The sequence below is a fragment of the Garra rufa genome, chromosome 10 (assembly GCF_049309525.1).
Source record: "Garra rufa chromosome 10, GarRuf1.0, whole genome shotgun sequence".
Lineage (NCBI taxonomy): Eukaryota > Metazoa > Chordata > Actinopteri > Cypriniformes > Cyprinidae > Garra > Garra rufa.
This window is the reverse complement of record NC_133370.1, coordinates 16,197,679-16,486,036: the sequence shown is the minus strand read 5'-3', so window position 1 is coordinate 16,486,036 and position 288,358 is coordinate 16,197,679. Positions and strand designations below refer to the sequence as shown.

The 288,358-nt window shown below is 37.4% G+C and overlaps 11 protein-coding genes and 1 long non-coding RNA gene across 17 annotated transcripts in view; 6 read left to right on the top strand and 6 right to left on the bottom strand.

Annotated features, from left to right (window-relative positions):
• Positions 1–18,096, bottom strand: part of clstn2a (calsyntenin 2a) — a 284,841-nt gene extending 266,745 nt beyond the window's left edge. Inside the window, exon 1 of the mRNA XM_073849384.1 lies at positions 17,875–18,096. Coding sequence (XP_073705485.1) covers positions 17,875–17,947 — 73 coding nt within the window. The 5' untranslated portion in view covers positions 17,948–18,096. The remainder of the gene's footprint in view (positions 1–17,874) is intronic.
• A 7,075-nt stretch (positions 18,097–25,171) lies between these two features.
• nmnat3 (nicotinamide nucleotide adenylyltransferase 3) lies at positions 25,172–42,651 on the top strand. The gene is made up of 5 exons (XM_073849871.1): positions 25,172–25,226; positions 26,324–26,466; positions 31,809–31,992; positions 36,302–36,363; positions 41,303–42,651. The coding sequence occupies exons 2-5, from the start codon at positions 26,340–26,342 to the stop codon at positions 41,695–41,697; spliced, it is 768 nt and encodes a 255-aa protein (XP_073705972.1). The 5' UTR covers positions 25,172–25,226; positions 26,324–26,339; the 3' UTR covers positions 41,698–42,651.
• Positions 42,652–42,909: 258 nt separating this feature from the next.
• On the top strand, positions 42,910–60,730 carry LOC141344968 (retinol-binding protein 1-like). The gene is made up of 4 exons (XM_073849872.1): positions 42,910–43,159; positions 50,377–50,555; positions 56,884–56,985; positions 60,083–60,730. Exons 1-4 carry the CDS (start codon positions 42,979–42,981, stop codon positions 60,131–60,133), a joined length of 513 nt encoding a protein of 170 aa, XP_073705973.1. The 5' UTR covers positions 42,910–42,978; the 3' UTR covers positions 60,134–60,730.
• Positions 50,616–53,594, top strand: LOC141344970 (uncharacterized). 2 transcript variants are annotated; one of them, XR_012356881.1, is made up of 4 exons: positions 50,616–50,882; positions 51,936–52,061; positions 52,422–52,524; positions 53,435–53,594. It is a non-coding gene; the product is annotated as an uncharacterized lncRNA (long non-coding RNA). The 2 variants fall into 2 exon arrangements; XR_012356880.1 differs by lacking the exon at positions 50,616–50,882 and having other exon boundaries at positions 51,133–52,061.
• A 13,479-nt stretch (positions 60,731–74,209) lies between the features above and the next one.
• On the bottom strand, positions 74,210–77,567 carry rbp1.2 (retinol binding protein 1, cellular, tandem duplicate 2). The gene is made up of 4 exons (XM_073848993.1): positions 77,284–77,567; positions 76,884–77,062; positions 75,130–75,231; positions 74,210–74,601 (listed from the first exon to the last, which is right to left on the bottom strand). The coding sequence occupies exons 1-4, from the start codon at positions 77,357–77,359 to the stop codon at positions 74,542–74,544; spliced, it is 417 nt and encodes a 138-aa protein (XP_073705094.1). The 5' UTR covers positions 77,360–77,567; the 3' UTR covers positions 74,210–74,541.
• Positions 77,568–83,163: 5,596 nt separating this feature from the next.
• Positions 83,164–84,580, top strand: rbp2b (retinol binding protein 2b, cellular). Its single transcript, XM_073849873.1, has 4 exons — positions 83,164–83,319; positions 83,494–83,672; positions 84,066–84,167; positions 84,357–84,580. Exons 1-4 carry the CDS (start codon positions 83,247–83,249, stop codon positions 84,408–84,410), a joined length of 408 nt encoding a protein of 135 aa, XP_073705974.1. The 5' UTR covers positions 83,164–83,246; the 3' UTR covers positions 84,411–84,580.
• Positions 84,581–86,375: 1,795 nt separating this feature from the next.
• Positions 86,376–99,465, top strand: copb2 (COPI coat complex subunit beta 2). 2 transcript variants are annotated; one of them, XM_073848515.1, is made up of 22 exons: positions 86,376–86,522; positions 87,206–87,343; positions 87,469–87,555; positions 87,708–87,834; positions 89,403–89,551; positions 89,634–89,780; positions 90,375–90,474; positions 90,563–90,705; positions 92,860–93,059; positions 93,194–93,304; positions 93,392–93,480; positions 94,369–94,475; positions 94,571–94,714; positions 95,295–95,425; positions 95,930–96,137; positions 96,275–96,385; positions 96,563–96,777; positions 96,983–97,075; positions 97,398–97,581; positions 98,613–98,687; positions 98,821–99,000; positions 99,076–99,465. In XM_073848515.1, the coding sequence occupies exons 1-22, from the start codon at positions 86,520–86,522 to the stop codon at positions 99,169–99,171; spliced, it is 2,838 nt and encodes a 945-aa protein (XP_073704616.1). In that variant the 5' UTR covers positions 86,376–86,519; the 3' UTR covers positions 99,172–99,465. The 2 variants fall into 2 exon arrangements, with proteins under 2 accessions (XP_073704616.1, XP_073704615.1); XM_073848514.1 differs by having other exon boundaries at positions 98,818–99,000.
• Positions 99,466–102,326: 2,861 nt separating this feature from the next.
• On the top strand, positions 102,327–107,346 carry LOC141344496 (uncharacterized). The gene is made up of 4 exons (XM_073849383.1): positions 102,327–102,611; positions 105,135–105,323; positions 105,405–105,427; positions 105,612–107,346. Exons 1-4 carry the CDS (start codon positions 102,327–102,329, stop codon positions 107,344–107,346), a joined length of 2,232 nt encoding a protein of 743 aa, XP_073705484.1.
• A 7,764-nt stretch (positions 107,347–115,110) lies between these two features.
• Positions 115,111–149,347, bottom strand: rem2 (RAS (RAD and GEM)-like GTP binding 2). Its single transcript, XM_073849796.1, has 5 exons — positions 149,088–149,347; positions 147,861–148,179; positions 147,179–147,252; positions 125,764–125,941; positions 115,111–116,756 (listed from the first exon to the last, which is right to left on the bottom strand). The coding sequence occupies exons 1-5, from the start codon at positions 149,097–149,099 to the stop codon at positions 116,425–116,427; spliced, it is 915 nt and encodes a 304-aa protein (XP_073705897.1). The 5' UTR covers positions 149,100–149,347; the 3' UTR covers positions 115,111–116,424.
• An 8,352-nt stretch (positions 149,348–157,699) lies between these two features.
• Positions 157,700–161,528, bottom strand: LOC141344495 (somatostatin receptor type 5). The gene is made up of 2 exons (XM_073849382.1): positions 161,122–161,528; positions 157,700–158,375 (listed from the first exon to the last, which is right to left on the bottom strand). The coding sequence occupies exons 1-2, from the start codon at positions 161,526–161,528 to the stop codon at positions 157,700–157,702; spliced, it is 1,083 nt and encodes a 360-aa protein (XP_073705483.1).
• An 18,480-nt stretch (positions 161,529–180,008) lies between these two features.
• On the bottom strand, positions 180,009–265,147 carry carmil3 (capping protein regulator and myosin 1 linker 3). 4 transcript variants are annotated; one of them, XM_073849559.1, is made up of 40 exons: positions 265,016–265,147; positions 261,735–261,829; positions 242,792–242,842; positions 242,630–242,689; positions 242,395–242,516; positions 239,196–239,290; positions 237,189–237,259; positions 236,975–237,048; positions 233,795–233,870; positions 231,722–231,810; positions 231,393–231,487; positions 230,654–230,740; positions 226,604–226,713; positions 225,170–225,247; positions 224,836–224,912; positions 219,795–219,899; positions 216,630–216,699; positions 215,118–215,199; positions 214,887–214,983; positions 211,394–211,448; positions 210,887–211,059; positions 209,141–209,209; positions 208,495–208,588; positions 204,886–204,984; positions 202,873–202,992; positions 200,226–200,339; positions 199,947–200,122; positions 191,609–191,696; positions 191,405–191,515; positions 191,193–191,259; positions 188,172–188,359; positions 185,678–185,757; positions 185,364–185,528; positions 184,297–184,495; positions 183,358–183,637; positions 183,110–183,222; positions 182,853–182,994; positions 181,255–181,329; positions 181,008–181,115; positions 180,009–180,703 (listed from the first exon to the last, which is right to left on the bottom strand). In XM_073849559.1, exons 1-40 carry the CDS (start codon positions 265,071–265,073, stop codon positions 180,663–180,665), a joined length of 4,149 nt encoding a protein of 1,382 aa, XP_073705660.1. In that variant the 5' UTR covers positions 265,074–265,147; the 3' UTR covers positions 180,009–180,662. The 4 variants fall into 4 exon arrangements, with proteins under 4 accessions (XP_073705660.1, XP_073705659.1, XP_073705661.1 ...); XM_073849558.1 differs by having other exon boundaries at positions 180,009–181,115; XM_073849560.1 differs by lacking the exon at positions 181,008–181,115.
• Positions 265,148–268,006: 2,859 nt separating this feature from the next.
• On the bottom strand, positions 268,007–276,652 carry LOC141344843 (tripartite motif-containing protein 16). Its single transcript, XM_073849740.1, has 6 exons — positions 276,274–276,652; positions 272,791–272,886; positions 271,856–272,098; positions 271,601–271,760; positions 269,032–269,091; positions 268,007–268,910 (listed from the first exon to the last, which is right to left on the bottom strand). Exons 1-6 carry the CDS (start codon positions 276,631–276,633, stop codon positions 268,333–268,335), a joined length of 1,497 nt encoding a protein of 498 aa, XP_073705841.1. The 5' UTR covers positions 276,634–276,652; the 3' UTR covers positions 268,007–268,332.
• Positions 276,653–288,358: the final 11,706 nt, after the last annotated feature.

Sequence of the window (288,358 nt, the reverse complement as noted above, 5' to 3'; positions counted from 1 at the left end):
CCATGCCATTCCAACTATTCACTATTTGACAGAATGGACACATCCCTACATGTGTGAGTGATTCAGTGCTCAAACAGGAAGGGAGATGCCCATATATTCTTGTAATATTGTGGAGGAGAAATATGACCAATTCTGCATTTCCTGTTTGGAATTTTAGTGGGAGGGATCCAGCATTTGGAATATGTGATAAAAGGAGGGAGCATGGCTCTCTCTCTCTCTCTCTCGTCCACTCTCTCTGCTTGTATGCCACCGGAGTGCTGCTGGCTCCGACTGGCATCAGCTCAAGGTCATTGAGCGCATCTGAAAGACTGGGCTGCAGACAGGACTCGGCCTGGGCTAAAGCTGGCATGCTAAATGACCAGAGATTCAGAGCTATGCGCCGTGAGCCGTGCATCTCGCTTACTAGCAGACGGGCTCAGCTGAGGCCACTGCTGCGAGCTATCAGTCTTGAGATTCCCCCTGAAGAGGATGGATATTGATATTTCAAATTCTCCTCTGTGTTGTCAGCGGCCTTGCATTAAGAGTTATCTCTGACAACAGTGAGGGCACAGCACAACAGACACAGGGTGCTAAGAGCCACAACTAAGAGTGGAGAGACCACTGCAGTGTCTGAATTGTGCAAGTGAGAGAGAGAGAGAAAGAAAAAAAAAGGACTAAAATATACCTTTGCACTGGGATGGGTTGTTTTTTGATATGGTAAACAGCATTCTGACTCAGAACTTTGATTCTATTCCCATGTTTAATTAATTTCTCATTAATATTTATCAGACTTTCTTAACTCGCTCTGAATTAGCATTTCAGTTTAATATAAATTATTGGAAAGGACGATGATCTAATGCCAAATTAAAAGAAAAAAAATCTAATTATCATTGTCATAATATAATATTTCATTACTATGGCTCGATGGACGATGATTTTGCCATCCAATGCTATACAGTAACTACAGTATACCTTGGTAGCACTACAGCACTTGTTTGTAAGGTAAGAAACAGAGTTTAAGAAAACAGAAAAGGCAGAGAGAGAAGAGGGAGACAGAATAAAATAGGATTGGTGCATTGGATGTGGTCTGGCTGTCAGCACTTGTTTTGAGCCTTGCTCAGATTTGTATTTGGACTGGGTCCTTTTCTGCCAAAGGAAGTGCTTATCATCCTCTGTTCTGAAAAAGAAAGAAAAAAAAAGTCCTCAAGCACCGAGTGCCAGCTTTGAAAGTCTGCCTGAATAGCTACCTGACAGCAGGCTGAGAAAATGCAAGAACCAAACTTTGTGAATCGCAAAACAAAACTCAGGAACCTCGTGTTCTTTGACTTTTGATAACATTTGGACGGGATGTTTTGCAGCTGGTGGTGGCAAAATCTTGGCCACGAAAACCAAAACTCTCCAGAAACTTTGACAACATTTGCTACCTGCCAGGAATTTCAAATTTTCATATAATAAGAGTCTGCATTGCATTTTTTCTTCAGTAGACTGCATGGAGTTCTCAGTTATTCTTCACTGAACTATAAACCACACACAACCACACACACAAAACCACACACACACACACACACACACACACAAAACCACACACACACCCAACCACACCCAACCACACACAACCAACCACACACACACACACTTTAAATTAGTATCATTTAAAAATTCAAAGCAAAAACAGAACGGTCTGAACACAGCTTTGTGATATTATGCAACATAAAACATCTGAATAAAACAAAAACAGAAGATGGGCTGAATGAGACACAAATTCACTCTCTGACAGCTGGTGGCGCTTAAGGAACAGCAGTGATGCAGCGCTTCCTTGATAATCACTGTAAACAAAAAAGTGCTGCGCTTTTAAATACTACATTAATATGCATTATATATTATAAAGATGAAAGAAAACACCATATAAACTTTTCTAAAGACAGTCAGTTTTCCAGATGCATTCATATAAACACCTCACCCTTAGCTCAGTAACTGGAATTTTTTTCCTGTATTTCAGGAATCCTGAAAAGTGAGTTTGCCCCACCTGCTACAGTATTTTCTCCTTTTTGTGATGGTCTTCAGCATCTCTGGCTTCTATCAATGGCCGTTTACAGCTGGTTTATATGCCCAGTAAAAGGAGAAGTTCACTTCCAGAACAAAAATGTACAGATAATTTACTCACCCCCTTGTCAACCAAGATGTTCTTGTCTTTTTTTTCTTCAGTTGTAAAGAAATTGTTTTTGAGGAAAATATTTCAGGATTTCAGGATTCAAGGTAAAACAGCGATAAAGGGGGATTTTGAAGTTTAAAGAAAACGAGATGAGTTTTTCAACCTACCCTAACTGTCATGAACCGAAATACGCAGATTTCACGCAAAGCTAGACAAGACGAGTATTTGAAGTTAAGTATATAGGTTGTAAAAAAATTTTTAGAAAATAAGTGATTGTTTTCCTAGATAAGACCCTTCTTCTTTGGCTGGGATCTTTTAGAGCCCTTTGAAGCTGCATTTAAGCTGCATTTTGGAAGTTCAAACTTGGGACCAAGTCTACTTTATGGAGAGAAATCCTGAAAAAACAATTTCTTTACGACTGAAGATAGAAAGACATGAACATTTTGGATGACAAGGGGGTGAGTAAATTATCTGCAAATTTTTGTACTGGAAGTGAACTTTTCCTTTAAAGAATTAGTTGTGTGTTATTAATAGTTTTAAATGTTTTCTAATTATTAGTCAAAATTGTAGGCAGTTAACCAGAATCTCCTCTCAAATAATGACACTGTCTTTGTTTTTGGTGGTGGAAAAAGCATGAACATAAAAATCTGTGCACTTTCAAACAAAAATGTAGTAGTGTGGACATGGACTGAGACGCTGCGGAAATCTCTTCTGAAAGGAGGAGATGTGAGATTAGCGAAGTGGTTTTCCTCAGGCAAAGCTAGAGACTTAAGCGAAAGTCTTGGTTTGGTCTCCATTTTATCTCTTGCTGTCTGGAAGAAATAACTGTAATACTTTGGAAGAGCTGCACAAGCGCACACACAGTCCTCAAACAAAACTTGCCTCAGCAGAGCAGCTGTCAGTGAGGCATGTCTCAAACCAGCGTTTATCCGTCGTTCTGAAATCCAGAGTAGTGCTTTTTAAAAGTGATGTGAGCAGGGCAGCCAGACAAATAGCAGAAATAAACACACACAAATTGAGCTGACCCTGCAGAATTCTCCATTCCGCTGATGGGGGGTAAAAATAATGCTAGCAAAAACAAAACAAACTAAATGTCAATGAGACCACTGATTGTTTCCCCTGATGCCTCGCCCCCTCATCTGTTTGTATGATAGTAGGGGATGTTGGTAAAAATAAAGCTAAATGCAAATGATCTGATGCAATAAATTACCCATCCCATGTAAAACAACCGCAAACATAATTTATTAGAGATGAAGATGCTCTTCCATGGGGGGGACGCTCTCTTGGTGCAGGAAAGATGCACTGCCATGGCGAGGAGGAGAGGCATACGGTTGGAAAGGCAGGGGGTAAGACAGCGAGATATGGCAACAGGACGACTAAGGAGAAGGAAGTCGACTTCGCAACCCAGCGTGTGGTTGAGGGGACGTGGGGCTTCGATGGCATTGTGGTTACGCATGAGCGCGGCCCACAGCAGGAAACGCTCGCTGGAGAGCCCAGCAAGACATCAAAACAGACTGAAATATGCTGGAGAGGACGTCCAAGCGCTACTGTCGCAGAGAGATAACACGGACATATGCATACACCAAACAAATCACTCTCTTTCAGACAAAACAAACACACATCAGTCAGTCTGAGAAGTTTCTACTGCAACTAGTTTCTACCGTCACAATTTTAAAGACCCAGAAGGAAAGTTTTTGCTCAGAAGTTGCTCTTTGTCATTTGCCGTTTCAGATGCCTTTTCATTAAATTCCTTAGAAGAGATACAAATAGAAGAAAAAAGACATACTATTTCACAGTTGTAGATACAGCAAGAGTATGGAGCTTTAATGTGGATAGCATGATTCAGTTAATTTGCATTGGGGTGAATTTGATGAACTGCTCACATTCATATTAAAATACGAATTCTTGATTGCAGAATTTGGCATTTTTTAATAAATTTTTAGAACACTTTGAGACATTAAAGGAACACTCCACTTTTTTTGGAAATAGGCTCATTCTCCAACTCCTCCCGAGTTAATAAGTTGAGTTTTACCGTTTTGAAATCCATTCAGCCGTTCTCCTGTTCTGGCGATATCACTTTTAGCATAGCTTAGCATAGATCATTGAATCCTATTAGACCAATAGCATCGCGTTCAAAAATGACCAACGAGTTTCGATATTTGTCCTATTTAAAACTTGACTCTTCTGTAGTTATATCGTGTACTAAGACCGGTGGAAATGCAAAACTGCGAGTTTCTAGGCTGATAAGATTAGGAACTACACTCCCATTCCGGCGTAATAGTCAAGGAAGTTTGCTGCTGTAATAAGGCTGAAGCAGGAGCAGTAATACCACGCAGCACATGTGCAAATGCTAAACTAGCTGGGAACTCATTTCTGAGAATACTCCGCCTGCTTCGGCCATATTACGGCAGCAAACTTCCTTGACTATTACGCCGAGAAGAGAGAGAAAGTTTGACAGAACAGGAAAGAAAAGTTGCGAAAAAAAACAAGAGGAAACAAGAAAGAGAAAGTGGAAGGAAAGAAGAGAACATGCAAGAACAGATGCAAGACGAGAAGATGCAAGAAGGTGCTAAAAGAGAAGAGATTCGAGAAAAGAAGAGGTGCGAGAAGATACGCAACAAGTTGTGACAAGCAGTAAGATGTGAAAAGATAAGAAGATAAGATGTGAGAAGATGAGGAGAAACGACAAGAGACAAGGACAAACAAGGACGTGAACGGGGAGAGATGACATGAGACAAGAAGATATAAAAATGACATGAAAATGATGAAGATGAGAAGAGAATGAGACAATAAGAGTAAAGCAGAGACCAGATGAGACTTGTTTTTGGATCACAATGGTAATACCATAGGTTTGACTGGGTAAATTCTTTTATTTGTGAAAATGATCATCAAACAGTACCAAAGTATGCATCAAGGTATCCTGAAATCACCTTCTGATACCATCACTTCACCATAGTACCACCACAACACTTGTTCGAAAGTGGAAGAGAGGAGAGGAGGAGGAGACTGGACTGCCTCACTTGCATTCATCTGGGAGCCTCGAGCGCACTGGCACAGGTGTTCAGACAGGGACAATTCAGCTCCAAACATGAGTAATGAGCACTCAGGGGGAGTGTGCAGGTACACAACACACACACACACACACACAAGCGCTGAGACGGCAACACATTTGTGTTGTTTTCATACTTTGTTCTCTTGGTGCGGTGCTGGCAAGAGTCACTGCAGATCCCTGCAGGTTCACCCTGAGCTAAAGCAGCCTTTGTATATTTACCAAAACAGCAAGACTCAGAGTCGGAATCAGTCGGATTAGAAAGCGAAAAACATTTCTAAAACTTTTATGAAACCGCTAGTAACCACGGCCCTGTTGCAAGGTTGTCCTACACAGCTCTTTTTTAGTGTAAATGGCAAAAAAGATGAACAAGGCGAGCCGGCCAACATGAAAACGCTGCGGTTCCGTTGGACGGCACTGAGAAAATAAAGGGCACCTGCAATTGTCTGTGTGATTCGAAAGAGAAAGGTGAGGCGACAGATTGCTCCCAAATCCAATTAGGCCTGTGCTCCTTTTCCCCGCGAGCCTAGCGCACAGCGCTCTCGCTGAGAGGGTAGAGAGAAGGCGGAGGAAAGGGGGTTTTGGAGAGATAATGACTCAGACTGGAGAAAGACAGGAGAGATAGAGAGAGGCTCTGTGTCAGCACCGAAAACCTTCACGCCTAGCAGCCCTGAAAACCCTCTTCAACGCCTGCAAGAGGAGCAGCTGGCTTCAAGTTCGGTCAGCACAAAAGCCGGGATCACTCTGGCTTTTAAACAGACAAAGTGAGAGAAGGAGCAAAGAGCAAGCCAGGCACCTATCAAAGCCCTTTACAGCATATCTGCGCTAGCTAAGGTAGAGCATGTTTGGATTCAGAGAGTCGCTCAAGAGTTAAAAGTGTTCCATTGATGTAAATGGGAATGCTAATGCTAATGGATAGCTTTCTACAGATAATATAGATCATATTGAGCGCTGGCGCTCCATTAGATAACAGAGTTTGAATGAGTGGTCGATCAATGTGCACTTTTTGATGGCTAATGTTATAGCATATTGCTTTGGCAATTATAGTATTTATCACAGATAAAGAAATTGTTTAAAACATGTCTAAATGGAAGTAAATAGTGCACTGACCTAACTGTGTGCACTTGGAATCATATTTTCTTAAATAAACTGCAGCTCAGGCATTGGTGTTCGCAGTTTTGTCAAAATAAAAGTCCTGGTTTCACTATTTATTAGCCAATCCCCTTAATTAAAAATACCAAATATTAGCCTATGTGACCCTGGACCACAAAACAAGTAGCCATAGCCAACAATACATTGTATTATCAATTTTTGTTTTATACCAAAAACTATTAGGATACTGAAGTAAAGATCATGTTCCATTAAGATATTTTGTAAATTTCCCACTGTAAATATCAAAACTTGATTTTTGATTAGTAATATGCATTGAACTTCATTTGGACAACTTCAAAGACGATTTTCTCAATATTTAGATTTTTTTGCACCTTCTGATTCCAGATTTTCAAATGGTTGTATCTTGGCCAAATATTGTCCTATCCTAACAAACCATATATCAGTGGAAAGCTGACCCTTATGACGTTTTGTGGTCCAGGTCACATATAATCTGCCTTGGTGACATATCAGTCAACCACTAGTTTCACATCTGGATTTTGATGTTTTCTCCCCATTGCTTCCTCTCAACTCTCACCACTGTATTGTTAAATAAGTGTATTATTTGTTTACATGAGCAACTCACACTCCAAAGTTATTTGCTCATGGCTCGTTGAGTCGTAAACAGAATAGTGTTGCTCATTAAATTTCTTTAATGTCCCAGCATGAATATTAATGTCTATCTGTCCTCTCAGTGCAGATAGGTAATAAGTCCAAATAAGCCCAAATAAATGGTCAGCGTCTCGCTTCAACACAGTGTGAAAAACCCCTGTAAGGTCAGCAATAACTCAAGCCTGGCATCTGTGAGGGGTCCAGAGGATTCATTGAGCCCCTCTCCATATTTCACTAACAGATCATTGGCTTCTGTTAGGATGTCATTCTGAGTGACTTACAACCCTTTGGCCAAGCCCTGGGCTTCACTCCACTGCTGTAGATCTCTCCCCTCTCTCAATTGTATCCTTTTTGTTCAACAAGGACTCTGAGAATGTGTTGGAGTGGTCAGAAAAGCAGCAAAACTGTGCATTTTGCACAGCATTTCATTAAATATATAGAGTGTGTTTTGAACACAACATCTATCTATCTATCCATCCATCCAGTTGAAGAGAATCATTAATCAGTAACTGATTCAGTTCATTTAACAAAGGATTTGACAGATTCAAACAGTACATTAAGTCTCTTTTGGAATGACTCAGTAAAATAATCTGTTCATTAGAGTCCTTTGTTACCCTGGACCAAAAAAAGTCTTAAGTAGCACAGGTATATTTGTAGCAATACCCAAAAACACATTGTATGGGTCAAAATTATCCATTTTTCTTTCATGCCAAAAATCATTAGGATATTAAGTAAAGATCATGTTCCATAAAGAGATTTTGTAAATTTTCTACTTTAAATGTCAAAACTTAATTTTTGATTAGTAATATGCATTGCTAAGAACTTCTTTTGGACAACTTTAAAGGCAGTTTTCTTAACATTTAGATTTTTTTTGCACCCTCAGATTCCAGATTTTCAAATAGCTGTATCTCTCTGCCAAATATTGACCTATCCTAACAAACCATAAATCAATGGAAAGCTTATTTATTCAGCTTTCAGATTGTGTGTAAATCTCACTTATGACTGGTTTTTGTGGTTCAGGGTCACATTTGTTCTTAATTCAAGCTACATCATTTTGAGTAAGGACTCAAACTCAATACAAAGATGTGTTTTCCTACCATTATTTTGCAGCACACTGCTTTCACTGTCATCTCATTCAAAACTGTATTTCTTCTGCCATGTCACTGGTGATTCAGCAGGGTAGAAAAATATATATATTTATATATATATATATATATATATATATATATATATATATATATTTTCCCATCCCCATGACAAAGGAATCATTCATTGTAGCCGTTTCTCCCTTGCCTATTTGCATCAAACAGCACAAGTCATTTATCACTCACAGCATCACACACTAGCCAGTCTCTCTGTCTTGCTCTGTCATCAGCAAAATGCCACATCTCACAAAAACAATTTAGATTTTGATCATCATAATTTAGTTACAATAAAGTAAAACTGGTTAGAAAACATTCTATTCCCAGACTGATGACAGATAAGACAAACATTCTCACATTGCAATTTAAATCAAAAGGTTTATTCAATAACAAATCATAACCATCCAACTCAACAGTAACTTGTCTTATTTCCTTCTCAAATAAGACTTTAATAAGTCAATTTTACTTGCATTTGGCACTTTGTGTGTTTATTTCACACCCTGTTTGAGATCTTTCTACAAATCCCCCTTATTAACTCCTACAAAAACTGCCACACAGTAAATACAGTAAATACATAACATCAAAACACACACACACACACACACACACACACACAAGAAAAAGAACAAAGAGCTTGATGGTGAGAGGGAATGAGGCTGAGGTTGTTAGTGGAAGTTCTAAGGCCAGGTGACTGATAGAGCCATTTTCGTCTCGGATGCTGAGAATCTTCCCAATTTTTTCCTTTTATCTTCTCCATCCCTATCTTCCCCTTTTTCCTTCTATCTTACGAAGGAGACCATATTTTAACGGACATACTTAAAGCGAATCAAGTGTATCACTGCAGGCGAAAAGGAAAGATAATGCCTTTGACTGCAGGACGCACCATGAAAATTAATAACTGCTTTCATGAGGACAAGCTTCCACTTCCTCTGTTCTCGCAGGGCGGCACGTCCGCCACCGAAGTGGGACGGCTTGCGGCCAGCCTCCGACTCCACAGGAAATCAAGCACTGAGGAAAGAGACGTATCATCGACAACCTACAAACACACCCCAAAAACACCCATTCGCTCTCCGCTTGTGCCTTTGTAGCATTTTCATTCCTGCAGCGGTGGCGAGAGGCCCGTGGCATGCACTATTGATTTCAGCTTCAGTCAGCACAGTCATATGACAGGCGCCACACGTATGAAAACACTCAGACGGATAGTGGCTGCCTCTTTTTCATCTCTCTTTGTGCCAGTGTGCACTCTCTCCTAGAGCCAACAACTCAAACGCACTCACACTCATCTATTGAAACACAGAGAGATGTCGCACCTGCATTAATATTTTACGCTGATGTGTGCAGATCCTGGCTGTAATTAAAACTACCCAGCAAAGTGAATTCACATTATCTCTGTTTGAGTCCCAACAGTCACCGCGTGTGTGTTTGCGCAAGCGAGAGAAAAGATCAGGAGTCGCGCGCCGCACACCCCGACGCTGCGCTTTTCCACCTGGGAGGAAGGAGGGGGCGGTACCGCAGCTGCTCCTATCTAAAACAAACACCTGCAGTTTGACAGCCTGGGTGTCTCCTGCACCCGTGGAACATTAACATCCTCCTAACTCATTTATGAGCCAAAGATAAAACTCCAAGCCTTCTCGGAGCATCCAAACAACACAAAGGGCAGCACCTGCGTCTTGCGTTCCCTCAGCGTGTTACAAGAATATCCACCAACCGCTCAATTAAAATAGGCTCTGCTGGTATCAGATCGGCATGGTGTTCGATCCTACCCGGACGAGCGGAGGGGATCAAATGCCCGTGAGTTACGTAAGAATTAGTCTGCAGGGTAAAAACGGCTGTTTTTCTTTTACTGACAACTGGAAAAAACAGAAAAGGCAATATCTGTAAAAGCATCAAATTTAGTCATATCCTCCACTGCAGCATAACCACGCAAACAGTGACATAACCTCTAAGGAAAAGCTTTGGGGGAAAGTGGAGAGCCACAGTTTCATGGAATTGTTCTAGGTTTAGCAATAGCAGCTAAATAATATAACTGAAATCTATACATGAGGGCCGCTTGTTTAAACAGTTATACACCACCAGTCAAAATTTTTTGAACAGTAAGATTTTTAATGTTTTTTTAAAGAGTTTTCTTCTGTTCACCAAGCCTGTAATATTGTGAAATATTTTCTATTTGAATACATTTTAAAATGTAATTTATTCATGTGATCAAAGCTAAATTTTCAGCATCATTATTCCAGTCTTCAGAAATCATTCAACATGCTGATCTAAGAAAGACTTATTATTATTATTATTATCAATATTTAAAACAGTTCAGTATTTTTTTCAGGATTATTTGATGAATAAAAAGATCCAAAGATCAGCATTTATCTGAAATTAAAAAAAAAAAAAAAAAGCTTCTGTAACATTATACACTATACATTCAAAAACTTGGAGACAGTATAATTTTTTTGGGAGGGGGGGTAATAAAAGTGATAAATACATTTATAATGTTACAAAAGATTTATATTTCAGATAAATGCTGTTCTTCTGAACTTTCTATTCATCAAAGAAACCTGAAAAAAAAACTCTACTCAGCTGTTTATTATAATAATAATAATGTTTTTTGAGCAGCAGAACATTAGAATGATTTCTGAAGGACCATGTGACTGGAGTAATGATTAAAAAAAAATTCACCTTTGAAGTCACAGAAATAAAATTATATTTTACAATATATTCAAATAAAAAAAGGTGTTATTTTAAATAGTAAAAATATTTCAAAATTGTAATGTTTTGCCATACTTTGGATCAAATAAATGCAGGCTTGCAAAAAATAAATAAATTCAAAAACTTTTGACTGGTGGTGCAAACATTAAGTAAAAGTTCGGACAAAGAATTGCAGAGGGAATATGATGTATATGTACTTCAAATTTTAAATAAAATTGCATTTTATGAAGCTCAACCATGCCTTTGAAAGACCAAATCTCTAACATCAAAGAGAAAAACACCACTTAGCATGCTAACAGTCATCTTCAGTTTGGTAGGGTGCCTCTCTGTAATAATAGCAAAAATCTCAAATCTGTCTGTCATTTTTGTGCAGCCCAGACCAACAATCATCTGAGCCAATTTCTGTAAGAATTGGACAAAAGTAGGATCAGCAGTGGGAAAAAAACAATTATATTCCTAGCCAGCCAACAATCATAAGAGAAAAAAATAATTTTGTTTCTGGACAAAATGGTTGAAAAGTTATAAAAAGAAGAACAGATTATGAAAAACTTAACTATTAGATTGTTGGTGGTGCTAAAAGGTTTGTTCTGAAAACCCCAGTTGGTCAAGGGTCTATTCAGGACTGCCACCAATCAAAATGTAATAATAGGGTTGCCAATTCAATCTAGAAGAATAAAAAAAACTAACAGATACAATAGATGTCTGTTAGTTCTACATATCTGTTCTGGATGGCCAGTATCCTGTAGACTTCAGTAGCGATCCCAATTTAACCTACTTGTCTGTAATTTGCAAGTAATTCTGAAGACCTTGATTAGCTTGTTCAGAGTCTGAAGAGCCATGTAATAGATCACTCTAGTTGTGAGTGTGGACAACTTTGTTTCTCAAGGTCCACTGTCCTGCAAAGCTTTGCTTCAAACCTAATCAAACACACCTGAAAAATCGAACCAAAACCTTTTAGAATTACAGACAGGTGTGTTTGATTAGGACTAGAGCTAAACTCTGCGGGACAGAGCTGCCTACCTCGGTTTCCAATCGATGCTTGTTTCCTAAAAACACAACGGGGTAAAAAAAAAAAAAAAACGAAGAAGCATGCCACAAACATGTCTGCTGCAAGTCTCATCCAAGCGAGGCCTTGATAGACCATTGCAGTCTTGGTAGCTCTATTAAAGCCCCTGATTGGCTCTCGCTTTTGGCCATCCTGTCACCACAGAAGGTCAGAAAGAGTATTTCCAAAGATCAAGCCAGAAAGATGAGATGTACGCCGCTTCTTTCCAAGACGTCGAGCGAGCTGCCAGCTGCTTGCGGCGTGATCCAATCATCGCAGGTCATCAGACAATATCTTTACTCCAAGTTGTACAAATGGCAAGCTGACTGAGACGAGGTTTAGAGTCCACTTCAATGAAACATGGAGTATGGCTTTGGCCTACAACAACAAAATGTCAGAGCAGCATATACTGGGGAGATACTGCCCTTAAAAAGGTGCTACGGTAAGGTGCAACTAAAGGAGGACAGCAATGAGTTATGTTTGCTGCTTCCATGCGGTTAGCTTCTTTTCAGCACAGTGAGTTCAGTGCAGCACAAAAGCCGAGGTCAATGAGTGACAGTGCTGCAAGGCCTAGACAATAAGTCTTGTTTAATAATAACATGGCATGGATGTTTCAGACTTCTCTTGGTTTTCAAAAGAATGTTTGGAAAGATGGAGGACAGGATTCCAACACGATGCTTTTTGACTACACTACATTCAATCTCTCGCCCAGAGAGGCGGGTTCTGTCTCGCGGTCTACTGGAAGTAATCCATCTTGTAGCGCGCCATTGTAAACACTGTGATTACATCCATTCGCTCGCACTCACTTCTAAAGAAAGACATGCATCATACAAAGGAACAGTCACGATCCATCGCTCGGTAACATACGGCCATGCATACGCCTACACACGCTCGCACCCAATCACCATGAGCTCCCTGTTCACCCAATAGCCAGTTGTCAGCTCACCCGCACCCAGCGCAGGCAATTAGAAGGAAAGCTGGAGGACAACGTCCCAGAATCCCTCTCTCTCTGGAGCTGGAGCAATTTAATTGAGACTGAATCTCAGGGACTAGCCCACTTCTCGCAGACGGTCAGCAAATACGAACAGAGTCCCAAAGCTCCACCACCAGCACCAGGCTCATAACACCAAGCAATCAGCCGCACTGAGAAGAGAAAATACACTCTATTTGTGGGCGGAAGGGTGCATGTGTAACTATGACTTTGCATGTATAAGTTAAAGTGATAGTTCAAAGTTCTGTCATCATTTACTCTGCCGTTTCAAACCTGTTTGAATACAAAACAAAAAGATAATAAAGACTATTTTTGTCCTAAATAAGGGCACAAAAAACACTGAGGCATTTTTCCAAAAAGTCTACTTTTGTGTTCCACAGAGAAAAAGACAGTTCTACTCAGCTATGTTTGGAATGACATTAGTATAAGTAAATTATCCTAGGGGGTTACCTATTCATTTAAAGGGATAGTTCACCCAAAAATGAAAATCTGATGTTCATCTGCTTACCCCCAGGGCATCTAAGATGTAGGTGACTTTGATTCTTCAGTAGAAGAAACCATTGCAGTCTGTCAGTCATATAATGGCAGTCAATGGGACCCATGGCTTTGAGAGTAAAAAAAAAAAAAAAAAAAAACATACACAGACAAAGCTAAATTAAACCCTGCGGTTCGTGACAATACATTGAGGTCTTAACACACAAAACAATCAGTTTGTGCAAGAAACTGAACAGTATTTACATAATTTTTACCTCTGATCCACCGCAATGTCCAACTGTCCTGAGCACGTTCACAACACCAGGCTCTGGAATAGTAAAGGCATGTGTGGAAGCGATCTGTCACGCGTATACGTCAGTCATTGTTTACACAGAGAGATTACTCAAAATGGTAATTACCGACTCCCAACTTTTGAGTCTGATCGACTGAGGTTATGGTTACTTGCTCTTTGTCACACGCCGGCTGTTGTGAACACGCTCAGGACAGTTGGACATTGTGGTGGATCAGAGGTTAAAAAAAAAAAAACTATATAAATACTGTTCAGTTTCTTGCACAGACCGATTATTTCATGTTTTAAGACCTCAATGTATCGTCACGAGCCACAGAGTTCAATTTGGTTTTGTCTGTGTATGTTTTCTTGACTCTCAAAGCCATGGGTTCCATTGACTGCCGTTATATGACTGACAGACTGCAACAGTTAAAAATCTTTGTTTGTGTTCTACTGAACAAACAAAGTCACCTACATCTTGGACGCCCTCAGTGTAAGCAGATAAACATAAAATTTTCATTTTTTTCTGTCATTAAGTACTTACCCTCATGTCGTTCCAAACCCCTAAGGACTTTGTTCATATTCAGAACACAAATTAAGATATTTTTGATGAAATTCAACAGATTTTTTTGAACCTGCACAGACAGCAACGCAACTGACACATTCAAGGCCCAGAAACCCACTGAGGACCTTGTTAAAATAGTCCATGAGACATCAGTGGTTCAACCAGGACGTTATGAAGCTAAAATAACACCTTTTGTATGCAAAGAAAACAAAAATAACTTTATTCAATGTTTTCTTCTCTTCCGGGTCAGTCTGCTGCCATGCATTTTGGTACTCTTGTGATTGGTGGAGACTTACATGGAAGAGAAGAAATTGTTGAATAAAGTCATTATTACCATGTTTAATACTATGCAGGATCAGAAAGCTCTCAGATTTCATCAAAAATATCTTAATTTATTTTCCGAAGGTGAACGAAGGGGGTTTGGAATGACATGAGGGTGAGTAATAAATTACCGAATTTTCATTTTTAGATGAACTATCCCTTTAATGTGTGCCTACTTGTTCCGAACTTCATGATTCAGAAATGCATCCGAGCAGAACTACAGCTGTGAGAGTGTGTGCGTGTGGAAGCGCATCCAGTGTTATTCCTGTGCAGATTGGCCAGAGCTGACCCCTGGGAGAGACCGGTGCCATCTGACCAGCTGGCGAGAGAGCGCCACTGACAGGGCCCATCTTACCTCCAAATGCAGCTCTTTCCTGTCGTCCCCTCCCTTTCTCTTTCCCTCATTCCTCCCTGCCGCTCATCACACCGACGCTAATGATGCATGCTGGGTAATTAACGTTTAAATTAAGTTGAGCATTTGCATGGCATTCTGGCTTGAAGATTGGCATGCTCCTTGAGAAGCCAGATCGAGACAAAAAAGACAAAAAGAACGCTGGATCTCGTGAAACAAAAGACTAAGACAGATCTAACAGCTGTGGTCCACTTAGCGAAGTGTTTTTAATGTTCCGCTTTGCTCCCCGAACAACAGCAACGATGCAAAAAAAGAAAAACAGAACGCCTTTGCTTTCCCCCAAGCTTGATGTTCTTAGGTCGCAGCACGAAATCCTAAGTTATGCATCTATTCCAGATCAGCAACCCAATTTATTTAGCTCTGGGATAACGCTGTGCTTTCTCTGAAAAGGCCAGCATAAATCTCAGCCTGCTTTTACAGACCTACCCTTATTTGTCACTGCTGTCTTTCGGCTTTATCCTTTTCTTGTGTACTCCAGCATGCTGGAGACAAACTCCGAATCTCTTTTTTCCTTTCTAAGACTGAGTTTTAGAAATACTCTCCGATTCTCAGACACAATAACGCACAGCCTTGCCAGCATCAAAACAAGCTGATTGTTAATAAAACCGGTCAAGCTCTACATGTTACGAAATCCATCTGGCAGCACAATGCACTAACTACGCCAAGGTCGTTGCTTCGGTTCCCATACTGTGAATAAGGAAACAAGTAAGTAAAGACAGTACAAGCAACCTTGTGTGTAAATTGAGATTCACAAGACATGAATAGTGCAATTCAACTCATTCTATAATGTATTGACACTGACATTGTAATACGGCAATTCGATTACATCTAAAATAAACTGTTTTGCACTCAGAGATAAGCCAGACTGCAAGTGAACTCAATGCTACAATAGCATTCTGATGTAAGTTTGATGAAATCCCTCTTTTTTGGAGCGGCAGAGTTTTGAAGGCAATCTGCCAGACATATCACAAGGTTTGGAAGGTTTTCAAATGTCATATCATACATACGAAAGTGTTGAGTCATAATGTGGATGGCTTTAGATTTAATGATTGGTTTATATTTGCGATTCTGCCTCATATTTCTATTCTATTGCTTCTCTTCGAATGCCATGCTCACCTTGTGCAGCTCTTCATGCATAAAGTAGTTTAATTTTCGACTGGTTTTTCATTGCGTTAAAAATTTTATGGAGCGTTGGAATCCAGAAAATTGATATGCAAATATTCAAGGTTCCGATTCCCTGATTCGCCAATCTGTTACACTGAAAGAGCCCAATCTCAGGCAAGCAGTTACTTCTAAGGAAAGTAAATCAGGGCACGCAGGTAGGCCTACTGACAGATATTCCACTTGTGCGCTGACGAATAATTGAACTGTTCCATATTCATCACTGCCCCAGAGACACAATTAGATCTCTTATCTCAATGTTTGTGTTCCTACAAACACATTAGCAGCTTTTTCCATGAGAGCGACGAAAAAATCCACGGCTTTACGCTCTTGAAGTGTTAAGGACTATGCAGCCACTGAACACATCATTGCGCCTTATGGAAAAGATTAAGAAGAAATGCAGCTACTATGAGCGCCGTAAATTAAACTGATCAAGCAGATAGATCACTAGAATGTACCATAAAGGTCAATGAAATATTGATGAGGGGTAATGGCTATACTGATGCTCATGCTGCTTTGAAAATCACAGGCAAAGCAAAGCATCACTATTATTGCTATTATTATTTAGTCATCCAAAACTAAAGCGCATAACTCATTGTGCTACTGTTTGTGCTACAGCCGTGAATGATAGCTTATTGAGGAGAGGTGATCTATGACTTGTATTAAAGTCTGGATGCACTACGGATGCCTGGCTGGTGACAAATCGGCCGGGAAAAAAAAAATCCCTTAGACTTAAATTGAAAAGGGGTCAGAGGGTTCATATCAAAATGTCAGAGAAACTTGAGAGGTACTTTAGACTAGCAAAAATTCATTCAGAAACACCCTTTATAGACACACCCTAGCAACCAGTCAAAACCAAATAACAAAATGCCCAAACAAAATCTCTTCCTGGCTCTGAAACAACTGCCATGTCAAAACACCAAATATCTTAAAAGCACACTGGTGGATTCTTTACTACTAATACTTGTGGCACTATACAGATGTAAAAACTTAATATTATCATAGCAATGAAAACATCCATAATCACTACTTGAATGGAGGCAACATAGTTGTGATTTTATTCAGGTGTCCTAAAGCAAGGATCATCATGCATGTTTAACTCATTCTAATGGAAAATAAAAGCAAGTTATCAGCTCTTAATGGATGAATGTGTACTAGATAAGGGAAGATTCATTGGCAACCTGAAATGACTCTCAGCCTTTCATTGCCAGTCTGCATGATCCAATCTGACTGTAATTTATCACATATCATCTAAAGCATTCCACTTGTGCACTAACAAATAACTGAGCTGCTCCATATTCATCACTGCCCCAGAGACACAATTAGATCTCTTATCTCAATGTTTGTGCTCCCAAAACACATTAACAGCATTTTTTTCCATGGGAGCAATGGAAAATTTAATGCTTTATGCTCTTTAAGTCTCAAGCACAATGTAGGGATTGAACAGAATTGATAAGATCAGTAGAAATGCGCCTTAAAGGTCAATGAAATATTGATGAAGGAAAATAGCTATATTATGGCTCAAGCTGAGAAAATGCAAATATATGATTCGCAGTCTGTATTGTTCCCGTAGTAATGAAAACCTCCCGATTTGTTCAAAAGACGTTGAAGTGTCCTAAATAAAAGACCATCGCTAATAAAACGGGGGAAAGAAAGACAAACTTGTGCTTGGACATACGCGTTGCCAACCTGATTTAAGACACTCTCAGCATGTGGATTCTACAAACTGATAGTAATTGATCACACAAGATCTGAGACGCTGATCTAACTGACTGCTCGCTCCAAGCGTTTATTTTCATGCGGTGACATTCCAAGTTGTCCGATCTGCCTTACCTTTCCCAGCCAGGATGCCGCACTGCCCGGAGAGCACCAGGAAAAGCACCGCTGTTATCACGCGCATCTTCATGATGAGCCCAACACTTCGACCAGAATGCGATGACCTAATTCTTCCTCTGTTAATCTAAAAAAACACAACTCTCTGGCTTTATCTGTCCTTGAACGACGGCGAACTGAAGTCTCGCTAGTGAACTCCCAGCTGCGCGAGACGCGGTCCGAGCGCACGAGGTAACGCGGTCTGTGTGTCTGCGCGTTGCGCGAGTTAAACCCCCAGGATCAGGCTGCTACGTCACTCCTCGAGCAATTAATCTTGACCTATGATAAGGCATTTATCCACGCCCTGTATAAATACGGTGTAAATAATGTAATAAATAATAATCAAATAATAAATAACGTGATATTGGAAATTGGTTTACATTTGTGTTATTGATCGCTTTTGAACTATTTTCTTCTTTTTATTTGATCAGACTGAGGAAACTCAGTAAATACACAGTATGATTTTGTCCAAACATTCTTCTCATTTATTATTGATATTATCATTATCTTAATCCAATGACAAGTCTTCTCCCAAGGTGGGCAGCTGCTGTCCATTGCCTTCCAGGCGCATTAAATATTAATAACAATAACAAAAACAACAGTGCTGGGAATTTTTCTTTAAGGTCCATAATCATGTTTGCATTTCATTGGCTCTGATAAAATTATGATAACATGATCTAAAGCAGCTGTAAATCCTAGAAAAATGTATAAACAGTAAAAATCACAGAAAATACTATTCACAGCAGTAGGCTACTTTATGACGTTTTTAAGTCTTAGCTATGCAAATATACATATTTTTATAGTTTATTAAACTTTTCAACTAGTTAAATGTTACATTATCATATACAGTAAAAATAATACTGTAATGTAGCATGTTACTGTTTATGTTTTAACTCATGAATTATGAGTCATGTTATATAATTAGTAAAAACTTTTTCTCCCAGTCTGTCACATTTTCATTTTCATAATCATGTTTGCATTTCATTGGCTATGATAAAAGTATAATAAAGTGATCAAAGAAAAAAATATATGATAAAATGATGTAAAGCAGATTAAATTTGATAAATAAGCAGATAAATTTATTTTGAGATTTATAAGTCTTAGCCATTCAAAAGCACCTATTTTTATATTTAATAAAATTTAAAACCTTATATACAGATATAAAAATATATTACTGTAATGTAACATTTTACTGTAAACGTTTTAACTCATAGTGAAATATAAGTCATGTTATAATTGGTAAAAACTTTTTCTCCCTGTCCCTCTGTCACATTTTTATTTTCCTCATCATGCTTGCATTTCATTGGCTATGATAAAATTATGATAAAGTGGTCGAAAGAAGTTGTCAATCCTAGAATGTAAAAAGCATTCATATACGATTAAAAAAAAAATAATAAATCAAAATATTTACAGCATTAAATGTGGAAATACACATTCATATTTTTTTATTAAACTTTTCAACTTGTTAACTGTTACCTTGTCATATACAGTCAAAAATATATAATACTTTAAATAAAGTCTAATTGTTAAACTAATTTTTAATTAGTTTTAATTGGTAAAAACTTTTTTCTCCCAGTCCTTCTGTCATGTTTTCATTTTCAAAATCATAATTGCATTTCATTGGCTGTGCTAAAATGATTCTAAAATGGTTGAAAGAATTTGTAAATCTTAGAATGTAAAAATTGTTCATATACAAAAAAAAAACACACAAAAACACTATTCACGGCATTATTTACTTTTGACGTTTTTTATAAGGCAATGCAAATATACATATTTTTAGATTTTATTAAACTTTTCAACTTGGTAACTGTTACCATAAATAGTGAAAAATATGATACTGTAATGTAACATTTCACTGTAAATGTTTTAACTCGTAGTAAAATATGAGTCATGTTATAATTGCCAAAAACTTATTCTCTTAGTCCCTCTGTCACATTTTCATAATCATGTTTGCATTTCATTGGCTATGATAATAAAATTATGATAAAGTGGTTAAAAGAAGTTGTAAATCCTAGAATGTAAATAAATATACAGTAAAAAAAAAATCACCACATTATTTACTTTATGACATTTTTATAAGTCTTAGCAATGCAAATACACAATCTTCTTTAACCTTGTTATATACAGTAAAAATATTATAAGAAGTAACATTTTACTGTAAATGTTTTCTGCCAGTAGAACTCATAGAAAAATATGAGTTATAATTGGTAAAAAAAAAAACGTTTTCCTAGTTCCTCTTTCACATTTTCATGTTTATATGTTTTATTATTGTACATTACAGTGTTTATGTTATATTGTTTTTTATCCAGTATTCATTGCATTGCATTTTAGTGTCTTTTGTAACCCGGATGGTGTTTTGTGTTTTACCACCTGTATAATTATGGTGGTTATCAGCATTTTTAGAAAAAGCAAATTGAAGTATTTCTAGAATTTTGGTAAAACGTGAAGACCAGGCAACCTGACTTACAGACAGACAACAGCATACTGGTACATCAAAGGCTGCAAACCAAAGTTGCAGAATTCTCACACTGTTTGTTCACGCTTGGAATTTAACAGAATTCCTTATGATTATGTTGCGTTTGGAAAAGTCACACTGATTTGAAATGCAGTTTTTTTTTAGCTGCGGTAATCCGTTTTCAGCAAGACCATTTTCAATCCATATTAATTTCCTTATTTTCATGGTTGTCCCTGAAAATTACCTCTCGGTTTCCTCCCATGCATTAACCATATATGTGCTAAATCCTGACTTTCCTGTAAAAGCTGCCATTTCACATGCAGAATGTATTCTGAGGATCAAACATTTTCATTTCTGATGGCGACTCATGCCCTACCTAAGATTTCCCCTCAGGTGAAGTGAGATTTGTCAGCTGAGGTAAAAAAAAAAAAGCATGTGTGGACTGTGGACTTTCCCATGTGCCCAGGTTGACTAGGAAAGCTTTTAATGAGCGCTCAGCCATGAACTGAAGGTCTTCTCATTTCCACCTACTCACCTGAGAGCGCTACCAAGATTCAATTCAATATATCAAAACACTGTAAATAACACCTTCCTGGTTTAAAGTTTTAAATCATTTAAGATGCATGTAAAAATGTAGACTTTGGAAAGTCTAGTATAAAAAAGCTTAATTAGGCGTTGATTAAGATCTGTTATAGAATGCATTATGTAAATATGGCAAGCGAAGATAATGAAGTCATTAAGTAGGAGGTAAATTATAAATGCCTGTAAAAGTCATTCTTTAAGATGCAGTTTCATCAAAATGAAAAAAGAAAACTTTTTAGAAATGCGTTTAAAATTCTAACCCACTACCCATTCTTTCGTTCATTTTATTTCCTATTTTTTCTTAGTTAAATGTCAATTTCGTAGAAGCCCGGGGGAATTTCTGATAATCGTTTTAGTTGCTTGAAAAAAAAAATGAGCTGGTTTAAAATGCCATATTATTTCCCCAGTCTTCCTGAAACCTAATTTACCTGCACAGCTGATAGATTGGAAAAACCATTTGCGCTCATTCATTCCGATCGTTTGGCTTGTTGCATTTCAGGGGATGCATTCTGTTGAGTAAATTTGCTCTAGGTGAAAGCTTCTTCACTCTTTTATCAGCGCATCTGCAAGTCTAAACATCCAAGGCAGAGCAGACATGAGAGGAAAGAGCTGAGTTCTCTGTGAGAAGAACCTGCTCATCCTGATGCCTGAAGCAGGTTAGCTGCCAGTGTATTATGGATGATGTATACAGTCTTGCTGAGGTTTTGCAGGGATCCAAGCTTTCGGATTGCGATCTTTAATTACTCAACTGGCAGGATCTTAATATATCAACAGAAGCAACAACACTGTATGGTAACTTTGTGTACTGTTCTGTTCAAAGCTTTGTTTTCAGACCGATAAGTCCTGCACCAATGAGAAGCCATGGCGATTTTACCATTAATAACTTATGGCTTCACACAATTGGAGATATCAATGATGTAAGATAAAACTTGAACTTTTAGCTACAATGTAGAAACTACTCGGCTTAACTGAAAATAAATGGTTTCTCAGTTCTCATTCTTATTATTTGCTTGTATGTAGCTACAGACTAGCTAACATACTAACTGAAAAGAGTTTTACTCTTTCTGTTGACCATACAAGATATAGCCTGTTCACAACAGTACAAAACACAAAAGTGATTATTGGGTAACTTACGGAAGACACAATATTGCCAGTTGCTTGTCTCTTTTTGTGTTTTCAACGTAAATAGTTCCAAGCAAAGCCGCGGCAGAATGAACGCATTTCTCTTCAAACAACTGTGTTTTGTTCCTGAATGTGAATGAATTGGTTGAATAAGTGATTGAATGACTCACCCCTGTGTTTTATTTCCAAATGTATCAGTGTTTTTGAACTCGGTTGACTGAATGTGTCAATGATTCACTTATAGACAAAATTGCTTGTCACCTTCTGGTGTTATGATGTAAATGCAGAAAGAGTCACTGAAAAATTCCCTTCACCTACACAGACTATCTGTTAGTATTTATTGATATTTTGAAAAAGTTTTTATTTGTACAGTTGAAGTCAAAGGTTTACACACAGTCCACAAGAGAAAATAATAGCTTAAATAGTAAAAGATGGATCTAAAAACCACAGTCCACAAGAGAAAATAATAGCTTAAATAGTATATTTATAAAAATGACCCTGTTCAAAAGTTTAAATACACTTGATTCTAACTCATGAACTATCACTAAAAAAAACAAAAAAAAAAAACAGCTGTAGATAATTTAGGTAACAAGTATTAATTTGTTACCTGAATTATCTACAGCTGTTTTTTTTTTTTTTTTTTTGTTTTTTTAGTGATAGTTCATGAGTCCCTTGTTTGTCCTGAATAGTTAGATTGTCTGCTGTTCTTCAGAAAAATCCTTCGGATTCTTTGGTTTTTCAGCATTTTTGTGTATTTGAACCCTTTCTAACAATGACTGTATGATTTTTAGATCCATCTTTTCACACTGAGGACAAATGAGGGACTCATATGCAACTATTACAGAAGGTTCAAATGCTCACTGATGCTTCAGAAGGAAACATGATGCATTAAGAGCCGGGGGGTGAAAACTTTTTGAATTTGAAAATCAGGGTAAATTGAACTTATTTTACGTTCTGGAAAACGTGCGTATCTTCTGTAGCTTCTGAAGGGCAGTACTAAATGAAAACATATATTTAGGCAAAATAAGAAAAATGTACATCTTCATTCTGTTCAAAAGTTTACACCCCTGGCTCTTAATGCATTGTTTTTCCTTTTTCATATGTTTTATGTGCTGTTGTCATTTCCGTTAGTTTTCTTTTCTTTTTTCTTTTAATTACTGTATTATTCATTTATTTATTTATATTTCATTTTAGTTTTAGTCATTTTTGTACTTCAGCTTAAACCTGTTTGTTTCAGTTCATTTCTTTTTTTTTTTTTCGTTAAGGTTTTTTTTATCTATTTTATTAGTTTTATTTAAGTTTTAGTTTTAGTTAACAATGACAACACTGGCCTGACACAAACAAACACAGCCAAGCATAGTTATATACAGAAAAGTCAAAGTGCACTTGAACACTGCTTGGCTAATCAGATGCAAAGTCTGAAACTAATTGTTGTATAAAAATCTAAAAATATGTACATAAATTTACATCAACATTTCATGTCACTTGACACAAAGGTTAATACCTGTTTTCAATAATGCTATTCAATCTTCATGTCTCATTACCCACATCTCTCTTAATCCACTCTAGTAATATTCTACAGACATCACTGTAATATGTCTTAGCTGTGTCTTTTGCTATTATGGAGCTCTCTAAATAATTAATTCCTATTCTATTTAAAATCTTATGAGAACGATCTGTTCAAATGAAGTCTGAAACTCCTCTTTTGTAGGAATCACTCTTTTAGGATCCTCCATTGAGGTAATGCATCATCCACAGATAGTACATTTTTTATTTGCTTTATGTGTTTTTCACTGCCTCGGTTAGACTCTGAATCCATCATTTGCTCATGGAGTCAATCTTTTCAGCACCTTGGAGAGTTCTCAATATCTCTGGCAGTACTACTTGCCTCCCAAGAGGGGTCACCCTAGAGTCGTTTGCGTTTAATTACTGCCTAAAAAATTCTTGGAATCACCTTGCAAAGAAATGAGTGAGTTAGTAATAGAAAAGATACATTCTCCTTTGAATGGCAGTCTTAGACTCTTAAGAACAATGGCGCTAAACGTCACCGGATTAGGGTTCTTCGGCTTCCAACAAAAGCAGTACCTTTTTGGTGTTGAATATGGAAGATTTTATAAGATTAAAAGCACTGATTTATGCTTTTAATTTACTGTTTAATATTGCATTTTAAGATAGTCAGCCCTATATCTCCATCTGTAGGCATACATGATGCAAAAATGCAGACTCAGAGAGAACAGGCCTAGATGTCACCATCAAGGCCAAGTTCATAAGGCAGATATGTTGTCTGATTTCCAGGGATGTGTAAGACTTGCGCAAAAGAGCGAATATCGCTTTGCTCATCACCTCTGTGTGATGTAATACAAAGAATATGACTCCATTAGTGTGGCACAACATTAGTCACATTAGCCAGAGCAGGCTCAGAGTATGGATCTTTACAGCCCATTTCCCCTTTAGTAGCTATAATTAGGGTAGTTTTTGTGCAAAGTGCCTTTTTGAAGGGCAACAGAAAGTCTCCTTGAAGGGTGATTAGAAAAAGCTTTTTCACTCTCGTGCAGGTTAGATATTTATGTTAAAAAGGTAATACATAATGCATGAAGGACTAAGAAAGGAAAAAGAGAAAGGTGGACGATATATATCCATATCCATAGCCTATATATAAAGTAGTAGGCTAACTGTTTCAATAGAGCCATTATCAATGTCTTTTGCGCCCCATTAGAGTCTGTGATGTACAGAATCGCAGTTCCACATGAATATAATTCACTTCATATTAGGTCTTTAAAGGGATAATAGAGTGCTTTTAAGCTCGCCTTGCGTTCAGAATTGTGCCCGCTGAGAACTTTCATCATCCTCAGGAATTGCTCCATCAGATAAAGGGCCGACCTTTCAGATCATTTGACTTTGAGTCCTTGTCATTAAAGATACAGTTAGAGCTAAGGAGGTCGGTCGTTATGATTAAATACAGTGTAGAATCAATGCTCTCTTTTTCCTACATGTATTGATCCTTTCTGTTTTCGCCACTAGTGGCCGCTCTCGCACAAAAAGATGGGAACTGTGTTTTCATATCTCAATGTTCTGGGGGACATTAATAGTGTAACATAGGCTAACGATATAGCATGTAGCTTTTGCATAAACTTGGAGGAGATCTTTGGATTAGGTAAACACATACAGCTTTAACTTTTTGTTTAATAGCATATTTATCAGATAATAACATATGCCGAAGTCTTTAGTAAGTTTAATATGTACGTTTGAAGCCGTTTTATAAATGCCATAATAATCCAAAACTGCATTTCTTAAGAAACTGGCAGCTGTCAAAACTCACTAAATCACTTTAGTAAATTTGCTTCTCTGTATTATACTGGCTTTGACACAGTAGTATATCTTGGAATATCATGTGAATACCATATTACTTGAATATTAAGTTTCATTTCAAAGTATGTGTGATTTTGATTATGTTCATATGCCTTATTCAATACTTTTTTGTAAACTTTTCATTCTCAAACACACATACTTGCCTGTGTTCATCCTTGTACCTCCACAGTTTTATTATTGTGAATGTACACAATTTATAATGCATCTATCCATCTATCTATCTGTTTGCTTATTTTAATAAATAATAAGTGTATGTTTACAGAGTGTGTTTTAAACAGTGTTATCTTGTCAACAAAATGTCCTTTGTCCAGTGTGTAATTTACATATGTATCACTGTATACTTTGGCTTGATTTGACAAACAGATTAGTCCAGTGGCAAAACAGTCTATTTATTATATTATCTAAGAGCAAGCTACATTTAGATTAAAGCTTTTTCCTTATGCAGCAAGGGATTTCTCAGGCACTAAAAAAGATACAAGATTTTAACAGAAAATGCTGTTGTTAAAAACTTTAATCAACATCACTTAATCACTTAATTCCATATACAAAACACAGCAACTATTAGCCTAATAAGACTAATTCCAGTCAGATTTAAACATGAATTCAAGGTTAATGTGTGCAAGATCTACATGCTAATGACCCACATTTTTAGTAATCAATAATTCATAGGCTTTTCAATGCAGGACAGAGCAGAGTACAATTAAGGCTTGCTACGTTAGCTTATGTGGTATTAAATTATATTGTCATTGTCTTAAAATTGCATAAATCAGATAATTTGTTTCCAAATAGTATTGTCATTTCATAACAAAACATTTAGTTTTGTGCCTATTATGGCAAATATTAGATGCTATGTGATTAAAAATGTCTTTTTGTTTATTTTAGTTTTATCCAGTATACTATGGTGCGGGGCACTGAAATGGCTGGCCGTATTCCTCTGGTTTTGTTGGCCTGTGGCTCCTTCAACCCCATTACCCATCAGCACATGCGGCTGTTTGAGCTGGCTAGAGACCACATGCAGCAGACGGGTTGGTGCCACCTGTTCATTTACCTGAAATTGGCCATCATCTGTTATCAGGCCAAAATTTGCCTTCTTTCTACCATCCCTCTGAGCCTGTCGCTTTAAAGTGATTTCTGTTATACTGCATTTTGGATTATTTTTGTTTCATTCTAGTCTAAAGTATGTCCAAATCTATAACCTTATAAAGCCAGACATATAAAATCATAGTTAGTAAAAAAAAAAAGTATCATATTTTATAAATCAGGTTTTTATGGTTGATATAGTATTATATTTGGAGCTCCTCCTCAAGGTAGAATAAAACAGTTTTATTCAGAGGCCCAAACTGAGCACAAATATGCAATTTGGTAAATTTGCTAATATTTATATCACCAAAAATTTATGGATGAAATTTTTATTTACACTTTGTAACACACTACTTAAATAAAATGCATATAAAAATCAGTTGTCATTCTGAATATCACAATAACTCACTTTTTAATATTTTTACTATTTAAAATAACTGTTTTCTATTTGAATATGTTTTAAAATGTACTGTAATTTATTCCTGTGATTTCAAGGCTGAGTTTTTTTAGCATCATTACTTCGGTCACACGATCCTTCAGAAATTAGTCTAATATGCTTAAAAACATTTTTTATTATTGTTATTATGTTGAAAACAGAGTTGAATTTTTTTCTGGTTTAAAGCATCCTTGCTAAATAAAAATAATAAGTTATATAATTTAATTACAAAAGCTTTTTATTTCTGATGCTGATCTTTAAATCTTTCTATTCATCGAAGAATCCTGAAAAAAATGTACTCAACTTTTTTGTATTAAAAAATGAAAAAAAAAATGTAAAAAGCAAATCGGCATATTAGTATGAATTCTGAATGATCATGCGACACTGAAGACTGAAATAATGATGTAAAAAATTCAGCTTAGAAATTACTGGAATAAAATTAATTTTAAAATATATTCAAATAGAAAACTGTTATTTTAAATAGTAAAAATATTTCTGTAAAAAATGTCACTGTTTTTGCTATGCTTTGGATCAAATAAATGCAGGCTTGGTGAGCAGAAGAGTCTTTAAAAACATCAAAAATCTTACTGTTCGAAAACTTTTGACTGGCACTAGTGTACGTCTTAGTAAAATGATATAAATGATTAGTTTTATGATTAAACTTTTGTAGTCTTTATCATGGAGGTCAAAACATATAATGCAATGCAATACAAATATGATTAAAAGTATATATAAACGTTAACAAATAAACATTCCTCAAAAGCCTGAAGTGTCATATTTAAACAAGATTTTTACAAAAATGGAGTAGATTGTGTACAACAGGTTTTTCAGCAAAGGTTTGATCATTTTGATCATTTAGAGGCCTTGAAAATGTGCTTTTCTTTATATAAAGCTGTAAAGAATAGTGACGAATGCAAAGTTTAATGGTTTAACACTCTTAGCAGTGCCTTTGCAGTAGATATAATATCTGCTGACCTGTTCTCAGTGAAAGTATACTTCCATATATTCATACCCAAGTGTCACAAGCAAAAACAAAAGGCTTTGTAGCCGCTGTAACACCGTGTCTACAACGCAAGCAGGCATTTCAAGTTTTGTTAATTATAATTGGAACATTTAGTTGTGTTGCACCGCTAGCTTGCAGTGAAGACGCAGTGTAACTGCGCCTCTCGGAAAACTCTGCATGGTGCTGGCACGCTGACATTTTTGCTTGTTTATTTACTGTACACAGTGTGCTCAAAAAGTGCTTGCAGAAATAGCATAACAAGTAGCCAAAATAGCTTGCGTTTTATATTAGCTCAAAAGTGCTTGGATACTTGTTTGTGGTTTGTTGCCATTTTTATGAAAGATTAAAACTGACTTTTAAAAATGAACTTTATCGATAAATTCTGTATCATAATGTCCTGCCTGCGCAGCTAAATGAGAAACTAAATGAGAAACTGCAAAAACAATTGCAGAATGATGTGAATTCATCTCGACTATGCAAAATTACAGCATTATTTAGCAAAAACATTAAGCATTCAGCAACTCTAATTAGAGGTTGCCTGTGTATGCAGAGCTTGTGTTAATTTGTGTGCAGTGGCTTAGAAACTTTTGCAGGGCTGTTTCACTTAGAAAAGGAATCAATGTCTGGTTAATAATCCAGCAATTATTTACATTTCATTCATGTGGTAGGTGCTTTACAGGAATACTTCTCCCAAAAATGAACATTTCCTGACATTTAGTTGCTCTCAGGCCATCTAAGATGTAGATGTGTTTCTTTTCGTCATCGGAACAGATATAAGCAATTTTCAGATTAAGCAATGCATCAATTTAAAGATTAAGCAATACATCACTTGCTCAGCATCGGATCCTCTGCAGTGAATGGGTGCCACCAGCTAATAAAAGCATCACTATAATCGACAAGTAATCTACATGACTCCAGTCTATCAGTTAATGTCTTGCAAAGCAAAAAGCTGCATGTTTATAAGTAACAAATCCATCATTTAGACGTTAACAGTCCATAATTCATTATATTGCTTCCTCCTGTGAAAAGGCTCATCCTCAGTTGTCTTCAAGATGAACCAAAAAACTTATTTGTTTAGGAGTTGTGTGGATTATTGTGATGTTTGTCAGCTGTTTCTATTCTTATTCTAACGGCACTCATTCACTGCAGAAAATCTATTGGTGAGCAAGTGCTCTGATGCCAGATTTCTTCTGTTTCCGATAAATCTACATCTTAGATTGCCAGAGGGTAAGCCATTTTTCATTTATGAGTGAACTACATTCCTTTACTGCATTGCATACACATTTGATCAGTTCATGCATTTCCTACACTCTTTAAAAAAAATGCTGGGTTAAAAACAACCCAACTTGGGTTATTTAGCAACCCACTGCAGGTTAAATATTGGACGGATAACATGCTGGGATATTTTCACTCAGCTGGTTGGGGTAATTGTTTTTACCCAACATGCTGTGTTGTTTTAAGTCAGCTATTGTGTAAAAATTATTATATTGCTGACTTAATATGGGCTGGAAATTAAAAAAACACACAAAATTATAGAGGCAAAAGCAATAATCAAAAGATAGAACACGGATAGACAAAAATATAAGACAGATCAAATTTATTTGGATGAATACAGCATAGTTTACAACATTACATGCATTTAAACTTGTTTAACAAGAATTGTTTTTCAAAAATTTGAACATTTAAAAGTAGCATTTTAATTTAAGTGTAGCCTATTTAACCATTCTCTGTAATCACTTTGCACGGAAATAACACTAATTCTCGTGTCGGTGATGGAATATGAACCTCAGACCACTGCCTCGCATTTCACTCATAGCTGAACTCCATAACCTGCCATAAAAACAGTAGTAAACATATTTTAACATCAAATTAAATTAAATTCAGTATTATAACGAATAAAATCAATTTGTTTTGCAAGGGAAAAGGCATTTCCATCATGTGAAATGACCCCTGCTAACGCAGCTGACTGACATCTTGTCCTTGTATGTTTCGCTGCGTAAAATAATGTAATTTACAGCTCAGTAAAGACTTCATAAATTAAATGAAATGTATACAAACCTTTTTTTGTTGAAGAAGTACACCAAATCGGCGGCACTCAGCCCATTTTGTTGGAGACAGCCTCAACTCAGCGGTTGGGTAAAAAAAAAAATTATATATATATATATATATATATATGTGTGTGTGTGTGTGTGTGGGTGTGTGTGTATATATATATATATATATATATATATATATATATATATATACAGTGGTGTGAAAAAGTGATTTTTTTTTTTTTGCATGTTTGTCACACTTTAATGTTTCAGATCATCAAACAAATTTAAATATTAATTATTAATCAAAGATAACACAAGTAAACACAACATGCAGTTTTTAAATGAAGGGTTTTTTTTTATGAAATGGAAAAAAAATCAAAACCACACCCAGGCCTGATTACTGCCACACCTGTTCGCAATCAAGAAATCACTTAAATAGGACCTGCCTGACAAAGTGAAGTAGACCAAAAGATCCTCGAAAGCTACACATTATGTTGAGATCCAAAGAAATTCAGGAACAAATGAGAAAGAAAGTAATTGAGATCTATCAGTCTGGAAAAGGTTATAAAGCCATTTCTAAAGCTTTGGGACTCCAGCGAATCACAGTGAGAGCCATTATCCACAAATGGCGAAAACATGGAACAGTGGTGAACCTTCCCAGGAGTGGCCGGCCAATCAAAACTACCCCAAGAGCACAGCAACGACTCATACAAGAGGTCACAAAAGACCCCACAACAACATCTAAAGAACTGCAGGCCTCTCTTGCCTCAGTTAAGGTCAGTGTTCATGACTCCACCATAAGACTGGGCCAAAATGGCCTGCATGGCAGAGTTCCAAGATGAAAACCGCTGCTGAGCAAAAAGAACATAAAGGCTCGTCTCAGTTTTGCCAGAACACATCTTGCTGATCCCCAAGACTTTTGGCGAAATACTCTGTGTATTGACGAGACAAAAGTTGAACTTTTTGGAAGGTGTGTGTCCTATTACATCTAGTGTAAAAGTAACACGGCCTTTCAGAAAAAGAACATCATACCAACAGTAAAATCTGGTGGTGGTAGTGTGATGGTCTGGGGCTGTTTTGCTGCTTCTGGACCTGGAGGCTGTTATAAATGGAACCATGAATTCTGCTCTCTACCAAAAAATCCTGAAGGACAATGTCTGGCCATCTGTTCGTGACCTCAAGCTGAAGCAAACTTGGGTTCTGCAGCAGGACAATGATCCAAAACACACCAGCAAATCCACCTCTGAATGGCTGAAGAAAAACAAAATGAAGACTTTGGAGTGGCCTTGTCAAAGTCCTGACCTGAATCCTATTGAGATGCTGTGGCATGACCTTAAAAAGGCGGTTTATGCTCGAACCCTCCAATATGGTTGAATTACAACAATTCTGCTAAGTTGAGTGGGCCAAAATTCCTGCACAGCGCTGTAACAGACTCATTGCAAGTTATCGCAAACACTTGATTGCAGTTGTTGCTGCTAAGGGTGGCCCAACCAGTTATTAAGTTTAGGGGGCAAACACTTTTTCACACAGGGCCATGTGGGTTTGGATTTTGCTTTCCCTTTATAATAAAAAACAAATTTCAAAAACTGCATGTTGTGTTTACTTGTGTTATCTTTGATTAAAAATAACCCAACAAAATCACCCAACAAGCTGAACCCAGCATTTTTTCAAGTGTAGGAGTAGAACCTATTGTTGTTGGCATTGTATTACTGTTTGAGCTGTTGTGGTTCGTTTCATATTTTACATCTGATTTGACATCTACTTGACTCTTTTTGGGTCAGATACTGTATATTGTCTCTCTCCATTTTGCAGGTCTATATCGTGTGGTGGCTGGCATTGTATCTCCTGTCGGTGATGATTATGGTAAACAGGGTCTTGTTGCTTCGAAACACCGACTTGCTATGGCAAGACTGGCCCTGAAGAGCTCTGATTGGGTTTCAGTAGATGACTGGGAGAGCCAACAGACGGATTGGACGGAGACTGTGGTGACCATGAGGTGAATATAAATATAAAGAACGATTTTAGAAAAGTATGCTATATTGGCTTCCTACCGTGACTAACTCAAATCATTTATCCAGTCAAAAGTTTGACAAGGCAAGTAACTTTCTGGAGTCTTTTAACACAACTGGGACACTGGCTGTGAAGGAAACATTAACCGGTTTTGACAGATGGGGCGCTAAATGCTGATTGCACCTCCATTATCCCAGAAACTGCTCAGAAGTGCAGAGATAGAGTCATCTTTGATGATAGGAAAGTTGCCTTTTTTCTTTACTTCAAAAGCACTGTTCAAATTTTAAACATACTGGCGTTATTCATATGAATGACAGTTTATGATACAGAATGCATTTACATCTGATGTTGGGTATATGAATGCCCAGAAGGCTCATTTATATTGTACAATATATATATATAAGAAGAAGATAAAAGAATGACTTTTGACTTTGGCAAAGAGTCTTATACGTATCAAATATAGATATTCAATCTTCACTGTTGAAATTTTTCATGCTGCAATTATATTTTATATGTTGCCTTTATATATGAATTCACCTAGCATTGCCCTCTATGAAGGACTTCACAAACTCACTGTCGTCTTCGAAATATCAGAGCTGAACTAAAGCCAAAACTTTATAGGAGCGGAATCCTTAAATTCCCTGTGTATGAGATATCAAATAGCCAGGCGCTGACGTGACTCATTCCAGCACTACTATCCATCATAACAGCCACAGTTTCCATTCTCCGTAGGTTCTGCCACAGAAAATATGAAACACCCAGTCATCCTTTTTTAATATTTGGCTGCTAGTAGTTTTCGGTTTGCAACCGTGCCAAATTCTTGTCCCCTCTTTCCTTTGTGACGGGCCATTCCTCCTCTTGAATCCCTCAAGAGATAGTAAAGTAACATGAGACTGTTTAAAGACCCCTCAGAGCACTCAAATTTAGTTTTATGCCAACTGCTAGCTATGCCCTTAGGTGGCTAATTAATACTCCGATGCCAGAGAGGAGGATGGCTGCTCTTGCACCAGGGGCCCGTGCCAGGGCTTTGTCTTTCTAGGTTCGTAATTTACTTCCTGGCAGAATTGGATGAAATCACGCAATTGATTATATGCCCTTGCAGTTGACATATGTGATGAATTACTGGGTTGAGTTTTTGCTATTTTTAAAGGACATAATGCTAGGCTGCATAAATACAAGCTCTGTTAACAAAAAATCTAGTCAGCAACCTACATAGGCAGCAACAAGGTGCACTTCTGACATAAATGCTGTTGGCACCTTATAAGAGTCTTTGGCCAGTAGCATTTGCATTAGTCCTTCACATCAAGAATAAATAGCGAGAGATTTATCTGTGTATCTTGTTCTAATTCTACTGTTCAAAGGTTTGAGGTCAAAAATATGTTTTTTTTTAAGAAGTTAATACTTTTATTCAATAAGCATGCATTACATTGATCAACAATTATAGTAAAGAATTTTATATTGTTACAAAAAAATTCTGTTCATTAAAGAAAAATTATGAAACAAATTTTTTCCACAAATAAGTAAGCAGCACAACTGTTTTCAAGATTGATAATAAGAAATTTCTTGAGCAGCATCTATCCATCTATCTATCCATCCATTCATCTATCCATCTATCTGTCATTCTGTATGTCTGTCAGGCCTATAAACATTCAAGTATTCAAGGCTTTAAAAAAATGGCCTAATAAAGTCCACATTTGTTTTAATAAACTTTGTTTTTATCGTTAAATTTACTTTAAAATTCAAAAGATTTGCATCTTTTTGGCTACACTACCAGTCAAATGTTTTGGACAGAAAGATTTTTAATGGTTTTTAAATAAGTGTCTTTGATTTGATCTGAAGTACAGAAAAAAAACAGTACAATTTATATATTTTTACTATTTAAAATAATGGTTTCCTATTTGAATATATTTTAAAATGTAATGTATTTTTGTGATTTTAAAGCTAAATTTTTAGCATCATTACTTCAGTCACATGATCGTTCAGAAATCATTCTAATATTCTGATTTGCTGCTCAAAAAATGTTTAGTATTATTGTTGAAAACATATAGTTTAATTTTTTCAGGTTTCTTTGATGAATAGAAAGTTAAAAGGAACAGCAGTTATCTGAAATAGAAATCTTTTGTAACATTAAAAATGTCTTTATAATTATACTGACCAAAACAATTATTTTAGATAAATTTAGATCTTTAGACCTTTTTATTCGTCAAAGAAGTCAGAAACAATGTGCTCAACTGTTTTTTATTATTGATAATAATAATAATAAAAATGTTTCTTGAACAGCAAATCAGCATATTAGAATGATTTTTGAAGTATCATGTGACGCATAAAGACTGGAGTAATGTTGCTGAAAATTTAGCTTTGATCACAGGAATAAATTACATTATAAAATATATTCAAATAGAAAACAGTTATTTTAAATAGTAAAAAATATTCCACAATATTGCTGCTTTTGTTGTATTTGAATCAATAAATACAGGCTTTGTAAGCAGAAGAGACTTCTTTAAAAAAACATTAAAAATCTTACTGCCCAAAAGTCTTTTAAGTGGTGGTGTTCAAATCCAGTTCAAATTCTGAATGGTGCACAGCCCTGTTTGGTTATGCTATTGGCTAATTCCAATTAGGGTTGCATCAGTCCAATACTCTGGATCGTTATCGATGCCGATCCAAGCTTTTTGAATGGATCGGATATCGGTGATGCGTGACCGATCCAAATTCGATACCGTTTCCAGAGTTTGATTAAATAAATATCAAGAAATAATAGTCTACTGTAAAACCTATAATACTTCATACAAGAACACAATTATTTTAAAACATTGCCTTAAAAATAAAATACATTTAAAATACGTTGCGCTGCTTACACAACCACATGTGACGTGTGACAGGCGAGTTCAGAGGGAACTTTCACATGCAAAGTCTACCTCAGTGCGGTAAACATGTCCCTAAATTTGGAAATATTTTACTCTTGATACAGCAACTAGTAGCACAGCAAATTGTAATATTTGTAAGCATCACGCAAAAGAACACAAGGACTTCGCGAACCGAGTGACAGCTTTTAATACTTCCTTTGTAAATACTTTGTAAATGATTTATTGTTTAATACAGCAGTTAAATAAATAAGTTATTATTAAATGACTTTCAGTGTCTGACTATAACACTATTGCCTGATTTTGCTCTATTTCGTTGTCAAAAGTAGTCTGAAACAAGTCACAACTGAGCCGCTGTGCATCTCCACTCAAACACAGCGGTGTTTCGTTTCGAAATGAATGTGCGTTTTTAAACGAATCTAGTGAAATGATTCAATTTCCCATTCAAACAGAGTCACTTGCTTTAATACTAAATGAACCATCCGTTCGAACGAATCAAATGAATGAAATGATTCAGTAATTAAATCAGTGTCTTGCTGCCATCTGCTGGCAGATCTGTTCAGTTATTTAAATCTGTAATATTTCTGTTTTCAAATTGTTATTTTTAAAACATTAATCTTAATATGAATTTATGAATTTGATTGCACTCATGCATGTATCTCTTTTTCCCCCTTTTTTATCCAACAATGTGCAAGCAGATTTGGTATTTCTTTCTTTACCTAAAACAAATAAATCTTAATGACAAAGTGAATTGTATACATTCTTTAGTTTTGAAGGTAAAATACCCCCACTGATATCGGCCTGGTATCGGTATCGGCCGATACTCAGAATTTTTGGGATCGGATCGGTTTTGAAAAAATGGTATCGTTGCATCCCTAATTCCAATGTACACTAACATAGTGTATAAAAGCATTAAACACTATACAGGTGGAGCTGGGGATGGTGGAGGGCCACCTGCTACAGCAAGTATGGACTGCACCATGTAGAGTTTCATGACAGAACTTTGGATTTATAGTAACTGTTGTTAAAGGCATAATTCACCCCAAAATGAAAATTCTTAATTAATTACTCACCTTCATTTCGTTTCAAACCTGTAAGAACTTCGTTCATCTTTGGAACACAAATTAAGATATTTTTGATGAAATTCAAGAGCTTTCTGACCCTACATAGACAGCCATGTTCCATGAACCGTGGTCAGGGCCCAGAAAAGTAGTAAAGACATTGTTAAAATAATCCATGTGACATCAATGGTTTAACCTTAAATTTATGAGGCTATGAGAATACTTTTTGTGCTATATAAAAAAAACGGCATTCAACAATTACTTTTCTTCTCATGTTTTCATGTTTGTAATTCAGCGTAAAGCAGTATAGCCATTAATGCTCACCATTGCTTATCAGCTGTTTGTTTCTGTGCTGCTTCACTTAACACAGGTATCACTATAACCGCATAGCTGCTCAGTACCACAGCAGCAAGGACCCGCCCACAGGCTCTGGTAAGCTCCACCAACCTCTCAATATGTCTTTATAATTTGGCACAGAATCCACTCATCACAATTCAGTTTCCTCTAAGCTTCCTCTCTGGCCCAGCAGAGGCTTTTTTGTCTTTGCTAATCACTTTAGATAAATCTGATGCATCTAAAACAGGCTGTTGTCTTCTCTCTGGCCAGCACAAGCGCTGTTAGGCCTCTTTTCAACAGTGCTTTTATTTGGGGTTGCTGTAGAGGAGCATGCTAATGAAGCCTAATACCCTCCACAGGATGACTGAGCTTAAGAAAAGCGTGCTCGGACTGTTAATGAAGCTGAGATTAATAGCCAGGACAACTTTATAACAAGACAAGTGCCAAGAATGATAGAGCACATGCACACAAATACCCTGTTATCTCAAAACCTTTCACAGGACTCCTTTATTCAATGCAAACCCCTTGTTCTAATGCAGTTTTTTCATGTTTAATTTCCTTTGTTTGATAGTGGACTGAAACAGGGCTGTAACCATGTTTTAAACATAGAGATTTTTTGGGCCCTGAACTGAAGATTACATAAAGAAACTTCTATTCATTGTTCTGTTCCAATGATTAATAAATATATCAGCCGGAATTAACCTAAAGACATTAAAAATCATTGACATTTTGATCCTTTTAATTTTAGATTTCACGTTGAATTATCTTGAGGATTATTTTTTATTAAATTGCTTTCATGCAAACCTCATTTAGGCGATTCAAAAAGCTGGTGCTTACCGAATTAAGCCATTTATGATTGTCTGGAAATATTAGTGTTTGTATTGGATTGGCACAATGCTTTATTCTGTACCGTGTTTTTCATGAATGTATTCATTATTAGAATAAGTATGAAGGGGGTGGTATTTCCCTGAGCCTATGCAGTGTGCAAATACGTTTCTTTAGATCTATGTTTAGTCACATGGAGTAGAAGAAAAGAGCTTTAGCGGGCTGACAAGGTTTATTTCCTGCCCCCTGCAATTCATGTCTGCACAAACAAAAGCCAGCTCGCAGACACATGTTATAGCGAGAGAATTAGAGTTAAAAGCATACTATTGATTCTTTCATATCCTGTAAATATCACCGCTGAGGTCGAGCCCTTGCATCGCTGGCCATGAAATGATTTCTAATGAAGCGTTGAGGAAAGAAAGTACTGAGATTTTTTCAGATTTCAGGCAAGGGTTCAAGGAGTGTCAAACATTTTGACTTTGAGCCACCACAACATATTGAAAGACATGGGGAAATTCATTGTTTTTTGTTTGTATCTGCAACTGATACACTAAAGGAAATATGCAAATCAGTTAACATTTCCACGGTGCAGTTTTCAGCATTGCAGGTTGATTCTGAGTTCCAGGTTTTGCAGGATGAATAAGGTCATCCTAATTTGGCATAATTTGTTGGGACTACACAGCATCACTGTTATCACTGCAGAAAAAAACACCTATGCCACTTAAAAAATGTATAAATGTATTTACATTATATAATAAAAAACAGTGGGGCAGTTTGGGATCACATTTTTTTTAATACATTTGAAAACAGTTACAGTCAAAACAAAATTTATTCAGACACCTTCAACATTTCTCAGATTATCACAGTTTATTCGTGTAGTATAGAAAATGGTATTAAAATATGACAAGAACTCAAGAGTTAAAGGTTGTATCAGCGATTTTAAGCCTGAAACATAAAGTGTCAAATTCAGCTGACCTTTCTTCACGATCCGCTCGCTGCCTGCCCCATAAATTGGCTGTAAAAAATCTGCGTCTCTCTGGTCAGCCTAGGGTCCGAGATATGCCAAAAAAAACAATCGGTGCTACCAACGATTCCACAGCAAAACAAACAGTGTTCCAACCAATCACCGTCAGGGGGTTGGTGTTGTGGACTTTCGCTCTGCCTCCCTCACATCCCTGCACCAGTAGGAAAGTCCACAACACCAACCCCCTGACGGTGATTGATTGGAACACTGTTTGTTTTGCTGTGGAATCGTTGGTAGCACCGATTGTTTTTTTTTGGCATATCTCGGACCCTAGGCTGACCAGAGAGACGCGTTTTTTTTACAGCCAATTTATGGGGCAGGCAGCGAGCGGATCGTGAAGAAAGGTCAGCTGAATTTGACACTTTATGTTTCAGCCTAGAATTGCTGATACAACCTTTAAACTGTGTCAGAACAAATTCATCTTTCAGAATTCAGACAACTGTTAGTATGACAATATTTACACAAGTATCAATACTTTGTTGAACAATTACCATGCAATGCTAAATTTTGTTCATTAACTTAATTGTGCATTAGCAATTAAAGAAAAAACTTGGTCTGGTCAAAGTGTCTGAATAATTTTTGGCCCCAAATTTTTTAGTTTTACTGGTAGTCCACTGTATGAAGATTTTTTTGGGTATAATATGTCAATTAACTTTATTTTGATATCCTTAATTACATAAATGAACTATATAAAAAAAAACTGGTAAAAAAAAATATCTGGTGTCTGAATAATTTTTGGTTTGACTGTATTTTAAATTGTAGAATTCACTGTCATTTGGGGCCAGTTTACATACATATTTAAAAAAAAAAAAAAATTAAGACCTGTAAGATTTTCTGTATAATGGTCATTTTACGGTACTTTTTCAATTTTTTTGAAGCTTGACAGCCTGGAAATTATCACCTTTTATAATAAAAAAAAAAAGCTGCCTGGTCATTGAATGCTATTTATTTATTACTATACTACTTATATTATTTATATACTACAAATTGAATCACCATTGAAATTTTATTTAGCTGATTAATGACACTATTGGCTTCTGTAGTTCTGCTTTACAGCTAAAATTGAAGTCATATTTTAATTAATTTTGCAACATTAATACGTGTTATTTTCCTATATATTGCTGTTGAAGCTTTATTGATATTTTGAAATGTATTTTTATATTTTCAGTTTTAATTTTAGTTAAAGTTTTAGTAATTTTGTAATGTTATCATATAACTTTTACTTGTTTTTGTCTTTTGTATAACTTTAATTATTTTTTAGTTTTAGTTTAATTTAATTTAGTTTAATGTTAGTTAAACGTATTTATTTTACTTTTTTGCCAGGGCAACATTATTTTATTTTATTTTATCAAAAACTATTTTTAATAGAACAAACAATAACAACAATGTGGGCATCCTGTAAAACTTCTCCTCTTGTGCTTCATGGACATAAAAATAATAATACATCTCGAAAGATGTGAGGGCAAATAAATGATGACAGAATTTTTATTTTGAGGTGAAATGTAACGGCTGTGAATTTGCAATCACATTGCTATTGTTCAGACGCACTTGGTTTTATTGCAGACACATTTAAAAGGTGCTGTAAGCTATTTTTGTCTGGATTGGCACTCTGAAAATATCTCTATTAGACATCACTGATTTCATCTACTAAATTATAATATCAGTCTCTGTGACAGCCCTGGGCTCTTTACACTGCCATCATTCAAGTTAAGCGCCATATTCAGCTTCATAAGCAGTTGTCAGTTTTCTACCGTTTCCTTTGACAACTCTGACAGTGTTATGATGACGTGCTGCTGCTCTCCTGCTTCATCTTTAATTACAACAGCTGAATGGTTCCAAAACACCTAACATTACTTACATCACCTTTAAAAGAATAGCTTACTTAGAAATAAAAATGTACTCACCCTCAGGCCATCCAAGATGTAGGTGAGTTTGTTTCTTCATCTGAACAGATATGAAAAAAAGCATTACATTAGTTGCTCATCAGTGGATCCTTTGCAGTGAATGGATGCCATCAGAATGAGAGGATCCACTGGTGAGCAAGTGAATAAGAGGGATAATACAAAATGCATGTTATTTTTTTATTTAGTACTGACCTGAATAAGATATTTCACATAAAATAATAGTTGAATTTATAAAAATAACCCCATTCAAAAGTTTACATGCACTTGATTCTAAAAACTGTGTTGTTACCTGAATGATCCACAGCTGTTTTTTTGTTCATGAGTCCCTTGTTTGTCCTGAACAGTTAAACTGCCCGCTGTTCTTCAGAAAAAATCCTTCATGTTCCACAAATTCTTTTTGTTTTTTAGCTTTTTTGTGTATTTGAACCCTTTCCAACAATGGCTGTATGATTTTTAGATCCATCTTTTTATACTGAGGACAACTGAGGAACTCATATGCAACTATTACAGAAGGTTCAAACACTCACTGATGCTTCAGAAGGAAAAATGGTGCATTGAGAGTTAGGGATGTAAACTTTTGAACAGAATGAAGATGTGCATTTTTCTTATTTTGTCCAAATAGCTGCAGAAGATACTTACATGTTTTCCAGAAGACAAAATAAGTTAAATGTACTATGATCTTCAACTTAATGCATCGTTTTTCCTTCTGGAACATTAGTGAGCATTTGAACCTTCTGTAATAGTTACATATGAGTCCCTCAGTTGTCCTCAGTGTGAAAAGATGGATCTCAAAATCATACAGTCTTTGTTGGAAAGGGTTCAAATACACAAAAATGCTGAAAAACCTTTTAATGTTGATTTTTCTGAAGAACAGTGGGCAGTTTAACTGTTCAGGACAAACAAGGGACTCATGAACAACTAACGTTAAAAAAAACAACAACAAAAAAAACACCTGTGGATCATTCAGGTAGCAACACAGTATTAAGAATCAAGGGTATGTAAACTTTTGAACTGGGTCATTTTTATAAATTCAACTATTATTTTCACTTGTGGACTACATATAAACGTCTTTTACGTGAAATGTTATATTCAGGTCAGTACTAACTAAAAAATAACATGCATTTTGTATGATCCCTTTTAAATTTTTGACTTAAGCTGTATATCTTGTATGGCATGAGGTTTGAGTACATTTTAAGCAAATTTCAATTTTCGGATAACTGTTTAATTCATTTACATAAGCAACAACGTACAATCAATAATGTAATCGCTTTCTCACCTATAGATGTTCCTCAGCTGAAGCTGCTTTGTGGAGCTGATTTCATGGACACGTTTAAGGTGCCTGGTCTGTGGAGGGACGATCATGTAGAGGAAGTGGTGGGCCGCTTCGGACTGGTCTGCGTGAGCAGAGGTAGCCTGCAGCCAGACCGGGCTATACATGAGTCCGACCTGTTGTCCAAGCACCGGCGGCGCATCTTCCTTGTTCAGGAGTGGGTCCACAATGAGATCAGTGCTACAGAGGTCCGTCGAGCCTTAAGGAGAGGCCAGAGTGTTAAATATCTCTTACCAGACACCGTCATCGAGTACATAAAAGAGCACAACCTTTATACACAAGACAGTGAGATGAGAAACAAAGACGTTAAACTACGACCTCTTACCAAGCAGACAATACAAGACTGAGGTAGTCGCAAATAATAGCAAAATATGTTTCAAAAGATTACATTTTTCCTCATACTCTTCATTTTGAAGATGTGAAAGCAGCTTTAGAAGTGTTGCATATTTTGTCTTGTGTAAAGTGAGCATTATCCATGACCATGGTTTTCTAGTGTAATGTGTGGAGAGGGATTTAAGAATTTATCCTGTCTCTGCAGGAGTTAGATTCGCCAGATCACTGCAGAGCTGTAGGTCTATGTTCGGCAGGTCTGGGATTTGTTGACTTTTGCTGAATGTCACAAGGAAGATAAATAACAGAGCCTTTACACTTTGGAGAGCAAACATTGCTTCTTCTATTTCCATTTGCACAGAAAGCGTCATTCATGTTGTCAGATCCCTAAAGAGGTTTCATCAGGCTTTGTCGGTGGGGAAAAAAAAGAGTTTCTGACAAAATAAAATAGAAGAATGTAGTTTTAGATATTTGAGGCAATGTCTATCTGAATCATTTCTTTTTCCGCGTACCACTGACTGTGAGTTTTGGCTCAAACCGGCTAGTTGCTTTAAGGGTGTTTTTTGCAGCGTTGAAGGCCTCCTGCTGACAGTCTTTGTGTGTGGAGTTTGGGTTTTATAAGAATGCCTTTATTCATGCCGTCTTGAAAGAAAAGCCAGAGGAATTAATTCAACACAACTAGTCCCACTTTTCTAGATGGCCGCTGTTTTGCACAGAAGGGCCGTGTGTGCCGATTCAAAGCTTCAGACACTTTAACTGGCAGATGAAAGGACTGACAAATTTCATTCGGTCTTATATCAAGCACAAACCTACTTTTCTTTTATTTGATGAACAGACAGATGCACAATAAAGTCTGCAAGACTATAAAGAGTTTGTCACCTGTAACGATGAAGGATTTCAAAAGAATGTATTTTATGTGAATAAATCTAAGAGAATTGAAACTGTTTTCATTTATAAAAAAAAAAAAACTCTGGTATGTGTATGAGTATTTTTTTATTATCATTAATAGCATGTTGCCATATTATATGGGGTAAGTTGTCACAGTGGTTGTAACTACTATGAAACAATAGATTGTTTTTAATGTAAAACTTTTAAAACACATTTGAAAACTCAAAACAACATTATGGCTACGTTGTGACAACTAGCCCCGGTCTCTTCCCTACAGCGCAGAGTTCAAGTGACGTAATTACATGGTGTGATACCGCATCCAAGTTTGCGATGATGGATCCAAACTCTAGAGGCGCAGAAACTGTTTCCATAACAGAAGAAAAAATAATTTCACAAGTAATCGGATTACGATGCCCCTATTAAATGAGGGCTTCTTTCAGATGAAAAGCAGTTCGCGGGGGAACAGCGATATCGGATCTTCCTTGAACAAGCGTAGGCTATCAGTGGAGTATCTCAAAATGACTGCTGATTACAACGGCTACTGGAAAATGATCTCCAACGAGAACTTTGAAGAGTACCTGAAAGCCCTGGGTGAGTTTTGTGAATCATTTACACCATCAAGTTCTTATTCCTTACTTAAGGGTCAAGCAGAGGTCTTTTTAATGAAATAAATGTGCCCTAATTCGATGTAATATACTGTGCTTTAGAGCTGCACGATTCTGAATAAAATGAGAATCACGATTTTTTTTTTTTTTTTTTGCTTAGAATAAAGATCACGATTCTGGAGAATTCTTTTTTAGTTTAAAGATTTAGCTACCCCTGAACATCAGGTTATCAAACAGCAGTAAAATAAGACATAATAAACTTTGCTTTAACTTTAAAGAAATGTAATTTAAAATAATGTAATAATGTAAAGAAAAAAATCACCATTAAACAATAAAAATATACATGCAAAGGTATTATGTCAGAGTAAAGTGATTTAAAGATTCTTAGCTAGAAACACTAGCCTATCAACATTTTATAGCTGTCACCGTCCACTCTGTGGGATGTTTACTTCACCATTTTACAAATAAATCCTAATCTAATCACTATATATCGTTGGAAAGGTCTAAGCCTCCTAAATAGATATTTGACATTTTTTGTGTCACAAATTATGTAGGAAAAATAAATTATGACAAGAGTCTCATAGATTAATTTATGATAAGAGTCTCATAGATTCATTTATGACAAGAGTGCACCTCAAAAATCTACTTGATAACAGGAGTTCTGACCTTTTTCACAAACAGACTTCCTTGTTGCCTTTTTCCCTATTACACTTTAGAAATTATATATCAAATGAAAACTTAAATTTTCAAAATTCATCCTTTGAAAGCCATTTTAAAATCAGACATTTCATTAACATGGAAAATGTACATCAAAATCATATTACAAACTGTTTTTGTCCATGAATTATAAACATTTAAGTTTCAATTCTTCATTTTCACGTCTCTGTTCAAAAATGGGCGTAACAGTTAAGGGGTTAATGGATCGTCATGCTCATATGTGACCCTGGACCACAAAACCAGTCATAAGTGAAAACAATCAAAATCGAGATTCTTATGTCATCTGAAAGCTGAGTAAATAAGCTTTCCATTGATATATTGTTTGTTAAAATAGGACAATATTTGTCTGAGATACAACTATTTGAAAACCTGGAATCTGAGGGTGCAAAAAAAATCTAAATATTGAGAAAATCGCCTTAAAAGTTGTCCAAATGAAGTTCTTAGCAATGCATATTACTAATCAAAAATCAATGATCAAATGATCTTTACTTAATATGCTAATGATTTTTGGCATAAAAGAAAAATCGATCATTTTGACCCATACATGGTATTTTTGGCTATTGCTACAAATATACCCGTGCTACTTAAGACTAAGATTAAGGTTTTGTGGTCCAGGGTCACGTATATGGTTCCATTGCTCTGCTGGTCCATAAATATGGTACGATCAAAGTAATACTCTTTCAATATTCAAAGTGCAAATAGAGACCTAATTTTTCAAGCATGATACAGAGCTATCTACACAATTTATTATAGCACACATAGCCTACTAATAACAGCCTAGATATTATGTAGCCTAATTTGCGCTCGGAGTCGCTTTCTAAACGCGGGGTATTAAAATTCCTTTTGAATGCGCATGCGGGTTCTACTTTTGGTTTCGTTTTAACCAGAGCCATTTAGAAAGAGAGTTGCGACACGCTTTGATCTCGCCGCCTCACGGTCACGTGGTTCATGTAGCTCTCAATAGTTCCAAACAGCTCCGCGCTGTCAATGTGTTTGAATGGAGTTAAATAGGATAGACAGCAGTTTTACTATATTTGCACAATTTCGAGTAATTATTAACACATAATGTGCATTGATTGTGTATTGATAACTTCTCTGAATACGCTTTACAATCGCATTTTATTCTGGGGAGTGATAAAGAGACATAATTAATATGTTCTCATACTCTTTGGCAGTCAAATGTGACCAAACACCTTAAGTGTAACTTTTATTCAATTAAATAACTGTAATATATATAGTTAAGTTCTATTTAGTAAATATTTTGAGGAGGTTTTTTTGTACTTAATATGTGCAAAAATGATCCTGACCATTTAAAAGATAACATTTTCTAATATAGTATTTATATTATAGTTAGTGTAATATTAAAGGTTAAATACATCTGCATTTGTATTTGGACATGATCAAACACTCATTTTTTATATGTTTCGATTTAACGATTTAATGTTAAATAAAAAAAAGTAATTTACTCTTGTTTTATGATATTCAAATATACAACATAAGTGAATATTATAAAAGGCAAGCAAAAATGGCATTTAACATAATAGAAAAGATGAAAATAATGTTTAAAAAAACACAAGGCAACGAATTGCATTCAGCACACATTTTTATCGTATTTCTTGAATGCAGTCTTTACTGAAACTCATTCAACCTCCTACAGTGAGAGAAAGATTGCAGAAAGACTAAAAACATAAAAATATGACAATTAGTATCTGGTTATGGTCGCTATTACGGTGTTTCTCACGTTGTCCAGCTGCATTTACAGTTTAACTGTTTATTTTTTAACGATAAGTATTAACTATAACACGCTTCATAAAACACCACTATTGGCCAGTTTTTCGAGAGGTCAACTGATGCGTTAAAATGTAAATAAATGCAGTAATTTCTTCAATATACTTGCGACTGTGCTTGAGAAGCGCTGAAATGAATGGGCTTTAATGCAGGAGCTATTGGTTGTTTGGAACTATTGACCGCTCCATGACACGCTTTACTTCCGCATTCCTCAGTTCCTATGGAAGCCTATGGGAGTGTCGCAACTCTCTTTTTATATGGCTCTGGTTTTAACTATCGCGCGAAACTCTCTGCAACGCTGAGCGTACATTTTACAATACAAGAGATTACTTTAACAAAACCATTTGAAAGTGGGAGGACACAAACAGGATTTTGAAAAGCGTGTCCCCAGTGGAAATTACGCTCCTTTGTGAGTGGAATTCTGTTGCTGAGTTATCATTTGATGTGAGTATGCCGCGTTGGACAGTACATTGAGACAGAGGCGCCATGAATTGCATCTGACAGAATGTGCGCTGTAGCACCAAATATATATAGGATATTTCTTCAAAAGCAGATTGTAAAGACATTTTAATTGTCCAGCATCAAAAATTGTCATATCACACACCAGTAATTGCAATGCAGTTTGTGCAGATCCGGAACAGAGTTTGGTTGAGAGAAAAAAACGGCCGGTTCCTAGTTCAGCGGAGCTCAGTGACAGGGAGTGATTGACTGCTAATATCTCAAATCTTTATTAAATGTAATAAAGTAAAGATGAAGTTTAAATGGTTATGTAATGTGTCACTGCATCAGCTCAAAGCAGTCTGTGCAGTAATTAGGCTAGCAGAAGTTTTGCAAAATATAAATAAAATATAATTGGCTGAATCGTATAAATGCTGGATTAAGATCGTGTGGGGGGTCGAATCGAGACAAGTAGGGGTAACTGCAGCCTGGAGCAATGGGCGTGCCGAAAGGTGAGGGTGTGGCAAAAGGTATGGGGCGTGCCAAAAGGTTTCTCATTGGTCTCGCCGAAAAGCAGGGGCGTGCCAAAAGGTTTTGCGAAAACTGCCTGCATGGCGCGGGTTACTGACGTCATCACCACGGCAAGTTTAGGTTATAGTTTCGCTATTTCCCTTTCCTCACTTCATAAATTATCTCAAAATTCTAACTTCATCTTTGTGTACCCTTACGAGTAATAAGGCTATTAAACTAGCTTTTTTTTACTGAGTTTAGTGTATTATAATATTTATAACCCCTTTGCAAAGTCATGTATTTTATTTATTATTTATTTATTTTCATTATTTATCTTATTGAAGTGTTCTTTTATTTTGATTTTGTAACTCAAATTTGGTTACTACTACTAATATATATATATATATATATACACACCTTACAGTTGTGTCTGCCTTATGTACTTGCAATTGTATATTCAGACATTTCTATTTTGGTTAATTTAAAGCCTGTTTGATTTGTACATTAATCAAAAACAAATTTCAACTATATTTAGGATACAAAAGCTTCTTAACACAGTCACACTAGCTGTTCTTGGGTTAAAGTAAATTAAAAGTTGTATTTGTTAACATTAAAGCATTGTGAAGTGAACAAACAACAATGAATAGCTGTATTTTTATTAACTAATGCTAACAAAGCTTAAAAAATGCTGTAATAAATGTATTGTTCACAGTTAATGTTAGTTAATACATTCATTTTAACAAACAAAACCTATTGTAATATATTACCCTGAAAACAATGTTTTGCTTGATCCAGAAAACTAGTTAATAAAACACCACAGAATTGAAAAATGAGTCAAGTGTTTAGTAACTTTCTGCTAAATGACAATTCATTTAGCAAGCAGACACAGCTTTATTCACAATTTTTTTTTATTTAGTTTTGTTTTAAATTCAAGTAAACAAAAACATTTATACATTTTGTAGTAGCAGTCCATTGAACAGAAGCCAACAAACTCTCTGTCTGAATAAAAGGTTGTGAAGACCCTCTTCTGTCCATTGTCACTGTATCCAAAGGTTTTTTTGTAGACTATCCACAGCAAGCGCACCTGGTGAACTCAAACTCCACTCTGTGTTATTTCCTCACTTCTGGACTGACAGATTTCCAGTCAACAATACCTACACAAGTAAAAAAAAATAAAAAAAAATTCTGAATGAATGCAATAATCTTTCTATTTATTTGTTATCTATATAACATTTAAAATAACAATTAGTAATATTTATAATAAGTAAAAAATGACACATTCAGGCCAGCATATTTAGATGTGCATTAACAGCCAAAAATTTAACAAAAGAAAGTAAAATATACACATATTGGCAATATTGCCATAATAAATAAATTGTACATCTGTGACATTTTAAGATGACTTTCAGAATAAAAAACTATATTTGATTGCTTTTATTCATTATATATGTATATGTGTTTGTATGCACATTTTTTTTACATTGTTTTTATATTAAACATTATGTTAACCTTCTGTACTTGTAGTCTTCAACCTTATAATGATCAACAACAGTAACGTTAAACTAATTACTAAAAGCTTTGAGATATAACGCAAAGTAATTTGCATTAGAACAAACTATTGTAATATAACTACGTTATATAAAGCATAGATAAACATATGATGAATTACACTTACCACCGCAATCTTCTCTTGCCTAAAGGAAATTAGTTAATGCTGATTGGTCGTCTTCTTCTTAAAGTTTGTTTGGCGGTTTGCAAACCAACTGGAAAGTGCTTTACCGCCACCAGCTGGACTGGAGTGTGCAACAAAAGTTTAACGCTGATTGGCCAATACAGTAAAAGCAAGACCGATGAGAAACCTTTTGGCACGCCCCCTACCTTTTGGCACGCCCCTACCTTTCGGCACGCCCATTGCTCCAGGCTGCAGTTACCCCTGTCTCAATCGAGATCGCAATCTTTTAACGATTAATTGTGCAGCTGTGCTTCAATATTTATTCTTTACATTTTTCTATTTTGAAGGGGTACTAGACAATAATTATGTAGGCCTATTTTGAACGAATTAGTTGCAAATAGAGCAAAGGTATTTACAATACGTATGTAATACAATGTATAGCCGCTAGATGATTGTACTGTATATTCCTCTAAATATACAGTATATTTAGGATTAGCCCAGTTTTCAACTTTTGGTTCCCAGAACGTTCTGGGAATGATAGCTTTTGGTTCCCGGAACGTTCCCATGAACGTTCCATATTGGTTAGCCAGGAAAGTTTTCTTAACATAAATAGAACGTTCCCTTTAGGTTTCTCTATGGTTTTGGGTTAGGGAAACGTTCCGGGAACGTTCATTAAAAGAGACTGAATTATCCTATGTTAGATTTTGTTAATATGTAAGATGTATAAGTACCATACCATATAATAACCCAGATTTTGTTTAGTAAAGCACCAAATAACATGACTTCAACAAAATATTCAACTTTAAAAATCTGTATTTTATTTTTACAGACATTAAAAACGAATAACATTTATTTGACTTTAACTAGGAAAACATTACATTCGTTTCTTACCTCTGAATTACCCTCTTTTAGTCAGTAAACGAAAACGTCTCGGTTAACATCATGTTCTCTTCAATTAGACGTGTCAAATCTCCCTAAAATAACAATATTTACTCTCGTATATATAATTATAAGTAATTATCCATTAAAGAGATTAATCAACGAATTTTAGTCAGTCAGTAAAACGAAATGACCGTTATTTTTTAAATTACGCGAGCGCGCCGCTTTATGTTGAACACAGGAGAAAGCGCGTGCAGATCAGAGGCGTGCAGTAAAGAAATAAACCCAGTGTTTATGATATGATTTTCAGACGCTTAACCTAGACTTATTTTAGCTATAAAATTAAAATTATATTATCATTATAATGCGATTTCACCACTTTGATGTCTACACTTTATTAAAAGCTTATCTCGGACATGAGATTCTGCAAAAATAGTTTGTTTATAATAGAAAATATATACATTTCAGCATTAGAATAATCAGAGTCATCTGCAAAGTTTTATTTAGTTTACATGGTTATGACAACTAAAAATAACCTGCAGGGATATTTTAGGCATATTAGCCTAATATTTCACCTACCTGACTGGAAATAATAAGAACAAACATGAATGTTGTCAAGATTTTTGCCCTGGAAATCCTGGTTTAGTTTGGCAAACCACAAATGCCTTTTGTTCCTCAGACAGTTTTTTGCACCCTTCTCCTTGATTTGTTATAACTATTGGCAGTCTGTAGTACTCCGAATGTTTTTTGGCCGGTCTGACCAGTTAGTTCAGCCCAAAACATGACAATAATTGACCAGTGTCAGCAGCAATAATCAGCAACTACGTGTTTCGTTCGGTTCAGTGGCATTGCTTATATTCAGTACCGCCAATGAAATGGTGAAAACACTCTATAGCCTGCTATGGTTGTGATGGTAAATTATATGGTAAACGCCAGTTTCCTCCTTAGTATTTTTGTCCTTTTATCATTTTTTACTAGATGTTTACATAAATGTATGTAAACTTTATGTTTATATTAAGCAGCAGCAAAATGGAAATGTGCATTTGGTGTTCATTGGATTACCATGTAAATATCATGGTGCATGTCTCATCATATGCTATTTCCACCTGTTACTATCCCTGTACTGTGGTATTGCTGGAGTGTTATTTTAAAATCCTGTAAAATTCACATTTTCACATGAGGCTATAATTTTTTTTTAGATGTAAATGTGGCTATTAGAAAGATTGCCACCCTGCTGAAGCCTGACAAAGACATCATTCAGGATGGAAATCACTTCATCATAAAGACTCTCAGCACCTTCAGGAACTACAACATGGATTTTGTGGTGGGTGAGGAGTTTGAGGAGGATCTGACTGGAGTGGATGACAGGAAATGTATGGTGAGCAAACTTTCAAGGCAAACACATTGAGGCTCGAGATCTTAAAAGCACACTCTAAAAAGTGCTGGGTTATTTTTGTAAACACATTGCTGGGTTAATTGTGCTGGGTCAAAATATTGGGTTGTTTGAGGCACTGTAAACACACAGTTGGGTTGATCATGCTGGGTCAAATGGACTATAAGGGGTTCTTTCACTATGAACACCAGGGTTGGGTTATTTTGACCCAACCGGTTTGTTTATTTTTTTCACTTCATCGAACATTCTGGATTCTTCACTCGTCTCCAGTCCTCAGGCGGACACACACCTCGCAGCAAGCAGGATTATAAGGTAAATTAATAATATGATTATATAATTATTTACCTTTATTTTTAATAAGTTGTGTTTTAGAGCACACTGATTTCACTGTTTAATGCAATATTTGATATGTCGCTGTGCGGGGTTGGCATTTTATTCCGTGAATGACGAGCGTTGTAACTTAAGCAGCCTAGCGATGTACTTTTTTGCCTCAACAATCGCTTTATTGTTATATAAAGTGTGTGTGTGTGTGTGTGTGTGTGTGTGTGTGTGTGTGTGTGTGTGTGTGTGTGTGTGTGTGCGTGCGTGTGTGTGTGTGTGTAACGTTAGTGTTATTTGTATAACTTACAGTATACATATGGCCTTTATTTTAACGCCTAATGGATAGAGTAGGTCAGAAATACGGGGGTAAGTTCCTTTACTGTCTGCATACTGTATGGCTTTGTAATTTTTTGTCAAAATTAGATAATTTCATACAAAAATTGATCTTTTAAGGGCATATTTCTTCAAGTAAATGTCTGCGACGTGCCGAATCCAATGATAGATCCATATGTTTTATGTTGAGCATTTTCGCGCTTTTTTCCTTGAGGTATCTGCATTAGCTAAAACGCCATGTCCCTTACTTTAATAATGTTAAACCACAATATGACTGGTATGTACTATTGTTTATTACTTAAATGTAATGTTGTCTTAGCTACAGTATGTAAAGTTAGACTTAATCTCTCGTGGTGTATGTGGCCGTTCACATGTCGCGTTTTTTGCGCACTGAAGTTCGTTATTTCAAATGTAGATGCCAATATACGCCAGAGTCCTTTTAAGAGTATTCTATAGTCTTTGTATACGCTCATAATGGAAGCTCGTTTTTTCCATCCGCGGGACATGGTTGCTTAGCAACGGCAGACGCCATTAGAGAGCAAGCTGCCTTTTGGAAAGAATGAGAAAGCGACGCGTCTTGCGTTTTCACGCGTTTTTATGCGCGCCATGTGAACGGCCCCTTACTCTTCCTCTATTTTAGTGAATGCCTGTGTTTACAAACTAGGAGACCAGTATAAACCTTAAACTTATTGAACCACATTTGTTTTTCAGATTTTATCAGATTTCACAAGACTTTAAGAAGCTATATCCAGAGGCAGACTTTTTGAAGACTGGGCTACAGTTGCAGACCTAATTCTTGCCAGCGCTCAGGTGCATTCCTGGGTGACATGACTTAAGGTAAGCTTTTTCTTATAATATGTCTTATAATATCTATAAAAACAATATGCAACTGTATTTGACACATATCAACTGGTAAATACAATGGTACAGTAACACTTAACTAGTTGCTTATTAGCTTGTATATTGGCTGTTAATTAGTATTTATGAAGCACATACTGATGCCTTATTCTGCATGAGCATATTCTGCATCCCTGAATCTGACCCCATACCTAAACTTAACCTGCAGTAGTTGAATGAGGGTGGGAATTAATTTGCATTATTTAAAGGAATGAAGAAATCTTCATATGAAAGTGTTTCAGTTTGTTGTTTTGATTATAAAATATGTTTCACAGTTTGCATATTATTCCTATGTTTTAGATGCTAAAGGGGAAAGTGCCGTCAAAGTCCTGCCCACTCTGGATAAAAGGTCTTCAGACCCACATCCACGGAATCCCGGAGGCCATTCATTGACGTACAACCTGTAAGTTTTGTTTTACGTTTTCTGCTCTAATAAGGGTGTATATATATATAAACACAGTGGTGGCCAAAATTATTATAACAGTTGTATTTTCACCAGCTAAAAAATGATTTTAAGTCTGTGTTTGTTATCTTTTGCTGAAGTGTGTCAGTAAGAAATATCAGTTTACATTTCCAAACATTCATTTTGCCTTTAATTGTAATAATCCAGTGAGGTTTTTGTTTGCACAACAGCCAATCCTCCACACAGAAATCTGATCTCATCATCATCCAGTCTGTCTGGAATAACATGAAGAAACAGAACAAACTGAGACAGACTAAATCCAGAAGAACCATGACAACGTCTCCAAGATGCTTCAAGAGACCCACCTGCAAAGCTACCTGAAAAACTATGTGCAAGTGCACCTAGTGTAGGGCAAAAGCTGCTTTAAACGCAAAAGAATGGTCAAACCAAATGTTGATTTAATTTAGTTAATCAAGGTTAATTGATAAAGAACATTTATTTATGACATTATTTTGACAGCATCATTTTATGACATTTTTAGACAAGTGCTTAAAACTTTTAACAGAACTGTAGACGCTGTCACAGTTCTTCTGGATGATGATGAGATCAGATCTCTGTGTGGAGCACTGGCTGTTGTGCAAACAAAAATGTCACTGGATTATCACAATTAATGGCAAAATGAATGGAAATGTAAACCGATATTTCCTACTGACACACTACAGCAAAAGATAGAAATCACTGACTTAAAACCTTATTTAGCTTGTGAAAATACTAGTGTTCTAATAATTTTGGCCACAACTGTATGAAAAGTAAAATGAGCATTTATTTCATGCCTCTGTTTATGTTCATAAAATACACTTAACTTAAAATGTTAGTTATGTTGCAAGACTAAATGCCGTATAATTAACAGGTGGGGACCAACATGGTGGATTTGAGCCTTGGGATGAGACAACAACATTTCTAGACCTTCGCCATTGTTCCAGGCCATGCCATTGAAGCGGACTTGTTGCCTGGGAATTTCTCCAGCTTGCAGTATATCATATTGATGGACATAAGTCTTCATGTGTGAAGTTTTTGAGGGCAACAGTTTTTTTTTTTTTTGGCCACTTGTAACAAGTTTTAAATTGTAAGAATTGTCAGGTGGACTCTTTGTTTGGCTTAGTTTTAATGGCACGATGTTTGGAATGATTCTAATGTGGTAATAATTTTTGAGTGTTCTGCTGCTGCAATGTTGACATAAAGAATAGGAATATATTGTGCCTTGTTTACAGTTTTGTGTTTAAAAGAAACTGATCTACTAAAACCGTTATTTGTGTCTGTAAGGGTTGGACAAAATGTGTGACAGCTGCAACTATTTGAAAATTGTATTAAAAAGAAATATGAAAACTCATTAAATTGACATTTACAGATGCATTTTTTGTGTTGTGTAACTGTATTACAGAAAAACAATAATAATTTTACATTCTTTTGTGATTTATATATTATTATTGGTAAATATAAAGGTAGCAAGGCAATTAGACAACAAATAACCCAATATTTAGGTAGTGTTTAACCCAGCAACACAGTTAATCTGACCCACTGGTTGGGTCAAATAAACAACCCAGCATTTTGGGTCAAATGATTTAACCCAGCACTTGGGTCAAAACAACCCAACGCGTGTTCTGTCCCATAGTTACCCAGCAGCTGGGTTATGGTTGGGTTATTTTTTAACCCAGCACTTTTTAGAGTGCATAGTTTTATATCTTTTTATACTCAAAAACGCTTTAATGTTATTTATTAAACTTTGCTTTTTGGCTCAGTATGAGCTGGATGACGTGTTTGATTCTCTCTCAATAGTTATGCTTTTCAAGGACATTAGATGTTTTCTAAAGATTCATTGAGAATTTTTGAGCTTTTTCTTACATTTAAGAGGCAAGTTTAAGTAGGCTTGCATGGTTTGTTATACTTTCACAAAAAGTTTATAACATTCCAAGATTAGTCTCTGAGTCATGTGATTTTGGTAATAATTCTCTTATAGGGTTGCCATTTGTATAATTTCATTGCCCTTGAAAATCACTGACTGTGCGTGTCATTTACAGTTCACAATCTCAGCTAATGAGAAAAGAGGAAAGTGTGAAATGAAAGCAATAATTGGCTCTTTAATCTAATAACAAGCGTTACTCTCTCTTCTTTCATTTCCCCCTCGTCTTTCCTGTCATTTGGAGAAACTTGGTATATCTAAGACGTGATTGTAGAGATACAGAGATAATCATCAGTTTTTTTTCATCTTTGCCTTTTCATCTCTGACAAACAACGGACCGGAAGTCATTCGTTTACAGTGGAGAGTAGTATGAAAGCTGCATGGCGTTCTGATTATATATGCAGATTTCTCAGATACAATTGGAGCTTTAGATGTTTTTAAATATTTAAACCTTTGAGGCTAGATTGTATGTTACAACCCAATTGGATATGATGTACTTTATTCTAGTTCTCAGCTTTTAGTTAATTTTGTTTTTTAGCTTTTAGTTTAATTCTTAGACATGTTTAAGGAATTTTGCTTGTGCTTTTGTCATTTTTATTAGTTTTTAATCTTACTTACTACTAAATAGTAATTTAATTTATTTTTATTTGAGTTTTAGTTTGATTTCATTTAGTTTTCAGCTCTTTAGTAATTTTACAATATCAGTTTTATTTTTTTATTTCAGTTTAATAGGAATTCTGTTATGTACTTTTGTAATCTTTATTAGTTTTCTCTTTTTTATATTTCTAAATAGAAAATTAACTTATAATAATTCATTTTTAGTATTTAGTCATTTTACATTTTCAGTTTTCTTTTTTAATTTCAGTAGATTTTTTAGGAATTATGTGCTTTTGTCATTTTTATTAGTAGTAATCTTTTTTATATTTGTAGATAGAAATGTAATTTATTTCTATTTTAAAATAATTTTTAGTATTTAGTTATTTTACATTTTCAGTATTCTTTTTTTATTTGAATTAGATTTTTAAGGAATTCTATTATGTGATGTTTTTTGTAATTTTATTAGTTTTCGTTTTTCATTATCTTTTTATATTTCTAAATAGAAATGTAATTTATTTTTATTTTAAATTAATTTTTAGTATTTAGTTTTCAGTCATTTGAGTTAATTTGAGTTTAATTTCTAAATAGAAATTTAATTTATTTTTTATTTAAATTTTAGTTTTATTTCAGTTAGAAATTTTACATTTTCAGTTTTCTTTTTCATTTCAGTTAAATTTTTAAGGAATGTGATTTTTTTGTAATTTTTATTTTCTATTTTAATCATTAGTAATCTTTTTTATATATTTTTATATAGAAATTTAATTTATTTTTTATTTTAAATTCATTTTTAATATTTAGTAATTTTACATTTTATTTCATTTGAATTTTTAAGGAATTCTATTATGTGATATTGTCATTTTTATTAGTTTTCATTATTAATAATTAATATTTTTACATTTCTAAATAAAAATTTAATTCATTTCTTATTTCGATAAAATTCAGTTTTATTAAATAACTTTTCAACATTTTATTCAGCTCTTCAGTAATTTTACATTTTCACTTTTCTTTTTTAGTTTCAGTTGGGGTTTTTTAGGAATTCTGTTATGTGCTTTTATTTATTTATTTATTTGTCATTATTAATAAACATTTTTTGTATTTCTAAACGAAATTTTATTTATTTTTATTAATTTTAGTTTTTTATTTCAGTTAGTTTGCCAAGGCAGCATTAAAAAAAATTAATTTAAGAATATTTAAATTTTCATCTAATATTAATATATTATTTAATCTTTATTAAAAATGTGTTTTATGTTTATATGAATACTTTTAGTGTTAGTTAACCACAAAAACACTGGTCCAGCAAAAAAAAAAAAAAAAGAGCAATGTGTTAGTTGGGCTGCACTTGACATGTCTCCTCTCTAAAAACTGTCCATTGTTCAAGTTAACCTCCTGATATAACTCAAAAAAGACATGTTAAGTTTTTTCTTGGGTTGCAATACATAAAAGCACTTGAAACACAGTATTCAGTAAAGATGTTGTGACCCGGTTTGCCCTGAACAAAAATCACTCACCCCATTCAGTCTTAACACTGCCCAGTATTTTGTTTTCATTCCTTCAACTGAAATCTGCCAGAGGAAGAGGCATTTTCAACATGCTTCTCTTTGTGCAGCATATAATTGCAGTGCAGACACATTTATTGCGGGTCAGATTTAATTTTCTTTTTGTGTCAATAAAGTATAGATGTGCTCTTCTCTTCTCACTGCTCTTAGAAAATCTGCTGTCCTTTTCCTTTGCAGTCCTAACTTAACTGTATTTTCGCTGTATACAGAATATGTTAAAAAATACATCCCTGCTATGCATTATAGACCACTATCACCTGGGATGGAGATAAACTGGTATGTGTGCAGAAAGGGGAGATCGAGGGGAGGGGCTGGACCCACTGGATTGAGGGAGATGAACTTCATCTGGTAAGCCAGTTCTCATGCATTTCATTTGTAATGTCCTTGATGCTATTCCCTGCCAGGTATGATTGTTTTGCATAGAGCTGGTATACATCAGAAATAGCCTAAAGCGTATTCAATACGGCATCGGAAAAATTGTTTGCTAGGAAGTACACAGCAGATGGTGGGGTAGAGCTATTCTCAAATCTCAAAACTTTTATCCCTGTGATTTATACCTGAAAAAGCACACCACTGACAGATTGATTGCTTTAATACATTTGAACTTGGTTTAAATAATTCTAATGGGCGTCAAACACCATCATTATGATTTGATAGGATTTTTAAATGAAGTTGACTGGAATATGATGGGTGGAGGTAATAACAACAGATGTTAGGCTTCAGATGCAGGTCTGATCATGCATAATAAGCTGACTGCATTGCTGTAGCGTTACCAAAGAACTGGACATTGCTGACACCAGCTGGTTGAAAGTTATATACATTCTGGTGTTGTATATAAGACCACTATTAAGGAACATTTACCATTTTAATAATAATAGCCAAAATAACCTACTCTTAAAAACAAATGTTCTTTTTTAGCATTGATGCTTCCATAAAGAAGCTTTAAACTCCATGGGACACTTTCCATTGTAGAAAAAGTGGAAAAGGATTCATTAGATTATTTAAATGTTCAGGTTTTGGCTTTGTTTTTCCCTGTTGTTTTAAAGGGATAGTTCACCTAAAAAATTAAAATTCTGTCACTGATTACTCACACTCATGTCGTTTGTAAGACCTTTGTTTGTCTTCAAAACACAAATTAAGATATTTTTTATGAAATCTGAGAGCTTTTTGACTCTGCATAGACAGGGCCCGACACGTTCAAGGCCCAGAAAAGTAGTAAGGACATCATTAAAATGGTCCAATTTTATGATGCTACGAGAATACTGATTGTGTGCAAAGAAAATGACTTTATTTGACAATTTCTTCTCTTCCGTGTTACGCCGGTTTCACACTGCACGCGTAAGCAGGACGTAAGCAGCGCGCATTTTTTTCGGCGCGCATGTTAACAGATTATATCATTCACACCGCACGCAGGAACGGCGCGGCAGTGCGTAGCAGGAGCGGAGCAGAAGCGTCAGTGCCGCGATCGTTTTGGCGCCGAGTCTGTTTTTGCTGCGCCGCTTACGCTGGATTAAAGCCACAGTGCATCGTTCTTGATCAAAACTGACTTGATTAACACGAAAAATAAAAATTTCACCATAAAATCATGCATCACATGCATCACAATCACGGTTTAAAAGGCTCACCAGCAAAAATAATGTATTTTTTTGTAAATAATGTCTAAGTTAGCCTACTTGTTCAAAACAATCACGTTAGCAAAGTTTGTACTATTTTCTGCTTGTTTTGATAAATACAGGAATAAATAAATATATTTATTACATGTTTTTAAATATAATGGTTTTATTATAAACGTGGTGATTATCTCAAAGTTGGACAACCACCATAAAAAATATGATATATACCATATGAATCTAACCATGTCATGTCAACAAATGTAAAAATCAGTCATCTATTACTTATCTTGTAAATTACTGTGCCTTTAGCCCCAACAGCAGGGGCGATTTGTACCCCATATACCATACTTTTACACATTTTTTTCGTTATTGAAAAACTGTTGCTTTAATTATCTTAAACCAAACTGGTAATCATTAAGACCTTTGTCTAAAAATATATTCTACATTTTTTAGCGTTTCTCATTTGCTACAATTCAATGCACATGACAGACAGTTGTTGGAGAACACCTGAAATGCGTGACCGAATGAACAATACTCATTTGCAGTACACAAGCTACAGTTCAGCTGCGCGTGACAAACGCTGCCAGTGTGAAAGCAAAATGGATGCGCGCTGCTTCTGCTCTGCTTACGCGCTGCGCACGCGCTGCTTACGTCCTGCTTACGCATGCAGTGTGAAACCGGCGTTAGTCTTCGTCACCCGCTCACAAGAGTACCACAACGAATGCAGCACATCCAGGTTCTACGTCAGAATGCTGAATGTGTCAAATACTAATATGGAAGAGAAGAAATTGTTGAATAAAGTTGTTATTTTTGTTTTCTTTGCACTACTATTCTCGTAGCTTCATAAAATTACGGTTTAAAGGAAAAGTTCACTTCCAGAACAAAAAATTACAGATAATTTGTGCACCCCTTTGTCATGTTCATGTTTTTCTTTGTTCAGTCGTAAAAGAAATTATGTTTTTTTAAGATTTCTCTCCCTATAGCGGACCTCTAGGTGCCCTTTAGTTTGAACTTCCAAAACGCAGCTTCAAAGCTTTAAATGATCCTAGATGACAAAAAAACGATATAAAATTGACAATTTATATACTTTTTAACCTCAAATGCTCGTCTTGTCTAGCTCTGCATGTACTCTGTGTATTCCGGTTCAAGACAGTTAGGGTAGGTTGAAAAACTCCCATCTCATTTTCTCCTCCAACTTCAAAATCGCCTTACATTGCTGCAGAAGTACAGATCCAGTGTTTACAAAGTGAACATGCAAAGAAGATTAAACACCCTTTACAAAAAAAGGTAAAACAGCTATGTAGGACAATACAAAAGAACCAGAATATACAGAGTACACGCAGAGCTAGACAAGTAGAGCATTTGAGGTTAAAAAGTATATAAATTGTCAGTTTTCATGAAAATAACCGATAGTTTCGCTAGATAAGACCCTTCTTCCTCGGCTGGGATTGTTTAGAGCCCTTTGAAGCTGCATTTAAACTTTACATTTAAACCTTCAAACTCGGGGGCAGCATAGAAGTCCACTACATGGAGAGAAATCCTGAAATGTTTTCCTCAAAAAACAATTTCTTTACGACTGAAGCAAGAAAGACATAAACATCTTGGATGACTAGAAGTGAACAACTTCTTTAACCACTGATGTCACATAGACTATTTTTATGATGTCCTTACTACCTTTCTGGGCCTTGAACGTGTCAGTTGCATTGCTTTCTATGCAAGGTCACATGAACAAAGGTCTTATGGGTTTGGAACGACATGAGGGTGAGTAATTAATGACAGAATTTACATTTTTGGGTGAGCTATCCCTTTAAGCATGTTTTCTTTGTATGCAGGAGCTGAGAGCCGCTGGGATTGTGAGTAAACAGGTCTTCAAAAAGTCTTAAACCCCTACCGACTGAACACCTGCAAGAGATCCAGGAAAATCCAACTCTTTAAAGTATATAAACTTACGCCGCATCTTCCTACACCTATCCGTCTGTGTGCACCTTCATCTCTGCTATTGTGAAAAGCAGACAAACACCATCTGTGATAGTCTGTCACAATCTATAAATGCTTGTTTGTTCCAATACTCACAGAGGAACGTCTCAAGCGACTTTCCTTCGTAGGTGCGACGTTTGTCATTTAGATGTTATTTACATTAGTAGTAGAGAACACCGGGATAAGCTGCTTTGTAAGTGAACCATCAAACAACAGGTGCGCCAGGATATTGTCTTGGACACAACATGAAGATTCCTCAGATTGGGAGCTTCTGTGTACACAAAAGTAATTAGACTCCAGAGAGGATGTACAGAAGGAAAAATGATGTGACGAGTCTGAGTGCCGCCCAGCTGCTGTCGCTCTGATTGAAGAGCCTGTCAGTCTCTTGGGTTCTGAGCATGGCAGGGTTTTGCTTGCCTTCCCATCATGCCTCTGTGAATGCACACACAAAAGAATACATAAATCAGTGAAATAAAGAGAAATGCATTGCGTTCGGCTGTTCATATGCGTCTTAATATGTCTGTTTGAACTTTCTATCAACACACTAGTTTAATAAAGGCATACCAGCAGGAATGTAAATTAAATATAGCTGCCGTTTTTGTAAATACTGGTTGGAAAATCACGTTAGCATGTTCACTTTTCATTATTGCTGAGATATGCTTCAGCGGTTCTGAAGTATTACATGAATATTAAGAAGTGAACTAAGCAGCACACATACATCCACTTAACAGGGGAACGAAAGGCAAATAATTGGCAGTGTGTTGATAACTATAGAGCACCGTCTAGTAAAATCGGTGCAACTGTTCAATTTCCATATTTGGCCCAGAGTCTATCAACGGCTTCCTGCCAGGTGTTCCTTTCAGTGAAAAATGTCCTGCCCCACATTGGCAGCCCACTCATCGTCCACTTCCTTTTTTCCATGCTAATGGTTCCAAATATATTTTTGGGGTCTTCATTTACTCGAAGGAATAGTTCAGCCAAAAATGAAAATTTGCTTAAACTTTCTCACCCTCATCCTATCCAAGATGTAGATTACATCATTTGCTCACCAGTGGATCCTCTGCAGTGAATGGATGCCATCATAATGAGAGTCCAAACAGCTGATAAAAACATCACAGTAATCCACAAGACTCCAGTCCATCAATTAACATTGTATGAAGTGAAGAGCTGCATGTTTTTAAGAAACCAATTAATTACCAAGATATTTCTAACTTTAAACTGCTGCTTACTTAAAAAATACGACTAAAACATGTCCTCTATCCATAATATTGCGTTCTCCATTGAAAAAGTGGTCTTGTCTGAATCAGTAGAGAAATACAGTGGCATGCAAAAGTTTGGAAACCCCTTGCAGAATTAATTTTAACAAAATAAGAGCGATCATACAAAATGCATGTTATTTTTTTATTTAGTACTGTCCTGAGTAGAATATTTTACATGAAGGATTTTTACATATAGTCCACAAGTCAAAAAAATAGCTAAAATTATTAAAATAACCCCCTTGTTTGTTCAGTTAAACTGAGCACTGTTCTTCAAAAAAATCCTCTAGGTCCTGCAGATTCTTCCGTTTTCCAGCATCCTTTGCATATTTGAAAAGGTATATATTAAAAGGCATATATTAAAAAAGGTTCAAACATTCACTGATGCTCCAGAAGGAAACACAGTGCATTAAGAGCTGAACTTTTCGAATTTGAAGATCAAGGTAAATTGCACTTAATTTGTCCTCCGAGAAACATGCAAATATCTTCTTTTGCTTTTGAAGGGCAGTACTAAAATGAAAAAAAAAAATAATAATAATTAAGAAAAAAATAAAGAAAAATTTGGGCATCTTAATCCTGGTCAGAAGTTTTCACCCCCGGCTCTTAATGCGTCATGTTTCCTTCTGGAGCAAGTGTTTCTGTGTTTGAGTCCCTCAATTGTCCTTGGTGTGAAAAAATGGATCTCAAAATCATACAGTCACTGCTGGAAAGGGTTCAAATATGCAAAAGATGCTTGAAAACTGAAGAATCTGCAGGACCTGGCGTTTTTTTGTTTTGTTTTTTGAAGAAGAACAGTGCTAAGTTTAACTGTTCAGAACAAACAAGGGACTCATTAACAACCATCACAAAACAAAAAAACAGTCGTAGACCAGGTAACCACACACAGTATTAAGAACCAAGGGTTGCCAAACTTTTAAAGGGGGTTATTTTAATAATTTCAGCTTTTTTTTTTGTCTTGTGGACTATATGTAAACATCTTATGTAAAATATCTTACTCAGGACAGTACTAAATAAAAAAATAACATGCATTTTGTATGATCTCTCATATTTTGTTAAAATTGTTCGCAGATTCTGCAAGGGGTTCCCAAATTTTCGCATACCGCTGTATACACAGAGCAAGCACTGTTTACAAGCTAAAACCATTTTAAACAAATATGGTGGATTTTGATGTGAAAAGACAACTGAAAGCAGTTTTATAGATTATGGATTCACATTTTGGTCAGAAGTGATGGTTTATAGTTAATGATGAACATCATTGATGAACTTGAGTAATTTGGATTCCTTATGATGATTTTATCAGCTGTTTGGATCTCATTCTGACGGCACCCATTCACTGCAGAGGATCCATTGGTAAGCAATCGATGTAATGCTAAATTTCTCTGAATCTGTCCTGATGAACAAACAAGCTCATCTTCATCTTGGATGGCCTGAGGGTAAGTACATTTTCAGCATTTTTAAAAAATCTTTTGGTGAACTATTCTTTAAAATAATGGTCTGTTTGTACTTGTGCAGCTCCTCCAGACAAAAATACACAAAAGTTGACCTGATCTCATGACGAAAATGTACCTGTGGGTACTTTTTCGCAAGACGCAAATAAGTACATGTCACTGCAGTTTCCAACAGAAACCAACACTAGAGGCGGTAAAACAGCGAGCACTTGTAATCGTTTTTGTACACAGTTATGATTACAGCTCCATATATTTCGCTTTCCTAATGTCTCAAGCTTGCTTGATTTGGACCAGGGCTGCCAGGTTTCCACAACAAAATCCACCCAATTCCTGCTGACAACTAGCCCAAAACTAGCCACATAACACACGTTTTTATTAGGGTTCCCCTGGTAAAATTTGCTTTCCAGGGGCTAAATATCACATTATTGGGGTCACTTTAACCTGCGACAACAGTGTTAAAGTAGCCCATTTCCGTGGACTTGGCAACACAGGATTTGTACCCATGGATTCCGCATACTAAGTCCAATTCTGTGAAAAACATGATTCACAATGAATGAGCTGAAAGATGAGAGATTAAAAAACAAGCTAAAACGGCATGCGTTTTTTTACATCACATTCACTTTTGCTCATACTATCAGGTTTAGGTGTAGAGCAGATGGTACGTTATTTTAAAACGTCACAGAGAATTAGATTTATAGCACCACTCAAAAGACATTTCAAGTCAGAACTATGGTGACATGTACAAAACCAATGTCACATAAAACTTACCCTTTTTAGCGCCACTTAGTGGACATTTCACATCGAATATGTCACGGAACATACATGGAAGTATGTATTTCGCGTCTTGCGAAAAAGTTCCCACAGGTAAAGCATGCCGTTTTAGCTTGTTTTTTCATCGCTCATCTTTCAGCTTATTCATCGTGAATCATGTTTTTCACGGGATTTGTACCCATGGATTCCGCATACTAAGTCCAATTCAGTGTTGCCAAGTCCACGGATTTCCCGCGGAATTCAGCTACTTTAACACTGTTGCTGCGGGATGAAGCAACCCCAATAACGTGATATTTAACCCTCTGGAAAGCAAATTTTACCAGGGGGAACCCTACCAAAAATGTTTTCGTCATGACATTAGGTTGCAAATTTTAAATGTTTAGCAAAGGTGGACTAGGTCAAATCTGCAAGTACTGCATTTGAAGAAACATTTGAGCTAGCTAATAATATCAAAGCATAGGCCTACACAGGAAATTTTAACAGGTAAAATAGCCTTAAAGGACATTACTTTAATAATAATGTCCACGGAAGCTTGTTTTGTATTAATAACCTGCTCCTTGTTCAGCATACCTTGAACTTTTAAAACTGCGACAGATTGTGCAAGCAAAATAATACATTTGATACAGTTTTGCATTTATCAACATAATCCCTTGTAATGTCAGAGGAGATTAACCAATGCAAAAGTCTTATTTTTAGCTCCAAATACACTTGAATGTATAGGTCATCTTCATGTGAGAGAGATGGAGTTTCTCTTTTTACAAGGACACTATCAAACCTGATGATGAACTTATCATTACTAATTGGATTTGGGACTTGTAATGTGGGGCTTTATGCAGACATTCTGCTGCATTGAATCTCCTCAAATGTTCTCTGGTGTCAAAGAAACCTCACACTCTAATTCAAAATGCCAGCTGATTAAAACAACTATTGGAAAATGATCTCAATTTAGAACTCTAATGAGTACCTGAAAGCTCTTGGTGAGTCAATTACCAGTTCAAAAAGCGGAGAATCTTCTGTAGGCTTAATTAACATTATCATCAGGCTGCACTATAAAACCTTTGGAACATAATTACATTACTGAGTAGGGCTGCATAATCCTACTAATTATTAATTAAATTAAAGAGTAACAGATATTTTATTATTCTTATAATTAAATTTCACACACATACTGTATGCACACACATGGGCAAGTTATGTACATAGTTATGTACAGTACATTGTAAACACTACTGCATATGTGACCCTGGTCTTAAGTAGCAGGTTTATTTGTAGCAGTAGCCAAAAATACATTGTATGGGTCAAAATTGTCCATTTTTCTTTTATGCCAAAAATCATTAGAATATTAAGTGAAGATCATGTTCCATGAAGATAATTTGTGGATTTCTTACCAAAAACATATCAAAACTTAATTTTTGATTAGTAATATGCATTGCTAAGAACTTCATTTGGACAACTTTAACGGCGTTTTTTCAAATAGTTGTATCTCAGGCCAAATATTGTCCTATCCTAAAGTTTATTCATTCAGCTTTCAGATTAAGTATAAATCTCAATTTAAAAAAACTGCCCCTTATGACTGGTTTTGTGGTCCAGGGTCATATATATTTATGCAAATATGTAATATTTGTTCAAACAGTCTCTGAAATGTAAACACAGAAGCAACAGAAAATAATAAATATCCACGCACTGAGTTAAGTAATCTCATTTTGATTTTGGCTCAGGTTCCTGGCAGACACAAATGTTCCTATTAGGAAAACTGCCATCAGCAGATGCAACAGCATCTCTGAGAATGGAGAATCAGAGATCACTTCATCAATAAGTCAGCCGGCATTGACGGCATGACATTGACTTGTAGTTTAGGAGGTAATGAAAACATTTTGAATACCTTTTTCTTATTATTTCCATTATATATAATAGTTTTTATGTAAGATTTATTTCTCACTCTTATGCTATGGCAATTGGTAGAGGCATCAAATCATACATTTATTAAGCATATGAACAGCAGTAAGGGTCTACACTGCCATTCTATGTCTGCAGTGATATACTTTGCATAATAATAATGAAAATACTAATCATTGTAATCATGGGCCTTAGGCTTCATCATTGTCAACAATATTGCACTGACAAGATTACCAAGATGTGTTAAAAAGATAACAGCAGATGGTTCCTGTTATTTACTTTTTGTCTTGTCTATCTCTTATTGGCATAATAGAAATCCTGTACATAGAGGTTTATAATACCTGGTAAAAGCATTCCTATTTATCTCAATGTTATTAAACATAGTAATAATAATAATTAATATATATCTAGATTAAGAAATATGCCAAAACCAACCAAAAGTTAGACCTTTTGACCTGTGGTACCACTGGATTATTAACAGAACAAGAAATTTAGACCTGCCTTTGTTACTTTAGCATTGCATCTGTTAAACTGGGTCTGTTCAGCTATAGAATGAAAAAAAAAATTGAAAACATAGTATAAGGAAGATAACATAATGGAAGGAACTCTGTTACTGCATAACTTTTAGTTATAGAGTATTTTGGATCTAGAGTCTATAGGAAGGTAGTTTAAAAAGTAGGTGTGTGTAACAAGAAATGTGGGTTAGGTGTATCTGACTCCCTGTGAAAGGGAAGGAGAGCACAGACAAGAAGAAAAATGATGAATGTAGTCTGGCTCCTGCAGCTCTCATAAACAAGCTTGATGGAAAGGATGTTGGACCCTGTGTATTCTCCCATGTGTACTACAAATGTGCCAACAAAACGAAAATAAGAGAAAAAAAAATGAAATAAAGAAGGATGGAAAGAGCCTGCAGTGGTGGTTTTCTGTTTGTGTGAATAGTAGTCAAAATCACAAACATCTAATTCTGCCAATTCTGTTTCTATAGGTCAGGGATCACCAAATCTGGACCTCGAGATCCATTTTCCTGCAGAGTTTAGCTCTTACCCTAATCAAACACACCTGAGCATGCTAATCAAGGTCTTCAGGATCAATAGAGAATAACAGGTAGGTGAGTGTGATCAGGGTTGGAGCTAAAGTCTGCAGCGCATTGGACCTCCAGGGTAAGATTTGGGGAACCCTGCTATAGGTCAACGCTTTATCTCAAATGTGTAGATCATAATTAAAGAACAATAATACTTGATTTTTTTCTGATATATTGTTAATCTTCAGTGCTCAAAATTTGAAGGAATATTAGCTAGGTATACTACTGTTCTATTAACATGTTTGTCAAAATATCCATGGCATTTCAACAAAAACCTTCATTTTGTAGAAAACACAGTGATCAAAATTAGAGAACAGTAACAAGGGCTGTGTCCAAAATTGCCCCTATAGGCTACCATATTCCCTACATTAGACCACTCATACAGTTTACTAGAATGAAAACGAGTGAGTGAATTCGGAAGTGCACCTGAAGTACTGCCGCCCTTGCTGAAAAAAACCAGCATATGCTGGTTAGGTATGTTTTGGTGCTGGGATGCTGGTCTTTTGCTGGTTTATGCTGGCCCTTTGCTGGTTTATACTGGTCCTTTGCTGGTTTATACTGGTCCTTTGCTGGTTCTTGACCAGCAACATCCCAGCACCAAAACATACCTAATCAGCATATGCTGTTTTTTTTACATTTGTTTGTTTTTTTAGCAGGGTCTTTTGTTTGCTGGCTGTTTCATAATCATTTAAAACGGGCAGTTCCAGTAGTAAGATTAAAGGATTTGTCTTCAACTCTGTCAAGGAAATTACGTATAAATCCAAGTTAAACAATTTAATAATCATTTTACAACATGTTTGTAGCTGTTTTGTACGCTGTATCATGCCGTGGACGAACGCGTTGTAAAATGAACGGATGGATGATTCAGCTGCGGGCGTCATCTTGTGGTGAGACGCAGGAATTCAATCGGCGCGTGACTCACACAGTGCATTATGGGTTATTTCTAGCCGTTGAGTGTACAGTTGTGGCCAAAAGTTTTGAGAATTACATAAATATTGGAAATTGGAAAAGTTGCTGCTTAAGTTTTTATAAAAGCAATTTGCATATACTCCAGAATGTCATGAAGAGTGGTCAGATGAATTGCATAGTCCTTCTTTGCCATGAAAATTAACTTAATCCCGAAAAAAACTTTCCTCTGCATTTCATTGCTGTCATTAAAGGACCTGCTGAGATCATTTCAGTAATCGTCTTGTTAACTCGGGTGAGAATATTGACGAGCACAAGGCTGGAGATCATTATGTCAGGCTGATTGGGTTAGAATGGCAGACTTGACATGTTAAAAGGAGGGTGATGCTTGAAATCATTGTTCTTCCATTGTTAACCATGGTGACCTGCAAAGATACGCATGCAGCCATCATTGCGTAGCATAAAAATGGCTTCACAGCAAGGATATTGTGGCTACTAAGATTGCACCTAAATCAACAATTTATAGGATCATCAAGAACTTCAAGGAAAGAGGTTCAATTCTTGTTAAGAAGGCTTCATGGCATCCAAGAAAGTCCAGCAAGCGCCAGGATCGTCTCCTAAAGAGGATTCAGCTGCGGGATCGGAGTGCCACCAGTGCAGAGCTTGCTCGGGGATGGCAGCAGGCAGGTGTGAGCTCATCTGCACGCACAGTGAGGCCAAGACTTTTGGAAGATGGCCTGGTGTCAAGAAGGGCAGCAAAGAAGCCACTTCTCTCCAAAAAACAAAAACAAAAAAACATCAGGGACAGATTGATCTTCTGCAAAAAGTATGGCGAATGGACTGCTGAGGACTGGGGCAAAGTCATATTCTCCGATGAAGCCTCTTTCCGATTGTTTGGGGCATCTGGAAAAAGGCTTGTCTGGAGAAGAAAAGGTGAGCGCTACCATCAGTCCTGTGTCATGCCAACAGTAAAGCATCCTGAGACCATTCATGTGTGGGGTTGCTTCTCATCCAAGGGAGTGGGCTCACTCACAATTTTGCCCAAAAACACAGCCATGAATAAAGAATGGTACCAAAACACCCTCCAACAGCAACTTCTTCCAACAATCCAACAACAGTTTGGTGAAGAACAATGCATTTTCCAGCACGATGGAGCACCGTGCCATAAGGCAAAAGTGATAACTATGTGGCTCGGGGGCCTGGTCATTTCATTATTTCAGTGTTCTTAGCATTAGGAAGTGTTTACTGATTTTACAGCATTGTCTCTCATGTAAATTGCAGGATTATTGGGAGATGCTTGCAGGGTGTACTGAAATGTTTCTGAAAGAACTTCTGATAAACATTTGCATTCACCGTGCCATGGAACTGCATAAGAGGCCCAATTCTTGCTGCAGAAATCCCCCTAAACCATGACACTTCCTCCTCTACCTTTCAATGACTTCTTTACACACTTGGGCTAAAGTCTTTCCTCAGTTTGATGCTGAACAAAATGTTTCCCATCAGATCCAACTAAATTAAACTTGCTCTCATCACTAAAGTGAACTTTGGACTATGGTTCTTCTCTCTCCAGACAACATGTTCCCCAGTAAAGGAGAGCTTAGCCATTTGATTCTTTCTGCTGATGAAAGGCTTGGTCAGTGCAGAGTGCACTTTCAGTCCGACTTCTCTTAAACATGCCGACGGACCCCAGATGGACCCTGTTCCTGTTTAGCACTGAACTGGCAAGCAATTCCAGCTGCAGCATTGAACCCATTCCCCACTGAGAGTCTCTACATTATCCTGTGTTCTCTGCATTTGTCTTACATGGACGACCAGCCTTTTGGGAGAACTTGAATGAATTTAGTGTCATTGTAAAGCTGCAATATTTGATAAATCACAGATTTGGAATGACCAACTTCTTTTGCAATGGCTGAAAGGGTCATTACTTTGGCTTTCTTTTAGTCAACCTCCTGTTGCAGGGCCTCCCTTTTTTATTCTCAGTGAAAATTGGAAGAATGCTCCTAGTTAAAAAGGTTTGTAATATATTTAAGTAAATTAGCACCAGGTGCCAGATGAACACCAATAAATTGGAGGTATCTGTAAGTGTTCTCTAATTTTGATCAGAGTTCTTTTTTCAAATATCTAATTTAGTTTTTTATATATATATATATATATACTGTGCTTCAGAATACAATTAATTTATCTTCAAACAGGACTAAGCAGTGACCTTGAAATGTAGAAAATTATAGGTTGTTCTACATCACATAATAAAATGTCTACGCAAACTCGCATTTCTACATAAAACCTGATCCAGGTCACTTATATATTATGTTAGTGGCCTTCTGGGGGCTTTTTAAAACCTGAATCTAATATCTGCAGCTTTATCTTTTGTAAATTTCTTATCAATTGGGCCTGTAGCTTTTGAGGATAAGGAGTCAAAGAGAATTCTTTATTATAGCTCTCCACGCTTCAAACCATATTATGCGTTAGTTTTAAAATGGATGATAAATAAAGCTTACAAATCGGTTAATTGAGATAAATTTGTGAAGATGGTATGTGTGCCAAAGTAAAGGTCATGTGAGCAAAAAGCATTTTCGATTCAAAACACATTAGGCTTAAAAAAGCGAAGATAGATTTCAGCTGTTGTGGCTGAATCTAGAATGTCACTCTCTTCAAGATGCGCTGAGAATTTCTGACTTCTAATTTGCATGTCAACTGAGAAATGTCTTTTCAGTTCAATTTAATCTAAAAGTTTATGTAGCAGAACGGTGTAAATCCATGTGAATAATGTAACGATTGTCCCCTATCATAAATCCATATGCTGCGATTTCTTGTGCTTTTGAGCTTTGAGGGTTGGTTTCTGCACAGGATTTTGCACATTGTGAGAATGTTTTTCCCAATATAGTTATACTGAGGAGCACACGTGTGGCGGTAATGAAGCTGATCCGATTAATATAGTGGTAAATAAAATGCGCTGCTGACAGTTAGAGAGCTGCACGACAGGAGCAGGGGGGCGATCAGGCATTAGGTCTTCTCTAAAAACACATTTTCAGGACACAAAGAAAATCACATTTATTTCAGAATGCCTGCTGATTATACTGGCTACTGGAAAATGATCCTCAGTGGCAACTTTGAGGAGTAGGTATCTCAAAGCCCTCTTGGAGATATAAGGGCACAGGACTATATGAATTCTCGCTTTTCTAAATAAAACTCCTTGTTGTGACGCTTACTTTCACCACGTCTATCAGATTTGTTTACTGACTCGTTATTGGCTGATTCTGGCAACCAGTGTTTTGAATAAGTTGAATCCTTTACTCGCCACATTCTTTAAAATCACAGAGTCTATAGGTTGACCCGCTTTATATGCTGAACGCGACTTTCCTTTTGGTCAGTCGGTCAATATATCCCTGTTCACAAACAAGATGATTTGTTCATTAAAAAAGGTGGGCGTATTTGTTCAGTACGTCCAACCAATGAAATGCTGCTTCGCGGCCCGCACTTGAATCCCATTGGTCGTGCTGTTGTCAGTCTTTAAATCAGGACGTCTGTGCTCCAGCTTCAAAAACAATACTGATTCTTTAAAGAGGTCATCGGATGGCCATTTTCCAAAAGTTGATATGATTCTTTATAGTCTTAATGAAAAGTCTACAACATGCTTTGGTTACAATTTCTCAATTACTTTTTTTTACTTTGTCAAAATGAGCTGGAATCAGCGGAATCAGATGGACTTAGTAAGCATGAAAGGGTGCAATATTTAGACAAACTTAAGTTAAAAGGTGGTTAAAGATACGTATGAGGAGTATTAATTAAGATATTAACCTAATATTTCACCTACCTGACCAGAAACAAACAAAAACAAATGGAAATATTGGTTCAGTTTGGCCAACCACAAATGCTTTTTGTTCCTCAGACAGTTTTTTTGCACTCTTCTTCTTGATTTGTTATAACTTTTGGCAGGCTATACTGCCTTACAAAGCAAAAAGGCAGTAACTGCATTTTTGGTCAAAAATGAGTTATTATCATTTTCATGACATTCAAGGCATCCTTTGTTATGTGACAAAATATCTTATCTCAAATGTGTGTGATTTCGCGGCATCCTCATGGGACGGTTTTAACATTGGATAACAGGCTGGATGACAGGATAACTTTAAAGTCATTTTTCTCAGTTCTGCACTCGGCGTAGTTACTGCCTTTTTGCTTTGTAGGGCAGTATAGTACTCCAAAGGTTTTTCCTGATCCAACCAGTTAGTACAGCCCAAAACATAACAATAACTGATCATTTTCTGCAGCAATAATCAACAAACTATGTGAGGTTTGTTCTGTTCAGTGGCACTGTTTACGTTCTGTGCCGCCAATATGGCCAATTGATGACATGTGGAAACATATACTCTATACTGATTTATAAACAGATCCGTTAAACAGGGCTATAAGTGTACTCTTTTTTTCCCCCAAAATTACTAGAAGAGTTTGTTTTGTTATTAGGAAAATCGCTGTTTTGTTAAAACCTGACAAAGATACCATCCAGAATGGAGATCACTTTATCATCAAGACTGTCAGCACATTCAAGAACTATGCCACTGACTTTGTGGTTGGTCAGGAGTTTGAGAAAGACTTTGGGTCCAGTAGATTGTAGAAAATGTATGGTAAGTGTGCCAACATTTTCCCTTCATGCAATAAGTATAATCCAGAAGTAGGCCTATGAATGGACAGAAAAAAAATGATGAGACATAGGTTATAGTGTTTGTCTATTGCTTAGGCCTAGAAATGGCTCAAATAACTTTTGATTTCTCATTTAATTTCTTGCACTTTCTTCACTTGCATGACTTATTTTATTGTAATCTCCTCATATGTATGGAATGCGGATAACTAGTGAAAGCCGTTTAAAACCACAATGACTGAAATGGTAACTAAAAGCACTAAAGTTTTATCCTTCTTTTAGTAATTCATCTGTTCAATTGATGGCTGTTGTTAGAAAAAGTAGTAAATGTTTAATAGTCCGGTCTAATAATAAATATTTATAAGGCATGCATTAATTTATCTGATTAAAACATGAGCTGAATAAATGAAAAATTAAATATGTCACAGAAGTCTTACCTAAGCTGCCAACTCAAACTGTATATTTTGTATGTTATTGTCTGATTAGAAATAAACAGTACTAGCTGAATGGTTACTATTTGACACTTTTTAAATTACACTGGCAACAATTATACATTACAGTTTCACAGGCACAACTACCCTACATATTTTTTTTCAGCAAATTACTCTGTTTTGGAAACTGAGAGTTAGTGTAAAACACATGGTAACTGGTGATTCAAATGACATATGATCACCAATGTGAATTAGGGGCTCATTGTCCGGGGGACGCCAGGACATTATTATCATTAAAGTTATTGTGCTCATTTGAAACGTTAACAGATGTTCGACCACATCTGTTTGATGTTACGCTTAATTACCCTAGGTAACCCCTTTGACAAAAGAATGTCTAAGGTGTGATGAAGAATCTAAATTTAGGCACACACTGCCACCTGCTGATAAAAAGTGCAGTTTACACAGACAAAATGAAAAGTGAGTAGTTTGGAAAAGACATGGGCGTCTAATGCTAAAGCTGTTGATTCAGATGACCCTTGACCTGTAGGATTTTGTTTTATAATTATGTTCTGTAAATTTTGTCTCTAGCTGAAAGCAGCTGGAGTTGTTGGCAAGCAGGTTTTCAAAAAGTCTTAAAGGAGTAGTTCACTCCTTTGTTCAGAACAAAAATGTACAGCTAATGTACTCACCCCCTTGTCATCCAAGATGTTCATGTCTTTCTTTCTTCTTTTTTCAGTCATAAGGAAATTATGTTTTTTGAAAACATTTCAGGATTTCTCTCCATATAATGGACTTCTATGGTGCCCCCGAGTTTGAACTTCCAAAATGCAGCTTTAAAGGGCTCTAAACAATCACAGCCAAGGAAAGAAGTGGTTTAGAGATTAAAATGTATATAAATTGTAAATGTTTTTGAAAATAATCGATTGTTTCGCTTGATAAGACCCTTCTTCCTTGGCTGGGATCATTTAGAGCCCATTGAAGCTGCATTTAAACTGCATTTTGGAAGTTCAAACTTGGGGGCACCATAGAAGTCCATTATATTGAGAAAAATCCTGAAATGTTTACCTCAAAAAACATCATTTCTTTACGACTGAAGAAAGACATGAACATCTTGAATAACAAGGGGTGAGTACATTATCTGTACACTTTTGTTCTGAAAGTGAACTACTCCTTTAAGTCAATCTTGTATAGTTGCGCCCCCTACTGGAAAACACAGAAACAACTACCATAGACCGCTATGTATCCAGTTTGCGTTTAAGCATTTGCTTGATGTGCCTTTCTAAACAAGTCATCAGACAAGTTTATCAAAAATGACTTTTAGTTCTTACGAACACCCGTTAAATTCATGTTTGTGTGGATTTGTTATGTTTTAGTTCCCTAGCCACTAAGATTAGCTTCCTAACAGAGAGCTTTGCTGCTATCTAAAAATACCCACTTTAACATCTGAGGGTCTTTCTGGCTGGAGGTCTTGACCCCGCAGCAAATCGAGCTCTTTTCTTCTCCTCAGAAGCAGGAAAAGGATGAATGGGAGGGGAGATGATATGATGAGGGTTTATACAGCTGCACTGCTGCATCTCTTATAGATGATGCGGACAGACAGAAAATGTGTGGCTGAAATTGTACTCTTGAAATCAAAATTGATGAAATGAAGAAGACTGACAAGAACTGTGCAGATATTTGTGTTCTTTCAGCGAATGCAGAGGTTCTTTGTGCATTTGAACAAACATGTTTTCCCATTTTATTTTCCTTGACAATTTTTTCAGCATACATTGTTTACATGAGGAATGAAAAAAGCATAATAGCTACACTTAAAAACAACAAATACTGTTATTAATAGGCAGAAATGTTCACTTTTCTTCACAGGTGGAGTACTTGTGGTACAAGGCACATCAGTCAAGAACTTGTTTCTTAAAAACTTGTTTACACACCACTCCACAGACTCGCATTTCCTGCAAAAAAAAAAAAAAATCATATTTTAGTACAGATTTTATTTTAAAGACCATAATATATACTTAAAAAATAAAAAGCCAGCTAAATGTACATTTTTTCTCCTTTTTTAAAACATTAACTACATGAACATGTAAGATTAATTCGAATTATACTGTTTATTCACAACATTACATTTGATCAAATAAATTCAGACTTCTTTCAAAAGCATTTGAAAGATCATACCAACTCTGAACTCTGTTTTTAGACAATTTGTAAGTCATTTATACATTTTAGCAGCTATTATGCACAAATATTTGAACACAGAATGCTAAGTAATGAAGTATTGTAGGTAGTTGTATAATGAAGTCATTAAGTGGATTTCATTGTATACACCTTTTAAATACGCTTGTTATTGTAATGCATGACTGCTGATATTATCTCATTAATTACACTGTTGACTACACTAACAACAAAAAGCAGCCAAGTGTGAACTTTCATAATACAACAGAGCATGTCCTCATATGAACCGCGTCCTTATACAAACTTACCACATGCAGCTCATCACCTTTCACCCACTGGGTCCAGCCCCTTCCCTCCTTTTCTCCTTTCTGTACACACACCAGTTTGTCTTCCTCCCAGTTTACAGTGGTCTACAAAACAAGGACAAATACAAAAATAAAGCTGGTATTGACTGACAATATACAATAAAGTAGAGAACAGAGAATACATTAAGCACATAAACTGTCCAAGATGTTAATGTCTTTCTTTCTGCTGTCCAAAATACATTTTTAAGTTTTTGAGGAAAACATTCCAGGGTTTTTGTCCATATGTGTACTCTGGTTTAAAAAGGAAGTGTAGGACAAACAACTATATCTCATTTTCTTCTCCAACTTTAAAATCGGCCATTTTACCTTTTTTTGTAAAGGCTGTTTGACTTTCTTTGCACTTTCATTTTGTAAACACTGGGTTGGTACTTCTGTGACGTTTCCAATGTGAATACATAATGGGAAGTTGAGCTAGAGCAAAATGAGCATTTGTGGTTAAAAATATATATGTGTAATTTTTTCTTTTTAAGAAAATGACCAATCGTTTCACTAGATAAGACCCTTATTACTTGGCTGGGATTGCCTTTTGAAACTGCAATTTAGACTTGAAGTCTACTATATGGAGAAAAATCCTGAAATGTTTTCTGCAAAAACTTGATTTTCCTTTTTACTGAAGACGGAAAGACATGGGGGAGTGTAAATGATCAGACAAATTTATTATGGAAAATAACTTTCAATTTAACTTGAATGGGGAAGGCTTCCAGTGTCAGTCACTTCCAGTTATTTTAAATGTACAATATTGGTATTGATTTTAGATTGTTATGGTTTGCCGCACATTGTTATTCCTGTTATTTCATCAGATGTCTCGCAAATTCACAGGAAATAGCTTACCTCTGCATTGAAAAAAGAAGTACGACAATTTTTGGACAACATTTGACTGCAGTAAAGGTCTTATTGAATACTGAACACTAAGAATACAAACACTGTACTAACATTACTACACTGGAAAAAAAAAGGATGTTTGATTTGTTTTGAATCAGTGCATTTCACAAATAATTACAAAGAAAAGCCAGGTAACACATTGAATTAAAACACAACAAGACTGAAATATTATTTAAAACATACTCCAATTGTGACCCTGGACCACAAAACCAGTCACTTTTAAAGCTGAATAAACAAGCTTTCCATTGATGTATGGTTTGGTAGGATAGGACAATATTTGGCTGAGATACAATTCCAAAATCTGGAATCTGAGTGTGCAAAAAAATCTAAATATTGAGAAAATTGTCTTTAAAGTTGTCCAAATGAAGTTCTTAGCAATGCATATTACTAATCACAAATTACATTTTGATATATATAGGGTAGGACGTTTGCAAAATATCTTCATGGAACATGATCTTTACATATTATCCTAATGATTTTTGGCATAAAAGAAAAATAGATAATTTTGACCCATACAATGTATTGTTGGCTATTGCTACAAATATACTCCTGCTATTTACAACTGGTTTTGTAAAAATAACACAACTTAGAAAATATTTTACAACATATACAAGTTGACCTAAAGTTCCCGAGCACCAGGTGTTTGCAGCATTAGCCTGAAACCCTCTTGGATTTAGGATTCAATAGGTCATTGTATGTAAATCTCAGTCTAATCCTATTTACTGACTGATTTTTCCCATTTAAAAGCATTTCTGGTCATACTTTTTTATTGCTGCACTTTAAGCTGTACCTTTATAAATAAGGAGGCCACTTACCATACACTTCCTATCATCCACACCGACCAAATCCTCCTCAAACTCCTTCCCAACATCAAACTCCATATGGTAGTTCCTAAAGGTGGTGAGAGTCTTGATATTAAAATGATCACCATTCTGAACAATCTCCTTATCAAAGATGAGATAGCTGGCAATTTTTCTGATGACAATATTCACATCTGTAAGTTGAATAAATATAAAATTGGTCAACCATAGCTGTATGAGCCAAAATATTTTCACATAATAGCTACTAAACATCTCTAAATACAGACATGTATTTCTCTTTTACTCTGACTGTTTCCAGCACAATATATTCTGTAACATGCCTTGTTCAGCATAGAAAATTAATTTCACAGAAATACAATGAATAAAAAAAATTGAAAATGAAGGATCAGCCTACCTAGTGCTTCCATGTATTGATCAAAATTTTCATTACTTGTCATTTTCCAGAATCCATTCATGTCTACAGGAGACATTTGCTTTTTTTCTGTGTTTGTCCTCTGCACCGTTGTTTCAGCATCAAGGTGCAGTGTGGTATCTCAAATCACACGGCATGTTGTAATCCTAAAGCCAATTAGGGCCTTTGGATTATCTCAAAGAGCATTTACACATGTGGAACTTCTGCTGTGGATTTTTTTTTTCTCTTTCTCTCTCTCTTTTTGTACAGGAGCTCTCTTGTCAGGAGTGAATTACAATGCATGATGCATCTCATGAACTCATGTCAGTCAATGCATGTCAACAGACAGATGTGTCAGTTTGTAATTGTTTTGATTCTCAGCCTGTCAGCAGCACAACAGTCAAAGCAACAATCACAATTCTGTCAAACAGGCTTCCATTTATGCCTACAGACTCCAGAGAGAGAGAGAGAGAGGGGCGAGAGAATTGTTCACTATACACAAACAGGAGGTGAAGACCTGTCAGTAATGAGGCCAGTCTTGAGACAACTTCCTGACTAGAAATTACTCTGAAGTGTTTACAGTGAAATGTAGAATAAAAGATACAGAAGTGTCATGATGAGCTATTCTTGCCATGTTTACTTTTCGGATCATGGCCTATTTTATCTTCCATAAACCACAAGAGAGCGCCTTTGCCAACCAAACCTGTCTTGTTGTATTTATACTACAGTCCCAAGTCGTCTTAAAAGGTCTTTTATGCTTACCAACACTGCATGTATTTGATTTAAAATACACTAAAATAAGTAATAATATGTGACCATGGACCACAAAACCAGTCATAAGGTTAAATTTTACAAAACTGAGATGTATACATCATATGAAAGCTCAATAAATAAGCTTTCTATTGATGTATGGTTTGTTAGGATAGGACAATATTTGGCCGAGATCCAACTATTTGAAAATCTGAGGGTGCAAAAAAATCTAAATATTGAGAAAATCACCTTTAAAGTTGTCCAAATTAAGTTCTTAACAATACATATTACTAATCAAAAATTACATTTTGATATATTTATAGTATGAATTTTACAAAAAATCTTCATGGAATATGATCTTTACTTATTTTCCTAATGATTTTTGGCATAAAATAAAAATCTATAATTTTGACCCATGCAATGTATTTTTGGCTACCCCAGCGACTTAAGACTGGTTTTGTGGTCCAGGGTCACATATTGTAAAATAATACTACAATTTAAAATAAATGTATTTATAATTTATTATACATTTTCAAATGTAGTTTTTTCTTGTGATGACAAAGATGAATTTTCATCATTCTTTAGAAATCATTTTAATATGCTGATCTGGTACTCAATAAACATTTCTTATCATTACGAACAGTTTAATATTTAATGTACTTATTTTTGTAAAACCTGTTAGATTTTTTTAGGGTACTTTGATAAATAGAATGTTTTACGGAACAACATTTATTATTTATGAAGTTTTTTTTCTGTCATTTTTGATCAATTTAATATGTCTTTTAAAAAAATATGTATTTTTAAATAATATATTTAATAATATAGATATATTGTTTATTTTTTAATGAAAAAGAAAAGGCTGAATGTTTGGAGTCCTCTTATAGTCTCTTGGGCTACATTTACCTTTTATTTATTTATTTATTTTTTATATATACAATAGTTAGACAAGGCCGCTTGTTGTATGGAAAGATCCATTCAATATATTTTTTTTTTGTTTTTGTGTTCAAGTGGGCAAAAATCTATACTGCCGTTCAAAAGTTTAGGATCTGTAAGACTTGTTTTTTTAAAGAAGTCTCTTATGCTCATCAAGGCTGTGTTTATTTGATCAAAAATACAGAAAAAACACTAATATTGCAAAATGTTATTACAATATATAATTATGGTTTCTATTTTAAAATACTTTAAAACAGAATTTATTCCTGTGATGCAAAGCTGAATTTTCATCACCTGTTATTCCAGTCTTAAGTGTCACATAATCATTCAGAAATCATTCTAAAATGCTGATTTATTAATAGAATTATCAGTGTTGCAAACAGTTGTGCTGCCAAATATGCCAAACTGTGATTATTTTTTCAGGATTCTTTGATGAATAACAAGCTAAAAAAACAGAATTTATTCAAAATATAAATTTATGCTATCACTTTTTATTACTTTAACACATCCTTGGTGAATAATAGTATTAATTTCTTTAAAAAATAAAAAATAAAAATGTACTGACCCCAAACTTTTGAACAGTAGTGTATATTGTTAGAAAACCTTTCTATTTTAAATAAATTCTGTTCCTTTTGAAGAATCCTCAAAAAAGTATCACAGGTTCCAAAAAAATATTAAGCAGCACAACTGTTTCCAGCACTGATAATAAATCAGCATATTAGAATCATTTTTGAAGGATCATGTGATACTAAAGACTGGAGTAATGATTCTGAAAATTCAACTTTAACTACAGATATAAATTAAATTTGAATGCATATTAATATGGAAAAACATTGTTTTACCTCATAATAATATTTCACAATATTACATTTTTTTTGTATTTTTTTTTATCAAATGAACAGCCTTGATGAGCATAAGAAACGTCTTTAAAAAACATTTCTGGGGTCTGAGGGTGTTTTGGGGCCCTGAAGAAGTTTTGACATGCCCTTACATTTGTGCTTTTTTCAGCATCTTAATTGCTAAAGTCTGATTACATTGTAATCAGCACAAATTGGGCTACAATAATATGCAAGCAACATGAATGTACATGTTTGTGTTTTTGAGAAAACTACGTTTATGCGTGCTTAGTGAAGTCACTGAAATAAGCTCATGAAACACATTCAGAACATTTGTTCACAAGACTTTTGATAATTGGATGTGGTAGCCTAGGCTAGAATTTTTTTCAACCAAATGATGTGAAAATCATCTCTTTCACTCTGGCAGTGTACCTCCTGATCCTTTTCTCATCCTGTGATTAAAATAGAGAATGTTGCTAAGGACTATACTGAAATATTCCTTTTCTGTACTCTCATACTCGTCCTACTTTCTTACTGGCCTGTTTTATGACACACTGGAAGGAACATTTAAGATAAAGTCTGACTCGTAAATATACGCAAAGTGCTGGAACAGTGGTGACAGAATAAAGTGTAGCCTTTGGGCATTCTGATCTGCTAAACATCAAACGCTGGAAATGTTTCTTGTTCTTCCTGACACATTTCTTTGCTACTTATCTTGTCTTCCACGCTTAACAATAGAATCCAAATACAGAATTTCTCTGATCACAGGAATGAAGATCAAATACAATGACGTTGTATAACCTCTCACCCACACACCTCCTTTTCTGGCAGCAGCATCTCAGTGGGTGATAGATTTATAATATTGTTTATGCACTATGCTAATTATCACTTCAAAACTGACTGTTTTCAAAGCCATAATGAACTGAGATGAGAAATAATTCTTTCTGTAGGTACTAATTAAGTTCTGGTTAAAATTTACTTTTGCACTTTTACTAGGTTAATCGATCTTGTGTAGAAGACATTGCGCATTTGCACTCTTTCAATCTCCACTAAGAGAGTAAAAAATATGGTACACTAACATTTAAAAGCTTGGGGTTGGTAAGTTTTTTTTTCTCCTTGTTTTTTTTTTTTTTTGAAAAAAAAAAAAAGAAATTAATACTTTTATTCAGAAAAGCATAATACATTAATCAAATATGACCAAATGTATAACGTAACAGAAGATTTATCTTTCAAATAAACACTGTTCTTTTGAAGTCATCAGAGAACCCAGAAAGAAATCTATCAAAATATTTTTTTTTTAACAATGTTAATAATAATAAATGTTTCTTATGCTTCAAATCAGCAAATTAGAATGATTTCTGAGGGATCATGTAACACTGAAAACTGGAGTAATAATTCCTGAAAATTCAGCTTTGCCAGGAATAAATTTTAATTTTAATTATTTTAAATTGTAATAATATTTCCCAGAATTTATATCATGTTTTCCAAGTTTACAGTAACACATAATATCATATTCACTTTTTCAGGATGACATATTCTCATATATAACAAAAACACACTGCATGTGAATAGGGTAAAAAAAAAAAAAAATAGTTATCACCTTACTTACTTTGATTGATTAATTGCATTGTTAATCGCAAACATTTTTTATATTACAAGTTTTCTAAAATGTTAGGTTTTAATATGCAAATAAGGCATTGTTTATTAAAATATGTGCTAATTTGCATACATTTCTAGTACAAAAATTTAAACACTGGATTGTTAATTTTTTTGGACATATTAGTGTCAAATATTTTTACAGAAGGAATTGTGGGTATCTCATTTTGTCACGGACATAATTCAGAAAACACTTAGAATAGGCAGAAAACAATATATTTTTTACTGTCTTTGGGGAATAAAATGTTATATAAAATCAAGCAAATTATACATGAACAAATCCCTCTGTAAAAACCTTTAGGATATAGTCTGGAATAAAAATGTTAAATTTAGTGTGTGCAAGTGCTACTGAAGTGGAGATTTATGGCTCAGTCTAGGAGAATAAAACTCATTTTGAGAAAACGGCTTTTAAAAATATGAATTGTAATTTAACTCTGTTGACACAAATAGATAAAGTGCTATAAAAGAAACACTTAAGAGTGTATTGTTTATGTTTCTTTCCACTAGTCTGACAAAAAAAAAAACACTTCATGAAAAAACAAAAAGTCCAAAATCTCAAACTGGAGAGGAGCATGAAAAAACTGTTTTTGCCTGCAATGTCTCCCCTTAAAGGAGAACTCCGGTGTGATATTGACCTAAAGTGTATTGAATCATGATACCGAGTGTGAACGTACCTTGCATATCTCATCTCGGTTTGTGTCCAGCTGTCCGAAATCTGGGGTCAGTTAGCCGATGCTCACAACAGGCTGTCAATGAAAGTCAACAGGGCATCGGAATAGCCATGTAAATAAATCACTGTTTTACGCCATTTACGAGGCACAAAGTAGCTCCACACTTCATTGGTAGACTTCCAAGGGCCCTGACATTTAAAACGAGACATTGAGAACTCAGAAAAAGCACCGGTAGTTTATTTACAAGTAGATTTATACAGACATGTTCCACCAGGAACAGACCGGTCACCGCCATCTTAAATGTAGTCACGATAAGTTGAGTGTCGAGCACGAAGGAAACTACAACCTGATCGTTGATAACCTGATAAATTCCTTGGTGCTCGACACTCGACTTATCGTGACTAAGTTCAGGATGGCGGCTACCGGATTTTCTTTCCCAGGTACTGTCTGTAAATCTTCTTGTAAATAAACTACCGGTGCTTTTTCTGAGTTCTCAATGTCTCGTTTTAAATGTCAGGGCCCTTGGAAGTCTACCAATGAAGTGTGGAGCTACTTTGTGTCTCGTAAATGGCGTAAAACAGTGATTTATTTACATGGCTATTCCGATGCCCTGTTGACTTTCATTGACAACCTGTTGTGAGCATCGGCTAACTGACCCCAGATTTCGGACAGCTGGACACAAACCGAGATGAGATATGCAAGGTACGTTCACACTCGGTATCATGATTCAATACACTTTAGGTCAATATCACACCGGAGTTCTCCTTTAACCAGAACATTCAAATAGGGTATTTAGAATTTAAGAACTAAACAGAAGAATTCAAAACTAAACAGAACAGGAGCTAATGCACATAAGGAAAGAACTTTTAAAATGTCTATTACCCAGTGGTTTATACACCTGGTCCTTTGTACAGCATAAGTGCTTATGGATGTATTGATCTAGTCTCTTTTTTTTTTAGTAGGTGAAGGTGGTCTCCCCTCTCCAATAGGTCATAGATCTCTCTTATCATTACTCTGCCCTTTCCCCTTATTGGGAATGAACAGTTAGGTATAAAAGCTTTGGTGCACCTCCTCACTTCACCTGGCAACGCTCCTGAGGTCCAGAGCTCATCGCGCAAACATGCCTGTGGATTTCACTGGAAAATGGGAGCTGGAGTCGAGCGAAAACCTTGAAAATTTCCTTAAAGCACTAGGTAAGCCTGATCAGTTGTCTGTTGTCATAAGTCAACACAGTAGAAATAAGAGAAATCTGTGCCATTTCCTAATCGTGCAGTTTTATTATGATATTAAGCACATTTTAAAATATAATAGAGTTTATTCTGTGAAAATGACTATGTCGATTTACAAATATTTACTCTTATATATAGACATTGACTATGCCATCCGCAAGATTGCAGCCCACCTCACTCCAGTAAAGACCTTTGTCCAGGATGGGGACAACTTTGTGATTAAGACACAGAGTGCCTTCAAGAGCTATGAGCTGAGCTTCACTGTTGGAGTTGAGAAGGAAGAATTTACTAAGGGATTTGACAACAGGACACTAAAGGTGAACTATATAGATATTTAATCATTGTGATCCTGCTCTAATGACGTAATGTTATTTAACATGTAGTTAACCCAGCGTTGGCCTGTTGGCCATGATCCCAGTCAGTTTGTTCAGTGATGAACATTAAGTAAAACAAATAGAGCACAGGCTTCAACTTTTGCACAGAGGGACAAAATGCTTTTAAGGTCCTTGTTTTTTTGGAGGCCATCTGAATACAGCTTTGTTTTGTATGAACAGTGCTATCTATCAATGATTACAATATATCAATATATAATGACCAAAAAATCAGTTTATTAAATAAATAAGAAATTGTAAAAATATTTTAGAATAAAATCACAAAAAACAGACCAGTTATTGAGTTATTATTTTCTTAATGTATTTATTTTTACACAGACTCTGGTGACCTGGCAAGGGGACAAATTGGTGGCCACCCAGAAAGGTGAGAAACCCAACCGGGGATGGAAACACTGGATAGAAGATGACAAACTTTATCTGGTGAGCCTTCAGTCATTCTCTGGATAATATTAATAACAATAACAACCTGATTAATGTTGGAATCAACATTATTGCATATAATTATTTATTTTTTTTCAGTTTTTATAATATTTCTAACTTAATGATAAAAGTTTTCCAGCTAATTATTTTTTCACACATTTTTTGACCTCATGATAATTTCACTTGCAGGAGCTGACATGTGAGGACACTGTGTGCCGGCAAGTGTACAAAAGAAAAGACTGATTTGTCATGTGATTCAGTTCATGTTGTTCTACTATCAAGTCTATCAAAATCAAGCTGTGTATTAACCTGGGGTATAGGCTACCACTCTCTAAGGAAATGAAATTGACTTTTGAACTCTTCTATTTTTTTCTTCTGTCTAAATAAAGATAATGAGATGTTACGGCTCATAATTTTTTGTGAATATATCTTGGTTAATTTGATTCTCTCTCCCTTGCTCACAACCACACAATTTTTTAAATGAATTTTTAAATTTTTAGGTAACTTAGACAACACAAAATATAAACAAAAGCTATAAACATAGTTTTTTATACATTGGAGGACTATTAAAGATCTACTCAATTATAACCATCGAAACAATGTAAGCAGAGACATACTGTAGCCTATCTAAAGCAATCAAACTATATTTGTGACCCTGGACCACAAAAACAGTCATAAGGGTCAGTTTTTTGAAATTGAGATTTATACATCATATGAAAGCTAAATAAATAAGCTTTCCATTGATGTACGGATAGGACATTATTTGGCTGTGATACAACTATTTGAAAATATGGAATCTGAGGGTGCAAAAAGAACAAAATATTGAGAAAATCAAAACTTGCTAAGAACTTCATTTGGACAAATTTAAAGGTAAAGTTGTCCAAATTACGTTTTTAGCAAGTTTTGATATATTTATGGTAGAACACTGACAAAATATCTACTTGGAACATGATCTTTACTTAATATCCTAATTATTTTTGGCATAAAAGAAAATCAATAATTTTGACCCATACAATGTATTTTGGCTGTTGCTACAAATATACCCGTGCAGCCGTGGCCTAATGGTTAGAGAGACGGACTTGTAACTCAAAGGGATTGTAGGTGGGGGGAGTGAATGTACAGCACTCTCTCCACCCTCAATACCACGACTGAGGTGAGTCCCTTGAGCAAGGCACCGAACCCCCAACTGCTCCCAGGGCGCCACAGCAATGGCTGCCCACTGCTCTGGGTGTGTGTTCACGGGGTGTGTGTGTGTGTGTGTGTGTGTGTGTGTGTGTGTGTGTGTGTGTGTGTGTGTGTGTGTACCTGGTATTCATCACGTTGTGGGGACCAAATGTCCCCACAAGGATAGGAATACCAGTAGATTTTGACCTTGTGGGGACATTTCTCAGGTCCCCATGAGGAAACAGGCTTATAAATCATGCACAATGAGTTTTTTTGAGGAAGTAAAAGTGTGCACAATCTCCTGTGAGGGCTAGGTTTAGGTGTAGGGTAGGTGTAGGGCAATAGAAAATACGGTTTGTACAGTATAAAAACCATTACGCCTATGGAATGTCCCCATAAAACATGTAAACCCAACATGTGTGTGTGTGTGTGTGTGTGTGTGTGTGTGTGTGTGTGTGTGTGGATGGTTTAAATGCAGCACAAATTCCTAGTATGGGTCACAATACTTGGCCTCACATCACCTCCTTTCCTTTCCTTTCAAACTGGTTTTGTGGTCCAGGGTCACATTTTACCTCATTATAATTATTATCAAACTATTATTTTAATAATTAGAATAATTAGATAGCTGAAGATACACATTTAGAAAGGCCTACTGTAAAAAAAACAAGCAACTGTTTAATTGTACTGCTGACTCAAGGCTATCCTTGTTATGACATACCTTTGTAATAGGTTTGCTTGTATGACGACTAGCCCTGATATGCTGTTACGTTTTAATATTTATCGTATCTGAATGTTTTAAACATATATCTATTTACCTTTTAGAATCATACTCCGATGGGAATTTTCGAAGGCACATTTCAGCACTGTATTTTTGTCGTGTGATTCATCGTAAGTACACTGAAGGTGTCATTTTTGGCTTTACACGAAAGGGTTAAACTCAAACTTACCGCAAGCGCCAATCGCCGTGCAGCGTCCCTCAAAAGCCGAGTTTAGTCGAAATTGCCCGAAACACTCCGAACCCGTCCGAGTGGCACGTCAACGCTTCCGACGTCAAGCTCACTGGCTTGAGGAAGTTCCACGTCACATTTGCCTGCCGTGCACAAAACTGCAGCCGAAAAACACATCAGATTCTCGGTGGATGATATAAAGTACTACAGGTGAAGGAGACCGAAACCAGCAAACACAAACATGGTAAGTGTGACATCTGTATCTATGTTATGGGCAATATTGGAGCTGGTTCGTAGATATTGTGAAAAAATACGCTTTGAGGAACGTTAGCTTGCGCTGTTAGCCTCGAAGGCCCCTGGAATGGCCACATAGACAACTCTCTCATTCAGTCAGTCTGTGACTTATTTATTCTTATTCAGTCTTTTTCTAAATAATACTTGCATTTAAAACCATTTACCATTACACATATCAAAAATTAACTGTTAGCGTATGTTGTTATATAGTGATATCTTGTGTTCTAGCTAACAGCTGATGATATGAATGTGACTTTAACATTAGGTTAAGTAACGTTACTCATTAATAAATAAACAGAAATGTGGAAGTGTGTTACTGTATATATTCTGTTCAGTAACATGGTAATTCTTGACATTATTTGGAAGAGGCTTCATTTGTAATGATTTTATTGCTTATTAACTGTACTGTAAAGGTTAGCTGCTGTTACTAACTTATATCTGACGTTTAACTGGTTGACAAATAGCAAATGCATTGTGGGGAATAAACGTTCCAATTCTATTATTGAAATGGTAAAATGTGTGCTAGTTTTGTTTAGACGATTGGTGTTATATGTGCTGATTCTAACCAAAGAGATGCTGTTAAATATCAGTTTGTGTGTAATAGTAATAGTGATTTTGATTGATCTTTTCTAGCCTCTGAGGCTGGACATCAAGCGCAAACTCACGGCTCGATCTGACCGTGTCAAAAGCGTAGATCTTCATCCGTCTGAGCCATGGATGCTGGCCAGTCTGTACAATGGCAGTGTCTGTGTGTGGAACCATGAAACACAGGTGACTAGCAGAACCTTATGTTTTTCAGCGTTTGCCATACCATTTGATCTTTACATTTAACATGAGGGATACAGCAGTGTGTGTTGCATGTTTTTCTAATAATGTCTAATATTGATCTTTCATAGACTCTGGTCAAGACTTTTGAAGTCTGTGACCTTCCAGTAAGAGCTGCAAAGTTTGTTGCCAGGAAAAATTGGGTCATTACTGGTGCTGTAAGTATATACACAACAAGTAATATTAATAAGCACTTATATAATGAAATACTGTAATTATAGATGATATATAAATATGTAATAATAGATAAATAGGTATGTAATAATAGAGAAAATGTGTAATTTTTAATACATTTTTCTTTTTTTTGTAGGATGACATGCAAATTCGGGTCTTCAACTATAATACACTAGAAAGAGTACATATGTTTGAGGCCCATTCAGATTACATTCGCTGCATCGCTGTTCATCCCACCCAGCCATACATCCTTACAAGCAGTGGTGCGTACAGATTAAATTTGCATTAAGTATTTATATTGCATATGTACATATGCATATATATGTGACCCTGGACCACAAAACCCAGTAGCACGGGTATATTTGTAGCAATAGCCAAAAATACATTGTATGGGTCAAAATTATAGATTTTTCTTTTATACCAGAAATGTTTCATGAAGATATTTTGTAATTTTTTAAAAAAGAAGTCTCTTCTGCTCAACAAGCCTGAATTTATTTGCAAATATATTAGTTAATATGTTTAACTATTTAAAATGTTTTCTATTTGAATATATTTTAAAATGTGATTTATTTCTCTAATTTCAAAGCTGTATTTTTAGCATCCTTACTCAAGTCACATGATCCTTCAGAAGTCATTCTAATATCTTGATTTGTGGCTCAAAGAACTATTATTATTTGTATTATTATTATATTTATGTTGAAAACAGTACAATTAAATTCAGAAGAGCATTTATCTGAAATAGAAATCTTTTTTAACATTATACATGTCTTTATCATCACTTTTGATCAATTTAAAGCACCCTTGCTTAATAAAAGTATTAATTTCTATAATTTACTGACTCTAAGCGTTTGAATGGTATAATGTTACAAAAGCTTTTTATTTCAGATAAATGCTGATCTTTTGATCTTTCTATTAATCAAAGAATCCTGAAAATTGTACTCAACTGTTTTAAATATTGATAATAATAATAAAAATGTTTCTTGAACAGCAAATCAGCATAATAGAATCACTTCTGTTGAATCGTGTGACACTTAAGACTGAAGTAATGATGCTGAAAATGTAGCTTTGATCACAGGAATAAATTACATTTTAAAATAAATTCAACAGTTATTTTAAATGGTAAAAATATTTCACAATATGTGACTCTGGACCACAAAACCAGTCATAAGGTTAAATTTTACAAAACTGAGATGTGTACATCATATGAGTACTCAATAAATAAGCTTTCTATTGATGTATGGTTTGTTAGGATAGGGCAATGTTTGGTCGAGATACATCTATTTGAAAATCAGGAATCTGAGGGTGCAAAAAAATCAAAATACTGAGAAAATCACCTTTAAAGTTGTCCAAATTAGGTTCTCAACAATGCATATTACTAATCAAAAATTACATTTTGATATATTTACAGTAGGAATTTTACAAAGAATCATCATGGAACATGATCTTTACTTAATTTCCTAATGATTTTTGGCATAAAAGAAAAATCAAAAATTGACCCATACAATGTATTTTTGGCTATTGCTACAAATATACCCCAGCGACTTAAGACTGGTTTTGTGGTCCAGGGTCACATATTACTGTTTTTGCTGTATTCTGGATCAAATGAATGCAGTCTTGATAAGCAAAGGAGACTTAAAAAAAAAAACTTGCAGTCCAAAAACCTTAATAATATTTAAAATATGTTGCTGTTTTTGATAAATGCAACCTTGGTGAGCATAGGAGACTTATTTTAAAAATTGCACAAACTCCAAACATTTAAACTGTGGTGTATATGTATATGTATGTGTATGTGTATGTATGTTTAACACTCATTGAATTGGTGTATGTTTAGATGACATGTTGATAAAGCTTTGGGACTGGGAGAAGAAGTGGTCCTGCAGTCAGGTGTTTGAGGGCCACACACACTACGTCATGCAGATTGTCATCAACCCCAAAGACAACAACCAGTTTGCTAGTGCGTCACTAGACAGAACCATCAAGGTGCGATTGAACGCTTATGTGTGGATAGAGCAAGTTTGACTCCAACTTGTGACATTTTATCTATAATTTCTTTTTCTTTCAGGTTTGGCAGCTGGGCTCTTCCTCTCCTAACTTCACTCTGGAGGGCCATGATAAGGGAGTGAACTGCATTGATTATTACAGTGGAGGAGATAAGCCTTACCTCATATCTGGAGCTGATGACAGACTTGTCAAGATTTGGGACTATCAGGTATAAATAATAATGATTATATTGATATGCTTAAAGGTTGTATCAGCGATTTCTAGCCTGAAACATAAAGTGTCAAATTCAGCTGAGCTTTCTTCACGATCCGCTCGCTGCCTGCCCCATAAATTGTCTGTGAAAAAACCGCGTCTCTCTGGTCAGCCTAGGGTCCGAGATATGCCAAAAAAACAATCGGCACTACCAACCTTTCCACAGATAAACAAACAGTGTTCCAACCAATCAGCGTCAGTGGTTTGGTGTTTTGGACTTTCGCTCCGCCTCCCTCACATCCCTGCACCAGTAGGAAAGTCCACAACACCAAACCCCTGACGCTGATTGGTTGGAACACTGTTTGTTTATCTGTGGAAAGGTTGGTAGTGCCGATTGTTTTTTTGGCATATCTCGGACCCTAGGCTGACCAGAGAGACGCGTTTTTTTCACAGACAATTTATGGGGCAGGCAGCGAGCGGATCGTGAAGAAAAGTCAGCTGAAATTGACACTTTATGTTTTAGGCTAGAAATCGCTGATACAACCTTTAATGCAGCAATTCACTCCTTGCTATTTATTTACCTCTGTTCTGTGTACCTCTCTTTCTTTAGAATAAGACATGTGTGCAGACGCTCGAGGGTCACGCTCAGAATGTGTCCTGTGTAAACTTCCACCCAGAGCTTCCAATCATCATCACTGGATCTGAGGATGGTGAGTTGTGGCACAGTTTAATGATCATGTTTATAATACACTACCTCATTTCTGATCCAAATGTAACTCTCTGTGTTTTGTTATTCAGGCACGGTTCGTATCTGGCACTCCAGCACTTATCGTCTGGAGAGCACCCTGAACTATGGTATGGAGCGGGTGTGGTGTGTGTCTGGCTTGCGCGGGTCCAACAATGTGGCATTGGGCTATGACGAGGGCAGCATCATTATCAAGGTACTAAAAATAATTCAAAAGTAACACCATGCTGTTTCCTGTCAGAGATGTGACATATCGGCTAAAGCTCTGGACTGGTAATTGGAAAGTTCGCTCCCTGCAACAAGAGAGCCATCATGTTGCTCCAGGGCCAGACTGCCAGCGGGGGGTCGGCAGAGGGTAGAGAATAGATAAAATTACACAAGATTTATGTTTTAAAAAAATGCTGTTTTATTGAACTTTCTTTTCAAAGAATCTTGAAAAAAAACTATAATGGATTCCAGAAAAAAATATTAAGCAGTTTTCTGCTTCTGATCAATAGTGTATATAGATAGATTTACAAGACAGTTCTGTATGTAAATGAACATTAACTATAGTGGTGGCTAACATTATCAGAATATTAGTATTTTCACCAGCTAAAAATGGTTTTACAGGGTTTCTGCGGGGTCTTAAAAAGTCTTAAAAAGTCTAAAATTTAAAAATCAAAATTTTAGGCCTTAAAAAGTCTTAAATTCGCTGTTCTAGGTCTTAAATAATTTTACACAGGTCTTATTTTTCCGATGTCCATGTAACGCTACATCTAATTCTCATTTAAATTCTCTTTCTGTTGTTTCCGTGGTGTTGTAGTTCTTTATTTCACTATTCCAAATATAATTTGCTGAATTTAAACTACAAATGAGACCAGCATGCAATAGCCAATCAGCTTTCTGTTATTGGCGCGAGTCTCTCTCGGATTGTACCGCAGAAGTCAAATGGATTTAACTTTTTAGCTATGAGGAAGTGCAAGTTTAGCGAAACTGGGCTTGGAAAAACTGAATATAGGGCTTGGCTAAGGCCAGTTGCTAACAACTGTAGATTTTTTTCTCCCTCTGTGGAAGTTTCTGCGTCTTCAGACAGAATCGCAGTATTTATATAACATTTATAATATATATATTTATAAATCAATAAATGTATTTAAAACATTAATCTCACTTTTAATTTTGCAGTGTAAATTATGTAATCTCACTGCTAACAGCCATTTAGAATTTATTGATAAATTCATAAAATAAATTTCAAAGGTACGCATACATTTCAAAAGTAAAAAAAAAAAAATCGCTTCAGAATTTTTTTTTTTAAATCAGATATTTCTAGTGGTACTTTTATGGGGATATTTTGTGTGGAATAGTATCTGCTGATATGGAAAGTTCACTGTATATCGTAGTAATAAATTTAATTTATGACAGCCATGAAATTTTGTTTACTTTTTACATTAAACACATTAAATATCACATATGCATGTAATATAATATCTATTTCCATTACAGGTTAAGGTCTTAAATTTCATATAAGGTGGTATTAAAAATGTCTTAAAAAGTCTTAAATTTCACTTGTTCATATCTGCAGAAACCCTGTTTTAAGTCAATTGTTTATATCTTTTGCTGTTGTGTGTCAGTATGAAATATCAGTTTACATTTTTAAACATTCATTTTGCCATTAATTGTAATAATCCAGTGAGATTTGGTTGCACAATTTAGTTTGTCATTCAGATCAGATCTCTGTGTGGAGCACTGACTGTTGTTAGACTCCTTGTGCAAACAAAAATCTTACTGGATTATTACAATCAATGGCAGAATTAATGGTTGGAAATGTAAACTGATATTTCATACTGACACACTATTGCAAAAGATAAATAGCCGACTAAAACCATTTTAGATGGTTAAAATACTAGTGTTCTAATAAAATTAGCTACAGAGCTTTATATAGACCTTTTTCCTGAACACGGAAGTAAGTCCGACTCTTAACTGAAAGAATGCTTTGCATTTCCGGTCTGCATTGTTTCTAGTCAAATTAGTGTATATTCCGAGCTAATAAACTAATGTTAAACCGATTAAAATGTTTTTAAAAAGCACATGGCTCCAAAGCGCCATCACTTGGCAATGTCGCAATGACCGTCATTTGTCAGTGCCTCACTTTAATAAGTGTGTAGATGACACGAAGCAGCGGAAGGTAGCTACATTAAAAACAGATGGACGCTATTTGAATGGGTTCCTATGGAAACCGGAACAGAAAAGCATTCAATCTGACGTTAGAATTCGTAATGGTGGCGCTCATCGTTTACTCAGGAAAAAGGTCTATAATGCCATATCTCTTGTGGGGAGTTCTCTTTATGCTAATCACTTTAAATTTCGGTTTTAGCTTGGTCGTGAGGAGCCAGCCATGTCAATGGACACCAGTGGTAAAATCATTTGGGCCAAACACTCTGAGATTCAGCAGGCTAACCTCAAAGCCATGGGAGATGCTGAGAGCAAGGATGGTGAGAGGTTGCCACTGGCGGTGAAAGACATGGGCAGCTGTGAGATCTACCCTCAAACCATCCAACACAATCCTAATGGAAGGTAAGGCCACCACATCTATCCTTTAATGCTGCTTGTTTACATGTTGCCTGATCCTTGCTGCAATTCAATGCAGTTACTATACATTTAACATTTCTCCACATGCAGAGGTTAAGTACTCTTAATCTTGTGTTTAGGTTTGTGGTGGTGTGCGGCGATGGAGAGTACATCATCTACACTGCCATGGCTCTGAGAAATAAGAGCTTTGGCTCTGCACAGGAGTTTGTCTGGGCCCATGATTCATCCGAGTAAGTACTCTACAAGCATATAGAAAATGGATGTAGGAGATAACGGTCAAAAACACTTCATACTGATGTTACTTGTTTTAATTTAAGGTATGCGATTCGGGAAAGCAGCAGTGTGGTGAAGATATTCAAAAATTTCAAAGAGAAGAAATCTTTTAAGCCAGACTTTGGAGCAGAAGGTAAACTGTTTTGTGTTTTGCATAATGCATAATGGGCCGTAGTAATCTGTGTATTCACAATTTTGTATGCAAATGTATTTAGTACAAAATGCTGATTGATGTGCGCAGTATACTGCATACACAGTTCCTTTTACTACATTTTATGCTGAATGTGGTAAAAATGTCAAGTTCTGTCATGAAACTCTAGATTGTGCATGCTGATGGGTCATTAATGCAAATTGATGCTATTCACAGCATTAAACTACTTGGTACAAACTGATTGGTTCAAGTTGCAAATGCAGACAATGAGCTTACTGCTTTACATTTAAGTGGCTGGTTAGTATTCACTATAGCATTTCGTAACACTCTTTCAGAGTTCCTTTGAAACCCTCCACCTTCCTAGTTGCACCTGTTTAGATCATCTACAGGTTATTATATATGCTACTTGTGCATAAATGCTCAGCACTATATCTGCATATGTATTGGCAGTAGCAAGTTCCTGTACTTTCTTTGGAGCAGCAGCAGCAATAATCTGGAACAACAGCAATAACCAACAGCAGCAGCGTAGCAGATCTATTCATTTTATCCATTACCTATAGGGCTGTGCAATAAATCGCATGCGATTGTCATGCGTATCTCATCAGTAAAGCCGGTTCTGTGATTAGTAGTAAATCTCCATCACGTGCGTTCAAAATCATGGATAAATCACATTTGATTTTGAACGCGATATTGCGTAGCTTTTCAGTGATCTACAGCTCAGTGTTTTAAATACAGTGCCATCTGAATGCACGTGATGGAGATATACTACTAATATACTACATACCTTGCAAAAATCTTCAGAGAGTTGTCATGATGGAACTGCTATTGTTTTATGGTTTTCTGTAAATTAATAGTTTTGTGTATTTGCAGGCATCTATGGTGGTTTCTTGCTGGGTGTCCGATCAGTGAATGGCTTGGCTTTCTATGACTGGGAAAACACAGAGCTGATCCGCCGCATTGAGATCCAGCCCAAACACGTGAGTCATCTGCTCTGGTCCTCCATTATTTTGTCTGCATGATTGGGCCATTTTTTAGTGTGCCTGGACCAATTGCATCTTGCATCTATTTTCAGATTTTCTGGTCAGACTCTGGTGAGCTGGTCTGCATTGCCACAGAGGAATCTTTCTTCATTCTGCGCTATCTGTCAGAGAAGGTGGCTACATCACAGGAGTCAAATGAGGGGGTTACTGAAGATGGTATCGAAGATGCTTTAGAGGTAGGTGTATTAAGTTGTTCATTTAATTAAAATTAAACATTTTTTAAATTTGGGTTTCCCGTAGCATCTTGCCTTTTCTGTTTGTTCGTTCTGAATGTAATTGCCAAAATCACATTAAACAATGGGAAAGAAACCCTCTAATTAATCATTTACAGTACAACCAGGATTTATATTAAGATGGTAAAAAAGTAGTTCACTTCCAGAACAACATTCCAGGAATTTCCCCCATATAGTGCACTTTAGTGGTGCCCAACAGGGTTGAAGATCCAAACTGCAGTTTCAGTGCCACTTTAAAGGGCTCTACACAATCCCAGCCGAGGAATACGAGTCTTATCTAGTGAAACAATTGGTCATTTTCTAAAAAAAAAAAAAGAAATACACATATACTTTTTAACTACAAGTGTCTTGCACTAGCTCGGTCTCCCGCATACATGCGTGACGTAGGTGGAAGTACCGACCCAGTGTTTACAAAGTGAACATGTCAAACATTTCATTCTGGAAGTGAACTTCTCCTTTAATATTGACTTTGAAGATTTGAAAGACACGGTTTGAGCTCCTGGTGGTGTGTTTGTGTGTACAGGTCCTAGGAGAGATTCAAGAAGTGGTAAAGACTGGTCTGTGGGTGGGAGACTGTTTCATTTACACCAGCTCAGTCAACAGACTCAACTACTTTGTTGGAGGAGAGATTGTCACAATTGCTCACCTGGACAGGTACAGTAAAAATTCCCTGCATCTGAAATCTTTTTTCAGCATTTTATGGTTTTGGATGAATTTGTCATACTCACCACTGTTAAGATTCAGTCTTTTCTTTTTATGAGTCTCTTATGCTCAAAATACAGCAAATCAAAGCACAGTAAAAAAAGATATTGTGAAATATTATTGCAATTTAAAATAACTGTATTTTTTTTATATATTTTTTTAAAATGTCATTTATTCTTGTGATGGCAAAGCTGCATTTTCAGTAGCCATTAGTCTTCAGTGTCACACAAATATACACAGAAAACATCCATTTATTATTCATTTATGCCGAGTTCAGACTGCACGATTTTCAAAGCAATCGCGTCACAGATCTTTTCACACTACATGACTACCGATTTGCCTGTGATTTCGGGCATTTGTCGGCGATTTCTCAAAACCTGTCGGCGAGTCAAAATCGTCAAAAAAATCATGCAGTCTGAACTCGGCATTAGTCTAACAGTGACTTATTTCCCTTAGAACCATGTACCTTCTGGGATACATTCCTAAAGACGACCGTCTTTACCTGGGCGATAAGGAACTGAACATAGTAAGTTACTCTCTTCTGGTGTCTGTCCTGGAGTACCAGACAGCTGTCATGCGCAGAGACTTTGGCATGGCAGACAAAGTGCTGCCCACCATCCCTAAAGAACAGAGGACCAGAGTTGCCCACTTCCTGGAAAAACAGGTAAGACTTTAAATGTGTGCCTGTAAGCTATGATTTGCGATAATAATAGCAGCCAAGACTTACCTATATATAAAATAAAATTGATATTCTGTATATATTCTGTGATATCTAAAGTATCGTTGTTTATGTGCCTGCAGGGTTTCAAGCAGCAGGCTTTGGCCGTGTCCACTGATCCAGAGCACCGGTTCGAGCTGGCTCTGCAGTTAGGAGAGCTGAAAATTGCTTATCAGCTAGCAGTAGAAGCTGAGGTTTGTTATTATACACCAGTAATATAGCTTTCCTAGTGGTGGCTCAGTTGCTTACCGCTTATTTATTGATACATCTATTAAAGGGGAAATACAATTTGTTTTATAAGTAATGTTCAAGATTCTGCATGTAAGCTAATATAATGCAGGTGTCTAATGTTTACTGATTTTCTTCTGTAGTCGGAGCAGAAGTGGAAGCAGTTGGCAGAGTTGGCCATCAGTAAGTGCCAGTTTGGATTGGCACAGGAGTGCCTCCATCATGCCCAGGACTATGGAGGACTGCTGCTGCTGGCCACTGCATCTGGCAACGCCTCTATGGTTGCCAAGCTTGCAGAGGGAGCAGAGCGTGACGGCAAAAACAATGTTGCCTTCATGACCTACTTCCTGCAGGGAAAGTAAGTATCATAGGAGGAAAGACCTTCGTCAGCTGAAATACAAATATAAATATGTTGACTACAGATGTTTTACTTTTGTGAATTCTCATTTTGTAGTCTTCTAGTAATTTCCACACAGCTTGAGGAAGTCATGATTCAGTTGTGTAAATATAGTTGTGTTTCTTAAATTGATTTTTATTGTTTGTTTGTTTGTTTCTCTTGCCAGACTGGACAACTGTTTGGAGCTTCTGATCAAGACAAATCGTCTACCAGAAGCAGCCTTTCTTGCCCGCACATATCTGCCGAGCCAAGTTTCCAGGTCTGTATTCACGTTCACATTCTCACAACAATTAAGTATTCTCTTTTTTTTTTTTTTTTAAGGAAACAACTTGCAGTAAATTTAAAGTGTATTTTAGAAGTACATAGAACGTACTACTAGAAGAAATAGTATGAATAGAAAGTAGTATGCACAGCATGCCATTTTTGTGTTCAACATATATACAATAAGAAAAATCTTCAGTTTCCAGCATATCTGAACTAGTCTTTTTTTGAATAAAATGAAATAATTTGGTCATTGTTATTTTTTTTCTAGTAAATAAAATGATACCTTAACAATTCGCTAACTGTGTGTTTGTTTACAGGGTGGTGAAGCTTTGGAGAGAGAACTTGTCTAAAGTGAATCAGAAAGCGGCAGAGTCTCTGGCAGACCCCACAGAGTATGAGAACTTGTTCCCAGGCCTAAAAGAGGCCTTTGTGGCAGAGCAGTACCTGAGAGAGACCTGCATCGGCCAAACCAGACCTGCCACTGACTACCCACTGGTCACGGTAAGAAAACTATGGAAGCCTGTTTCTACCACTGAATTATTATTTTTTTCTTTAAAAAAATGTAGTTGCAATTTTTTTCCCTTTTCTTTCTTTTCCTGTTTTGTTTTAATTTTGCAATTCTGACTTTTTAAGTTCAGAATTGAATGATATAAACTAGCAATTCTGAGAATAAAAATTGTGTGATATAAACTTTTTTTCACGCAACTGCGACTTAAAGTCAGAATTGTAAGATATAAACTACAAATTCTGAACAAATACATTTTTTCCACTCAGAATTTGACTTTATAACTTATTTCTCAAAATTCTGAGAAAATCTCAGTTCTGAGTTTATCATCCAATTCTGAGAATTCTAAATTACGAGTTTGTCACAATTCTGAGAAGAAAAAGTTTAAATTGCGAGGTTATATCACGCAATTCTGAGAAAATCTCAGCTCCGATTTTATCATGCAATTCTGACAAAAATTCTAAATTGCGAGTTTGTCAAGCAGTTCCGAGAAAAAAAGTATATATTGCGAGTTTTATGCAATTCTGAGAAAAAAATGGATAAATTCCAAGTATACTCACACAATTCTGAGAAAAAAAATCTAAATTGTGAGTTTATATCACGTAGTTCTGAGAGAAAAATGTCTAAATTGCAAGTTTGTCACGCAATTCTGAGAAAAAGTGTAAATTGCGAGTTTATACTATGCAATTTTGAGGGAAAAAGTCTAAATTGCAAGTTTGTCATGCAATTCTGAGAGTCTTAATTGAGTTTGTCACATAATTCTGATAAAAAAATTTAAATTGTGAGTTTGTCACGATTTTCTGAGAAAAGTCTAAATTGCGCGTTTATATCACACTATTCTGAGGAAAAAGATTTTTAAATTGCGAGTTAATATTACGAAATTCTAAGAGAAAAAAAATGTAAGTTGCGAGTTTATATCATGCAATTCTGAGAATTGTTTTATTTACAAATTACAAATCAAACCTAGCAATTTAAAACAAGTTTGCTATTCTTATTTATATATATGTATATGTGTGTCTTTCTATAGCCCAATGAAGAAAGGAATGTGCTGGAGGAGGCCAGTGGATATGAACCCAAAGGAATTTTCCCCACTCCCACACAGGTGTGTGTGTGTGTGTGTGTGTGTTTTATCTAAGACTTGTTTTATTGATGGCATCCCACTTCAACCCATAATACCAGAGCAAAAGGGTACATACATCCATAAACTAATCGAATGGCCTGTGTATGTTCAGCAGGTGAAGGATGCAGAGGAGGCCCCGGAGGATTTGGACGTTTTGGCCTCGGTGACGGCAGCCATCTCGGCTCCAGTAGTTGCAGCAGTGCCTACTATGAGTCATGCAGAATCCCAGCCTGCTCCGAAGGTTGAGGAGAAGACGAAGAAAGAGCCCCCGACAATTACAGCAGCAGAACAGAAGGTATTTGATTGATTTATCTGTTAATAAAACCATATTAACATCAGACTTTATGTAACCTCTTTGATTTATTTTAAGGTTATCGATGAACTGGAGGATGATTTGGATAACATGGAACTCGATGACATCGACACCACAGACGTCAATCTGGATGATGACTTCTTAGACGACTAAACCCTCAGCACTGAAGCATTGAGTTTATTTAAGCGACCAAACCTTTCTTTTTTTATTTGTTCCTGTTAAACCTGCAAAGCTGAAGTCTAGGGTGAACTGGGCTGAATATAAATATGTCTTTTAGGGCGTACCTCCAATGGAAAGACAAGGAAGACAATGGTGAAATTTTTTTGTACTACATTCTGGAACTTCAATTTACATTTTACCCGTACGTCAAGGTATACGTTGATTCTTGTTCAACCATGATGAATTATGGTTCCATTATTCATAATAAAGATAACTACTCTACTACAATGATTTGTCCTGTCATAATATTGTTTGGTTTTTATATTCGGTTAAATGTAGAATCTTTTAGTAAGCAGCTTCCTGCAAAAAAAACAACAAATAATTTTAGAGGATGCACATTTAATAAAGGAAATTCATCAGGTATTATTTTATTTTAAAACACAATTTTATTTTTTATTTTTTCTTGCAATTGTGAGTTTATATCACGTAATTCAGAGAAAAAGAGTTTAAATTGCAAGTTTATATCAATAATACTGAGGGAAAAGTCTAAATTGCGTGGTTTATATCACACAATTCTAAGAACAAGTCTAAATTGCGAGTTTATATCACAATTCTGAGAAAATCTAAATTGTGAGTTTACATCACACAACTCTGAGAAAAAGAATCTAAATTGCGAGTTACTATCACAATTCTGAGAAAGTTTAAATTGCGAGCTTATATCTCACAATTCTGAGAAAAAAGTCTGAATTGTAAGTTTATATCACACAATTCTGAGAAAAAAAAGGCTTAATTGCAAGTTTCTATCACGCAATTCTAAGAAAGTCTAAATTGTGAGTCTGTCACACAATTCTGAGGAAAAAAAATGTCTAAATTGTGAGTTTACACTACGCAATTCGGAGAAGTCTAAATTGCGACTTTATATCACACAATTCTGAGAAAAAAAAGGCTTAATTGCAAGTTTCTATCACGCAATTCTAAGAAAGTCTAAATTGTGAGTCTGTCACACAATTCTGAGGAAAAAAAATGTCTAAATTGTGAGTTTACACTACGCAATTCGGAGAAGTCTAAATTGCGACTTTATATCACACAATTCTGAGAAAAAAAAGGCTTAATTGCAAGTTTCTATCACGCAATTCTAAGAAAGTCTAAATTGTGAGTCTGTCACACAATTCTGAGGAAAAAAAATGTCTAAATTGTGAGTTTACATCATGCAATTCTGAGAAAAAGTCTAAATTGTGACTTTATATCACAAATTTTCGGAGAAAAAAGTTTCTAAGATGCAATTCTGAGAAAAAAAAAAGTTACAATTACTAGTTCATAACACATTTCTGAGAAAAAGTCTAAATTGAGAATTATAATTCTGAGAAAAAAGTCTAAATTGCGAATTATCACAATTCTGAGAAAAAAAAAAAGTCAAAATTGCGAGCTTATATCTGAAAATTCTGAGAAAAAAAAAGTTAAATTGTGAGTCTGTCATGCAATTCTGAGATAAAAAGTCTAAATTGTGAGTTTATATCATGCAATTCAAAGAAAAAAAGTCAAAATTGCGAGTTCATATTACACAATTCTGATCAAAATGTCTAAATTGTGAGTTTATATCAAAAAGTCAAAAAAAAAAAAAGATGTCTAAAATGCGACACTCATAACCTGGTATCACAGAGCCAGAATTTTAACAAATAAGTTTTCTTAAAGGGATAGTACCCAAAAATTTAAATTCTATCATTTCCCTTATGTCATTCCAACCCCGTAAGACCTTCGTTCATCTTCGGAACACAAATTAATATATTTTTGATGAAACCCTCCATAGACCGCAACATAACTGAAATGTTCCCAGGCCCAGAAATGTATGAGGACGTCAGTGGTTCAACCATAATTTTTCAAAACTATGAGAATACCTTTTGAAAACACAATAAGGACTTTATTCAACAAAAATAAATTTCAGTTCATCCCGTCCATTAGATGGCGCTAGCGCTCCTAATTAATTATTATCTGTTCACTGATGTCACATGGACTTTTTTTTTTTTTTTAACAGATGTACTTATTACATTTCTGTCTATGGAGGGTCAGCTCTCAGATTTCCTCAAAAATATTTTAATTAGTGTTCCGAAGATGAACGCAGGTCTTGCATGTTTGGAATGACATGGGTGTGATTCTTGACAGAATTTACATTTTGGCTGAACTATCCCTTTAATTAAAATTACCAAGTCTAACTTGTTAGACTTGCTCAGGGCTAGATAAACCTGGGCTTAACAAATCAATAGTATGAAAATAATAAATGTTAGACCATCATGAAACATAGTTGTATAAGTTTCAGCGAACATTTTCATCTTAAAACATTCTCCTTGAAAAGAAAATCGCTGATAACGCTATCCTATGGATGACTATGGGTCAGCTAGTCAGCATGTCAAAATGACTTAAAATTAAATCTCACTGCGTAAGTAACCTTTGTTTTTAATCAGGCACAATGGGGTTTTTCCCCTCAGCTAACATGATTTAAGAATACCGTGAAATTACTTAAATTATGTTTGAAAACCTTGCTCCAATATACAGTACAAAGACTGCTCATGTCACCACATTGTACCTGTTTTTTTACCTTTGATGTTAGAGCAAAAGACCCATCAATGGTTTCCCTCAGTTCTTATCTACGTTGATAAAATCATTACATGTTGCTGCAGCCGCTGCTTTTCTGGCACAATTTGATGGGGTTTCAAAGCATTTCAAGTTTTACCACAGATGAAAGAATCTGCAAGGATCGTTATGATCTCTATCTCTCTGCAGTAACATTTATGTCAGCAAGTGGCTCAAAAATAAAAATAGTGCCATCATTTACCTTCCATTTTGTGTCGCTCCAAACCCACATGACTTCGTTTTCTTTCACAGATGTTTACTAGAATGTTGTTTCTGCGGCTAAATTGTTCAGAGATCGTTCATTAGTATCCCGTCCATTAGATGGCGCTAGCGCTCCTAATTAATTATTATCTATCAGTTTAACTCATTGAATAGGCGAGAGATGAAGAATACAGCTGTAACATGAGTTCCTTTGAGGTGACAGAGCTGCCATTTGTATCACATTTGACCAACTTACAACACAACTAGTTTAAAACGTGTTAACATCATGTAATCTTTCAGCCTGAATGAGCTGTGACACTATGGCTGCCACCTTGCCCTTTCCTGACACAGATTCTGTCTGCTATCTTTGCACTTTCTCTTTAAAAGACTCTGTTGTTCTCAGATGTTGCCACAGCTTGTGCAAAAACTGTCTACAAAGCTACTGGGAGCTCAACAAGTCCCTGGAGTGTCCTGTTTGTTTGAGAGAGGCACGCTGTTCTGTTCTCCTACATCATTTAAGTATTTCATGCTTTGCCTCAGAGGGTGAATCCTCTCAAGACAGCAACTTCAAACCACCCTGTGAAGAGAATCCAGAAAGTGAAATGGTAAGTGAACTGTATTGCACTTCACTAAAGAGAAAACTGCACTTTTTACGTTGATCATGAAATATAAGCGACTTAGGGATCTGCTTTGATGCAGGTATAGATTTCACGGTCTGTCTTATAAAAACAGCAAAGTAGGAGAACAAAACTTTTTGAAACAGATTCTTCTGATCCAATTCAAGATATTATTATCTTGGTGTTTTATGGAATAAATAGTAGTGGAAGAGTATTAATTACTCACCCTCATGTCTTTCTAAACCTGTAAGATCTTTGTTCATCTTCAGAACATAAATTAAGATTCTTAGAGCTTTCTGACCCTGCATAGACGGCAACGCAACTGTTTAAGGCCAGAAAGGTAGTAAGGACGTTGATAAAATAGTCCATGTGACATCAGTATGCTTGTAGCTTCATAATATTAAGGTTGAACCACTAATGTCACATGGACTATTTTAACAATGTCCTTACTACTTTTCTATGCCTTTACTGTGTATCACGGTACCATTGCTGTCTATGCAGGGTCAAAGCTCTCTGATTTTATCAAAAATATCTTAACTTGTGTTCTGAAGATGAATGAAGATCTTATGGGTGAGTAATTAATATCAGAATTTTCATGTTTGTGTCAACTATTCCTTTAAAGGGATGGTTCGGAGTAGATTTGACTTCATTGCTATGCACTCCGAAGCCCATGTAAAATAAAAGTTTTTGAGACTAGTAGGGAATGGGTAAAAGTTGTTTTTAATACACTCAAGGTGGACTTACAAATTTTCCGATGCAGCGTTTTGTGAGTACATAACCTATTTACACTACTGTAGAAGTTTGGTAAGATTACGTGCACGTTTAGTAGTGCAATTTACGAGATACATCACATGTACCATGTACGGCAGTAGCAAGCCATTCGAAAAACTCTGATATCTCCCTCAATGTTTGACTAAGGTAAAAAAAAAACTTTGGATGGGGTATTTACATGGGCTTCGGAGTGCATAGCAATGAAGTCAAATCTACTCCGAACCATCCCTTTAAGTTCACAAAGTCAAATTAAGGTGCTTTCTAGATTCAGTCAGGAGGTAAAAATACTTACAGAAAATATTAGAAATAAAGCTGCAAAGATGCTCTGCCTTTTTTAGTAAGTTTATGAGTTAATGACTCTCTTGAAAAGAAAATTTTATGATGGGAAACAGTGTCTGTGGGAGTTTCCTCATTATCATTAGCTGTGAACTCCATCTATGATGTGACATTTTTTAAAATAATCGCCTCTTTCAGAGAAAAAAAAAAATATATATATATAATTTATTTATTTTTTTAATTTCTAAAACGCATCTTAGACTAAAAACAACGTTTAGTGCCACATAATAAAAATCGAAGATTACAAGATTAAAGTAATATTTTGAGGAAAATAAATCAAAATTACGAGAATAGTCATAGCAATACAGGAATAAAGTTGAAATATAAAAAAAAGTTTTGATAAAGTCAAAACTGAGAATAAAGTCAAAATATTTTGATTTATCGTAATCTTGACTTTATTCTCAATTTTTTTCTCAAAATATTTCAACGTTATTCTTGTATTGCTACGACTATTTTTGTAATTTTGACTTTTCTTTGACTATTCTCAATTTTTTTAACTTAATTTCTTAAAATATTTCTACTTTATTCTCATAATTTTGACTTTATTCTCGTAATTTTAACGTTTTTCTGAAAATATTTCAACTTTATTCTTGTATTGCTGTGACTATTCTTGTAATTTTGACTTTATTCTCAAAATATTTTTATTTAATTCTAAAATATTTCTACTTTATTCTCATAATTTTGACTTTATTCTCGTAATTTAACTTTTTCTGAAAATATTTTAACTTTATTCTTGTATTGCTATGACTATTCTTGTAATTTTGACTTCTCAAAATATTTTGACTTAATTCTAAAATATTTCTACTTTATTCTCATAATTTTTACTTTTTTCTCAAAATATTTGAACTTCATTCTTGCAACCTTGATTTTATCCTCAAAATATTTCAACTTCACTCTTGTAATCTTCACTTTATTCTCAAAATATTTTGACTTAATTCTCAAATAATTTCTACTTTATTCTCGTAATTTTTACTTCATTCTCAAAATATTTTGACTTTATTCTTGCATTGCTACAGCTATCTCGTAATCTCGGTTTTATTCTCAAAATATTTTGACTTTATTCTCTTAATTTTGACTTTTTTTTCTCAGAATAATTCAATTTTATTCTTGCATTGCTACGACTGTTCTCGTAATCTTGATTTTATTCTGAACTAGCTAATTAAGGTCTTACCAGGAGTGCTAGAAACTTCCAGGCAGGTGTGTTGAGGTAAGTTGTGCAGGAAACAAGCCCCCAGGACTAAGTGTGGAGACCCCTGTGTTAGATGTTTATTCTGGAGGTTTTTCAAGTAGGAGGTGGAGGAATCCTGACACTGAGCTGAAGTGATGCATACTTAGAACATAATACAAGTCACTTTGGATGAAAGCATTTGCTAAATGCATAAATGTCTATCCTAACACCAACAGCAGTCAGTAGAGAAGGACTTGTCGGCAGTTATGGCTGCTATTGCCAGCATCAAGAAAGAAGAGGACATCAGTGCCATGGTCCAGATGTTGATGGAGGTCAAATATGAACCTGTTGAAAACAACATATCAGAAAACATAGAAGAAAACTTTATATATGGAGATACAATAGAGAACATAGCCTCTGTGAAGGTAAGATGTCAAATGTCTCAGCATTTGTCCTCCTAGTAGAGAACACCTATTCTAAACACATTCTTGTTTTTTTTTTTAAAGAGCGAGCAGTCCAATGAAACCAGGTGAGTGTCTCGTCTGCTCATGGAAATGCAAAGATCAAAGATGTCTTGTTAGTACATGAATGCTTTGAAATAGGAAATGTGAAATCAACAGTCAGCCTCTAAATCTCGTCTTCTTTAGTCACTGAGTCAACTCCCTTTGCTTCTCCAAAAGGCCTTTGATTTATACATAATTTACTGTTTCCAGGGTTGAGGAACCAGATACAGATTTGATACTACATGACACCATTTCTGCACCCAGTTCCATCTTAAAGGAACCCAATGAATCTACAGAGATTGCTCATCAATCACCCACGACTACTTGTAAGTCACTTAGGTCCAACCTTTGTACAAAATGCGGCAAGAGTTTCAAAAAAAAGTCCGACCTCAGAGTCCACGAGAAGGTGCACTCCTTGAAGAAGTCACACCAGTGCTCCACCTGTGGAAAGAGTTATGTGGGTAAACATGAGCTCTCCATGCACATGCGGCTACACACCGGCGAGAAGCTGTTGGATTGTTCTTATTGCAAGAAAAAGTTTGTCAGGGAGAGTGGACTAAAGTCCCACTTGAGGAGCCACACAGGGGAGAAGCCGTTCTCTTGCTCGCAATGTGGGAAAAGCTTCTCGCGAAGAAGTACCTTAAGTACTCACTTTCGGTTGCACGTAGGCACCCTGCCCCATCAGTGTGATCATTGCGGGAAGCTTTTCAACACTGCTGCGGCTATGAAAGTCCACAGGGCAACCCATACCGGAGAAAGACCCTTTCCGTGCCCACAATGTGAGAAGAAGTTCATCAATAAGTTTCACTTGGAAGTTCACCTGCATAGTCATGCAGGGAACAGGCCGTTCAGCTGTTCCGAGTGTGGGAAGAGTTTCTTGCGGAAACAAGAACTCAACACTCATCAAACTATTCACCAAGACAACCGTCCTTTTCATTGCACAGACTGCGACAGCAGCTTCAAAAGGTTGAGCCACCTCACGTCGCACTTGAAGATCCATTCCTCTGACTCTCCTTTCAAATGCACATACTGCAGCAGGACCTTCAAGCATCCCAACAGCCTCAAACTGCACGAGCGTCTTCACACCGGAGAGAAACCCTACACTTGTGAACACTGCGGGAAAAGTTTCCCCTCTTCAGGAGATCGAACTAGACACCTAGTTGTACACTCCGAGGTCAAATCCTACAAGTGCCCGAAATGTGACAGAAGCTTTCGCTTCAAGAACAGTATGAGGTCCCACATGGTCACACACACTGGAGAAAGACCTTTTCATTGCAAAAAGTGTGGCAGCAACTTCGCGAGAATCGCAAATCTTAAAGCGCATGAGGTGGTGCACACCGACGAAAGATCTTACAGCTGTTCTCAATGTGGTGTGGCCTTCAAGTCATCCTCTACTCTCAGGAGCCACATGATAATCCATTCCAGCAAGACTCCGTTAGACTGCACCACCTGTGGCAAAACCTTCACTCGTCAAGACACCTTCAAAAGGCATCAAGACATTCACGCCGGGATCAAAGTCCACAAGTGCTCAGAGTGTGGAAAATGCCTGAGCTCAGCAAGTTGCCTGAAGCTGCACATGCAGGGTCATTCCGGAAAGAAGAAAATGTATAACTGCGATGAATGTGAAAAGAGTTTCAGTTCCATGTCCTATCTCTTGAAGCACCGGCAGACTGCACACACCGATGAGAAGCCGTATACATGCTTTGAGTGTGGGGAGAGCTTTAATACGGATGGGAAACTGGTTACTCACCAACTCCAGCATTCTGGACAGATGGATCATGTTTGCTCCCACTGTGAGAAGACGTTTGCACGGAAAGAGACACTAAGACGACATGAGAAGATGCACTCTGAGAAAAGGCCTTACCAGTGCTCTGAGTGTGAGAAAGGATTCACAAGGAGCGATCATCTTAAACAGCATCAGAGAACACACGACAAGAGAAATTAAATGGAAGTAATGTTTACATTTTGAGTTTTCCTTAGGCATTATATATTAGTGAAAGTAGTCGCTACTAAGTTGATGTAGCCTGGTAATATGTACAACTGCACCGTCCTACTTTTTCTGAAGCACTTGCAGATTGCCCACACCGTCGAGAAGCTGTATACATGCTTTGAGTGTGGGGAGACCTTTAATAAGGACAGGAAACTGGTCACTCACCAACTATAGCATTCTGGACAGATAGATTATGTTTGCTCCCATTGTGGAAAGAAGTTTGCATGGAAAAAGATGCTAAGAGGACATGAGAAGATGCACTCGGAGAAGAACACACAACAAGAGAAATTAAATGGAAGTAATGTTTACATTTTGAGTTTTCCTTAGGAATTATATATTAGTGAAAGGAGTTGCTCCTAAGTTTATGTAGCCTGGTAATATGTACAACTGCACTGAATGTGAAAAGAGTTTTAGTTCCACGTCATATTTTCTGAAGCACTGGCAGATAGCCCGCACCTTCGAGAAGCCATATACATGCTTCGAGTGTGGGGAGAGCATCAATGAGGACAGGAAACTGGTCACTTACCAACTCCAGCATTCTCGACAGATGGATCACGTTTTCTCCCATTGTGGGAAGAAGTTTGAACGGAAAGAGATGCTAAGAAGACATGAGAAAATGCACTCTGAGAAGAGGCCTTACCGGTGCTCAGAGTGTGGGAAAGGATTCACAAGGAGTGATCATATAAAACAGCATCAGAGTACACATGACAAGAGAAATGAAATGGAAGTAATGTTCATTTTGAGTTTTTCTTAGGCATTATATATTAGTGAAAGGAGTCACTACTAAGTTGATGTAGCCTGGTAATATGTACAACTGCACCGTCCTACTTTTTCTGAAGCACTTGCAGATTGCCTACACCGTCGAGAAGCTGTATACATGCTTTGAGTGTGGGGAGACCTTTAATAAGGACAGGAAACTGGCCACTCACCAACTATAGCATTCTGGACAGATAGATTATGTTTGCTCCCATTGTGGAAAGAAGTTTGCATGGAAAAAGATGCTAAGAGGACATGAGAAGATGCACTCGGAGAAGAACACACAACAAGAGAAATTAAATGGAAGTAATGTTTACATTTTGAGTTTTCCTTAGGAATTATATATTAGTGAAAGGAGTTGCTCCTAAGTTTATGTAGCCTGGTAATATGTACAACTGCACTGAATGTGAAAAGAGTTTTAGTTCCACGTCATATTTTCTGAAGCACTGGCAGATAGCCGCACCTTCGAGAAGCCATATACATGCTTCGAGTGTGGGGAGAGCATCAATGAGGACAGGAAACTGGTCACTTACCAACTCCAGCATTCTCGACAGATGGATCACGTTTTCTCCCATTGTGGGAAGAAGTTTGAACGGAAAGAGATGCTAAGAAGACATGAGAAAATGCACTCTGAGAAGCGGCCTTACCGGTGCTCAGAGTGTGGGAAAGGATTCACAAGTAGCAATAATCTAAAACAGCATCACAGAACACATGACAGGAGTAATTAAATGGAAGTTATGTTTTCATTTTGAGTTATGTTGAATTATATGAATTATTTTAGTTTTGTTCAGGCGTTTGAGTAATGAGACTGAGGATTGAAGATGTAAAAATCCCCTCTTGAGTTAATTTGAATGGCACTTTACACTAATTATTGCTCCACCAGATGGCAGTCTATGCTTTGAGACAGAAATGAATGAATTGTGGACCTAAAAGGGTACCTGGAAACTCAATGTAGCAGAACCTTCTTTAAAATCATGAAAAATAAAAGCACTTCACTGGAAAATAAAAGATAAGAGGAAAATATTATTGTGCTTTTTTTGTTTTGTTTCAGTGCCTCGCTGGAAGAATATTATGGATGTTGTGTTTTGTCATTAAAGACATTTATGTACTGAGGTGATTGGTTTCTTTTGGTTTATTAAGACTTGTGTATTTCAAAAATGACAGTTTACTTTTGTTTGGGTTGCCATCTTTCATTTTTCAAAATGAGTTTGATAAATACATAATGGCAGTTAAATATATAACAACAGTCATGTCTCAAAATGAAATTGGATTCTGATGCAAATGGCATTAATCAGCCAGAGGCGAGAACCAACTCGGATTTAAATGTACTAACACTTTATCTGAAGCTGCTGTTTTTGCATTAACCTGCTCTTGTACCCAAAGGGTACAATGATGCCATGAATTGTAAGGATAAATCTTACATTAGACTTTGGGTCAGTGTTCTAAATTGGAATTTGATTGGACATTTTTGGCCTTTCTACTTAATGAAGTAGAGCAAAGAGCAAATTGCTGCATAACACCAATTCTAGATTGTACATTTTATGCTTTAAGCTTTTAAAGAGGTCACTTGATATACAATTCTAAGCAGCACAGGTAGCTCAGAAATGTCTTAAAAGCTACTGCGCTATAAATAGCCTGAAATTATACATTTTCATGATAATGATAGTGTTCACGCTTGTGAGTTCATCACCCAGGCACTTGATGTTTGCATTTTGTGTCCATTTCTCCATATTTCTTTGATTTTTTTTTTTTACCAATCAGGTTTTCGTATGGGTATTCCACATTGTTCATGTGGATGTTTGCAGACTCCAGCAATTTCAATCCCAGTTGAACAAATAAACATAGTAAGAAATTCTAAGTCTGGTCAGGGGAGAGTCACACTCTGTCTCCCTGACAACAGTCGCTAGGCAACTAACATTTGTCATCCCTTTTCTTCCTTACCTCATGTCCCGTTTCCAACCATCTGCCTTTAGAGTGAAGCCATCAAACCCTTTCAAATACAAATATAGTTCCTCACCTCGAGGAGCGTCACTGCGAGCAGTGAATCTAGACCTCATCACAATTGGGGACAAACCTCAAACACATACCAGGATATCATAACAAATTGTCTTATTTTTATTCTCTCATTTTCAAAGACAGAGTGGATAACATTCATCAATAGTGAGAAACAAGTAAATGGTGCTGCCATGTTTGACCTCGGAACGTTTCCAGAACGTCGTGTTTTCGTTTGTTGTTGCATAAGCCTGTGTGGCCAGCCCCCACAGAAATGCTTGGTCCTATGGCATATTCAGTGGATTTCATGAGATCATGTGTTGATGGGTCTAAAATGTGAGTAGGTGAAAATACAGAACAAAACCTGACCATCTCTGTGGGCTCTGTGTCTCCTCTTATGGCTCGAAATACGCTCACACGGTATCATCCTTAAACACTCATACAATTCCAGCCGTATTACCGAATGGATGTAATTTGTGGTAACCCTCACAATAAGGCTACAGCGATTTTTACAGAACATTATTGTTAAAACAAACATATTTCTAACTACCTCTAAAATCGGAGGGAAATAATGGGTTAATAAGAATGATGTTCAAACCCTGTCAAATGACTTGCATCAATAGAGTGAAGCATCAATGGTGCTCAATGTTCAAAAAATCTTAACTTTGACCTTGTTAGCCGACCTTTCAAAGCTTTGACAATGATAACCAGACTTGCGAGTACAAGAATTTAAGTGTTTTTCAGACAAGATTTTGCATGCCTAGAAGCCTTTTTAAGAATACGCATTAGAGCAGGTTACTTCTGGTATGAAACAAGGTCTCAGCTTTGAAATGTCATTTTTTAAGAAATTCAAACAATAAATTTGTTGTGACAGATGAATGTTTTGCCTTATTTAATCAATGACACGTGAACCGATCGTCTATTCTTCTTTACTTAAAGGAACAGTCCACTTTTTCTGGAAATATATATAACTACAGAAGAGTCAAGTTTTAAATAGGACAAATCAATCGAAACTCGTTGGTCATTTCTGAACGCGATGCTATATTCGTCTCATAGGATTCAGTGATCTATGCTAAGCTATGCTAAAAGTGATATCGCCAGAACAGGAGAAGGGCTGAATGGATTGCAAAACGGTAAAACTAAACTTATTTACTTGGGGGGAGTTGGAGAATGAGCCTATTTCCATCAGTACAAACAGTTTTTCAAGTTTAAGGCCACCAAGGTTAATCTACTCTTCTGTTGATTTTTTGATTGTCAGACAGATTAGCGGATTCGGCATTAGGATTGGTCAGATTGCCTGTCCATCTTTGCGAAGGGTCAATTGACAGGACTTCCTGTTTTAAGCTCAAATTTAGGACCCTATGATTTCCATGATGCAGAAAACGCAGACGGAATCGTGGAATCCAGTCATAAAAAAGGAATTTACTGTATAATGTGAAGTATCATGGAATTTGCCAAATTTTGGATAGACACATCAAAAGTAGGTCAGTACATTTAAATTAAAACACAAAATGGCGCAGATGTGCTGTTTCGTTTACGCTGTATTTTCAGCCTCTGCTGCTTCAATATAGGAGCACATCAACACATCTGATCTATAGAACTTTTCTGAGCGTCACTTCATAAGCATTTTACCATTTCTTTTGAGTCATATTATATGCAATTTTAAACTTTAAGGTCTTCCCAGCAATCCATCCAAACAAAAGTTTGGTTTAACTTGAAGAAATTGTGACAGAAATAATATTTAATATAATAATAGTACTACTACTACTGCTAATAAAATTGTTATTAAAACATTATTTTTAAAGGAATATTTACCAAAATGTATTTAGCAAAGAATGTAAATACACAACACAGTATTAGTGGTGGGGAAAAACAATATATTTTAAATATAAAATCAATTCATTAGAGATGCTTTTGAGTATAAAGATTTAATAAAACCATTCAAATGGAATACAGAAAATTTACGGAAAAACAGAATTTGTTAAAAATAAAACTGAATTTGAGAAAAAACATTTCATAGGTCCTTAAAATTCAATTTTACTTAAAACTTTAAAATTGCTGTTTGATATTGTAAGTTTCATGATTTCAATTAGACATGCTTTTTGATGAATACAATTCGATTTAACCATTAAAACAGCCTAGAAAATTTTAAAAAATAAAAGAGATTTCATAGAGCCCTAATGCTTTTAATGTTTCCTATCCACTTTCTTGCTACCACTGTACACTGTGCGTGATGCTTTCTGCAACACTTCTTATGTCAAAGCGGTCTATGACACAAGTTTGAAGCCCTGATGCAAGTCATTTGAAAGGGTCTTAACTCTAACATTGGTTGAAATGAACAAAATTCCTATCAACCAATCACCCATGTCCTATTTGGTGAGCCTCATGACAAAGACGATATGAGAAAAAGACATTACATGCTTTAAGACTACATGACAAAGTGGGCCATTCTCAATATTGCTTGTCCTAACATCCGTTCCTTTTTGGTGACAAGTCATTTAGGAAAGTAAAGTGAGAGGAAATGTAAAGGTTTATAGTTTCAACCTGAACCCAGGGTTTTATGGCGTTGTCTGAAAGTGCCTTTTCGATCTCTGAGACTTGCATTTAGCTACAGCGTGCAGCTAAATACCAAATACTATTTATTACAATCAACCCGTATAAATGAGAGTCAGTCGGTTTATGCAGTTGTCAGACAGAATTGAGCATAAAGATGGCTTGCTTTCATAATAGAGCGAGGTGTCAAATTAGTTCGACGGCGATTTGACACAACCGAGTTATTCTCTGGAGTTTGTCCTTCCTGACTCGAGGGACATTATCAAAGCTCTCTCTACAGACCAATCTGCTTTCCCTGCCAACACTGATTACCTAATATTGCCTGCTTTCTTATTTTATGCTCATTAAATAACAGGTCTGTGTATTACTCCCACCACATCGTTGGAGTTTAATTACGAGTGCACATAATTAAGACTTTAATACCAGAAGAACAACAACATTTTGCTGTTACATTGCAAAATGTCCCATTACATCTTAAAACAATCAATTACCATGTGATTTTGCTCTGAGTGGGCCTCCTTACGGTGTAGACTTCATTATAGGTGAATATCTGAGTATGTACTTTAAGCCTAATTGAGTGAAGTCATTACTGTGCGTCAAGATTTCATTTCACCAATAATTGTTTGTGGGAGAAATTCATCAGTACCTAATCACAAACATTGCTTATGTTTATGAATATTTTCTTCTGGTTCTACAAAATTATGACAAGCCAATTAATTTCAACCACAAACCAGGGGTATGTGTTTTTTAAAGGATGTTAAATCAGCTGTACGCCGCTTTTTCAAATCGTTCATCACGCTACGGAAAGCGCACATGCAAACTATTTTAGCAAGTGCTAATTCCGCTTGTAAAAAAGGCCCTTGAAGGTACAATTCGCAATTACCACAACTGGCCGACTGTTTATACTAGGACAATAAAAAAACTTCTGAATATCATTACCACTCCTCCGCAGCTCTGCGCTGATTCAGCCGCATATGTTGCACGATGCTTTGTGATTATTCTAAAAGCTAATTTCTTGGGCGCCATATGCCTCTGCAATGGGAAAACGTCCCCACTCAGAGGTCAACACATCATCGTTTGGATGAGGTTAGCTAATAAACCTGATGTGCACCACTGGATCAAGAATAATTTTGTAAGTTCATAAGTTTTATAAATTTCATAAATTCACATTGTGATTAACACCATGTCCCAACTAGCAGTAATGGCATAAAGCAATATTTTGTCTGTTGCTTGGTTGTAATGCCAAATAGCCCAGCCCATAATGATATCTCGTATCATAAAAATGTGTATAAAACATCAAATATCTTCAGTGGCTTTGATACTGTGATAAAAAGAGCAAAGCTAAGTTACAAAGCACCAATGAGCGCTTTTGAGGAGGAACTAATCACTGGATCTGTTGAAAGGTTTTCCAGGTTAGTGGCATTAAATGAATGAAAGCTTTGTTCTTCATCACCGACCTTGAGAAATTATTTACACAACATCTGACATTTTTTCTATTATTTCCTGTTGTATGCTATTTTTAAATCAGGAGTCTGTTATTATAGTATAATCTATTTCAGACAAACTTATCTTAAAATAGCATTTCAAAATCAACTGTATTAGGTCGCTTTACACGACAGATTTTCTTTTCTTTTGGACTTTCCAGGCTATACCGCGTCTGGTTAGGACACAGTGTTTTCTCCATAGAGATGACTCCTATTAGTAGTTGGCCAACAAGGCTGCACGATATATATTAAAATAATTGCTCTAAACAATATCACAATATTGATATTATCAAATCGGCAGGACTTCGATTTCTGTGTGTTTCACAGTGTTGATCTATGGCAAACCACCAAAATAAAAGCTTGATAGTTGATATTTCAAAATGAAGAAATAATTAAATATTAGTATTGTCATTTTATCCACTCTTAAAAATAAAGGTGCTTTAAAAGGTTCTTCACAGTGATGCCATAGAAGAACCATTTTTGGTTCCATGAAGAACCATTCAGTCAAAGGTTCTTTAAAGAACCATCTCTTTCTTACCTTTTTATAATCTGAAGAACCTTCTCTTACCACAAAGAACCTTTTGTGAAACAGAAAGATTCTTAAGAGGCAAAGGTTCTTTATGGAAGCATTTAGATAAAAAGGTTCTTCTGTGGCATCTTGAAGCACCTTTATTTTTAAGAGTGTAGTCATACTATGAATGTATTTTTAATTAAAATCTTTTCCCCCTATTTTGTTTAACATCTTTATTTATCCACAATAAAAATCATAATAATTATCATCACTTCATAGTCAGATTAAATGGGCGAAAAACTGTGGAAATATAAACTGAAATGGAAAGTTATTCTTTTTTACTTTAGATGTTTGAATTGGTTCTTGTAAAGAGTACACCCAAGTGTAAACACCCAAAAAAAAAAGTAAAAAAAAAAATTAAATTATTTTTTAAATAATTATTTTTCATGCAGATGCACTCCTCATCAAAATAATTTTAGAATTTTTTATTTTTCCCAATATAACTTATTCAAGTCATCTGGTGAATTTCTGTATTTTGTCATATGTGACCCTGGACCACAAAACCAGTCTTAAGTAGCACAGGTTTATTTGTAGCAATAGCCAAAAATACATTGTATGGGTCAATATTATCGATTCTTTTATGGCAAAAAATCATTAGGATATTAAGTAAAGATCATGTTCCATTGAAGATATTTTGTAAATTTCATACTGTAAACATATAAACTTTGATTTGATTAATATGCATTACTAAGAACTTAATTTGGACAACTTTAAAGGAGTTTTCTCAATATTTAGATTTTTTTGCACCCTCAGTTTACAGATTTTCAAAGAGTTGTCCTAACAAACATCAATGGAAAGCTTATTTATTCAGCTTTCAGATGATGTATAAATCTCAATTTCAAAAAAATTGACCCTTATGACTGGTTTTGTGCTCCAGGGTCACATATGTGGTTTCAACAACCTTATGCATTTACACTTGCATTGTGTTCCAGACCCGCTCCTGAAGTGGTTTAAAAGATTGGATTTAAATCCGTCTTGAAAGTGTTTTGGAGGGCATTTACACCTGGTGTAAACAGGCTCTTAATGTCAGTTTTTTCCAATACCGTGCAGCACTGTAGACCAATATGGTTTTCTCAATAACTCCTTCACTTTAAATCTTTTTATTTGGTTCCCCTAAACCTGAAAATAAACTATCGTTGTGCAGGTAGAGTGAGAAAAGCTAAATCGCTAAATCCATGCATTAACTAAAGCATCTTATTCTGTGCCGGTGGGCTTTTTTTTTTTTTTTCTTCTTCTTTTTTTACAACAGGACTTTTATTACGGTTCTGCATCCGTGCTGTGTCAGCATGCTTCTACTACAGGAGCTACTCTATCACTAACAGCCTGCCACAGCTAGCATGATGCACTCATTATACTGAGATCCAGTGCTATGTTTATGTCGGTCTGTCTGCTTACAAGTCTCTCAGAACCATAAAGGTCATGTTCTGTCAAGATAGTTTATACACTGCTAGGTTTCGCTGCACCACTGTCACGTTCAATGACTGAGAGACTGGTATAAACAACTAATTTCACACATACTAGTTTAGGTAATATCTCCAGAGAATTATCTCCTCTGTGAAGTGGTGCGGCAACACTGTCTCTTATCTCCTCACCTGTCAATCTTAACATGCAGTTCTGAAATCTTTCCTCTAGCCTCCTTTAACTCCTCCTCTCCTTCTCTCTCTTGGACGTTTTCGGTTACATTAGAGCACTGAGGTCATGACAAGAACGTGATTTCTGCCTGAGCATCCTGCTTCCTCTGTGTCTGCTGAGGTCTCTGTCTCTGCCGCCCTCTCTGTCCCGGCCCCCGAGGTGGGATCGCGGAACGAGCCCTGACAGAAAGCGCTTGGCCCTGCTGGTCAAGCTCTCTCGGCGGGCCGTTGTGGGGGACCCCTCCGTCCAGCCGGGCCCTAAGTTGTGGCCCCGGGCCGCTCTCACAGCCGCTTCCAACAGGTCATTAGTGCGGTGATCCAGAGAGACGGAGAGCTCCATATACAGGCAGCCAAACATCATTGCGCTGGAGTGTGCCTCTGTCAAAGAAAGAGAAAGAGAGAGAGAGAGAGAGGTTGAGTGATACAGACGCAGATGGAGTTTGACAATCTCTTGTCATATCAACACAGATTAGCGTTAGATAACTGAATCAATTGAGTGGGACTTAATGGAGCACGGAGCGGCCGTAGGAAAAGAGAAATAAAGGCTAAATGCTTGCTGTATGTGTGGGTGTGTTTGTTCGGAGGTGTGTGGACAGGATTGAATTAGATCACTTTAGATGTTTGTCGACTAGACGGCACAATTGTGGATGAGTGACATGACCTGAGAGAAGAAACAAACAGATGAGGAGGAGGAGACTGAGAAAACTGTAAAACAGACAACATGTATCATGCCAATCCAGAGATCACATGTAGTTTTATAGCGGTTGTATCATGAAACATGTGAAATACAGATTTAGTTTTAGTTTAATTTTAGTTCAAGTTTGAGTAATTTCGTTATGTGCTTTCGGGATATAAACAAAAATTAAATAACAAAGTAGTAAAGTAAAATTTTTAAATGCAGCTTCAAAGAGCTCTAAACGATCCTAGCCATACTTTTTAAACTCAAATGCTCGTCTTGTATAGCTCTGCCTGTACAAAATGTAAAACAGCGATGTAGGATGATTTTAAAGTTGAGAGATTGGAATTTTTTCAACCTTTCCTAACTGTCATGAACCGGAATACACAGAGTACACGCACAGCTAGGCAAGATGAGAATTTGAGGTTAGTATATAAATTGTCCAATTCTTTGAGAAATAATCAAACGTTTCACAAGATAAGACCCTTCTTCCTTGGCTGGGATCATTTAGAGCCCTTTGAAGCTGCATTTAAACTGCATTTTGTAAGTTCAAACTCGAGGGCGCCATAGCAGTCCACTATATGGAGAGAAATCCTGAAATGTTTTCCTCAAAAAACATGATTTCTTTACGACCGAAGAAAGAAAGAACATTTTTGATGACTAAGGGGGTAAGTAAATTATCAGTAAATTTGTGTTCTGGAAGTGAAGTTCTTCTTTAAAGGGATAGTTCATCCAAAAATGAAATTTCACCCATGATTTACTCACTCTCAAGCCTAGGTTTATATGACTTTCTTCTTTTAGATAAATACAATCAGAGTAATCAACGCGGAAGAGTTAATGAGAGAGCAAAGCAAAACACTGCTCACAAATTAAAAGTATAAAACCAGGATTTGTAAAGAAAAACATCTGAGAATTCTGTTTTCCCAGAGATTAGCATATTCTCACCAGGGCTTACAGAATGACTACATCATTAGAAAAAGTATTGATTCGTTTCAGGAGGCCTTTATTAACCCCTGGAGCCGTATCAAGCACTTTTTATGATTAATGGACACTTTATTTTGCTTTAAAATCTCAGCGGCTATTTACTGCCATTGTAAAGCTAGGAAGAGCCAGGACATTTATTAATAGAATTCTGATTATACCTGTCTGAAATAAGGAAGTCATATACACTTAGAATAACTTGAGGGTGAGTAAATCATGTGGTGATAAAAATTTTTGGGTGAACTATCCTTTTAAAATCTATTTTTTTTTTTATTTCAATTAACTGAAACAATAATAATAGCTTAAGTTATATTAACAATAACAACACTGAAATGACAGGCTGTTCAGAAAATCTGTCAGCATAACAATGAAAACATTCACACTTTGACCACCCACATTTACACGTCAACTACGCCTAGCAACTTGGCCTGGCCTGAGAAAGTAAAGTAATGATGAAGTAGGATAGATAAAACAACAACAATAAAATGATGCTAATATTTAGTGTTCTGCCAGAATAATATATGTTACAGCTGGTTCAGCGTGTAACTAATGACAAGCCCACCAAACATTGTGCTGATCCTGGCATCATATCCTTCTGAAAGATCACAGCTATAGAAATATGTGGCTGATGTTTATTTTTACCATGGTCCATGATCATTTCAATTCAACCTTAACAGTTTGTGTGACACATTTCAGCACGGATTGTTCTGTGAATCTGTCACAGGCTTTGCAAAGAGGCTGTTACTGTAGGATGGAGCAGTGGCAACTTGATTGGATCCAACAGCAAGCCCACTATATGTGACCCTGGACCACAAAACCAGTCATAAGGTTAAATTTTACAAAACTGAGATTTATACCAATTTATACTCAATAAATAAGCTTTCTATTGATGTATGGTTTGTTGGGATAGGACAATATTTGACCGAGATACATCTATTTGAAAATCTGGAATCTGAGGGTGCAAAAAAATCAAAACACTGAGAAAATCACCTTTAAAGTTGTCCAAATTAGGTTCTTAACGATGCATATTACAAATCAAAAATTACATTTTGATATATTTACAGTAGGAATTTTACAAAAAATCTTCATGGAACATGATCTTTACTTAATTTCCTAATGATTGTTGGCATAAAATAAAAATCTAAAATTTTGACCCATGCAATGTATTTTTCGCTATTGCTACAAATATACCCCAGTGACTTAAGACTGGTTTTGTGGTCCAGGGTCACACATAAGCAAACGTTATCGCTCATTTGCAAAGAGGTTTCATAACAGAGGTCATTTAAAGGAGTCATCAGATGTAAAATTTACTTTTACATGGTGTTTGCATATAATGTCTCTTAGCAGTGTGTGGAAACAACCACCCTACAATTATAAAAATCCATTCACTCCTTTTTTTAATTCCCAAAAAACCTAAACAGTCTCATTTGTCAAGGCGTTTTGATTTTCTGAGCAGTATGATGTCATACTGCTCAGGCCACGCCTACGATCGCTGACGGACTGTCTCATTTTAGCATATTTGCACACTCAGTTGCACATTGTCCGCCAGCAGTAGCAACAACTGTACAATGCAGGTGTTTTGCAGTGAGCATAAGGGTCTTAATTTTCTCCCGACATCAAAGCCACTGAGGATGCAGTGAATTAGTTTTGTTTTTGATGGAGTGATGGGTGGAGTGAGCAGTAGCTCATTATTATTTAAAGAGACATGCACCAAAATGGTTCGCTGTGAACAGAACCATTTTTGACGAGGTAAAAAGGTGTTGTTTTACGTGACCACTGAAGAATTTTAACCAAATTATGTTGCAGACATTTCATAAAGACCCTAAAGAATCATACCAACTTGTGGAAAATTAGCTTTCGATGTCCCCTGTAGATCCAGTATAGTTGGTGATATCCCATTTTTAATAAAATCATCTTTACATTGTGACAGATTCACAAGGAATACAAAAACTGAAAATACATAATCGTTCAAAAGTTTGGATTTTGTAATGTTTTTATACTAATAAAATTTATACTTCTATTCAGCAATAATGCATTAAATTAATCAAAAATAACATTTATAATGCTACAAAAGATTTCTGCTTCAAATATGTGATGTTCTTTGAATGTTCTATTCATCAAACAATCCTGGAAAAAAATCAGCTATAGAATAGAATATCAGCTATAAAATAGATATGATCATATGCAGCACTGAAGTGCATAAGAATTGTTTCAGAACACACACACACACTCACACACACACATATGTACAGCTGAGGTCAAAAGTTCACATACACCTTGTAAACAATGCATTAAAAGTGGGGGGTGAAAACTTTTGAAACTTTTTTCTTTTTTTTGCATAAATATCATATTTTTTTCCATTTAGTACTGCCCTTCAGAAGATACTGACATGTTTCCCAGAAGACAAAAATTAAATTTACCCTGATCTTCAAATTCAAAAAGTTTTCACCCCCTGGGTTTTAATGCATTGTTTCCTTCTGAAGCATCAGTAAGCATTTGAACTTTCTGTAATAGCTGCATATGAGTCCCTCAGTTGTCCTCAGTGGGAAAATATGGATCTCAAAATCATACAAAATGCTGAAAAAATGAAAAATTTGTGGGACCTGAAGGATTTTCCGAAGAACAGCGGGCAGTTTCACTGTTCAGGACAAACAAGGGACTCATGAACAACTATCACTAAACCAAAAAAAAGCTGTGGATCATTCAGGTTACAACACAGTGTTAAGAATCAAGTGTATAGTGTATGTAAACTTTTGAACAGGGTCATTTTTATAAATTCAACTATTATTTTCACTTATAGAAACATCTTTTATGTAAAATATATCTTATTCAGGTCAGTTCTAAATAAAAAATAACATGCATTTTGTATGATCCCTCTAATAATAAACATTTTGCAGATTCTGCACGGTGTATGTATATATATGCCAAAGTTGCTTAGGATAAAATGCAATGCAAAACGATAAGGGACAGAGGTTAAATTGTTCAGGATAAATTGTTCAGGAGAAATTGTTCAGGAGAGGGTTGAGGTGGGGAAAAAATAAATAGACTTAAGGGAAAAAATAAATGATAAAACATATCGGATATGACCCCTATAAAACGATTGACCCAGTTATCTTAAAAAAAAAAAAAATGAAGGGGAACCCATTCGTTCTGCCACAGCAGACATGAAGATTTATCACATGTGTGTAGTATTACGGTCCTTCAGAGTTGTAAATTCTGTTTATGGCTATAGACTCATCTTCTCCAGCATAAGGTTTGGGCGTCTCTGTTGAGATGATTTAATCTATATGACCTTACAACATGTACGCATCCGATGTCTGTGTGTATGTTTAAATACAGCTTGAATGTCAGCATTAAATAGCTGACTCGCAAATACACAATGTAAATTAAACCCATTTACATGCAGCTGAGTACATAGCGAGTGTGTGCTTGTGTGTTTGTATCGAAGACAGGAAGATAGATGCAGACCGAAAAAGACTGAACATTTCCGTATTGATGACCACACTGGCTGCAGCACCCAGGGGAATAAATATGCTAAGCACAGATGTGTCCGCATAACTGTCCTCTGCATATCCTACAAGGTCCTTTTCTCCCAGCCACACCCATCGTATGTGCTTGCTAGTGCTTGAATACTTAGGCTTGAAAGACTTCACGCTGAAAGACTTAGGGTTGAATGACAACCCCCTAAAGCATACAATATTAAACTTTGGAGTGTAACTCGTCCCACACAGTTTGTGCAGCTGACATGCATGATTCATTCAAATTGTGCAGCTAGATGAGAAGAGAGCTATCAAAGTCTCTTTAGAGGCACTCTGTAGCCATCTCAGTAACATTCGCAAGCAGCTATTTATACGTTTTGCATGAATAGCAACAGACCATCATGTCTAAAATCTGAACACAACAGTATCTTAAAGGATTTGTTCATTTGCAGAATAAAAAAAATCCTGATAATTTACTCACTCACATGTCATGTTTATATCTTTCTTTCTTCAGTTGAAATAAAATGAAAGTTTTTGAGGAAAACATTCCTGGATTTTTCTCCATATAGCATGATGCAGCTTTAAAGGAGTAGTTCACTTTCAAAAATGTAATGTAGATAATGTACTCACCCCTTGTCATCCAAGATGTTCATGTCTTTCTTACTTCAGCTGTAAAGAAATGTTTTTTGAGGAAAACATTTCAGGATTTCTCACCATATAATGGACTTCTATGGTGCCCCCAAGTTTGAACTTGAAATGCAGTTTAAATGCAGCTCTAAAGGGCTCTAAATGATCCCAGGCGAGGGATCTTATCTAGCAAAATGATCAGTTATTTTCTAAAAACATTTACAATTTATATACTTTTTGATCTCTACACAAAGTACAAACAGAGCTAGACAAGACAAGCATTTGAGGTTAAAAAGTATTTAAATTTATAAAAAAAATTTTAGAAAATAACCAATCGTTTTGCTAGATAAGAGCCTTCTTTCCTCGGCTGTGATCGTTTAGAGCCATTTGAAGCTGCATTTTGGAAGTTCAAACTCGGGGGCACCATAGAACCCACTTCAACCCACTAGTCCCCATTGAAGTCCACTATGTGGAGACAAACCCTGAACATTTTCCTCAAAAACCTTAATTTCTTTTCGACTGAAGAAAGAAAGACATGAACATCTTGAATGACATGGGTGTGAGTAAATTATTAGGAATATTTCATTCTGGAAGTGTACTAATCCTTTAAATATTGGATTTAAATGTTAATTTGATGTTGGATTTGCAATGTTGTAGTTTATATTTACGGCAAATGAGCAGCAGTGATAGAAACAGAAGATGTATTTTCTGAAAGAACAGAGCACCTCTGATCTCGTCCTTCCCGTGGAACCGTCCTGTTATCAGCTCTAATACATAAAAGTGCCTGCACACCATTTTCTTAATGATTACAACACTCTAAGCTTCTCTGTCCTCCTTCCTTATCCTTCTTATCACAGCCCTGCAAACACATGGCACAGGGGGTTCACTTCACCACGCAGGAGAAGGAGAGAATTAGAGAAAGAAAGGTGTGAGGGAGAGAATATGAGTGCATGTACCAGCATTGGCATACGTATACACACACACACATACATAAAGATAGTAACACCAGCACAATGTGGGTGAGAGATAATACAGAGCAAACATAAAAAAAAATGTCCCAAACATGCCAAGCATGACAAACAGATGAGAAGAAAAGAGGAGAGGGAGGAAGAGACACAGAGAGAGAGAGATGCAAGCATGACTGTGGAAGCAGCCAGAAGCATTATGCCAATTTACACTGAGAGGACACGTGCCCCTTTAGATTTTATGAGCCATGGTCATTTAATATATACAATTTTAATAGTGCATATTAGTGACCCTGGACCATAAAACCAGTCATAAGGGTAATTTTATTTAATTAATATCTATACATCATATAAAAGCTGAATAAATAAGCTTTTTATTAATTATGGTTTGTTAAAATAGGACAATATTTGGTCGAGAAACAACTATTTAAAAATCTAGAATCTGAGGGTGCAAAAAAATTAAAATATTGTGAAAATTGCTTTTAAAGTTGACCAAATGAAGTTCTTAGCAAAGCATATTACTAATCAAAAATAAAGTTTTAATGCATTTATGATAGGAAATTTACAAAATATCTTCATGGAACATGATCTTTACTTAATATCCTAATGATTTTTGGCATAAAAGAAAAATCAATCATTTTGACTCATACAATGTATTTTTGCCTATTGCTACAAATATACCCGTGCTACTTAAGACTTGACCTAGGAGTTTAACTAAAATTCTGAAAACAATCAAACATCATAATTTGAAATGATAAGCAACCATCCTCCCATGTGTATTTTAAATGCAATTTTCAAAAACATTGCATCTAAAGAAATCCATTTATTTAAAATACTGCGGCAGAAACTAAACTTAGTTGAGCTAAATTCTGCCCTCCTGGGAAAACACCAGCAAAGCTAATCTATATTCCATATCAGCCCTAAATGGACAATGTGCCTACTTTACAAACACACATCTCTTAGCAGCACCTGTTCGTGCTGATAAGTGAGTGATTTTTCTTGCCAGGAATCCATGAAGCCCCTAATATAAATACAGCCAGATGGAGATAGAAGCATTTAGACAAAAGCTGAGTCATAGCAGCGAGGTTAATATAGATGACTCACAAGTGTGACAGACAGAGGTGGACCACAGGGAGCCATGTGTGGACAAAATACCTGTTGAATTATATGCTTTGTACTATAAATTACTGTATTGAAATTGATCCTACATTTTATTCTTATTTTCCTAGAATTTCCTGCTTAATTTCATAGCACTTAGGGATAGTTCACCCAAAAATGAAAATTACCCCATGATTTACTCCCTCAAGCTTTATGGCAGTGAAAGGGGGTCAAGATTTTGAAGCTCAAAAAAAGTGCGTCCAATCATTGTAAAAGTAGTCCTTTGCGTAAGAGTAATATCCATATTTAAAATGTTATAAACTGCAATCTCTAACTTTCGCTAACTGTCGTGCACGTGTTCACAAGAGAATGGCATCCCCATTGAAAAGTTTACATCCCCCTTTCAAAATCTGCAAAATGTAAATTATTTTACCCAAAATAAGCAGGGTCATCTGAATAAGATATTTCTCATAAAGATGTTTACATATAGTCCACAAGAGAAAATAATAGTTGAATTTATAAAAATGACCTCATTCAAAAGTTTACATCCCCTTGATTCTTAATACCGTGTTGTTTCCTGCATGATCCTCAGCTTTTTGTTCATGAGTCCCTTGTTTGTCCTGAAATAGCAATGCCTGCTGTTCTTCAGAAAAATTCCTCAGGTCCCACAAATTCTTTGGTTTTCCAGCATTTTTGTGTATTGAACCCTTTCCAACAATGACTGTATGATTTTTAGATCCATATTTTCATGCTGAGGGACTATTACAACTATTACAGAAGGTTCAAAAGCTCACTGATGCCCCAGAAGGAAAAACAATGCATTAAGAGCTGGGGGGGGGGGGGGGGGGAGAACTTTTGAACAGAATGGAGATGTGTAAATTTTTCCTATTTTGCCTAAATATCATATTTTTTCATTTAGTACTGCCCTTCAGAGGCTACAGAAGATAGTTACATGTTTTCCAGAAGACAAATGTAGTCTAGCAAGTTTTGTTTCAAGCAAAGGAAAGTCAGTCTCCTTACGGCTTTTACATATCAAAACCCTCTGACATTTTTCTTTACAAATCCTTGTTTTGTACTTATAAGATATGACTGCTGCTCCTCTGCACTTTCGCGTTCGTCACTTCCCACCAGAGCTTACGCTACACCTACATCATCCGCTTGAACGCCACCACACATACAACAATTAGGAGAAGCTAGAGATGATGGTTTATAAAGTTTTAAGTATGGACATTTTCGCATTGATTTGCTTCATCATGGGTAATGGGCAATCATGGGTAATTTTCATTTTTTGAACATCATCTTTCAATAGTCTTTTAATTGGTTCTTTCCCTTACATCTAGTGGTCTAATGAATTATAATCGATCTTTGTGTTCTATTTATATTGCATATTACTTTCAGTCTCTCTCTATTTGTGTTTACAAGGTTTCATGAACTATAAAGCATTATTCTTCCATTTGACCCTATTCTTTTAATTACCATTAATCCCTGTCAGCTATGCAACAAATCGAGTTGAATTATGGGATTTGTGGCTCAAGGACACGGATTAAAAACAGGCCTACCCTCTGTGCTGATCTCACGGGAGCGCACAAGGTCACTCTTGTTGCCCACTAGGATGATGGGGGTGTGCGGCAGCGTCTCCCTCAACAGTAGGCGGAGCTGAGCGATCCGGTGGAAGCTACGCCTGTCCGTCAACGAGAACACAAGGATGCACACCTCACACTGCAGAGTGGACAGCTCCTGTCAATCAAATCAAATCCAAACACAGACACACCAATTACAGCATAACTCAACCATGATGATTCAGTGCTTTATATACATTTTATTTATAGAGCATCAGATGATGATAGAGGGTTTTCACCACATTTCATGAATTGTGATTGGCCAAACTGAACCAGGATTTCCAGAGCAAGAATCTTGACAACATTTAAGTTTGTTCTTATCAATTCCGGTCAGGTAGGTAAAAAATTTGGCTAATATCTTCATTAAAGGGACATTTCACCCAAAAACTAAAATTTGCTGTTTATCTGCTTATCCCCAAGGCATCCAAAAATTGCAGAACACAAACAAAGATTTTTAACTCAAACCGTTGCAGTCTGTCAGTCATATAATGGCAGTCAATGGGCTCCATGGCTTTAAGAGTTGATAAAAAAAACAATTAAACCCTGCGGCTCGTGACAATACATTGAGGTCTTAAGACACCAAACAATCCGTCTGTGCAAGAAAATGAACAGTAAGTTGGTTTTCTTTATTTTGCAAAAGCACACTGTTTTGTTGTTATGTTATGTTATGTTATGTTATGAGTGTATACAAATAAAAGTAGACCCTATACAGATTCGATTGATGTATTGGTCTTATCTGTACAATCAGAAATGACGGAGTAATTTAAGTTCCTTTTGGGGTTATTAGAGAAACTGCCACAAACCGTGCCGGCATGTTTGACGATCCCAGAGGGTAACGTGTTTTGACAGAATGCTGTAGCACCTCAGTTCATGTGGCACGTGAACCGATCATCTCTTCCTTTTTACTAGCTATAGCACAAAATAAACATGAATGAACTCTGTTTTATGAAGTATCTTGTTTCAACCACGGAAAGACGTCAATACACACCATTTTTCAAGTTCAAGTTCAAGTCCACTGATGTTAATCAACTCTTCTGTCTGGTTAGTAGTGTTAATTTCGTCACCTATTTTTAATTTAGTCTTAGTCTTAGTCTTGTGCCAAATGTCCTTGTTAGTTTTAGTCATATTTAGTCATTCACATATCTTTTTTTGTTAGTCAAGTTTTAGTTGACTAAAAGTCTCGTCATTTTAGTCTAGTTTTAGTCAAAAGAAAACTCAAGGTATCTTAGTCAAGTTTTAGTCGACTAAAAGTCTTTTAATTTTAGTCTAGTTTTAGTCAAAAAAGAACTCAATATATTTTAGTCTAGGTTTAGTCAAAAAATTGTAGTCTTTTTTTAAAATAACACATTATTACTGAGATTATTACTGATACACATTTCAGTTAAAAAAAGTGTTTCACATATCTCAAACATTGGTTAAATGTCATAATTACCTGACAAAATACACTTGTTGAATGATTTTTGTTGAATGCAAATGTTAAACGTGTCTGGTTTTCAATTTCTGAATTAGGAGACACATTCACAAATGATTAACCCTTTCAGTGGTGAGTTTAAAATATTCTAGCGGACCCCTGAGAGTGAGTTTTTTTTAAGTGACCGTTATTTTAGAACGTTCCTCCTTATTGTTTCCATGGTGACGCATCAAGCTTGTCACGTGACACAACACAGACACAATAACACTGTATGACAGATATATCGCTTTTATTTCGTTTTTCCTTTTTTATCCAGAATACTCACACACTTGCTTACCATGCCATGAACTATCTAATATTCCGATTCACAAATATGTGTGAATTAGTATGTTTCGTCGTTTAAAACCCTATATAAATGGCCATGTTTGTTCGCGCTGCCGTTCAGACTCAGAGAGTCCTGTCAGCCGTATTTACAGCACATATACATTCATCCGTTTCTCCCGAAATACATGCAAGTAAGTGGCTGGTGAACTAGAAGAGGAATAGAGTGAACTTTTTAGTTACTAAGCCTATGTGTATGTGATATGAATAAAACACATCGGCAAATTATATTTGAATAGATTGTTATTTGCTGCTTCCATAGACCGATGTGTGTATTTTACAAACTCTAAATGTCTCCTTTTACTAGTACTTATGTGTATTTAAATGTCTGAAACCTAAAATAAGCGTTATGTGGTTAAAAACACTGCATAGTTGTGATTATAAGACAAGCGCAGAGCTCGTCCGTCTCTGGCTCAGCGCCAGCCAGCGCTTCCAAAGCGCAGTTTGAATATTTTAAAGCCGTAACAGCTGATGAAAAAGCAGAGACGATTGTAGACGAAAATGAAGAGAGATTTTATCTTAGTTTTTATTTTATGCAAAACATTTTCGTCTCGTCTTTTTTCGTCAACAATAATGCATGTTAATTTAGTCTTAGTCAGCGTTTTTGGACAGTGGTGCAGTCTTGTCATCGTCTCGTCTTAGTCATGAAAAAAAAGGTCGTTGACGAACATATTTCGTCTCGTCTCGTCTGACGAAATTAACACTACTGGTTAGTTTATCAGACAAAAACGGCAGATTCAGCATTATGATTGGTCAGATCGCCTGTCAACCAAACTCCTTGAATAGGAAAGCTCACACAACAACCACAGAGAAATGTTATTATTGTAACCACATTATTGTAACCAGAACAACTTTCTCTGGTTGAACAAAACATTAACAGCTGATCAAAATCCACTCGACTTTAAAGGGCTCAAGCATTTAAAGCGGCAGACAACAAAAATGGAGCTTGCATAAACAGAACAGAACGTTATCATCCATTGGCGTGAATGCTAATATATTTATCATTATAGCTATCTAGTTATCATTCTTTGTGTGAACAGGCCTTAAGAGGAGGACAGTTTTCGCTTGAGTGCAGCTCAGGAGTGTTTGTGTCCATGAAAAAGAGGATTAGCGGGATTTAAGGAGGATAACCTCAAATCAACGATGGCTTTGTTGTTGTTCCAGCTCACAGTTTTGTCGCCGCAGAGCTCAGGTGTGTTCAAAACGACAGCAGATGCCTCAGTCAAGCGTTTACCCCACGAGAACGTCACTGCACATCACCACAAACACTTCACAGCGCCAAAGTACAGCCACACCGGGGTCGGCCTTTCTCTGGGTGACAGGGCGGCTGTCACTACATCTTTAATGAACTGAGAGAAGAAAAGAAAATGCTTCTATCCCCTGTGGACCCCTTCCTATTTCATCTCCTAAACAGAAAGAGGAACAGATAAATAGATGGAAAGCCTGTGTCCTACATCCCTAACTCCCCAAAGGCGAATTCCAGCCCTCTGGAGAGCTGCCTAAAAAAATTCACATTGCAGCCAAGCCAATTGCACTCGGCCCGGAGCGTGAGATTCACACAGCCACAGAAACATAGAGCTTCTCTGGAGGGGAAGAGTCTAGTGGGGCGGAAGCGAGGAAGGGAGAGGGGGGCTCGGCCACCTGCTGTAACCCTGCACAGGAAGGGCACGGGGAGGAGGTTGTCTCCTTCGAGGACACGTATCTTGATGAGCGGTGAAGACAGCACGACACGGTCGATAGTGCTCTTCATGATGGAAGGGCTCTCTGTGGCCGGACTGGCAAAGTAAAAGGTCTTTCCATCAGAGAAACAAGAAGAAAGCGTACAGCGGTGTATCTAAATAAGAACATCGAGCTCTTCCGCTGCAATACAGGCCCATCTGTCATTGTCTGCCCTTTCGTGACCGGATATACACACAAAATCAAAGCTTTTAATAGCTCTGAGTACACACAGGCAGGTACACATGTGAAAATTTATAACCTATGATAATGCAACACACACTCATACCTACACTGCTCTTTAGCGCACACAAACTGAGTGATTATGGTAACGAAACTCACACATACACACAAATCCCTGCCGTGCTGTCAGCAAATATGCCTGCCAGCTTTTTTGTCCTCTTTAGATTATTAAATCCAGCACTCTTAATAAACTCTGAAATGGTCTATATGTCATTACATATTTACCCTGCAACAGCAGGTTAATGAAATGATGCTCAGTAATCCAGCTAAATGTTCATCCAACGGCGTGGCGCTTTTTGTATAAACACATTTACTGTTATGAACCCCTTGTGTGTGTCAGGAAGATTCATTTTGCATGTTGCCAAATGACTTAATTAAAAGGAACAAAATATAATCAAATATACAAAAATATCTTGTTTAAAGCTGTGGTGTGTAACTTACTCGCAGAGAGCATTATAAGTAAACAATCTGTCCATTGAATTTGAAGTCTAAACACTGTGGTAATTTCAGTATTGCTCTCTCAGTGGTAATAGCAACATTAAGTGGCTTTAAGTGATTTTGGTTGGAGTAAAGTGAAGCAAGATTTTATATTTTAATTCTCTTTTTTAGTGCTTATTCAACATGCGCATTAGGTCATTGATGTTTTATTTGTATATTTTATCATTCTTATGCTTCTACAAAGAATGATGGAAAATATGGTAATATAGTAAGTCTTTCTTTACATAGATCAGCAAAAGTAGTGTGTTATTGCTTTTTTTGCTATGTTTTCATCATCAGCACTAATTATGTACAAACTAAATGGTTCCAGATCAATATTAATCATACATCACACAACTTATAATCAATAACAATTAATCTTTTACATGATACTCAGAAAGCATTCGCCAGACGCTTTTATCTAAAGTGGCTCACATTGCATTTGAGGTATCTATTTGATTAGATGATGCATTCCCTGGTTGTTGCTAGCACCATGCTCTACTGCATACGCGTCAGGAATACAAGAGCTGAGGTAATGAGTTTGCCAATAGCAATTAAGACATTAAAGTGTTCATGTGTGCTCATCATAGACATATGATCATTCCGACATGACTGGAAGTCACCAATAGAGCCGTCTAGTCATGATGTAATTTGCCTTTTTTTAAAAAGGGATAGTTCACCCAAAAATGAAAATTTGATGTTTATCTACTTACCCCCAGGGGCATCCAAGATGTAGGTGACTTTGTTTCTTCAGTAGAATACAAACAAAGATTTTTAACTCAAACCGTTGCAGTCTGTCAGTCATATAAAAACAGTCAATGGGATCAACGGCTTTGAGAGTCAAAAAAAACATACACAGACAAAACCAAATGAAACCCTGCGGTTCGTGATGATACATTGCGGTCTTAACACATGAAACAATCGCCCTGCGCAAGAAACTGAACAGTATTTATATAATTTTTTTCCTCCGATCATTTAATTACCATTTTAAGTAGTCGTCGCACCCACAATCTCTCTGCACTGTATAAACAATGAGTGACATATACGCACAACAGGTCGCTTCCGCATGTGCGTCTACTTGCCAGAGCACAGTGGCGGATTACTCGCCAGCTGTTGTGAACACGCTCAGGACAGTCAGAAGAAAAAAATGATATAAATACTGTTCAGTTTCTTGCACAGGCCGTTTGTTTCGTGTGTTAAGACCTCGAGCCGCAGGATTTATTTTGGCTTTGTCTGTGTATGTTTTTTGACTCTCAAAGCCGTGGATCCTATTGACTGCCATTATATGACTGACTGTTTGTGTTCTATTCATCTACAGCTTGGATGCCCTGGTAAACAGATAAACATCAAATTTTCATTTTTGGATGAACTATCCCTTTAAGTTTGTTTTCTAATTAGAAGATCTTTGGTTAGCATTAATTTTCACTGGGGTTTTTTCCAGAATAGGGCTGTGCCTTTACAACTTGTACGTCAGATACTCTGCTAAAAAACATCTGTTGGGTTTTGATTATCATGTCTATCGCACTTAAATCTACATTTAAACCATATTAGTTTAAACTTCTGATATAGGGTTTTCTGAGCACATACATCCGCAGCAAACGCACAGAAAGCGGTTGTCACATGGCATGTGAGTTCTCTTTCATGTCCAGGGTTGCCAGGTTTTCACCACAAAACCCACTAATTGCTACTCAAAACTAGCCCCGGGGGTAAAATACACATTTTGTGGTGGGGCTCTTTTAAAATGAGCATTCCAGGGGATAAATATCATGTTATTGGGGTCCATTCAACCCGTGGCCAAAGTATGAAAGTAGCCCAATTCCACGGGAAAACCGCGAACTTGGCAACACTGTTCACGTCTTATTGCGCCTTAACTGTCAAATACACACAAGTTTAATGTTCAAAACACACATGAGTTACAAAAAAACGCCACTTATGTCTGTGAAAGTAAACATCTGGGAAATAAATTGCATGTTTATGTTAGATCTGTATGGCATATACAGTTAATAAATGAATAAATCCACTGCTCTTTTGTCTCATCTGAGGCTGGGACGAACACACAGAAAGCGGCTGTCACATTACATGTGAGTACTAAACTAAGTTCTCTTTCATGTCTTATTGTGCTTAAACTGTCAAATACACACACGTTTATGTTAAATACACACGAGTTACAAAAACAGACAGTTATGTCTGTGAAGGTGAACAGTAAAATTGCATGTTTAAACATGAAAAAAGTCAGATTTTCATGATATCTCTCCTTTAAATGCTAAAAAGTTGCATAAGGACGGAAATGGTTGTTTGATTCAACAAGCATATAAAGTCACATCTTTACAGCAGGTTTAGTCTGTATTTAGCTAAATATGTTTAACAAAAAACTTTGGTTTCAAGATTTATGTTCATAGTTTGACTGTGTGTCATTTATGTTGTACTCCAAAGCATTATAAGTATCCCTAATGTAATGACCTATTTTTTACTCATTAATCAAAAACTGCTAAAAATCCAAAATACAATTCCAGAGGGAACTCATGGCTCACAAGCTGTACAGCTCTACAGAAGATGAACAATCATTTGGAAATCTTTTTTTTTTTTTTTCCAATTCCCTTTTGTGCAGCTAGTGGTACAGCAATGATCCACTCCAGCTTTAAAACCCTGAAATTGTTTCTCTCCATCCTGTTCCTGTGGTTAAGCCTTTGGTTGAGAATAAAATGAGTTCATAGGAGGTCATAAAGCAGATTAGGACCTGAGCAAAACATGACATTTAAATATCCTTCCACTCATCTCTCACCATAAACTCATTCCCAAGAACTGTGTTCCTGCTCTGCTGGGTCATTTAACACAAACACACGTTCTTCCGGCCACGTTTGGAGCAGGAAGACAGATTACATGGAAATCAGGCCAGATCCTGGTCAATGAGCCAATACAAAGAACACACGACAAAACCCCCATTTCATCAGTGTTTTGGTCTTTTTTTTTTACCCTAAACACATGTTTGAAACAAGATAAACCTTCTTGAGAAAAGAAAGTATATAAAATAAATAAATTAAAAATATATATTTAAAAAAAAAACTTAAAATTAATAACACTTTATAGTAAGGTGTCATTTGTTAACATTAGATACTGTATGAACTATTAACATGAAGGAACAATGAAAAATACATTTATTACACTATTTATTAATCTTTGCTAATGTTAGTTTATAAAAATACAGTCATTGTTTGTTCATGTTAGTTCACAGTGCATTAACTAATGTTAAACAAACACAACTTGTGATTTTAATAATGCATTAGTAAGACTAAGATGAACTAAGATTAATAAATGTTGTATTTTATTTAATTATTATTCATTCTTAGTTAATGTTAACTAATGTAGTTAACTAATGGTAACTAATAAACCTTATTGTAAAGTGTTACCAAATAAATATTAATAAAGAAATATAAGATAGATATCAAACATAAAATAAAAAAATTTACATAATAAATAGAAATATATATAATATAAAATATAAAAGAGTATTACATTTTAAATGTTATATTATAACTTATATATACACCTCATACTATATGTATATAAATAAAATAAATATTATATAATTAAATATTATTTTAATATTTAAATGAAATTTTATAATAAAATATTACATTTAATTACATTAATTGCTGCTATTTATATATTTCTAATTGATTATATAATAATTATTATTATATATTATTATATACACATAAAAGAGTAAAGTAATTCTATATATATTAAACATTAAACAAACATTAAAATATGAATTGTTGTTGATTATTTATATATTTATTTCCATTTGATTATATAATAATAATAATAACATTAAAAACACAGACAAAATAAAAAATGTATAATTACATATTAAATATTATTATTAATATTATATAATTAAATATTACATTTTATACCATTAATTGTTGTTTTTTATATATTACTTTATTTTTTATTATATAATAATAATAATAATAATAATATAAAATATATTTTTTATAATTAATATGAATTGTTATACACGCATTTAAAATAAAATAATGAAATAAAATATGAAATAGAATTAAACTTTTTTCTGTTTGATTGTGTAATAATAACAAAATATTAAATAATTAAAATATTAATTGATGTTTATTTATATATTGATTTCTATTTGATTATATATTAATAATAATAAATTATATATATTTTTTGTTGTTGTTGTTTATGTTTTTATTTATATATTTATTATAAATGTATTATTTGATTATGTAATAATAATAAAAGTAATAATAACATTCATATTTATATTCATTTTAACTGTATATACACACATAAAAACAAATATATAATTAAATATATTATATTAATTAAATATGAATTTATTAACATGAATAGTTTATTTATATATTTATTTAAATAATAATAATAATAATAATAATAATAATAATAATAAATCTCAAAAATAAAAAATAAACAATATGACAAATTATTAATGGATATGAGGAAGAAGAGTGCATAAGAGACTTTAATTTGTTGCTCCTTAGGGGGGGGAGAGGTTGAGTCTGATAATTGGATGTTGAGACATAACCGTGTGCCGAATGTGTGTCTGTGCACCCGAATGAGGTCCACACCCCTGCAGACAGTCACCACACACCATCTGTCCACACATCCCCTCCTCCAAAACATACACGTTTGGACCGAGAGCCCACACACAGACACACACCATCCCATCTAAAAGTGCTTTCTCAGCCGCTGAACAAGCCAATTCTGCTGCTATAAACACAATACACACATACCTCCACAGAAATAAAAGCCCGCTTACTCTGCCAAACACACCAACATCAAAGAATAAACATCTCCCTAATGAACGTTACACAAAGCTCACAGTCCATAACGACACTAGGGCTGAGCTGTGGCACATTGTACTTAAGCATAAGGCTCCCAGCAGTACACTACAAACTCTGTTTGAGTGAGATAAATAGACGTATACTTCACACTTTTACCAAAAAAAAAAAAAAAAAAAATCCAAATTGCCTTGTCAGTTTTCACACACAATGGCCCCTACCCAGTAAACAAAAACCATATGAGCCGCTTAGCGTCATCAATATTTCACCTCAAAGTAATCTATTAATTATAGCCAAGCCGAATAGCCCTGGCTCATTACAAACCAGACATAGACAACAAGAACTGGTAGCATCTTGTGCCATGCTCACGGCTGGCTAGAGCTAGGGCTGGTCTGGGCTATGTTTAGAACAGAAAACTAGTTCATACTGCACAATATAGAGATATCAGTCTTTCTTTACCCTCAAAATTGGACCTCATAACTTACGAATGCAAGTTTATATCTCACAATTCTGAGAAAAAAAGAATTGTGAAATAAAACTCGCATTTGTGAAAAAAAAAATCACAACTGCGAGTTTATATCATGCAATTCTGACCTTATAACTCGCAATTGTCAGTTTATATCTCACAATTATGACCTTTTTTCAGAACTGGGATAAAAAAATGTGCAATTCTGAAAAATTAAAAAAAAAAACAGAATTGCATGATATAAACTCGCAATTGCGATTTATAAAGTCAAAATTGCAAGATATAAGCTCACAAATCTTTTTTCTCAGAATTGCATGAAATAAACTTGTAATTGCAAAAATTACTTTTTTCTCAGAATTGTGTGATATAAACTGATTATGAAGTCAGAATTGCATGATATGAACTCGCAATTGCGAGTTATAAAGTCAGAATATATAAAGTAGCAAATTTGACTTTTTTCTCAAAATGGCATGATATAAACTCGTAATTGCAAGATATAAACTTGTATTTGAGAGTTATAAAGTCAGAATTGTGAGATATAAGCTCGCAAATCTGACTTTCTTTTCTCAGAACTGATATAAACTTGCAATTGTGAGTTATAAAGTCAGAATATATAAAGTAGCAAATTTGACTTTTTTCTCAAAATGGCATGATATAAACTCATAATTGCAAGATATAAACTTGTATTTGAGAGTTATAAAGTCAGAATTGTGAGATATAAACTTGCAAATCTGACTTTCTTTTCTCAGAACTGATATAAACTTGCAATTATGAGTTATAAAGTCAGAATTGTGAGATATAACCTCACAAATCAGACTTTTTTTCAGAATTGCATGAGATAAACTTGCAACTGCGAGTTATGAAGTCAGAATTGAGAGATACAAACTTGCAAATCTGACTTTCTTTGCTCAGAACTGATATAAACTTGCAATTGTGAGTTATAAAGTCAGAATTGCGGGATATAAACTCGCAATTCTGAGTACATAGTCTTTCTTTCCCCTCAAAATTGCACTTCATAACTCACTAATGCAAGTTTATATTTCACAATTCTGAGAAAAAAAACTCATAATTGCATGAAAAAAGTCAGAATTGCGGTATACAAACTAGCATTTACATCTGCACATTCTGACTTTACAACTCGCAATTGTGAGTTTATATCTCACGGTTCAAAAAGTCAGAATTGTGAGATAAAAAGTCGCAATAACATTTTTTTCCCTATTCAGTGGCGGAAATGGGCTTCCATATTAAAGAGCTAGTTCACCCAAAAATGACATTTCTGTCATCATTTATTCATTTATTCACCCTCAAGTTCCAAAGAACAGATGTGAGGCAGAATGATAGCCTCAGTCAGCAGACATTTTCATTATATGGGAAAAAATATTATGAATGAACGTCTTTTTTGTTGTGCACATCTTTTAACATACTATTTGTGTCACAGAAAAAAAAGCCGTACAGGTTTGGAACAAAATGAGGATGAGTAGAAGAGTTTAAAAATGGTGAATACTACACAATACCTTTTATTTCTACATTTAAAGTAGGGATGCACGATATTTATCGGACAGATAAATTATCGACCAATATGGGTAAAAATTACGGCATTTTTATTGCTCCGATAAATAAATGAAATCCGATCCGATAAAGTACTCTTGCTGGTAAATCAATCAATCAGTCTGGTTTATCTGAGATTCATCTGCTTTCCGAGTGCAAGTGACTGCAGCTGTAAACTGCAGTGACTCTCGGACTTTGTCGCGTTTAATACGTCATCATCTGTGTCATCATCATCGTCTTCGCCGGTCTGGAAGTTTTTCACGGTGGAAGAGGAGGACAATGCTATTGCTATTTGCAACACATGTTTAGCAAGGATTCCGAGAGGAGGTAAAATGCCGTCAAGTTTTAACACAACAAATCTTATATCTCACTTCAGAGGTCAATTCGCGGTGAATCTGTTGTAGGGGCCGTTCACATGTCGCGCCTAAAAACGCGTGGAAAACGCTAGCCGCGCCGCTTTCTCTTTCTTTCCAAAATGCTCTGTAGCTTGCTCTGCCTTTGCGTCTGCCGTTGCTAAGCAAACATGATCTGCGCTCTCCATAAAGACGCGGATGTTTCAGCAAAGGATAAATGGATTGTCAGCATTAAAAATCGCTTGCAGTAGCTCTGTTTTTAAATTTATTTTAAAAATTGTATTCCTGTACAGCTATGATAAGATATTTCTCCACCTTGGCAGTGCTTTCAATGTTATTAAGGGAAAGGGTGAAGCTGATTGGTTGGTTCGTGTCACATGACCTGCGTTGAACTTGCGGCGTTCTGAAAAGTTGAGATGTTTTTATCTCGATTCTGATGTTTTATTCCCCGCCTTGTACGATTTGGCTGCTGCACACATTCATAATATGATCAATAAGAATGGACTACATGTAAGCTTTAACAGACATTTGGACATCTGACGTTACTCCATGATGCACTTTTCATTTTTTCCAGGTTGACAAATGTCAAAGCATTTTATTTATTTAGAATTGTGGTGCCTTACACACACACAAAAAAAAAAAAAAAAATTTTTTTGAAGAGTCAGGACAGATGTTTGATATGATTGTTTGACCCAGATACATAATATACATTTCATTAGTTTATCTTAGATTTTGTATTCTCCTGGGTGCACAAAATTATCATATAAAAATATGAACGTATTGGGTATCGGTATCGGCCACAAGAAGGACTTAATTATCGGCTATCGGTATCGGTAAAAAAAATTTCATATCGTGCATCCCTAATTTAAAGCATATAGAATAGTCACATGTAAGACAAATTACGCTATTTTTGATGAAATCCAAGATAGCGAAACAAATTAAGATAATTTTGTTGAAATTCAAGAGCATTCTGACCCTGTATAGACAGCAAAGCAGCTGACACGTTCAAGACTAAGAAAGATAGTAAGGACATCGATGAAACAGTTCATGTGACATCAGTGGTTCAACTATAATTTTACGAAAGAAAAAGTATTCTCATAGCTTTATAACATTACGGTTGAAACACTGATGTCACATGGACTATTTTAAAAATGTCCTTACTACCTTTCTGGGCCTTGAACATGTCAGCTGCTTTGCTGTCTATACAGGGTCAGAATGCTCTTGAATTTCAACAAAATTATCTTAATTTGTTACGCAAAGACAAATAAGGTCTCACAGATTTGGAACAACATGAGGGTGAGTAATTTTGTAATTTTGGGTGAACTATCCCTTCAAGTGTATGAATTGTAAATTAATACTTTAAGAACTTTTACAACTCTAAACATACACGACGGTCAAAAGTTTTTGAAGAGTAAGATTTTTTATATTTTTTTTTTAAAATTCTCTTCTACTCAGCAAGCCTGCATTATTTGATTCAAAATATAGCAAAAGCACTAATATTGTGAAATATTTTTACTATTTAAAATAACTGCTTTCTATTTGAATATGTTTTAAATGGAATGACATGAGGGTGAGTAATTAATTACAGATTTTTTTTATTTTTGGGTGAACTAGCCCTTCAAGTAGTGTACTATTCTGAACATATCCCCTCGACTCCATGCTGGAACTAACTCAAACTGGAACATGGAAAAGGGAGTAGTGACGTGACGCAATTTCCAATCCCGACCAATGGCAGAGAGAGGGTGACGGAATACATCTTTGTGCGCGTAAGGACGTGGTTGACCATGCGTTGGCTATTTTAGGAACGAGAATGACTTATTAAAGCCATTCTTCCCCCCGCTGTCACAAGCACTTCAAGTCTAACTGTGCTAAGCGAGGCAGTCTAGACTTGGGGCGGTGTGCGTGATTGTACGTTTGTGAGCATGTACGTGTTTGCATGTGAATGAATGCCTGTGCGTAATCCAGGGTCTAATTGGGCTGATGTGTCAGGTGTAGATTAGGTGAACTTGGTGAATCTGCTACAGAACCAAAATAGACCTGCATTCTCTGCAGCTACTACTGATGCACCACTGTGTGCGAATGAGTTCATTCACTGTCTCTCTCCAATTCTCCATGGTTCAGTGAACAAAGTAAGTTGACAGTGAGGCTGCAGTCCGCAGAACAGACTGTAAACTTACTGCAACATCTTCGCCGCATCCAGATATGCTGACCTTGTTTTGCAATAAGGAAAGTGCTGACCTTGACTGAATCACGTAAGACTTGCACCATCAATTAGTAATGCTCACATTTTGTCTTAAAGACAGACAAGGGACACATGGCTTATACAAGGACAAAAACAATCATGTATAAACAATGATAAAACGCATTGTGATGCAAACCACAATTTGATAAACATTTTACATTTCATTTTGCTGCCTCCTGGATCAAAGCAAACCACAAAAGGCACTGAATTATTGAATAAGCAGCTCTTGTGCCCAAAGAGTGAGCGAAACGAACGGGGTAAGCAATAACTCAATTTGGAGCAATGCCTCATGCATTTGAGTCATGTTTTGCCCGCATTCTACTGCCAATAGATAGAGTTACTCTTAAGCGAATCTGAATCCGCATCTCCTGAGATGAGTTAAGTTTGCTTTTAGAGGACTGTTTGTTTGAGTATTCACAAGTAAGCCAAACTATTTTCATAGCTCTCTGAGAACCCTGAACAAACCAAGTGCAAATACAGCCACAAATAATTGGAGTATGTAGCAGAACAGTGTTTCTCACATTTTTTTGTGCATATACTCCCACAGCCCCTTCAGAACTAAAACAACTCCAACATACCCTTAAACTCATAATATACTAGACATCATCTAACATTATCAGTAATAATGACCTTTTATTAAATAAAAACAATCAATACTGTAGGTAAGCAAACTCCAAATGCTTCAGCTTCACTTGTTTGTCAATAGAAAATTTGACAGTTCTGGGGCAATTCGGGGAAAAAACATTCTCTGAGAAAAACCTTTTTTTTACTGAAAACATATTTATAAATAAAGATGGGATCCTTGACAACATGTGAAGTCATTTGGGGAGTTGGACAAAATTGAATGATCATTAAAGACTATCAAGTATGAAATATCTTTTGTGAGCAAACTAAACCCAACACTTATACTACCATTAAAAAAAAAAAAATGTAGGTTCAGCATTTTTTTTAATTCAAAGATTAAGGATGCAATACTATGGAAACCTGTTTCCACCACTGAATATTAAAAAAAAAAGGTTATTGCAACTTTTTATCTCGCAATTCTGAAAGTCTAATTTTGAGGGGAAAAATTTACTGACTTAACTTTCAACTGTGTTATAGTTAGAATTGCAATAAAAGGATATAAACTGGCAAACCTGAGAAAAAGTGCCAGAATCGCAAGTTTGTATAATGCAATTCTGAGAAAAACATTGCGAGAAAATTGTCCGAATTGTGAGACGTAAACTAATTAAAGTCTAAATACCTTTTTAAAATACAATACTAACACAGTACATTGATCAAAAATGACAATAAAGACTAAATGCTGTTCTTTTGAACTTTATATTCAAAGAATCCTGGAAAAAAAGGGTTTACAAGAATATTAAATAGCACGAACATTGATCATGATAAAACTGTTTCTTGAGCACCAAATAAGCATGATTTCCGAAGGACAATCGACTGGAGTAATGCCTGCTGAAAATTCAGCTTTGCCATCATAGGAATAAATAACATTTTAAAATATCTAAAATGTTTATAATCTAAAATATTTATTTTAGATATTTTAATATATTATAAAATAATTAAAATAAAAAAAAACATTTCAACTGTAATACTATTTCACACCATTACTGTTCCACTGTATTTTTGATCAAAGAAACACATCCTTGGTGAGCATAAGAGACTCCTTTCAAAGAAATTTAAAAAATCATTTCAGTAGTGTACGTGCCATATTCTTTCTTTCAAACTGAACTGAATGTGCCAGAGCATTAACAAAAAAAAAATCATGATTGCTACTTTAATTTTCTGACAGCCCTAATTTCACTCTATTATAGTCATAATTTCTGTTGAACAGGTTGAACAAAAGGAAAATAATTCCATCTTTCCAAGCACCACCTGCTTCACATAATCCTGGATGATATTCGCTGTAGTACACTACAGACAAAACAGAACTAATTAATTTTGAAGTATGCTGTGCATTGCAGACTATATTCTACTTTAATTAAATCCCAGCCTGTTGTGGTTTATCGTGCAAGGAAATATCAATTTTGACTGAATCAATTGTGCAGCTCTAACCACTACTCAAATAAATCTTGATAACTGCATTACTGACAGACCTCTGCTGAACATCTTTCACGATCAAGCTTCAATCCATGAGCTACAGATTGCAATCACTGAACCGTGAAGCTATAAGATGTTGAATCTCTGCATCTGTAAAATTAAAATCATCTGCATAGTTTATCTGGCATCCTTTTGTTTGCTGTAACCACCGGTAACCATGGCAACCTGGGGAACGGGCCAGGCGGGTATAGAATACAACGCAGTGGGTGAGGTCAGAGGTCACATGATGAGTTGTGCCATTGAGGAAGAGAGCCGGATGCTTAGACAGAGAGAAAGAGGCATGCTTTCAAAAGAGGAAAAATAGATGGAGAAAGAAAAATGATGGAATGGGGGGAGTCTGGAGTTCTTCCAGCCAATGCTCTCTCTCTCTCCATCTCTGCCCTGGAATTAATCCAAAACTTGCAGTCATTCTGTGATAGCAGAATCACTATTGACATTCATGCTTGCAACAAACAGCATCTGATTTAGGAGAGATCTGATGACACATAAACATCATTTGGAAAGAGAGCAGACTGGTCAAAGTCAATCGGTTTTGCTCAGGGATTTGAATAAATATGAACATCCAACAAAGGCAACCTAATACCTATATATGTTATAATAACATCTATATATATGATATGGCATAACATTCACAGGTGTTTGAATAATTTCTAGTCAGCTGTGACACAGAAAAGACACTCTGTGATTCATAGGAAAATCACAAGCATGTGCTCATGATATCACTGCGATAGATCTGTGTGTTCCAGGCGAAATGATCATCATATTTCAGAGTATAACAGAGCTCTGAGTGGATGATACACCCACACTACATGCTTCGGACTGTCATACGAGCGGGTGTGAGGAAATGCATCGTGCATTAAATCAAACAACATGAGGCTTTCAAACTGGAACTGTTCCCCTGCGCATGTCCCTTTTATTTAAGTGAAGGTCAAATGGCTTGTACTTTCTTGTATCTTCAGGAGAAGAGGAAAAGGTGATAGATAAGTGAAGAGACAAGTGAGGTCAGAACTAGTAGAGAGGCATCAATCCCAGATGAAGATGAATGTAAATAATTCAATCTCACAGATGCTTCGGATGAGATGACACTACCCACAAGGGTCAGCATCAAAGACGAAAGTCTAATACCTTCACCCAAAATTAGAAAGTGCTATATTTTCTGTCCAATATACACTACATGATAACATCGCCAATTAATTATGGGTTTGACCATTTCAGAAAATCTCTAAAGCCATGTTGTAGTGGAAAGCCTTCCGAGATAAGCGGATGAAAAGGTTTAGGGTTGGTAAGATTTAAAAAAATATATTTTTAAGATGTCTCCTGCTCACTAAGTTTGAATTTATTTAATTAAAAATACAATAAAATGTATGTAAATTGTGAAATATTATTACAATATAAAATAACTTTTCTGTTTTAAAGGAGTGGTAGAGTAACAAAAATTTACAGAAAATGTACTCACCCCCTTGTCATCCAAGATGTTCATGTTTTTCTTTCTTCAGTCGTAAGGAAATTATGTTTTTTGAGGAAAACATTTCAGGATTTCTCTCCATATAATGGACTTCTATGGTGCCCCTGAGTTTGAACTTCCAAAATGCAGCTTTAAATGGCTTTAAACGATCACAGCCAAGGAAAAAAGGGTCATACCTAGCTAAACGTTTAGCTAGATAAGACCCTTCTTCCTTGGCTGGGTTCATTTAGAGCCCTTTGAAGCTGCATTTAAACTGCATTTTGGAAGTTCAAACTCGGGGGCACCATAAAAGTCCATTACATGGAGAGAAATCCTGAAATTTCTTTACGACTGAAAAAAAAAAGACATGAACAACTTGGATGACAAAAATTTATATTATCTGTAAATTTTTGTTCTGAAAGTAAACTACTCCTTTAATATACAGTATTTAAAAATGTATTTCTGTGATGGCAAAGTAGAATTTGCAGCAGCCATTACTCTGATCTTTAGTGTTACATGATCCTTCAAAAAATCATAAATTTTTGTGGAAACCATGATACATTTTTTTCCAGATTCTTTCATAGAAAGTGCAATAGAACAGCATCTAATTGAAACTTTTATGTAACAATGCAACAATGTAAACATCTTTACTATCACTTTTAATGCATGTTAGCTAAATCACTTCCAGAATAAAAATTTCCTCTTAATTCACTCACTCCCATGTCATCCAAGATGTTCATGTCTTTCTTTCTTCATCTGAAAAGAAATTAAGGTTTTTGAGGAAAACATTCTAGGATTTTTCTCCATATAGTGGACTTCAACGGCGATCAACAGATTAAAAGTCCAAACTGGTTTCAATGCAGCTTCAAATGACTACACAGTCCCAGCCAAAGAATAAGGTCTTACCTAGCAAAATAAAATAAAATTCTATACTTTTTAACTACAAATGCTCGTATTGCACTAGCTCGACTTCACGCATCACGTAGTCACGTTAGAAAGGCCACACAAATGTACAAAGAAAGTCAAATACCCTTTACAAAAAAATGGTAAACCAACAATTTTTGATGATTTTGAAGGAGAAACTGAGATGAAGATTTTCCCCCAACCCTACTTTTTTAAACCAAAGTACACAGGCGAAGAACTAACTGCACGGGACCTTTCCAACATAATTACATAATGAGTCCAGTTGAGCTAGTGCAAGACGAGCATTTGTGGATAGAAAGTACATCAATTTTAATTTGCTTTTAGAAAATGGCTGATTGTTTCGCTGAGTCTTATTCCTCAGCTGGGATCTATAGAGCCCTTTGAAGCTGCACTTAAACTGCAATTTGGACCTTTAACTTTGTGGTCCCCATTTAAGTCCACTAAATGGAGAAAAATCCTGGAATGTTTTGCTCAAAAATCTTCTTTTCAACTGAAGAAAGAAAGACATGAACATCTTGGATCACATGGGGGTGAGTAAATTATCAGGAAATGTTTATTCTGGAAGTGAACAAATCTTTTACGTTTTGACATACTGTAGTGTACAGTATATTGACCGCCTATCTAGATTTGTCATATTAATGACATGAAAAATTACAATCCCTGCAACGCACTAATGCATATGCAGTAATCGTGACTAAAAAGCGTAATGATACATGCCACAGTGTATTGATCTATTATATAATTTTATATTACTCTGAAATAAGTGGCTTTTAAAGTGGAAAGGCAGAGGTCATAAATCACTGTGAAATAACAAGGAAACCAGGGCCTAGGGTACACATAGAACGCTTGTAAAAGGATCTTTAAACCCGGCAGTTACACTCAGCAGAAATGGAACAAATTACAGGAAACTGAAAACAATTTGCCCTAAAGTAAAAGGAAACAGAAATGACAAACAACAGACAAACATCAGCTCGAAGGTCAAGAGCAGATTTCTCTCATCTTTCTCTGCATCTCCTCTTTGCTGTGTTAACCTCTCTATACTTCCCTCATTTTTTTCCAGCAACTCTCATATGTGACCCTGCACCACAAAACCAGTCATACGGTCCATTTTTTTTTTATTGAGACCTGAAAGCTGAATAAATAAGCTTTTCATTGACGTATGGTTTGTTAGGATAGGACAATATTTGCCGAAATACAACTATTTCAAAGTCTGAAATCTGAGGGTGCAAAAAATCTAAATATTGAGAAAATCGCCTTTAAAGTTGTCCAACTTGTTCAAGTTCTTAGCAATGCATATTACTAATCAAAAATTTTGTTTTGATATATTTATGGTAGGAAATTTACTAAATTTCTTCATGGAACATGATTTTTACTTAATATCCTAATGATTTTTGGCATAGAAGAAAAATAGATATTTTTGGCTATTGCTAAAAATATATATTCATGCTAATTAAGACTGGTTTCGTAGACCTGGGTCACATATGATGAGTGCTCCTGCACAATTAATAAAACTTCACACTGACCACCTACATTTATATAATGGATCATGGAAATTTAGCAGTTCAATTCAATTATTCCTTTAAAATGTGTAAAAAATGTTCAATGTCAATAGAAACCATAATGGTTTACCAACATTTAAAAAAAAACATCTTTAACACTTTGCAGAAAATCAGAAAGTCATACAGGTTTGGAATGATGGTTAATTAAATTTTTGGAGAAAGTTTTAATTCCTTTGCAGCGCTGTTTTGTAATAAAATATTTAATCAGCTTAAATGCTTTAAATTTAACAAACAGTTTGTCTCAATTAGCTCCTAGTTTAACAGAATGAGACATCATACACTGTGTTTAATTTATAGCTTGGCAAACTACAGTTTCATAGAAGCTTCCCAAACACTGCAGTGAAGGCATTAGAATAGATTTGCATTTTATGAAGTAAATACCAGCACTCACAAGGCTGCAAAAGAATCATGTTCGGCAAGCTTAGAATTTGGACTTTAGTTCTGTGAAAAATGAAATGTCTCAGTCACTTTGCTGTTGTCATGACAATAAGTACATCTTTTTTTCTGTTGAGTGAATACAAGAATCAACAGCAATACATGTTTACTTATACGCAGGGAAGGCAAGACCAAACATAATTCAATGTGTATATAAAGTGCCTTGCAAAAGTATTTATACCCTTTCATTTTTTTCACATTTTGTTATGTTGCTGCCTTATGTTAAACTGCTTTAAATTAAGCATCATGTTTAAAGGAAACCAGGCACTGCTGAAGAGTACCATATCAAAAGTAAAGTGTGCTGGTAGCAGCCTCATGCTGCGAGCCTGTTTTTCAGCAATAGGGACTGAAGGACTCATCAGAGTAGAAGAAAATCGCAGTGCATCAAAATATTGAGATAGCCTTACTGAAAACCCAGTCCAGAGCATTCAGAACCTCAGACTGGACAGACGGTTCACTTTTCAACAGGACAATGAACCTAAGCACACAGCAAGAGAACCAGAGCCTGGGCCTGAACCCAATCAAATATTTCTGGAGAAACCTGAAAATGTCTGCCAGCCCCCATCCAAGCTGACAGAGCTTGAGAGGTGAAGAGGTGAGGCGAAGAATGGTGGATAATTGCCAATTGTTAATGTGCAAATCTTGTTGAGTCATACCCAAAAAGACTTGAGACTGTAAAGGTGCTTTAATGAAGTACTGAGTTAAGGGTATGAATACTTATGCAATGTAATTATTATTCAGTTATTTTTAGTAAAATTATATAGTTGTGACAATTCTGTTTTTGCTTTGTCTTTATGGTGCATAGAGTGTAGATTGATGTGGAAAAGAAGTTAATTTAAAACAGGCAGCAACATAAAACGTGAAAAAAATAAGGAGTATGAATACTTTCGCAAGGCACTGTATTATGATGACATCACCACAATTAGTTACGTTTTGAACATTCTATCAATGTAAATCAGTGGGGAAAATATGGTAATCTTAAATAATACTAATAAATTACCTTAAAATAATACTAATAATACAGTAATAATAATAAAACGGAGTCTGGCTTAATTGCACAAGTTTAACTTTCGGTTTTAGGTTTCTTTTTCATAACATAGGAAAAATAATACACTACCACTTTGCAAGCAATGTGAAAAATTCTGAAAGCCATTGAATAAAATACAAAATAAAGAATCCAAAACAAGCAAAAATCACAGTGCTTGTATGCACTTGTGAGAGTATCTGACTCACCTGTTTCCAATTGTCATAAACTAAAATTGTGCTGTCCTCATCATCAATCGTCACTCGCCGCTGGTAACCCTCATCTACAACACACACAAAAACATTTCTTTTAAAAGCTGACACTCAAGCATAAAAACGAAATCACTGGTGTTCAATAAGCATCTAATTTTATTCCTCTAGTTGAGCCGAAACTGGCAATTTCACGGGATCAAACATATAATAATGTATCTGTGGGAAGAATACAAAAGAAGTTTTGAAAGGTAAGTTCAGAATTGGACTCTAGACAGTTGCGTAACAATAATTTATCCAGTGCGGAATCGATGCACAAGGACACTCAACTCAGGTAAGGAAAGAAAAAAAACCTGTCTGTGTGTCTGATTGGCTCTTTATCCCCTAGTAAATGACATGCTCTGTTTGTGGAGAAAGTGCCTGTGCAGAGGCAGTACTCTGCTGGTTCTCTCCCACCTCATTAAGACACAAGATGATGAAAGACCTGAAATAAGATGGATGCCTTTACGGCACCCACTCCGTTTTTTTTCCAATCAAATCCTGAGAGCCTTACACTAGTGATCTCTGGTGTCTGTGAGGTGCTAAGTGCGTTTCATCCAAAGCAAATCTAAAAATACTACAGTCCTTGGCATCCTGATGCTTGATGCTGAGCATAAGAAGGGTGTACGAATATAATCTTTACCGGCTTGGGTTTCAGAGTCTATAGAGAGTGATCTGTCTGACAGTCCAGCAAGGCAAAGTGCCAGAGAGGATTTGCCCACTCCATTTTGGCCCAGAAGTACTATCCGAAGGGGTCCGTGGTACTTTTGCTGCGGCGGTTTTTGGGAAGGAGAATCTTGGACATTGCTGATGCTGATTTGCGGAGTCGCAGACTCGTCAAGCCCCGGCGTCCAATCGTAATCCTCAGACACAGCTTCCTCTCGCCTCAGCTGATGCTTGATTGGCAGGGGAGTGCTGCCCCTGCGAAGTGGGGGCGCAGCTGATAAAGTTAAGCCATAACCCTGTGAAAACCGGAGACAAGTACAAACATACATCAGATGACATTAGAGGCAAAGATGTCCATCTGAACATCAAGAACAATGGCAGTCCTTATGACATGGGGGCAGGATCATGATCCTCTGGGACTTTAAACTGGGTCAAATCACTGAGCAGTGTGTCCATTCACATAAACAAGCATCACTTGCTTTAAGGAGTGGCATAAACATCCCAACAGACTAAAAAGACCAGGAATGTAATGAGTTTTCTCAGGCTCAGGGCTGTTGAGGGCTTCGTCCATCTATCTCCATCAAGCAAAATCACCAAGAGAGCTCTTAAATTGTTTACTGTGTTTGCTCGCAAAGGCAACCGGCATCAATATTAATACAGCAATTAATCTAGCCGCAGCACTGCAGGTGTGCTGAGGACCTTGTACGCCTGATCCGGTGTCAGACATGCAAGACATACATAGACAGCCAATTATACTAATTGAAAGGAGGTAATTAATTAATCATAGACTTTATTGTGGGACAGACAGTGAGACAACACGATGTAGTATGATGCTTGGGAGGCCAACAGTTACTTTTAGTAATAAATAAAATCAGATTTTACTCATGAATATTGAAGTCGCATGCAATTCATTATGATTATAAATAAATTCCCTATTATAATATAATATTATAAAGTTACAGTGATTATAATAATCAACACCACTATTTGTTATCATTAAAAGGACACTGAACTAATACATCTAAAATTGTCTCAGCACAGGAATGTTTTTAAACACAATCACTCTTACAGAAACAAAGTCAACACAAAGGCTGCAGAAGAAGAGAGGGTGTGTTCACACCGGCGTACATCCCAAACCTGTGAAGGACCCTACAACCCACACACACAGCCTATATACATACACACGGGAAAGCGATGATCTTACCTGGTCCGACATCGTTCTTCAGTTCATCTGCTCTCAGTGAGACACTCCGCCGTCCATGTCATGTCACTGAGCGTCAAACACTGCACAAGCGTCGGTGGGGATTGTTACATTACACTCGACTCATATGCCATCACATGGCTGTAGTCTGAAAAAAGAAACGCTCCCAATGTGACTCTAACCGCGCAAAAGGCTCCTTTTTGTCACGCTGACTTAATAGTAAACATTTAATCGCTTCTCTGCGAACGGCTGCGCTGAGTGACTCACGTATTACTGTACACCTGTGAATCAGTGGCGATTTCTTTAAGACTGCAAGGGAAGCTCAGCTTCCCCTTTAATGTCACAAAATTAATGGTAAAATTACGTACTATTGTATTAACATTTTATTGACTAAAAATGCGTTAGAAAACGTTCATCTCAAAGACGAATTCGTTCAGAAACAGTTAGATATAGCAGGTCGGCTGACTTGATTTTCTTCTCATACATTCCCGTAGCGTCACAGTGCATTTCCCCATTGAAACCCAGCGTCCATTGACTTCAATGGGGCTGCTTTGAACGTTTTTTTTCAGTGCTTTGAAACTAGACGGTCATTGGATAAACGCTGCGATTATGTCCCGCCCACGGACGCTCAGCGTCTCTGGGGGTGAATGAGGAGTGGGCTGGCCTGGACGCTGAGCTTCTGCGTGATGATTGGAGGGTCTGTCGAAAGATTGCATCTCCTTTTGACTGACAGCGATTTTGTCCTATAAGGAATCGCTGAAGCTATTCGTTCGCGCTCTCTGCGGCAGCTCAGTCCCATCGTGGATTTCTCAAGTTCAGTCGAAATAAAAACTGCTGCAACCTATTTCTTTATATTTGCTTGGCGAAATTGCTTGATTTTCATCATACATTTCACACAATTATACACCACATTCCTTGTTTCACTTTTACAGAGTTTAATATTTTTTTTAGATCATTCATTCATATGAAACTGCACACGAAAAGTCACTGGGAAAGACGCCTAGTTGGTACGACAGGGTCACAGACCATTTTCTTGAAAAGGAACGTAGGGCAGAATTTACTTTTAAATAAATAGACAATTTTATGATGTAGACCGAAAATGAGCTTCCCCTATTTGACAGACCAGTAGCCGCCACTGCTGTGAATCCCTTTAAGTCTCTATAATAGTGGCTTTTCATATGAGAGCGTGTAGCCCCGCCCCCGCACCGCAGACACGCCTCTTCATTCCAGACGCTACCTGAATGCTACCAATCTCTCTGGATCTCTCTCTCTCTCTCTCTCTCTCTCTCTCTCTCTCTCTCTCTCTCAGTTTCAGGTAACTCTATTTGCATTTTTTTTATATTCTATTTATCTATATGTTTAACGCTCCAATTAGTCATGCTCTGCTCCATGTATTGAACCCATTGATTGTGGTTGGATGCAAACGATTCGATATGAATGCATTTTAAAATGGCATGCTAATATACAGGGCCGCTGCTGGCCAAATGGGTGCCCTAAGCAAAAATTTACTTTTGTGCCCCCTCCCCCAAATATTACGGAAGTAAAAATAAAATAATATAATAAAAAAAAACACCTACTATAGGGGCCAAAATAGAACTTTATTCAAATAAAAGTAATTACACAAATAAATTGTATCATTTATAAATTACAATTGTATCTCTACAGCAAAAAAAAAAAAAAAAAAAAAAAAAAAAAGCTAAAATTACACTTTAAATAAAACTTTTAAAAATGTGAAATCTTAATGAAATAAACAATAATAAACTGAAATAAAATCAACACTGTCATCTGCTGGAGCTTTCCAAAGTTCAAAATTTACAATAAAGCAGACTTTGACAATAAAGCAGACAAGGGTTATGATGTCCACATATTTTTGTTGAGGAAATGATAAGAAAGATTATGTGGATATTTTAAACGTTTGGTCAATATTAAACAAGGAATTTGATCATCATGTAAGTGTAACAACTGCATTTGGTTCCCTTTTCAGGCATTTCTATTAAAATTGTAATGTAAACTGTTAATTTTGTATTAGATTATGTATTTTAACACTGTTATTTAATGACACCATATGGTCATTATTAATCAATAATCATAATTGCCTCTGTGTTTTAATATAATGCATTTTAAGTCACTGTGTTTACTTAGATCTGCTTGTATTCATATTAAGAAAGATGCGTTAGTCGTGAAATTATTACCGACATTAAAACACATTATTAACGTTGACAGAATAAAATAAAGTTTCACAGGATTATGAACGCACCTGAAAGTGATACACGGGCTTCATCTTGGGCTTTTTTTTCTTTCGTTTCTCGGCGCCGGACTGTTGATGTCTCTTTCCAGGACCAGGCATATTGTTCATCAATTATTATCATCATTTTTGGCCAAATAGGCAGCCGTAAACAGAGGTGAGGGCGCGTCGCGGCGCAGATGCTGCACGTCATCACGTGTGCTTACTAGCCTACTCTGCGCTCACCGTAAAATGCAATATATACGTTTATATTTTTATATTTTTGTTTATTTGTATATGTATATTATTAATATTAATTTATTATTATAATATATAAAAACAATTTTTTTGAGCAGCTGGGATGGTGCCCCCCTGGGAGTTGGTGCCCTACGCAGACTGCGTACTCTGCGACTGCGTATAGGGAGCGGCGGTACTGCTAATATATACATATATATATATATATATATATATATATATATATATATATATATATATATATATATAAATAATTTAAATGCATTTTTCATTGTAATTTTTTAGATAAGCTAACATGCCTATGCCAGGAGATGTATGGAGGTTTTGCACTTATGTCATGATTTGGTCAGTTACCTGAATGCGTGGCCATATTGGCAATACTCGGATGTTAGCAACAGTATGCATTAGTGAATATGTTCTGCTAATTTAGGCTGTCTAAACCATGAAAAAAAAATGAGTGGAAGCTGCTAATTTTTTTATGGACTTATTAAGTGGGAAATGACAAATTAAGTTAATAGGTGGTAAAGATACATACGAGCAGTATTAATTAAGATATTAGTCTAATGAGCAGAAATGATAAGAACAAACACGAATGTTGCCAAGATTCTTGCCCTGGAATTGCTGGTTCAATTTGGCCAACCACAAACACCTTTTGTTCCTCAGACCATTTTTGCACTCTTCTCTTTGATTTGTTATAACTTTTGGCAGTCTATACTACTTCAAATGTTTTTACCAGTTCTGACCGATTGGTACAGCCCAAACATGACAATAATTTACCATTTTCATCAGCAATAATTAGCAAAATATTTGAGTTCCTTTCGGTTTACTGGTATTGTTTACATTCAGTGCTGTCAATATGGCCGATTGATTATGTGTCGTGAAAACACTCTATATTAAATTGCAGTACCGCCTCTTTTGTGAGTGAACAGCTCCAGATCATTTACAAACAAGAGCCATTTGACTTTAGTGTGTAGAGTAAAACCAAGTGCTGCAGGCTGTTGTCTCTCTCCTACATATTGTGGACAAGTGTTCATAAGCTTTGTCCTTGATAAGTACTTTGTTTGAATCACAGCTCTCCACCTCTCTACCTTTCCCAGACACATAAAGAGTATCCTTCGAGATATTTTTTTTTCTCCAGTAACCCTGACGTATTCAAGCACTGCATGAATTATTGAGTGGTCATTAAGTTTTATTGCAGCCACATCAAGCATCATTTATGTCACAGGTGGAGGTAAAAACGTTTCCTCACAGGCTTTTTAATCATTTCTGTGAAGGCCAATTGATCTTCTTGTCTGTTTCTCTGATCTTAGTTTAAATGAACTATTATTAGGGCCCAAGATGCGGAGTAGATTGAAAGCGGGCTGAATTGTCGTCTGGTGGTCTCCCAGTCAAACACTTAAGAGCCCCTACCAGCTCAAAAATGGACTTTTTTTGTTCATAACCCTTTGGTCTAGATTAGAGAAAGAATTCCATCTACCCACATTCATAGTTGATTGAACATTGTGTTTTCAAAGGTTTGTCTGCCTACAAATCTCCTCATTAAATTTGTCTCAGATGTTCAGATCAAGTCATACAAAGCATACAAAAGTCATTTTCATTTATATATTTATGCTTTAGTGGCCTCATTTGTCATTTCTCTGGTGTCTTTAGATTCCTTGATATCAATTTTAAAGGGCAGCCATAATCCCTGTCCACCATTTTGAATTGTAATGTATATTGCTGTGTTTTACCAAGACTTTGGTGTATTGAAACAAAGCTTGGTAGGCATCATTGGCATCATGCCCAGAGGGTACCTGTGCAGTTTGGGGATAGCGCCACCTTGTGGTCAAAGAAGTTAGAAAAGATGATGTATATAATTGATCATTTGGCCTAAAGTGATTCTTTTGGCCGCATCTTATTCCTTAGGTCATGTGAAGTCCACTGAAATCCCATTTTAGAGTCTCATTACTTGTCTGACATTTACATAATGATGTTTTGCTGTATATCATTGCTACATTTGGCTAGAGGTAATCTTCATTCATCTTCAACAATGTTACAAATTTGGCCTAAAATCATGCTTCCGTATAGTACAGACTCCCTCTGGCTTGCAGAGTACGATGGTGTTTCATGTCTTCCATCTGCCAAATTGGATTTTGATGAAAACTGTTCTTCTTGCACAAATGTTGTCCAATTCTCTCCAAATTTGGCTCAGAGGATCTTCAGACCATACCGGACATCACATTCATTTTTTGCTTTCAGAATGATCTGGCTGTTTCAGCAACAGATTTTTCTTAATTTTAGAATGAACCGGTTAACCAGTAATCTGAATATATTTTAAATTTTTTAAGGGATGTTAATTATATTAATTTAACGCCTTTTTATTTTGTGCTTTTTCTCATCATACACATCTGCAATTGCTTTGTAAATACATATGTAGTGTTATGTCAGCAAAGATGATTAAATACATATACGGTATATATACTTAAAAACCATGATGCAAAAAAGCCTGTTGTTACCATTCTTGGAAAGCAGAGGATCGTAATTTAGGAACATGTGACAGATTGCATGTCACATTGCCAGCTCGGTGCAGCTCCACAGCAGTCTTCTGATCACATAGAGCAAAACCACCTCAGTCCGTGGTGGTCTGGGGCATCACATGATGACAAAGAGGGTCGAGAGGGACAAGTGGAGCATGCTGAGCTCATGTCGCAGATGAGCTTGTTAATCTGCAGTGTTAATTGCATCTCATCAGACCTCGGCGGCTCTGTGTGAGTCTGAAAGGAGTTTGATGTGAGCGTTGACAACTCTAATTATTCAGTAAACCCCCCAAAATATGACTGTTATAATTACAGTAGATAACGAGTGAGTTTAAGTGGGTACGTCTTGCGAGTGTGGTGAATGGGTGATGCTGTCAGTGTAATTGTGAGACAGCTCACCCCCATTCTCATCGCCGTTCACGTCAGCCTGTCTGCACTTTAACGGCGACCTCTTTGAACCGTTGTTAGCTCATTGAGGTCTGAAGGGACGTTGCATCAGATGTGAAAAAGATTTAAACGGTCACTTGCGTGGCTTGTGTTTTGCTGGTTTATGTAAGAGAGATTACAACAAAACAAACCAATTTTCCAGTCAGCTTCAAAACCCATGTAAACAATCCTGTTCATAAATAACAGGCATTAACAGAAAGCCAGCCTCTTTTGATTTTTAACAGATAACTCTCTCTACCCATCCCAGAGGTGATTTCTAACCTGGTTGTTATTTTATAAAATGGCCAGCCTTGAACGCAGATTAAATGTCCCTGTGAAGTTGAGACCACAATGTCCTAATGCACACTGACGAGGAGAAAATTACTAGCTTACCATGAGTGCCACTCTGTAATGCATTTCAGAACAAGACATGTAAATAAAAGAAGGGCACAGATTTGTTGTTTTCGAGAGATGAATAATTGACAGAGAGGCACTAGAACAGACTTTGCCGGATTTATGAACCTGGATAAGGATTTTGTTCATTTAAAAACAGATGCCTGTATACCAGGGTATAAAACATTTTTTGGAAATTACATCATGGTAATACCATGGTTTTAGAGCCCTTTTTAAAAAAAGTACTGTAGTGGTACAGTGATGGTACAGAGAATTCTGTCATTAATTACTCACCCTCATGTCGTTCCAAACCTGTAAGACCTTTTAAAAAAAAAAAATTAAATTTTTAAATTTTTAATTAAATCCAAGAACTTTCTGACCCTGCATAGACAGCAACACAACTGACACGTTCAAGGCCCAGAAAGGTAGAAAAATAGTTAAATAGTTCCATAGAACAGTCGTGGTACTCTCATGAACGTGACACGAAAGAAAGTTGTTGAATAGTCGCTATTTTTGTTTTCTTTGCACACAAAAAGTATTCTTGTAGCTTCATAACATTACCGTTGAATCACTGATGTCACATGGACTATTTTAATGATATCCTTTCTGGGCCTTGAACATGTCAGTTGCGTTTCTGTCTATGCAGGGTCAAAAAGCATTTGGAATTCATTAAAAATATTTATAGTTATATATTTGTGTTTCAAAGGTGAATGAAGGTCTAACAGGTTTGGAACGACATGAGGGTAATTAATGACAGAGTTTTCATTTTTGGGTGAATTATCCCTTTAAGTTTTAGTAATTACTTAGTAGTTAGTAATTTTCTTTAGTAATTATTTAGCAATTATCTCTTTTAAGTGTTAGTTTGTTATGTGCTTTTGTTTTTTTATTTGTTTTTATTTTTGTAATGTATAAATTTAGCTTTCATTTCTTTGAATTTACTAAAATAAAAAATAGTTTTAGTTTGAGTTAGGGCTTCCCTCGACTAAAGATTTTTCTGGTCGGCTAGTAGTCGTTCATTTTAAGCATAAGTCGATTAGTCGCACATTTATTATTAAACCACATACATGTAAATCATAATAATGAGCTTTTATTTGCCTACATTGCCCTGATAAGCGTTCAAGCACGCGGATAAAAAGCTTGCCACAGCGCACCAGCAGATATGAATATGAAAATATTTGTTTTCTATTTAAATTGGTTCAGTTTTGCGCTCAAGTTCACAGATCGCGATGGCAGAAAGCGCATTCTTGCTTTAATTATTTTACAAAAGCTCAAAGTTTTGTCGTTATTGTGAGTGCACACAAATAAACGTAGAGTCTTTACAGACTTGAAAGATGTATTACTCTTACTTGTATGACCAAAAATGACGGAGTATTTTAAGAGCAAGTGACCGAACCGGCACCTCCATCTATCATGCGGTGAGCACGCTACTGTTCAGCTTCTACACGCGGCACAGACACTTCAATAGCACACATTTTTCTAGGTTAACATTTGACTGAGCTGCCATGTAAAGTTGCTACTACTCACATTTTAGATGAAAAGCCATATATGAGGCTGATGAAGGTGATAGGTGAGTGTTTGGATGTCCTGCACTATATTACCACATAGACCAGAGGTTAACAATCTGTCCGTCACAGACTGCGTGACTTCACCACTTCCTGTGGATTTTTTTTTTCTGCGACTAGTATAATTTTGGTCGAACAAGAATGGTTAGTCGACTATTAGGGGGCAGCCCTAACAACACTAGCTAAAACTACGATTACTCTGGTTTTGATAAATGCATCATGCTTATACCATGGTTTTGGAATATGTACTATGCTAATATTATGGTTTTGTTTTATCAAATTACCATTGTATTAGCATCTATTACCAATTCTGCCTATACTTTTTTTTTTAGACGAAAAACTTGTGCTTCTTTTTCAACTCCGTATACTGTATCCTTTTCTTTCATCCCTCCTCTCAGTTCAGTTCAGGCAAAAGAGATGAACTGATTAGGAGGGAGGAGCATGGGGAATGGAAAATCAAGGAGAAAAATTGCCGGATCAATTCAGATCCACATTTTATTACACTGGCTACAATATTAGCAGAGAATGAAAAAAAAAAATCTTGTGAAGTAGGATGACTCATCTGCAGGTGACACAGTTCTGAGAGCTGCTGAGTTCTCTCAGCCGTGCCTCTGTCATTAATGGGAAATATTTATATACTTTTCCCATTTCCAAAATCACAGTGCATTGCATTTCACATAAGGCTGACAGTGACTGTCAGAAAACTCATTACAGCACATATCGATGATTCATAACACCAATGATCAGCGAGCGAGACTCGAATGCACTACATTTAGCCTTTATAGACGATCTATCCGATATACAGTACCTGCCCACACAAATCTAATCTATTACTCACCGCGCAAGCGATCAGAAACAAGCGAATTAAAAATGAACACATATGTCGTCGAGAACACGCTAATGTGTGCGAGCGTGACCGAGTTGGTGATAAAAATCTGCCGTGATACGTTTTTAGTGTGAGTGAGAGATTTTGAGAAAGGGAATGAGAGCAGCTGGCGTGCTGGAACATTGTAAAATGTGATGCTGAGCCATAAATGCAGAGGTCCATGGTCTTATGTTTCTGTTCCTCTCTGTAGTGTTACTAAGCAACTCACAATCTCAGCCAGCATGAGAGGGATGAGGATGCTCTGGCAGAAAATACCTGTCATTGTGTGTGTGGCGTGTGTGTGTGTACTTTGTGCCTGTGTGTGGGTGTGCTTTGCTGTGAAGCAGGTATGTGCTGTACCTTACCGCGTGTTCTCATTGTGGGTGCGTTGCCGCTAGTATGTGCTGAGGAACGTGTTGAGACCCAGGCTGTGAGTGGGGTTGTGTGGGAGCGTGTTTTGGCACTATGTGCTGCAGGAGGGTAGCAGCTCTCCAGTGTTGGTGCATGATGGGTAGCAGCCCTCTCAGTTGCCTCAGGGCTGGCTTAGAAAGCAGGAAGTAGAGTGGCGGGTTCCAGCAAGGTGCCAGACAAATCAGAAGAATGGCAGACAGCGAGGTCACCTCCCACAGCAGAGACACCTCTGTACTTGACGCCGGCGACGGGGCGATGGAGCTGGCGGCGGGGCTTGCGGGCGAGCTGACGGAATTAAGCGACGGCGATAAAACATTGACAAACTCCAGCACGTAATAAGGCAGCCAGCTGATGGCAAACACCAGCGTGGAGCCGATGAGAAGGGCTGTGGCTTTTTTATTTCGGTGGTCTGCGGCTAGAGTGCCCCGGCAGCGGTACAGGTGTGTGATGATGAGCCCACAATGCAGGGCGATGCAGAGTAGAGGAGCTACGTAATACACCAGAAACGCCGGAACGAGGAAGCCCAGCCAGTGACCGCGGCCCACCGACCACGTGCAGCCACTGTCAAACTGGATGTACGTGACTTTAGGTAGAGCCATGGCGATGGAAACCAGCCAGATAACAGCAACGGTGCCAGCTCTGTGGGCCAAACAGAGAGACAGATACAGAGAATTCAATATATTTTACGCCTCTTTATATCCCTGATGACATTACTATAGTACTTTGATATAGTGGTATTTCTATCTTTTACTATAGTGTGTCCACAATTTCCAAACATTCATTTTGTCATTAATTGTAATAATCCAGTCAGATTTTTCTTTGCACAATAAGTCTGAAAACAGCCAGTGCTCCACACAGAGATCTGATCTCATTATCATCCAGTCTGTCTGGAATGACATGAAGAAACAGAACAAACTGAAACAGGCTAAATGTGCACCTAGGGCAAAAGCTGCTTTAAACGCAAAGGATGGTCACACTAAATGTTGATTTCATTTAGTTAACAGAAGGTAATTGATCAAGTAAATCTATTTATGACATTATTCTTGACTGCATCCTGATTTTACAGCATTTTTACACAAGTGCCTAAAACTTTTAACAGTACAGTAGCTTTGCAGGTAGGTTTCTTGAAGCATCTTGGAGACATTGCCACATTTCTTGTGGATTTAGTCTGTCTTAGTTTGTTCTGTTTCTTCATGTCATTCCAAGCAGACTGGATGATGATGAGATCTGGGCCCGTATTCACAAAACATTTTATCTTAGCACTAACAGTTCTCCTAAATAACAGTAAAAGTTTTAAGCTGAGAGTTTTCTCTTAAAACCTATTCACAAAGCTGCTGAGACAAACTTTTACTAAGGAATAGAGAGAAGTCTTAAACTAAGAGTAAGGGGCGGGTTGACCTCGTTGCTATGGATGTCAGAGATTTATTCATAAAATATTGTAGAGGGCGATATTATGTTGCCATATTCAAATAAAGGTTTAAAAATAAAGATGTTGCCACTAATGTCAATTAGTGTCAATAATTAAACAAGTATATGTTCAGCTAATTGTCAGCCTCTTACATGTGTGCTTCTCATAAACAATTAGCAGATATGCAAATAAACAACATTTTAATTGACCGACTAGAATAATCATGGCTGATAGTAAGACATGCAAACATAAAAGAAAACCAAACTGGACTCAAGAACAGCTTTTTACCCAACCTGTTAATGAAAACAAGGATATAATCAAAGGAAAATTTGGAGTATGGATATCCTCCAAAACCAAAAAAGATGTGTGGGAAAACATATATGTGCCAATAAATGCAACATGTTCCTAAAATGTTTAAGTTCCAAGGCAGATAGCCGGCAACAGCCATTTTAGCCCTGCTAAAAAAAGGAAACTATTACAAAATTTGTAAATGTTTTTACTGGTTAAAATAGAAATTGTATTGGTTTTAATAGTAACTGTAATGATGTCTGTTAATCTCTACTGATAATTGGTCACCTTTTATTGGTGGCTTGTTAAAACCACTAAATCCTAATGAAATATGTCCCAAAAAACCGTACAGGAAACCATTTATTAATGATTATAATGGTTAAAAGTTGATATAGTTGTAATATTTGTAATGGTATTTGTAGTGGAAACAGTTAGAATTTCTGTGATGATTGTTTTTTTGTTTTTTTTCAGCAGAGAGGATAGGCCTAGTTTGTGATTTGGTCTTATGTGATGTAGGAGTCCTTTTCACTACTCCTAATGTTTCAAAAAAGTTTTCTCCTAAAGTTTTAGTGCTAAAATGCTTTGTGAAATACTCTTAGAGCAGAAATGTAGGAGTCCTAAATTTAGGATTGACATGCCCATAATTTTTAAGATTTTATCCTAAATCAGCAAGTTATAAGCTACTTTTAGCCTCAAGATGTTTTGTGAATACGGGCCCAGATCTCTGTGTGAAGCACTGGCTGTTGTCAGACTGCTTGTGCAATGAAAAATCTCACTGGATTATTACAATTACTGGCAAGGCGAATGTTTGGAAATGCAAACTGATATTTCCTTCTAACACACTACAGCAAAAGATAGACCTAAAACAATTTTAGCTGGTGAAAATACTAGTGTTCTAATCATTTTGGCCACCACTGTACACTTAAAAAAGCTCCTGCTTTTACAGCGTCAGTAAGTCAGCGTAAGTCATTATTTACAAACGTAAGTAATATTTAGGCTACCTGAGTTTCCAGCTCAAATTGAATTCGAGAAGGAAATAAAGTTCTCATACTTAGAAATAATTATTAAACATTTCTTCTAACGCGAACTCAGCCGAGCTGTGCGACCTGTGCTTTCCGATTCATGAACAAATGACTCTTATGAGTCGATACTTTTAGTGAATCAAAACCAGCGTAATACCTCACACACAAATAACTCTCACGAGCCGGTCCTTGTTACTGAATCATTCAAAAATAACCAGAAGTTATCATTTGTATCAGTGTGTGACGGATCATTCACTGAATAAACTCACTGACAGCTGCATTTCCCAAAAGCATCGTAAGCCTAGTTAGATCGCAGAAACCATTAGCATCAGTGGCCTCTATCTGTTTACGATGCTTTTGGGAAATGCAGACCGGAGTGGTTAGTAAATCAACATCAAGTTATTATTTTTTCCAGTGATGCAATATTTTAAAGTAATAGACAGATAGAGAATTGGACTGAGATCTAGTAAGTTTGGAAATCTGTAAGTGCTCAAGGTACCATATTAATATACTTTCAAGAAAATAGAGCTTGTTTCCATCACTGTAGCATGATAATTCCTACATTTTATCTAAAGAAAAGCATAACATAAAACATAAAAAGATGTATCCATCTCTTTCACAAATATATAACATTTTCCCCTTTTTACAACTGTCTTCAGATACTCACACCTGCGCAGGGGTGGCGGGAGGCCGCGTCGAGGGAGCCACTATTCGATAACGCAGCACAGAGAGGGCAGCCAGGCTGAAGATGTCCACTCCAGCAGTCAGGGAGGTCATGAAGCTCAACAACACACAAACGCCCCCTCCCAGCTGCCAGTTCTGAGAGCTAGCGCTCAGTAGCACACAGGGCAGGGTGAGTAGAGCGCACAGATCAGCAAAACTGAGGTTTAAAAGGAGGACGGAACTGGGCTTTGAACGACGCCGTGGGTTACGCATCAACACCAACCACATGAGTAGGTGACCTCCAACCCCTACCAGCAATGAGAGGATGCTGACCAGAGGCAGCACCAGAGAAAACGAAATGGTGGTGTTGGTGGAGACCGTATTGAAGAGTAGGTTTACAATGGCAGGCATGATGGACTGTGTAGAAATCAGCTGATATCTAGGACAGAAGAGAAAATAATAGAATGGATGGAGATAAATATACGGTTGAGGTCAAAAGTTTACATACACCTTGCAGAATCTGCAAAATGGTAATTATTAAAACAAAATAAGAGGGAACAAACACAATTCATGTTTTTTTATTTAGTAGTGACCTGAATATTCAAATAAAAGGTGTTTACATATAGTCATAATATGAGACACATAAGAGAAAATAATAGTTGAATTTATAGAAATGACCCTGTTCAAAAGTTTACATACACTTGATTCTTAAGTTGTTGTTTTTTTGTGATAATTGTTTATGAGTCCCTTGTTTGTCCTGAACCGTTAAACTGCCTGCTGTTCTTCAGAAAAATCCTTCAGGTCCCAGAAATTCTCTGGTTTTTCAACATTTTTGTGTTTTTGAACCCTTTCCAACAATGACTGTATGCTTTTGAGATCCATCTTTTCTCACTAAAGACAACTGAGAGACTCATATGCAACTATTACAGAAGGTTCAAACGCTCACTGATGCTTCTGAAGGAACACAATGCATTAAGATCCAGGGGTGAAAACTTTTGAATAGAATGAAGATGTGTACATTTTTCTTATTTTGCCTAAATATCATATATTTTTCATTTAGTGCTGCCCTTCAGAAGCTACAGGAGATACTTGCATGTTTCCCAGAAGACAAACTAAGTTAAATTTACCCTGATCTTCAAATTCAAAATTCAACACAAGTAAACTGCACATCAGCCAAATCAGCGTCACATATCACACGTCTAAAAACAATAAGGAAAACTTTGCAATAATACACTTACCTTAAATTACACTTTAAAATAAAACACAATCTCACAGAATATATAGCAATGGGAAGACGTGATAACCAGTCCAATAAAATGTGCAAACAAGCAAAATACACCCATTAAATATGTGATATACATCCTAGCATGGACATTTGCAATTACACTGACCAATTACTCACTGAGGCAGTGACAGGAACATATTCCAAGCACAATTTAAAGCCCATGTTTTAACCTCCCCAACAGAACATCCATACCGCTATTAAATCTTGATGAACTTACAAAGTTCATTAAGAAACCTTCTAGTTCAGCATAGAGCAAAAAAAAAAAAAAAAAAAAAAAAAAAAATCCTGCAATGATAAAGATCAGCTAAAATAAAGTAAAAACTGTATTACATATCCTGACAGTAGGATGTGAATCTTATAATAAATACTTATCTGATTCCAACCCTGTAACCCTACTGCAATTCTTAAGAAATATAAGTGCAATTCTGTTAGTAATCATATTTAAGTTTGACGTAGCATTTGGTATAATAGACAGGTAGGTACATATATGTAGATAAATAGATAGTAGATAGATAGATAGATAGATCTAAATTTAATTGTCCAAAGTCCTTGTCAAAAAGTCAGAAAACAATCTACAAAGGGCTGACAAAGGTGCAGAAGAATAGACAGGACACACACAGCACTGAACACTGGAGAGAAGGAAAAAGTTACTTGATCAGGCATCAGTCTTGGCAGTCTGTGGGCTCACTTCTGCTCATCTGCTCTGAGGCACAGCATCCCCTAATGCAGCCACCCCCTTGACACACAGTCCAGCCCTCCACACACACACACACACACACACACACACACACACACACACAAGAGAACAGAAAAGGGGGACACACCTGTATCCACATCTGACTCACTTTGTTCATCCTCTTTCACACACACACACACACACACACACACACACACACACACACACACACACACATGTTGGGTTTACATGTTTTATGGGGACATTCCATAGGCGTAATGTTTTTTATACTGTACAAACCGTACTTTCTATCACCCTACACCTACCCTACACCTAAACCTAGCCCTCACAGGAGATTGTGCACACTTTTACTTCCTCAAAAAAAACTCATTGTGCATGATTTATAAGCCTGTTTCCTCATGGGGACCTGAGAAATGTCCCCACAAGGTCAAAATCTACTGGTATTCCTATCCTTGTGGGGACATTTGGTCCCCACAACGTGATGAATACCAGGTACACACATACACACACACACACACACCTAAAATTCTAATCTGCCTCATTAGGATATAACAACATTCATGTGCTGTTAAGGAGACTTTCAACGGAAAGAAACCAATTATGAGGCAGCGCTGAAAGGGCTGAGAGAGTGGAGCTAATTTACATCTATAAATACTTCATGATGCTCCTCGGCCTCCTTCTAACACCAAAAACGCCACAAACACGAACACAAAAACGAAGAATATAAACACACTCTCCTACACACTCTGACAGACTCGTTCGTAATTATGAAGTGAAACTGAGAAAATGTGTGATAAGTCGATAAAGTTTTGTGATTAGTTGGGAAAGTTTTTAGGTACAAGATACATGAATTGTTTACCGCTTTCTTGTCTCATAAACCTAAATCAGCTTGTAAAAGCTGATTACTGTAGGAATCTTCCGGTGTTTACTGGTTTCTTGTGATTGCAGCCATCTGCTTGAGTTACTCACTTTTTTCACTGTTCAACTTGAAGCACTCGAGCGTGTGTCAGAGTGTGTGAAAGTTACGAGAAGGAATTTGTGATTTTTAACTAGGGTAGTTGATTTTTGTGTGTGTTGTGCACTTACACAACAGTGGCATGGTATTACAATGTTTGACGTCACATGCTACTCTTTTAAATACTCTGGAGTAACATGATAGCTATATTTAACATATAGGTGACCAGATTTCTGAAATGAAAACCAAGGACATTTTCTAGTTCAGTGTTCAAAATCTCACTAAAATCTCACTTGTGATTATGTACAACTTAAAAAAAAAACAGGGACAGTATGTCTTAGTATGTTTTTTTATTGTTGTGTGTTGCATATATTACTATCACAATTAATGATTACAGTGATGTTTGAGGATCAAACTTACTTTAGTTTTCTCAAAAAAGATTATCAAAAGACTAACAAAAGTAGCCATTGTGGATGAATTTGCCAAAAGAATTACAACAAACATGTGAGTAGTGAGTCGTTTTTTGGGGGGCTGCAAAATGATTAATCGCGATTAATCGCACTCAAAATAAAAGTTTATGTTTACATACTATATGTGTTTGTACTGTGTATATTTATTATGGATATTCAAATACACACATGCATATATTTAAAATTATTTGTATGTATATATATTTATACTTGTATTTAATTTATATTATATATAAATATAAATATAATATATATAAATCTAACATAATGTATGTGTGTGTATTTCTATATACATAAGCAATATACATAATAAGGGTACACGTACACGCATAAGCTTTTATTTTAAATCCGATTAATCGTGATTACTTGTTTTGCTGGCCTAGTATTTTATACTTCCTTTCTGTGGTTTGAATAAAGTAATTTAGTAAATATGGCAGCATTTTAGGACTGTAGTATTTTTTTAATAAAGTCAAAATTAGAAGATTAAAGATTTGTTAGCCTATATTACGTGAGTAAAGTTAATAATTGCAAAAGTGTTACAGTTAACTGACTGATTTACTGTATGTCATTAGTAAAACAATGTTGGCTTATAGTTTTGGTATTTCTGAGGTTATCTTATGACTGTTATGCTATTTACAAGCTGTTTTATTTTCAAACATTCATTTCAAACACTGATTGATCGATTATACATGAGACATTTGTTTTATTTGTTCAAATTTTTTCAACATGTCTTCTGGTATTTATTCCTGTTTAGCCTATTTCATGCTGTAACTAGTAGAAATGATTCATTCACATGCGGCTTGAACTGAGGCTAATACAGATCATGCCACATTAAAGAGCGGGAAAACAAGTTTATTGTTTGTATTTGCTGATAAAACTGGTCAAATTTAAAGGAGATGATTTGTGTTATATTAAAAGTAACAAAACGCTTATTGCAATATTGGGTGGCTGGCATGCTATAAATGATAATTTCCAAGCATTTATACCATCAGTAAAACAGCTTGTGAATAGTCAAGAACTGTGATTTACCTCAGAAAAGACAAGAATATGAAGCGTTGGAGCACACATTAACCTATAACGCTTTTGGATGCTGAATTTGAATCATGAGTCTTAAAGTGTTTAATTCAAGTGTTTAAATCATTCAGTTTCAACTCTTGAATTTATTCCATTTTATTGAATATTTGGTCATTTAGTTTCCTCATAACTTTGAATATGTATTTGTGTTTTTCTGTCTACTCGTAAATATGGCTTTTAGCAGGTGTTAACTGTGATTAACAACTATTTAATACACGGCCCCTAGATTATTCAACCCTCACTGTATTTTTCATACCGTAAGGTTAGGTTTAGGGTTGGGGTAGGTGTACGCATTAATAATGCCTTACACCACATTAATATCATGCTGGAAGCAAAATCTGATAAGTATCATTTTTCGCTGTCGAATTATGCTACCATATGTTTCAATGGGAGGTAGCAAAATCTGGCAGGGTATAGCACATCAGAACACCAGTCAGCAAGTAAAATACTTTAGACAGAGAAATGTGTCAAATCTCGCAAGGAGAACAGATACATCAACCGCAGAACTTTCAAATCTTTGAACTTACCAGACATTTAGAACACTTCTTTCCAGATCAGTCTTCATGATGTTACATTAGCCTAAGTTGTCTCGGAAGGGCGATTTTTATTTGATTTTTTCAAATAAATATGTGACCCTGGACCACAAAACCAGTCTTAAGTCGCTGGGGTATATTTGTAGCAATAGCCAAAAATACAGCATGGGTCAAAATTATTGATTTTTCTTTTATGCCAAATATCATTAGGAAATTAAGTAAAGATCTGTTACAGTTCTGTCAGTTTATGTCTTAGTCATGTCATGTATTTGGTTTCTCCCATTGTCTTCCCCCGTTAATCTGTCTGCTTTGGTTTAGTCCATGTCATCTGTATCACCTGTGTCCCCGTAATTAGTCTGTCTTTATAAGCATGTGTTTGAGTTCTGTTCTTTGTCGGTCCTTTTGTCTGAATAGATGTGTGTGATGTTCCTGACTTGTTCCTGCCTTGTTCCAGTCGAAGATTTATATTAAATATATTGTATTTTGTAATTCTTGTCGTCCGTCTCGTTAACTCCTGCACGCACCCGTTACATAAGGACCGACCAACAAAAGTGTACCTGGCGTCTCTCCCTGCGTTTATTTTTCGTTTTTGTATCAGTGTTTGTTTTATATTTTTTCCTCATGGATGACCCCAACGTTGCCATCATTCTCCTGAAGCAGGGGAGACGCTCTCTCGAGGACCACACCAGAGACTTTCTGTTCCTCGTTCCATCAACTCACTACCCGGACAGCTGCTTATGCACGTTCTTCCACCACGGACTTAATGACCACATCAAGATGCAGCTGTCCGGGGAGGGTCCTCGAGAGAGCTTTGCCGGATTCGTCGAGTGGGTGCTGGCGTCCAATGGATCTTCCTGGACTGTCGATTTCATCGAGGAGGACGTCAGCCCCGCTCACAACCCAGAGAGCAGCCAACCATCGCCCCGACATGCAGAGCGGGAACCCGAGCGCACCGCGGATGCAGAACTAGAGCCGCGAGTGACAGAGCCAGAGTCCTCTCCGGCTGATCAGGTGCGTGAGTCGGATTCTACATCTCTGACGGTGGATTGCGACGTGGAGCTAGGGAGGGAAATGGAGAGCCCTGCCCACTGCAACTCCGCTGGGGGTGAGCTGGATATCTCTGGGGACTTAATTGACTTCGTTGCTGAAGTTATGGAATATAAACTAATTGACTTTGTTTCTGAGACTGTGGATATTGACACGCCGGATTTAATAGACTTTTCCTCTGAGCCACTGACCCGCATTGACTTCCCTCCCACCCGCCCTCATCTGTCCGAATCTGCCTGGTTCCCGCTGGTTCCGCCCAGCCGCCCTGAGTCCCCGCTGGTTCCGCCCAGCCGCCCTGAGTCCCCGCTGGTTCCGCCCAGCCGTCCTAAGTTCCCCAAGTCAGCAGTCAGTCCCCTTGCTCACCCTCAGCCCACCATCTCTGCAGTGGGCTCGCCGCAGGGATGCCTGCTCACTTCGGTGGCAAGGCTGGAGGTTCCCTCAGCTCCGCCTCCAGCCTCCGAATCCAGACCTCCACCTCGGTCCTCCGACCCTGCGGCTCCACCACGGCTCTCAGCGCCCTCCTCTCCACCGTCGCCCGTCGGTCCACCAGCTCCACCGGGCTCCATCGTCTTTCCGGCTCCGCCCTGGTCAGTCGTCACCCCATCGGATCCTCAGGACTCTGCTCCTCCGGCTGCGCCTCGTCACGCCGTCCCACCGGCTCCTTGGGACTCCTCCTTCCTGCGGGCACAGCCTCCATCCTCTGTCACTCCGGCTCCGCCGCGGATCTCCGGGACTCCGTCTCCGCCTCGGCCGCCAGAGCCCGTTCCGCCTTGGCCCTCCGGATCCGCGGTGTCGCCCTGGATCTTCGGCTCTCCATCTCCGCCTCGGGTTCCTCTGCCAGCTGCTCTGCCTCTGTCGGTCGGCCCCACGGAGTCGGCGGTCCGTCCTCCACCATGGCTCCTCCCTCCGTCGGCTCCTCCGTGGGCCGTCATCCTGGCTGCGATCTGGGTCCTGCTCCCCTGCTCCAGGTCCCTCCTGTGTGTTCCCTGGCTCCTCCCACCGTCGTCGCCCCCTTGGACTATCCTTTTTGTTTCCTGGACTTGTGTTCTGGTCCTCCTCCGGGGGTTGCGCCTTCCGCCGGAGCCCCCTCCCTTATTGACTCTGTTTTCCTGGTTTTCCGCCCCTCTCGTTTTTTCGTTTTTTCTACGGCGCGAGGACGCGCCTTTCCGGAGGGGGGCGTAATGTTACAGTTCTGTCAGTTTATGTCTTAGTCATGTCATGTATTTGGTTTCTCCCATTGTCTTCCCCCGTTAATCTGTCTGCTTTGGTTTAGTCCATGTCATCTGTATCACCTGTGTCCCCGTAATTAGTCTGTCTTTATAAGCATGTGTTTGAGTTCTGTTCTTTGTCGGTCCTTTTGTCTGAATAGATGTGTGTGATGTTCCTGCCTTGTTCCAGTCGAAGATTTATATTAAATATATTGTATTTTGTAATTCTTGTCGTCCGTCTCGTTAACTCCTGCACGCACCCGTTACAAGATCATGTTCCATGAAGATTTTTTTTGTAAAATTCCTACTATAAATATATCAAAATGTAATTTTTGATTAGTAATATGCATTGTTAAGAACTTAATTTGGACCACTTTAAAGGTGATTTTCTCAGTATTTTGATTTTTTTGCACCTTCGGATTCCAGATTTTCAAATAGATGTATCTCGGCCAAATATTGTCATATCCTAACAAACCATATATCAATAGAAAGCTTATTTATTGAGCTTTCATATGATGCATATATCTCAGTTTTGTCAAATTTAACCTTATGACTGGTTTTGTGGTCCATGGTCACATATGTAAAGTCTCCAATTTAAAGGATTCAACTTATTCACTGTAATACATTCCCTTTTTGTGAATATCACAATAAATGTTTCTTTTTCTAATGTTTTGCGATAAACATTTTTACCACATCCTTTACCACACTTTTCAAATGCCATTTATGCATACTGTAGTTTTTATTTTTCTACTCTTTACTCTTCAAACGTAAAATTATGACCTAAACAAAGAATTAAATTATTTCTGTATTTATTATTTGAATGTGATTGACCAAATTTTTCCGAAAATGTCCGTAAGATGCAGTGTTACTTTTTTCTCCAAATTATTGGGAGGCTGACGTTCTACAACGAATAGACTTGAAAACGTTAAATATTACTTCAAAGCATTTATACTACCAGTAAAATAGCTTGTGAATAGTCACGTAATGTGATTCACCTCAGAAAAGACAGCAGTAATGAGCTTTGGAGCCCACATTAACCAAAAGCGTGTTTTCACAACATCAAACGGCCATATTGGCGGCACTGAACATAAACAATGTCACTGAACTGAATGAAACGTGCATATTTTGCTGATTATTGCTGGTGAAAATGATCAATTTTTGTCATGTTTTGGCTTGTACTAATTGGTCGGACCGGAGAAAACATTTGGAGTAGTATAGCCTGCCAAAAGTTAAAACAAATCGAGGAGAAGAGTGCAAAAAACTGTCTGAGGAACAAAAGGCGTTTGTGGTTGGCCAAACTGAACCAGGATTTCCAAAACAAGAATCTTGACAACATTTGTGTTTGTTCTTATCATTTCCAGTCAGGTAGGTGAAATATTAGGCTAATATCTTAAATAATACTGCTTGTATATCTTTACCACCTATTAACTTATTAACTTTAGTTTGTCAAAATATTTTGCCATTTCCTGATCTATATGATTCAACAGCTTCCACATGTTTTTTTTTTCGTGGTTTAGACAGAATAAATTAGCAGAAGAACGTAGTCAGTAGTACATTAACTGTGTAATCCATGCTGCTGTTTAGATCTGAGTATCTCCAATATGGCTGCGCATCTAGATAACTGACCAAATTTTGGAAGTGCAAACCCTCTATTGGCCATTATTCGTTTAGTCCATCTAAAGCTGAACTTTTAAAGTTTATATAAACTCACTTAGCACCACAGTACTTTTTTTTTTTTTGTAAAGAATGGTGGCCAGAACAAGTGTTGTGTAATGCTTTAATGAATGTGATTAACAGATAATAAATGTGTATATTTGGTCTGCACATAGTCTTTTGTTCCCTTAGTGAGTCCCATCGTATATGCAGCTGCCTTTAATGTCATGTCACTTCATTTACAGCCTCCCCCACTGCTGGTGTGAGTGTGAGTGTGTGTGTGGGTGTAGGTGTGTGTTTGTGTGTTAGAGGCCATTAATGAAATGATTTATGTATATTCTTACAATCCCCTGTGTCTTTGGCTTGATTGTGTGAACGTGTGTGTTTTGCTAATGCATGCCTCATGCAAGACATAATCATGTAATGACTTATAATTGTCACTCTTACATTTTAAACATAAGACAAATTGCTCTTTTGATCTGTGATATTTTCCCATAGCAATCTAAACAGGTGTGATAATGAGTTTGTGTGATGGTGTGACAGAAGTTTGGAGCAATTACATTTGGTTTATATTTTTGGGGGAGTTTTTTTTCCTGCCAAACATGGTCTATTACTGTATTGTGCTGCCATTTTAATACAGGATCTAGATAATAGACCCCCAGTCTTTAAAAACTGATCTGGCCTTTTATTGTAAATGTAGTATTTTCCTTGTACCCAGAATGCATATAGCAACGCAACAATACAATAAGCAATCTTGAGTCTTTTCATATATATAAAAAAGCTTGTTAAAGTTACGACGCCTGCCTATTAGAAAGAAAATCACAAATCAGATCTCAATTATTTCTCCTAGACAGCAAATTGATACTGATACTTGAGTTCCCGCTACACAGAATTGTTCATAACAAAAGACCCTTGAAATTTTATGTGTTGCCTGTAGAGTTTCAAAATTTAAACGATACCTCAAACTGGGCTTGGATAAATTGCCAAAGTTTAAATATGAACTCAAACATTTCTCAACAAATTCTTCCAAGAGCTATAGTGGCTATGTCATAGCTCTATTCTCTTACTCTATGTCAACAGTTGTCTAATTTGCTTGTTATTCCTAAGGAAAAGAACAAAAAGTTGATACCCAAAGTAGAAGTGAGAACTGTATTGAGTCCACTGATCATGAAGAAGCCACCTCTGAGCAATAAAAGTTTGCTTTGGGTGGACTACAAGTTGGTTGTGTTGCTAATGTAATTTTCGTTTGAAAGAGTCAAACAAGTCTTGAAATATATATCGATCTACTGACCGATGGGTCGTAGGCTACATTATTCAGTTCAATACACATCTATAAGTAAATGCAGATTATAAGTAAATGTGAGGCCACAGAGTGAGAAATATTAACAAGCACATGTGGTCCAATATACAGTTTGAAGCTCATTACATTAAAATATTTGACTGTAGAATGCAACAGCTGACCAATCAGTATCAAATATTCCAGAGAGAATAAAGTATTCAGAATTGCAACTGATCGTGATTTCCAACCTGAAATGTACCTTCTAAGAGGTAATTTAGTGGAATAAAAAGCCTGATATAGTGGAATAAATAGACTTCTCTTTAGAGAGAGATTCTCACAGACATTTAAGCACCAGTCACAAGCAATAAATTCCTTAATCTCTGTTTGAAAATTGCTCTTCCGTAGCAAGGAGATGTTTGCTTGGCTTTGGGCCTCTACTGCCCTCCTGTGTCATTAAAAGGCAATAAGAGAGTCGTTATGAGAAGTAGCATCTGGTAGCCACTTGTGTTTACTTTCCTTGACGGTAAAAACTTTGAAATGCCAAACGATACATTACTAGCACAATTGTATCGTTTGGCATTTCAAAGCCGTATACTATATAATATTTTTCTTAAATTCACTTCCAATGTAATGATAGTATATCCATAAAGATTATTTTAGTCAGTTTATGTTTCAAATATGTACCAAAACGCACTATGGTTTTACTATGTAACGTTACTATGTTATTGCAACGTTAACCATGTTATTTCTTAAGGATCACGTGGCACTGACGACTAGCTGCCAAAAAAAAAAAAAAGTTTTGCCAGAAACAAATTGCGTTTTAAAATACATTATCATAATATCCCACAATATTTACTGTTTTTGATCAAGCATAAGAGACGTTTCAAAAACATTAACATACAGGATAACGCTGAGGTGTTGAGGATAACGCATTACAAGTAAGGCTAGGTAAATAATCAGATTACTTTTTAAGTAACTAGTAAAGTAACCCCCATTACATTTACATTTATAAGAAAATACTTGAGTTACTTTTTCACAAAAGTAAGTTATTTCGTTTTCCTATTTACTGACACACCTCCTGCCCTGTGTTGAGAGAAATTGGGACTTTCTTTAGCCTGAATTTCACTTTTGTTTGCCAAAAATTTAACTTTTGGGGTTTCTGTTATTAAAAATAAAGATTTAAGTCCAGCATAGCTGACAAAAAGTAACATAAAAAATAATGTAATGCATTACTTTTAAAAGTAACGTTCTCCAACACTGGGTATTGTAATCATGGTGTTTTTGGCCTGTACCACGTTTCTGGACTTGTACCATGATATTCTTGAAGTATCTTGGAGTATTATGTAAATAGTGCCTTGCAGAAGTATTCATTTTATTGATTCATTTTTTTCACATTTTGTTTTGTTGCAGCATTATGTTAAACTGCTTTAAATTACTTTTTTCCCACATCAATCTACATCTCTTACACCATAATGACAAAGCACAAAACAGGTTTGTAACAACTTTGCAAATTTATTAGAAATAAAAAACTGAAAAGATCCCGTTGCATAAGAATTCATACCCTTTTCTGGGACACTCGAAATTTAGCTCAGGAGCATTCATATTGCTTCTAGATGTTACTACACTTTGAGTGGAGTTAAACTGTGGCAAATTCATTTGAATGAGTATGATTTAGAAAGGCACACAACTCTTAGAAAAGGTCTAACAGCTGAAAATGCATATCAGAGCAAAAACCAAGTCCTGAGGTCAAGATAACTGCCTGTAGAGCTCAGTGACTGACTTGCATTAAGGCAATGATCTAGGGAAGAGTTCAGAAAAAACTCTGCTGCATTGAAGGTTCACAGAAGCTTGTCTTCCATTATCCATAATGGAAGACGACTGGAAGAACTAGGACTCTAGAAAATGTCTGCCAGCCCCCATCCAAGCTGACAGAGCTTGAGAGGTGAAAAGCTGAGGCAAAGAATGGCAGATAATTGCCAAATGCAGATGTGCAAAGCTTGTCACATCATACCCAAAAAGACTTGAGGCTGTAAAGGTGCTTCAACTATGTACTGAGGTAAGGGTATGAATACTTATGCAATGTGCTTATTTCAGTGTTTTATTTTTAATAAATTTGTCAAATTTGCAAATCTGTTTTTTTGCTTTGTCATTATTATGGTGTATGGAGTGTAAATTGATGTGGGGAAAAACGTCTCGGGTTACTATTGTAACCTTAGTTCCCTGAGGGAACGAGACGCCGCGTCAGGAACGCTATGGGGAACGCCATTGGCGGGCCGCACTCTGAACTATGTCTAACAACCAATGAATGACGGGGGTGACGTCACAGGCGCGGTGACGTCACCAACCAGGAAGTATAAAGCACGTGCGTTTGAAGCCGGCGGCAGCTCTTTTAGGAATGAAGCGAGCGCCGCAGGGTGCGGGAATTATGGTCCGAGACGCGGCGTCTCGTTCCCTCAGGGAACTAAGGTTACAATAGTAACCCGAGACGTTCCCTTCCGGGAACTCGAGCCGCGTCAGGAACGCTATGGGGAACGAGACTACCAACGCCCCCATAATTTCCGAGCCCTGCGAGTGTCTGCTCAACCAGGGTGGAAAAAGAGAGAGCCCTTGTCTAGCATTCCGCGGACAAGAAGGCCCTGTAGTCCTCGGCCCTCGGGCACACGAGGAATGGTAGTCTTCCTCTGTCTGGTCGCCAGCCAGAACGAGAGGTACTCCACGGCCCTCAGGCACACGCAGAGTCTTAGTCCTTTGTCTGGGAGTTAGCCAGAACAAGAGGGACCGAATGACCACTGTCTAGCACTCGGCGGACAGATGGTGTGGGAAGTCCTCGGTCCGCAGACCCACGAGGACGGTGAGCTCGACCTCAAGGCTCCTCGGCCCTCGGGCACACGAGGAGAGGGTGATCCTTTGTCTGGGGGTTCAGCCAGAACAAGAGGGATCCAAGGCTCGGCCTGGAGCTCCGCCAGGACGCGAGGGAGTAAGCCATTGTCTAGCATTACGCGGACAAGAGGGCACTGCAATCCCCGGCCCTCGGGCTCACGGGGAAGACAGTAGGTGCCTCTGCCTGGTAGCCAGCCAGTGCATGAGGCACTCCTCGGCCTTCTGTGAAGGCAGACGAGGAGTCTTAGTCCTTGGTCTGGGGAAAGCCAGAAACCAGAGGGACCGGAGTACACTCGGTCTGATAGCATCCTGCGTCAGAACACGAGGAGAATTAAGCCATTGTCTAGCATTCCGCGGACAAGAGGGCTGTACAGTTCTCGGCCCTCGGGCACACGAGAACCGTGACCTCTGCCTGGTTCGCCAGCCAGTGCGAGAGGCACCCCTCGGCCCTCGGGCTCACGAGGGGTCTTAGTCCTTTGTCTGGGGGTTCTGCCAGGACAAGAGGGACTGAAAGGGCTTTTGTCTAGCTTTCACGGACAAAAGGGGTAAAGTTTTGCAGATCTCTTATGAGTGGCGAAACGACTTCTCTTCTTTCCGCAGAAAGAATGCGCCTTGAGAAGTCTCCTCCTGGCTAGGGAGGTGGCTGCCCCTCTAGGCCTAGCGCACTAGGCCGAGAGTACAGCCGAGCCTGGAGCGGCTCTGAGGTCGAGCTCGTAATACCTAACGAATGTTAGGGGCGTGGACCAACCCGCAGCATTGCAGATGTCTTGTATTGGGACACCTGCCGTCAGAGCTCTCGAGGCACTCATGCCCCGAGTAGAGTGAGCCTTGAGTCCCAACGGTGAGGGGAGATCAGAGGACTCGTAAGCAGTAGTTATGGCATCGATGATCCATCTACTAATAGTGGGTTTTGAAGCTGGGCTCCCCCTCTTAGGGGGGCCGTAACAGACAAACAGTTGCTCTGTTTTACGCCACGTGGCAGCTCTGTGGACGTATGCGTCTAAAGCTCTGACTGGGCACATGCAGTTTAACTTCCTGTGACCTGGCTCCACGTATGGAGGAGGATAGAACGCCTGCAGCGTTACTGGCTGCGGTGCTAGGGAGGGGACCTTCGGGACGTACCCGACCCTGGGATATAGAAAGGCCTTGGCCATCCCTGGGGCAAACTCTAAATGAGATGGGGCCACTGAAAGGGCCTGCAGATCGCCTACTCTCTTGAGGGAGGTGAGTGCTAACAGGAGCGCCGTCTTAACTGTGAGGGCGCGATCCGTAGACTCCTCTAAGGGCTCGAATGGAGGCTTGCAGAGAGCTTCTAGCACCACAGCGAGGTCCCACGTGGGGACCCTGGGTGTCACTCGAGGCCTCAGCCTGAGCGCACCGCGGAGGAACCGTATGACCAAGGGCTCTCTACCTACTGAGAGGCCACCTAAAGGGGCGTGGTAGGCACTTATGGCCGCCACGTATACCTTTAGAGTGGAGTGAGCTAGCCCTGCGGATAGGCGAGACTGTAGGAACTCCAGAACTGTACCGACCGGGCAGTTGACTGGGTCCAGGTGGCGCTCGCGGCACCATCTCGCGAATAAGTTCCACTTAAGGCCATACAGTTTCCTCGTAGAGGGAGCTCTGGATTGGAGAAGGGTCTCAACAACCTCGGTTGAGAGACCCGCTCCTATGAGTTGTGCCCCCTCAGGGGCCACACCCATAACCTCCACCTCTCTGGGTGGGGGTGGCATATTGCGCCCCCAGCCTGAGACAGGAGGTCCCTCCTGACGGGAATCTCCCACGGAGAGCCGTCTAGGAGAGATACCAGGTCCGAGAACCATACTCGTGCCGGCCAGTACGGGGCTACTAGTAGCAGCCGCACTTGAAACCGACGGACCCGTTCCAGAACTCCCGGGAGCAGAGCGATCGGGGGAAAGGCGTACAGACGCAGCCTCGGCCACGTCTGTGCCATGGCATCCAGCCCCAGTGGAGCTGGATGAACTAGAGAGTACCAGAGGGGACAGTGCGATGTCTCCTGAGTCGCAAACAGGTCCACCTGAGCCTGGCCAAACACTCTCCAGATCTGCTTCACCACCTCTGGGTGAAGCATCCATTCCCCGGGCCTCGGCCCCTGCCTTGACAGGACGTCTGCTCCCACATTCAGATGTCCAGGAATATGGACTGCTCTCAGGGAGAGGAATTTCTCTTGAGACCAAAGGAGTATCCGGTACGCCAGCTTGTACAAGGGGCGTGAGCGGAGTCCTCCTTGGTGGTTTATGTAGTAAACCACCGCAGTGCTGTCTGTACGGACCAGCACATGTTTGTTTCTTAGGTCTGGGAGAAACCTCTTTAGGGCCAGGAATACTGCCAGCATCTCTAAGCGGTTTATGTGCCACGAGAGATGGTGGGCACTCCATAGGCCTTGGGCTGAGCGGCCACGCATGACCGCTCCCCAACCGGTAAGGGAAGCGTCGGTCGCTAGCGTGATGCGGCGACCGGGCGCTCCCAGAACCGGTCCCTGAGAGAGGAACCAGGGTTTCCTCCACATGGCCAAGGCACGTAGGCAGCGCCGCGTGACCTTGATCTTGCGGAATGGGTTTCCCCTCGGGGAGAACCCCCTGGTCCTGAGCCACCACTGTAGTGGTCTCATGTGCAGCAGTCCAAAAGGTATCACGTTGGAAGCGGCTGCCATAAGACCTAACAGTACTTGAAACTGTTTGACAGTGAGTGACTGGCCTAGCTTTACTGCATTCACTGCAGTCAGTATGGAATCGACTCGTGCAGGAGACATGCGTGCCTGCATGGAGACCGAGTCCCACACTACGCCTAAGTAAGTGGTCTTCTGTAGTGGAGAGAGCACACTCTTCTTGGCGTTGAGTCTCAACCCCAATTCTTTCATGTGAGCGAGAACAGCACCTCGATGCTGAACCGCTAACTGCTCCGAGCTGGCTAGGATGAGCCAGTCGTCTATGTAGTTGAGTATGCGGATGCCCTGGAGTCGCAGCGGAGCCAGAGCAGCATCCACACACTTCGTGAAAGTGCGGGGTGAGAGAGCTAGGCCGAAAGGAAGCACCCTGTATTGGTAAGCTTTGCCCCTGAAAGCGAACCTGAGATACTTCCTGTGCTGAGGAAGGATGGAGACGTGAAAATAAGCGTCTTTTAGATCTATCGTGACAAACCAGTCCTCGGACCTGATTTGAGACACGACCTGCCTGACAGTAAGCATCTTGAATTTCAGCTTCCTGACTGAACGATTTAGCAGCCTGAGATCTAAGATGGGCCGAAGCCCCCCATCCTTCTTCGGAACAATGAAGTACCGGCTGTAGAACCCGGATTCCCTGTCTTGAGGAGGGACCACCTCGATGGCCTCCTTCCTCAGAAGAGTTTCTACCTCTTGTTCCATCACCAGACCCTGCTCGGGGCTTACTAAAGTTGGAAAAACCCCACTGAAAGGTGGCGGCGTGGCGCCGAACTGGATAGCATAACCTTTCTCTACAGTACGCAGGACCCAATCTGAGACTCTTGGCAGTAGTTTCCACGCTGCCAGAAAGTTCACTAAGGGTACCAGCCTCTCGAGACTGGTGTCTGGATTTGCTCGAGGAGCTAACTCGGAGACCTGTAACAGCGAACTGGCAGGAAGCTCCTGAACTAGCTCTTCGAGAGACCCCCGCGGGGGCTGCGAACTCTCCAGGGCCGCTACGTTTCCGGGCGGAACAGCTAGAGGATGCTCGCGGGAGATAGCCGCGCCCTGTAACACTGGCAGGGTTAGCTGACTCATCTCCTGAGGGCCACGAAGGGGTCTGAAACCCGCACCTGGAGGTACGGTGCAGACCCCCTCGAGAGGGGCTGCCCTCAACGGCCCTGAACCACAACCGTCAGGGCCGCTTAGCCGAGGACTTCCTTGACTGGAGGACGACCCTCAGGTCAGGCCTCTTGGTCTTGGAAGCCCCCGACTTAGAGCGTCGCTTTCCGGGTCCCCTAGGCTGGGCCGGGGGAGCACGGGCAGCAACGCTCTGTTTCTGTGCCTCACGATGGGAGCTCGTACACGGCTGAGGCTGCTTCTTAGATGGTGCAGCAGCCTCAGAGGAGAACACGCGGCGAGGAAGGAATGTTCTGAATGCCGCCGCCTGCTTGCGGGCCTCCTGGTGCCTAGCCACAACGGTATCAACCGCGGCACCAAAGAGGCCAGATGGTTGCAGGGGGGCGTCCAGAAGCGTGACCCTGTCCTTTTCTTTTACGTCGGACAGGGTCAGCCAGAGATGCCTCTCCGCGGCCACCAGGGCTGCCATAGACCGCCCAACAGCACGGGCGGCCTCCCTGGTGGCGCGGAGAGCGAGATCTGCGGTTCTTTGCATCTCTGTGACGCTTACTTCCTCGCCGCTGCTGAACTCCTTCAGTAGGTCAGCCTGGTAGGCTTGCAGGATGCCCATAGTGTGGAGGCAAGACCCTGCTTGACCTGCTGCCGTGTATGCCTTACCCATCAGGCCGGAAGTAACTTTAAGAGGCCTGGTGGGCAAGGACGGAGCCTTCAAGGACGATGCCGAACCGGGGGACAGATAGCCCGCAAGCGTCTGTTCGACCCGTGGCATCGCCCTATAGCCATACTCCTCTGCCCCCCCCACATTTCCATAATTTTCGGCAGGGGAGAAGAGACGGGAAGAGTATGGCTTTTCCCACGATCTCGCTAGCTCTTGGTGGAGATCGGGGAAAAAGGGAAGGCTCCGTTTTGGAGGTGCTGACTTCGTCCGCAGGAAGCGGTCATCTAACCGGCTTCGCTGCGGCTCATGAGGGGGATTTTGTTCTGCGGGCCATGTAATGTGCAGTTTGGCTACCGCATTAGTCAGCACCTCGACGAGCTCCTCATAGTGAGGCGAGCGTGATGGCGGTTGTGGTTCCTCTGTTATACTTTCAATGTCAACCTCCTCGGAGGAAGACAAGAGGAACTCGGGGACCTCCTCCCGGGGGGAAGAAACCGCAGCGCGGGCTTCCACATCCAGGAGGAGATCGCTCGATCCGCTGAGTGAGGGCGGAGATAGGGGGTCACCCGTCTCCATACCCTCCAGCAGATCGAGCTGCGAGCCCCACGAGTGCAGCCGCCGCTCCGCCTCGGCGGCAGCGGGGCCAGACCCACGGGGCACGCTAGTGAAAGCCCCCTCCTCAAAGAGGGCTTTCCGGGAACGAAGCACACGCACCGGCAAGCGATCACAGTGCGTACAGCCAGCCTTTTCGAGGGCTGACTGTGCGTGCTCCGCTCCCAAGCAAACCACACATAGGCTGTGTGTATCCCCACCAACAATGAAGCGTTGGCAAGGAGGGACACACTGCCTATGCGGGCGCTTAACCGCCATCAAACTCTCTTTTTTGCTAGGTTGTTGTGTAGCCATACTACTCAAATAAAATTGTGTCAAACTGGACACGAAAAACAGCAGTATGATACAGACAGACACAGACACAGAGCGCTCTCGCTGAATGACAAAAGCTGCCGCCGGCTTCAAACGCACGTGCTTTATACTTCCTGGTTGGTGACGTCACCGCGCCTGTGACGTCACCCCCGTCATTCATTGGTTGTTAGACATAGTTCAGAGTGCGGCCCGCCAATGGCGTTCCCCATAGCGTTCCTGACGCGGCTCGAGTTCCCGGAAGGGAACTAATTTAAAGCAGTTTAACAGAATGCTGCAACAAAGCAAAATGTGGAAAAAAATGAAGGGGTATGAATACTTTTGCAAGGCACTGTAAGTATTATGGGAAACATTCAGTACCATGACATTCTGCTACTTTCTGGCTAGTAAAGGGTATTCATTGATTTTAAAAAACAACAACAGCAAATGTAATATTCAGTTTTTATTCATTCAATCACATTTAGTAGAAAATAAAGCTCATTTAGGGCCAGCAAACTCTTAAACATTTATCCAGTTGCATAAACAATGCCTGATTAAGACAACAGTAATACTGCTAATGATATTGATCGAGTAGACAGAAAATGATAAGAATAAGTTAGTCGCACACTACAAAACTTCACGTGGGTAATGTCGGACATGGGGCGGGGGGGGAGTACATCCACCAAACCGAACGAGAATTCAAGCGATGATTAGTGCAAATATTGGTTCTGTTTATATATTATACTTTACAAAATATCATTCTATGGTTTTAAAGTTTTAAAGATAAATAGCAAAACGTTTCTTTATGTCAAAGATTGTCAGAAGACTCAGAGGGAGAGAGACGGAGAGAGAGTGAAACAAAGGAATCGTAGGTAGGTGCAGAAGAATGGTGGTTAAGTAAAAGCAGGAGGGGAAGCAAAACAGCTCACGCGAGTAAGCAAGAATATGCTGAATACGTGTGTGTGAAATGACTGAGAGCCGAAAGCAAGAGTCTTTATGAATTCATCAAGGTGCAAATTCATCTGCTGATCATATCTCTCCCTCTCTCTCCTCTCAGCATCACAATGACCCTCTGTTTTCACAGAGCTTTGGCTCAAATGGTTGTCATGATGCTTCAGCGTTGCTTGGCTCCGAACTCTGATGACCTGTAGAGATAAACAGAGAAATAGAGAGAGAGAGAACGAAGTGAATGATGGCCTACTTACGTTACCCGTTTACTAATCTGGCTTTGTTAAAGGTCAGCTCAGAGCCATCTGTCTGTGGACACACAAACGCGGACAGGTGCACGCTCGCTTGCTCGCACACTCACGATACATTCACATGTAATACGGGAAAGATTTCCTTTAATTACCGGAGCACTTTCCAGTCAGGCTATCCGATAAAACTGCTGGACGCTTCCAAGAAGCACATACACACACACACACACACACAAACAAAACAACACAGTACCGGGGAAATCCAAGGACTTATTTCGTTTCGGAGGGAGTCTAGGTTTTTTCACGGGGGGTTTGCGATCTGAGGATCTCTCCAGATCACAGCGGGCATCCTGCTCCATTCCTAGGGGGTAAATACAGGGGGCACACAGAGGGAGGGATGGGATCACACAAGTAAGGATGAGTTGATGAAAGCATCCTAGAGAAGTAGATGGTGAATGTGGACCCTCGTTGCATGCTCAAAAGGGATTCAAAATTTGTACCTGTGTCACATGAGTTCGCTTTCCTGTTTCGATGGGGTTTCATGGGACCTCCAGGGCTGCTTTTGACTTCATCACCTGAGCAAAAATAAAGATCATATGTTCTCTATGTCGGGATTTTTTTAAATTGCGATGTGCAAAAAAAAGGATTTTACAAAATGTACACTACCAGTCAAAGTTTTTGAACAGTAAGATGTTTAATGTTTTTTAAAGAATTCTCTTCTGCTCACCAAGCCTGCATTTTTTAAATCTAAAGTACAGCAAAAAAATGACAAATTTTGTAATATTTTTACTATTTGAAATAACAGTTTTCTATTTGAATATATTGTAAAATGTAATTTATTCCTGTGATTTCAACGCTGAATTTATGGCATCATTACTCCAGTCACACGATCCTTCAGAAATCATTCTAATATTCTGATTTGCTGCTTAAAAGCATTTTTTATTATAATTATGTTGAATTTTTTTTCAGGTTTCTTAGATTTATTGAACACTCAGAAGAACAACATTTATCTGAAATAGAAATTTTGTAACATAAATGTCTTTATCATCAATTTTGATCAATTTAATATGAAAGCTTGTTTCTGCCACTGAATAAAAAATAAAAAAGGTAATTGAGACTTTTTATCTCACAATTCTGCCTTTTTTTCTCCCAATTTTGAGTTTACATCTTGCAATTCTGACTTTGCTAGATATAAAGTCAGAATTGTGTGATATAAACTCACAATTGTAAGAAAAAAAGTCAGAATTACGAGATATAAACTTGCAATTCCGTTTTTTTTCTCGCAATTCTGACTTTGTGTCTCGCAATTTATAAATTCGCAATTGCAAGTTATAAAGTCCAGTTCTGAGGAGAAAAAAAGACTGATATGTTCACAGAATTGTGAGTTTATATCTCACAATTATGACTTAAAGACTCGCAATTGTGAGTTTTTATCGCAATTCTAACTAAGTTTATATCTCGGAATTCTGACTTTATAACTCACAAGTGAGTTTATATCTCAAAATTCTGAGAGAAAAAATCAGAATTGCGAGTTTGTATCACGCAATTCTGAGAAAAAAAGCACTCTAAGCTCTAAGCTTCTGAATGGTATAATGTTTAATCTGGATCTTTCTATTCATCAACTGTTTTAAATGCTAATAAAAAAAAATAAAATTGATTTCTGAAGGATCATGTGACACTGAAGACTGGAGTAATGACGCTGAAAAAGTAGCTTTGATCACAGAAATAATTTACATTTTAAAATATATTCAAATAGAAAGCAGTCATTTTAAATAGTAAAACATATGTCACAATATTACTGTTTTTGCTGTATTTTGGCTCAAATAAATGCAGGCTTGGTGAGCAGAAGAAAATTCTTTAAAAAACATTAAAAATCTCACTGTTCAAAAACTTTTGACTGGTAGTGTATGTTTAGAGCTGTAAAAATCCTTAAAATATTAATTTAGGGCAGGAGGGGTTAATTCCCACATCTTAATTTGTGTTCCGAAGATAAACAAGAGGGTGAATAATTCATGTTGAAGATTTTGTATTTTTTGGGTGACCTCTCTCTTTAATATTATAATCATAATAGATTATAAAGATTATATATATATATTACCTTGAAGCAAAGCAGAATCTACCGAAGCAGAATGAAACACCGGCTTAGCTGAGGTGGGCGGGACAGGTGGTGGCTGATTTTCATTGGCCACGTCATGTGGTGAGGAGCCAATGGGAGACGTGTGAGGTGAATAATAACATGGCTGAAAAGAATTACATAATCAAAAGCTGTTTTAATGACACGTCTTTGTTACGAGCATCAAGACACGCTATCACTCACAGTTGTTGACATTTTAAGTCAAAGACACAAAGATAAACCTTTTCAGGAATGGGTGGAGTCTGTCCCTCTGGTTTTTGGTCTTCTCCACATCTCCTGTCATCTTTTTCCTCATCCTTCTCCCTCAGCTCTCCAGAATCGTCAGTAGATTTATCTAGGGACAGCATAAAAACAACCATGATGATTCCTGTTGATTTACTGTGTGAAATGCTTATTCAAGCTAGTTACCAGAAACAAAAAATCACTAAAACAAATGGCAAAAGTCAACTAATGACAGAATATGCAGTACCAGAGCTCTCCTCCAGATGGCGTTGTCGTGTCTTCGCTAAGCTCGGCTTGGTACTCTGAGGCGGCGGCTCCGGTCTTTTTCTGGTTTCCAACAGCTGAGGGTCCATTACACTGTCTGCCTTTTTCTGGCTGTCTGACTGTGATTCCTGTCTTCCTGATTCTGAGTGTCTGTCTATAGAGGGCGTGTGCCCTTTAGCAATGATATCTGAATGCCGGTCCATCTCATGCTCTCCATATCCAATCTCTTCTGATGAGCCAAACACCTCACTGTAATCAGGCGACTGCAGGGAACAGAGAGGCAGAGTGTGAGAGACGGTGGTAAACATGTCATTACGCTCATTAAATTCAGAATTTAATTTGTTTTCGAATCGATCAAAAATAAGTGATGCTAGCATTATATTACTCACTAATGAACACAATTCCTTCCCATGTTTGTTCTTAACATTACCTGCACCATTTTGTGAATGAATAAATAAATATCAGCACCAGCATTGGCCTAAATTCAATTTAAGAACTGGCTCTGCTTCAACTTGTGATGTGGAATCTGAACTGACGTGGAATATCAACACAGAATGTTGAATTGGAATTAGACCGACAAGAAGAGGAATTTACTGCATTGTAACTGAATAGTTTTCTGACAGTCAGAAATAATACATCATTTTTACTACTCATCCCTCTCCTCAAATTAGACATTTTTTAAAAAAGAATTCTGTATTGTCTAAAAAAAACACAGCGGTGTATGCAGGGTCAGAAAGCTCTTCAAAAATATCTTAATTTGTCTTATGAAGATGAACAAAGGTCTTACATGTTTGGAACGACACAAGGGTGAGTAATTGATGATATTGTTTTCATTTTTGGGTAAACTATCCCTTTAATTCGAATCCAACTGAATTTTAAGACCTGAACTGGAATCTAAATTATGTAATATTGTGAACTTTACCTGTCTCTGGGAGAAGCAGGAGGGGCTAAGTCCCATCATTCCCGGCAGGGGTATACCCTGAACGGGCCGCCCTGACAGCTGAGGGGTCCTCTGAACACCCGGTCCAACCAGCCTCCCATTGGTGCCCTCAGTGCCTAGGTCTAACCTCCCACGTTCCTTTGGGTGTTGAATCAAGGAGTACACATTCTCAGTGGCAATACTGAGAGAGCATCAGATAAAAGGAAATTAAGATTAAACGTGTGATTTATGTTGTCTGATTTATTGATGTAATACACTTTATATGATTATTTAGTGTATATACACTACCATTCAAATGTTTAGGGTCAGTAAGTTTTTTATTTGAAAAGAAATTAATACTTTTATTTAGAAAAGAAAAGTCAAAAGTTTACATACAGCTTGCAGAATCTTCAAAATGTTAATTATTGACCAAATTGTTACCTGAATGATCCACAGCTGTTTTTTTTGGTTGTTTTTTTTGGTTTAGTGATAGTTGTTCATGAGTCCCTTGTTTGTCCTGAACAGTTCTTCAAAAAAATCCTTCAGCTTTCACAAATTCTTTGGCTTTTCAGCATTTTTGTGTGTTTGAACCCTTTCCAACAATGACTCTATGATTTTGAGATCCATCATGTTTCCTTCTGAAGCATCAGTGAGTGTTTAAACCTTCTGTTATTTGTGGGACCTGAAGGATTTTTCTGAAGAACAGCTGGCAGTTTAACTGTTCAGGACAAACAAGGGACTCATGAACAACTATCGCTAAACAAAAACACATCTGTGGATCAATCAGGTAACAACACAGTATTAAGAATCAAGTGTATGTAAATTTTTGAACGGGGTCATTTTTATAAATTCAACTATTATTTTCTCTTGTGGGCTATGTGAAGTATCTTATTCAGGTCAGTACTAAATAAAAAATAACATGCATTTTGTATGATCCCTCTTATTTTGGTAAAATAATTAACATTTGCAGATTCCGTAAACTTTTGACTTTAACTTTAGCTGCTGAAAAGTCAAAGTTTTGAACGATAGTGTGCTATAAACGATTATATATTAAAATACGAATGACTCACTTAGTGCGACATTCCTCCCCACAGGCCCCGCCCCTTCCTGTTGAGTCTGACTCCTGATATGATATGGTAGAGTTTCGGTTCTTCCTGAATCCAGAGAAGATTGACAGCACACTGCGTCTTTTCTTCCTCCTCAGAGCCTGAGCGTGATGGTGGGATGACAGCTGACTGCAGGACAGAAAGTCAGGGTGTCAGAGATAAGATAACGTCCACATTTTTAGCATGCCCATATGCCTTCAACCTTTAAAAAGTGAGCAAATATGACACCTTCATTGTTAGACTTCATTACTACACAGAAGTGTTCAGTACTGAAGCACCTGTCTGGTAAAACTCTTTTGGTGTAGAAGTCAGGCAGTCCATCATCCAATAGAGATACTCCACCATTCTCCGAGCAGTGCTACAGGACGACAAGAGAAATAATGATGATGATGATGATGTGTGCTTTTGAGGACTGAGACTGGAGTAGATCATCTCTCTAAATTTGTGTTAGTGGATGCTGCTGTCACGGTACTGTATCTCACCATCTGGGATTTGTTCATCTGTATTATGTCAATGCATTAATTTGATCAACAGACATTACAAAGACACGGCTTGCAGGCACTTAGACTGATCAGAAGTGATTGCAAAGGAGAGAGCCTTTAATGTTTGATGTTTTAATTCTGGAGACCCTGCAGAAAACATCTGGGCCTGTGTTCAGACAGATTTCTGAGAACAATCACGCTAACAAGAGAACGTGATTAAAATCACAGCCCCCCCCCAAATTTCCCAAACTTCCTCTCGTCAACAGCTTGAATGCCTGACAATTAATTGGTTTTTATTTCATATTTTGTGTATTTTTGAACAATAACTCCTGTAGGATTTATAAATCGTTGTGGTTTTGACTTCAAATGGTGTTTAACTGCAGAATTTACAAAGAAAAATCACACTGTCATCAATCCTGAAGCAAATCACTGTTACCAAGGAAACGAGAATTGTGAGAAAACACAGTGACTGGCCACTCTCATTAAAATCATAATTGGTCTCAATCAAGTAATATATTTGCATATTTTTGAATACATATATTATATACACTACCAGCCAAGAGTTTTTAAACAGTAAGATTTTTAATGCTTTTTAAAGAAGTCACTTCTGCTCACCAAGCCTGCATTTATTTGATCTAAAGTACAGCAAAAACAGTAACATTTTGAAATAGTTTTACTATTTAAAACAACTTTTTTCTATCTGAATATATTTTAAAAATGTAATTTATTCCTGGGATCAAAGCTACATTTTCAGCATCATTATTCCAGTCTTCAGTGTCACATGATCCTTTCTTAACGACATTAAAAATCTTACTGTTCAAAAACTTTTGACTGGTAGTGTATTTGATTATTTTCTTCCAATATATGGTATTGTATACTTATATGGTTAGAATTATAAAATAATCCTGCAATCCTACATACTTTATTAAAAGTGTGTGTGTGTGTGTGTGTGTGTGTGTGTGTGTGTGTGTGTGTGTGTGTGTGTGTGTGTGTGTGTGTGTGTGTGTGTGTGTGTGTGTGTGTGTGTGTGTGTGTGTGTGTACCTGGTATTCATCACGTTGTGGGGACCAAATGTCCCCACAAGGATAGGAATACCAGTAGATTTTGACCTTGTGGGGACATTTCTCAGGTCCCCATGAGGAAACAGGCTTATAAATCATGCACAATGAGTTTTTTTGAGGAAGTAAAAGTGTGCACAATCTCCTGTGAGGGCTAGGTTTAGGTGTAGGGTAGGTGTAGGGCGATAGAAAGTACGGTTTGTACAGTATAAAAACCATTACGCCTATGGAATGTCCCCATAAAACATGTAAACCCAACATGTGTGTGTGTGTGTGTGTTCTTTCTTTACGGATCCAGAACTGCTTCGTTCACGAGTCAAATGAACAATAGAAGCTACAAGAAGACTACTGGGGATACAAGTGATTCAACGACAACATGATAAGGGATGTCTCTGGAGTCGTATACCTAAACCTGCGGCAGATTTAATTATAAGTAATATAAGAGAATTCAGTTTGATGAGATTGTGTTTTTCCACTATACACCAAAGACTGTTTGCCAAGTGTCTCTATTAAACTGATTTAAATATATGATGAATATGTGGCTTAAATAACACCTGAGGGCAATAACACAATATGAGGCAATCCTGAAATGGTCAAAGTGTATTAAAGGGATAGTTCACCCAAAAATTAAAATTCTGTCAATAATTACTCACTCTCATGTCAACACAAATTCAGATATTTTTGATGAAATCCGAGAGCTTTCTGACTCTGCAAAGCAACTGCCACGTTCAGGGGCCAGAAAGGTAGTAAGGACATTGATAAAATAGTCTATGTGACATCAGTGGTTTAACTGTAATGTTATGAATCTATGAGAATACTTTTTGTGTGCAAAGAAAAAAAGGGGGGGAAAAGACTTTATTCAACAATTTCTTTACTTTTGTGTCAGTCTCCACCACTGTTCACGAGACTCACATGGACTTGCTTATCGATGTCATTTCTAGGCCTTGAATGTGTTTTTTACGTTTCCGTCTATTCAGGGTCAGAAAGCTCTCGGATTGCATCAAAATATCTTAATTTGTGTTTTGAAGATGAAAGAAAGTCTTGCTGGTTTAGAATGACATAAGGTTGAGTAATTGATCCCAGAATTTTTATTTATGAGTGAACTATCCTTTTGTCATTTTTTGACATTTACCTCATTTTTATTTACCTTATTTTACCAGTGAAAATGATATATAAAGATTTATAAAAATTTGTATTGGTGTGGCAATACTGGCAATGGTACTGGTTCTTACTGCCTCAAAGGGAGCGTGTGCAGTCCTGTGCCTTCGTGGTGGACGCGGTCTGACGTGGGTCACATGACGCAGAGGTGAGCCCTGTGTGGGCAGGGTGGACAGACCTTCCCATGATGCTGAGCGTGAAAGAGGAGCAGATGTCTGAGGAGTGGACACTAAAGGTGAAGAGTTGGGGTCTTCACCTAGACCTGGAGGAAAGTAAATCCCATAAAATTAATTATATGACTGCTGATTAATTAATTGAATCAATCACAAATATTTATATATACTATATCTCCTGGGAAATGATCAGCAAAAGACATTATGGTGGCAGATAAAAGCACTGAATATACAATAAGTAAATACATTAAAAGTCAATATATTGTCTCATTTATTTTTGTAAAGGAATAGTTCTACCAAAAGGGAAAATGTGTTGAAAATTTAGAATCACTGTACATCACTTCTCATCAATATGTGACCCTGGACCACAAAACCAGTCTTAAGTAGCATGTGTATATTTGTAGTAATAACCAAAAATACATTGTATGGGTCAAAATGATTGATTTTTCTTTTATGCCAAAAATCATTAGGATATTAAGTAAAGATCATGTTCAGTGAAGATATTTTGTAAATTTCCTACAGTAAATATATCAAAACTTAATTTGTGATTAGTAATATGCATATGAACTTGACTTGGACAACTTTAAAGGCGATTTTCTCAATATTTTGATATTTTGCATCCTCAGATTCCAGATTTTCAAATAGTTGTATGTTGGCCATATATTGTCCTATCCTAACAAACCATTAATGGAAACCCTATTTATTCAACTTTCAGATGATGTATACATCTCAAAATTGACCCTTATGACTGGTTTTGTGGTCCAGGGTCACATATTTACTTTGGAGTGAATGGGTGCCGTCAGAATGAGAGTCAAACAGTTGATAAAAACATCACAGTCCATCATTGTGAACAATGTTCAAAACATTGTTTCTAGGCTAAAATATAAGTTCTCTATCCGTAGTATTACTTTCTCTAGTGAAAAAGTGTTCTCATCTGAATCAGGGGAGAAATATGCACAGGTAAAGCAGCATTTACAAGCTAAAAAAAACTGTCCAAAACAGTTCTAAACAAATATGTCAGTGGATTTTGATGTGAGAGAACAACTGGGGATGGACTTTTTCACTGGAGGAAGCATAATTTTGGCCAGAATCGACAGTTTTGAGTTAAAATATCTTAGTGATAGCATGTTTTTAGCAGCTGTTTGGATTCTCACTCTGACGGCACCCATTCACTGCAGAGGATCCATTGGTGAGCTAAAGTTTTTCATTTTTTTTTTCTGACAAAGAAAACAAACTCATTTACATCTGAGATGGCTTGAGGGTGAGTACATTTCCATTAAATTGTAATTTTCGAGTGAACTATTCTGTTAATTTTTTAATTGTCATGGAGCACAGTTAAGTGCATGTATTTTTTCTTTGTATTTTTTGTATTTTTGTTAATTAAAAATTAAAAACACTAAATTAACATGCTAAAATGAGTTTCATAAATGAAATTGAGCTAAAAACACGATATAAAGAATGAATGGGTTTAAACTAGAGGTGGGCCGTTATCGGCGTTAACGTGCTGCGTTAACGTGAGACTCTTATCGGGCGATAAAAAAAAATATCGCCGTTAATCTATTCTCAAAGTTGGGTTGGGAGCTGGGTCTAAACTACGTAAGGTGTGATGACCTTCACCTTGATAGTTTAGCGCGGATGTCTACCTAGCCGAATTGAGTGTATGATGATCCGTGATCCGTACGGACCAAACTGGTTCGGCACGCATGTGATTCGCGGATTAATTGTTAAATTTAACCATCATAGAGTAAAAGTTTATAATTGGCACATGTTTTGTCTTGCCAATTTACCAATTCAAACAATTTAAAAAGGGAACACGCACGCCAACGCACACACCTGAAGAGAGCACGCGCACAGAGAGAGAGAGAGAGAGAGAGAGAGAGGCGCGATTCACACTGATTCCTCTTTAACTTCTTTTTAAATGGAAACACACATACAAAGTCATGTCTTAATACCCGTTTTGGTATTCTGGTAAACACAGTCGGTTATGTCTTCAGTGAACCGAAACAGCTGAGAAAGAGATGCGTGCCAGTAGTCGGTACGTGCATTATGCCTTAAAGAGACAGCATCCTATAAATACCTGCAGTGAGAAGCACTAGTTATTTTACAATTAATTATTAAATTTCCGCACCTGAATTCTAGGGTTATTGATTTTATTAGTAACTTTATGTTGTATTCATTTACACTTGATATTTGTGTAATTGTTCTTGTTTTGTTACTGACTTTATTAGTTCAGCTAGTAGTGTTTGCTGTGGATTAGAAGTAGCCTACTTAAAGTAAGCATTCAGTAATTAGTAAAAAACAAACTTTTTTGTTTTGTTTTGTTTTGTTTTGTTTGTTTTTTGCTGATCCGAAAAATGATCCGATCTGTGAATCCAAATCCATGAAGTGATCCGAATCGTGAGTTTTGTGATCCGTTGCACCACTAATATCCATGCCCTTGTGCATCTGTGTATTAATCTGCAACGCGCACGTCGCGCAGCCTTTTACTCAGAAGTAGGCTACATGCAGTGTGGGAATAGTTGGTTACACAAGTTTGTATAGTTAATTGTGTTGTAAATGCAATTGTCAAGCAGTTTGTGATGCATTTTGGAAACAGGAGATGGGCCCCTGGTCTAATGTGCCACCTGGCTTGAGAAACCCGTTCTCAAAGAATTACTTTTAGTCATTATTTGGTTAGCACACATATTCTGAATGCCTTCAGCAGAATTCAAATTAGCCATTTTAATCTAGATTAATCTAGATTAATTCCAAAATTAATCTAGATTAATCTAGATTAAAAAAATTAATCTATGCCCACCTCTAGTTTAAACTGAATAATTTATACACAGTATAAGTCTACATGACTTGAAAGCACTGAATGAGTGTTCAACTAAAAAATGAATGATAATCCTGGTTTCATCCAACAAAACGTGTGTGACTCACTGAGTCTGTTGGACACGGGTCGGATACGTCTGGTCCTGGAGCTGCGTTTCTTAATGGCAATTGTGTCCTGTGTGCAGAGCGACAGAAGTGAGTGAGAACATCGCGAACTGAGCAGATGACAAGAGCGCTGAGTTACAAGAGATGACAGATACTGTAAATACCACCCAACACGCAAATGAGTCAGTTGTGAGTGATTCACGTAACACACTCACTATGCTGATGCCAAAGTCATCCTCCACAACATCCAGTATGTCAGCGTGTCTGTGTGCGCGCCTGGCTGTTCCCCCGTCTTCCAGCCGTCTCATCTGTGAAACCTGCCGGAGCTGTGATGACGAACAGATGCGTGAGGAAGAGCGACGCTTGTGCACGTGTTCAGAATGAACAGACGAATGGAGAGAGAAATTGGTTTGTAGTACCAGGGTTTTGTGTGTGGCATAAAGCTCCTGAAGGATCTGGTCCACTATGGAGTTAGTGAGATACGAAACCACAGATAGCTTCACCTCCCTAAGGGCGAGAGAGATGGGAGACAGAAAAAAAAAAACATGTCAGAGCATGTTAATACCATGCCGGGAGTTCCAACTGTGAATACATTGGATATAAAAAAGTAGGTTTGTCTTTCCATTAAAAACTTCATGATTTTGACTAAAAGGTGCATCACACAGATTATTCGTTTGGACAAATATTTAGATACACCTATGATATAACCATGAATCAATACCAAGAAATAATCGAGATGTCTTTGAAGGACTGAAGTGGGAAAAAAAAATTAATTAAATAATGTCAATTTATTCTGCTCACCCTAACCTAAAATTAATACTGATAATATTTGAATGAGAGTTAGTTAAAATATAGTTACAAATTAATTAAAGTTAGTTGACATGTGGTTGCAAATGTACTTATAGTTAGCAGACTGTTTATAGTAGAGCATTTGGACTATCGAAAAAGTGAAGTGTAACCAAAAAAGGGAAAATAAAATTAAAAAGCCTTTATTGTGTTGTTTGTTACCTTATTTTATGTTTTGTATTTGTATATACAAATATGTAGATGTACTGTTTTACCATGATAGCAACCTTGAATCTAAAACAAGAGGTCTTTAAAGGACTAAGTTGAAAAAATAAATCAAATTTAAAAAATAACACTTCAGCATGTTGTTTGTAACCTTATTTTACATTCTGTATTTATATACAAATATGTAGATGTACTTTTTTACATGATAACAACCTTGAATCTAAATCATGGAGCCTTTAAAGGACTACGCTGGAAAAATAAAATAAAAAGTTAATAAAACTAATAATTCAGCATGTTGTTTATAACCTTATTTTACATTCTGTATTCATTTACAAATATGCAGATGTACTTTTTTTTCATGATAACAACCTTGACTCTAAATCAAAGAGTCTTTGAAGGTCTAAGCTGGAAAAATAAAATAACAATTCAGCATGTTGTTTATAACCTTATTTTACATTTGCAAATATGCTTATTTCATTTGCAAATATGTAGATGTACTTTTTTTCCATGATAACTACCTTAAATCTAAATCAAAGAGGCCTTTGAAGGACTAAGCTAGAAAAACAAAAAACACTCAAAGAAATAAATAAAATAAAGTTAAATAAAATTATTATTTAGCATGTTGTTTGTTACCTTATTTTACATTTTGTATTCATTTACAATTATGTAGATGTACTTTTTTCCATGATAACAACCTTGAATCTAAATCAAAGGTCTTTAAAGGACTAAGCTAGAATTACAAAAAACTACACTAAAATAAAATAATTATAATAATAACAATTTAGCATGTTGTTTGTTACCTTATTTTACATTCTGTATTCATTTACAAATATGTGATGTACTGTTCCCTTCCGGGAACTCGAGCCGCGTCAGGAACGCTATGGGGAACGCCATTGGCGGGCCGCACTCTGAACTATGTCTAACAACCAATGAATGACGGGGGTGACGTCACAGGCGCGGTGACGTCACCAACCAGGAAGTATAAAGCACGTGCGTTTGAAGCCGGCGGCAGCTTTTGTCATTCAGCGAGAGCGCTCTGTGTCTGTGTCTGTCTGTATCATACTGCTGTTTTTCGTGTCCAGTTTGACACAATTTTATTTGAGTAGTATGGCTACACAACAACCTAGCAAAAAAGAGAGTTTGATGGCGGTTAAGCGCCCGCATAGGCAGTGTGTCCCTCCTTGCCAACGCTTCATTGTTGGTGGGGATACACACAGCCTATGTGTGGTTTGCTTGGGAGCGGAGCACGCACAGTCAGCCCTCGAAAAGGCTGGCTGTACGCACTGTGATCGCTTGCCGGTGCGTGTGCTTCGTTCCCGGAAAGCCCTCTTTGAGGAGGGGGCTTTCACTAGCGTGCCCCGTGGGTCTGGCCCCGCTGCCGCCGAGGCGGAGCGGCGGCTGCACTCGTGGGGCTCGCAGCTCGATCTGCTGGAGGGTATGGAGACGGGTGACCCCCTATCTCCGCCCTCACTCAGCGGATCGAGCGATCTCCTCCTGGATGTGGAAGCCCGCGCTGCGGTTTCTTCCCCCCGGGAGGAGGTCCCCGAGTTCCTCTTGTCTTCCTCCGAGGAGGTTGACATTGAAAGTATAACAGAGGAACCACAACCGCCATCACGCTCGCCTCACTATGAGGAGCTCGTCGAGGTGCTGACTAATGCGGTAGCCAAACTGCACATTACATGGCCCGCAGAACAAAATCCCCCTCATGAGCCGCAGCGAAGCCGGTTAGATGACCGCTTCCTGCGGACGAAGTCAGCACCTCCAAAACGGAGCCTTCCCTTTTTCCCCGATCTCCACCAAGAGCTAGCGAGATCGTGGGAAAAGCCATACTCTTCCCGTCTCTTCTCCCCTGCCGAAAATTATGGAAATGTGGGGGGGGCAGAGGAGTATGGCTATAGGGCGATGCCACGGGTCGAACAGACGCTTGCGGGCTATCTGTCCCCCGGTTCGGCATCGTCCTTGAAGGCTCCGTCCTTGCCCACCAGGCCTCTTAAAGTTACTTCCGGCCTGATGGGTAAGGCATACACGGCAGCAGGTCAAGCAGGGTCTTGCCTCCACACTATGGGCATCCTGCAAGCCTACCAGGCTGACCTACTGAAGGAGTTCAGCAGCGGCGAGGAAGTAAGCGTCACAGAGATGCAAAGAACCGCAGATCTCGCTCTCCGCGCCACCAAGGAGGCCGCCCGTGCTGTTGGGCGGTCTATGGCAGCCCTGGTGGCCGCGGAGAGGCATCTCTGGCTGACCCTGTCCGACGTAAAAGAAAAGGACAGGGTCACGCTTCTGGACGCCCCCCTGCAACCATCTGGCCTCTTTGGTGCCGCGGTTGATACCGTTGTGGCTAGGCACCAGGAGGCCCGCAAGCAGGCGGCGGCATTCAGAACATTCCTTCCTCGCCGCGTGTTCTCCTCTGAGGCTGCTGCACCATCTAAGAAGCAGCCTCAGCCGTGTACGAGCTCCCATCGTGAGGCACAGAAACAGAGCGTTGCTGCCCGTGCTCCCCCGGCCCAGCCTAGGGGACCCGGAAAGCGACGCTCTAAGTCGGGGGCTTCCAAGACCAAGAGGCCTGACCTGAGGGTCGTCCTCCAGTCAAGGAAGTCCTCGGCTAAGCGGCCCTGACGGTTGTGGTTCAGGGCCGTTGAGGGCAGCCCCTCTCGAGGGGGTCTGCACCGTACCTCCAGGTGCGGGTTTCAGACCCCTTCGTGGCCCTCAGGAGATGAGTCAGCTAACCCTGCCAGTGTTACAGGGCGCGGCTATCTCCCGCGAGCATCCTCTAGCTGTTCCGCCCGGAAACGTAGCGGCCCTGGAGAGTTCGCAGCCCCCGCGGGGGTCTCTCGAAGAGCTAGTTCAGGAGCTTCCTGCCAGTTCGCTGTTACAGGTCTCCGAGTTAGCTCCTCGAGCAAATCCAGACACCAGTCTCGAGAGGCTGGTACCCTTAGTGAACTTTCTGGCAGCGTGGAAACTACTGCCAAGAGTCTCAGATTGGGTCCTGCGTACTGTAGAGAAAGGTTATGCTATCCAGTTCGGCGCCACGCCGCCACCTTTCAGTGGGGTTTTTCCAACTTTAGTAAGCCCCGAGCAGGGTCTGGTGATGGAACAAGAGGTAGAAACTCTTCTGAGGAAGGAGGCCATCGAGGTGGTCCCTCCTCAAGACAGGGAATCCGGGTTCTACAGCCGGTACTTCATTGTTCCGAAGAAGGATGGGGGGCTTCGGCCCATCTTAGATCTCAGGCTGCTAAATCGTTCAGTCAGGAAGCTGAAATTCAAGATGCTTACTGTCAGGCAGGTCGTGTCTCAAATCAGGTCCGAGGACTGGTTTGTCACGATAGATCTAAAAGACGCTTATTTTCACGTCTCCATCCTTCCTCAGCACAGGAAGTATCTCAGGTTCGCTTTCAGGGGCAAAGCTTACCAATACAGGGTGCTTCCTTTCGGCCTAGCTCTCTCACCCCGCACTTTCACGAAGTGTGTGGATGCTGCTCTGGCTCCGCTGCGACTCCAGGGCATCCGCATACTCAACTACATAGACGACTGGCTCATCCTAGCCAGCTCGGAGCAGTTAGCGGTTCAGCATCGAGGTGCTGTTCTCGCTCACATGAAAGAATTGGGGTTGAGACTCAACGCCAAGAAGAGTGTGCTCTCTCCACTACAGAAGACCACTTACTTAGGCGTAGTGTGGGACTCGGTCTCCATGCAGGCACGCATGTCTCCTGCACGAGTCGATTCCATACTGACTGCAGTGAATGCAGTAAAGCTAGGCCAGTCACTCACTGTCAAACAGTTTCAAGTACTGTTAGGTCTTATGGCAGCCGCTTCCAACGTGATACCTTTTGGACTGCTGCACATGAGACCACTACAGTGGTGGCTCAGGACCAGGGGGTTCTCCCCGAGGGGAAACCCATTCCGCAAGATCAAGGTCACGCGGCGCTGCCTACGTGCCTTGGCCATGTGGAGGAAACCCTGGTTCCTCTCTCAGGGACCGGTTCTGGGAGCGCCCGGTCGCCGCATCACGCTAGCGACCGACGCTTCCCTTACCGGTTGGGGAGCGGTCATGCGTGGCCGCTCAGCCCAAGGCCTATGGAGTGCCCACCATCTCTCGTGGCACATAAACCGCTTAGAGATGCTGGCAGTATTCCTGGCCCTAAAGAGGTTTCTCCCAGACCTAAGAAACAAACATGTGCTGGTCCGTACAGACAGCACTGCGGTGATTTACTACATAAACCACCAAGGAGGACTCCGCTCACGCCCCTTGTACAAGCTGGCGTACCGGATACTCCTTTGGTCTCAAGAGAAATTCCTCTCCCTGAGAGCAGTCCATATTCCTGGACATCTGAATGTGGGAGCAGACGTCCTGTCAAGGCAGGGGCCGAGGCCCGGGGAATGGATGCTTCACCCAGAGGTGGTGAAGCAGATCTGGAGAGTGTTTGGCCAGGCTCAGGTGGACCTGTTTGCGACTCAGGAGACATCGCACTGTCCCCTCTGGTACTCTCTAGTTCATCCAGCTCCACTGGGGCTGGATGCCATGGCACAGACGTGGCCGAGGCTGCGTCTGTACGCCTTTCCCCCGATCGCTCTGCTCCCGGGAGTTCTGGAACGGGTCCGTCGGTTTCAAGTGCGGCTGCTACTAGTAGCCCCGTACTGGCCGGCACGAGTATGGTTCTCGGACCTGGTATCTCTCCTAGACGGCTCTCCGTGGGAGATTCCCGTCAGGAGGGACCTCCTGTCTCAGGCTGGGGGCGCAATATGCCACCCCCACCCAGAGAGGTGGAGGTTATGGGTGTGGCCCCTGAGGGGGCACAACTCATAGGAGCGGGTCTCTCAACCGAGGTTGTTGAGACCCTTCTCCAATCCAGAGCTCCCTCTACGAGGAAACTGTATGGCCTTAAGTGGAACTTATTCGCGAGATGGTGCCGCGAGCGCCACCTGGACCCAGTCAACTGCCCGGTCGGTACAGTTCTGGAGTTCCTACAGTCTCGCCTATCCGCAGGGCTAGCTCACTCCACTCTAAAGGTATACGTGGCGGCCATAAGTGCCTACCACGCCCCTTTAGGTGGCCTCTCAGTAGGTAGAGAGCCCTTGGTCATACGGTTCCTCCGCGGTGCGCTCAGGCTGAGGCCTCGAGTGACACCCAGGGTCCCCACGTGGGACCTCGCTGTGGTGCTAGAAGCTCTCTGCAAGCCTCCATTCGAGCCCTTAGAGGAGTCTACGGATCGCGCCCTCACAGTTAAGACGGCGCTCCTGTTAGCACTCACCTCCCTCAAGAGAGTAGGCGATCTGCAGGCCCTTTCAGTGGCCCCATCTCATTTAGAGTTTGCCCCAGGGATGGCCAAGGCCTTTCTATATCCCAGGGTCGGGTACGTCCCGAAGGTCCCCTCCCTAGCACCGCAGCCAGTAACGCTGCAGGCGTTCTATCCTCCTCCATACGTGGAGCCAGGTCACAGGAAGTTAAACTGCATGTGCCCAGTCAGAGCTTTAGACGCATACGTCCACAGAGCTGCCACGTGGCGTAAAACAGAGCAACTGTTTGTCTGTTACGGCCCCCCTAAGAGGGGGAGCCCAGCTTCAAAACCCACTATTAGTAGATGGATCATCGATGCCATAACTACTGCTTACGAGTCCTCTGATCTCCCCTCACCGTTGGGACTCAAGGCTCACTCTACTCGGGGCATGAGTGCCTCGAGAGCTCTGACGGCAGGTGTCCCAATACAAGACATCTGCAATGCTGCGGGTTGGTCCACGCCCCTAACATTCGTTAGGTATTACGAGCTCGACCTCAGAGCCGCTCCAGGCTCGGCTGTACTCTCGGCCTAGTGCGCTAGGCCTAGAGGGGCAGCCACCTCCCTAGCCAGGAGGAGACTTCTCAAGGCGCATTCTTTCTGCGGAAAGAAGAGAAGTCGTTTCGCCACTCATAAGAGATCTGCAAAACTTTACCCCTTTTGTCCGTGAAAGCTAGACAAAAGCCCTTTCAGTCCCTCTTGTCCTGGCAGAACCCCCAGACAAAGGACTAAGACCCCTCGTGAGCCCGAGGGCCGAGGGGTGCCTCTCGCACTGGCTGGCGAACCAGGCAGAGGTCACGGTTCTCGTGTGCCCGAGGGCCGAGAACTGTACAGCCCTCTTGTCCGCGGAATGCTAGACAATGGCTTAATTCTCCTCGTGTTCTGACGCAGGATGCTATCAGACCGAGTGTACTCCGGTCCCTCTGGTTTCTGGCTTTCCCCAGACCAAGGACTAAGACTCCTCGTCTGCCTTCACAGAAGGCCGAGGAGTGCCTCATGCACTGGCTGGCTACCAGGCAGAGGCACCTACTGTCTTCCCCGTGAGCCCGAGGGCCGGGGATTGCAGTGCCCTCTTGTCCGCGTAATGCTAGACAATGGCTTATTCCCTCGCGTCCTGGCGGAGCTCCAGGCCGAGCCTTGGATCCCTCTTGTTCTGGCTGAACCCCCAGACAAAGGATCACCCTCTCCTCGTGTGCCCGAGGGCCGAGGAGCCTTGAGGTCGAGCTCACCGTCCTCGTGGGTCTGCGGACCGAGGACTTCCCACACCATCTGTCCGCCGAGTGCTAGACAGTGGTCATTCGGTCCCTCTTGTTCTGGCTAACTCCCAGACAAAGGACTAAGACTCTGCGTGTGCCTGAGGGCCGTGGAGTACCTCTCGTTCTGGCTGGCGACCAGACAGAGGAAGACTACCATTCCTCGTGTGCCCGAGGGCCGAGGACTACAGGGCCTTCTTGTCCGCGGAATGCTAGACAAGGGCTCTCTCTTTTTCCACCCTGGTTGAGCAGACACTCGCAGGGCTCGGAAATTATGGGGGCGTTGGTAGTCTCGTTCCCCATAGCGTTCCTGACGCGGCTCGAGTTCCCGGAAGGGAACGTCTCGGGTTACTATTGTAACCTTAGTTCCCTGAGGGAACGAGACGCCGCGTCTCGGACCATAATTCCCGCACCCTGCGGCGCTCGCTTCATTCCTAAAAGAGCTGCCGCCGGCTTCAAACGCACGTGCTTTATACTTCCTGGTTGGTGACGTCACCGCGCCTGTGACGTCACCCCCGTCATTCATTGGTTGTTAGACATAGTTCAGAGTGCGGCCCGCCAATGGCGTTCCCCATAGCGTTCCTGACGCGGCGTCTCGTTCCCTCAGGGAACTAAGGTTACAATAGTAACCCGAGACGTTTTCCATGATAACAACCTTGAATCTAAATCAAGGGGTGTTTGAACAACTAAGCTGAAAAAACAAAAATAAAATAAAATAATACTTTAGCATGTTGTTTGTAACCTTATGTTACATTCTGTATTCATTTACAAATATGTATATGTTCTTTTTTCATGTCAGGTCAAGATTTAAAGGAAAAATAATAAAATAAAGTTGAATAAAATGTTTAACAAGGCTTACTTTATGTATTTATATTCACAAATATATACATGTACTTTTTTCTTTGATAGCCAATTGCTTCTGTGATATTAATGTAAAAAAAAGTCCTGTGTTATACACATTTTAGTTATAGGCTTTATCCAATTTCTTAAGTTTCCACCAGTGTACCAAAAAGCTCCACCACAGATTACACTAAGCGTGCTAAACAGTTTTGGAGATTTCTGTCATTACCCATTCAAGCAGACAGCTGTTTTGAAAGCTGCTGCCTGAAGGCATTATAAATATGGCCACTGACTGAACTGACTTCAAAAAGAGACTTTGGTATAATTCTCCAAGTATTAATTTCAGAAACATCAACAACTCAACAGCCTCCTTTTCTTACTCAAGAGCTCTGTTGATGTCCTGAGCTGCTCTCTCCATCAGAGCGGTGCGGATGGATGAACGAGGGATGGACACACGCTCAGAGATGGAGGAGAGGGGAGGAGAGAGACACTCCGCTGCGGCACAAGAAAGAGGACACAGCTCCCGGCACAGAGACACCATGGAGTCCACGATGACCTGCGCAAATCCACCATCAATCACCCATCACACCTTTCAAGTCCATCAGAACAAGATAGCAGATATAAATCAGGCTGAAGGATGAGAGAGAGAGAAACAGCACCTGTAGTTCTTTATCAGCTGCTTTGGCGAGTTCTCCAGCCAGAGAGTCCAGCCTCTGTCTCACCGGACCGTCCACTGACAGCACGTGGGCCAGTTCACACAGCGAGGGGTACAGCTAGAGGACAGTGCAGACATAATTCACACACTAGTCATGATCTCTCACTCTCTCTCACTGACCGCTAGAAAGGTTGCATTAGAGTCACGAAGGTGATTTGTCTTTAACTTTTAATGTTCGCTCATAAAAGCATAAGAGGTAGAAGATGAACGTTTCTTAAATTAATGAACAGAAAACACATGAAATCAATAACTGAGTCACTCAGATATCTGCATTTATATAAATGCATAAATAACTGAATATTATTACTGCAATGTATATTAAAAAACATATGTTAAAGGAGTAGTTCACTTCCAGAACAAATATTTACAGATAATATACTCACCCCCTTGTTATCCAAGATGTTAATGTCTTTCTTTCTTCGGTCGTAAAGAAATTATGTTTTTTTGAGGAAAACGTTTCAGGATTTCTCTCCATATAGTGGACTTCTATGGTGCCCACGAGTTTGAACTTTTCAAAATGCAGTTTAAAATATCCCAGCCGAGAATGAAGCGTCGTATCTAGCAAAATGATTAGTTATTTTCTAAAAAAAAAAAAATACAATTTATATACTTTTTAACCTTAAACACTCGTCTTGTCTAGCTCTGCGTGAACTCTGTGTATTCCGGTTGAAAAATCTCATTTTCTCCTCCAACTTCAAAGTCGTCCTACATCGCTGTTTTACCTTTTTTGTAAAGGCCGTTTGACCTTTTTTTGCATGTTCACTTTGTAAACACTGGGTCTTCTACAGCCATGTGGAACTTTTGAAGGAGAAGAAAATTAGACGGGAGTTTTCTGACTGTCATGAACTGGAATACACAGAGTTTGCGCAGAGCTAGACAAGACGAGTGTTTGAGGTTAAAAAGTATATAATTTGTCATTTTTTTTAGAAAATAACGGATCATTTTACTAGATAAGATCCTTCCTCCTTGGCTGAGATCGTTTAGAGCCCTTTAAAGCTGCACTGAAACGGCATTTTGCAAGTTCAGACTTGGGGCACCATAGCAGTCTACTATATGGAGAAAAATTTTTCCTCAAAAAACATAATTTCTTTATGACTCAAGAAAGAATGACATGAACATCTTGGATGACAAGGGGGTGCGTAAATTATCTGTAATATTTCTTCTGGAAGTGAACTTCTTCTTTAACTATGAACAATAGTATAATTTATAAATTAACATTTACCTCCATTAATAAATCCTGTAAAAATGCTCATTATTAGTTCTTTTATTAGTATTACCTGAATACCTAAAAAAAAAAGATTTATTCCTGTTATGACAGAAAAGATGAATTTTCAGCACTCTTTAGTATCACACAATCCTTCAGAAATCCCTCTAACATGCTGGTTTGGTGCTCAAGAAACATTTCCTATTTTTAGCAATATTGAAAATAGTTGTGTTTTTGTGGAAGCTGTGATATTTTTTTTCTAGATTCTTTGATCAATTGAAAGTTCAAAAGAACAGCATTGTTTTGAAAATCCTTTGTAATATCATAAATGTCTTTAATGTCATTTTTGATCAATTTAAAGTGGTCGTGAACTTAGAAATCAAAATTCCCTTGATCTTTTGACATATAACAGCTCAATGTACCATAAAACATCCTGTAAGTTTCAGAACTCAAAACTTTCTCATTAGTCTAAAACCAACTTAAATTGAACCAAATCTGCCAAAACAACAGGTTGTTGAATGTGTTATTTATTATGATGAAATAGTGTGGCTAAACACTGCCTCCACAAAAGAAGATCAACGCCTGCTTCTACATCACTGCCTGTTTAGCTCCGCCCACCAATTCACACATGTAGTGTAAAAAACAAGGTCTTCGAATACAAGAAGACAATATGCAATGCCAAGCTGTGGAAAAACAGTCTTTGCATTGCCTTCCTTCTAATCCCAACATTAGGAAAGAGTGGATGAACTTTCTTTTTAATGAAGTTCCAGACCACATCAGTAAGAACTTGGTCCTTTGTTCACTTCATTTTACCGTGGATTCTTTTACAAACAAGGTACAATTCGATGCAGGATCTTCAGAAAGATTGAAACTAAAAGACGATCCATTGGATCTGACAGTAATGTAGCACCACACAAGTGTGAGTAACTGTTTTGTTACGTGGTCATGATTGCTTTGTCTGTTACAGATCATTTGATATGTACTAAGTATTTATTTGTTTTTAACCTAAATCACAGCAGCATCCATCTATCAAGGATGTAGGCTGTCAAACATTCAAAAGTGTTAGCCAATCATAGCAGTGGGCGTTTACTTCCAAGTCTAAATTATGATGTTTTTTGATGTAAAAATCTTGATGATGTTAAAAGTAGTCTTCGGAGAACAGTACAAACTAATAACAAAGGCAGTTCATGACCCCTTTAATGCATACTCACTAAATAAAGGTATTAATTTCTTTAAAAAAGATATATGATATTTGTGTTCTTCCTTATATTTGTGTTCTCTTCTAGGTTTGATGAATATACTCCTGTGTGGAAAATAGTCCTAATAAAAAAAAATAAAGAAAACTGTTTGTTCAGACGTTTGACAGCTAAAACACAAACACACTCACAGCTCGAGAGTTCCTGGCTTCCTTGAGGACCTGTCTGGCAGCCTGTAGCTCTTCCCCTTCACCTGTTCCTCTCAACACGCACACCTGCTGCTGCACGCGCACACACAGGCGCTCCATCACCTGGGACAGCAGCAGGACAGAAAGAAGAGACAAAGAGAGAGAGAGAATGAAAAGGGACAGACAGTGAAAGCAAGCATGCGAGAGCAACAGAGAGAGAAGAGAGAGCGATATCTCTGTGTGAGTTTGATTCAACAACACACAGTAAGATCAGTCAGAGTTTACATTAGCATGTGAAAGGATGCTCTCTCACAAACACAAATGTTTAAACACATTCATGTTTTTTTAAAGGAGACTATGCCCTTTTTTACAAAATTTAATATAAAGTGCCTTGCAAAAGTATTCATACCCCTTCATTTTTTTCACATTTTGTTTTATTGCAGCATTATGTTAAACTGCTTTAAATTACTTTTTTTCACATCAATCTACATCTCACACACCATGATGACAAAGCACAAAACAGGTTTGTAACAACTTTGCAAATTTATTAGAAATAAAAAACTGAAAAGATCCCGTTGCATAAGTATTCATACCCTTTTCTGGGACACTCGAAATTTAGCTAAGGAGCATTCCTATTGCTTCTAGATGTTACTACACTTCGAGTGGAGTTAAACTGTGGCAAATTCATTTGAATGAGTATGATTTAGAAAGGCACACACCTCTCAGACAAGGTCTAACAGCTGAAAATGCATATCAGAGAAAAAACCAAGTCCTGAGGTCAAGATAACTGCCTGTAGACCTCAGTGACAGACTTGCATTAAAGCAATGATCTAGGGAAGAGTTCAGAAAAAAAATCTGCTGCATTGAAGGTTCACAGAGGCATGTAGCCTCCATTATCCATAATGGAAGACGATTGGAACAACTAGGACTATAGAAAATGTCTTCCAGCCCCCATCCAAGCTGACAGCCCTGCTGAAAAAACCAGCATATGCTGGTTAGGTATGTTTTGGTGCTGGGATGCTGGTTTTAGCTGGTATATGCTGGTCCTTTGCTGGTTTATGCTGGTCCCTTGCTGGTTTATGCTGGTCCTTAGCTGGTTAATGCTGGTCCTTTGCTGGTTTATGCTGGTCATGTTGCTGGTCAAGGACCAGCATAAACCAGCAAAGGACCAGCATTAACCAGCAACATGACCAGCATAAACCAGCAAAAACCAGCAAGGGACCAGCATAAACCAGCAAAGGACCAGCATATACCAGCTAAAACCAGCATCCCAGCACCAAAACATACCTAACCAGCATATGCTGGTTTTTTCAGCAGGGAGAGCTTGGATGGGGGCTGGTAGACAAGGCACTGTAAGTCTCAGGTGTTCCCAGAGACGTTTCAGCTCAAAATATCCCACAGATAATGTATTATATAATTTTGAAAATGTCCATTTTGAGTGGAAGCAGAAACACAATGTTTTTGTCTCTTTAAATGCTGCTCCGCACTCCCTTTTCCAGAATAGAGCTGTGCCTTTACAGCTTGTACTTTGGATACTCCGCCAAAATAATATCTGTTTGGTTTTGATTATCATGTCTACCATTCTGAAATCATGTGTTTTAAACTTCTGATAAAGGGTTTTCTGAGCACACACATCCGAAGAAAGAATGTTTTTAGATTATTTTAAATGTCACACAAGAACTTTGAAGTGCTAATTGAGAATTTAAATTGCATAATTATGCAATTTTGCTTTCACAAAAAACCCAGAGTGCCATTTGACCCTGAAATGTGTCTCTGACACTTCAGGGTTTTAGTTCAATCCAATTTAAATCACATAATACAGGAAATGCATAGAAATGGCCCTTTCAATTTAGCCACCAATTAAACTCAATTAATCTGAACTGACCCAAACTCTGACCCAGAGACCCCCATCATCACCATAACCAACAAGGTCACACACTAGAAGTGTGAGTCAGTGAGTCAGATTTGCAGTAGTAGAAAAAGACAATGAAGCGGTGGTCAGGAAGCGGTCTTTACCTGTTCTGCGGTACTAGTGACCAGGCCCTGATGCAACCGAAGCGCCTGTTTCTGAGAGAAACGCTGAGTCTGGTTATTCCTTAACAAAGCCCGCTGGATCTAAGAGAAACACAGGAAAGACAAACAGACAGAGCAGAAGAGAATACTCATTAATGACAAAGAAAAGAACACTGATGCTCAGATAAGCCATGCAGTCATGTGGAAATGATTGTAATTATGCTGCGAATTAATGAAAGATAAATGTATTGTCTGCTGTGTCCCTCTCTCAGCGATGACCTTGTAAAAGTTGGACTCATCTCTGGGCTCATTAAACATGTGCATAAACATTTCAACGCCTTGGGACTGGTAATCTCAAAACAGCCGGACACCCAGAGCTATGGATATTTAAAGGAGTCATATCATAGAAAAAACAGATTTAGCTTGTTCTTTGGAAATTAATAAGTACCATCTACTATGATATCCAAGTATGTAACCAAATATTCATGACTGGGACTAAATGTAAAAAATTATAGATCATTAAATACTTGCTAAATATTTAAAGAGGCGTGTTATAATGAAAAATATTCAGCTAAATTTTGTGACTGACCGATCAGAATCAAGCATTCTAGAGCACTGTTCCACCCATGATGACCACCCATATTTACACACTAGTGCCTATTTGTTGTTCAGCCACTATACATATGTGACCCTGGACCACAAAACCAGTCTTAGGTAGCACGGGTATATTTGTAGCAGTAGCCAAAAATACACTGTAAGGGTCAAAATGATCAATTTTGCTTTTATGCCAAAAATCATTAAGATATTAAGTAAAAATCATGTTCCATAAAGATATTTTGTAAATTCCCTACCGTAAATATATCAAAACTTAATTTTTGGTTAATATGCATTGATAAGAACTTTATTTGGACAAATTTAAAGGCGATTTTCTCAGTATTTAGATTTTTTTGCACAAATTTCTGATTTTCAAATGGTTGTATCTCGGCCATATATTGTCCTAACAAACCATACATCAATAGAAGAATAATTTATTTAGCGTTCAGATGATGTATAAATCTCAATTACAAAAAATTGACCCTGGTCCAGGGTCACATATGTGATTACTATGCATACAGTGTGGTTATATACACATTCAAACACTCATATGCCAAATGTTATGATACTTCTGGCAACTGTGTCTCTGTCATGGGTTTTTTCCTTTTAGGAGGCAAGGGAGGCATCTCCTCAAAATATTGGATGAGAAAAAAAATTGCAGTACAAAAATAAAACAATGGCAATATTACAAAACATGACATTAAAAGTATAAATCACTCATTTGCCTAAAGAAACATTGTCCAACAGTGACACCAGCAGGTAAAGATTCAGCGGTAGTTTTAACAGACCCCCTAAAGCATGCGGTGAGTTTGGTGGAGGGTAACTGAGAATAAAAAGGGGAAAGTTACGTGAGAGGAGGCAATGCCTTCATCGTGATATAATTAGATGTGACTGGTTATGATCGACTGTGATTGGTTAATAAATAAATCCTGCCTCTTGTGTTTGTGCACGTTGGCGAACCAGTCTGAATGATCAATATAATAGCGTTACTGGGATGACTAATTTTAAAAAGTAAGTAAACAACTCACACATTTTGATATAACCACTTTGTACTTCAAAATAAGACTTGAAATGGCCTAAAAACATGATCTGTGGGAGTTTTTTGTAACATTAGTATTCAGCTTGGTGAAATTTGGTGAAAAAGCTTGGTGTCTGTGAGCAATATTCACTGAGCTTTGATTCATACTTGGCTTTTAATAAACAGAATAATTGATTACATTATTAATGTAAAAATATACAGTGGTATGAAAAAGTGTTGCACCCCCCCCCCCCCCATTTTTTGTTTTTTGCATGTTTGTCACACTTTAATGTTTCAGATCATCAAACAAATTTAAATATTAATCAAAGGTAACACAAGTAAACACAACATGCATTTTTTGAATGAAGTTTTTTATTATGAAGGGAAAACAAAATTCAAACCCACATGGCCCTGTGTGAAAAAGTGTTTGCCCCCTAAATTTAATAACTGGTTGGGCCACCCTTAGCAGCAACAACTGCAATCAAGCGTTTGTGATAACTTGCAGTGAGTCTGTTACAGCACTGTGCAGGAATTTTGTCCCACTCATCTTAGCAGAATTGTTGTAATTCAGCCACATTGGAGGGTTTTCGAGCATAAACCGCCTTTTTAAGGTCATGCCACAGCATCTCAACAGGATTCAGGTCAGGACTTTGACTAGGCCACTCCAAAGTCTTTATTTTGTTTTTCTTCAGCCATTCAGAGGTGGATTTGCTGGTGTGCTTTGGATCATTGTCCTGCTGCAGAACCCAAGTTCGCTTCAGCTTAAGGTCACAAACAGATGGCCGGATATTGTCCTTCAGGATTTTTTTGGTAGACAGCAGAATTCATGGTTCCATTTATAACAGCAAGTCTTCCAGGTCCAGAAGCAGCAAAACAGCCCCAGACCATCACACTACCACCACCATACTTTACTGTTGGAATGTTGATGTTCTTTTTCTGAAATGCTGTGTTACTTTTACGCCAGATGTAATGGGACACACACCTTCCAAAAAGTTCAACTTTTGTCTCGTCAGTCCACAGAGTATTTTCCAAAAGTCTTGGGGATCATCAAGATGTGTTCTGGCAAAACTGAGACGAGCCTTTATGTTCTTTTTGCTCAGCAGCGGTTTTCATCTTGGAACTCTGGAATGCAGGCCATTTTGGCCCAGTCTCTTTCTTATGGTGGGGTCATGAACACTGACCTTAACTGAGGTTGCTTTACTGAGGTCGCTGCGCTCTTGGGGTAATTTTGGTCGGCCGGCCACTTTTGGTCTTTTGGTCTACTTCACTTTGTCAGGCAGGTCCTATATAAGTGATTTCTTGATCACACAGGGCCATGTGGGTTGTATTTTTTTCCCTTCATAAAAAACCCCTTTGTTTAAAAACTGCATGTTATGTTTACTTGTGTTATCTTTGATTAATATTTAAATTTGTTTGATGATCTGAAACATTAAAGTGTGACAAACATGCAAAAAAAAAAATCATTAAGGGGGCCAACACTTTTTCACACCACTGTAAAATATAAATTGTTTCTTTCTTTCTTTTTCTGATAGTATAAGTAATGTTTGTTTAACCAAGAAAATGTGACTGTGACATTAATTTACATTTGATGTTTTTAAAAACGCCCTCTCATTGCTCAATGCTCTCTGCGTAGTGGCTAAAATTTATGCCCTGATCATTTCAGTCTGACTTTAATGCGTTGTGTGTCATGTTTCAGCACAGATTGTTATGTGAACTTGTCACTTGTCATGTAGCACAGGTTTTGTATTTACAGGTTGGACAGCGGCACTTATCTTGGACTCCACATCAAACACACAATCCTGTGTAAGCGCTTATTATTTCAACTAAAAAGGGTGGTCATTTAGAAACATAGGTGGTTTGCATAGAGTTCTTCAAGGTATAGAAGCAAAAAAGCTTGTTTATTTCTATGTGAAAAGGGTAATGTTAAAGTAAATTATGTTTGTTTTTGTGCAAAAAATCTTGACAAGCTGTTAGTAAATCTGGCCCATAGATATTCTTACCTTGGTTAGGGCCTGTTCTGTCCTTTCAGGGGCGCTACGGTACGCCTGTGTGACATCACTGAGTGGTATAGGCATGTACTGCAGAGTGAAGTTACTGAGAAGAGAGCAGAAGACCATTGAGAAGCGGGATAAAAGTTTTCCCCAAACATCACAACACGAGAGAGAAGAATAAGCTCCAGGAAGCTGGAAAATGTTACACACCATCTATTTGTGTCTCTGAAAGAAGTTGTTTATCTTGCTTTCATTCTTTTTAACTTTTAACAGTGTACCATGTTTCTTTCAACACTTTTCAAAGGATCTGCACTGAGGACAACTTTCTCACAATGATTACAGTCCTCCGAATGCAAGTTGAGGTCTGCAAAAAACGTTTCTACATTAAATAACATTTGTGTAGATCTCCAGGGAAGAGAGGTGTTTCCAGAACAATGCTCTAATTGTGCATCACAGGCAGGTCAGAGAGGTGATGAAAGACTGTGCAATCACAAACAGCTTCATGTAGGCATGGTCTGAAGTTCCTATTTTTTCCTAGTAACAGCACACTGTGAATAAGTTTTCAAAGAGATGAGTGAGTCAGTGCTCACATGGGTGAGTGTGCACTGAGGAGTGTGTATGATACGAATGTGAGAGGAAAGTGTGTGTGTCATACTGTTCTAGGGCTCGAGCCACATCTTGGAAACCTGTAGCACTCGTGTTATTCCGATCCCACGTCACACTCCTACAAGAAAGAAACAAACCATGACATCTCAGAGTACTAAACCATTATGAATTATTTATTATTAATAAATGCAAAAGAAGGGAATCTGCATGCATTTGGTATATTTTCTACACTGATTTTGAGGAAAAATGCTTAAATGAAATAAAAATTGTTCAGTACTGAATCTGTTGATAGTAAAATTGCTGAGGTTCAGTTTGGTTTTATTCCATAAAAGCTGATGGAAGTATTTATTAATATTTATGCATTATTAACTCCAAGCTTTTGAATGGTATAGTATATTAAAAAAGCTTTTTATTTTAGATAAATGCTGATCTTTGGATCTTCCTATTCATCAAAGAATCCTGGAAAAAAATTTACTGTTTTAAATATTGATAATAATAATAAATATTTCTTGAACAGCAAATCAGCATATTAGAATGATTTCTGAACAATCATGTGACAGTGAGAACTGGATTAATGATGCTGAAAATTTTTGCTTTGATCACAGTAATAACATTTTAAAATATATTCAAATAGAAAGCATTTATTTTAAAAAGTAAAAATATTTCCCAGATACAGTATTACTGCTTTTGCTGTATTTTGGATCAGATAAATGCAGGCTTGGTGAGCAGAAGAAACTTAAAAAAAAAACATAAAAAAATCTTACTGTTCAAAAACTTTTGACTGGTAGTGTACAGTATATGAATGAATGAATGAATACATTTATTCATACAGGTAAACGTGGTCCCCATATGAAGCATTTTTTACATGCATTTGACTTTTTTATATGCAAAACAGACACTCAACCCATTTTGAATTATTTAATAGACCAGTAGGTTATAAAAAGACCTTATAAAATTACATTTATGACAAAAAAATGTCAAGGGACATGTTTATCACAATATTTTTAAAATATGCCATTAGCAAATTAGCTAAAACATTTCATTAAAAAAGTGCACAGGATGGAGACCATCATAAATTACGTGCAATCAAAATATTGCAGAAATCTGAAAAGCTTTCTATATAAAATGATATATCATTAAAAGATCCAGGGCCAAATTTATCCAGCGCAAACCCTCTGTAAGATTTACTATAGACATGCAGTGAAAACTTAGTGATGAAAAGACACGGACACAGTTAATTTTGCAACTATCCTTACTTCATATGCATTTAAAGGAGTTTCCCTTTCAGAAGCAAAATTTATAAGAGGAGAGGATTTAAATGAATAATGCAAGGTGATTTTCTAAGGTTAGCTGTTGGCAATTTACTATTTGCGGCATTATTTAACAACCCCCCTCCCCTAAAAAAGCATGCCTTCGTCCATTTTGCACCTGTGTTGTTAGTAGATTACCCACGCCTAATTACCATCAGCTCTGTTCGTTTGTGACCCTACACTAATTTGCACTGCTCTTGGTAGACTCCGTTGGTCATTATGGATATGATCTGGCTGTGTCTGTGTTGTTTAATTTGCACGTTGTCATTATATCACCCACAGCATTTTCCACTCCCATCTGTGCCTTTATTAGTGTACAATCTCATGCTAATTTGCCCTCTTTAGTAAATCTGGCCCCTAGCTCATGACATACAAAGTTAAAAGTTGGCTACCTGGTTAACAGATCCTATAATATGCAGTTTTGCATAGTTGTATGGACCGATCAGCATTTTGAACAATCCTTTTTGTAATTCATATTACAGTACCTGAGTGTGGTGTTGATCTGAAGAGCTTTACTGAGCATCCTGGCTCCTGTATCATCAAGTCCATTCCCGCTCAAGTCCACCTTCTTCAGGCAGGCGTTGCTCCCGAGGGCGTTCACAAGCACCGTGCCCCTCGATCGCAGCCTGGAGTCGGCCAGAGACAAGCTCTGCAGGGCCTGTCAGGATAGAGGAGCAATGAGAGAGACAGTGTGTGTATGTGTGTGTGAGTTTGCAATGTCTGTGATCTGTAAAAACAGTGCTTAATAATTGATCAAGCAGGGCGATATTTGCAGTGAGAGGACTCCATGCCCTGAAGGAGAGAGATTAGAAAGAAAGGAGAGAGAGAGAGTGAAGGAAGGACGGATGAATCACTAGTGCTGTAATACACACAGCAGACTGTTAAAAAGCTTTTGTACTCTGTGTGCGTGTTTGAGTGTGTGTAAGGTGCGTACAGAAAACAAAGCATTATGTCCATGTGTATGAGTGTGTGTGTGATTGTGAAACACTCACACACTCTTCCTCTTGCACCAGATGCACTAGCTTCTGCAGAACCTCGTCCAGAACCCTGCAAGCACAGGAAATAGCAGGACTATTACACACACACACACACACACACACACACACACACACACACACACACACACACACACACCTATAAACTCCATCAACTCTAAGATTAATGACACTTCACACACCTCCCCTCAGTCCCTCATCTGCCTTCCTGAGAGCCTCCTACTGTGTGCTCACATTCGGTTTGTGATTACAGATGGTTTCACAGACTTTTCTAACCTGCTTACCTTGACTGCCTGTCTCAGAGTGGATAACTGTTGTATCTGTTAATCTGTGTACTGTATATAAGCTCTATCAACATCTACCTAACGTCATGCTGTTGATTATCACAGAACATAATTTCAATAATCCCTCAATCTTTGAAAACAAACATATGACGTTTGCAGTAATGCATTTACAATGGTAGCGTAAAAGGAAAACAGGCAGCAGCGTAAGTGTTTGAAAATTAAAATTGAAAATGGTATGGTAAAATATGAGAGGCCTACACTGGAGATCAAAATTAAAGAACAATCTATACAGGCGCATCTCAATAAATTAGAATGTCGTGGGAAAAGTTCATTTATTTCAGTAATTCAACTCAAATTGTCGTTGGAAAAGTTCATATGGGGTTCAGGTCTTCTGGTGAGTTTGCTGGCCAGTCAAGCAGACCAACATCATTTAACCAACTTTTGGTGCTTTTGGCAGTGTGGGCAGGTGCCAAATCCTGATGGAAAATGAAATCAGCATCTTTAAAAAGCAGGTCAGCAAAAGGAAGCATAAAGTGCTTTAAAATTTCTTGGTAAACGGGTGCAGTGACTTTGGTTTTCAAAAAACAGAGAACCAACACCAGCAGATGACATTGCAACCAAAATCACCACAGACTGTGGAAACTTAACACTGAACTTCAAGCAACTTGGGCTATGAGTTTCTCCACCCATTCTCCAGACTCTAGGACCTTGGTTTCCAGATGAAATGCTCTCATCTGAAAAGAGGACTTTGGCCCACTGGGCAACAGTCCATTTCTTCCTTATCCCAGGTAAGACGCTACTGACGTTGTCTGTGGTTCAGGAGTGGCCTACCAAGAGGAATACCACAACTGTAGCCAAATTCCTTGAAACATCTGTGTGTGGTGGCTCTTGGTGCCTTGACCCCAGCCTCAGTCCATTCACCCAAGTTCACCCAAATTCTTGAATCGATTTAGCTTGACAAGCCTCACAAAGCTGCAGTTCTCTCGGTTGGTTGTGCATCTTTTTCTTCCACACTTTTTCCTTCCACTCAACTTTCTGTAACATGCTTGGATACGGCACTCTGTGAACAGCCAGCTTCTTTGGCAATGAATGTTTGTGGCTTATCCTCCTTGTTAAGAGTGTCAATGATTGTCTTCTGGACAACTGTCAGATCAGCAGTCTTCCCCATGATTGAGTAGCTTAGTGAACCAAACTGAGAGACCATTTTGAAGGCTCAGGAAATCTTTGCAGGTCTTTTGAGTTGATTAGCTGATTGGCATGTCACCATATTCTAATTTGTTGAGATGGGTGGGTTTTCATCACAATTAATAGAACCAAAGACTTAAACTACTTCAGTCTGTGTGCATTGGATTAAGCTGAATTACTGAAATAAATGAACTTTTCAACGACATTCTAATTTATTGAGATGCACCTGTAAATACTTGATTTTTTCTGAAATATTGTTAATCATCACTCAAAATTTAAAGGAATATTAGCTGTAGGTATACAATTGGTCTACTAACATGTTTGATAAAATATCCAAGGCATTTTAACAAAAACCTTCATTTTGTGGAAAACCCAATGATCAAAATTAGAAAACAGTAACCACTGTGGCACAAAAGAAAATTACAACTATTATTTTGGAGGGTTATAGCTGTCAGAAATTAGTAGGAAATGTAGAGGCCCTTACTTTAAATGACTTCAACACATCTGCGGCCAAAGTACATAACTTGTGTCTCACACTGCGCTGGTGTGATCTTAGTTCACTCCTCTTCCACAGTTTGGTAACTATAATGAGTTTCTTAGACATAATTTTAAAACCAAGGATTTACCAGAGATTTTCAATTGGGTTTAGATCAGGACTCTGGCCTGGACATTTCATTATTTCAATGTTCTTAGCTTCAAGGAACTACAGTACTTTACCTGTTTTGCAGTATGACGGCGCATTGTTTAGCATGAAAATTGCAGGCTGATTGGGAGATGCTTTTAGGGAAGGAACAGCATGTTGCTAAAGGAGGTTCTGATAAACATTTATTTGTTTAAAAGGCCCAAATACTGCTGCAGAAAACAACACCATAAACCATAACACTGCCTAATCCACCTCTCACCGACTTCTTTTATGCACTTGGGCTTCACTCTTTCCTCAGTTTGATGCTGAACAAAATGTTTCCCATCTGACCCAAATAAATTAAACTTGCTCTCATTACTTAATTGAACTTTGGACCAGTTCTCCTCTCTCCACACAGCATGTTCCTCAGCAAAGGTGAACTTAGCTTTTTGATCTTTCTGCTGATGAAAGGCTTGATCACTGCAGAATGCACTTTCAACTGAAATTCTCTTAAATTCTCTAACGTGGATGACCAGCCTTTTGGGGGGACTTAAATTAATTAGTGTCATTGTAAACCTGCAATATTTGATAAGTCACAGATTTGGAATGACCAACTTCTCTTGCAATGGCTGAAAGGGTCATCACTTTGGCCTTCATCATGGACAACCTCCTGTCAGAGGTTTCAGGAGTTTCAGTCACTTTAGAGCAGCCTGCAATCTTGCAATCTCAGTGAAAATTAGAGGAATGCTGCCAGTTAAATAGGGTTTGTCATATAATTAACAATATTATCAATATCCTGTTCACATGACGATATGACATGATAGGTCTTCCGGGCAAAAAGTGTGGCTTTCTTTAATTTTGATCTCCACTGGACATTTGTACTTTTTGCACCTGGAATATGATTTTTCTAAAACGATATTGTATATTATTCCTTTGACTGATGGCTTCAGCAGAAACATATACCACAGATTTATACCCTCAGAGCTTATTGTAGTTTTGCTTTGAAAGTTTTATATTGTTAAAAATCTATTTTCGCCATTTTAAGAAACTTGTCCCTTTTCAAATTGACAATATAGACCATTTAGACAGCTCAAATAATATTTTTACTGTAGTGCTTTGACAAAGAGTTTCACATTTCCCGTTTGCCTGTGAGGCTTCTACTGTAAGTGCACAACAGTAAACACATTTTTAGTTTTTTTGTAATAGACGGCATGCCACACATTCTGCTGATAGAGATTAAGATGTATTGAACCTAAACTGCTTCAGGCAGCCTGGCCCTGCAGTCTAAATGCTTGTTTGTAAGTCACTTTGGATGCACGCTTCTGCCAAACAAATAAATGTACACATATATCACTGTCTGCTCTCTGATGTTTGCCTCTCTCAGTCCGGGAACAAGTACCTGCCCTTGATGTTAAAGTTCTTGCCCAGCAGCAGGTGTTTGAGGGACGGGTGTCTGGAGAAGGCAGGAATGACACACAGGAGATCAGCATCCAGCCCTGAAATGAACAGAGAAATGTACAGACAGAGTCAATAGCGACTGAAGCAAATGCAACTGAGGGGAAAGAGACAGGCTGAAGGTCGCTGGGAGCAGACAAAAGCTTCCTTTCATTTATACAGTTAGATGTCTCACCGTTGTCTGAGATGTCCAGTGTGCTGATGCAGGAGACTCTGGGGAATAGGTCCTGTATTATCCCTGCTCCAGCAGACCTGAGCTGAGAGGCAGACAAACGGAGAGAATGAAAAAGAGAGAGCGAACACTCAAAGACTCTAACATGTAAAATTTATGCTAGCATGCACTCATATTTTTCCGATAGCTCAACTGAAAGTGGTGCTAGCAACACCAAGGCCATAGGTTAGATTCTCAGGGAACTGATAAAATAGACCTTAATACACGATTGCTTCTGTTAAATAAATACATTGTATGCATTTTCATATTTAAACCATAATTTGTTACATTTGAACTTTTTATCTACAATAAATACACAATTCTGAGTTTATATCTCACAATTCTGTTTTATCGATGTCCTTACTACCTTTCTGGGCCTTGAACATGGTAGTTGTGTTGCTGTCTATGCAGCGTCAGAAAGCTCTTGGATTTCATCAAAAATACTTTAATTTGTGTTTTAATTTGTGCATTAGGTTGAGAAATTAATGATTTTTTTGGGGCTAGTTGTCACTTTTTACCCAGGTAAATATCTCTCAAAGTTTATTTTTTGAAGGTCAACTTCTGTGCAGGCACATAAGGTACATTATGGATAAAATTGTTTTGCTATTCTAAAATAGCCCTAGCATTTTCTTCAAAAATAAAGTAGATCCTGAATGACTCATCCACTAAAAAAAGGCTCTGCACATTTATCACCTTTTACAGTGCATACTGGAGCAATTTTGGACTATTTTAGGCCCATTTAGGACTTATTTTTTCCTACTTTTACAAAAATAATATTGCAGCCAGAACTTTACAACAAAACGAAAAAAATCTGTAAAAAAAAAAAAAACTCGTAAACAGACAAACTGTTGTGGGGTAAGTTGTCACAAAGGAACCTGCCATTAACATTTACATTTTATGCATTTGGCAGATGCTTTTATCTAAAGCGACTTACATTGCATTCAACATGCACATTTATTTTTTTTATTTTAATTAAAAAGTTTATTAGACAAGATTAAAACAATGTATGAACCAGCAAACATTAATAAATGGAAATAATAAATTGTATAAAATATAAATCCCTTGGCCTGAGGCCAGTATTCAAAATATACTGATAAAACCTAGTTGCTTAGATACTGTACTGTATAGCCTGTGTGACAACTATCCTTAGTCTCCTCTATACATAGTTCTATCTATAATTATTTTCAAATCCACACTACAGAGATTTGAGAAAAGCCGCTGTTGAAATAGTTTGTTTAAAATGATTTTGTGAGGTCAAAATAAGGAAAAGCAGGCCTCACAGAGATAAACACACATTGCACTCTCAAAAGAAACCTTGAAAGGTTTTCCGTGTGACTAATTCTGTAGCCGAGATATCTGTACAAACAGTAGAGTGACCACAGACTGAAGGATTGAGGCTAGAGCCAACAGCGAGAAAGACAGGCATTTATAGAGCTCAAGCCAGATTTAGGTCCACAATGAGGGGGGATGGAGTACCTCACAGCCGCTGATGTCCAGGTGTAGGTCAGTGATGTGAGGATTGGATGAAAGCCCAAGGAACAGAGCCCTGTGGAAGTGACAGGGAACAAACACAGGAACGTTGTCATTACTGACAGCATTACATGCTTCATTGAAGAGATTTAGCATTCTATTATGTGCTTCCATGGCTGATCTCCATAATAAATCAAATCAGAAAAGGTCTATATGGACACCGTCAAAGCGTTACGCAGGTCTTAAAGGATTAAGGGGAAAAGAGCTTAGAGATTAGTTCGACTCCTCTGGTGTGGGCCGGTGCTGTTGACAGAAGAGAGCTAAAATCAGGTGTTCAGCTGGGTGTGACAGCCCGTCTTGCGCTCCGTTTGTGTTTGGGAGCCGGGAAGAGGTATGACCCTGTTTGAAATGCTTCGTTTGAAAACATTCTGGCTTTCCTAAAATAGCAGCAGCTGCGTGAACATCTTGATTCTGACCTCAGTTAGGGGCGCAAAGCTCTAAAACTAGAAATGAATCCCCAGAGAGTCCTTCCAGTAGGCTTTTCACACTTGAAATTGTTAACCCTTTATGGAATACATCCAAACAGGAAAAAAGTATGATTTGCAGTTTGTGTTTCCTTTGTAGTACACAATAGTTTTCATATGCAGGTCATATTGGTTTTCGAAAAATACCTTTTTTGCAGTTTGTGACATGGTCCTCAAAGTTGTTAAAGGAACACTCCACTTTTTTTTGGAAATAGGCTCATTCTCCAACTCCCCTGGAGTTAATAAGTTGAGTTTTACCGTTTTGAAATCCATTCAGCCGTTCTCCTGTTCTGGCGATATCACTTTTAGCATAGATCATTGAATCCTATTAGACCAATAGCATCGCATTCAAAAATGACCAACGAGTTTCGATATTTTTCCTATTTAAAACTTGACTCTTCTGCAGTTATATCGTGTACTAATACCGGCGAAAAATGTAAAGCTGCGATTTTCTAGGCCGATAAGATTAGGAACTACACTCCCATTCCGGCATAATAGTCAAGGAAGTTTGCTGCCGTAATATGGCCGAAGCAGGCGGAGTAATATCACGCAGCACCTGAAATTAGTTCCCAGCTAGGTTAGCATTTGCACATGTGATGCGTGATATTACTGTGCCTGCTTCGGCCATGTTATGGCAGCAAACTTCTTTGACTATTACGCCGAAATGGGAGTGTAGTTCCTAATCTTATCGGCCTAGAAAATCGCATCTTTACATTTTCCGCCGGTATTAGTACACGATATAACTGCAGAAGAGTCAAGTTTTAAATAGGAAAAATATCGAAACTCGTTGGTCATTTTTGAACGTGATGCTATTGGTCTCATAGGATTCAATGATCTATGCTAAGCTATGCTAAAAGTGATATCGCCAGAACAGGAGAACGGCTGAATGGATTTCGAATTTGGATTTCGAGTTGGATAAAAAGTCCAATTTCCAAAAAAGTGGAGTGTTCCTTTAATCAAAAAAGCATTATACATAAAGATATTGTCTCTCAAATGAAAGCGTCGACTCAGAATCACCTTAACGAGTCATATCTTCGAATCTTCTGCCTGTTACCATAATGTGTTTATTGGCCAGCTGACCAATCAGAGCAGAGTATAAGAGTAGGCTTATAAGAGGGAGGGGTTTACAGACATTACGCTCAAAATAGATTCAAACAAATCGTTTCAAAATCATTGACAAATGACTGTAAAAATGTATATTCTGAGAAAATCACAATGTTTTCTGACCTTAGATGCATTTAAACCTGTTGTAGGGGACTCCCACACAATATTAGGACACTTTAAAAAAACCATATGACTTGCTCTTTAATAGTAATATCCACTGTAATGACGCAACAAATTTCAAGTAAATGCGGTTGTTTTTAAACTTTCTATTCATCAAAGAATCCTGAAAAACATAGCATGGCAGCACAACTGTTTTTAACATAATAAAAATGGTCAGTTTAGCTTACGATGTTTTTCAAAAACGATTACTTTACTTTTACATTACACCTTTTGGGGCAATGTGGTTGATTCTATTCAGCAAGCTCTTCAGATCCATATTACATTAAAAAATATGCTTGCCTTTAAAAATTGTGAAAAATGACTCCAAATGTTCAGATTGATTTCACTGCTGCCTACATGCTGAGATGAAGACTGCGTATATTTGAAAACCGCAGTGATAACTAATGATTTTTGCGCTTACAGAGATACTTCACCCAAAAATGAAGCTTGTGTCAACATCTACACTCAGAAGATAAATTTGCTAAATGATTTTTCTTCGGCCATACAGTGGAAGTCAATGGTCACCAAAACAGTTTGGTTACCAGCATTCTTTAAAATATCTTCTTTTGCATTCAGCAGAAGAAAGAAGGAAATGTTTGGAACGACATGAAGGTGAGTAAATGATGACAGATTTTTCATTTTGGGGGGAACTACAATATCTCTTGAACATACAGCACCTGAATGATAGATATTATTAAAGGGATAATTCACCCAAAAATGAAAATTCTGTCATTAATTACTCACCATCATGTTCCAAACGCATAAGACCTTTGTTCATCTTTGGAACACAAATTAAGATGTTCTTAAAGAAATCTGAAAGCTTTCTGACCCTGCATAGACAGCAATGCAACTACCACATTCAAGGCCCAGAAAGATAGTAAGTACATTGATAAAATAGTCCATGTGACATCAGTGGTTCAACCTTAATTTTAGGAAGTTACAAGAATATTTTTTTCTTAAATAAAGTCATTATTTGGTATTATTGTTGCTATCTATGCAGGGTCAGAAAGCTCTCCAAAAGAATCTTCCAAAGATGAACAAAGGACTTAGAGGTTTGAAACGACATGAGGGTGCGCAATTATTGACAGAATTTTCATTTTTGGGTAAACTATCCCTTTAATCGGATCAGTTCAGTACAGGATAGCATGATTCATAATATGCTCTACCAAATCCTGAGTTAACGTGACCTGGGTTATCATATCAAAACAGCTTAAACCAGCCTAATGTGGATAGATTGTCTCTTAGAATGTGAAAAGCTGGTATGTAAATTGATCAGACTAGGAGAGCAGCTGGCTAACCACCTAAGCACCAGCTAGGTCGTGCTGGGAATCAACTAAGCCAGATTAAACTAGCTAAGCCAGGGTTAAGTGCAGTCCGGGCTCACCTCAGAACGTCGGGAGGCATCTTCGTAGACGCCAGACTGATGTGAGTGAGGCTGAACGCTGAACTGAAGAACTGACGGAAGGAAGGAAGTGTCTCTCTTACTTTCCTAAAAGCGTGACAGAAAAGAAGGGCAGACTTTTATCCAAAACACATCTTACCACACTTCACAAAGCCCTGAGCAATACGCCAGAACAAGGGCTCAAAAGAATACCCTGTGGCTTATTAGAAAAGAAGTCGTTTGTATCTCTATTACGTGCTAAACATTTGAACAACGTTCAGCATGCTGTCATTGCAAACAAACAATTATTTGGAGGGGACAAAACCAGATGGGGAAATTAAGAAAAAGAGAGAGAGAGAAAGTCAGTGAGGGATACTGGGGGGCTAAAAACATGACAGTCCATGATAACATTTTTGCGTTTGACAGTGACATTATCATTTAAGAAGGAGAGAGACAGGAAGAATGTGCGGCGTAAATGTGTTAACAAGTGCAGAGAGTGTTAAGGGAACATTCCCATTTAATATTCATGAGCTCTCTGCCTTATCAGCTCAAACAGATTTACATTGCTGCCTTCACATGGCACTGGCGTAACCAGATTTACTCACATACACATGCCCACACACCTCACACAGAGGTGCCCATGTGTGCAGTGTTTGGGTGTGCATGTGTGGGAGTTTAGGTGGGAGTTTGTGAAAGAATGAAATTAGTACTAGGAAAAAGAGGCCATGCTCCCTATAGCATATTAACATACTACATAATATTGCTGCAGTGTATACTATGTATGCTGAGCACAATATGCAGTGAGTCACTACATTTGCAAAAATTAAAGGCCTAGAGCAATAACTATAAGGAGAATTATAATTACAACTATATTAGCGTTCACACTAATGCATGGTAACATTCTGTTGTTTATAAGAGCACTGTAGTTTTGTCATCTGCTGCTTTAAATCTTTTTAATTGTTATTCAGCTAGAAAAAAATGTTTTGAAAGTGATTCCAACAATATTGTTTCTGTGTGAAACTATATCAGAAGATTCCAATAATATTGTTTACGTGTGTTGTGAAGGGCCTGGAAGAAGAGGGTGTCATAAGGACAAAAATTGGGTGATATAAACTCCCAAATGCTAAGTTATAAAGTCAGACTTGTGGGACAAAAACTCACAATTTTGAGAAATAAAGTCGCAATTCTGACTACTTCTCAGAATGGCAACTTTATTTCTCAGAATTTAGAATTTTTGTCCCACAGACAAATTTGCAATTCTGACTTTATTTCTTGCAATTGTGAGTTTACATCACACAATACTGAGAAAAAAAGTCAGAATTGCAATATATAAACTGTCATATGAGAGAAAAATTTCAGAATTGCACGTTTTTATCTTGCAATTCTGCCTTTTTTTCTCTGAATTGATATAAACTTATAAAGTTATAAAGACAGAATTGTGAGATATAGGCTCACAATTATGAGAAATTAAGTGAGAATTGCGTGTTATAAACTCATAACTGTCTTTTTCCTCAAAATTGCATGATATAAACTCGCAATTGCAATTTATAAAGTCAAAAACTCGCAATTCTGAGAAATAAACTCGCAATTCAGAGAAATAATCAGAATTTTTCTCAGAATTGCAAGTTTACATCTCGCAACTGACTTTTTTTCTCAAAACTACAAATAGGGAGTTAAGTCAGAATTGAGAGATATAAACTCGCATTTGCAAGAAAGAGTTTATATCATGCAATTCAGAGAAAAAAGTCTGAATTGTGAGATAAACTCTTATATGCAAGAAATAAGTCAAAATTGCAAGTTTTTTTTTATCTCGCAACTTTTTTTTCAGAATTGTGATAAAACTTGCAATTGCGAGTTATAAAGTCAGAACTGTTAGATATAAACTCACAATTATGAGAAATAAAGTCAGAATTGGGTGATATAAACTCACAACTGACTTTTTTCCTCAGAATTGCATGATATAAACTTGTAATTGCAATTTATAAAGTCAGAATTGCGAGACAAAAGCACACATTTTTCTCAAAATTCCATATTTTTTAAACACAATTGGGAGTTAAGTCAGAATTGCGAGATATAAACTCGTATTTGCGAGAAAAAAGTTTTTTATTTCACAATTCTGACTTTATTTCTCACAGTTGCGAGTTCACATCATGCAATTCTGAGAAAAAAGTCAGAATTGTGAGATAAACTCATATGCGATAAAAAAGTCAGAATTGCAAGCTTTTATCTCACAATTCTGACTTCATTTCTCTCAATTTTGGGTTTATATCATGCATTTCTGACAAAAAAAGTGAGAACTGTGAATTTACATCACGCAATTCTGACTTTATTTCTCGCAATTGCAAGTTTACATCTCACAATTTTGACTTTATAACTCACAATTGCAAGTTTATATAAATGTTAAAATAACCTTTTTTGTTTTTTTATTTAGTGGCAGAAATGAGCTTCCATATTTTTGCTCCCTTATCTTGAATTTTGGGGAAATCTAAATGTGGGTGTATTTTTGTTTGGTTTTTGCGATATACTTGATAATGTCAAATTGCTTATGGTTTACACAACAATTACGATATTATTGTAGACGATATATATAACACACCCCTAACTGGAAATAATAAAAAACTGCAATCTTTTTTACTTAGTATTTGACTGCCAAATGTGAATACATTTTCACACAAAGCTGGATTAATAAAAGAAAGTTATGAGCTCATGTGACAATGCAGCGTACTGCACAAGTCGTTCTGTTACACTAATTATTTTCAACAAATATTACATAAACAATATTGCACTGCAAGCATTCAGTGTGTAGTAAGCTAGTACTTCAATCCCAACACAGCCAAAACGCAAGACTATTTCAATCTTCAGACACCCAATCATCCTCAACTTATCCCTCTGCAAATTCAAACCCAATTAAGAACAAACACATTTGCAGGAGGTGCAAAGGATGAAGAAACCTTCCAATTTGAACAATAAGTTCAGCTAAAATTAGCCTCATTTTTCAGAGAGTTTCTCATAATGCCATCAACGTGCCGAGAGGGGAGATGGAATTGCTGTTTGGGTTCAGAGGGAGTAAGACAGGAAGATGGATCTTTTTTTTTTTTCAATATCTCCTCAGCCTACAGCTTCTTCTCGCACGCAGGCACATTTCCTTGCAACATCATAGACTTGTGTCGTAAAGCTAATTATAACTACTAAATTATTGTTAGAATAAAAAAACATTGTTTATTTAATTTGCAAGCTGTTTTTCCAAATGTTTTAATCAGTTCATTTTTGGAAACAGTTTTGTTATACAGAAACATGTTTTCTTCTTATGCTGTTATAGTAGCTGTATTACCATCTGTGCAACATGCAGGTTCATCGGCGCTATCTGATCACTCATGTCCCAGTTTAACTCATATTGTATCTCTGCAGGCACTCATCCCTGCTGGGAAACCCATTTAAAACCAGCCTCTGATGGTAGCCGAATCCAGCTGGTAAGCCGATCATTTCTGGCTACTAACAAGTCCAAGCTGGTCTAGATAGATGTTTGATCAGAAAAAGTATGAGTAGACTTGATATTGATCTTTTGGCTGGTCTAAACTGGTTAGAGCTTTGACAAACCAGCTATATTGGTCTGCACAGTGTTATTTTAGTATCACTAAGATAATATTACAGTTTTTATTAATATTTTGAACTACAGTTTTTATATTTCTGTTTTTAATTTATAAACCTCACTAAGCAGACTATTAGAATGATTACTGAAGCATCGTGTGACTGGATTAATGGTGCAAAAAATTCAGCTTTAAAGTCACAGGAATAAATTACATGTTAATATATTTTCAAATAGAAAACAGTTATTTTAAATGGTAAAAATATTTCAGATTTTTACTGTTTTTGCTGTACTTTGGATCAAATAAATTCAGGGTTGGTGAGAAGAAGAGGCTTTTTAAAAAAAACTTAAAATCTTACTGTTCAAAAAGTTTGACTGGTAGTGTATCTTAGAAATAAACTTGCATCTCAAATAAATATCTTATTTAAATGATGTTTTGATATTTTTACTGAAAAACAAGACAAAGTACATATTTTTTCCTGTGCAAAGACATTAAGCTTTAAGGTTGTATAGCTTCAGTTTTATATACAGTAGTACATTCCAGCAGAATTCTACTTTTTACCCTTAAACTCATTTAAAAGCAGTAAAAAAAATGCTTTAAAAGCAGTAAAAAGATGAGTCAACCTGACAATTGCGAGTTTATATCTCGCAATTCTGACTTTTTTTCTCAGAATTGTAAAATAAACTTGCAATTATGAGTTATAAAGTCATAATTGCTTGATATAAACTCAAAATTCTGAGAAATGAAGTCAGAATTGCTTGATATAAACTCACAATTCTGACTTTTTTCTAAGAATTGGGTGATATAAACTCCCAAATGCGAGTTATAAAGTCAGAATTGCGGGACAAAAACTTGCAATGTTGAGAAATAAAGTTTATTTCTCAGAATTGTGAGTTTTTGTCCCGCAGACAAACTCGCAATTCTGACTTTATTTCTTGCAATTGTGAGTTTACATCACACAATACTGAAAAAAGTCAGAATTGCGAGATACAAACTCTCATATGCGAGAAAAAAGTCAGAATTGAAGTTTTTATCTCGCAATTCTGATTTTCAGAATTGCGATATAAACTTGCAATTGCAAGTCATAAAGTCAGAACTGTGAGATATAAACTCACAATTATGAGAAATGAAGTCCGAATTGCGTGATATAAACTCATAACTGACTTTTTTCTCAGAACTGCATGATATTAACTCTCAATTGCGATTTATAAAGTCAGAATTGTGAAAAACTCTCTTCAGTTTTATATACAGTAGTACATTCCAGCAGGATTCTACTTTTTACCCTTAAACTCATTTAAAAGCAGTAGAAAAGTGCTTCCTGAGGAACTGACTGAGATGAGTCAACCTGACTCGTGATTATGTGCGTGGTTGCAGCAGGCAAGTTTAGCTCACCTGTGAGGCTGACTCAAACGTGACAGATTATCATGCGAGAGCTCGTGGGAGGCAGTTTAGCTCACCTGTGAGAGAAGGAGTTTTTGGACAGGTTCAAGTAGGAGAGATCGGCACAGCAGCCCCGCAGCAGAGCTCCAAATAACTGTGAGGAAATGGAAAGAGGATGCAGAAAACAGAGAGGAATAAATAGAGAGTGAGGCAAGGAGAGTGGCAGAAAAAGAATGACGAACATTAGTATAATTCTGCAATTTAGGACCATTAAATGTGACAGAAATATCAATATGAAATCAGAGACAAATTGTTGTCTCCCATCCTGGGTGCGATGGCATAAATCACGGCAAGTAAAAAGCAGTTTTGGCAATAACAAATTTAGAAAGATGTGACACACTGTCAACTTACAGAGTCTACGGAACAGTCAGTGCCTGACAGGTCCAAATGCACCAGGCAGTTCGGCTGTGCCAGGAACAGGTACAGATTCTACAATGAGGAAGGGTATTGAGGCTGTTAATAGCAGTGTGTATGTGTACATTGTGTACCCGTCTCTGTATGTGTGAGTTATTTTCAGCATTCGTGTGGTGGTCCTCACAAAGACAGCAAAACCCCAGAAAACTTTGTAAGAAGCTAACTCATGGACCCAATGATGAAGACAAAGCTTAAAAATACACATATTTTAAGTCAATTATGATGAAGACAAAACTTACACATCTAAAATATATGTACTTTAATTATTGTGTTATACACACACAGAGAGAAAGAAAATCTATAAATTATATATTTAGTGCTGTTAAATGCGATTAATTGCATCCGAATTAAAAGTTTGTGTTTACATAATAAATGTGTGTGTACTGTGCATATTCACAGTTGAAGTCAAAAGTTTACATACACCTTGTAGAATCTGCAAAATGTTAATTATTTTACCAAAATAAGAGGGATCATTCAAAATGCATGTTATTTTTTTAGTACTGGTCAGAATAAGATATTTCATATAAAAGATGTTTACATATATTCCACAAGAGAAAATAACAGTTGAATAGTTCAAAAGTTTACATACATTTGATTCTTAATACTGTGTTGTTGTGAATAATCCACAGCTGTGTTTTTTTGTTTAGTGGTAGTTGTTCCTCGAGTCCCTTGTTTGTCCTGAACAGTTAAACTCTCTGCTGTTCTTCAATACAACCTTTAAGAATCAGGTGTGTGTAAACTTTTGAACAGGGTCATTTTTATTAATTCAACTAGTATTTTCTCTTGTGAATTATATGTAAACGTATTTTAATTGAAATATCTTATTCAGGTTAGTACTGAAATAAAAAATAACCTGCATTTTGTATGATCCCTCTTATTTTGGTAAAATTAACATTTTGCGGATTCTGCAAGGTGTATGTAAACTTTTGACTTTTGACAACTGTATACAAATACACACACAAACATATTTTATTTTGGATGCGATTATTGCGATTAATCGATTTGACAGCACTAATATATATAAAATAGACACAAAAATATGTAAATATTCAATTATATATAAATATCTATATTTAATGCTGCAGTACAACACTAACCACTACAATACTAAGTTTTCCATTTATATAAGTTATCGCATTTTCAGTTTTTTATTAGAGATTCTTTTATATGATCAAATGTAGTTTAATGCAAATACCTAAATATTTAAAATACATACTGGCCCAAGTGTACCTAACTTGTAGTAATTGTGTACATTTAACCGGTTTAATTTATGAGCGGTTTGTAACTAGGGAAGTTAAACCTAAGCTTATAGACATAATTAGCTTAATAAAGAACACTCAAAGTAAAAGTGAGATAAAAACAGGTTCTAACCGTTGCATCTTCTCCAGACAGAATCCCTGGGTTCTTGCTCAGATCCAGATGAAGAAGAGAGTTGGAGTAATCATCACTAGAGCACAGGGCCTGAGAAAGAGATGTGACACCTGGGAAGAAAGACAAAGAAAGGCTAAATTTTGCATATATAAAAGACATTTTTTCATTACAAATTAAATGATCAAATGATGCAATTTTAGTGAAATTGGAGAAAAATCTGTCTTTGATATTTGCAGCACCTGGTATGTCGTCCTTTTGCTTTCATGACCTTCACAAGTGTATTTAAAACCTGACAGTCATGTTCTCCAGCATGATTTGAGCATAATAAAAGTATTGTGTGCATTAATGCAGGCTAAATTCTCTGATTGTTGATACAAAGGAGTTTGCATGATCATTGTCACAAACATACATATTTTTTTCAAATTGAGAACAATTTCTTTGTATTTCCTGGTTTAAATTAGATTTCGAATCCCGGATTTTCATTGTGGTTTCAGACTTTTTAGACTTTAAACCACTAAACCACAACAGCATACACATGCTGCTCTGTAAGCAGGGTGGATTTTCATTTAGCTTCTAAATACATGAAGAAAATGCTTGTGATTGCCTTTTGTAGCATGAGACAAAAAGAGAGCTCAACTAGCTCAGTTAGGTGGCAGCTTGCCAGTGAACTCAGCCAGTACGCTTTCTCACCAGGGAGTAAGAAAAACATCCCATTGCGGTCTCTAAAAGGAGGAATTTACTCATCAAAATGTTAACCACTGCAACCTTTCATGATCCAGTAGTCTTCGCTTTTGCTTTTATGGTAGCTGTAGTTCGTTTTTTGATGTGTAAATTCTGTTTTTACTGCTGATAGGATGCTGATTTTACTTCAAAGTTCACTATAAATCCCAAACGGATGTGGCAGATGCCAAAATGAAACACCTCGATTTGAAATGAGCTGTATTCTCTGATGGCACAAGTTCATCTAAGTTCTGTATTCAAAGTTGAAACTTCTGCAATGAAGTTGTCACAAATCAGATTAAAAATAAAGATTAATGATGGGTGCTATTTCGAGTGGATGTTGATTCATGGCGCGTGTTAGAAGGCTATCCATCTATCCACTCGGTTTTAAAACTGTATTGATTGAAAGAGAAAACCAGAGATTTAGCAGACCCTGGAAGCAGCCAAGGATGCTGGTAATTGAGTCTGGGCTCTTTAGGAGAAGACTGGCTCTTTGGTCATGACTCTGAAGCTCTAAAGTCAGATGCAACTGATCCATTGATAATCTTGCTGATTTTAGAAAGAACAGGTAGCTGATTCTAGATCAGTAGAGTGAGAATTGTTATTGTACAGCCTCAGATGTTATACAGAGATTGTAAGCAGGGTAAGCTAGATAGATCTGTTATGGCCTGCGTGTGTTGTAGACTGCGGCTTGACAAATTATTGTTGCTGTTTTTTTCTTCTTTCTTTCTTTTTTTTTCCAGGGGCATGTAATCAATTGAAAAAAATGATGAATAATGTTTATATTTTAGTTTACTTTATACTTTAACAATTTATTCTAAGCACACAAACACAATCTTTGAGATAGAGCCCTAAATAAAAATATAATAATATTAATAAGTATATTAATTAATAATAAGTATAAAAATACAAAACTATATACATGTTTCACGTTTTGTATTATATATGAATATTTGTTTAATATTAAGGTTTGTTTTAATTTTTTATACTGTTTGTTTTTATTATGCATAAATATTAGTTTAATGTTTTACATTTTATTTATGTTATTAAAATGTATATATATATATTTTTTATACATATTGTTTATATACATTATATTATACTTTATATATATAATAATGTTTGTTTTAATATTTTATACTGTTTTTATTATTTATGCATATTTGTTTTAAATTGTAATATTACTGAATTTTATGTTTGTTTAATGTTACATACACATACATAATTTTATATGTGTATTATATATTATAGATTTTTTAATTGCAACTACAAATATCGGGGGCATGTAATTAATGCAGAAAAATGATAAATAATGTTAATATATTTGTTTAGTTTATATTTTAACACGTTATTCTAAGCACACAAACACAATCTTTGAGACAGAGCCCTCAATAAAATATATAATAATATTAATAAGTACAATGATTAATAATAAGTATAAAAATACAAAATTATATGTGTAATATATATGAATATTTGTTTAATATTTTATACTGTTTGTTTTTTATTACATATGAATATTTGTTTTATGTTACTTTATATATAACAAATAAATATATTATTTGATTGATATTACATACACATATATCATTTTATCCATGTGTATTATGTATTGCATATATATTTGTTTAACTGTAACATTTACAAATATTAAGCCCTCAATAAAAATCTAATAATACGTATAATATTTAATAATATAATTAAAAAATTAAGTATAAAAATACTAAACTATATATGCGTTATATCATTTTAGATTTGTAATATATATGAATATTTGTTTAATATTAATGTTTGTTTTTATATTTTATACTGTTTGTTTTTATTACATATTTGTTTTGTTTCTTTATATATAACAAATAAATATAATATTTTTTTATATTACAAACCCATAATTTTACATGTGTATTATATATTATAAGTATATTTGTTTAACTGTATCTACAAATATTAATGTAATTTTAAGTGATATATTAATATAATTAATTAAATATTTAAAATGTAAACACTAACACTAGATCACTTTTGAGCAAGTTATTTTGAGCACATATTATATTTAGATTTGTTTCATTTTAACTACAAATCTAATTATTGTAGGGGAAAAAATATACATTTTTTAATATTTTTGTTTAGTTTATATTTTAACAAGTTATTCAGAACACACAAACACAATCTTTCAGATAGAGCCCTCAATAAAAATATAATAATATTAATAAGTATAATATTTAACAATAAGTATAAAAATACAAAACTATATACATTTTATATCATTTTAGATTTGTAATATATATTAGTATTTGTTTAATATTAATGTTTGTTTTAATATTTTTATTACATATGAATATTTGTTTTATGTTTCTTTATATATAACAAATAAATATCATATTTGTTTATATAACAAACACATAATTTTACATGTGTATTATATATAAGTAGATTTGTTTAACTGTAACTACAAATATTAATGTAATTTTAAGTGATATAGTAATATAATTAATTAAATATTTAAAATGTAAACACTAACGCTAGAACATTATTTTAAGCATTTTATTTTAAGTGTTATTTTGAGCACATTATATTAAGATTTGTTCCATTTTAACTACAAATATCTTGGGTATGTAATTATTGCAGAAAAAAAATTATTAAAAAAATGTTAATATTTTTGTTTATATTTTAGCAAGTTATTCTGAGCACACAAAAACAATCTTTGAGATAGAGCCCTCAGTGAAAATATAAAATATATCAAATTCAATAATATTAATAAGTATAATTTTTTCAATAATTTAAATTTTTAAAAGTATAAAAATATGGAAAGATATGTGTGATACATTTTTATTTTTTTGTATATATTTTTAGATTTGTTATATCAAAATATATGTTTAATATTAGTTAATATTTGATATTTTTTACAGTTTGTTTTATTACATATAAATATTTGTTTTCCATAACTATAAAAATCTTTGAGTTAAAGCCCTCCATAAAAATATAACAAACATTAAATAATTTAATTATTTATTATAAATGTAATTTTATATATAATATATATATATATATATATATATATATATATATATATATATATATGTAATTTTATATATATGTATACATTTATATTTATAATTTTACCTACAAATATTTATTTATTATATTCAAAGTAAGTTTTTTTTTTTTTTTTTAGTTAAGGCATCTACCAGCAAGAGACAACCTAACTGGACACATGATCTCACATGACCTTTACATGCTTCTATGTGAGCGGTAATTATGGGATAGTTGTTATAGATTTAACCAGCAGAGGGCGCTAAACCTCTAGGGACAAATAGCTTCTGCACACACCCTTTGAAGAGAGCGACGTCTTGGAGAGGTTAAGCAGACGCAAGCCTTTACTGAGCCGACACACCTGCTGGATAAGGTTAGACACCCCTGTAAGGAAATATACATTCACAAACATTAGATCAGTCACAGACCAATTTACACACGCCATATTATCATGCACCTTCGAGCAAACGCTGACATTGTTGTAGTTACATTCACACATGCATACTTGTGATTTGATAGGCAATGACATGTGTCAGGCATGACGGCTGAAGTCTGACACTGATGCATATAGAGGACATACAAGTGTTGGGAAAGCTGCTTTGACACCACAAGCTACTGACAAAAAGCAGCTAATGATACTCAAGCTACTTAAAAAGGGGAAGTGTGAATGTATAAATGTATAAATAAACAGGACACCCATCATGGACTATACTGGCCGGCTTGACTGCCACGTTATTAACAAATATAGTTGAGCTGGTAGCGTTAATATTACTTGCTCCCCTAAATACTGTACAGTATATAAACAATTACACAAAAAACACAAAGTAGAAAAAGCCATTTTTAAATCAGCAACAGATACAACACAATAAGTCAGCAAAGCAGAGACAAGAAAGAAAAAAAAACACCCACTCAGAGACAGAAATAGCAGATGCACATGCTGATACAGAAAGTGTAAAAACAGACAAAGGCAGGTAAATAGACAGAGAGGGAGGGAGAGAGAGGTATAGTAGAAAAAGAAAGACTTTGATGCATGTACCTTGGTTGTCCAGTGTATTGTGGGCCAAGTTAATGGAGTGTATGACTGATGCTGGGTTTTCTGACAGGGCAGTGGCCATTTTCTGTGGGAAATCTCTAAATGACAGAAAGAAAGTGAGTAGAAACGGAACCGCAATACAAAGTACTGCACTCTGGGACACAGATGAAATACGGAGGCAAGATGTGGCAGGGGAATACGACTGGGAATGGCATAAAGGGGAAAATGACAGTGACAGAACAAGAAACGAACCTTTAGATGAAAAGAAAGAGAGTAAAGTGGTCAGAGTGATGAACAACAGAAAGAGAGCAATAGAGAGATTTATAACTCACGCTTTAAGGCCCACGTTTTCCAGCGTGAGCTCCTCCAGACTGCTGGATTTGCTGACTGTGTGCAGAATCTGTTCGACGACCTCTGAACTCTGGGCGTGTGAGAGAGAAATAGAAAAGCACTAGAATTCAACTCACTATTATGACTGTAATCTCATGTATATTGACAGACTTTTATATATACATTACCGGTTTGAAATAGGCTGAATTTATATGATCAGAAATCAGTAGAAACAGTACTATTGTGAAATATTAATACAAATAAAATGTTATTTATTCCTGTGATGGCAAAATTGCATTTTCAGCATCATTACTCCTGTCTTAAGTGTGACATGATCCTTCAGAAATCATTCTAATAAGCTAATTTGGTGCACAGTTATCACTTAATATTGGTGGTCAATTATTAATAATGGTTCGTAATATTATCAATGTTGAAAACTGGTTTTGCTGTGCAATATTTTTGTGCAAACTTACATTTGAAATAACAGCATTTATTTAAAACTGATTTTTTTCAACATTCTAAATGTCTTTACTCTCACTTTTAAACAATTTAATGCATCCTTGCTAAATAAAAGCATTAATTTATCCTTTTTTTATCTACCTTACCCCAAACTTTTGGATGGTAGTGTATCATGGTTTCCAGAATGAATGAATATTAATTAATACAAAAATAAAACATTGATAATAACAAGAGATGTTTCTTGAGCTCTGTTATTCATCAAATAAATGCAGCTTTGATAAGCATAAGTGACTCCTTCAAAAACATAATCATTATTATTCTTGACTTTTGACCGTGTTCAGAAAGACAATGTTGTGTACTACAAAACCCCTAAAGAGAATAAATACAAACGAGAAGAAAAAATATATTTCAGTGCTTTCTTTCGCATTTATATCCATGTCCATAGAAAGCTGTGTTTGTTTTCTGTGCCTTTCCTAATACAAATTCACTATTCGGGCACATCCCTACTAGTAACGTACTGGTAATGAATGAATACCATATTCATAAATAAAGGTATTAAAGTGCTACGATCATGCACTACCAGTCAAAAGTTTTTGAACAGTAAGATTTTAAAGTCTTTTCTGCATTTATTTGATCCAAAGTACAGCAAAAACTGTAACATTATTAAAATATTTTTACTAACTGTTTTCAATTTGAATATATTTTAAAATGTAATTTATTCCCATGATTTTGAAGCTAAATTTTCCACATCATTACTCTAGTCTTCAGTGTCACATGGTCCTTCAGGAATCATTCAAATATGCTGATTTGCTGTTTAAGAAACATTTATTATTATTATTTTTATTATTTTTATTATTATCAATATTTAAAACAGTACATTTTCGATCCATAGATCAGCATTTATCTGAAATTAAAAAGTTTTTGTAACATTACACACTATACCATTCAAAAGCTTAGAGTTAGTATTTTTTACATGATAAGGAAAGAAATGATAGAAATTATTACTTTTATTTAGCAAGGATGCTTTACATTTTTTAAATTGATCAAAAAAAGTGATGATAAAGACATTTATAATGTCAAAGGATTTCTATTTCAAATAAATGCTGTTTTTCAGAACTTTTTAATCATCAAAGAAACCTAAAGAAATTCTACTGAGCTGTTTTCAACATAATAATAATAAAGCAGCAAATCAGAATATTAGAATGATTTCTGAAGGATCATGTGACTGGAGTAATGATGCTAAAAATGTAGCTTTGAAATCAGGAATAAATTACATTTTAAAATACATTCAAATAGAAAAAGTTATTTTAAATAGTAAAAATATTTCAAAATTGTACTCTTTTAGCTGTACTTTGAATCGAATAAATGCAGGTTTGGTGAGCAGAAGAGACTTCTGACATTGAAAACATTAAACACTAAAAATCTTACTGTCCAAAAACTTTTGAATGGTAGTGTTTAACCAAATAAATCAAATTATTTTCCAAAACAGCATTGTAGATACAACCCTGGTAACACAGTACTACAAACTATTTTGTAAGGGGAAACAAACAAAAACAGAAAAACAAAACAGAACTTAGACACAGTGGAGATTGAGAAGGTCATAAAAAGATATTTACAATGCGCAAGTCTTTGCAATAAAGTTTGGTGAACCATGAGTTATACGCCATGGCTGCCACAATCACAGCAAGGTCCCTGTGACAAAAAGAGACAGAGAAGAGAAAAATCAAAACAAATCGTCTCACTGAAGTGCTGGTTCTGCAGCAACCAGAAGCGTTCTCACTTTTCTCATGCAAGCCCTCATAACATTGCAAGCTCTCCTCAAGACTAAAATAGAGATGTTATTATTCAAGAAAAATGATAGATTCAGCAATAAATGCTCCCCGAGAGGCAAGCCAGAAGAGGAAAGGAAGGGGACAGCGTGGATCGATGGGAAAACTAATGCCAGGTCAGTGAATTACTCAGTGCAATGTGTCTATGATACAGCTTTTAATGTTGGCCCTGTGCCTAAAACCTTTTTACCTATAGCCAAAGTGGATCATACTGCACTCAGATGGAGAACGGAGAAAAAGGAAGGCGAGGGAAAGAAATGCAAAAGGGTTCCCCCTGTTGATTACGGCTGATAGCTGTGTTCTCATTTGCAGCTTCGTCATTTCTCTGTTTGGACGCTGTAGTGAGGCTGTAGGCAGTGTGTACTCAGCTGTCCTCTCCTTCTAAATGAGAGAACAGCTATCTTACCCGCTCATGTCTCTCCATCTAGATGTTCTAATGGAACAAACGCTTAAAAATCAATGACATAACATCCTCAAGACAGATGCAGCATCTAGACAGTAGTCTAAGTGTGCCCGTTGGTGAAATAGCGAGAAACAAAAGAGCAGCGGTTGAATTGCTCCACAGTATCAAGGCTACTTGATGTTTAACTCAAAAGGCAATACTCTTCCTTTACAGAGATATACCAGTGACCACATGAACATCATGTTTTGGTTGACTATGTTCTCCCTGTTTGAAAAATCAACTAAGGGTGGCATATGGAATATGGTTGCTTTATGGTATCATTAGCTAATCCAAGATGGTCATTTGCTGGTACAAGCTGGTAGAATCTCTTGGAACAGCAACAAACCAGCTACCAGCTGGTAATGCCAGTTTAATGTGGTCATGCTGGTTTTTGGTATATTGTAGATGGTGATCCAACTAATAACCTGCTTGCATTAGCGAATGACCTGCTACAGTTTATATTACCTGAAGTTTATACAACAGTTCTTTCTGGTCCTCGAATCTGATTGGCTGAGAAGAGTGCGATATACTGGAACTCCATCTACTATAATTAATAAATAATACTGTTTTTGTCTCACAGAAAGTAGTTTTTAGGGAAGAATGCACTTCAAATATATGGTTTGTTAATAAAAATAACATCTATTTGAAAATTTGCTTCAATGTTTTAGAGATGTGTGCTCTGGGGCATCAGCAGCCATTCAGCTCTCATGAACCCGCTGAGAGCAGCCTTACCTCAGGCAGATCTTTTGGAATTTGCCACTGGCTCTGATGTCCCTATAGTTGTTAAACATGTGATATAATTTTATTCAGATAAATCTAACAGGCAGTCTTATTAATCTGTTATTTGTCCCAGAGCAAACAGTTTTGGCAGAGGGCAAAATCTCATTATGTTATATTTTATGTAAACTTAATGCTGTATATCAGAGCGCTGCCTTTGTACTTTTGACTGAATTACCTAGTGACTTTTATGACGGCTGTTGTTGTTCATTAAATATTATTATTCAATAAATCCTATTTTATATAATATAATAATAGTTTATAATAATAGTATTTATTATTGATAAACACTGTGTTCGTGATGGTGATTTTAGTTACATTGTTTCGGCATTAGATGATGACAAGAGACTGTTTTTGAGTGAGTCGGCAGTAAAGACTTTTATACTGAAAGAGTCATCTCCGCTGTCATTGGAAATCGGTCTTAACAGACAAAGGATAGTACGACAAAGATATCGCTTTCCTCTCCAGACATTCAAACTAATATTTTATTGTGAATATGAGATTGAACTGAAGAATGACTGCTGTATCAGATGCAGGTAATCACACTCCCTCAGTCCATCTCTCTCTCATAATACTCTACTCTATATAATACACAGCTTTTAGTACAGTAATACAATACGCTTTTAATAAAGCAACTCAACGTTCCTTCATTACTGGTTCTAAAGTGATGTTTTCTAATTTAATTTAAAGGCCTGGGCTCAACTGTTAAAATGTCAAACTGAGATTTGAATCCGTGGCGGAAGGACGTAACTCAAAAAGCATTCCTGCACAAAAGAGCGTTTTTAAAGACACTCCATTGTTGTTTCTGATGTATTTACACACTTGTGCCATCGAACTGTTGTATAAGCACAATATCACACTATGGCTGTACATTTTCGTGATGCATGTGAAATATAGGCAAATTCCAATTAGAAATTTTCACATGCATATAAATGTGGTCAATGATGACACTCCGAAGCCTTTGCTAAATTACACAGATCATTTGAAAAACACTCGATGAAACCACTCAAAACTGTATATCTGAAATGACAAGCACTTTGTCTTGTCAGGCAAAAGCTCTTTTTAAAATTCAAAAATGATCTTTAAGTGGCCGCACTCCCATTAGAGTTTCATCATGTGACTGCTGAAAAAAAAAATCCTTTTTTCTGCAGATAACCGGAACTGCCCTTGAGCAAAGTGCTCAATGAACCATATCATTTCTCAGAGTCAGAGTATAAATTTTAAGTGCATTTCCTTTTTTATGTGTTAAAGGCAGCAGGGTTGTGTGGCTGAGCATGCAGAGTTGACGTCAATTTCACAGGTCATATATATACATGTAATCCTGTTTCAACAGGAAGAGAGTTGAGAACCAGCCTTCAGACTTCAAACACAGACTAACATCAGCAGAAAATACAGAATCTGATCTGGAATCAGTTAAGGAACCTGACACCCATTGGACGGATGTAAAAAGACACAGCATGACTCAAACCGGGCAGGAAGTCAGCAGGGACGCCACAGGAAAGAGGCGAAATGTATTATTACTGTGGCATTTCAGCACACATTCAGAGCAGTGGCTGACATCAGATTGCCTGTGTCACTTATCATTGAAATCCCTGTCAATACGAAGCAATTAACGAAGCAAAGAGTTATGATTAGATTAATCCGTCCAAAATGAAGAAGCTTTTAAACCACCAATCTGCGGGACATAGAGATAGCAATTGAAGTGAAGGCTAGCAATTAGACATTGCAGATACAGAATTTGTGGCTACCCGCTTTCCAGGTGACTGAAGTCCAACAGGTTAAACTCCCTGTTGTCCTGTGAATGATAGATGGTATCCACATCCTGAAAGACCAAAAGAGATAGAGAGAGACACTCAAAAAGAGGAAGAAAACATATTTAGAGTGCAATATAAGCAGTGACACATACAGAAAATTTGCTTTTCTCTTGCTGAGGATATTTTGTGGTCAATAGGAAGCTCTTACCCACTGCACTTCCTCTTTACAGGTAATGCCATTGTAATCACACAGAGCTGCATATGTCTCAGAAAAGCCCCCTGAAATGGAAGAAAGTACGTTTTTTAATGATATTTAGAGCACTTAAATACAAGAACTCTCTTGTTATCGAGATCTATTTTTCTCTGTACTAAGTTCTTCATTGATTTCTGGGTTATTTAAAATATATAGAGTTCTAAAAAATTAAAGGAATATTTATAAAATATATACTTATATATATGAAAAAAATGAATATTTGCTGAGAATTTAGTCACCCTCAGGCCATCCAAGATGTAGATGTGTTTGTTTTACATCTGAACCAATTTGGAGAAATTTTGCATTACATCTCTTGCTCACCAATCGATCCCCTGCAGTGAATGGGTGCCGTCAGAATGAAAGTCCAAACAGCTGACAAAAACATCACAATAATCCACAAGTAATCAACAAGACTCTATTCCATCAATTAGTGGCTTGTGAAGTGAAAGGCTGTGTGTTTGTAATAAACAAACGCATTAAAAAATGTGTTTCAACTGGACAAAAATTCCAGTTCATAGTCCATACTTCATCTATAGTGAAAAAGTTCATCTCATATTGTCTTTTATAGTACTTTTACACCAAAATCCATCAACATATGTGACCCTGGACCACAAAACCAGTCATAAGTCACTGGGGTATATTTGTAGCAATAGCCAAAAATACATTGTATGGGTCAAAATTATTGATTTTTCTTTTATGTCAAAAATCATTAGGAAATTAAGTAAAGATCATGTTACATTAAGATTTTTTGTAAAATTCCTACTGTAAACCTATCAAAATGTAATTTTTGATTAGTAATATGCATTGTTAAGAACTTAATTTGGAGAACTTTAAAGGTGATTTTCTCAGTATTTTGATTTTTTTGCAACCTCAGATTCCAGATTTTCAAATAGATGTATCTCGGCCAAATATTGTCCTATCCTAACAAACTATACATCAATAGAAAGCTTATTTATTGAGCTTTCATGTATATCTCAGTTTTGTAAAATTTAACCTTATGACTGGTTTTGTGGTCCAGGGTCACATATTTGTTTATTTGTTTTGGACTGTTTATCTGGATTTAGTGTGAATTTTTCATTTTTATTATGCTTTTATAAGTTGTCTGGACTCTGATTCTGATGGCACCCATTCACTGCAGAGGATCCACTGGTAAGTTATGTAATGCTAAATTTCTCCAAATCTGCTTCATTGAAGAAACAAAATCATCTACATCGTGGATGGCCTGAAGGTGAGTAAACTGTCAGCAAAATTTTTATTTCTGGGTAAACTATTTCTTTAAAAAAGTGGTTCTGAATTCTAATCCTATTTTTTCGATTGATTAACACATGTGGACCACAGCCAGATTCTTTTGACCATTTACAGAGACATATGACACTTACTTTAATAATATCTGCCAAGAAGTAGGGACATTCATGTGCTGTCTTCCAAAATCAAAAAAAGATTTAAAGTGTTTTCCTATGTCAAGACATTTGTTTCTTATCTTTAAGCATATATAACAAGCCAAACTCAGGGACTACAGTGAATTAACACCCTGCATCTTTACATGTCACCATATGAAGGGCATTTGTAATTTGCATAGTCTTTCTTATACTCACTATCACTGGTTGCTATTATGATGTTATTTTACTTTTAGCATTCTTCCTTGATCTTTTGTATTATTCTTTTTGTTGTTTTCTTAATTTATGTATTTGGCACAGTGTTTTTATTCTGTCCTTCACTGTCTACAGCTGCAGCTGCTGTGGCAAAAACAAATATTGTTATATAACTTGTCATGAATAGCAAATCGCACCAAACCAAGTTGATGGCATAAATTAAGTGCATGCATTCAAAATATTCTATAAGGCAACAGCAGTGGTGTGAAGGAACGAAAAAGAGATTAGAAAGATCAATATCTGGTGCATAATAAAAATATTTATGAGACTGTGTGGATGCATGAACTATATGTACTTATATTTCTCTCACCACATGCCCTTTGCGTCTCCACCGAACTCTCAGAGCTTGGAGAAAATTTCCGATTTCCGTCAGTAACATCTCCATCTGCGTGAAAGATGGAGGGGCTGAAAAAGAAGAGGGAGGGGGGAGAGGGGGATTCACAATGCATCAGAATCTCAGTTATTCTGACCCAGCATGTGAACACCTGGCCAAAGAGCTGAAACAGGAAAGCGAGCGAGAGAGTTGAACACAGAGACAGAAAAAGAGCGCTATTATGCATTGCACTAATCTCCTCCTGTCTGAATATGAGAAAATCTCTCAATTAACTGCTCAGCAGTACCTTACACCCCTGCTGCTCTAGCAGATACCGACTCCTATAGGCAGCATTATGGATTCTCCAAAAAACTACATTAGCACTACGAGATACAGTGCAAAGGCGACAAAAATCTGATTTGCGTCTCTGTTCAGATGCCGTGAGCAAATATAGACTGCAACAGGGCTAGTCTCCGCCTCAGATGTCATATTTGCTGCTCGTCCAGGGCATATAACACATCTCAATCTAGTGAGCTGTAATCTGATTGGCTGTTTTTTTTATACAGTTTCTGAAAATAAGGCCATATAGTAGGTATGCAACGATATCAAAATCAATGCGATAATATTCAAATATGAAGTCCACGATATGATATTATTGCAATATTTGAAAAAAGACAAATGACTTGGAAAAAAAATGAACATTTTGTACATTTTAAAGTTAAATTATTCTATCTAATGCAGTTTGAAAGTTCAAAATTAAGTGCTCCAACCCATGTTCTTAACTAAGAAAACTTCAGAAACAAGTCAGAAAAAGAATAGACTTTTACCTGAACTTTAAAGGGGACTCAATCCTTTTTATAGCTGTGGTATACTAAGTCTAAATTACATTCACACTGGTGCTTTAGAAAGCCAAACGAATTAGAATATTTTAAGAGAAATAACAACAATTTTATATTGTTCTTCCTATGACAGTAATAGTGATACATTGTAAAACAATTGCACTGTAAAATAAATATAAATATTTCAAAGGTATATTATTGTTGCTTTGTACTACAGTAGGGAAATTACAATACTTATCTCGTAATTTATACACTCAAAAGAGATATTTTGAATTTGGACTGCAGTAATGTTACCCATTGAAACCACTGTCAGCAATTCATACTGCACTTTTAAGATTTTATTTTGACGGAAACTACAGTAGAGCTTTTATTTTGACTGAAAACTCCAGCTTCAGTGAAAATAGACTTACAAAAATGCATTTCACTACAAATCTAGTGAAATGCTGTAATCATCTGCCGTGAAAATAAAGCATAACTGGTGGCTGTTGCGTTCCCGAACGCACACTAAACTCATAGCACATGCAATAAACACATGCATTCACTGTGAACTGAGGTGCGGAAAACATCCCTTCCATATAGGTTTCTTTTTCTTAGTCCATCAGGGAACAAAGATTTGTTTTAATAGAAAAAGTCAAATATTGTGGTTAGGGGTGGGCGATGTGACCACGATACAATATGAATAATTATGAGTCATGATAAAGTAGTTTTTGAGTTAAATAAGGTCTTTTTGATATACTTTTTTTTGATACCATAGACATTTCATAAATCATTAAAAAAAACACAATCTCACTGAAGACGGTCAGCAATTAAATAAGAGATTAGGAAATAATTACAAGCAATAGGACAAAAAATACAGTAGAACAAATAAATATGAAATGCTACATACATTGTACAAAGTAATCAAATGTATAAAACACTGCATAACACTCAATGTGTAATATATATTTCTTCTTATTAAAGTTACAAAAGTGATTTAGTTAGGAGCAGTGAGAAATTTTCTCTCTCGTTATCTGATTAACATGAACGACAGGCAGCAGGAATATTAGACTGCTGTCACTTTAAGACCTGCCCTGATCCAATATGTTGCTACACGTGTTTTCTTTCTCAGCTGTTTGCTCTCACTTGAGACCTTAATTGCTGTGTTTACGAGGATACTTTGACACATACAAGTGTGTGTATTTAACTGTTCAAGGCCTATAAAGCTGCAAAATGGGGGTTTGTAACTTCCATACCTAAAGTATGGCCTTCGTTTACAAATCTTTTATCTACCACAGTTTTATCATAGGTAGAATGCAAAATGTTTCAATACAATCATTTATATAAAATGTAATTTATGCAATATTTCAAATCTTTAACCCACGGGAGAAAATCAAGTTTAAAATCAGCCTAATTCCGTGGAAAAAAATGCGGATTTGGCAACCCTACATCCAACACGAGCCACATGAAAGCTATTTAAATACTCTGCATATTGATAGCCACCCCCTGATGCCCGAAAATATTTAATATTAGAATGTTTGCAAGAGCGGGATTAAGAAAACAGTCCTCCGCTAGGCTTTAATACAAAAACGCACACAATGAATGATGACTGTAGAAAGCAAAAGCCGAATCCTGGAGATTTTGGACAATTAAGAAAAATCCCAGCCGGTCCAAAGAGAGGACGCATGGTCACCCTATCCCACACTCTATGAGCACAGTCTTCACGTGCATGCGCCTCTCTGACAGTGCATATATAGCGAAAGCACTTGTTTTCAAACTCCAGTGCTAAAACGTCTGCAAACTTTAATTTTTGTGACCACATAAACAGGAATGTCACATGAGGGTATAACCGTGATAGAAACGATAGTCCAAAATCTCTACCGGTTGACAAATTTCTACAGGTTAATTGTGTCTACTGGTATATCGCCCACACTTAATTGTGGTATAATCTATAGTCTCTAAACATGACACAAAAACCAAACAGACTGTCATTGTTTGCTTTTTGTGTCAGTCAGTGTAATCATGTCTGAGTGGGTGGCTCTTCACCAGAATGCACTCTTAAAAATAAAGGTTCCAAATAGGTGTTTCTGCAGTGATGCCATAGAAGAACCATTTTTGGTTCCCCAAAGAACCTTTCAGTGAACAGTTCCTAGAAGAACCATTTTGAAGAACATTTAAAAAATCTAAAGAACCTTTTTCAACTATAAAGAACCTTTTCTGCATTTGAAAAGTTCCATTGATGTTCAAGGTTTTTCATTGAACCATTAATGCCAATAAATATCCTTTATTTTTAAGAGTGTAAGCTGCAATGTGGACCATTATGCTGTTCGGTCTGGCCATGCGGGACCAAAGTAAAACTATTGGGTTCTAAGGATACTTACGTATAAATGGAGTTGTTGAAGATCCGAGAGAGAGCAAAGTTGATGTGGCTAATCAGCTGATCCAGGTGGTCATTAGACTGCAGCCTCAGGGAATATGTGGATTTGTCTGTTTCTATGACAACCTGTGAAGGAAAGAACACGCTTTAGTGAAGCAAAACGACGGTGAGAACAAGTGAAAGAAAAAAAATTGTCCACAAAAGCTAAAACACTGGAGCCCAGTAAACGCTTTTCCTACTTGATTATCCGGGTGGGTGTTCATTGCTCGAATCTCCAGGAAGTTGAACGTTTGTTCCACCTGAGGTGAAAATGAGCATCTTGCTACATAAGTCATGCTAAACTAGATTACCGCAGTGCTTTGAGATGGCGCAGACAGGTGGTGCGTAATTGCCTACCGTACCTTGGTTGGTATCTTGGGGGCCATGAGGTACAGCCGCCATGTTGCCAAAACCTAAGAGACAAAAGCGAGGATGAAAGCTCAATAAATAAAGCGCAAGATTAAGTAGAAAATGCAAGACGATGTTCGAAGAAATTATGGTTTAGGATTCTCTGGAGAACAGCCTGTTCAATTGAATCTAAGAGGACAGCAGACATTAAGCAGTTTCTGAGGAACTTTAACGTTACACCATTCTGTTTTCTAAACTCTTTTCTCATAAAGATACAACTGGGCTCTCATTTGTTGAAATGTGAATTACGCAGCACAAATGTATTTTCATCATGTATTTTACCTTTTTGGGCCTTGAACATAGTTGCATTGCTGTCTATGCAGGGTCAGAAAGCGCTTGAATTTCATTAGAAATATTTCGGGTCTTACGGGTTTGGAACGACATGAGGGTGAGTAATTAATGACAGAATTTTGACAGAATTTAATAATGATTCAACACTATAATAAAATTAAAGAAAAACTGTGTACGCTGGGTGCTTTGACAGGTGCTGTTGTTTATGGATTTCACATGTGTACTGAAGTGAGGCGAACAGCGTTACAGACAGATGAGTAGGCGCAGAGAGGAAGGAATAAGGATTTGTGTGATGTCTGAGGATTACAGAAACATAAAAAGAAGGATTGTACTATATTTTGAGAGTGAGTGTGTATGTGTATGAAACAGCACGGTCAGATTTGGAGAAACCTTGTAATTTCATTCATAATTTAAATTCGTTATTAAAGGAGACGTTCACTTCCAGAACAAAAATTTACAGATAATCTACTCACCCCCTTGTCATCGAAGATTTCATGTCTTTCTTTCTTTAGTTGTAAAGAAATTATGTTTTTTGAGGAAAACATTTTAGCATTTCTCTCTATAAAGTGGACTTCTATGGTGCCCGCAAGTTTGAACTTCCAAAATGCAGTTTAAATGCAGCTTCAAAGGGCTCTACAATGAAGAAGGGTCTTATCTAGCAAAACGGTCGTTATTTTCTTTAAAAAATTACAATTTAGATACTTTTTAACCTCAAATGCTCGTCTTGTCTAGCTCTGTGTGAACTCAGGTTCAAGACAGTTAGGGTCAAAAAATGTTCTCCTCCAACTTCAATATTGTCCTACATCGCTGTTTTACCTTTTTTTGTGATGGGCGATTGATCTTCTTTGCAAGTTTACTTTGTACACACTGGGTCGGTACTTCTGCAGCCATGTAGGTTGATTTTGATGTTGGAGGAGAAAATGAGATGGAAGGTTTTTGACATACCCTAACTGTCTTGAACTGGAATACATAGAGTACACACAGAGCTAGACAAGAAGAGCATTTGAGGTTAAAAAGCAAATAAGTTGTAATTTTTTTTTTAGAAAATATCCAATTGTTTCACTAGATAAGACCCTTCTTCCTCAACTTGGATTGTTTAGAGCCATTTGAAGCTGCATTTAAACTGCATTTTGAAAGTTCAAACTCATGGGCTCCACTGAAGTCCACTATATGGCAAGAAATCCTAAAATGTTTTCCTCAAAAAACATAACTTCTTTGCGACTGAAGAAAAAAAGACGTTTTGACATCTTGGATGACAAGGGGGTGAGTAAATTGTCTGTACATTTTTGTTCTGGAAGTGAACTTCTCCTTTAACATACTTCATTTAGGCCTTTGTCACACCCCTCACACCAATCTCTCCCTTTTTTATGATCTAAACCAATAGATTTTAACTATCGGAGGCCGCAGGATGACTTAAAACTATTTTAGTAGACAATATTGTAGACATTAGGGGCCTTTGAGTCAAAAAGGTTGAGAACTACTACTGATCTAAACATCAACCGGTAACATTTTTCTACTCGTCTCCAGATGCTCTTTGTCTGATCTACTATGTATATTCTCAAACTCTCTCTTCAAACAATTCCTGTTTGCTCTGATTCAATGCGGCCCCCACAACCTAGGCCCCCTGTTTTCTTCATCCTCCTTCACTCATCTATTCCTCTTCTGCCCTGTCGCTTTCGATTCTTCAAGGCCTCCCTCCAATGTATTACTAATGGCACCCCACCAAGAAGAAGAAACAGAGAGATGGAGATCCCAGATTTCTCCTTGATAAAGACTTCGTATAGGGTTTGGATTTGATAGTTTGCGTGTTTTGTGTACAGGAAGTTCTCAACGCTTTGTCAGAGTTAACAGAGACACAACCATTGATCGTGGGATGACATTTTAGAGAGTGCACCCCTTCTCAAAACTCAATAACAGGTCAGGAAAACTTAGTTATAAAAATACGCTCCAAAAGAAAGAAAGATTACACGAGACAGACAGAAAGTCAGTTTGGGAACCAGAAAGCGTCGTCTACTCATCAAAGGCTTTACTATCAAAGGAAGCAGACACAAAAGATCGGCACGTAAACAGCCACATTAATTATTAAAGCCCGCTGGGGTGTTTGGACTTGACCGAGTTTGCATGGATGGATGGAAGAGGGGGGACCCCCAATTAAGGAATGGATCAGCATACATCAAAGACTACCTAACACATTGCATGGGTGGGGACCGTGGCTGATCGCATGGTAATGAATGCAGCAGTTAAGCTACGACGCGCATTACTCACCCTGCTGTCGAGCGTGGACAGAATACAGCATCCAGCCTATAATGATATCAACATTAGTATTCATTATTGGATCCGAGCCCTGTTGAGCAAGCATTTTTGTGAGGAAAGCTGCGGAAGACGGGGCCAAGTCAGGTCGGGTTTGTCTGCAACTACGTCCTCCTAGTAGGGGGTCAGAGGTCAGGTGGTTTGACTGAGGCGGCCACCCACCGCATCCACTCGTTAAGGTGGGAAAAAAACACTTTCATCCTGCGATCGCTGATGTGGAAGGTAGACAGGACGACCATTCGAGCCTGAGGAGATCAGACTGGTTCAACACTTGCCCTAAAAATCATCCAGCACCTCTCAGTGCCGACTTCAAAGAATGAGAGATGAGGATGTGTGTGTATGTGTGTGAGGGAGGAGAGGTTTGTGTGTGCAGAAGGGAGAGGGTTTATATTAATCATACGATGTCAGGGATCTGGCTTGACACTTCAAACACGACCCATAATTCAAAGGGTGTTGGGGACACATCAGCGCTGTGCCCAGGAGACTCGAAAAGAGCAGCAGATTGCTCCAAACATGCCCCTGTACACCTCTTCCCAAACACATCACACCGACTTGCTTGCACGCAGGTATCATTGCCTAAGACGGACCCATTTCGGCTGTCAGCCTTTGTAGGTGAAGGAAGAGCGCGGATCTACTCCCGCGGCAGGTCCGCATCTTAGCTGTACTGAACTTAAGAAGCGAAGAGATGAGAGGAATAACGAGTGAGAAAGGAGGATAGGAGGAAGGACGGATCAGGGCTGAAATGCCGTGTGCTCCAGATTCACTGATGATTAAAAGTCTTGGAATCAAAGCAGCTCTGTAACTAAAGCCCTGAGTGAGAGAACAAGAGAGGAAATAAAAGAGAGATATAAAGACAAAGACAGGGAGGAGGGGCTAAAAGCTAAAGACTGGAGGAGGTATGTTACTTATGCATTGCGGTCGTTTCTTAATGAGTATTTTTGTCTTATTTTTTAGTTGACGGGTTAGTCATCCCATTCAGTTATCATTTATTCGCTCTGGTGTTAATAAAATGTCCTGTTTGTGCTCGTACTTATAATGGCAGGGAATGGCGACCAACATCAAGCTAAAAAAAATTAAAAATAGGATCACAGAATGGCCCCGTGTGACACATGCTGTATATTCAAACAGTCAGTGCTAATAGAGTTTTATGAGCGCATAGTCGTGCACAAAAGACCAACAGCCAAGGTCATGATTTTGGTTTAATAGTAAATTGTTTTTCAGTTTGTTTTCACCAAACCATGGCATGTTGTACACCTTTTTTAAAAACTCGATGCTGCTCACTATCCACTGCCATTATATGGATGACCATGAGATATTTTTGTCATCCGAGAAAGAAAGAAGGGTATTGGAACAACAACAGGGTAAATAAATAACAGATGAATGTTCGATTCACTTTCAAGTGTAATTAAGTGTAATTTGTCTTGCTACACTAAGAATGTCACATTCAGGTCTGTTTATGTCATTGGTTTCTCCCATTGTAAAGGTCGAACTATCCCTTTAAAAGACGTTGTTTGTTTGTATCTCGTGTTCCGTCTCGTCCATCCAGCACAACCATAACAAAGAATAATAAGTATAAATAAGTTAAAAAGAAGGTAAATTTATCCTATATTAGGGATTTTTTATATTTTTTCCCCATTAAATTTTTTTTTCAAGAAAATCTCTCTAAACATCCTTCAAGCAATATATATTCACTTAAGAAAGAAAGTTATGCAAGATAAGACAGATTCATTTAATAATTTAATCAAATATTATTATTATTAACTATTATTAACAAAAATATTATTAAAGGATTAGTTCACTCCAGAATGAAAATTACCTGATAATTTACTCACTCCCATATCATTCAAGATGTTCATGTCTCTCTTTCTTCATTTGAAAAGAAATTAAGTTTAAAAAAAAAAACATTGCAAGATTTTCCTCTATATAGTGGACTTCAATGGGGACGGTTTGAAGGTCCAAACTGCAGTTTCAAGGCAGCTTCAAAGAGCTCTACATGATCCCAACCAAGGAATAAGGGTCTTATCTAGTGAAACGATTGGTCATTTTCTAAAAAAAAATAAAATAATTTTATACTTTTTAACCAAAAATGCTTGTCTTGCACTAGCTCTGCGTTGGAAAGGTCACACATGACGTAGGCGGAAGTACAGAAGTACAGTGTTTACTAAATGAACATGCAAAGAAAGTCAAACGGCCTTTACAAAAAAAGGTAAAACGACAATGTCAGACAATTTTGAAGTTTTGAAGCATACCCTACCGTTTTAAACCAAAGTAAACAGACTAAGAACTAACCGTACATGACCTTTCCAACGTGATTACGTAATGTGTTAAGTCGTAGATGTGCACTAGGATGAGCGTTTGTGGTTAAAAGTATATACATTTAAATTAATAAATTAAATTAAACGCAAATAGAATCGCGGAATCCAGTCATAAAAACAGAATTTTCTGTATAATGCGGAATGTCACGGAATTTGTCAAGTTTAGATGAAATCAAAAGTAGGTCATTACACTTAAATCAAATCACGATATGGACTAGTATCTGTAAATATTAAGCTTCAAAAATACCATTTAAATATGAATCGTGTGTCTCTTTATGATTAAATGACACAGATGCGCGGTTTTGTTTACTACACACACACTGAAGCACACATGACGCTCGCAGTGTTTTTAGTGTCTGCTGTCTAACTAACTGAGGACATAAATATATGAACAGTCAGTGTCTGCTCTACAAATAATTTATATTTAAAAAATACCCAGCGTAATTACAAGATGGAAATACAGACTAGAAAGATTTACTCTGCCTTTGCGTTCATGACATTGACTCACTGTGGAGTTGTTTTGGCAATCTTTCCAGCTCTTAACGCCAAATGTGCTCTTGGATGGTTAAATGCATGATGGGCTAATGAAAAAGCAAATAACTTTAAATAAATAACTTTTAAAAGTACCCCTTTTGCATTGCATTGCATATTGTATGTTCAGAGATGACTGAATAAGCAGACAAGCTATTTATGACTGGATGAAACTTTTGATACTTTGTGCTTTGTCCTACAAGTGCAGCTCTCATGAAAAATATAGTGAGAACCACTTGTGTAGAGCTATATGAAGCTGTATTGAAAGTGCAATTTGGACCTTCAACCTGCTGATCCCCACTAAAGTCAACTATATGGAGAAAAATCCTGGAACGTTTTTTCCTCAAAAACTTTTTTCTTTTTGAATGAAGAAAGAAAGACATGAACATCCTGGATGACAATGGGGTAAGTAAACTATCAGGAAATTTTAATTCAGGAGTGAACTAATCCTTTAATCTTTAAACAGTTTCATTTTATTACCAAATGTTTTCTTGTGTAAAGCATGAACCTAAATGAATTTTTCATCATCAGATTTGATCATTTCCTCCTTGTTTCTTATATAAGAAAGTTCTAATATTTAATAAAAAACATTCTGGTTAAGATTCATCCTCATACAAAATAGAATCAACAACTGTTAAGCCACTACATAAATTTGTCTCTCCATGGGGTGAAGAAACAGAAACTAACAGCTGGATTGTTTGCCATCTGATTTTGTTCCTCCCACGTTTTCTATACAAGGAGATTCAATATTTATCAAACTGATGGTGTTTAAGATTCATCCACATCCACAGAATCAACTTTTAAGCCACTACAAAAACATCTCTTACCATGGGGTTCCTATATCTGGGTTTATGTTATTATTTATTCATTTATTTACTGCAGTAAAGACAAAATTGACACAAAAATGTTGCTTGCTACAGTACAAGAATCAACATGCCTGAATTTCAAGGCAACTTTCAGATTTCAAATATTCAACATATAAAACAGCAATGCCCTTTGCCCTCTCTTCAGAGTGCTCACTTCAAGTGCTATCTTTCAGAGTATAGTATAATGATGCACACTTCTGAATAGAGTCCACTCAATTGTGCTTTTCAAGTATATTTATCTGTTTAAAAGATCATTTCAAGTATTTTAGGTCATTCTCTACAGATAAACACAAACCTAAATAGATACTTATCACACCACATCTACTCTTTATATCTCACACCATCTCTCTTCCTCTTCAGATGTGAATTGTTTTTTCTTTTGCATCACATTCGTCCAGACTGCAGAGCAATCCCCCCTAGTCACTGCCTCTCAACATCTCCACAGGTTATCCTTGCAACACAGACTTCATCTTAAGCACCTCATATGACATTACTCGTCTTTACCCTGCCACTACTATCACACTGCAGCAGTTGTGCAACTCTAAGATACTTCTTAGACCAGAGAAAGCTCATTACCCAGAGACGGTACACTCACAATCCTTGTTAGTTTTTAATATTTAAAGATCTAATGTGAACTGATCAGCACATTAAAAGATTATTCTGGGTTAAATACAAAATAAGCTACTACACCAACATCAGCTGTAAACAATATATTGACAGTTATGGGGTTATAATAAATTTCCCCATAGACATTCACTGCATATTAAGTGCATTTTAGAAAATATTAGGACTGTGCTATATATCGAAATTATCGACATATCGCAAATGTACATATTGCTAAAGCTTGCGATATTTGGGACCATGAACAAAAGACAAAGAGAAAATCACTCACTGCTCTTGCATAAATAACTTTTGTAGCTTAAATAAGAATCAGTGCATAATTCATAGAGTAAAAACTAATGGTGCGTTCACACCGCCCCAAACGTCAGCGTCAGTTGCGGCAAGATTACATGTAAAGTCTATGGTTGAGTCCGTCAGAGGCTCTGCGGTACGTTGTGTTAGTTTTTTTTTTTAAGAAAACAAGCAGTAAGTAAATTGAGTATAAGTCTAAAAAGGCAAGTTTTTTTAGAATAGAATTAGAATAGAGGGGGCTAGAGTTAGAGGGTCAAATAAAGATGAAAGAGATGTGTTTTTAGCTGATTCTTGAAGATAAGGACTCTTAGCTCAATCTGTTGAGTTGGGCAGGTCATTCCCCTACATTTAATGTGAAAGTCTGTGAAAGTGATTTTGTGCCTCTTTGGGATGGCACAATAATGCACCGTTCACTTGCAGAACGCAAGTTTCTAGAAGGCACATAAGTCTGAAGTAATGAATTTAGGTAAAGGGCTGCAGAGCCAGTGGTGGTTTTGTAGGCAAACATTAATGCCTTGAATTTTATGCAAGCAGCTATTAGTAGCCAGTGCAAATTGTTGAAGAGAGGTGTGATGTGCATTCGTTTTGGCTAATTCGAAATTAATCTTGCAGCCGCATTCTGGATTAATTGTAAAGGTTTGATAGAACTGGCTGAAAGACCTGCTAATAGAGCATTGCAATAGTCCAGCCTGGACAGAACAAGTTAAAACACTTGCGTGGTTAAAACACTGACTAAGCGATTACATTAGACAGGATACGGATTTTGGTAAGTTGTACTCTTTCTTTTAACATACTTTTAGATGTTCATTCATGTTTATTTCATGCTGAAACTGGTATTAAAGTGGACACAATCAGTTCATGTGCCGCTTCTCTCGAACTGAAGCACTACAGCGATCTGTCTCTACACATTAAACAGTGCCAAAACGATACTTATTGTTTGAATACTCTAATAAAATGGACAGAATTGAAAATATGAGACTTTGTTTCATATCAAAAGTAACAAAGCACAAAATTGATTGCGATTTATTGGATGGGAGGTGTGCTACAATTTCCATTCATTAGCTGAAAACAGGCTAGACGATTCTAATCGATTCTTGGGATTTAAGAATCAGTATTGTTTCGGAAAAATGAGAATCGATTAAAATAGAGAAATCAATATTTTTATTGAGCCCTAGTAATTATTCAATGAAGTATAATTAAAATGGGGTCATAAATCTGCACACATAATTATTAGAAATGTATATAACATTTACATTTACATTTATTCATTTAGCAGACGCTTTTATCCAAAGCGACTTACAATTGGGAATACAACAAGTGATTCATCCTAAGGAGGCAGATCGACATAGGAAGTGCTCAAAAATACCATATGTCAGGCGTTGTTAGATGAGTACGGGCTAGAAAGGGAAGATCAGGAAAGAGAGGAGAAGAATTTATTTTATTTTTATTTTATTATATATATTTTTTTTATTGAGTCAGATAGTGTCGAAAAAGATGGGTTTTCAGCAGTCGCTTGAAGACAGTAATGGAGTCTGCGTTTCGGATAGGGGTGGGAAGATCATTCCACCAGGCAGGGACGTTGAAGGAGAATGTTTTGGAAAGTGATTTCGTGCCTCTCTGTGGTGGTACAATAAGGTGTCTTTGACTAGAGGATCTCAGACTTCTGGAGGGAGTGTAGATGCGTAGTAGTGAATGGAGGTAGGCAGGTGATGAGCCGGTGGCTATCCTATATGCCAGCATCAGTGTCTTAAATTTGATGCGAACTGTAACCAGTAGCCAGTGCAGGGATATGAAGAGAGGTGTGACATGGGCCTTCTTGGGCTCATTGAAGACGAGCCGTGCTGCTGCATTCTGAATCATTTGTAGAGGTCTGATTGTACATGCTGGAAGACCAGCTAAAAGAGCATTGCAGTAGTCCAGCCTGGAAATGACCAGGGCCTGGACGAGGAGTTGTGCAGCATGCTCTGTTAGGAAGGACCTGATCTATAACTGAAATTAGAATGTTGTCATAAGTAGTTTTAGATGAATCACACTGCAGTCTACTACCCAATAGCAATCATACACTTCAAAACAACAAAATCTTAAGAAATATCCAAATAAAATTTAAGCCAGTCATTTCAGCTAGGTTCTGCACGAGTACGGTCCAGCAGACAGCGTGGTGGTGCGGCCAGCCTCGTTCTGAGGAAGTCTTCACGTCACTCACTGTGGCGATCACAGCCTTTAATTGGCCTATTATTCCACAGGAGAGGAAAAACTGAAGCGACAGACCGAGGTAAATAATTGAATGGGAAGAAAAGGCGACATTTGGGGCTTCAAAACAAGCGATCTCCTCTGCCTCCCGCCCCCCTCGCTAGCTCTCTCTCCATAGCCCCCTCTCGTGAGCCTCTCCCTGGTGCGTTCTTGTTCACCAAGCCCAGCTTTTATCCTATCCCCTCTTGCAACATCACGCTATCACTCTCTGCTGTTGGTCCGCAAAATATATACAGTATGTGTGTGCGCACATAACACTGTGTGATCACTAAGCGAACGTGTACGAGAAAAAGTGTGTTTGAACGATATTTTTTAGTGCCGTGCCCCAAGGCTTGAGCTGATGTCTTGCTGAGTGCTCTACACAGCTGTATCGGGGCCAGAGATGTGTGTGTGTGTGTGTGTGTGCGCGCGCGTGTGTGTGTGTGTGTGTGTGTGTGTGTGTGTGTGTGTGTGTGTGTGTGTGTGTGTGTGTGTGTGTGTGTGTGTGTGTATGGATGGATGTGCAGATGAGGGTGTGTTTGTAAGCTGGTACAGTTGGCAAACCACCACACACACACACAAAGCCCTTGGGGTAAAGAAGCAGCGAGTGACAGACCACAAGTAAATATCCCTACACAGGACGTGTGTGTGTGTGTGTGTGTGTGTGTGTGTGTGTGTGTGTGTGTGTGTGTGTGTGTGTGTGTGTGTGTGTGTGTACCTGGTATTCATCACGTTGTGGGGACCAAATGTCCCCACAAGGATAGTAATACCAGTAGATTTTGACCTTGTGGGGACATTTCTCAGGTCCCCATGAGGAAACAGGCTTATAAATCATACACAATGAGTTTTTTTGAGTAAGTAAAAGTATGCACAATCTCCTGTGAGGGCTAGGTTTAGGTGTAGGGTAGGTGTAGGGCGATAGAAAGTACAGTTTGTACAGTATAAAAACCATTACGCCTATGGAATGTCCCCATAAAACATGTAAACCCAACGTGTGTGTTTGTGTTTGTGTTTGTGTTTGTGTTTGTGTGTGTGTGCACCTGGTATTCATCACGTTGTGGGGACCAAATGTCCCCACAAGGATAGGAATACCAGTAGATTTTGACCTTGTGGGGACATTTCTCAGGTCCCCATGAGGAAACAGGCTTATAAATCATGCACAATGAGTTTTTTTGATAAAGTAAAAGTGTGCACAATCTCCTGTGAGGGCTAAGTTTAGGTGTAGGGTAGGTGTAGGGCCATAGAAAATACGGTTTGTACAGTATAAAAACCATTACGCCTATGGAATGTCCCCATAAAACATGTAAACCCAACGTGTGTGTGTGTGTGTGTGTGTGTGTGTGTGTGTGTGTGCCCACAAGCTCTCATGTCGGACCTGTATATAACTGAAATTAGAATGTTGTTATAAGTAATTTTAGATGAATCACACTGCAGGACCAGCTGTCTACTACCCAATAGCAATCATACACTTCAAAACAACAAAATCTTAAGAAATATCCAAATAAAATGAATTTAAGCCAGTCATTTCAGCTAGGAACCGTTCTGCACGAGTACGGTGTCTCCCTGGTGCGTTTTTGTTCACCAAGCCCAGCTTTTATCCTATCCCCTCTTCCAACACTCTTGTGTGTGTGTTTGTGTACCCGCAAGCTCTCATGTCGGACCTACATTTAAATTTCCCTTGCTTTTTGGGCACAATTTCTAACCATGCGCAATCATAAGCACATTAAACTACTGAAAATACACACTTGACATCAATCTGACAGAACAGAGAAGCGAGCCTGAGTAAAGCATATAATGTGAAGAATAGAACAATGACAGAGAAAGGAAAAAAGAGCTGTCTAAGACACAGCAGAGAGGGGGAAGGGTGTCGAAGATGCTAATATAAATGGACAGAGTCAGAAAGAGGAAGAGAAACAAAGGCAAACTGGCAGGAGGGGTGAGGTTAAAAGGGATAGTTCAGCCAAAAATGAAAATTCGCTCATGGTTTACTTGTACTGCGGTCTTCATTCACTTTTACTGAGTGGAAAAAAGCAGCAGGAACATTCTGCTAAACTTTTTCTTTTGTGTACCATGGAAGAAGGAAAGTCAAACAGGTTTGAAACTATATGTGGCTAAGTACTGACTGAACTTAAAGGCTTAAATTTAAAGGTCCACTAAAGTGCATATTTACACCGTGTCCCAACTACACGCGACGCCACGACAAGCAATAAAAGGTATCTTTTCCATGTTAATTTGAGTTTTTGTCCTAACTAGCCTAAACGACAACACTTAAATTTCTATTTTAGAAATGTGTCTATTTCTGTGATGTTGCAGCTGGAACAACAACATACAAACTATGAAAATTATAATCTCAGACACTGATTATGTGCTTTCTTCAATGTCAAAAGTGTCTAATGTGAGTTTGAATATCATATTGCATGACATTTATAGCCATACTGAAAGCAAAAATAGACAATTTACCTCAGATCTTAAAAATCAATTTAAGCAAACATAAACGTTAAAACTGCAAGCTCAATATGAACCAACAAGTGTTTTCCATGACAAAAATGTGACCTTGAGTGGCACGGGTATATTTGTAGCAGTAGCCAAAAATACAATGTATGGGTCAAAATTATCGATTTTTCTTTTAGGCCAAAAATCATTAGTATATTAAGTAAAGATCATGTTCCACAAAGATATTTTGTTAATATCCTACCATAAATATAGCAAAACTTAATTTCTGATTAGTAATATGCATTGCTAAGAACTTCATTTGGACAACTTTAAAGGTGATTTTCTCAATATTTAGATTTTTCTGCATCCTCAGATTCCAGATTTTCAAATAGTTGTATCTTGGTCAAATATTGTCCTATCCTACCAAACCATCCATCAATGGAAATCTATTTAACCGGCTTTCAGATGATATATAAATCTCAATTTAACAAAAATTGCCCCATATGACTGGTTTTGTGGTCCAGGGTCACAAATGGTATCAGTCACTCAGTATGAAGTTGTAATAATGTTAAAAAGGTTTAATATTTATTAATTCAATTATAAATGTGTCTATTTCATTGGGAGTGCAGTGCACTTCTGAGCTTTTGGATGGCTGTGATATTTCAGTGATTCAGTGACTGAGTTAGGACACGGTGATACACTTCTGAATCATTCCCTATTCCCTATATAGTTAATTACTGTCCTATATAGTTAATTCTGTGAACAAGTGACCGATTTCAACAGCAGCTTCAGTGTCTATTTGTAGGGGGTGGGACTTTTCGGATTCTAGAGAGCATTTGATTGGACAGAAAGTTTAATGAGAAGCTTCATTGATCCATTTTGGCGGAAGTTAGAGACTGTAAGTTTTAAATGCTTATATGTTCTAAATGTGAATTTAGTTGTTGTTTTGGTGCACACTAGCTTATAGAAAACCTTAAAGCTAACATATTCACACTAAAAGCCCCAAAAAATCCATTTTGATTTCATGGGAACTTTAAATACACTGTAAAAATTATTTTCCGAAGTTAAAGTCTCCCTGCTGTCACTAATTTTATCACTTAAAACTCATCTTTGATAATGACATACTTGAACATTTTTAACTCTATGATAATTTTTCATGCCTTATAATGGCTTGAATATAACTGTACACCCTTACCTCATTTAGTATATGTGGAGCCATGAACATGCAAATTATTCCCCGCCTCCACTCAATCACACCGGATCAGACTACCTGCTCCATTTTCACTTGGGTAATAGCAGTAATAATCACTACACAATGGCAAGCGGCAATATTGGATTAATTTAGCCATATATGTTTGAACCAGAAACTGATTCCAAAGAAGAAGTCCTCTACAAGTCAGAATATTAATGTGTTTTATGTATCGCTCTCTACGTCGTCTGACACACAACTGTGACTGATACCATTAGCTTTTGGCGTTACACAACCCATGTTCCTGTTCGCCATCTCAGAGAGTTACACTTTGAAAAATCAGCAACCTTGGGTAGAAATGCTTTGCTAATGATATGAAAAATCCCATCCTGCAAGTTGACAAGATTGCTGACATGTTTGCGACAGTAGAAAACGGGGTTGGTTTCAAACCGCATTTTTAGAGACTGTCTTTGATACACAGCAGTTTTAAGGAGAACATGCTGAGCAGTGTCGTTAACCAGTGAATTTGCATATGGTTTGTCTTAAAGCATATTAAAAACACCAGACAGACATTTAAGCTGTGTTAAAAAATTGATTTTCACCACAGGGGGTATTTAATAAAATAAAATGAAAGATAACTGGAATGCATTTTACAAGAAAATACTATTTGAGTCTTTCTACTTCAAAAGTTTGCAATTCTTTGTAATTATTTGTGAAATTTACAAGCAATATCTGAGTCCAAATTGCTACACCAAGCGTAGAAAGGGAGATCTCTCACGGTTTGTGTCAACATCAGTCCATTGACACTCAGCAGGAAATGAGTTTGATTCCTCACCTCGGTCATCTCCTTCCCTCTGTGTGTGTGTGTGCGTGTTTGAAAGCGATCTTGGATGATTAATTTAGCTTTTGTGGCTCCAAACCCTGGCATTTCAAGTCTCCAGCTGCTTTCAATGGTCTTGAAGTGACTATCACACACACACACACACACACACACACACACCGGCATTCGTATGCCACCTCTACTCTCACCATCCTCCATCTCGCACACACTCCCTATAGAGTCGGTCGGTCCCTTAGACCCACCGAGACTCAGTGGCCACAGTAATGCTCACAACACAGCAGGGGTCTGGCCTCCAACGATTTCTGTTTGTGTGTGCGCACCCTCACACGTACATTGCTTTTATCATTGATTCCGTTGCCCATTCTCCAAATGGACTTGGCAAAAACAACCCAACCAGCAGGCAGTAAACACTGCACACACCATTACAGAGGAGGAAAGGTTAAAGTCTTAGGCTCATTGTTTTTGTTACTGCTGCATAATAGAAGCACACAATAAAGGCACAGAGTGGATGCACACGTTTACCCGATGCTGATGGGTTTTTTAAAGGACTACTTCACTCAAAAGAAAATTTTATAATTTGGCCATAATTTTAAAACTCACCCTCATGTCGTTCCAAACCTGTATGACTTTTTTTTTTCTTCAGTAGAACAGGAACTGAAGCTTTCAGGCTTCAGTAAACACCAAGCTGCTTCAGTTATGAGCTGAATAGTCTGAATGAGTCATTCACGAATCAAACTAATTCACTTCTTGAGTTCAGCATGCTGACTCAATGATCCATTTTTAAATTTATTATAAATTGCTCTGCATTTCAGTCTGTTTATGACTTCGGAAGTAAGAAATATCTCTGTGGTTCTTTTATGGTGCTTTTGCATTCTTTTTTTAAGCCTGAAAGCTTCAGTTCTTTGTCAGTTTAATTACTGTATATGGAAGATAAAGAATTACACCTCATACGGAAATGTAATACATGGCACAAATATATTGTCCTATATCAACATATTGAGAGTGATATTAAAGGTAAATATAAAAATGTGTATATGTACACATTAATAACATCAATATAATTATTTTTAAATAGTCTTTTATATAGCAACCATATTTTATTTATTTATTTTTATTAGATGTTAGACATTTTTGAAATGCATTTTGAATAAAAAAAAACACTTTTATAATATTAACATGTATTGATGGGTTTAAGCATATATATATATTAGGGGTGGGCATAGATTAATTTTTTTAATCTAGATTAATCTAGATTAAATCTTGGAATTAATCTAGATTAATCTAGATTAAAATGGCTAATTTGAATTCTGCTGAAGGCATTCAGAATATGTGTGCTACCCAAATAATGACTTAAAGTCTTTGAGAATGGATCATAAAGCTCATAAAGCTGTTCTATGATAATTTGTTGATGAAAATAAATTATGTTCAATTAGATGTACTTGTGTTTACTAACTAACTAACAATGAAATTATTTTTTCTACCTATTAGATTGTGTTTTTTTAACGTCAACACCTACCCAGCCCATTACATGTTACACCGTACTTTTATTTTGACAGGTTGCCGTGAAGTTTCTGTGTCATACAGTATGATATGATGCTAGTTTTCTCAAATGAAACGTTAAAAGTGACACTCACAGCAGTTTGGGAGATTGAGTTTATCTGCTCATGTGAGATGAAAATGCCAAAAATTACCGGGAGCGTCACGTGTGTTTCAGTATGCGTGTAGTAAAAGCTCGTCTCCGCAATGCATACATACAGCTAGGCAAACGGAACATATCGGATTCATATTAAAACGGTCTTTTTGCATTTCAGGTTTCACATACACTAGTCCATATCGCGATTTGAATTAAGTGACTGACCAACATTTGATTTATGAATCCAAAAAATGACGAATTTACGTGGCATTTCGCTATAGTAGATTCGGTTTTTATGAATGGAGGACTACGTGATCCCGTCTGTGTTTTGGCGGAGGAGACTTAAACGCGCGACCATATTCTATAGTCTTCGGTATACATCCGCGTTAAACTATCAAGGTGAAAGTCATCATAGCTTGCGTAGTTTAGACCCAGCTCCCAACCCAAATTTGAGAATAGATTAACGGCGATATTTTTTTAATCGCGCGATAAGAGTTTCACGTTAACGCAGCACGTTAACGCCGATAACGGCCCACCACTAATATATATATATATATATATATATATATATATATATACGGAGCCGCACATGACATGCACGATTTACTAATTTGTTCCCTCTTTTAAAGTAACTTGTGTGCACGAAATATAATAATTTGTGCCCTCGCTTTAACTAAAACATGCCCTTGACATAATAATTCTCTCCCTCGTTTTAAGTAAATTGTGTGCACAAAATAGTATTTGTGCGCACAATTTAGTACAATGAGTTAACAAATCAGTAAATTGTGCGCATGTTTTACTAAATCACAAGAAAGAATCAGTAACGCATGAGCACGATTAGGAAAATGCTGGAACGTTCAGTAAATTGTGCATACAATTTAGTAAAATGAGGTAACAAATTAGCAAATCATGCTCACAATTTAGTAAAACAAGAGAAAGAATCAGTAAATCATACATACAATTTAGTAAAACGAGGGAACGAATCAGTAAATTGTGCACACAATTTAGTAAAATGAGGGAACAAATTAGTAAATCATGCTCACAGTTTAGTAAAACAAGGAAACGAATTAGTAAATCGTGTGCATGATTTAGTAAAAGGAGGAAACGAATCAGTCAATTTTGCCCACAATTTAGTAAAACGAGAGAACGAATCAGCAAATCGTGTGCATGATTTAGTAAAACAAGAGAAAGAATGAGTAAATCATGCGCACAATTTAGTAAAACAAGGGAACAAGTTAGTAAATCGTGTGCACGATTTAGTAAAAGGACGGAACGAATCAGTAAATTGTGCGCACAATTTAATAAAATGAGGGAACGAATCAGCAAATTGTGTGCATGATTCAGTAAAACAAGAGAAAGAATCAGTAAATCATGCGCACAATTTAGTAAAACAAGGCAACGAATTAGTAAATCGTGTGCACGATTTAGAAAAGGAGGGAACGAATCAGTCAGTTTTGCCCACAATTTAGTAAAACATTAGCCTGGCGAGCCAGACTTACATCAAGATGTTTAGTCTGGAAACTCTCCATAGACGCGGCTTACTCCGAGGGGCGGGATAAACGGTTGTCTCTCAAAATCCCTATGCACGCAATAGGATAGCGCTTCAACCAATCAGAGCAACGAAGAAGGTGACGTAGTAATTGGTATATTAAGCTTTTTCCGTATCCAGTCGGCAAAACTCCAAACACATCTTCCTTTTTTAAAAATGACTTAAGTGCCGTTCTTTGCTCGTTTCTTAAAGAAAAACTTAACTCCAAGTCCTCCAGAGTCGCGGCCAAAGCCGATTCGAAAGACCGCTGTTTGACAGCTGCAGCCGCCATTCTTTGTTTTTCAAGTGGCAGCCGTCGCAACTCTGTCGTCATATGTTAAGCCCGCCCCGCCTACTCTATACGCGTTGTGATTGGCCTGACCCAATTTGGGTTTTTGCAGCTAGAAGGTCTATTGAGAGTGTCTAGACCCACCTGGCTGCAAAATAATTTTTGCTGCCGCTAGGGTGCGTCTAGATTTCTAGGCTAGTAAAACATGGGAACGAATCAGCAAATCGTGTGCATGATTTAGTAAAACAAGAAAAAGAATCAGAAAATCGTGTGCACGATTTAGAAAAGGAGGGAATGAATCAGTAAATTGTGCGCAAAATTTTGTAAAAGAAGGGAACGAATCAGCAAATCATGTGCAGACTGTGCACAATTTAGTAAAACAAGGGAACAAATTAGTAAATTATGTGCACAATATTAGTAAAACAAGCCAACAAATTAGTAAATTGTGCACAGAATTTAGTAAAACGCAGGACGAATCAGTAAATTGTGCATACAGTTTAGTAAAATGAGGGAACTAATTAATAAATTGTGTGCACGATTTAGTAAATTGAGGAAATGAATCAGTAAATCGTGCATACAATTTAGTAAAATGAGGGAACTAATTAATAAATTGTGTGCACGATTTAGTAAAGTGAGGAAATGAATCAGTAAATCGTGCGCACTATTTAGTAACACAAGGGAAAGAATTAGTAAATCATGCTCACAATTTAGTAAAACAAAGGAACGAATTAGTAAATCGTGTGCACGATTTAGTAAAAGGAGGAAACAAATCAGTAAATTGTATGCACAATTTAGTAAACGAGGGAACGAATCAGCAAATCGCGTGCAGACTGTGCACGATTTAGCACAACAATGGAACTAATCAGTAAATCGTATGCACAATTTAGTAAAATGAGGGAACAAATTAGTAAATTGTGTGCACAATTTAGTAAAACATGGCAACGAATTAGTAAATTGTGTGCATAATTTAGGAAAACAGGAACGAATCAGTAAATCATGTGCACAATTTTGTAAAACGAGGGAGCGAATAAGTAAATTGTGTGCACAATTTAGTACAACAAGGCAACAAATTAGTAAATCGTGTGCACAATTTAGTAAAACGAATGAACGAATCAGTAAAATGTGCGCACAATTTAGTAAAACAAAGGGAGCGAATTAGCAAATTGGCTCACAATTTAGTAAAACAAGGGAATGAATCAGTAAATCGTGCATACAATTTAGTAAAACAAGGCAACAAATTAGTAAATCATGTGCACACTTCAGTAAACTGAGGGAACTAATTAGTAAATTGTACTCACAATTTAATGTTTATCCATGCATCCATATATGTACATACCACATGTACAAAAATGTATTACACAAACATAAACAAATATATTACATTTGCATATGGGAACACTTATTTTCTACTGAAGAATGAAAGTTTTGTCAAATTTGGAACGACTTTTTGGAAAATGACGACAATTTTAATTTGTGTTTAACTGCACCTTTAAGGACCTATGCATAGTGAAGTTAAATGTAGTGCCTTACCAGAATCCGATCTTCTGATTTGCCACTTTTGTTCTCCGCTTTGATAGCTCTCACCAACTTGATTGATGTCTTGTCGATAGCTCGTCTGATGCTCTCTGCAAAATAGAAAGGCGATGCATTAACGGCCGGAGAAGCACTCTATCTCAGACATATTTTCACTCCACACAGGGTTAGAAAATGACTGCTTTACACCCATATGCTTTATTTTTACACCTTGTCCACTTGTGTAGGTGGTCTTTCTGCATGCATACTGTACATAGCAACACAAATAAAATAAAATAAAATAAAAACTCAAGATGTCCTTCAAAGCAGAAAATGCATAAGTCACTTATGTGACACCTGTGATCTAATTCCTGGAATATGAATTTTACACTTTTACCAGGAGGAAAGACTCAGAGAAGGAAGAGAAAGCCAGAGTGAGCAGAAGATAGAATAACAGAGGAAAGAGAGAGGGAGCGGGGGAAGGATCAGAGCAAGACAAACAGTTAATGCAGTCGCAATCAACTTTAATCTGTGTAAGACCCAATCACGGGATCCTAGGCTTTCTGACTGACACTAAGAACAGCAAAGGGCCAAACTAGAGCGCATGTTTCCATTACAGCAAGACACGGGGGGATAAATAAATGGGTAAATGGGGTAGGGATATGTAAATGTGCATAAAGAAAGAGCAAAAGATGAAAAAAGAAAAAAAGAACAAATAGAATAAGCGATGGAGAGAGATTTAGATCAAATGAAAAAAGTGGTGACTGAGAGAGAGGGAGCCTACGTTTGTGACTTTGCTTTTTATTAGGGAAATCTAAAGGCTGCTGTTTTCCAGCAGCAGAACGTCTTCAATCACTGTCCTTCATATTGTGGTAGGTGATCTGTCATACCCACTATTCCCCCCTTTTTCTAAACCTTTGCTAACCATTATTGTCACATCTAGTCATATTTTTTAGGTTTAATTAATGTTACCATTTTAATGTTTCATTTTTGTTAAGTGCTTATTGTTAATTTCTTATTTGACTCTAGATTGTTTACTTGACGTTCTGAAATGATATTCTTACCAGTCAAATATTTATCGTGTAATGACTTTAATGTATATTCGTCCTTCAGTACGGCAGTTTCATGTTTCTCACATCACTCTATAGTGTCTTCCATCTCACATAATTTAATAATTTCAGCGCAAATCAATAATCCACATGCATTTATATATTTATTTCACAGGTAGCCATGAAGCTTTGCCTTGAGGTCCAGATCACTTAGTTGTGGGTTTAACTGTGGGCCTGACTAATCACTATTCCATTTTATAGTCTTATTTGTTCATGCTGATTGTTTACGTTATTTTAATTTGACCTTTTTAGCACATCAAGATTTTAGGTTAAGAATTTAGGCAACTGATTTAAATTTACGTATAACAAAATGTCAGGTGTTGTGACTGGTCACCGTTTTGTGATGATCTTCTAGCTTTTCCAAAAGGAAAACTAATATGCCATCCTATATGAGCTATTAGAATAGATTACTGCAAAAGTACTGATAATGATACAGATGGTACAATGGAAGGCCATGATGACTCACAATTCATCAAAATTCGTCTCTCCAGTGACCAGCAATAGTGTCACCCACACAAACATTATCGCAAACACCACAAATGACAGAATAATGCAATAAACATAACCTAAATAGTTTAAAATGAACACTCCAGTGTAATGTACATAACTGATAACAATCGTTTTAATAGATTTGAACAATTTCACGCAAGTAATTATGGGAATGCCACTTTCCCAATAAATTATGAATTGATAATACTCATAAAATCTATCAACTTTAAAATAATTTACCCAGAGGCCTATTAAGATCCCCTGATATAACTTACTGTCCCAACTCATTTAATTATGTGCCCTGTATAATAAACTGACAACCCTGATGTTAGCATATATGTATCGCCCTGTTAAATATTCAAGATGACTGTTAATTATAAGGCGATAAAACAATTTACAGTAAGATAATGTGTTGTCTTACGCTATATATATATATATATATATATATATATATATATATATATATATATCTATGTGACCGTGGACCACAAAGCCATAGCAAAAGCAATAGCCAAAAATACATTGTATGGGACAAAATGATTTTTATTTTATGCCACAAATCATTAGGATATTACGTAAAGATCATGTTCCATTAAGATATTGTGTAAATTTCCTACCATAAATATATCAGAACTTAATTTTTGATTAGTAGCATGCATTGCTAAGGACTTCATTTGCCCAACTTTAAAGGTGATTTTCTCAATATTTAGATTTTTTTGCACCTTCGGATTCTAGATTTTCAAAGAGTTGCACTCTCCAAATGTTGTCCTATCCTATATCAAACCATCAATGGAAGTTATTTATTCTGCTTTGAGATGATGTATAAAATTTTTTTTTTTTTTTAATTGACCCTTATGACTGGTTTTGTGTGTTTGTGTTTGTCTGATAACCAGTTAACAAGTTATCATTTCTAGCATTGCTTATTTTCCTCCCAGTGCACTAAATGGAAATTGAAACAGAGAGCGTGAGCGCCTGGGAGCAGGACAGTAAATACTGGGTTAGTAATAGGGATTAATTACCAAAGGAAGATAATAATGTGTGAAGGCAATTAACAGTGAGAGCGCTCCAAATGTCTAACTGCTAGTGTGTGTTCAGTGTGTCATTGTATGTGTCAGTAAGTGTGAGGACGCATCACCGTCCGCAAAGATGACGGCCTCTATGATGAGTGTGTGTGTTCAATCAGCCCTCAAGACACACATGATGAATGTGACTGAAGTGTATCAGCCTCTCAGTGAACTTGCGTCAGCAGCGATACGCAAATGTGTAAAGAACTGAAAGTAACTCATATCAGAGACACATCAAAGGGAGAACAGCGTCTTGCGCGCGCGCGCACACACACAACTACCTACACACTGCAGGCAAACGCAACAGACACACGCACGTACAGGAAAGCAACTGATCGATTAGCAAAATTTTAGTCTTTTGAAGATGGACACGAAGTGACCGTCATTAAGGCGACCGTAAGCACACATGCTCACATGCGAAATGAGTTAATCTACCGTTAATCACATCTAATCTGTATAAGAAATCAATACATCTCCACCAATCTGCCACCTTATCAAACATTCAGCGCTGTGAGGATTTCAAACCACTAAAACACAAAGCACCGGCCGCGAGCGGGGACGCGCTTAACAAATCCCATGGTGCGCGTGTCGAATGTCGGATAGGAAGAGGAAAAAAAGAGCGATTGGATTTAATCACCTGTCATTTCCCGACTCACGGTGAGAAAAGCAGTCGCGACGGTGTCTTTGGATGCCATGACGTCCAGCGCCCTCTCCTCTCTTCCTTTCCTTATCAAGCAGGAGCAGCTATAATGCTCGCTCTCCCTCAGCCAATGCCTATAAACATATCATACTGAAGAGAGAGCCAGCGAGGGGAGGAGGAGGAGGGCATGAGAGAGGAGTTCACACACAAGTGTGCATATATCTATGTAAAGCGATGAATTAATAATGCAAACGCAAGGTTTGTGTTTGGATGAGAACATGCTTCAAGTCCTTTCATCTTTTTGACTCGTATTAATAAAACATGATGAACGTGCGTGACACAGATAGATAGATAGATAGATAGATAGATAGATAGATAGATAGATAGATAGATAGATAGATAGATAGATAGATAGATAGATAGATAGATAAGATGTACTTTACATCTTATAAATATGAGATAACATAATATTAATTAATGATATAAAAGGCCACTTAAGTGTACTTAAAGAAAGTTAATTTTTAAGACTGTTTTTAACTTACTTTTTACGTACTTTAAGTGCAATTTGAAACAGTGTCAAACTAACCCTTTTTCTTTAAAGTACATTTTTAAATTATGTTTTAAAAATATTTCGTCATGCTTTAGAGAAGTACACTTTTTTGAAAGATTGACTAACATACTAAAGCACATGTGAAGTATTTGATATACGTTTATTTAGTATTAAATTTAAAATATTACATTTTAAAATATTACATTTTAAATGTACAAAATTGCAACTTAATGAACTAAATTGCAGCTTCCGCCATACAAATGTTTCATTACACAATATACTTAAATTAATTTAAAGCATTACTTAGTAAATTGTTTCCATAAGAATTCTTTTAAAAGTGTACTAAAGCATATGCTAGCTCGTTGGCTAGCTAGCAATAGATAGATAGATATAGATAGTGAACTATATTTATAGGTTAGCACAAACAGGTAGGAAAACTCAAGAGTTTTGTGGATTTTCATGCACAACTGTTTGCATTGAGGCTAATAAATGTGACCCTGCACCACAAAACCACTAATAGGGGGCATTTTTTTTAAACTGAATAAATAAGCTTCCCCCTGATGTATGGTTTGTTAGACAATATTTGGCCAAGATACAACTCCTTAAAAATCTGGAATCTGGGGTTGCAAAAATCTAAATATTAAGAACATTGCCTTTAATGTTGTCTAAATTAAGTTCTTAGCAATGCATATTACTAATAAAAAAATAAGTTTTGATATATTTATGATAGGAAATTAACAAAAAATCTTTACCTTACCTTACCTTACTTTACATGCTACTTATGGCAAATATGGCTAGTGTTCTATTAAATGTTGACAAAATTCACTTTTAGCAAATACACCTAGCACATTTTAAATTTGCAGTCTTTCTCTCTTGGGAAAACAGATCAAAAAATATTGATGACTCACCCTGCACTAGACAAATTTTTGTCCAATCAAATGCTCCCTAGAATGAGTAAGCCCCTCTCCAAGACCGCTTACCTATAGGGCTAATTTAAAGGGACAACATCAAAGACTGACACGGAAGAGAAGACATTTTTGAATAAAGTCATTATTTTTATTTTTGCACACAAAGAGTATTCTCGTAGCTTTATAAAATTAAGTTTGAATCACTGATGCCACATTGACTATTTTAACAATGTCCTTACTACCTTTCTGGGCCTTAATCATGGTAGTTCTATTGCTGTCTATGCAGGGTCAGAAAGCTCTCAGACTTCATCAAAAACATTTAAAAAAATTGTGTTCTGAAGGCCTTACAGCTTTGGAACGACATGAAGGTGAGTAATTAATGACAGAATTTTATTAATTAATGACATTTTGGGTGTTACCCCTTTTTAAAAAAAGTGACATCATCTAATCCACCCCACCCAAACCTCTCTACTCAACGGGAAATACATCAAAGCGAGAAAGAAAACTGTATATTATCCAACAACTTACTCTAACAGCTTCAAGAGGGTCCTGCACCTTGTTAGCAGTAAGAGTGACAGACCTCAGCATCTGCCTGCTGGGTAATTGCTAGGAGGTGTTTGTGACTAGCGTTTTGAGCCTATATGGTGACTCAGTGTTTAAAAATGGGTATTTATAGAGACTAGTGTCAGTGTCCTTGGCAGTGAGAAAAATGGTTTCTTTCATAATAGAGTATTTTAAAATCCCCGTCACTCATAAAAGGATAATACAGGCAGCAAATGATGTCTGTGATTGGACAGAACTGTAAATGGGCTCCCTGAGGACCATGGCACACTTTCTCTCTCTATGATGTTCGCTATTTGAGCCTGTGCTTCCCTCTACACGCATTTCTTCCGCTTCTCTGTTGCTCTGGCATTGCTTGCTCTGTTGAAACCGTGTCTGCTCTACACTTACCCCAAGGCTGGTTTTGTGTTCGGAAGGGTGGGTAGCAGGGGGAAGGGCAGGAGGCGACTGGCTTTGGTGTTGTCCCTTCTACAAACCCTCCAGGCCTCTGTATATCTACTCAATGAGATGATGCGCGTGTGTGTGAGTATGTGCATTTGTGCGGTTTAAGGGAGAAAAAAGACCATGTAGGTCTAACTGTTGGGACAGGGGAAGAGTGCAGCCTGAAGGAAGAATGACAGAAGAAATGGACTAATGCTAAACACAATATAGACATACACTCTTAAAAATAAAGGTTCTTTATTGGCATCAGTTGTTCTATGAAGAACCTTGAACATTCAGAAAAGGTTCTTTATAGTCGAAAAAGGTTCAAAATGGTTCTTTTAGGAACTGAAAGGGAACCAAAAACCAAAAATTGTTCTTTTAGAACCTTTATTTTTAAGAGTGTGGTGGGAACAGAATAGACGTAGAATGTGGATGTGGCTGAAGGATTAGAATGACAGATTTCCATTCAGAACCGCGCTTGCTATATTAGCATGAGTTGTGCAATAATTTCATAAATATTCAGAAGATGTTAAAAATAGGGTTTATGCATGTTGCTATAATTTATTATAAAATGGCATTCAAAATCAAATGCATGCAGTGATACATACAATACAAAATCTAGATTTTTTTTCACTCACTCTCACTCTAAAGGCACTGCTTTGATACGTGTCCTTGGTTGTTCTTGGTTAAACTTAAGCTGTTCTTAATTACAGATGCTGATATGAAAAGGCTGGATTTAAAACTTATCTAGTGCTGCCACCAAGTGTCTACATGCAAAAACCACATCCTTCCAACAAATCCTGATGAGCAATTACATATTTGTTTGAGAATAACATGCATTTGATTACAGCTGCATGTCTAAACACTACAACTTACAAACTACTAAAAGAAGAAAGGGACGTTTTTGTCTCATTTTTCACTGGATCACAAAATCTCACATAGGACCCATTCCCAGCGAGTCCAAACCCAGGATAAACAGGCTCTTTAAAAACTGTTTGGTGCTTATAAATGAGACTCATGTTGTTGGAAACATTGTAGAATGCCAAGATTCCAGCCCTGTAGTCTAAATACACTCCTATTTTGGATCCATGTGATAGACACTTTGAAAATGTTTTCTTATTGTCATGCCAAAATTCTAAATGGCCGTGTTGACAGCGTAGTCCCCATGACTGGTCATTTCTTCCAAAGAGGACACGATGCTTGCCTTTTCTACGGATCCCTTGGTAGGACACAGCAATGCAGACCCAAGTGCCTCCGCCAATCTCAACTTCCCAATATTTAGGGGACCCTCTGAGACCTTCATTGCACAGGATCTGTGCCCTGCAGTCAAACCTCTGAGTGTGTTCAGAATAGATCTGAAGCTGATGCGAGGCCTTCACCTCCCTGTTCTCGTTCCTCAAGACGAGATGTTCATGGGCTGAGTTGGTATTAAAAGTGAGCTTTGATGCATCTGAGGTAGATAGATGGACAGATGAAAAGATGAAATATTAGTACAATTAACAACAAAGTACACTTATTTGTGAATCAGAAAAGTATTTTTCTGTGTGTTTAGTTCTATACTGGAAACTTACACTGTAGGAACTTCTCTCGTGTCTGCGGTGGTGGTGATGTTAGGATTCTAGTGTTTTTCACTGCAAAGAAAAATAGTTAAAGAGATAGTTCACCCAAAAATGAAAATTCTGTCATTAGTTACTCACCCTCATGTGGTTCCAAACCCATAAGACCTTCGTTCATCTTCAGAACACAAATTAAGATATTTTTGATTCTTGTAAGTGTTCTCGTAGCTTCGTAAAATTTGTAAAAAACCCTGATATCACATGGACTATTTTACAGATGTCCTTGCTATGTTTCTGGGCCTGGGAACATTTTAGTTGTGTTGCTGTCTATAGAGGGTAAGAAAGCTCTTGGATTTTTCATCAAAAATATCTTCATTTGTTTTCCGAAGATGAATGTCTTACGGGTTTGGAACGACATGAGGGTGAGTAATTAATGACCGAATTTTCATTTTTGGGTGAATTATCTCTTTAGGTGATTTGGAGACATAAAGTGCTTCTTAATCAGAAGTCCTTCCAAGTCCAGTTCTTCAAAGGCTTCTAGGCTAGAGTCTTTCTCCGCATTAAAAAATAGAATGAGATAGTCTAGTGAGTGCATCACAAAAATGAATAAAAAAACAACAACTATATAATAAAAATCTTTATACTGTATCAATTTCTGTTAATGCAGTACAACTGTCTGTGGCCATTGCCATTACATAATGAAACTGGACTGGAGCTCAGTGCTGACTCATTTTCCAGCAATTATTTTTGGTGAACTGTTATATTTGCAAAGAATTGTGGGTGATCAAGGTGGATGTGAAGGATACACCTGATGCATCCTTTAAAATAAGATGAATAAAGGATGCAAAATAAAGGTTGACTTCCAAGGATCCTTTAAAGTGTGAAGGCCTTCGTCTGCACTTATTGACATGGCAGCGGAGTTATGCAACCTTACTAGGACGCAACCTTTCGCACCCATAATACAATCATGAAATACAGTCAAAAGTTTTTTTTTAAATGGTTTTAAATGTTTTTTTTTTAAAGAAGTCTCTTCTGCTCACCAAGCCTGCATTTATTTGATCCAAAATACAGCAAAAACAGTACAATTTTGAAACATTTTTACTATTTTACTGTTTTTAAATATATTTTAAAATGTAAATTATTTCTGTGAATTTAAAGCTGAATTTTTAGCATCATTATTTGAGTCACATGATCCTTCAGAAATAAATGTTGAAACAGCTAGAATTTTTTCAGGTTTCAAGTTAAGATGAACAGCATTTATCTTTTGTAACATTATAAATGTCTTTATCATCAATCAGTTTAAAGCATCCTTGATAACTAAAACAAAAACAAAAAGTGGCATGTCCAAAATTATTCATACCCTTTGCAAACTGTCATAGTCTATGGGAAAATCCAAAGTTCTATACCATTCCAAATAGTCCAAGCTGTTCTAAAGAATCCTAATTACCCTGATTCACTGGGAACAGCTGTTTAATCAACTCAACCAGTGAAAAACAGAAGCTCTCTGCTGTTGGTTTGTGGACAGTCATGGCTAAGACAAAGGAGCTCACTGAGGACCTGCAGCTGTGCATTGTGGCTGCTCACAAGTCAGGAAAGGGCTATAAGACCATATCTAAAGGTTTTGAAGTTCCAGTGGCTACAGTGCAAAGTATTATTAAAAAAATACAAGATGTTCCCACTGTGAAATCTCAGAGGACATGGTCGGAAGCCAAAACTGACACCTGTGCTGGCCAGGAGGATAGTGAGAGAGGTAAAAAAAGAATCCAAGGATCACCACCAAGATCATCCTGATGAATCTGGGCTCTGCTGGTGGCAACATCTCAAAGCAGACAGTCAAACAGATGCTGCACACCGCTGGGTTCCATGGACGCAGACCAAGGAGGGCACCACTTCTCCAAATAAGGTACATAAAAGCCCGCTTGGCCTTTGCAAATGTTCATCTGGACAAAGAAGAAGACTTCTGGTCTTCTGTTTTATGGTCAGATGAAACTAAAATTGAATTGTTTGGCCACAATGATGTAGCCTTCATTTGCCGTAAAAAAGGAGAAGCCTTCAACCCTAAGAACACCATCCCCACTGTCAAACATGGGGGTGGGAACCTAATGTTTTTGGGGTGTTTGTCAGCTGGTGGACCAGGGAACCTAATCACAGTAAACAGCACCATGAAAAAGGAGCAATACATCAAAATTCTCAACAACAACATCAGGCAGTCTGCAGAGAAATTTGGCCTTGGGCACCAGTGAACAATTTAGCATGACAATGACCCAAAACACAGCAAATTTGGTGAAGAAATGGTTAGCAGGCAAAAACATTAACGTTTCGCAGTGGCCCAGCCAGAGTCCTGACTTAAATCCAATTGAGAATCTGTGGAGGGAGCTAAAGATCAGGGTGATGGCAAGGGGACCCTCCAACCTGAAAGAGTTGGAGCTCATCGCTAAAGATGAATGGGCAAAAATACCAGTGGAAGCATTGAGAAGCATTTGATTGCTGTAATAGCCAATAAAGGCTTTTCTATTGATTATTGAGAAGGGTATGAATAATTTTGGACATGCCACTTTTTGTTCAAATGTAACATTCTACTAACCTTTTCTGGAAATTGTGACTAAACTCAACTTGCTGGTCTTGTTTAGCTTTTCTACTAGTTCATCAACTGCCATGGAGTCACGTTCAAAGGTATTATATGGACGCACAAGAAAGACATATGGTCTTTTATACTCAGTCAGCAAGGGCATAGACACAGCACTCTGTAGAGAGAGAGAAAACACCTTGAAGTTTTCCCTGAAGATTGTACAAGACACTTCAACAGGAGCCCAATTTTATTTCACAGCCATCACTGTACCTCTAAAAATCGAACATCATTGTTTGTTTGAGAGAGCAGCTCCTGGTGTTGTAGATTAGCACCCGAGGTCCTCATATTAGTGATCTCCAGCTGTAGAATCTTTATGAATCCCTCCGCTTGCTTCACTGCAGACTCTGTCTGACCTTGGATCAGCTCTGCCACTTTGCTTTGACTGTTCTTCATAGACTGGATCAGCTCTGCAAAGCTCTTCTCATTCTTCTCCAGTGCCTTATTTGCTGAAGCCTAATAATAAGGAAGGAGCAGAGTGGATGTCTCAACCTTAGCTACACATACAATATAGGGTTTGCACTTACGTCATGATTTGTTCAGATACTCAGATGTGTGGCCATATTGGCGATACCCCGAATGTAAACAACAGCATGGATTAATGTACTACTAAATACGTTGTTCTGCTAATTTATGCTGTCTAAACCATGGAAAAAATGTGTGGAAGCTACTAAATCATATAGAGAAGGGCTTAATAAGGTAGTATTTTGACAAACTAAAGTTAATAGGTGGTAAAACAGTATTAATTAAGATATTAGCCTAATATTTCACCTATCTGACCGGAAATGATAAGAACAAACACAAATGTTGTCAAGATTCTTGACCTAGAAATCCTCATTCAGTTTGGCCAACCACAAATGTCTTTTGTTCCTCAGACAGTTTTGCACTCCTTCTCTTTGATTTGTTATACGTTTTGGCAACCTATAGTACTCCAAATATTTTTCCAGGTCTGACCGATTAGTGCACCCTGAAACATGACAATAATTGACCATTTTCAGCAGCAATAACCAGCTAAATATGCAAGTTTCATTTGGTTCAGTGGCACTGTTTACATTCAGTGCTGGCAATATGGCCGATTGATGACGTGACGTGAAAACACTGTTTACTATACCATAAAAAATATATGATAAATATAAATGCCATCTAACCTTGAAAATCTCAATAGCTTGTCTCAGCTCTTGCACGTCTTTCTGCTTAGCTTCAATTATGTCAACGGTCCCCTTGTGCAACTGCCCCAACTTAATCTGAAAAAGAAACATTCAGTTCAGTTGCAGTTCACCTCAGTAATATAAATTCTAGTGTGTTTAAGCCTTTTAACACTTTTATCAGCACTGATAGTACAAAAAAAAAAAAAAATTACTCAGACTCAAGATTCATTCCACCCACAAAAGCAATGTGTTGAGTATGCATCTTAACCACTGGTAATAGGCTAATATCTGCAGGGTTACCAGGTTTTCACAACAAAACCGGCCCTATAGAGTTTGCACTTACGTCACGATTTAATCAGTTACCCGGATACGTGGTTATATTGGCGATACTCGGATGTAAAGAACAGTGTGGATTGCACGGTTAATGTACAGCTAAATACGTTCTGCTAATTTATGCTGTCTAAACCATGGGAAAAAATTTATGGAAGTAGCTAAATCATATAAAGAAGTACTTAGTAAGCAGGAAAGGGCGCAATATTTTGACAAACTAAAGTTAATAGGTGGTAAAGATATGTACGAGTAGTATCAGTTAAGATATTAGCCTAATATTGTACCTACCTGACCGGAAGTAATAAGAACAAACTCGAATGTTGTCCTAATTCTTATCCTGGAAAACCTGGTATAGTTTGACAAACCACAAACACCTTTTGTTCCTCAGACAGTTTTTTTGCAATCTTCTTCTTGATTTGTTAACCTTTGGCAGTCTATAGTACTCCAGATGTTTTTCCTGGTAGTAGCCCAAAACATGACAATAACTGACCAGCAGCAATAATCAGCAAAATATGTGAGTTTCATAATACTCTATTGCTACTTAAAACCAGGGGCGGATTTAGCCATTTTGGGGCCCAAGGCAAACACAGACATGGGGCCCTCTACATATTTTGTTCCTCCTTGTAAAACTGTAAAATCGTATTCTCATAATATATTACCTGTGCAATAATATTTATTATCTATTCACAAGGAAGAGTTGCCATTTGTTCTATTTACCTTGGTTTCCAAGCAGAATCTCCTAACTAGATCTGTTTGCTGCTGCCTAAATTGGAAAAGTTGTTTATAGTCTTCTATCTTGTTTTACTAAAGCGAGAAGAAACACACGCCATAAATCATGTAAATGATCAATATGGACACATAAATGTAAAATGCTGTATAACAGTCTTTGTCATTACTATAACGGCCAAAAGTGAACACGGAAGTGCTGTTACCTGCACAGGGCTTGAAATTTACTTTTTTACTTGGTAGCACTGGTGCCACCACGTTCAAAAAGTTAGGAGCACCAAAAAAAAAATTTAGGAGCACCCAATTTGTTTTTAGTAATGCACAATGCACCGATCTTGATTATTCATGGCTGATTCTGATTGTCGATCTTTTACAAGCAAATGGGCTAATTCTGAAAGCCTTTTTTAATATATTTATGTTACGCCTTAAGCAAGGAAGAATGAATGTAAACATGAGCCTACATGAACAAGCTGGTTAATTTCTCTATTAGAGCCATTTAAATTAGAGGCAGCCACTGTATTTTTAAACAGTAGAAATGACAAAAAATAAACGACACAGTTCGTTCTTAGTGGTGTTGACAAATGCAGCCATAATAGTAGCCTAGGCTACTCTGTTAATATTCAAATTGCAAATAGAGACCGAATTTTTCAAACATGATACAGAGCTATAGACATCATTATCTTATTATCTGCTCACATACTAATAACAGCCTAGATATTTTATGTAGCCTAATTTGCGCGCATTGGGAAGTCTCTCTCTAAACTTGAGGTATTAAAATTGCTTTTGAATGTGCGTGCGCGTTTTATTTTTGGTTTTAACAATCGCGCAAAACTCTCGACGGTGCTGAGCATGTTATAATACAAGAGATTACTTTAACAAAGCCATTAGAAAGTAGGAGGACACAAACGGGAATTTTAAAAGTGCGTCTTCAATGGAAATTACGCCCCTGCGTGAGTGGAGTGGAACTCTGCCGCTGAGTAACCATTTGATGTGGATGTATGCTGCGTTGTACAGTATTGAGACGGAGGCGCCAGAATGTATCTGACAGAATGTACGCTGTACCACTAAATATAGAATATTTCTTCAATCACTTCCGCAGTTCTGCAGCAGATGCGACGTGAAATAATGGAATAGTCCAACAGTGTGGTGTTCAAGGGAGGCGCCAGTTTCCATAACAAATATTCTATGGTATTCTGATTACTTTTCAGAGAATCTTTGACATTTGCCATAAAGTAAAAAAAAAAATAAAAAATCACCTCGACCAAATTTTTTTGAGGGGGCCCCTTGAAGCTCGGGGCCCAAGGCAACTGCCTACCTTTGCCTAATGGCAAAGTCCGCCCCTGCTTAAAACCAGGCCAATCGTTTTCTGTGGGGTAAAGTACACACAAAATTTGCATTCCAAGGGCTGAATATAACGTGGGGTTGCTTCAACTTGCGGACGAAAAAAACAATCTGCGCCAACAATGTTGAAGTATCCCAATTCTGCTGGAAAACCACAGACTTGGCAACACTGAGTATCTGGCCATTTTTGTATTATCAGTCTCAGTTAATAAATAATTCTGTCTGTCAAATTTTGAAATAAAAAAAATTCTCAAGAAAATATTGAGTAAAAATAGATATATTTGTCTCAGTTGCTAATTAAATTGGATTAGCCTACATCACATATTAGGAGTTAAGCACCAGATCACCATACTAGAATGATTTATGAAAGATTATACAACATTGACGACAATGAAAATTCAGCTGCGCCATCACAGGAATACATTACTTTTTAATATACAGGAAAAATATTAAATTGCATGTTAAAATATGTATTACACACATATATATATATATATATATATATATTAATATTACTGTTCACAGTATTATTGTTCTTACTCTATTACACAATTTTGAAACATTAAAATTTCTACCTTTGTTAATTCGTTCAAATTCTGGGTGTGGTTCAATCTTTGCAATCCATGGAAATCAATAGTGGCCTATTCATTTCTAAGGGGAAAATTAAGAAAAATATGCAATAGATTTTTTAGATTTTTGAGAGGTTAGATCACTGGTCTCAAACTTAGTTCCTGGAGGGCCACAGCTCTGCACAGTTTAGCTCCAACCCTAATCAGACACACCTGATCCAGCTAATCAAGGTCTTCAGGATTACTAGAAACTTCCAAGCAGGTGTGAGTTGGAGCTGGTTGGAGCTAAACTCTGCAGAGCTGCGGCCCTCCAGGAATTGAGTTTGAGACCTCTGGGTTAGATGTTGCTTTGTTAGGGTCACTGACACTGAAACACCTATCACAAAAAATACTGCATTATAGAACCCATTGATCACCTCGTTCTCCAGTTATAGTAACTATCACTGCAAAACCAACATAAACCAAGTCCTCGATCAGATTTCTATGATATTTTGCATTTCGAAATTACATTTCTGACCTGTTTATTGGCCACTTCCACTTTCATTGGGATGACATCATGACCTCTGTGTTTATCAGTGATGCACAGGTGACAGATGCAAAGCTGGTCTGTGCGGCAGTACAAAAAAAGCATTTTTCCATGATCAGGGCAGATGTTCCCCTGCAACAGTGCATTCGGCTCCACAAGCCTGTGCCTCTTTCCCACGTGCAAACTGTTATGCATGTCAAGATGATGCTCACAGTATGATTCTTCACACTCCACACAGGTCTGTTCGGCTTTGCGCTTCATTCCGACGCATGCATGACACTCGACATCTGTGGATCCACTTGAATGAAGAGCTGAAGCTGTTTCCTCCATGATTGTGGATGTGCTGGCCATGGCAGTACTTGACTGAGTTTCGTTTCCTGGTAAGTATGATTATGGCACTGGCAATGCGGAATTTAAATTTTATGGATAAGGGTGTGGTTTCAGCCTGCATGGGAGCCAGAGCAATGACTCAGAAGACTGCTATTGGCAAAACCACCAAAAGAAGCCACAATTCTTTTGCAATGAATATATCTGAAAGACACACATGCACTAGAAAACTCTCATATACACCAACAACTCTCATTTCCCCCCTATGCTCACTGGGAATGAAGGCAACAAACCAATATTAGTATGAGCTTCAGTTTAATAATCAATATTGTTTTTGGAATATGTAATGTATTTGCTTATTTACTTTGAATTTAGTTTGATATTTGCTTTAGCTGAACTTCCCTTAGGCCAAAAAACATTGGATTGCAGGACTTCACACAATGATTCTGTGTTGCAGGCTTCACTATGCTGTTGTTGAAAACCAAGGACAAAAATATTCCTCTACCAGCTACCAGCATGGGCGTCAAAAGCAAAATAATACTTTAAACCACAATTTTAGACCACAAAATTATTTTATGTCGCTTTAAAGGAGTTATCATATCAGGCTCTACAGCCTGAAAAGTGTACGTCTGTAAATTACATAAACTGTACACATGTACATAAAAATATCTGCACATTCTTTTAAACAATCTTATGTTCCCTTCCGGAGGGAACTCTACGCTGCGTCCTGGTTAGGACACTTTGGGAACTGCTCTCAGCGTGACCGGTTCTGAAGCTCTTATAAAACAACGACAATGAACTTGACATTGACCGGCGCCAGCCCATGACGTCATTAACAAGGCGCCTACTAGTATAAAGGGGCGCTTGTGAATACATCAACCATCTTTTTGTTCTTCAGCCGTACCTTGTTCTAAGCTCGAGTAGAATGATGATTCCTAGAGTACAGTTCAGCAAGTGTGCAGAATCCGTGTCAGAGAAATCCGACACCAGATGACGCGCGCAGCCTGTTTGTTATGTGTTTGGGTGTGAGCACGCGCGCTCTGTTCTTGAGAGTGCAGAGCGCGTCCATCGTGAGAGTTTCTCTCTAAGGAAACTCCGCTCTCGTTTGTCCCCTTTTCCGAGGGAATCGGGACATTTATCTGCCCTACGCGGCTCGGGTCCCGTTGCAGCCGAGGCTGCACGGAGAACGAGCCCGCGGTGGTTACAGATGAAGCGCGCACACGAGTTGAGAGATGTGTAATCTCTCACGCTCGTCAGCCGCGGACGAGGGCGAGCTGCGGGCGAAGGATGTATTAATCTCTAACATCCTTTGATACAGCAGCAAGTGCTCTACTGGTTTTAGCCAGGTAAGCAGGATGTGGCTGTTATGGGCGAAAAGTGATTTTCTGAGCTCTCACAGCCTGCCTGCCCCGCGTATGATGAGCTGTTGTCTGTTATGAGCCGCGCTGCGGTCTGCTTTGATCTGCGGTGAAAGCACGTGCAGGGGGAGGTTGCTCATAGCAATTTATATGAGCAATTTCACCCTGACCATAACAGACCAGTCCCCACATACATCCCATTCCCTCCTGATCTATATATTAGGATCGGGAGGGCATGGGATAAACCATATTCAGCCGCACTCATCTATATCAGCATGTTAGTTATGCTGGTGCAGAGTGAGTGCGTGAGTATGGCGGGGCGTCGATGCCATCGCCTGAGGATATGCTTGCTGCCTCTCGGCGTGGTGGCGTCGACGCTGAGGGCATACGCGGCAGCGGGTCGGGCTGGTGCTGCCTGCACGCAGTGGCAGTGTTGCAGGCGTACCGGGCTGATCTGCTGGAGGATGAAGACCCGTGGAGATGGCTGAGCTGTTTTCACACCACAGGCTTGTAGGTGAATTTTGGCAGACATCGGGGAGAAAGATGAGTGCTTTCTCCTTGATGCGCCAGTCTCGCCTTCCGAATCATTCGGTACATCCGTCGTTACGATGTTCGACTGACTCAGGGAGGCGGAGGCGTGCTCAGCGGCTAATAGATCCTTTGGGGTCTGTTATTTCTCACCGGTCCTCATCTCCACCCAAATGCAGGGGGAGCCTGGCCCCTCCTGGCCTGCGGGCTGGAGGCAGGGCCAGGCGGTTGGTGTGGCCACTCGAGACCCTCCTCCTGGGAGGGGTAGGTCTCAGAGGAGACGTGATGTGCGTTATAGGAGATGGGATCGTAGGGAAACGATCCTCTCCCTTCTCCCTCACGTCGTGCGGCCGCCCACCCCTTTTTTCCCCTTAAGACTCTGGGGCTGGGCTGATGATAGATTGATAAATTCAATCCGTTGGCCCGGTACATGAACTGACATATAGGTGTATATGTATATGTACGTATTCTTTGTCTACCAGCTCCGCTTGGGTGAGACTTTAGTATTTGAGCTACTGAGCTCCTAAGGTCCCTGAGTGTCGAGTGTAGCCAGGTCTTCCCTCGTTTGTGAGTTAGTGTACCAAGACCTCCACTCGTAAATAACTCCTGTAGGGGTTAGGCGTTGTCAGGCTTCCTCTCATTCTGAGAGTTATCCCTTGAAGCCTCCGCTGCTTTCGAGCTCGGCTTAGGCACTATTTATACCTGCATATGCATGTCTACACACCTACTGGGTGTGGCAGTCTACCCCGTCCCGTGGTAAGAGTCCCTCTAGACTCCGCTCGTCTGAGTGTGAAGACCGGGAGGTTAGGGTAGGTTCCCCACCCTCTTTTTAAGAAGATAGGAGCAACCCAGGGTTGAGCGCATGGGCTGCCTCTCTTTGTGAGTCAGTGCACTGAAGGCCCCGCTCCCCAGGGCCCTGTCAAAAAGGGAAAGAAAGAAGTTTCTTTAGTGAGAGAGGAAAGTTTAGAAACCCCCCCCCCCTAAGTGTGAGGATTTTTTTTTTTTTCAGGCCTCCTCTCTCTGAGAGTTGCGCTGACGAGATGCCCCTCTATGGAGGTTCTTGTCTAGGCTGATTTCTCACAGTTCTATCAGATTTGGGCAGTTCTGGGAGCTGGTAGGCTCTCGTGAGCCTCGCTCTACACCGAAGCTTACAGTGTTAGGTCCTCCTTGGCGGAAGCCCTGGTCTGGACCTCCAGGTTTCACCTTTTGAACCCTGTATAGGCGCTTACAGCTCTGTCCAGATAGCATTTAGGGGGTTGAGTGTAGTAGGTCTCCCCTCATTATTAATGAGCTCTGTTGGTTAGCACCTCCACTCCTAGACTTTCCTGCCACGGTGAGCGTTGTCAGGGTGCTGCAGGCTTCCTCTCGACCGAGAGTCCTTCTGTAGGAGCCTCCGCTCTTCGCTGCGGCTGATCAGACCTCCTTTCGCCTAGTGGCGTCATGATGTAGGTCAGGCGACTGGTCTTCCCTATGGTTTAGACTTAGAATGGTTAGATGTGTTCTCCTGCTTGAGAACCGTCCAGTTGCAGCCTTCGCTCCCCTCAGTGCTCCGCTTACAAGTACATACTCGTGGTATTTAGCTGGTAGGCCTGCTTAGGCCTCGCTAACTGCTGTGCTCTGTGCTTTGAGCCCTCTGCCAAAGCTGAGTATTGTTAAGGCTCTCTCTTTCCAGACTTGAAGCCTCCACTCTACAGATTCCTGTGATGTGGGTTCATGTACTTGTAGCGTTGAGTGTAGCCAGGTCTCCCCTCAGTGGGTTTTTCGTAAGACCTCCACTCTCGAGCATCTCTCGCTAGGGACTATTAGAATACCGCTCACCAAGACCGAGTGTTGTCAGGCTTTTTTCTCTCTGTGAGATTCGTTTCAAAGCCTCCACTCTACAGGGCCCTGCTCTGAGCATTTGGGCCCTGCTGTGAGTCCCGGTATTCTCTGAGCGTTGAGTGTAGCTAGGTCTCCCCTCACTAAAAATATTTGGGTGAGATCTCCACTCCATAGAGCTAGGAGATTGAGCGTTGCTAGGCTTCCCCTCATCCGAGGGTCTCTGTGAAGCCTCCGTTCCCCTGAAGCTCCGCTCCGGGTACTTTCAGACGTGAGTGTAGTTAGATCTCCCCTCACTGTATATTTGGTGTAAGATCTCCACTCTGTAGAGCTGGGAGGTTGAGCGTTGTCAGGTGTTCCTCTCTTTCTGAGAGTCTCTATGAAGGCCTCCGTTCCCCAGAAGCTCCGTTTTTAGTACCTCCAAGCGTGAGTGTAGCCAGGTCTCTCCTCACTTAGAGCGTTGAGGCCTCCACTCGTAAAGAGCTGGCGGATTGAGCGTGTTCGGGCTTCCCCTCTGGTGAGGCCCCCGTTCTCCAGAAGCTCCGCTTCCCGTCTTTCCCTCCAGGCGTGAGTGTAGTCAGGTCTCCCCTCACGAAGGGTTATTGAGATCTCCACTCCTAAGAGCTAGTGGATTGAACGTTGTCAGGTTTCCTCTCTTCCTGAGAGTCTGTTGTGAAGCCTCCGTTCTCCAGAAGCTCCGCCTTCAGTACTTTTGGCGTGAGTGTAGCCAGGTCTCCCCTCACTGAAGAGGTTATTTTGAGACCTCCACTCCTGAGAGCTAGTGGAGTGAACGTTGTCAAGGTTTCCTCTCCCTAGAGAGTCTTCTGCGAAGCCTCCGTTCTCCAGAAGCTCCGCCTCTGTACTTACAAGCATGAGTGTAGTCAGGTCTCCCCTCATACAAGGGTTTATGTTTGAGACCTCCACTCTTACAGAGCTCCAAAGCTCCAGGCTTTGCTGTCGCCTGTGATAATTATATGGTGTTTCCCTCGCTACGCTCTGGGCACCTTCTCAAACCCACAATAGTGGTGAGTACTCACGCGAAGCTTTTGAGCACTCCTTAAAACCCACGTAAAGTGGTAAGTGCACACGCAAGTCCTTGGGCACTTTCTAAAATCCACATGAGTGGTAAAGATTCCCCCTTAAGGTTGGGTTCTTTTGTAAAATCCTGTATGGTATGGGTTACGCATTATCCTCCGTTCCCATTCTAGAGTTGGTTCTAAAAACCCCTGGGTTTTTCCAACTCCACTACAGACAGCACTACTTATAGGATCGAGTGTCGCTAGGCTTCCTCTCATCTAGAGAGTCTTCTTGCAGAAGCCTCCACTCTCCTGAGAACTCCACTTAAGTGGTTCTATTGCTTAGGCTCCTGGAGCCTCATGGATCACCTCCAGTGTTGAGTGTAGTTAGGTCTCCGACCTCCACTCCCAGAGTTCCCCGCAAGCACAGAGTGTTGCTAGGCTTTCTCTCGTTTAGAGAGTCTCTTTAGAGCCTCCGCTCCTCAGAACCCCCGTCTAGTGTGAAGGCTTAAGGGTAAGCTTCACTACTAGCGGTGAGTGTAGGTAGGCCTACTCTCGCTTAGAAGTATCAGGCCTCCACTCCTAGGAGTTCCGTGCTTGGGTGGCCGAGCCAGCTGTGACGTCGGCCCGAGCGATTTTCGCCGGTAGTGGGGAGTGATGTTCCTTCTTGACTCCTCAATCAGTCAGTTGTTCACTTACTCCTCAGCATGGCGGCGTTGGTATATCGTTCCCAAAGTGTCCTAACCAGGACGCAGCGTAGAGTTCCCTCCGGAAGGGAACGTCTCAGGTTACGTAGGTAACCCTAGTTCCCTGAGGACAGGGAACGAGACGCTGCGTCTCGTAGCCATGCTTCGGGCCCCACTTACGTCTCCATCAGACAAAAAGATGGTTGATGTATTCACAAGCGCCCCTTTATACTAGTAGGCGCCTTGTTAATGACGTCATGGGCTGGCGCCGGTCAATGTCAAGTTCATTGTCGTTGTTTTATAAGAGCTTCAGAACCGGTCACGCTGAGAGCAGTTCCCAAAGTGTCCTAACCAGGACGCAGCGTCTCGTTCCCTGTCCTCAGGGAACTAGGGTTACCTACGTAACCTGAGACGTTTTCCTCTATATTTCTGCTTCTGCATATTAATTAGTTTTCTGTTTTTCTTATATTAGTGTTAAATCATTTCATCTCTACTGTGTAATATGTTCATTTTCCCTAACCATATTAAATGTGTCATCTTTCCTTTAAATTTTTATATTTTATTAATAATTTCTCTTAATTTAATAAGACATTATAGGGCTGTTAACAATCAAATAAAATCTGTGTTAACTGAAGTGCTTTCTGTTTAATTAACCTAAAATGTAGCATGAAAGCTTTTCTACATTTTAAAATTGCAACAGTATAATGTTATGAGATTTATGAGATAATGGCAAGTTTAGATGTCCTTATAGTTGTATTTAATTATAAAGCTCTGTATAATCTATAATTTTCTCTAAACCTTCTTGGATATTAAGCCAGGCAACTGCAATTATGGCCAAATTAAAGGATTCATTGTATGTTGTGTGGTCCTACTGTAAAATAAATAAAAAAATAAAAAAAATAAAAAAATAGGAACACCTTCTGATCACATGACAGAAATTAAGCTATCCATTATAATATTTGACTCCTTGAATTTTTTTTACCTTTGTAATGCCATTTTTCTAGCTTTATTAAATGTATGTCATCTTTTGTGACAATAAAAATGTAGATTTATAAAAAAAAAAAAAAATCCAAAAATTTTAATTAAACAATAAATTTAATATATATATTTAAACATCCAATAGTATACATGTATATGTGAGTAATTTATAGGTGTATATGCACGTGTTTTATGTATGTATTGATAAGCGAAGTTTGATTTAAATCCTATGTGGCGCCTCATAGATTTCTCCACGCTATCCTCAACTGGCTTGACTTTGTTACTAATACATTATCCATTAGGAATTTTATGACTGCTGTAAATTTTATCTGCCACATGATGGCACTGTTTTCGCACGGCACGGTTTTCTTTTATTAACCCCACAGCACAGAGCTCTGCTCGCAGCGTCTTTTTTAAAAGGCTTAAATTCAACACATAACAAATAATAAATATAAAATCTACTTATCTTTCCTGCAATTCTATAGTCTTTGCTGTTGGTCACGCGGATCACGTGATGCGAATTCGAAGGTCAGAGTTCACCAAACTTCAGAACCCAGCAAAACGCCAAACTTTTCGCACGTGCTTGTTTGACTGAATGAAAGATTGTGGAAAAAAGAAGAAAGACGCCAGATTTAACGCTGTAAACGAGCAATTGAGTAGCGAAAATGTATGACCCACTGCGTCAGGTGGTGTGACACTCTCACTTGCCCAACTCTCACCTGAAGCACTCTTACCATAGCGACGCTGCTTTAAATTCTCGTACTGTCAGTGAGAGATCAATAGTGAGGCATCGCTCGGTGGGTGACGGATGGTGTCAAAGACAGCTTCTTGTGAGCTTGTTGACTACAAAAATAATAAGAATATATTTGAAAATAAGCAGCTAAGCGATGCGATGACTACCAGTCGGTACAGAAGATGATCCATCCTTAATAGAATTTAATACCACAGAAGATAGAAGAATCTGAAGTATGTTAGTACAAAATAACAAAAACAAAAAAGAAACAAACTATTTAAAAATATATACTGTATATAATACATGGTAAATATAAATGATAAATTAATGAATATATTTGACAATTTTCAAATAAAAAAATAGCAATATGCAAAAAAAAAAAAAAAGCACACTTCTCACTCTTAGTAGTTTATTTAATTTGTCTATGAACAATGTGCAACGCTAGACATCACAAGATTTAATTATATGAAATAAATGCAGCTACAGCTTATTTTTCTGTCCAAAATTTTATTTAAATATTTGCAAAATATGTTATAACAGTGAGACATATATTTCTACATATATATATATTTACATTTAGGCTAAATACAAATGAAGAGTTCATTTGCAAAAACAGATGACTCCGTTATTAATTTTCATAAATAATGTTGTTATTGTGTTATCATGTTTTTGTGTTTTATTGTGTTAGTTAGCTGTATTTGTTTTGAGTTAATGTTTATATTATTTAATTAAAATAACCCAACAGCAGTTCGATTGATATTATTTGTAATACAGAATTAAAACAACAACAACATGATTTTAGAAATCTGTTTTTGCAAATGAACTCCTCAAATGTGAATTAAATTTGTAGGTTCAAATGTATAATAATTTAATCATTTTTATTATTTTTTATTTACTGTAATAGTGTATTTTTTTTTTGTATATTATGTTCCTTATTTTTTATTCAAATGTGTATGTTCACACCTGTTTTAGAAAAAAATGTGATGTATGTGAATGTGTTTTCTTGGATATATATATATATATATATATATATATATATATATATATATATATATATATATATATGTATATGTATATATATAATTAACGTCTTTTAATGATTTTAATGCAGGACTTGGAGACAAAGGCTCAATCTAGCATTCTGTCTGTTTTAAGTGTGGTAAGAACTCATTTAATGTGTGCGAGCGTCAGTGAAAGCGTAGCCTGCTGCATATAGTTTTACCTTAGCAACAACCAGAGCCCGACCAGAACCCGAACTTATTCATTAAATATTTACCAGAGACAATTTGGGACCCGTCGGGCTCGGGTCGGGTGGCAGACCTCTACTGTAATATGCCAGGTATTAATACAGGATTGCTGTAAATAGCGCGCCACCTGTCGTCATATCACACAGAACACAACTGCTGCTCACCGGAGAGATGCAGAGCAGAGGATTTCTGCATGTTTGGTAAGTTAAATTGAATATCATGTTTTTATTATATAAAATATTATTGAATCAAATTTATTTGATTTCTTGCAGTTCTACAGTGTGCTCCACTTGTCTTTGCACCCTGGGAAGGACAATGTTGTCACAAGGCAGTTTTTTGTAAGTATTATTTAATTTAATTTTTATTTACAGTTGAAGTCAAACACTTACGTACACCTTGCAGAATCTGCAAAATGTTAAATTATTTTACCAAAATAAGAGGGCTTATCATACAAAATACATGCTATTTTTTATTTAGTGCTGACCTGAATAAGATATTTCACATAAAAGACATTTAAATATAGTCCACAAGAGAAAATAATAGTTGAATTTATAAAAATGACCACACATTTTTTTTCTTTTTTTTTTTTAATTAGTGATTGTTGTTTATGAGTCCCTTGTTTGTCCTGAACAGTTAAACTGACTGCTGTTCTTCAGAAAAGTCCTTCAGGTCCCACAAATTCTTTGGTTTTTCAGGCATTTTTGTGTATTTGAACCCTTTTCAACATGCATGTCTATTAGCCATTCAAACACAGACCAGGGGCCTCATTTATAAAACTTTCTTACGCACTGATTTGATCTTAGAGTGTTCGTACGATCAAATCCACGTCAAAGTACAGATTTATAAAAACCGTCTTTGACGTGGAAAAGTACTTATCTCCACGTCAGATTCCAGCTTGGCGTACGACCGTTTCCTTGTGGTAATGCCTGGTATTGCAGATAGTTCAGCCTCACTATAATTTGATTTCTTGCACTCCTTTTTACTTGCCATTGTCACAGAGTTTTTGCTTTAGGAATGAGCTCATTTTATATGTTAATTAATTAAGCAGGGACGTTTCGACGGCGGAACATTCAGCTGCACACAATTCCACGATCATTTGTGATTTATAACCGAATGACTGGCGTACGCATGGATTTCGTGTGTACGTTCGTTTCTCTGAATCGCTCTTACGATCAAATCAGAAAAGTTCTTAGATAAAATCAAGGATGGTTTCTACGCAAGTCTTTATAAATGAGGCCCCTGGTGTCTAGGCTAAAACAAGGCAAAATTTGGGCTGTCAGTGAAAATTTTATAGATGTCTAACCATAGCCCAAGAATAGACTAGACATCAGTTAGACCATTATTGAATGACTACATGTGTACGTCTAATAGACCATGAATATGGGTCTAGGCTAAAACAAGACTGAATTTGGGCTGTCAGTGAAAATTTTATAGACGTCTAATCATAGCCGAAGAATAGACAGTTAGACCATTATTGAACGACTACATGTATACGTCTAATAGACCATGAATATGGGTCTAGGCTAAAACAAGACTGAATTTGGGCTGTTAGTGTTAATTTTGTAGACGTCTAATCATAGCCCAAGAATAGACTAGACATCAGTTAGACCATTATTGAACGACTACATGTATACATCTAATAGACCATGAATATGGGTCTAGGCTAAAACAAGACTGAATTTGGGCTGTCAGTGAAAATTTTATAGACATCTAATCATAGCCGAAGAATAGACAGTTAGACCATTATTGAACGACTACATGTATACGTCTAATAGACCATGAATATGGGTCTAGGCTAAAACAAGACTGAATTTGGGCTGTCAGTGAAAATTTTATAGACGTCTAATCATAGCCCAAGAATAGACTAGACATCAGTTAGACCATTATTGAACGACTACATGTTTACGTCTAATAGACCATGAATATGGGTCTAGGCTAAAACAAGACTGAATTTGGGCTGCCAGTGAAAATTTTATAGACGTCTAATCATAGCCCAAGAATAGACTATCAGTTAGACCATTATTGAACGACTACATGTATACGTCTAATAGACCATGAATATGGGTCTAGGCTAAAACAAGACTGAATTTGGGCTGTCAGTGAAAATTTTATAGACGTCTAATCATAGCCCAAGAATAGACTATCAGTTAGACCATTATTGAACGACTACATGTATACATCTAATAGACCATGAATATGGGTCAAGGCTAAAACAAGACTGAATTTGGGCTGTCAGTGAAAATTTTATAGACGTCTAATCATAGCCGAAGAATAGACAGTTAGACCATTATTGAACGACTACATGTATACATCTAATAAACCATGAATATGGGTCTAGGCTAAAACAAGACTGAATTTGGGCTGTCAGTGAAAATTTTATAGACGTCTAATCATAGCCCGAGAATAGACTAGACATCAGTTAGACCATTATTGAATGACTACATGTGTCCGTCTAATAGACCATGAATATGGGTCTAGGCTAAAACAAGACTGAATTTGGGCTGTCAGTGAAAATTTTATAGACGTCTAATCATAGCCCAAGAATAGACTAGACATCAGTTAGACCAGTGGTTCCCAAACTTTTTCTGCCGGGCCCCCCTTTTACAGAATAACAAAAATTCAAGCCCCCCCCCCATTTGCAAATAAACATAAACACAACTTTTGAAGGATTTATTTGAAACGTAATAATTAAAATTCAGTGTGTGCCAACTTACTAAAAAAATAAACAAGGAACTAGTCACTTTTAGAGTAGAAACATTAAAAAACATAACAATTACTATGTATTTTTTTTTATATGTAACAGCATTCATTGTTTTTTTTTTTTTTTTTTTTTTTAAAGAGATTTTCTCAAACTGGCCTCTGCCCAAAAATGAACATTTATGAACTGCAGGGTTTAGACTTATTTACTAGTCTCACAGTCTTTATGGCCAACAAAGAAAGTGTGGGTAGTGTTTTTAGAGTCCCTATTGTCATTTTTCATTCATTTATATTTCATTTTAAAAATAATTTGAGTGTTTTACTCCCTTCAAAGAAAGGTGTAAAATGGGTGTTTCCAGAAATGTGACAATGAGTGCAATGTATTTACAATGTAATCAAATGTATTTTGTATTTAAATACATTTAATCTTAGTATTTTTGTATTTGGTATTTTGTATACTTGTTGATACAGGAAATCAGCAGTCTAATAAAGAGGTTGATTGGCAAAAAGTAATTGATGTATTTTGAAAATACAAAAATACTAAAGATTAAATGTATTTAAATACAAAATAGTATTTTGTATTTCAAATACATGTTTTTGAAATACTGCCCATGCCTGACTGCGGTTAACAAATTTATTGGACCAGCACCCAGTGTAAGGTTTGTATCACAGCTACCCCAAACTAAGT

Excerpts from the sequence above, each read along its gene's own strand:
- rbp2b (XM_073849873.1), top strand. The coding sequence starts at position 83,247 with ATGCCTGTGGATTTCACTGGAAAATGGGAGCTGGAGTCGAGCGAAAAC. Across the intron at positions 83,320-83,493 it reads AAATTTCCTTAAAGCACTAG|ACATTGACTATGCCATCCGC; the intron begins GTAAGCCTGATC and ends TCTTATATATAG. Across the intron at positions 83,673-84,065 it reads TTGACAACAGGACACTAAAG|ACTCTGGTGACCTGGCAAGG; the intron begins GTGAACTATATA and ends ATTTTTACACAG.
- nmnat3 (XM_073849871.1), top strand. The coding sequence starts at position 26,340 with ATGGTGCGGGGCACTGAAATGGCTGGCCGTATTCCTCTGGTTTTGTTG. Across the intron at positions 26,467-31,808 it reads AGACCACATGCAGCAGACGG|GTCTATATCGTGTGGTGGCT; the intron begins GTTGGTGCCACC and ends TCCATTTTGCAG. Across the intron at positions 36,364-41,302 it reads GGACCCGCCCACAGGCTCTG|ATGTTCCTCAGCTGAAGCTG; the intron begins GTAAGCTCCACC and ends TCTCACCTATAG.
- carmil3 (XM_073849558.1), bottom strand. The coding sequence starts at position 265,073 with ATGGCATCCAAAGACACCGTCGCGACTGCTTTTCTCACCGTGAGTCGG. Across the intron at positions 230,741-231,392 it reads CAATACACTGGACAACCAAG|GGGTGTCTAACCTTATCCAG; the intron begins GTACATGCATCA and ends ATTTCCTTACAG. Across the intron at positions 183,638-184,296 it reads CCTGCTTCTCCCAGAGACAG|TCGCCTGATTACAGTGAGGT; the intron begins GTAAAGTTCACA and ends TGTTCCCTGCAG.
- rbp1.2 (XM_073848993.1), bottom strand. The coding sequence starts at position 77,359 with ATGTCTCCTGTAGACATGAATGGATTCTGGAAAATGACAAGTAATGAA. Across the intron at positions 75,232-76,883 it reads TGGATGATAGGAAGTGTATG|ACCACTGTAAACTGGGAGGA; the intron begins GTAAGTGGCCTC and ends CTTGTTTTGTAG. Across the intron at positions 74,602-75,129 it reads AAGGTGATGAGCTGCATGTG|GAAATGCGAGTCTGTGGAGT; the intron begins GTAAGTTTGTAT and ends TTTTTTTTGCAG.
- LOC141344495 (XM_073849382.1), bottom strand. The coding sequence starts at position 161,528 with ATGCCTGCCATTGTAAACCTACTCTTCAATACGGTCTCCACCAACACC. Across the intron at positions 158,376-161,121 it reads CCCGCCACCCCTGCGCAGGT|AGCTGGCACCGTTGCTGTTA; the intron begins GTGAGTATCTGA and ends TTTGGCCCACAG.
- rem2 (XM_073849796.1), bottom strand. Across the intron at positions 125,942-147,178 it reads TTTATGACAATTGGAAACAG|GAGCTGTCCACTCTGCAGTG; the intron begins GTGAGTCAGATA and ends TTTGATTGACAG. Across the intron at positions 116,757-125,763 it reads CCGTGAGATCAGCACAGAGG|AGGCACACTCCAGCGCAATG; the intron begins GTAGGCCTGTTT and ends TTTCTTTGACAG.
- LOC141344843 (XM_073849740.1), bottom strand. The coding sequence starts at position 276,633 with ATGGCCAGCACATCCACAATCATGGAGGAAACAGCTTCAGCTCTTCAT. Across the intron at positions 272,887-276,273 it reads TGGAAGTGGCCAATAAACAG|ATTAAGTTGGGGCAGTTGCA; the intron begins GTCAGAAATGTA and ends TTTCTTTTTCAG. Across the intron at positions 271,761-271,855 it reads ATGATGTTCGATTTTTAGAG|AGTGCTGTGTCTATGCCCTT; the intron begins GTACAGTGATGG and ends CTCTCTCTACAG.
- copb2 (XM_073848514.1), top strand. Across the intron at positions 95,426-95,929 it reads ACAATTGCTCACCTGGACAG|AACCATGTACCTTCTGGGAT; the intron begins GTACAGTAAAAA and ends TATTTCCCTTAG. Across the intron at positions 96,138-96,274 it reads CCCACTTCCTGGAAAAACAG|GGTTTCAAGCAGCAGGCTTT; the intron begins GTAAGACTTTAA and ends ATGTGCCTGCAG.
- LOC141344968 (XM_073849872.1), top strand. The coding sequence starts at position 42,979 with ATGCCCCTATTAAATGAGGGCTTCTTTCAGATGAAAAGCAGTTCGCGG. Across the intron at positions 50,556-56,883 it reads TGGATGACAGGAAATGTATG|ACCACTATCACCTGGGATGG; the intron begins GTGAGCAAACTT and ends TATGCATTATAG. Across the intron at positions 56,986-60,082 it reads AGGGAGATGAACTTCATCTG|GAGCTGAGAGCCGCTGGGAT; the intron begins GTAAGCCAGTTC and ends CTTTGTATGCAG.
- LOC141344496 (XM_073849383.1), top strand. The coding sequence starts at position 102,327 with ATGGCTGCCACCTTGCCCTTTCCTGACACAGATTCTGTCTGCTATCTT. Across the intron at positions 102,612-105,134 it reads AGAATCCAGAAAGTGAAATG|CAGTCAGTAGAGAAGGACTT; the intron begins GTAAGTGAACTG and ends TAACACCAACAG. Across the intron at positions 105,324-105,404 it reads AGAACATAGCCTCTGTGAAG|AGCGAGCAGTCCAATGAAAC; the intron begins GTAAGATGTCAA and ends TTTTTTTTAAAG.